The sequence below is a fragment of the Myxocyprinus asiaticus genome, chromosome 10 (genome assembly GCF_019703515.2).
Source record: "Myxocyprinus asiaticus isolate MX2 ecotype Aquarium Trade chromosome 10, UBuf_Myxa_2, whole genome shotgun sequence".
In the NCBI taxonomy this organism is placed as follows: domain Eukaryota; kingdom Metazoa; phylum Chordata; class Actinopteri; order Cypriniformes; family Catostomidae; genus Myxocyprinus; species Myxocyprinus asiaticus.
Genome location: NC_059353.1, coordinates 7,764,277 through 8,022,500, shown reverse-complemented (window position 1 = coordinate 8,022,500; position 258,224 = coordinate 7,764,277). Strand labels below are relative to the sequence as shown.

General features: G+C 40.2%; 4 protein-coding genes across 8 annotated transcripts; 1 reads left to right on the top strand and 3 right to left on the bottom strand.

Annotated features, from left to right (window-relative positions):
• Positions 1-45,102: 45,102 nt before the first annotated feature.
• On the bottom strand, positions 45,103-70,780 carry LOC127447274 (interferon-inducible double-stranded RNA-dependent protein kinase activator A homolog). Of its 3 annotated transcripts, XR_007898367.1 has the most exons (9): positions 70,716-70,779; positions 70,128-70,315; positions 68,234-68,315; positions 68,063-68,132; positions 60,665-60,782; positions 60,481-60,575; positions 57,506-57,668; positions 54,319-54,423; positions 46,777-46,915 (listed from the first exon to the last, which is right to left on the bottom strand). XR_007898367.1 is itself a non-coding variant. In XM_051709049.1 (8 exons), the coding sequence occupies exons 1-8, from the start codon at positions 70,730-70,732 to the stop codon at positions 46,758-46,760; spliced, it is 879 nt and encodes a 292-aa protein (XP_051565009.1). In that variant the 5' UTR covers positions 70,733-70,780; the 3' UTR covers positions 45,103-46,757. The 3 variants fall into 3 exon arrangements, 2 of the variants coding, with proteins under 2 accessions (XP_051565009.1, XP_051565008.1); XM_051709049.1 differs by lacking the exon at positions 54,319-54,423 and having other exon boundaries at positions 45,103-46,915; positions 70,128-70,303; positions 70,716-70,780; XM_051709048.1 differs by lacking the exon at positions 54,319-54,423 and having other exon boundaries at positions 45,103-46,915; positions 70,716-70,777.
• A 19,591-nt stretch (positions 70,781-90,371) lies between these two features.
• Positions 90,372-107,496, bottom strand: LOC127447343 (protein FAM237A-like). Its single transcript, XM_051709166.1, has 3 exons — positions 107,490-107,496; positions 96,648-97,073; positions 90,372-90,848 (listed from the first exon to the last, which is right to left on the bottom strand). The coding sequence occupies exons 1-3, from the start codon at positions 107,494-107,496 to the stop codon at positions 90,685-90,687; spliced, it is 597 nt and encodes a 198-aa protein (XP_051565126.1). The 3' UTR covers positions 90,372-90,684.
• Positions 107,497-114,805: 7,309 nt separating this feature from the next.
• On the bottom strand, positions 114,806-206,417 carry LOC127447264 (disintegrin and metalloproteinase domain-containing protein 23). Of its 3 annotated transcripts, XM_051709033.1 has the most exons (26): positions 206,196-206,417; positions 204,986-205,197; positions 197,044-197,120; positions 192,980-193,043; positions 172,909-172,991; positions 172,471-172,534; positions 162,489-162,561; positions 161,694-161,758; positions 147,976-148,041; positions 146,962-147,030; positions 145,304-145,470; positions 145,117-145,201; positions 136,856-136,943; positions 136,573-136,624; positions 135,901-136,000; positions 134,754-134,825; positions 134,453-134,539; positions 132,805-132,885; positions 132,603-132,653; positions 132,271-132,334; positions 131,919-132,024; positions 131,499-131,618; positions 129,443-129,611; positions 128,324-128,435; positions 125,058-125,148; positions 114,806-119,685 (listed from the first exon to the last, which is right to left on the bottom strand). In XM_051709033.1, exons 1-26 carry the CDS (start codon positions 206,269-206,271, stop codon positions 119,640-119,642), a joined length of 2,340 nt encoding a protein of 779 aa, XP_051564993.1. In that variant the 5' UTR covers positions 206,272-206,417; the 3' UTR covers positions 114,806-119,639. The 3 variants fall into 3 exon arrangements, with proteins under 3 accessions (XP_051564993.1, XP_051564994.1, XP_051564995.1); XM_051709034.1 differs by lacking the exons at positions 204,986-205,197; positions 206,196-206,417 and adding an exon at positions 200,680-200,772; XM_051709035.1 differs by lacking the exons at positions 197,044-197,120; positions 204,986-205,197.
• Positions 206,418-229,832: 23,415 nt separating this feature from the next.
• LOC127447271 (chemerin-like receptor 2) lies at positions 229,833-240,070 on the top strand. The gene is made up of 2 exons (XM_051709042.1): positions 229,833-230,038; positions 236,946-240,070. The coding sequence occupies exon 2, from the start codon at positions 236,947-236,949 to the stop codon at positions 238,015-238,017; it is 1,071 nt and encodes a 356-aa protein (XP_051565002.1). The 5' UTR covers positions 229,833-230,038; position 236,946; the 3' UTR covers positions 238,018-240,070.
• The last annotated feature ends 18,154 nt before the right edge of the window (positions 240,071-258,224 follow it).

Below are 258,224 nucleotides of genomic sequence, written 5' to 3'. Positions count from 1 at the left end.
ATATATATATATATATATATATATGTGTGTGTATGTATTGTCTATTGTGTATTCTATATATACTTTTTTCTTTTCAATATTTATCTATTTTTTATTCAATTTAAATTATTTTTTAAAAGTGTTGTTGCTGTTTTTGTATTGTTGTGTACTGGAAGCTCCTGTCACCAAGACAAATTCCTTGTATGTGTAAGCATACTTGGCAATAAAGCTCATTCTGATTCTGATTCTGAGCATAGAAATTACGCAAAGTTGCATTAACCTGTAAGGGCTCAGTTAGAATGTGACCATCACCTGACTTAATTGTGGTGATGTCTGAGAAATGTTCACTGGCCCTCAGTCTTAGAGCGAGTAAGTAGCTGGGACTGGCTTCACTGAAATAGTATAATTGTTTTATGTATTAAAAATTCAGCATGACGTTTCAGAATAGCATTAATATCTTTCTTCACAAGGTCATACTGAAGCATGACATCATCATAAAAATTTTGCTTTAACAGATTGTCCAATACTGAAAGTTTGCGCTCTAATTCATGCAGTCTAGCTGAATGAGCCTTCTTTATACTGGAAGTGTAGCGTATAGCATTATTTCTAATGAACCCTTTTAAGGCATCCCAAAGTGTGCTTGGGTCATCGACTGAACCTTTGTTTATATTTTCAAAGTCCCTAAGCTGACACATGAACTGAGTTTTGAATAATTTGACCAAGTGGGTCTCTTGCAACATGGCTATATGGACTCTTTGTTTACGAAGGAGGTCCAATATAGCAGCATGCTTCACTGGATTATTCAAGCCCCTTACATTAAGGCTAAGGAATTTCAACTGGGCACCATCAGCCATTCATAATATATAAAAGGAGATAGAGCAACGGTGGCCAGAGCAAACACAGGGTACTAAGAGTTATAAGGGTAGAAAGGGTTGACCTCTGGTTCTGCAATAAGTAAACCAACTCAGAAATATATAAATACAAACACAAAACAAGGAGAAGATAGGTTACACTCATGTCTATAACTCCTGTGGAGCAAAAAAAGAAGCTAGATTCTACTAACAACACAAAGGCACAAGGAGAAGAAACACACCTGCTTCCTAACCTAGTTAAAAAAGAAAAAGAGACTTCATGGATAAAAAAGATCACTCTACACATGAACCAACTCTCCCAAGTCTCACAACTAAAACAGAGAAATGTATTTCAAAGTGACAAATCAAGCCTATATATATATATATATATATATATATATATATATACACACACACACATACACATACATCCATACACAAACTACATAGTATAAAATATAAGGAGCTTAAATGCTATACAGATAAGAGTATACAGACTACTGTTGGAAAAGAAAAAGAAAAATGAATTAATCAGTCAAAATAAGTTCAGAAGGGGTTGACCAGGCAAGTTAATCAGTAGTACTTACTCACCAACCACCCAGCACTAAGGTGAGCCTGAGTGAGATTATACAGGTGCATCTCAATAAATTAGAATGTCTTGGAAAAGTTCATTTATTTCAGTAATTCAACTCAAATTGTGAAACTCGTGTATTAAATAAATTCAGTGCACACGGACTGAAGTAGTTTAAGTCTTTGGTTCTTTTAATTGTGATGATTTTGGCTCACATTGAACAAAAACCCACCAATTCACTATCTCAAAAAATTAGAATATGGTGACATGCCAATCAGCTAATCAACTCAAAACACCTTCAAAGGTTTCCTGAGCCTTCAAAATTGTCTCTCAGTTTGGTTCACTAGGCTACACAATCATGGGGAAGACTGCTGATCTGACAGTTGTCCAGAAGACAATCATTGACACCCTTCACAAGGAGGGTAAGCCACAAACATTCATTGCCAAAGAAGCTGGCTGTTCACAGAGTGCTGTATCCAAGCATGTTAACAGAAAGTTGAGTGGAAGGAAAAAGTGTGGAAGAAAAAGATGCACAACCAACCGAGAGAACCGCAGCCTTATGATTGTCAAGCAAAATTGATTCAAGAATTTGGGTGAACTTCACAAGGAATGGGCTGAGGCTGGGGTCAAGGCATCAAGACACAGACATGTCAAGGAATTTGGCTACAGTTGTCGTATTCCTCTTGTTAAGCCACTTCAGAACCACAGACAACGTCAGAGGCGTCTTACCTGGGCTAAGGAGAAGAAGAACTGGACTGTTGCCCAGTGGTCCAAAGTCCTCTTTTCAGATGAGAGCAAGTTTTGTATTTCATTTGGAAACCAAGGTCCTAGAGTCTGGAGGAAGGGTGGAGAAGCTCATAGCCCAAGTTGCTTGAAGTCCAGTGTTAAGTTTCCACAGTCTGTGATGATTTGGGGTGCAATGTCATCTGCTGGTGTTGGTCCATTGTGTTTTTTGAAAACCAAAGTCACTGCACCCGTTTACCAAGAAATTTTGGAGCACTTCATGCTTCCTTCTGCTGACCAGCTTTTTAAAGATGCTGATTTCATTTTCCAGCAGGATTTGGCACCTGCCCACACTGCCAAAAGCACCAAAGTTGGTTAAATGACCATGGTGTTGGTGTGCTTGACTGGCCAGCAAACTCACCAGACCTGAACCCCATAGAGAATCTATGGGGTATTGTCAAGAGGAAAATGAGAAACAAGAGACCAAAAAATGCAGATGAGCTGAAGGCCACTTTCAAAGAAACCTGGGCTTCCATACCACCTCAGCAGTGCCACAAACTGATCACCTCCATGCCACGCCGAATTGAGGCAGTAATTAAAGCAAAAGGAGCCCCTACCAAGTATTGAGTACATATACAGTAAATGAACATACTTTCCAGAAGGCCAACAATTCACTAAAAATGTTTTTTTTATTGGTCTTATGATGTATTCTAATTTTTTGAGATAGTGAATTGGTGGGTTTTTGTTCAATGTGAGCCAAAATCATCACAATTAAAAGAACCAAAGACTTAAACTACTTCAGTCTGTGTGCACTGAATTTATTTAATACACAAGTTTCACAATTTGAGTTGAATTACTGAAATAAATGATCTTTTCCACGACATTCTAATTTATTGAGATGCACCTGTATATTGCCCTCCAAAAAAAACCTTGGCATCCTTCGGGTCCCTTCGGGTGACTTCTGGATGCCGTTCACCTTGAAAAGTAACATGGCAGGGAAGTTCATTTGGAAACGAATGCCCTTCTTCAGCGCATATCGGGTTAAAAGCTCTCCTCGTGGTGTGGACAACTGGAGAGATGTCAGGAGCGATGGGAGAGACTGACCCTCATACTGGAGATGCCCATTGCATCTAGCTGCAGACAGTATCTTGACAGGATCTTGATGATAGCAGGGTGAAGACGACCATCTGTAGGCACACAGAGTCCACGTGTGCATGATCAATTGTGATGCACGTGACTGGCAGCCCAGCAATTTGGGAATAAATTATAAAAAAAAAAAATATTGGATCACTTCCTTCAACTGACTGTAAGAACACATGTATTGTCCCACCTGGAGAGTCCCTCCAGATCTGTAAACTTTTCCATCAGCGCCGCATTTAGTTTCTCCTCTGCGGCAAGTTTTCCCCTCAGCGGAGCAAAGTTATCTTCCAAGGCGGAGATATAAGCCCCTGATTCGGTCTGACGAGCAGCAAGGGAGTCGGTGGCCGCAACAACATCATCGATGCGTTTGATCATACTATCAACTTTCTCATCCAGTCTGGACTGGAGCAGAATCTTCCGTCATTTCACGAGATTGGTCCGTTTTGTTCTGTTTTGGAGTTTTAGGCATTTCGAACTGTTAGTAAAATACCTATATGAAAACTTTGTGAGGGCTGGGGGAAGGTGAATGATAAACAGCAATGCAGCAAGCGGGGAGGGAACACGGCTACTCACTCCAACGCCATTACTGGAAGTCTATGCCTTTTTGATGAGAGAGGTCAACAGAGAATGGCCAGACTGGTTTGAGTTGACAAAAAGGCTACGGTAACTCAGATAACCACTCTGTACAATTGTAGTGAACAGAATAGCATATCAGAGCGCACAATATGTCCCAACTTGAGATGAATGGGTTATAACAGCAGAAGACCACATCGGGCACTTTATTAGGACCATAGTGTTCCTAATAAAGTGCTCAGTGAGTGTATATAAGCGGACCAGATAGAACTAGTTGTTTCAAATATTGGGTGAATATGCTACAGCAGTGATGCCTGTTGGTAAAATTAACCCTAATGACAATACTATTAAAGTGGAACTTACAATAGTAAAAACAATACTATTAAAGTGGAACTTACAAGGATTAAAGTACCTTAGTAGTAAATTAGCAGTTTTTGTACGAACATAATTTCCATTTTATAAATGGGGAAAGAAAAAAAAACAGCAGCAGATTTACAGTGCTGGATATTTTCAACAGGTTTATACTGCCACGGTGTCAAATATGCTGCTTGTGCAAGAGCCCTGCACATCATTATGTGGGCACCAAAAGCACCCTCACATTTCACAGTGGTTAAAGTTAAATCAGCTACATTCATTAGTTTGGAGTGTACACATTCTGCTCTGCTGAAGTGACCTGTTTCAATCTGGGTGTATTCCAAGTCTTCCAGTTGCTTTGTGTGAAGAACAGTCCCAAATTTCAGTCTTTATTCAATACTTACGGTTCCCCGGTGTTCATTGCGCCAAATTCCACACTCATTTAAACATTCAAAAATTGCCACCACGAGAATTGTTACAACACAAGTTTGAAATCAGTGATGTCAAATACCATTGGCTCTCGTGTGTTTTGTGTCCACATGCTAAAGTTCGGATGTATCATATTGAATGAGATGTGAGTGCTTTCATGGAGTGGGAAGATTTTCAGATTTAAACCTTAAATTGAATTCTGTTCCTCACACAAAGCTAGCATGGTTTGGAATACGTTTATAGTGCTTTTTTGTCATTGAAAAATAAATTAAATCATTTTTTTAAATAAATGATTGCCACTTATTACTTTTATCTGCTTGTTCCATATTTTACATTGATAAGAAGTGGTTAGATAGCCACCAATACATTTGTCTGCCTAGTATGTGAGTTTTAATCAAAACTATGTGTTTTATGGTATGATTGAAAAATGCATGTGTAAATAAAGAATATTTAAGGAAGAACACTTGTAATGGGACATGAATGTGTATTTTATACATTCTTTTTCACATACAGTATATAATTATATGAAACATAGTATTGGGTATCAAGCTTCTGTTACTGTGTGACCTTATTTGTTGTTTTTTTATTCAGTGCCACAAAAACACAGCAAAGTTTTTTGGGAGGGATCAATTCAGTGTCATTTCAACAGTGTTGTGTGTGACATCAGATTCCTTTTTCCTTTAATGCAAGAAATTATGCTCTATTCCTTCAAACTTTCCAAGACTGTAACCACATATTTAGAAATGGGCTATTTTAAAAATTGGCTATTGAGGGACTATATATTTTTTTGAACATGCATTAATATGAATATGGAGGGGAGGAGGTGTTATGCCACAGGGGGTATTATGTTAAAACACACCTTAAGAATGTATGTCTCCCAGTCAGTGTTACAAGATATATCCACAATTTCCTACTTTGTTTTAAAGTAATAAGTCTGTATGTGGTATTCAATTGAACTGTGAGTCAATGTCAATTTTGACTTTCGATCAAAAAAGTATTTTTGCTGCTTGGTAATATTCTTTATTAAAATTAAAATTAAAACTAAAACAACACAATTCTAGAACATTTTGTCACAACTTCTGCATTCTGTCCATTTAAATTTGTAAAATGGAAGTTTACTTAATCCATTTGAGTTGGAACTACATTAATAAATTTTGTGGTGTCAATGTAGCATAAATGAAACTGGGTAGGGAATTTCCATTTTCCAGCATGCTTTGCATAGGACTCAATAGGGACAGTAAATGTTGACAGTAAGTGTTTTTGTTCAAGATGAATATAAAGGGGGATGTTTTGTTATGTTGAGATTTAGAAGAGTTTATTGTTATGTTGGAATTTTGAGGGTTATCATTATGTTGAAGTGTGGAGCTTGAGCTAACGATGAGGACAGGTAGATGTCACACACGAAAATGATTGCTCTCTTCTCTGTGCAAATTCTGTGCTAACCATAGTGCAGTTACACAGAACCTATCAGCTTGTACCACATATAGTTGCATGGCTAATCTTTCATCATTTGATTACTGACTGTGTACCATTTGTAAGTGATGATAATATAAGAAACTTTTCAGAAGAACCTATACAGATTTACAGAGTGCTTGTGGGTAAAATAAAATACCAGTATTTTCATTAAATCAGTTTCATATTTTAAATTGATGAATGATGCTGATACTGATTTCACTGTGCTCTTTGTCAAGTTGTCTTTCATAGCTGAACATGTTTATTTACTGAATACATTTCTCACACAAAATATAAAAAGTACATTTGGTGTAAAATTACTAAAAGCTCTTTAATGTGTTTTTATTAATATGTGGTGATCTAGAGGCACACACTTATAGGGGAAGTTTCTGTTGAGTGACGGAGAACTGGGTACATAAACGATCACTTGTGGACTCTGTAAAACTAGGAGAAGAGGAGAGACCACTACCTGCAAACAGAGAGAGAGAGAGAGAGAGAGAGAGAGAGAGAGAGAGAGAGAGAGAGAGAGAGAGATCTGATCTAACATTTTAGACATAATCTGACATACAGTACAAAAATTAGAAGAGTTTTGAGTATCCACAGGAATTATCTGAACATCTGTATACGTTCTTGTTACAACCCAAATTCCAAGTCAAAAGTTGTAGAATCAGAGAATCAGTTTTAGGAAGGCTTGATCATTTGAAACTTCATTAAGATCCACCCCCTTAGTAACAGTTGCTCACTCAAGCTTTACAGAATGATTGACAGATGTAATGAACAGGAAATTTCCATAAACAGTTTCCATAAACAACATAACTTTCAGTCAAATAATAATAATAATAATAATAATAAGTGGTTAAAAAATGCAAGGATATTATACTTTTGTGGGCTGGAATAAAGTGTGACACTGCAAAGAGAAGTCTCATTTGATAGTGATTACAATTGTTAACATTAGTGTTAGTAAACAGAACTGCTAATGTTTTTACAACATACATACTATGGTACTGTAAATTATTTAGTTACTGTCGCCTCTACAGTAGTACCACAATCTGAATCAATACATAAATTAATAACCATTAAGTTATTAACATTATTTTGCAATAAGTTGCGAATGTAGATGTCCCTACTAATGTTACATGTGTTCTTACACATTTAGTTTAAATTTAAGTTTAATCCACAGCATGAACTTTTTGAGATGTATTTAAAGGTTAGGAAAAGTAAATAATACCTTGTGTATCCTCTTTGGGTATGGTGTCATTATTTTGCCCTATTGTTGCACTATTTCTCTAAAATTCTGTAAAACTGCAGTATCAAAACACACAATATTTCCATAAATTTACTTTAGAAAGTAGAAAAAGCCCAAATATACTGTATAATATGGCAGAAAGCAACAGTTGCTAAAATAGGATTGGTCAATATGATTTTTAAGGCAGGGTTTAAGCAACGATCAATCGGTAGTCTTATTGCTTTAGCTGTATGTTCACCCTCAGTTACTCTCACTTACCTCTCATGAGGTTGTACATGTTCAAATAGTTTGTTCCTGAGTCTAAAATGGCATACCAGCTACGAGAGACAGACAGACCCTGAGGAGGGATTCAAAGACACATAGAAGCCATAGGATCAAAATTAAGTGTGTCCACATTTGGAAGAAAGTGTAAAATGTAAGTTTCTCAAACGCACCTTAACATCACAGGTGTCTGGGTCTGGACTGGTGAGGTTAAAGGTGATGTCATCCACAAACCTCATCACAGGTGTAGTGTGTGTAGCAGTGATGTCCTCTGCATTTACTGATACCAGCTATTGATATGAAACAATTACAGCCCAGGCATACGTTTACCCTACATTTACAGTATATTCTCAGCACACTCTTTCTTACAAAAGTGACTTACAAGAACATACACATATTGCATATGTCATATGACAACTGGTTGTTACAAGTACATAAACCTGAAAGCCTATGCCTAAAAACATCACAGGAGAACACCAAGAAAACTACACAAGAAACCCTCAGAAATTGAGAAATTCAAGATTAGTTTGCTTTTTCTACAAATTAGTACATGCAGTGAATTTGATTGTTATGTATGTGAGAGTTTTGTAAGCATTAAAGACTTCGGCTGCTCAGAATTGTAATTTGTACATTTTAAATAATTCAAAGTGAGCTGGAATTACATTATATGATGGAGACAAGTACTTGAATTTGAACCATCACAGGTTCTTTGTTATACTTTTTCATCTTTATATCCACACACACTCACAGAATAAAGGCATCTCTGACTCTTTCCGGGACATGTTTCTGTTGACCACTCTTTTATCTGGTTGACCAAAAGGGAGGAGACGTCAAAGCAGGGGATGCCGATTTTCCTTTAAAAACAAAACCATGAAAAAAAAAAAAAAACAAGCATGTAGCCTAAATAACTCAATAGGTCTAATTCGGGGAAGATAAATGTAGATGCCACCTTTTAGTTACTACTGGGGAAAGATGACCCTATACCTGGGTAAACCTGTCCCAGCTGATATCTGACTTTAAAAGAGTGTATAAAATACATCCGAATCCCAATCAGAAATGTTAATCTCAAACTTAATCTTATTTGTATGAATTAAAAATAGTCTAAAGAGATGTCATAATAGCAATGCTAATTCAGACTGAATTGTTCCACTTTTTTAGCCTATAGGTTATAAATAATTGTGAAGATATTTGAAATGTGTCTAACTCATGGAATTATTAAATAATAAATAATATCCCCATGAAATATTATAAGTATTAAATTAAACATTAATAACACCAGCAACAATGTTCCACTGGGGGCCTTCTGCCCCAAATCTGAGGGGGGCATCTTTCCTCAAGGGTCTAACTTTACCTTTTCACTTGAGCAGAATGTACACAGATGAGCCAAAACATTATGACAGGTGAAGCAAATAACGTTGATCATCTCCTAACAAGGCCACATGTCAAGGTCTGGGTAGATTAGATGGTAAGCAATCAGTTCTCGTAGTTAACATGTTGAATTCAGGAGAAATGGGCAGGAGTAAAGACCTGAGCGACATTGACAAGGAGTACCTACCAACAGTGGTCCGAGGAGGGACAAACCACAAACCGGCAACAGTGTGTTGGGTGCCCAAGGCTCCTTGATGCATGAGGGCAACGATGGCTATCCCATCTGGTCCGAACCAACAGAAGGTCTACTGTGGCACAAGTTACAGAAAATTTTAATGATAGTTAAGGGAGGAATTTGTCACAACACACAGTGCATCGCAACTTGCTACGTATGAGGCTGTGTAGCCACAGACCGGTCAGAGTGCCCATGATGACCCCTGTCCACCATCGCAAACACTTACAACGGGCACGCGAGCGTCAGAACTGGACCTTGGAGCAGTGGAAGAAGGTCGCCTGGTCTGATGAGTCCCGTTTTCTTTTACATCACATGGACGGCCGTGTACGTGTGCGCAGTTTACTTGGGGAAGTGATGGCACCAGGATGCACTGTGGGAAGACGACAAGCCGGTGGAGGGTGTGTGATACTCTGGGCAAAGTTCTGCTGGGAAACCCTGGGTCCGGCCATTCATGTGGATGTCAATTTGACAAGTGCCACCTACCTAAACATCGTTGCAGACCAGGTACACCCCTTCATGTCAATGGTATTTCCTGAAAGCAGTGGCATCTTTCAGCAGGATAATGCGCCCTGCCACACTGCACACATTGTTCGGAAATGGTTTGAGGAACATGATGAAGAGTTCAAGGTGTTGCTCTGGCCTCCAAATTCCCCAGATCTCAATCCGATTGAGCATCTGTGGGATGTGCTGGACCAACAGGTCCAATCCACGTGGCTTCACCTTACAGGACTTGAAGGATCTGGTGTTTATGTCTTGGTGCCAGATACCACAGGACACTTTCAGGGGTCTTATAGAGTCCATGCCTTGGTGGGTCGCCACTGTTTTGGCGGCACGTGGAAGACCAACATCATATTAGGCAGGTGGTCATAATGTTTTGGCTCATCAGTGTATAAAAAACATCTGATACCATTCTGAATAATGTAATTTTTTAAAGTTATCATTTTGACAATTTAGTTGAATAATTGAAAAATTACATAAATAACCCCATGATTTATAATAATTATTAAATTAAATATTGATAACACATGACACAACGGTGAGGGTAGCATCTTTCCCCAAGGGTCTATCTTTATCTTTTTTAATTTCAAAATAAGCATAATATTTTTTTACTCCACAAATCTGAACACATTACTTTATCCACAAAATCCTCTGTTAACTAACAGACATACTATATATATATATATATGTATCTGTGATATATATATGTTTGATATAGCTTTTTATATATACATATATATGATCTATGAATATATATATGATAGGCTATATAATTATAATTAAAAAACCTATCAAACATAAATTCACAGATCACTATTATCCATTGAGACAAATAAGATCAATTGACCTCAAAACTGTTCTGATGTAATAAATCTCACAAATGTTGATGTTAAGATAAAATGTCAAGACTAAGAGCCTAGCCATCAATAAATGTGCAGAGATAAGATTTGTTCCATGGTTTCCATCTTCCTCTAGGCTATATTTATGTTTAATAATACATACATTTACAATGTTTACTGACGTGAAACATTTATAATAGGCCTATATAATGTATATGCCGTTTTATGCGGGTATATGGCTAGCTGTGGTTATTGCGGTTCACATACCACTCAACCGCGCACTGTGCGTGGAGCGGTCCGGCCGCCAAAGCGCACAGTATCCCGAAACCGACAATCAGCGGCACCAGCACGGACACACACATAACCATTGTGCGGTTAGATCTGCTTGACGATCCGTTAGGGGGCGAAACCACTTCGCCGCGTAGCAAATTTGTAGATTCGCCGCTCATGTCCTAATCTCTGCCGTCCAGATATAAATAAGTGTCGGATCCGGATCAGCTGATTCCGCTATGGATCCGCTATGATCAGCGCATAGTTGTGTTTATGCAATATGAGCAATAAAACGGTGAAGGTGCAACACTTGACAAACCAGGCCTACAGTATAGCACAGTGCGTGTATTTTCGCGTCATGGATTATGCACCTAATCCCTGGGGATATTTCCTAGCGTCAGGATGCGTTCTAGCGTACAAAAGCAGCATGACGGTGCGCACCGGAATAATTTCTTGAGCTGCGGTATTATGTAGAGAAAGCACCGCGAGGTCGCAGTTACAGTATGCAGGAGCGGACTGGCCATGGGGAGAACCGGGACTTTTCCCGGTGGGCCGGCCGCGAAACGGGACCGAACGGTGCCGAACGGGCGGCGATAAACTAAAATCGTGTAATTGTCCTTGTGTGGTACTATCCTTGTGGACACAAACTATTAGGCTCAGTGCACTGTACTGAGTCCAGTTTTTGACTGTGCAGAAAGAAAATACAAATGAAATCACATCAAAATCTCATTTCTTTCTTTTAGACAACAATGAGATTAATAGCAGAGCAACTGAGATGTTAACTTAAAGTTTCCTTGTTCGCTGAGTTTTTCCTGAGAAAAAGACCCTTGCAATTCTACAAGCGTCTTCTGTAGAGTTTCAGAAGAAATCTCAACGATGTTTTAAATGGCACCAAAATCTGAATTCAGTATGAACTCCCACTTGACTAATTTATTTGGACTGTGCTATACATGTTAAACTTAAAGCTCTACATTCTTACTGTATGTCAGCAGTTGTCTCATTTTTTCTCTTTGTATTCCTCCTAAAGAAATTTCAGGAAAAAACATATGAGACTTAAATGAAATACAGCTAAGAATGGCATCAGATTTAATGAGCAATGAAAGAGCAACCTCTAAGAAATAAAACTTTCCTCTGTGGAGACCCGATAATTGAGTCACATGGTTTATCATGGACAACACATTCATAAAAAATTCATTAAAATACTTTAAAACAAATATGCAGACACTTTACACAATTACACATTGTATTGTAGTAAAAATGTTTTCATGCTGTAAAAAAGTTTTAACAACTTGCCAGTTCCATTTCTTTATTGGTTCATTCCTACAATTTGCCACCTTTTAAGTCCCCAGTACAAGTTATGGTATTTATAATTTCAACTGATTACAACTTAATAGGTTTGTTAAAAAGACTAAAGACTATTTGTAATGTTACACACTACGATGGGCCTAAAAAGTATTATTATTATTATTATTATTTTATATAAGTGAAATCATGTTAATTTATTGCACTAGTGTAATTTCCTAATTTTCCCAAAGCTGCATCTTAAACATATTTGATGAAAATAAGTACTAAATAATACAATTTTTTTTTCTCCATACAATTAAGAGTTTAATAAAAGTTACATTCTCTCAGTAGCATGTATATTTTGTGGTAAATGTGTAATTTTAACACTGATAGTGGATTTTTTTTGTGTGTGTGTGTGTGTGTGAGTGCATCCCTTGATTTGATTGTCCATCCCATGATGTCATGATAATGTGACCTTTATTTGAAGATATATGTTAAGAAATGATGTCACATCAGCCAGGTGGAGGTGAAAATCGGACATCAACCACTCAGCAAAATAATGTTGATTTCTAAGGTCTTTCAAATGTCCCTATAATGATGAAACATAAATAAACCTATAGGAATATACATATACATATAAATGGTGTTATATGAAGTTTTAAATATTCACATTTACATTGATAACAATTGTTTCTACAAAAAAACTGAGCAATAGAATAATTAATGAGAAACAGGTCTTTGCCACACATACAGGTGGAATACTATTTTGCAAGGCTTTATTAATACACGTTTCTGGTCTTACTGTGAGCGATCCATCAGTGCAAGTTACTCAAAAGAAAAAAAAGTTTGCCTTTATAAACTTTGAAATCTGCAACAACTTTCCTGATGTCAAGTTTCAATGAAGGGATGCCAGTGGTGTTTTAGGAGGGGAAAAGTCCTCCCCTTATAAAACACAATAAAATCAATGGACCCCTTTCACATTTCAGGGTTTGGAATGCGGAAGTAAATGACAGAATTAGGGTAAACTTCGTCACTGGCAGATAGAGGTAAATATGAGACAATAGTGAATATTATTTTTGCAATGCCATTTCTTTCAACAACAAAAGAAAAAAAAAATCCATTATTACGTTCCTACGACTTTCCAAATGAGTAAAAAAATAGAGAACATTTGGATAGAAAGAGCTGGAAAAAGAGAGAAAGGCCTAAAGGAAGATCTTCAGTGGGGATGTAAATAATGCTTGTCTAAATTTGCCTTTCAAACACAGCATTTGTGTTTGACAGAGAGAGAGAGAGAGAGAGAGAGAGAGAGAAGAGCATAAAGAAGCAATGTGTGAAATCACTCAAATGATTCCAAATAAATAAATACAAATGAATGGAATTGTAGAAAATAATGGAATCGTTCAACAGAAAAATGGAAATCTCATAAGGCCAGACAGACCCGACATTCTAAACAGTGCTGATGAGAAAAATACGTGAAAACATAATATGTGCCATTATGTACCATCAACTTATGGTATGATTTAAAAGAAATGCTATAGATTCATATTAAAACTATAAAAGGGGAAGGAGAAACATTCTTAGTTTTTATTACAACAAATCAGATTTAATTGTGTGTTAAGGCTACTGTTTTTTCATAACAAAATGTTATAGTTTATTTATAGTTACACTGACCTACTCAATAGCGAGCCATTCATGGTCAAAACTTTGGTATTCTAACAAATGCAAAAACTAAAATCAAGGACTTTAAAGCCTGGAACTCTTTGAATTATGGGAGAAGCTATCAGTTTTTCACCTGTATAAAATCTGTTCTATTCTTATGCTCTTGTAAGGGGGGAAATCTGATTTTGTTTGCTTTCAGATATTGCAGGAGATGACTTAAATCAACATTTAAAACATAAAATCCAGTATTTCCATTTGAAACACAGTCGCAACTCACTAAAGTGACTTGATCAAACATTCTAAAATGTAAATGCTCATTTATTGCATAGCTATTCCCTTTCATTTCTTTAAGTTATTTTAATGAACTTTTCCAACTCAAATTTGATTTCTAATTGAATGTGCAATCGTAATTATGTTCACTTCTATTAATAATGATCATTTTTTAATGAAAACATTTTTGTTTTTGTATGGGTTGGGATGAGATGTTGGGGCACAGAGTGTAACATTTTCAGGCAGCCCAAAAATACAAACCATGCCCCTAGCAGAGACTCTGAAAGCGAGGGAACAAATACAAAACAAATACTGCTGTACTAGCAGGTCAGCAAAGACACAATCAGCACTCCTCAACACTCATCAAAACATACACACATACACAAAGAAATTAAATAAAATGTATAATTCAACAAAATTACAATGACACAAATACAAAAACACAAATTACTTTTTTAAAAAACAAACACATGTCTGAATATCATTTGTTAATAAGTTATGCTATATGGTAATATCTGCATATGTTGTGTATTTTTATATTTATATATAAATAAGACATTAACTCTATCCTGCAGCAGAGGAAAGGCTTCAAAGGCAACAGTTTCAGGCAGGTGCAGTCCTGGAGAAAATCAGGTGAACCAGCACAAATTATTGCTAAGAACAAATTAAGTTAAGGTTCTCACGGTCTCTGTGACTGGCAGACCTTTTTTTTTTGTTTTTTTGTCCAGGGCTCCACAGCAGAGGTTTGTGGCAGGACCATGGTGCTATCCCACCTGAGACCAAGCCATTTAGTTAAAATAATCTCCACTGACCTAGAACCACTCTCCTGCTAGGGAGTGAAGACCATTCAAACGTATTCTGAGCTGTTTGAGCTGTCTTAAATTCCTGGCTTGTGTAAGCGTTAACAGTGTACATCAAGTATTGAGGATATTGCAGCACTTTGGTATTATCAGAACCAGAAGCGTTTTCTATTAAACCAAATAGAGACCAAATTTTTATTACAACTTTGGAAGCTGAAGTTAAAGTTTCTAAAATTTTTTAGCAGTGTTGTAGTACTCAAGATCGGTCTTGGTCTCATGACCGGTCTCGAGACTACATTTTGAAGGTCTCGATCTCATCTCGGTCTCAACCACATTTTTACTCAGTCTTGTCTCGGTCTCAGACAAAGAGGACTCTGGAATTTATTTCAAGACCGGTCAAGACCACAACTGCGGAGATATCACTAAATTGCCTGTGCATTTTCTGATTTATTTGTTTACATCATTATTGTGATCAAACTTCCTGCTTCAAATGCAAGCAATAACTTGACTCATTTATAATTTGAAATTTTTGTTACTGTTAACGGTTGTCACCCCTCCCCGCCCCCCTTCCAGACTGATCTCACAGTGAGATCGGAAAGAGTATGTCGACTTTTCTTTTTCTAAAATCGGCATATACTTACCGAAATTCGGAACACTGCCCCATGTAGCCAAAGTGGCAAGTGTTCTTAGGCGTAATGGTCACGTGTGTGTGCCATTTTCTGGGTGTAATGTCCACGAAGTGAGTTGTTTTCTGCTGTACAGGCACATATGATGAATGACTGTTTTATCAAGTCTACAACCCAACCCAAACCTATACCTAACCTTAACCATTAGTGTATGAAAAATGTAATGTTAGATGTGAAAATGCAACATCCGCAGCGCAGACGTCACTGATTATGCGATCGCGATTCCTCGCTGATCACAACGGGATTTGTTCCACGGTGTTCCACGCTAACGTGACGCACATTCAGATGTGCTGCGCTTCTGGGTTCATCACAGGGGAAAGCAATTGAAATGGAGCCATTGCAGACATGTCTGTGAGGACATGACGGCAGTCCATGAGTCGGTATAATGTTGCCGATCCTAGTGTATCGGAACTATCGGAAACAACATGCCAACCTCCCGTGTGATCATGTTGCCCCTTCACACGCACTCCAAGAAAGTGAATGCGGGAGACAGGAGAAGAAACTGTGGCTGTCTGAGAGATGTCAGCCAAATCTTCTGTAATACAATTTGGCTACCTAAACCAGTGTTTCCCAACCACTGTACCCACTAGTGTGCCATGAAAGATAGTCAGGTGTGCCATGGAAAATTATAAAATTCCTTAAAATAAATAAATACCATTTTTCTGGTATTTTAGTGAAGGCATAGAGATGGTAGAAGAGTTTTAAAGTTGCCAATTCAGTATATTTTTCATTACAAAGTATTTTATGCAACCAGTTTAAATATTTTGTCCATCATAACATTATTGTTCTAACAAACTCTAGTCCACTCTCAAACCTCACATGCCCACAAAATTATGCTTCATCATCACACTTGTAGTAAAAACATTCAGTCATTGAACTGAATGAATAAATAGAATACAACAGGTGTATTGTTTTACTCAAACACTAAAAGCTGTTTATTTGTGCACAGCATAGAGTTACAGATGTTATGAACAGATGTGGCTTACTTGTCACGTTTCTCTCATGAAAAATATGAAAAACTGTAACATACGATTACTAAAAGCAAATTCTCCTGTTTTAAACAAGTCTAAAAATACCGTGATCCAACCTCTGTCAGTGCGACTTATGTGGTTTTTTCTCTCTATCAACAATGCGATTTTGACCCGGTGTGACTTATAGTCAGGTGCAACTTTATTTCTGGAAAATACAGTAAATAAGTAAATAAAAAATGTATTTGCTGTGCCATTGCAAGAATTAATTTGCAAGAACAAATCTACAAATTGAAAAAGACACAAATTTGTTGTTTTTTCACTACCTATCTGTGACCTCATTATACAGTGTACCTATGTTACATGCGTTTTTGCATAGCCGAATTTCAAGCATTACGAGTTCACACTACTAAGACAGACAGAAAACATGGACAAGTTCTTGAAAAGGAAAACTATTGATGATGGTTATGTGGGATAGTGGTGTGCCATGGGATTTTTTATTCGTAAAAAGTGTGCCGTGGCAGAAGAAATGTTGGGAAACACTGATCTAAACCACAAAGAGTTCATCTGCAAAAAAGAGTCCAAAAGAATTGTATTTACCATTTTTTTAGGGCGCTAGTTTCAATTGCTTGCCAGCTATTTGCCACCTAGCTAGGTACGCAAGCTACCTCATTTAGTTAACATATATTGAGGGATGTAGCTAATGCAGTGTTAACTTTGTTAGAGATGGAGGGGATAGGGCATGTAGTGACAAATTGTCATTCCCAAGTTACGTTTTTGCTTATGATAAACAATGACGAGACAGACCACATAGCTATCAATGTTAGCTAATGCCAGCTCCGACATAAAAGCTACACGCCGCGGTAACGCTCCCTCACTTGGGAGAGAGAGCTAGAGATGTGACAGCAGAGAACCGAGTAATGTGCCTCCACTTATATGAAAAATTTACATTTTAAATAGGCTGCTTTGCTTATGTTTTCCATTCTTTGTTCAATTTTCTAGATTTAGCTATATGGTTAGCAAATTGCACACATGTATACAAGGCTTATTGCTGGTTCAAAAACAACAAAAAACTTACTATATTGTTTAAGTGAAGACTTGAATTGAATAATTGTCTGATATATTCTGTACTTAATGATGGTTTCTAGGGAAAGAGTCATCCAGAAAACCTGATGCAATGCTTGCACAAAAATGTTATTGTACACACACACACATACACACACACACACAACACACACACACACACACACACACACACACACACACACACACACCTACATATATATGGCAATAAAAGAGGTGAATGAAGAGGAATCTTCATTTGTTTTCTGTGGGTGTTTTTATGGGAATGTGGATCTTTCAGTTCAATTTAAGGAGTGCCTATGGTTTGCATGTTCCACATTTTATCATAACTGGGTCATGCAGTGTGGGACTGGTCTGGTCTTGGTCTTGACTTGGTCTCGCCCTGCCTTGGTCTTGACTTGGTCTCAACCCCTCAAAGTCTTGGTCTTTTCTCGGTCTCGATACACTCTGGTCCTGATCTCGACTTGGTCTCGGTTTAGGTGGTCTTAACTACAACACTGGTTTGTAGAAAAAAAGCCAGAACCACAGTAATGAGGAGCCATCCATTGTCTTACCTGTGCTTACATGGCATTGCACTGCAAATAGAAGTGCAAATACATAAAAGGCTCCAAAACAAAGTTTCCTTCCATTGTAATAATCACAGATGAGCCAAAACCTAATATGCTGTTGGTCCTCTGCATGCCGCCAAAACAGCACCAACCCACCGAGGCATGGACTCTACAAGACCCCTGAAGGTATCCTGTGGTATCTGGCACCAAGACATTAGCAGCAGATCCTTCAAGTTCTGCAAGTTGTGATGTGGAGCCGCCGTGGATCGGACTTGTTGGTCCAGCACATCCCACAGATGCTCAATCGGATTCAGATCTGGGGAATTTCGAGGTCATGGCAACACATTGAACTCTTCATCATATTCTTCAAACCATTCCCGAACAATGTTTTATTAGTTTGCAAGTTATGTAATCCTGCCATGAGGATAGTGTAAACGTGTTTGGCTCACTATCCCTGGAGGAGGGCTCAAGGCTCGAGACTTGACCCGAGCTAGAATACGCAGCAGAGTGCGATGCACTGTGTGTTGTAACACATTCCTCCCGTAACCATCATAAACATTTTCTGTGACTTGTGCCACAGTAGACCTTCTGTCGGCTTCGGACCAGACGGGATAGCCTTCGTTACCCTTGCGCATCAATGAGCCTTGGGCGCCCAACACCCTGTCGCCTGTTTGTGGTTTGTCTCTCCTCGGACCACTGTCGGTAGGTACTCACCACTGCTGACTGGGACCACCCTACAAACCTTGTCGTTCCAGAGATCCTTTGACCCAGTCGTCTGGCTCAGGTCTTTACTCCTGCCCATTTCTCCTGCATTCAACACGTTGACTACGAGAAGCGATTGTTCGCTTACCATCTAATCTACCCAGACCTTGACATGTGGCCTTGTTAAGAGATGATCAATATTATGTTTTGGCTTATCAGTGTATGTTCTATTTGAATAAAAATAAACTGAATTATAAATCTAATTTATTATAAATAAGGCTCATTTAGATAATTAGGCTCATCAACTTCCTGTATTTTTTTATTTTTATTTTTTGATACAGGATAAGAAATGATAGCAAAGTTTCCCTCCAGTGCAATATACTGTATGTCCTATTTGAATAAAAATAAATTGAATAATAAATATCATTTATAATAAATAAGGCTCATTTCGATAATTAGGCTCATCAACTTCCTGTATTTAATGCCGATTGATACAAGACTTTATACTTGAAAACCATGAACAAAACTATGCAAGATAAAAGAAAATGAGACCCAGGCTACATTAAATACAGGTCAAGTCTTTTTTTATTGTGTTGGGCTGCCACTTGATGTCCAATGTAAAATCTGGGTCCTGAAGCAAAACCAGTTGAGAACCACTGTTCTAGATGATACCTGAGTTGCCGAGTTGTGACGTTGGAAGGGGTGTGTCAACATGAAAGATTTTACGTTGTTGAAGTAAAGAATCAATATATTTTACGTTTATTGCTAAATTTTCAGTTATATACAAATATATTAGTAGTTTCAGAAGGACTCGATTGCATTATTTGCAGGGTGTAAGGAGGCTGCTGCTTGTTTCCCACTATTGGTTGCATGTTATTACCATACAGTTCTTAATTGTGATAAACTTTAGAAAGTTGTAATACCCCAGCTTTGATATTTATTCATCATTGTTGTAATAGTGTTCAGATGGATAGAATTAGGCTAGATGGGGAACAATTCAATTTCCTCACAATTTAGAGTAACCAAATGCAAATGCTGTCCAATTTAGCTGACAGCTGAAACTCATAAACCATCAGTTCTCAAACACATTTATACTGCAAGGGTAAGACTGAACTTCACAGCTGTGGAATATAGTGCAGGCAGGAGACAGACAGGGACAGGAGCCTGCTCGTGCAAGAGGAAGGGGCATTAGAGTGCGGGGTGGTTTGATGAGAGGAAGAGGGATGGGGGGCACAGAGGAAGAGGAAGAGCCAGAGAAAGGCAAAGGCACATAGAAATCTTAAATGAGATGCGGGCAACAATTATAGACCATGTCATCAACCATGGCCTAAGTATGACAGAGGCTGGTCGGAGAGTGCAGCCTAATCTGGGCCGGTCCACGGTGTCATCAATAGTCCAGACATTCAGGAGAGAAAACCGGTGTGTAATCAAATATTATACTGCAATATTCCTTTACACTGGTATTCCGGTAAACTTAGCCAATGCATGTCTCAGAATTTATGCAGAATACATTGACTTTACTGTGCTGTATTTTCTGTCTAGGACTGAGCGTCTGCCCCATGGTGGTGGCAGAAGATCAGTTTTCACTGCTCAACAAGAACTTGAAATTTGTTATATGGTCATAGCAAACAATGCTATTAGACTAAAAATCCAAAGTGCAGTCATACAAGATGACGGCATCTTTCAAAATGTCAACACCATCAGCTTCTCCACAATTGATAGAGTGCTGAAGAGAAATCAGATTGCAGTGAAGCAACTCTACAAGGTAACATTTGAGAGGACTGGTGAGAGTGAAGGAGCTGAGGTACCAGTATATACAGGTAAGAATTCATCATCGTACACTACACAGTGCTGTAATCTCCTTGTCTTTCAGTATTGACAAGTACAACCTGTATATGCAGAATATGTTACACAATGTGGGACATGTGTAACTGTATGATTTACAATATATTTTTATAGTGTATATACTTTTATAGAGAGTGATGGAGCTGGAGGCTGTTGAATCCCCACACATTTTTGTGCATGTTGATGAGTCAGGATTCAACTTGACCAAAGTTAGGAGACGTGGCCTTAATATTATTGGTCACCGAGCCACTATTGATGCGCCAGGCCAGTGTGGAGGGAACATTACAATGTGTGCTGCCATATGTGGGAATGGTGTATTCTGCCATTCCCTTCATTGGGCCCTATAACACACAACGTCTCCACAATTTCCTGGAAACTTTCTACAGGGATCTCATTCCTAAGAGTGAGAGGGGGTTGGTTAGGAATGATTTGCCAACGTATATTATAGTTTGGGACAACTTAAGTTTCCATCGTTCAAATACAGTCAGGGAATGGATTGTTGCCCACCCACGGTTTTTGATGGAGTTTCTTCCACCATACTCCCCATTCCTAAATCCCATTGAGGAGTTCTTTTCTGAATGGAGATGGAAGGCCTATGATCACTGTCCTCACGACCAGTTGTCCTTAATGGGTGCAATGGATGCTGGTTGTGAGGATATCACCGCAGATTGTTGTAGGGGGTGGCTGCGTCATGCCAAAATATTTTTTCCCTCGTTGCATTGCAGAAGAGATTGGAAGACCCATGAGGCTGATGAACTTGCAGTATATTTTCTTTTTTCTTGCACATATTGTAGTTCTTGATAATTTTGCGTGTGTGTGCGTGTGTTTTTTTTCTGTACAAGCTTTCTTTACGTATTTTCGGTTAGCTGTAACGTGTGTACATACAATGATGAGAAATGTTTGAATGAATGTTTTGTTGAAAGTATAGTGTGTGCCATGACTTTTTGACATCAATACTTTTCAACTGCCTACATATACAATGTTAGCAATTGGACAATATTACATAGGGGGTAACTATCACACTTTCAGAGTACACTTGTCATTTGACAAGATGTCTTTGCATTTTGACCGTCTTGGCCTAAACAATGATAAAGTAACCTTTTGTTTTGATGACAATGATTTATTCATTGATGGATTTATTTACATTTGAAACATGAGTTAATTCTTTTGAGTATCACCTTTTGCAGGTCACATAGTGGTGTGCTGAATGTACCATGTGATGTGAGGATTGTACTTAGAGTTTTGACATTGTAAGTTTGTTTCAGTAAATGTGCCAAACCGATTGAGAAACTGTTAGATGCACATACCTATTCAATGGTGTATACTCCCTTTGGTCACTTGTCTCGAGCAGGCTTCAGTCAATTTAGAGAAATACATTTAGAGAAATATTGATGGATTCTCATGTTAACTACATAAAGAATTATTAATGATGTCCATTTTCCACTAAACTACGCAAAAGCGCTCTAATACTCCTATATGATGTGAGGTCCATTCACCCAGGAATCCAGAAGTGCCAAATGGCATATCTTGTTCTTAATATTGTCATAAGTTATTACATCATGCTTAGTTGAGTTCCCACATGACATATCATTTTAGAATATTAGCCTTATAAACTCTGTTTAACACATACAAATAACATTTTTGACTGAGACATGTCGTAAATAAAAAAGACAATTCCTAAAATATATGGTTTGTCTATATTTACCAAGCGGTCTTTGGTATTTTTATGTTGATTGCAAGCATATAATAAAAGAAGCTGACACTGCAGAGCTGCACAGCTGTCATCAGCTGCACACTTTGAGTTTTCAAGTTATCATCCTCAAATTTAAAATAAAAACATTATCAGACTTTGGTTTTCCGATAACATTGCAACTCAAGCTTTTATGATCATCTTATCTAATGTTGCTTGTTATTTTATGATGGAGTTATGCCTGTTTTCCAAACCAGCACTTGTTATGAAGTAGAACTTAAAGGAATAGTTCACCCAAAAATGAAAATTCTCTCATCATTTACTCACCCTCATGCCATCCCAGATGTGCATAACTTCTTCCTTCTGCAGAACACAAATTAATATTTTTAGAAGAATATCTCAGCTCTGTAGGTCCATATACAAGTGAATGGGTGCCAAAATTTTGACACTCCAAAAAACACAAAGGCAGCATAAGAGTAATCATGTGGTGAAATCCATATCTTCAGAAGCGATATGATAGGTGTGGGTGAGAAACGGGTCAATTTTTGCTAGAAATTCTTCTTCCTGCCCAGTAGGGGGCGTATGCATGAAGAATGTGAATCACAAAAAAACACAAGAAGAAGTATGTGAAAGTTAAAGTGAAGATTGACTGAGAAGGGAGGGGAATTTATAGTACAAATGGACTAAAATATTGATTTGTTTTTCACCCACACCTCTCAAATCGCTTCTGAAGGTATAGATTTAACCACTGGAGTCTTATGGATTACTTTTATGCTGACCTATGTGATTTTTGGAGCTTCAAAATTTTGGCACCCCTTCACTTGCATTGTATGAACCAAAAGAGCTGAGATGTTCTTCTAAAAATTTTCATTTGTGTTCTGCTGAAGAAAGAAAGTCATACACTTCTGGGACTGCATGAGGGTGAGTAAATGAGAGAAATTTCATTTTTGGGTAAATTTATTCCTTTAAGTCTTCGTAACGGGAGCTGTCAGGTCCAAAGGTGTGAAAATGTACAGGAGTTTGTCTTCTCAACATGAAAATAATGTGGAAATACTGACAATCATGGAAATTGTGTGTAACCCTGTCGAGACGCCGAAGATTATTAACTATTACTGAATATAAAGGTGCACTCAGTAATTTTTTTCATCATTAAAAAAAGTTTAACTCCTATAGAAATTAATTGTAATTTTGCAATATATGTAGGAAATCATGACCACTCACATTAAAATGAAAGACACCAGTTATATCAGTAACCTTATAAAAGATGTTTTATTCTACTTTAAAGTGATACTATATACACATAAGCAAGTGATCCACCACTGACAATCAGTAAAAAATGATTATAAAAATACATTTTAAATCCGTGATTGACATCGCCTTGTCTGCCATGTTTTTTCCTCCAGCTTGGAAACTCCAGTCCGCTGTGATTGGTTGAGAGGATCAGCAGCGGGCACTGTTGGGTAATAGTAGGGTGACCATACGTCCTCTTTTTCCCGGACATGTCCTCTTTTTTTGGACCTTAAAGCGTCCGGCCGGGATTTCTAAATTTGCGAAAATGTCCGGGATTCAGCTTTAGTTGCATTATGTTGTGCATCTGGTCTAATTCTTCATTGTGTGCGCGCATATTTGCATTGCTTTAACCCCTCTCCCGCCTTCTCGCACACCAATTGGTTGATCATAAGAGGCTTGCATCAACTATTGGCCAAATTCCTGCCTGTCAATTTCTCCGTGAAGGCGCGAAGCGCTCTTGTGTTCAGCATCAAACAGTTGCTTGACAGCAGCAGCAAATGACAGCTGAGTGGAAACAATGTCCAAACGAAAGTGCATATTTACAGAAGATTTGCACAAATTCCCATGCTTTCGTCCAGGTCGAGATCTGTGGGAAGCAGAATGTATGACATGTAAAGCTGGCACTTATGTGTCAGTTGCTAATAAAGACGCAAGTAATTTATAAGCACACATTAGCTCTGCGAAGCATAAAGGGTCAGCGAAACGTGAAAGTTCATCAGGTAAATTAACGGACTACTTTTTGCGACCTGGTAAAATTATCACATTGCTTCATTTTCCATGGCCATTCAAAATAATAGTAATAGTAAATGAAGGTACACTCATGGCATCAAATATTTTATTATAGTACATGGACATTCAAAAGAATGTTGGAAATTTTTATTTATTTATATATATTTATGTACAGTGCAAATGTGTTTTTTTTTTTTTTTTTTTTTTTTTTTTTTTGAGGAATGAAATGGCAGAAGAGGTTGGATGTGTTTGATAAATATAAGAGACTAAACTGTGTAGTGCACATAGTTATTGCTCAATGGGGCAGTTTAACTGTTCATGAGATGGATAGCCTGAGGGAAAAAACTGTTCCTGTGTCTGATGGTTCTGGTGCTCAGAGCTCTGAAGCATTGGCCAGAAGGCAACAGTTCAAAAAGGTAGTGGGCAGGGTGAGTGGGGTCCAGAGTGATTTTTTCCAGCCTTTTTCCTCACTCTGGAAGTGTATAGTTCTTGAAGGGGTGGCAGCGGGCAACCAATAATCCTCTCAGCAGTCCGAACTGTCCTTTGTAGTCTTCTGATGTCTGATTTCGTAGCTGAACCAAACCAGACAGTTACTGAAGTGCAGAGGACAGACTCAATGACTGCTGAGTAGAACTGTATCAGCAGCACCTGTGGCAGGTTGAACTTCCTCAACTGGCGAAGGAAGTACAACCTCTGCTGGGCCTTTTTCACAGTGGAGTCAATGTTGGTCTCCCACTTCAGGTCCTGTGAGATGGTAGTGCCCAGGAACCTGAATGACTCTACTGCTGCCACAGTGCTGTTTAGAATGGTGAGGGGGGTCAGTGTTGGGGTGTTTCTCCTAAAGTCCAAAATCATCTCCACTGTTTTGAACGTGTTCAGCTCAAGGTTGTTTTGACTGCACCAGACAGCCAGCTGTTTAACCTTCCTTCTGTATGCAGACTCATCATCATCTCGGATGAGGCCAATGACAGTGGTGTCATCTGCAAACTTCAGGAGCTTGACAGAGGGGTCCTTGGCGACGCAGTCGTTGGTGTAGAGGGAGAAGAGTAGTGGGGAGAGCACACATCCCTGGGGGGCACCAGTGCTGATTGTACAGGTGCTGGAAGTGAGTTTCCCCTGTCTCACAAGCTGCTGCCTGTCCGTCAGAAAGCTGGTAATCCACTGACAGATAGACATGGGAACAGAGTTGGTGTAATTTATTCTGGAGTATAGCTGGGATGATGGTGTTGAAAGCTGAACTGAAATCCACAAAAAGGATCCTTGCATATGTCCCTGGTCTGTCCAGATGTTGCAGGATATGATGCAATCCCATGTTGACTGCATCATCCACAGACCTGTTTGCTCTAAGCAAATTGAAGGGGATCTAGAAAGGGTCCAGTGATGTTCTTCAGGTGGGCCAACACCAGTCTCTCAAATGATTTCAAGACCACAGACGTCAGGGCGACAGGTCTGTAGTCATTAAGTCCTGTGATTTTTGGTTTCTTTGGGATGGGGATGATAGTGGAACATTTGAAGCAGCATGGGACTTCACACTGCTCCAGTGATCTATTGAAGATCTGTGTGAAGATGGGGGTCAGCTGGTTAGCACAGGATCTAAGACATGCAGGTGAAACGCCATCTGGGCCCTATGCTTTCCTTATCCTTTGTTGTCAAAAGACGTGGCTCACATCATCTTCACAGATCTTAAGTGCAGGTTGAGTAGCAGGAGGGGGTTTGCAGGAGGTGTTGGTATTTGTGTGAAGTGAAGGTCAGAGTGGGTGTGGGGTGTGAGATTGGGCCTCTCAAATCTACAGTAGAACACATTCAGGTCGTCAGCCAGTTGTTGGTCCACCACAGGGATGGGGGCAGGAGTCCTGTAATTCATAAGTTGTTTCATGCCAGTCCACACTGACGCAGGGTCGTTAGCTGAAAACTTGTTTTTCAGCTTCTCAGAGTATCTTCTTTTAGCCACTCTGATTCCCTTATTCAGTGTGTTCCTGGCCTGACTGTACAAGACTTTATCCCCAATTCTGTAAGCATCCTCTTTGGCCTGACGAAGCTGCCTGAGTAACGCTGTAAACCATGGTTTGTCGTTGTTAAATGTTAAATAAGTCCTAGTAGTAATACAGGTGTAGAGTTATAGAAAGGTATAGATTTTGTTTAAGTGATGAGGGGTGATGCTACCCCCAATCTACTCTAATATTTGCATTGTAGACAGCTTTCATAATTTAAACAGGAACATTCTGATTTACAAATTCATTCAATGCATACATGCATGGATGATGTAGAAAATGTCAGTCCTACAGTGAGTAATGGAGGGTCAAATCTGAAGTCTAACAAAAGGAACACAACCCCTTTTAACAAATTACACAATAGTTATACAAGCATAATTTACTGTATGCAGTTATAGTAAATTATCTTTTAACTGGCACTTTAAACTGCAACATCATATTTATGCATGCATAAATGAAAATAATATGCCATCTAGGTTAAGCAAATAATTTGGGGAAAAAATATTTTTATGTACTCCAACTCCATCTTCCCCATTCCTAAGTATTACTGTAATGTGGGCTTTCAGAAAGCACAGGTGGCTTGCCATCTACTGACAGCTAAGAACAAAAATTAAGCTTCTCACAGTTTCTGGGTGTCCAGACCCACTTATTCTTGTCCAGAGCTCCACAACGGAGGTTTCTAGCAGAACATTGGGGCTGATTCACCTGAGCTGTGGCAGCTTGATGTTCTCCTAACCACGTCCAGATTCCCAATGCTAAGAGGAGCCCAACCCAGGCATCAGAAGTTTGAGCAGCTGCATCTTCTAAAAACTGCTGTTCCTCACTTGCTTTGGTGAAGGTGGACAGGTCATAAAAGTTAGTTTGGTAGAACTGTCGCACATGATTCCACGGCATCGCCCATCTACCGAGCCAATTTTAGCATGTGTTTAATCTGTGTCGAACAAAATGCACCCAGTGTGTTCTGATAACATGTTGTGGCGCCCCCCACGGAACATATAGACCGTGTACTAAATGCCTTACTACCATACTACTCTGACTGTTTCTTATATCAGTGTATGGCAAAAACAGTGAGAGTAGTATGGATAGTATGCCACTGTGAACGTGCCCTAGACTCACTAGCGTGGGGCTCGTGAATCGGAGCGATGCGTTATACGTGAATTAATTGCTCTTTTATGTTTGTTCTTCTCAATGATTTTGTCTACTGTGCAAGCTGAATCGTTTGAAGTGCAATGAAACAAAAAACTATTTCACCCCTGTACAGTAGGTGTCACTAATGCTGTTCTACAAACATATTTATATTAGTTATATTAAAATGTGGATAGTATTCCGATGATGTCATGTCATTACAAGTCATTACAAGTGCCCTTGCCATCTTGTCTGGAGACACAGATCAAAGCACTTCATCTGCCAGTGCAGTGGGAGAAAGAATATTACTAAATACTAGAGTTGGGGTACACGAGTCCCAGTCACGAGTCCAATGTTAATGGACTTATGCATTTTTACTCTGACTTAACTCGGACTCTAGCCTTTCAGACTCAGGATTTTTTTCAGCGTCCAGCTGAGTCCATGGCATTTGTGATGCAATGAAAAAATTATGTAAACAAATAAATAAATAAATAACGAAACAGAAATAAATGACAAATCTCTGTCTGCATGCAGCTGTAGCACCCCTGATGTCATAGATGCAGCCAGAGTTTGTTTCACCATGTTAACAAACACACACACACACACACACATGCATACGCATACAAGCTCACCCATCAATACACTTGAATGTTACTACAGAGATAAAGTGACCAGTGCCGGTTTTAAGAGGTGCATCCCAGTGTCCTGACAATTCTCAAAAAAATGTAATTATGTCCCGGTTTCAGCTGGTAGGGTCACTGATTTTTTTCTTCTTAAACAAAATGTCCTCATTGTCCTTCTCGCTATTGTCTCTGGTATCGTTTGCAGAGAAGAGAAGCAATTTCGTTGCTTCGCACGTTGTTTTGACATGATACAATATACTTAAATTTTAGTCTTTCAGCAAATCAGCTGAAATGTGTCTGGTTATCATGGCAATGATGTCATGAGATTGGCGCTCGCACTCTGTCTTTCTGTCAGTCAGCGCAAATTAGAAAGTTGCAAGTTGGACCAGCTAAAGACCAGCTCATGACAAGCTTGGACCAGCTAGAAACCAGCTACCATGTTCCAAAACACAGCTAACAGCTTAAGCTGGATTTTCCATTAGGGAAGCAGGGGATTGTATTTGAGATGTGGGGATTGTATTTTGAATTTTAGGTTCCACTGTTGTGAATTTGTGTTAAAATGTGTACCTGACAAGTAATTTCATAATTACACATGCAATATGACATCGTATAGATAGAATAGGCTACATGGAATTTGTACATTTAAAAAAAGCTAAAATGTGGTTAAATCTTGAAAAACAAATGATAAAATAAAATATACATTTTCACAAACTATATATACAGTCAAGTGCAGAATTTTGCATGTCCCTTTTGTTTTATAAGTGTTCACACCCCTTTCAGAATTTATACTAATATAAGAAATAAAAGATCATATTTTTTTTTATATAGTACTGTCCTTCAGAACACAATAACACAAAATGTACTCTAATTTACACAAATCATCCTGTTCAAAAGTTTGCATCCCCTTTGTTCTTGGTTCTTGTGTTGCCTTCTTGAGCATCAATGAATGTTTACATCTTTTGTAATAGTTGTGTATGAGTCCCTCAACTGTCCTAAGTGTCAAACGCCGGATGTCAATATCATATAGCCACTGTTGGGAAGAACTGAAATCTGCGGAAGATGTGGGGAAACCAAAGAATGGACAGTTGTAAAAGAGCTCTGTGAAATTTACTTTGGTTGGTATTTAAAGATTTCATAATAATTGCAGATCAATGTGGCTGCCGCTTTTTCAAATATTTTTTTATCTTCGACGGCAGCTATTGTGAGACGCACATGGACGCATCAAGGTTTTAGGTGCACGAGCAGCGCGCAGAACTGGCCAACGTTGTGCTGTGGGGGAATGGAGCATTTTATGCTCAAATTAACTAGACAATAATGTCATGTCCGTGTTAAGTGGCCCTAATATTATCAGTGGGCTTTTCCTGTGTTTTTGGATGTAGAATTTGCAGTAAAATCATGAGACATAACTTCTCGGTGAGTGCTAATTACTACTGTTACTAATGTTGACACATTTGTATGTATTTTCCCAAACCAGTTGGCAGATAGAGACTCAGAAAGAAATCTCAGTATAGACTATTATTTCTTTATATAGGAATCATTTTAGATAAAAGTAAACTTGAAAGGACAAACTGAAAATGAAGAAGAGATAAAAACGAAATTAACATTCGAAACAACAATAACTCTTGTAATGACTAACGCAGCTTTCTCTTTCTTTAGTCTATGTTTGAGTGGAGGGGAAAAAGCAAAAATAATTGAAATGTCAACAGAAAGCAACAAGAACTGTGTTGAAGGACATTTTTGTCTTCATACACCTAAAGCATATGCTTTCATTCTGAAACCACTTTGAAGTTTGTTCAACAGGATACCAATCATAAAATATATATATGAAATGCAACAGAGGTGTTTTTGTTACATTTATATTGAAAAAAATTATGGTTCGTTGTGAAGGTTAAAATAAGCTTAAAATATTGATGTTGAGTTTACGGTTACAGTTTTAATTCAGATTCATGAACAGATTAATTTGGACTCGACTCAGACTCAGCCTGCTATGGACTCAGTCTTGAGTCTGACTCGGCCCCTTTTGGACTCAGACTCAATTGTTTAAAGACTTGGACTTGACTTGGACTCGAACCCTACACTGCTAAATACAACGTAAAGGTTAGTGTAGTATTTAAAGTTTGGTATAAACTATCAAGTTTATATGCTTTATTAAATGGTTGTTTGTATTTTAAAATGGTAACCAGTTGTATAGTGCTATAATCTGGCCAACAGGTGAAGAAACACAATGGAGTGGACATCAGAGCACCTAGTAAGAAAAGAAAGGACACGTAGCCAGGATGAATAGAAGAAAAAAAAAACTTTCAGCTGGGCGTATTGAGATCACATCTTTTAAGATAAATCTAGGAACTGAGGATATACTACCCCGTTGTTACTGGAATAATACAGACGAATGATGGCCAGCTAAAGGCTATGGTAAAGTCAAATGGCACGATAATGTTTATCTGGATGTTTCTCCCATTGTACGTGTTCTTCTGTTGCAGTCTTGGCCCTTTAGTAAAATATTTGTATCTCTTGTACATCTGTGTAAATGCTCAATGACAATAAATTGATTCTTGAATTTACAACACTAGCATTATGTACTGTGTCCACATAAAGCAGTTTGGACTCGGAATGTATCAGCACGTAAGCTTGTGTTTAGGCTCTTATTTATTGAGTACTCCATCATTTATTACATTTATTTTCAAGTAGACAATATTACATTCAAGGTAATACCAAACTTCATACAGAAGCACAAATCAGCAAAGACAAAGCTATGAAACTATGAATAAAGAGACCCTTCTTGATTTATAAATATGATATGCTATGAATGCATAAAATTACAACATATATAAGTAATAATTACACAAGAAGCCTATTTAAGCCCATTTTTCTCACAAGTTGGAAGGATCCAATCCACCAGTTAAGATTATCTTCATATTATTTTTCATTTATTGTTTCTATATAAACTGAAATGTTTTTTACAGTCACAATGTTTCAAATTTCTTCTTTATCTCCTTGGTACCAGAGGAACACAGTGCTTTGTTTACCGGTGTTTCCATCCATCATGGCGGCGGGGGCGTTTCTAATACTATCTATGGGCGAATTCCAATCGAAAGTGATCGTCCCTATGTCCTACTCACTACAAAGGACAAAGCTCTTGATGTGGGCTCTCTAAAGAGAGCATTGCTTTACAGTTTGAATGTACCCTTCACTAATAGTCTTGTAAAAGGACCCTTTGTGAAAAAATACTTTCTTTCTTTTGTTTGGAACGACTCTCCGGGTGATGTCCCCTTCCCGAAATGCCCTTCAAGGGTGCAAAAATGTCATTTGAAAAATGCCCTATAGCAGGGCTACTCAACTTCGGAAAGGACAGGGGTCACAAGGCTGGATCCCTGTACCCTTGAGGGCCGCACTCTTAATTTTTATGATTATTTATATATATATATATATTAGTGCAGAGATATTGCATTCCTAGGTATGAACAAATAGAGCAAACTACATTTACTTTGTAGTCCCCACATGCTTTAAAACATCCACCATTGTGCCTGTTCCAAATAATGGACCACTCTTCCATTCTGCTTCTGCCCGCTTACAGGCAGAAACTGAAACAGGAAGCACCCACTCTCAGAACGATCCAGTGCTGGTCAGACCAATCAGACTCTACACTACAGGACTGTTTTGATAACAAGGACTGGGAGATGTTCCGGTCCGCCTCTGATGACGAGATCGAGCTTTACGCTGATAGCGTAATGTGTTTCATCAAAAAGTGCGTGGAGGACGTCGTTCCGACCAGAACAACACGGATCTATCCGAACCAGAAGCCATGGATAAATAGCGATGTTTGCGCAGCACTTGATGTGCGGACCTCCGCTTTTAATTCCGGGAACGCGGAGGAGCATAAACAAGCCAGTTATGCACTCCGCAAAACTATCAGAACAGCAAAACGCCGGTACAGGAACAAGATTGAAGGACAGTTCAACACCACCAACTCTAGAAGCATGTGGCAGGGAATTAACATCATCACGGACTTTAAAGGGAATAAAAACTCCGCCATGAACACCGCTGCCTCTCTCCCGGATAAGCTAAATACTTTTTATGCTCATTTTGAGGGAAATAACACCGCCCTCACGGAGAGAGCTCTCGCGGCCGAAGCTACAGAGGTTAGTTCACTCTCCGTCTCTGTAGTGGATGTAACACGATCCTTCTGACGGGTGAATATCCGCAAAGCCGCGGGCCCAGACGGCATTCCGGGCCATGTCATCAGAGCGTGCACGAACCAGCTGGCTGGTGTTTTTACGGACATTTTCAACCTTTCCCTCTCTTTGTCTGTAGTCCCCACATGCTTTAAAACATCCACCATTGTGCCTGTTCCAAAGCAATCAAAAATAACTTGCTTAAATGACTGGCGTCCTGTTGCTCTGACCCCCATCATCAGCAAATGCTTTGAGAGACTAATCAGAGATTACATCTGCTCTGTGCTGCCTCTCTCTCTTGACCAACTGCAGTTTGCTTACCGCAACAACTCCATTGATGATGCCATTGCATCTACAATACACACTGCTCTCTCCCACCTGGAAAAAAAGAACACTTACGTGAGAATGTTGTTTGTAGACTACAGTTCAGCATTCAACACCATAGTGCCCTCCAAGCTAGATGAGAAACTCCGGGCTCTGGGCTTAAACAGCTCGCTGTGCAGCTGGATCCTGGACTTCCTGTCAAGCAGATGCCAGGTGGTTAGAACAGGTAGCAACATCTCCTCATCACTGACCCTCAATACTGGAGCCCCACAGGGCTGTGTTCTCAGCCCACTCTTGTATTCCTTGTACACACATGACTGTGTGGCAACACATAGCTCCAAAGCCATCAATAAGTTTGCTGATGACACGACGGTGGTAGGTCTGATCACTGACAATGATGAAACAGCCTACAGAGAGGAGGTGCACACTCTGACACACTGGTGTCAGGAGCACAACCTCTCCCTCAACGTCAGTAAGACAAAGGAGCTTGTGGTGGACTTCAGAAGAAAAGACAGAGAACACAGTCCCATCACCATCAATGGGAGCACCAGTGGAGAGAGTCAGCAGCTTCAAGTTCCTGGGTGTCCACATCACTGAGGAACTCACATGGTCCATTAACACTGAAGTCGTTGTGAAGAAGGCTCATCAGTGCCTCTTCTTCCTGAGACGGCTGAGGAAGTTTGGAATGAACCGCCACATCCTCATATGGTTCTACACCTGCACTGTAGAGAGCATCCTGACTGGCTGCATCTCCGCCTGGTACGGCAATAGCACAGCCCACAACCACAAAGCACTGCAAAGGGTGGTACGAACTGCCAGACACATCATCGGAGGTGAGCTTCCCTCCCTCCAGGAAATATATACAAGGCGGTGTGTGAAAAAAGCTTGGAGGATCATCAGAGACTCCAGCCACCCGAGCCATGGGCTGTTCTCACTGCTACCATCAGGCAGGCGGTATCGCAGCATCAGGACCCGCACCAGCCGACTCCATGATAGCTTCTTCCCCCAAGCAAGCAGACTTTTGAACTCTTGATCTCCCACGATCAAAATACATCAGCACTGCACTTTATTATTCTTATATCTCACACCGGACTGTCATAAATTATATTACTATGATAAATATTCTCTCTTAACGACTGACTATCAACCGACAGCCTGAATGTCAATACAGTACAATACAACCTACTGTACATTCTATATATACTACTATATATATATATATATATTTTTTTATTGAATAATGTGTATCTATATGGTGCGTATTGTATAATGTACAGTGTATGTTATTATTTGTATATTGTTGAGTGTAATTGTGTATATTAGACTTTAAATTGTACTGTGTTAATCTGATGTTATTGTAAATTGGTACTGTCTCATCACTGTCACGACTGCTATGTTGATCGGAACTGCACCCAAGAATTTCACACACCATTGCACTTGTGTATATGGCTGTGTGACAATAAAAGTGATTTGATTTGATTTGATTTTTGATTTAAGTTGGACCAGAAAATCAAAAATGTACTGTTAAAGATGAACAGTGGTTGGGGCACTATTAAATAAAATAGTCTTGTGTATATATACTAGAGCCCGACCGATATGGGATTTTTGAGACCGATACCGATTTTAGAGAGGGAAAATTCACTGATTACCGATATAGCTAATTTTTGAGCTGGAATGAAAACAGACCTTTTTTATGTGGATTGTGCACCGATTTTGCACCGATATGACTATGCAAATGTACTCAGAAGGTTGCTTTATTAAACAAATATTTTTATCAAAGAACATTTTACATTATTATTATTCATTGTCAAAAAACACTGAGAAAATAAAGAATAAATAAAAATACAATAAATAGCTTAATAAACATCAGTACTGTTTAGTATCAGTCAATTGCTGACCATTTAAATAAAGAATAAATAAAAATACAATAAATAGCTTAATAAACATCAGTACTGTTTAGTATCAGTCAATTGCTGACCATTTAAATAAAGAATAAATAAAAATACAATAAATAGCTTAATTAACATCAGTACTGTATGTTTAGTATAAGTCAATTGCTGACAATTTAAATAAAGAATAAATTCAAATAAAATAAATAGCTAAATAAACATCAGTACTGTATGTTTAGTATCAGTCAATGGCTGACCATTTAAATAAAGAATAAATAAAAATAAATAGCTAAATAAACATAAGGGGCCGGTTGCACCAGCTATACGTACATTACAACTTATCCTAGTTGTGGTGTAAATGGGCACTAAGTCACAATTTACGCTCTACTAAATATTTGACCGTTGCACCATTAAATTTATGTAGGACGTAACCCTACGTATAAACTAAATATATACGGCAGCCTCCGACCAGGAGTAACTGATGGAATAAAAAAGCAGACATAAATGAGCTCATGTTTTGGTTGACAGGCATCAGTCCTTTCGACATATATGATGATGTTGGCATTTACGCACATTTACATTTACGAGAGAGAAAAACAAAACGTACTTTTAAGCGGCTCTTCAGCATGAAACCGATCTAATGGTGCCGTTTTTAGGGTGTGTCGCCTGGTGTCAAGTTTCAACACATTCCAATTAATTTTTTTAAATAAATAAATAAATATATATATATATATATATATATATATATATATAGGATATTAAAATGAATAAATGTCTATTTTTCCAGCCTGTTATATTAGTATTTATCACCCCTCATTTATTTTAGATACAGTTCCTATATATTATTATTTACACAGGGCAAATATACTATTTATTAAATCTACTTTTATTATGTATCCTATTTTAATGTCTGGAAAGCCAGACTTTAAAATATTACATTTTATAAATGCAACAACTGGAATTGTTCAGTTGAAGGGGGTACTAAACTGTGAATCCTGATCAAAACAGTTTGGTGAATACATGCTGTTTGCATGTTTACACGCTGACAAGGTATGAAAGTAGATATACCTCATATATCTCCAGTAACAGCGTCTTCACAAAGTCTGTTGATCTTGGCTGCTCAACTGATTCCGGCAAACCCACTATACGAAAAATGTCCCTGCGATTGTTACTGAGGTAGTCAAGTTGCTTTCGCATGTCCTATCTTTGGTCGTCTTGTTTTTGAGCTCAGCCATGTGGTCACCCGTAGTAGCAAGGGAATTCTCTACGCCCCAAAAACTGGTTTCATGCTCAGTAACAGATTGTTGTAGAGTTGCCAGAGTATCGCTGGAGATGAGGAAGGAGGAGAGGAACCTTCCCGAGGAGTCTTAAAGAAGGAAACACAGGTGCATCCTATGAGGAAAACTTCTTTGTCAAAGCACATGACGCATGCATAAATGCCTCCCACTTCACATCTGGCACAACAGTTTTAATTAATTGTACGCCTTTGTGGTTTAAATAAACCATAATTGTCACTTATTTCAATACTTTATCTTGAATTATTAGGATTTATTATGAATATATTAATCAAGTTTCAATAACATTATACCAAGTTCTCCAATGTAATTCAGCTGTGTAAATATGGCGTTCTAAATTGACGCATGAGTGAGCAGGATATTCCATTTTACAAATACATCTTGCTTCGTTTCTAAGAGGGTGGAGCTAAGACGCAAGGAAAGGAAACAAGGATGCACAATTTCAGAAATGAGAAGCCCCCACAGTGTCATATCTGTTTTCCAGGCCATTTCACATCAGTGAGAGTTAAGTGTGCATCACAGATCATCTTTATCTGAATTCTGTATTTTCCCTCAGGATGTGATTTCTGTAGAACAATTCCAACCGGATAGCCTTTGGGAATCAAAAATATCAGGAGCCAAGAAATCCTCATTAAAGCACGTTCCCTCTGTATGATGCCACTATAAAGTCTTCCAAAAACAGCGCATCCATTACCAATACTCAGTGCTGGGTAGATTTATTTGTAATTGTAATCCGGAACAGATTGCAAATTACATTACTAAAATTGTAATCAGTTACGTAATCTCTTCAATTACCATTGTAAAGTAATCTAATCTGATTACTTTCAGATTACTTTTGGATTACCTCTGATTTAACCTTTTATTTTTTTAATTTTATCCCCTTTTCTCCCAATTTGGAATGCCCAATTCCCACTACTTAGTAGGTCCTCGTGGTCGCGCGGTTACTCATCAATCCGGGTGGCGGAGGACAAATCTCAGTTACCTCCGCTTCTGAGACAGTCAGTCTGTGCATTTTATCACGTGGCTTGCTGTGCATGACACCGCGGAGACTTACAACATGTGGAGGCTTATGCTACCCTCCGCGATCCACGCACAACTTACCACGCGCCCCATTGAGAGCGAGAACCCCTAATCATGACCACGAGGAGGTTACCCCATGTGACTCTACCCTCCCTAGCAACCGGGCCAATCTAGTTGCTTAGGAGACCTGGCTGGAGTCACTCAGCACGCCCTGGATTTGAACACGCGACTCCAGAGGTGGTAGTCAGCGTCAATACTCGCTGAGCTACCCAGACCCCTAAATTTAACCTTTGTTTATTTTATGTCATATGCATTTGAGTAGGATACTCTTGTATCATTTTGACATTGTTTCTTAGAGGCATTTATGAAAACCTAATGAATCAAAATATAAGAATTGATATGATTTTTGTTAAACTCACTATTTGTCTGTTCATGAGTGAAATAACAAAAAGGCACGTAAAGGGTCATAAAACAAAAAAACAAATTTTAACTGATAAGAATAATTCACACATATTCACACCTAGAGGAAGATTAACAAGCATTACAAATACATCTATGTGAGGTAACAAAATTTATCACAAAAGCACATTCTTGTACATTTTTGAAGCCAAGTACAAAAGCAATTAGCAAAACTCAACCGTGGTAATGCAATCAGTTCTACGTTTACGTGTAGATTAGACTGTGAATCCAAAATATCGTATATTTGGGAATTTTAATGTGTTTGATGGACAAATTCTTTCAAAAGACATAGGGTCACATGGTTAGGCTATATGACACCCAGAGTAATAATTCAAATAATAATAATATAATAAAGTGTGTTCATCGGAAGTTGGGTAGATAAGCAATGTATATGTAAATTTGTGAAACATGCAAGCACACCTCCAAATGCATCTTTAGATTTGTCACAGAGTTCTTTGCCTTCTAAAACTTAATATCCTATCCACTGCAGAGTTTACATTGCACAGTATTTTTTTTGCCCTGTGTCTGAAATTATTTTTGTAAATCCAATGGTCAAATGCTGAGACCACTTCATCTTCAGTGTAATTTTATTTATTTGTTTCTCCCCAATTTGGAATGCCCAATTCACAATGTGCTCTAAGTCCTCGTGGTGGTGTAGTGACTCGCTTCAATCCGGGTGGTGGAGGATGAATTTCAGTTGCCTCTGTGTCTGAGACCGTCAACCCGCGCATCTTATTATGTGGCTTGTTGAGCGAGTTACTTTGGAGACGTAGCGCGTGTGGAGACTTCACACCATTCTCCGCCACATCCACGCACAACTCACCACGCACCCCACCGAGCGCGAGAACAACATTACAGAGACCACGAGGAGATTACCCCATGTAACTCTACCCTCCCTAGCAACCGGGTCAATTTGGTTGCTTAGGAGACCTGGCTGCAACTTCAGTGTAATTATTGCCACCTGGCTAGTGACTGTTATCAGGTCTGCATGTGCAATTCCACAATCCTCCCGCACTCTTCTAAAAACACCGAACATATTTCAGCGGTAAGCTGATTTAGAATAAAAAAAAAAATTAAAAAAAAGAGTATAAAGGAATGAATAAATAATAAACAATTTACTGCCGTTACCTGATTAGTGTAATAATGTCCTCCACACAAAAGTAACTGCAATCTTATTTCGAGTATTTTCAAATGTAATGTTAACCGAATACAAATACTTGATTTTGTAATTTGATTACATAATCCAGATTACATGTAATCCGTTACAACACAGCACTGCTTCAGCGAATGCTAAACTACTGAATGTTACAGTACTTTTTTTATTCTACATGTATTAAATGAAAAGAGAGTTTAGAATCAGTCTGTTCAGTTCATTACTTGTCCAGTTGGAGTCACCAATTCATACACACCACTAAAAGAGAGCGTTCCCACAGTCAAGGGTGTGTCCACTGTGCACAGATATTTACGGTAAGTTTATTTGTTACAAATCCTGAAGTGTGTGTAGGAAATTGCATACGTATATTTCAATGCACATTTTGTGATTACACGTCGTTTATACATCAGGCCCCAGGTGATTTGTAAAAAATAAATGTATAATTTTGTAAACTAAACTTTTATGATAATGGTTGATTAAACATATGTTTAATTTTCTAAATTTATACAAAATCATCTTTGGGGGTGGGGCTGCTTAATAGATAAATATAGCCCTGTTTATGATGTATTATTTCTATGTTTCGGTAGTGACAAATTTTGGGAGAGGAAAAACATTAGAAAAAGTCTGAAAATGTAATATGAAAACTGACTGTTCTTTTACTAATATATAAATTATCTTAGATGCACATATGGACAATGTTTTGGGAAAAAAACACATTTTAAAATGCTCCGAGTTTGAACCGATTCGGTAGACTGGTCCATATAACAATAATGTACATATTAAAGTAATATTATACAAGTAAGCAAAGGACTTGCTGAGATTTATTTATTTATTTATTTATTATTGCTATTAACAATTTTAATGATTCCATATAACAAATAAAAAAACAAAAACATAGAATATTTTGAATCAAATTATATAAATGTACAACCCTTACCCCTGAACATTAACCCCCCCACTGAGCATTTAACCTCCCTCATAATCCACTTTGTCCAGCAGAAAGGGTACTTATTAACTACTTTGGGTTCAGCCATATGCTCGAAGCAACATTTAAATAAATGTCAGAATTAAACACTCTGGACACTTTTGTCCACACGAGTGCAAATGCGAGATAACGTTGTGTTACTTAAGTTCTCCGGTTAGTTTGATAGAAAGGATTTGCAATGGTGAAATAGGGGCAAGAACTTCCTGTTCAATACAAAATCAGGGAGGGGCTCTCTCAGGTGGAAGCGACCAATGAGCCAAATGTCTGAGATCGAATGCATAATAATAAAACAAAATCTTGGGTGGGCCTAGCCCACCTTTGTCAATCAGCCTATGCAATTTACTGAAATGAAATCTGGGATGTTTATCATTCCAAATGAAGGACTTCGCTATGCTGTCAAACTGCTTGAAGTAAGAGAGGGAGACATCTACACGGAGAGATTGTAGCAGGTAGTTGAATTTTGGAATACAATTAATTTTAATAACATTAACCTTCCCAATCATAGATAAAATGTAATGAAGCCCACCTGCCCACATCACTCGAAAACCATTTTATTAAAGTGTCAAAATCACACAAATTTGCTGGAAATAAAATGCCCAAATACAATGCTCTGTTTAGGCCACTGGAAGGCACCCGGCTGAAAAGCCATTACTGGGCAGTATACTGTCAGAGCCAAAGCTTCGGATTTAGACCAATTGATTCTATATTCCGAGAATTTAGAAAAGGAATTAATAATTCTGTGGAGGCAAGACATAGATCTAGTAGGGTCGGATATGAATAATAAATTATCATCTGTGTAAAGCAAAAGCTTACAGGTATGTGCCATACCTCCCGCCACCACCCCTGAAAAATCATCCTCCTTTCTTATTGCAGCTGCTAATGGTTCCAGGGCAAGACAGAACAATAATGGCGAAACAGGGCAACCCTGCCGGGTGCCCCTATCCAGAGTAAAATAATCTGAAATTAATCCATTTGTTTGTACCGCCGCTACCGGGTGTCTATAAAGTAACTTAATTCATCCAATAAAAGTAATCACAAACCCGTATATTTCCAAAATCTTAAAAAATGTTGGTGAATGAGGCATACTGTATGATCCGGCCCCTAAGGACCACCCAAAGTGCCTCCCAAGCCATGCCCACAGAGGACACTGAGGACCAGTTGGCCTCCATATAAACATTAATTTCAGCCTTCAATATTTGTTGGAATTCAGGATTTTGCAAAAGGGATACATTAAAGCGCCAACTATACGATTTCCTTTTCTCCATATGTGGCAACACCTCTAAACTCTACAGGGCATGATCTGAGACTAAAATGTTTCCAATTGAGCAATCAACAACAGATGAAATGAGGGACTTAGATATAAAAATAAAATAATTTATTCTAGAATAAATCTTATGGACTGATGAAAAAATTTTTATAGTCCCTACCAGATGGGTTCAAAAGTCTACAAATATCTGTAAGACCAAGATTTTTACACATCATGTGAAGCATCAGTGTTGCTCTAGGGGGCTTGCACACTTTTGCTTAACTATGATCAAGGACTGAGTCAATCAAAAGATTCAAGTCTCCTCCCAATATTATATAATGAGTGGTGCCAGCGGCATGCAACATCCCTTCAAGATCTATAAAAAAGCCCTGATCATCAATGTTAGGTGTGTAAATATCAGCCAAAATAACACTTTGCCCCTGAATTTCTGCTAAAACAGTAATGACTCTTCCTAATTTTTCTTTAATTTGTTTGAGTCATTTGAATTGTAGATGCTTACTTATCAGTGTAATGACTCCCCTGCTCTTATTTGAGCCAGCACTAAAGAAAACATGTCCACCCATATCTTCCTAAATTTTTCAGTTTCCTGCGGAGAAAGATGCATTTCTTGAAGAAATACTATATCATATTTCTTACGCTTAAGAAGAGAAATAACCTTCCTTCTTTTTATGGGGTGCCCCAACCATTCACATTCCACGTGGAGAGAGACAGTCCACTCATATTAACATTTGACATTTTGACATATTAGAAAAAAGTGTGTTTCAAAAACAAAATTATAAAGACTAGTGCAACAATCAAACCCCAAACTTCCCCCCGAACCAAACAAACAGAAAAAAGAAAAACGTGTGCAACAACCCTGCACGACAGTGCCAACTGCCGTCCATCCCTCTAAACTCAAACAGTCCATGTATGCCTACGAGGACCCCCGCGACAACCTTGCCGTCGGATTGCTCAAGTCTGGTGTTTCTATACAAATTTTGTGAGACAGAATTACACAACAAAAGATAATCTATAAAACAAACTCCAACCAATAGGCGGAATAAACACAAAGAACGTGTAGATTCATTCACATAACCGTCCCGAAGGTGTGTTCCTCCACAAAACAAACTCCAGCCAACAGGAGGCATAAGCACAAAGAATGTGCAGATTCATCCACGAAGCTGTCCCGAAGGAGCGTTACTCCACAAAACAAACTTCAGCCGCTAGGCGTAACCAACACAAAAAGAAAAAAAAGGCGCTCAGTTTCCTTGGACAGTCAAGTGAATGCTCAGTGAGTCGGTCCATTTGGCTGCAATGTGAGGACCACAAAATAACTTACTCCATTGACTTTATGAAGGACATCACTTGCTGGGGACATGTGAATGTTTTATGGCCATCCTTAGCACCTATTCTAAATTTGGCCGGGAACATCAGTGCAAAAGCGACCTTCCGTTGATGTAAGAGTTTCTTGCATTCCTTGAATCGATCCAGAATTGATCGGGGCCTGTCTCCCTCAGCGGATCGCCGAGCCGGAACCTTGTGAGCTCCCTCGATTTCCAGCTTATGGCCTGTTATGTCGAGCAGACTTGGAAATAGCCCGTCCAGGTATTTCACCATATCCTGACCCTCTCTGGCCTCAGAAACTCCAACAAATATATATATATATATCTACACACCGATCAGCCACAACATTAAAACCACCTGCCTAATATCGTGTAGGCCCCACTCGTGCCACCAAAACAGCTCTGACCCGTCAAGGCATGAACGCCATAAGACCTCTGAAAGTGCCTTTCCCCCACCTTGGCTGGTCTGATCATATTACTTAATTCCTGACCCCGGCATACAAACCTCTCATTGCCAATTCAAAGCCCACTGTGCCACTGACTTTCAGAGTCTGGCCAGAGGGAGCCATGACTAAACAACAGTTCTGCTTCGACAACACAAACTGAGATACGTTCAAACGGGAAGCTACTCAGGACAACCACATGGACCTAAACACTTATGCCTCATGCATTTTAGCCTACATTCACTTCTGTATGGATACTGTTACCAATGTTAAGAGTATTTGTACATTCCCCAACCGGAAATCTTGGATGAACAGAGATGTTCAAAACCTGTTGAAGGTATTTGACAATGCTTTCCGGGAGGGAGATCCAGAGGCTTATAAAACAACTAGGTCCAATCTGAGGAAAGGCATTAGGAAGGCGAAGTGCTGCTACAAAATGCGAATAGAGGAGCACTTTAACAGCTCAGATTCCCAGCATAGGTGGCAGGGCATTAAGTCCATCACAGACTATAAACACAGCAAACTCTTCTCTCCCTGATGATCAGAATCTCTTCTTCGCACGGTTCGACAGGGACAGCAACCAATCAATCACCAAGCTGACACTGCAAGAGGCTCCATGTGCACTGGTTCTGAAATCCTACGAGGTGAGACAGGCCCTAAGCCACATCCATCATGTGCACTGGTGCTGAAATCCTACGAGGTGAGACAGGCCCTAAGCCACATCAACCCCAACAAAGCTGCTGGACCTGATGGAGTTCCTGAATGGGTTACAGAGCCCTATATGCCCACACCACCAGGCTGAAGAAAAGCTTTTACCCCATTGCTGTCACACTGCTGAACACACAGTGCTAACATTCCACCTTATAACAGAACAACTACTGTAACCGTACTGGATCTCAGTTACTGTAACTGTTCCTCTCATTTATGTCCCCCCACCCCGTACATTTGTTGCCTAATATATCCCACTTGACAGGTGCCATTGTAACGAGATAATAAAATGTTATTCACTTCACCTGTCAGTGGTTTTAATATTGTGGCTGATCCATGTGTATGTGTAATATATATATATATATATATATAACATTACACTATATTGCCAAAAGTATTCGCTCATCTGCCTTTAGACGCATATGAACTTAAGTAACATCCCATTCTTAATCCATAGGGTTTAATATGACATCAGCCCAGCCTTTGCAGCTATAACAGCTTCAACTCTTCTGGGAAGGTTTAGGAGTGTGTTTATGGGAATTTTTGACCATTCTTCCAGAAGCACATTTGTGAGGTCAGACACTGATGTTGGACGAGAAGGCCTGGCTCGCAGTCTTCACTCTAATTCATCCCAAAGGTGCTCTATCGGGTTGAGGTCAGGACTCTGTGCAGGCCAGTCAAGTTCTTCCACACCAAACTCGCTCATCCATGTCTTTATGGACCTTGCTTTGTGCACTGGTGCGCAGTCATGTTGGAAGAGGAAGGGGCCATCCCCAAACTGTTCCCACAAAGTTGGGAGCATGGAATTGTCCAAAATTTCTTGGTATGCTGAAGCATTCAGAGTTCCTTTCACTGGAACTAAGGGGCCAAGCCCAGCTCCTGAAAAACAACCCCACACCATAATCCCCCCTCCACCAAACTTCACAGTTGGCACAATGCAGTCAGACAAGTACCGTTGTCCTGGCAACCACCAAACCCAGACTCGTCCATCAGATTGCCAGATGGAGAAGTGTGATTCGTCACTCCAGAGAACGCGTCTCCACTGCTCTAGAGTCCAGTGACGGCGTGTTTTACACCACTGCATCCGAAGCTTTGCATTGCACTTGGTGATGTATGGCTTGGATGCAGCTGCTCGGCCATGGAAACCCATTCCATGAAGCTCTCTATGCACTGTTCTTGAGCTAATCTGAAGGCCACATGAACTTTGGAGGTCTGTAGCGATTGACTCTGCAGAAATTTGGCGACCTCTGCGCACTATGCGCCTCAGCATCCGCTGACCCCGCTCTGTCATTTTACGTGGCCTACCACTTCGTGGCTGAGTTGCTGTCATTCCCAATCGCTTCCACTTTGTTATAATACCACTGACAGTTGACTGTGGAATATTTAGTAACGAGGAAATTTCACGACTGGACTTGTTGCACAGGTGGCATCCTATCACAGTACCACGCTGGAATTCACTGAGCTCCTGAGAGTGGCCCGTTCTTTCACAAATGTTTGTAGAAGCAGTCTGCATGCCTAGGTGCTTCATTTTAAACACCTGTGGCCATGGAAGTGATTGAAACACCTGAATTCAATTATTTGGATGGGTGAGTGAATACTTTTGGCAATATAGTGTATAATATATATATATATATATATATATATATATATATACACACACACTGTATATTTGTAATTTTCAAATGCACCCAGTCTCCCCAATTGATCTTGTCACCATTCACTTTCATTGTATGGAGAAAAAAAAAAAAAAAAAAAAAGATGCAATGGAAGTGAAAAGAGACTGAGGCTGTCAGTCCCTAAAATTCTACCTAGCATCTCCTTTTGTGTTCTATGAAAGTAAGAAAATCAGGTTTTGAACTACATAAGGGTGAGTAAATTATGACAGAAATTTCCTTCTTGGGTGAACTATCACTTTAAATACCAAAAAGAGAATGTGTGTGTACTCAGGAATCTGTTGAGATTAAATGAAAACAACGAAGATCATTCTGAGCAACCAGTGAAATATTTAATGGTTGTTTCATGGGACAGATTGCTGCCTAACAACAAAGGAAACAATCCATTGTTAATCTGTAAATGTAAAGTACACAAAGTTTTAAAAATAAATAAATAAAAACAATTCACAACCAGAGAGACAAAACCTTATAAGAAATCGAAAATGAATAAAAAAAATAAAAAAAAAGCTGGTTAACACATACGTTATGAGGCCACATCCACATCAATACATTTTCGGTTGAAAACGTAGTTTTCAAAGTATTGTTTTACAAAGTATGCAGTACTAGAGAGCGTTTTCAAAAGTCTCCATTTACAGAGGAGGAAAATGCTGCTCCAGTGCAGAATCTATGGATCAGAGGCGTAAACGTAGTTAAAACAATGCATTTTCAAATGAAAACATTAGTGTGGGCATGGCACTCTTTATAAAAAAAATAAAATAAAAAAAACTGATGACAATCACAATTTAGGATGATTGAGGGCTTGCAAAAAACAAAACAAAAGAAGATTTGCTTTAGGCTGCATAGACCTGACAGAACATCACTTTTATTTGTGAAATATGTAAGTCCTATGCTTTGATTCTAGGGCCTGTTTTACACAGCTTGCGTAAGCAGCACATTTTCATTTCAGCAGCCATACTAACAGGTTTCAGCATTCACACTGTGCACATGAGCAGCAGAAGTGTGGCTGCAAGTAGAGTTTCAGTGCGGAGCCTATTTTTGTTGAGCGTAAAATGCTACACAGTGGTAAACATACTGGAATTGCATTATAAACCTATTCAGCAACCAGTGTCGGTATTAACGGAGTTGCAAATTGTTGTTTGTTTTCTTGAGGATAAATTGGTACTTAATACACCTAAAATTATATTAATCAAATATGCAATAAGAAATCCAAAAGTAATCGGATTAGATTATCTACTTTCATCTAAAAGATTATGTTTTTGAATACAATTTCAGTTGTGCACTCTGTAATCCGTACCAGATTAAATTTAGGAAGTAATCTACCTAACTTGGAGTGTTTACATGCACGTTCTTAAATCGATTATGCTTAAACCAAATCGACACGGGTAGATTTTTGCACATTAACCTGATTTCACGTTACTTTTAACACCTTTACCGACATTCTTACCGGCTAATCCAATGTAAGCACGTTGTGCACATGCCTCTTCACGGATTAACATCAAAAGCAAAGAATAAATTGATCATTTAAAATCTCATGTAAATGAGGTTTTCTTGCTTTGTCAGAGTTATCAGTGTTTTGGTGTGCATGTAAACAGGATCACTGTTAGCAATACAATCTGTTGCATTATAGGCTTTTATGAAGCAACATAATGCGAACAACTCAACGACTGTTTGTACAAAAAAAAAAAAAAATCTAAATTTAAGCAGTTAAACCCAATGGATTAGTAATAGTTCTTAGTCACTTACAATAACCATTTATAACAATACATTATTTATAGTTGTTATAGGATAAAAAGTGTGGTCTCCCAGAAATCACTTTATTCTCACTTTGACCTGCACACTGTTTACGCAGCAGAAACGCTGTCAGTGTGAAAGCTCCATGCGTCTGCTATTGCTTAGGCAAGCTGTGTGAAACAGGCCTTGGTGAATCACTCTGCCGCATCTTTATGAATGGTCCCAGAACTGTTGTTAGTGTTGATTAGCGACCATCTTGATGTACTGCAGGGCATTATGTGCAGAAGTGTTGTGGGCATTACTGCTGGTCATTCCAGAACCATGGCACACCGTCACCGGCCTGGTAGACAGCTCCACCAAACACTGGTACTGCCCGTTCACGGTCAGCTCATCTGAAACACAGATAAACCTGTCACAGTATAGTCTTTTGAATCTTAACATGGATATCACATCACATAACAGGTGAAGTTATGCCAAATAAAAAAAAATAGGTAAGTGCACAGTACAAGACTGATGCTCATAGCCCTATGATGTTTTAAGTTCACGATACATGAACTAATAATGAACAACATTTTTACAGCATTTATTAATCTTGGTTAAATGTTAAATGTTCAACAAAATCAAAAGTTGTACATGTTAACATTAGTTAATGCTCTATGAACTAACATGAACAATTGTATTTTTAACAACAAGCATTAACAAAGATTCATCGTTAGGTTATGATACCCAATGCATTAACTAATATTAACAGATGGAACCTTATTGTACAGTGTTAGCAGTTCAGATCAGGTGCGTTTTCTCAGGGACCCAGCACAGAACATAACAGCGCTGCGAGAACCAGTGAGAAGTACGGCGCAAGTCATGGAACCCATTTGAACTCGGCACAGAATTCTCTGGTGCAAACCTCTATGAAATCCCTCAGTGATTAAACTACTTTAAAACCATGTTAAACAGCCCAACATTCTAAACTGCACTGACATGAACAGGAGAAAACGTGGTGACATGCACAGACAAAAAAGGGGAATAGTTTTCACACATCACCACCATTGAATTTACTACAGTATCATGAACTGTTAACTATAGTGCTTTAGGCAGAAATATATTCATAATACTATAGTTTTAGTACATTTAGGCTACATTAGGAGTAAGGAAATATTATTTTTACAACTTTGTCAGTTTCTATTGTCTATTTATAGTTTTAAAATGTGTTTTTGTGTTGCCGTTTTGGGTTTCCTTTATTCTTATTACAAAAATACCATCGTTTATTTTACAGACATCATGTTAGGCTAATATCTAACAATGGTTGTGAAGATCAATGCTTTGTTTTACCTGTGGTAGCCACGGTCTTGTTCAGGCATGTGCCGTTATACGGGTGAAGTGTAATGTCGCTGAAATGTTATAGATGTAAATTGTTGCCTTAGAACCCACAAGTCTATGGAAAAGGTGGCGAACTTCACAACCAAATTGTTTTAAATTCAGGACAGTAATATTGCTCATATCACACAAATAAAAGATTGTCATATTTTGAGCCGAGCATGTTCATGTCCATTATATCATACAATGAACCATAGTGCCAGAACAGCTTGTTTTGACATACAACAAAAAGAAAAAGATTGCCAGTTACAAGTTTCATCATAGGCCTCACACGTCACTCTTCCCACAGTTCAGAAACACTGGAATGGACAGCAGCAATTAACTAATCTGACCACCAAAGACAACAATTTTAACCTGAATGCACAAGGCTAATGTAACGTAGACACAGCAGTCTACAGACACTGTGCCCTAATGTTAGAACTATAAAACAGACATAACACAAGGACATGATTGCCTGATCACCACATCATAGCCTCAGACTAATCAGAAACAATGACCAACCTAATATCAATCACACAGATTTCTAATAAATATATGAACTTACCTTTACTTGAACACAAAATCCAATTGTCTCTCCTTGAGAATGAACATCTGTCACTTTGTTGTAAAAGTCGCTCGCTTGTTCAAGTTTAGATGGTCTCTCTTCTTGATTTTTTTATTTAAATTAACTTCAATTAAATCCACGTAGGTCACTGCAGATATTTAGCGCTTAATAACGCATTAGTTACGTGAACTTGAACGCGTTGACACTAAAATCTAGCCTCAGATAGCGTGACTGAAGGAAGGAGCTTCTGATTGGCTAACTCATTTTGGTAAGCATGCTTACCTTGGCCATTTGTAGTTGCAGGTGTGACTTTGAATGAACGTACACTGTTGAATGACAGGACGGTAAACAATGGTTTGAATCAGAGAAAGCATAACAAAGTGCTTATACCTGAGGGTAACGCCAAAACGAATAACTGTCTGTGCTGCTCAACTGAGATGAGAGATGACAAATTTGAACAAAAACAGTAGTTTATATTAACAATTATATTTAAATATTTCATAGTGTCATTTTTCTTTACCCTTCTGTTAGGTAAGCACTGCTTACCTAGCTTATATGGAAAGCACATCCCTGGTCTTCTTACAAAAACACTAGTTACGTATGTAACTGTGGTTCTGTGAATTCCAGATGACCGCCAGAGGCAGTGTTGAGCACTAATGGATAATCGCAGCGCCAGCTAGATAGGTCGAGAAAATATAAAGTCACATCGTGATGTACACAGAGCAAGAATTTAATCCACAGTACCTCGGTACTCAGTCTCGGAATGCTTTCTCGCACATTCCGAATGACAAAAGGACACTGGCGGTCATCTGGAATTCACAGAACCACAGTTACATACATAACTAGCGTTCTGTTTCATTCCTACTGAACACCAGAGGCAGTGTTAAGCACTAATGGATGACAAATACCAACACATTCATGAGGAATGCCACCCACCTGAAGTCATCAAGGTTGCTCCAGAAGAACTGCAGAACTCACACCATGAGAAGCAGCCACATTAACCTTGTAGAACCGTGCAAAAGTACATGGAGAAGCCCAGGTAGCAGCAGCACAGATATCTGCCAAGGAAACACCTCGAAAGTCAGCCCAAGATGAAGAGACCGCCCTAGTAGAATGGCAAGTAGTGAGTGGTAGGATTGGTGGTGGCGTAGTGGACTAAAGCACTGAACTGGTAAGCAGAAGGTTGTTGGTTCGATCCCCACAGCCACCACCACGGTGTCCTTGAACAAGGCACTTAACTCCAGGTTGCTCCAGGGGGATTGTCCCTGTAATAAGGGCACTGTAAATCGCTTTGGATAAAAGCGTCTGCCAAATGCATAAATGTAAATGCAAGTAACACCTTCTGGTAAGGGTATTTGAGAATTATCATATGCCAATTTTATCACTTCTACAATCCAGCGCGACAATCTCTGCTTAGACAAAGGCGCACCCTCACGCACACCGCCATGACAGACAAATAACTGATGTCTGTCTGAACGTAGTTAACATAAGACTTTAAAGCACGTACGGGGCACAGGAGATGATCTCTCATAACCATATTGGATGGAGATGAGGGCAGACAAAAAGCAGCCAGATTAATAGACTGATTCACAAATTGTGGTAACAGTACTTCTGGAAGAAAGGTTGGATTAGGACGAAGAATGACCCCTGAATCCTCTGGCAACCAGTGCAAACACAACTCACAGAGAGTGCATGGATCTCACTTACTCGTTTAGCAGAAGCAACAGCTAACAGGAATGCTGTCTTTAAAGACACCCACTTAATATCTGCCTCACTCACTGGTTCGAATGGCGATGTACTAAGAAAGTCTAAGACAAGTGGCAAGTTCCACACAGGAAAGAGTCCCACAAACCGGCTTTAAGCGCCTTGCCCCCTTCAAAAAAATTGCAAACACGATTATGAGCGATATGGCAGCGACAAAGTCTTTTTAAAGAGTCTTTACACCTGTAAAGTAGAAGCTGCTTTAATGCTGTCCAATAAGTGTTGCAAAAAACTCAAGACCTTTAGCACAGTACAGTGAAACGGATCAATTCCCTGAGCACCACACCATGAAGAGAATATTCTCCAACGAGCAGCATAAAGCGGTCGCGTTGAAGCAGCTCTGGCAGTATCCACAGTAAAGACTACCACCAGATCACAATCTGCTAGAAGTGTGTTGGCCCCGGCGGCCAAATCCAAATCCTGAATGCGAACCAGATCCAGATGCCAAACGCACCCGTCCATCTGGGAGAGGAGATCTCTCCTGGTGGGAAGCTGCCACAGCTCGCCCTCTAACAGACTCAGGAGAGGGAACCATGGTCTGGCCAGCCATCGAGGTGCCACTAGAAGCACCCTGCACTTGCACAGGGATATTCTTTGTAGCGTCTCCCACAACAGTGGAAAAGGAGGGAATGCATATAATAGGCATTTCGGCCACTCGTGGGCCAGAGCATCCTGTCCCAATGGACTTGACTTTTCAGTCCTCGCAAACTACCAACGGCAATGAGTCATCATTTCCGATGCAAACAAATCTACCTCTGCCTCACCGAATTGCTGCCAGATCAACTGTACAACATCCGGGTGAAGCCTCCATTCTCCCGGCTGTAGTAGATCCCTGGATAGAGCGTCTGCCACCTGATTGTTTGATCCTGGCAGATGAACTGCTCTCAATGACGCCAGTCGGTACTGAGACCATAAGAGGATCTGTTAAGTCAGTTGTAAAGACTTGTGACCTGGTGCTGCCCTGATGATTCAGATGAAAAACCGTCGATGTGTTGTCTGAACGGACAAGGGCTGGTAAGAAATGCTGCAGCGCTAAAAACACTGCCTTCAATTCTAGAATGTTGATATGCTCCAAGGCCTCTATTTGCAACCAACGGCCTCCAGTACCCCTCTGGTTCCATGTTGCCCCCCATCCTGTCAGCGAAGCATCGGTTGTGACCACTTCCCGGCGAGAAGGAACAACTCCCATGAGCACCCCAGCTATCAAAAACACTAACCGGTTCCAATGTTTCAGCGCACGGACACAAGAATGGGAGACAATGATCATACGATGACGATGTCTTGCCGGGTTCAGCCGTAAACCGTTGTTCCATCTCTGTAGGGGCCTGAGGTGGAGCAAACCTAAAGGAACCACGGAAGTGGCAGCCGCCAACATCCCCATTAGTTGTAGGAGAATGCCATAAGGAAGTTTTGCCCCAAGGCAAAAACAAGTCAGTAGACGACGAATACTTTCCATCCGAGCAAGCGATAATGTGGCTGATATCTATGTGGCAAGAGAGTCCAGTGTCATTCCGATAAAGGTTATGGACTGCACTGGAATCAAACAACTCTTCGTCTCTTCGACTCTTGAATGTGCTCAAACAATATCTTGCTGTTGCATAGAGCATGCAGCAAATCGTCCAAATAGGGCAGAATCCTCAGGCCTTTGGACCAAAAAGGAGACATGGCTGCTCTCATGCATCATGTAAAAACACGGGGAACCAGAGACAGACCAAACGGTAGGACTTTGAACTGGTAAACTTGATCCTGAAAGCTGAATCTCAGGAACTTCCTGTGGTGTGGTGCAATAGGAACATGAAAGTAAGCGTCTTTTAAATCTACACCAGTCTCCTTTCATTACGGACCGGAGAACGTCGGCAGTGCGCAACATGCGGAAAGGAAGAGACTTTAGGAACACGTTTAGACATCGTAAATCCAGAACAGGATGAGACCTGCCATCTTTCTTTGGAACGAGGAAGTATGTTGAGTAAAAACCTTCCCTCTGATTGAGGGGAAGAACCTTCTCTATTGCTCCTTTCTCTAACAATGAACGAATTTCCAGAGCAAGAGCCACAGAACGGGCTACGCCTTCGACAACTGTCGGAAGAATTCTTGAAAACTTGGGGGGCTGGCATCGGAACTGCAGAGAATATCCCCTGCTCAAAGTTGCCAGAACCCATGGGTCGGACACTGAGGATCTCCAATAGTTTAAAAATTACTGACTGCCATCCCAAGCACTTCAGGGCTTGTGGCTTCTACTTTAGCTCCTGTGGGGGGGGTACTGACTTGGTTCCCCTTGTGGCTGACGTTGAAAAGGGCGATGGTCCTGGGCCTCTTCAACGCCCCAAGGACGCTGTGAGGTCTAAGGTTGGGAAGCAGTGTGGTGACGAAATCGCTGCTCTGGTATTGGATAGTGATGGTGCATTGGAGCTGGCGGCATCCTAAAATTAGCTGCACGCTGAACCCGAGTCAGCTGGCGGGAAGCTTCAGACTTCACCCTCTTCTCCAATACCTCAGAGACATTGGGGCCAAACAGATGCCCTGGTACAATTGGCAGGTCCCTCAGAGTCTTCTTACAATCTTCAGGCAGCTTTGCCTGAGCAAGCCACACCTGGCGCTGGGCTGTTAGCTGGGTTGTGAAAGTGTACCCAGTTCACGAATCACGTGACCCATGGCCAACAAAGCTGTTTGTAGGAACTGAGGTACCATCTACAGGCAAGAAGCAGCTGGCAGATAGTGTTCTCTGCTCGAGTTATATAGGCCACTGATTCGTAAACCTTCTTTAATAGTGTCAGTACGTCCACACTGTGCGCTTGGACACCGTACATTGCCTCTTAAAGCCTCATCCGGTGAAACTACGAAAGCTGCCACAGGTTGTTCGATTTCAGGAGCCCACCCCACACCTATGGAGTCAGCCTCAGCCATTGAAGCTAGGGTACGGGCCGTCTCTGATCTCCTTTTAGGCACATTGGAACCCGTCAAAGCGCTTGAAAACTCTGAAACAAAGTCTTTACATAGTGGCATGGCAAATGCGTTTGTATCTGATTTTTGCTTGAAAAACACATTAGCCTGAATGGGTTGGACAGTTGACTTGTCCAGTCCCAAATGTTCCACCGCCATCTGAAGCACCGTCAAAATGTCATCCGCTGAGGACGGGCCCGTCCCGGGTCAATGAGCCGAACCCCGCTCGAGCCACCTGTAACAGACAGGCTGGAAAAAACTTCCTGAGGAGGAGGATTTATAACAGCATCAACCAACTCCTCATCATGAAAATGTGAATTGGAAGCACTCATGGAAAGAACATCCAAATCAATATTATGTGGAGGCTGGAAGTCACCCTCTTCCACTGGCACTTTCCCAGAGGACAGAGGTAACGCTGGAGGTTGGCGAGCTTGAATACATTTCATTTCTGCCATTTCTGATGAGAGATTAGCAACAGTCTTCAACAGCAAATGCTCAGAATTGTCGGTTTGCGGAACAGATTTCTTTTTTGCCTGGAGCACCAGCTGCAGCCAACGCAAGGCACTTCTGAGCTCGCCGTGGGGCTGAATCATGCTGTGCGAGGCTAACAGGCGAGCGAGGATCTAACTCGGCGAGGCGAAGCTGTCTCTCTGACATAGGCAGCATACTACAATGCAAACACGGATCCGTCAAAGCTTCTCTTAAATGCTGGATTCCTAAACACGGTAGCGATAGTGTCTGTCATCAGGGAGAAGCGTGTTCGGACACAGCTTACAACTAGGCGGGAAGCCGGTGACAATGGAGCTGTGAGCCATGAGTCAGCCGATTACTGCACGCCCTCGGTTAGGACCGTAGGGAATCAGACAGCCAAGATATAATCAATAAAAACTTGGACTACCAATTATATCTTCAGATAGAATCCAAAATAGTAAGTTGTGAACGACAAGCAAGCCAGAGAAACACGAGAACGAATTAACCGTCCGTCGGATAGCACCGTATGGCCCGCAATAAGTTATCACTGGAAATAACCATGTAATGGCAGATGAATCGATAATTAATATAGGTTATGGGGCAACCGTTACCTTAGCGCGGTCAGATACCAGTCACCGGATAGTACCGTGAAGCGCAGTGTATCTCCAGCACTAACAATCAGAAAATGAAATAATATACACTCACGAAAGATGAAGTTCTGTCCAGATGTGGACAGATAGTGAAGAGCACGCCGTCACAGCTTGATAGGGCGAGTCCTCGCTACTCAGGTAAGCTGCACTGAACAGCGACCTATCATAGAGTGAGAAAGCGAAAGAGACTGAGTACCGAGCTACTGTGGATTATATTCTTGCTCGGTCTATGTCACGATGTGACTTTGTTGTTTTATTTTCTCGAATTATCTAGCTGGCACTGCGATTATCCATTAGTGCTTAACACTGCCTCTGGCGGTCAGTAGAAATGAAACAGAACCAAAATCTGCCTTTTCACTGTCTCTAACATTCACATACGATATTTCTCCCCCTAGTGGCAGTCGTGATGAACTGTCAATTTGTTCACAATGGATTTTCTTCATTGTGGGAGAAGCTACCAAATGTTTACCTCAGAATGACATTACTGTGTGTGATTTTGTTGAGGAGATTGATGAATTCAATTAAATTCATGATTAATATTCATTCAGTAGTTATTATTAATAGTATTTATTATTAATACTTTTTATAGTTATGATAATTAACAACAACAACAACAACAACAACCGTAATTCAGCATAAGTAGAAATTCATGGACATAATTTTAAATATGTAGGTTGTGCATGTGCAAAAATAAACGACACATGAACACATGTAAATCACACATTTACTGTTATTACAAAAGCTTTTTGTGATATATGTTATCCGAAAATATTGGATCCGGAGATGGTCGCAAGCCCACGCAGCCCCCATGCGACTCTCCATTGGAAATGAGTGACTTCCGTCTGTTGTTGTCGGATGCAGTGAAAAGGCGGCTTTAAAACTATTAATAAACTAAGGTCAATTTTCATAAGGGCAAATGTAAAGAAGAATCGAGGGCTTTAAAGCCTTCACCTTTGTCAATTGTGGACATCCTTTCCTTCGGTGTAACATCTGTTCTCTTCTAATGCTTTCTGATTGGAGGAAAATATAACTGGTTCTGATTAACTACAGAAATTCCAAGAGATGACTTTAACTAATTCCTTTCATCAGGCTCTTATTTTTACTGTTGTTAGTACCAGTAAATTTACATCTGTATTCCAACTGAAAATCAATGCCTCAAAATCAATACTGTCGAATGAGCATTTCAGGACATAGCACTTATTTTTCTATAATAATAATATCACTTTTATTATTAGTTTGTCTTTACATTATTTGATTTTATAGGCCCCAGACACAGTGCTACAAAATTAGGTGCTCGTGTATAAACGTTGCATACGCCAGAAGTGCATATACTGCCTCTCATGCTCAAGATGAGATCTCAAAAAAGGTCATCTGAAAATGTGTGCTCTGACAAGCAAACTCTTCCCCTTGTGTATGCACTCTTTTATTGATATTCAAATTGGCGACTGCAAACCAATTCCAATTCCATTTTGTATTTATAATACAAAAACATCTGGATTTAAAATCACACTCAAATCAGACGTAATCCAGGCCATGTATTATTATATACATTTTTGTAACTAATTGAAAGGGCATTAAAATATAAGCTGAAAAAAGGAAATATTGGTAATACAACATGCAGCGACAGATGACAAGCACACACATCTGAAGCTCAGGTTAATCCATTGTACTAAATCAACTGATAATTGGGCTTGTGATTAGATTAACTTTCAGCTGCATCTGGGAGAAACAGTGTGCCTTAGGCTATAACGGTATTACCGGTTATACTCAGTACACAGGACGAAACCAGTGCAAAATTTTATACCGGTAAAATGGGTAAACATTATGAAAGAAACTTACTTAATGACAACAGTTCCTATAGCAGTAGCGAAACGAATAGAACTGCCTACATGAAGTCGCCTAACGAGTTTGCGACTCATAAATGAACCTAAATGAACACATTGAAAGCCAGTTGTTCTTTATCGACATATCAAAATTACTGTGAACGCGCACTTACAGAAGACGCTACTTTTAATTGACAGCAACAACTGTGTGAGGCGGGACATGGTTTGTCCCGGATTTTAGCGGCTCGCACCCAAACTGCACAAGAATGTGTAGCAAATAATAAAAATTAAAAAAATAAACAGACACCTTCAGCGCAAGTTGGAGACGTATCCAGCTGCAGACCTGCATCAGGTTCAACTATTGGCGAGTTGTGAGATAACACGGACGATACATGGCTGAAGCGGCTGCGGGGGAAAGATCAAGTAAGATCAATGCCACTCTGTGCATGTCTTCTGTCATGTTTCCATCAAAAGCAGGAGGATTATAAAATTTTTAGTCAAAAATATAGCTTTCGAGTGCATTATAATTGTTTTCAATCATTCCAAAACACCAGTAAAAACATATTCATGACAGAAGATGGAGAGAGACTCAAATGACTGAGGAAAAACCACAGCACTTTAAAAAAAACTGTAATATAAGAAACGCTACTTTCATGTAAAGAGTTTTACTCTTAAAAAATAGTGATACTATTTTTTATTTATTATTAAACTATAATAAAAAATAAAAAAAAAATTTAGTGATACTATTTTAGTACGTTAGTCAAACAGAAGGATGAGTCCAATTTTAAACCGAGTACTTTTTGTTGAGCTTTAAAAAAAGTAAATGGCATATTAATTAAAGGGAAGAAAACCCTTAACTGTAAAAATACTGGCTCCATTGATTCATTGTTCTGGGAAAGTCATTGTTTATTAGAAGGAAACGCAGATAGAATTTTTCTCATTCTCCCTGGTCATAGCCTTTTCCATAATACCCTAAGTGGCTGTTCACAACGAACGCGTATTTGCATCTGTCAGTGCTTTTTTTAAATAGTTTCCCAATGTAATATGCTGTAGTTGGACCTCTATGACAGCTGACAGCTTGTAAGTTAAAAAATAACTTCAAAACGCACCTCGATACACTTGCATTCTGCTTGTTGCATTGTTTTGGCTCAAGTATGATTCTATCATTCTGAGTGATTTTAGAATGCTTTAAGCTGGGAGAGGAAACTGCAGTCGCTCGACTCTCTCTGCTCCATTCACATACTCTGTATTATTTATCTGAAACACCCTTAAGTTATGTTCAGAATGGAGACAGACAATAATATGACTGAAAATGTAGTTTGCACTTCTTCTCTATTATGCTCTGTGCAACAGTGACACATAAAACACAAAGGAACAGAATGACTGCACTGTAGGAGGGTGTGAAGAAAAGGACCTCACCGATGTCCATGTATGTGACCTGAAAGCCCTGCTCCAGAGAGAGCTCCAGCAGCAACTGAATGTAGTCTGTGTTTGGGATGCTCAGTGGCGTCCTCTTCAGGACAGAAATCTTCTCTCCTGTAGAGTGCCGAAGACTTTCTATATACACTCGAGATGGTGGGCTCTGGGGACCACAAAGATCAGCAGGTCAAAAGTGGATTTGACAACATCTGATTATCCTTAAAAAAAAACTCACCTAATAGAGGAAGAGTTAAGCCATATTTAAAAACTCTTGTTTTACTACCCTTCATGTCATTCTTAATCCAAAACCTAAAGGAAGCCTAATCTTCAAGCAGCTCTTTTCAAGATTACAATAGTACATAGTGACCATGCCAAGCTCCCCAAAAAAAAAAGAAAATACCAAAAGGAACCAAAAGCACCATAAAAGTGCTTGTGCACAACATTCAAAGTCTTCTGAAGCCATACAATAGCTTTGTGTGAGGAACAGGACATTTAAGTCATTATTTACTGAAAATCATACCCACTGACAAAGCTCAGAATTCTAGTTTACGTCCATGTCAGCTTCAGATGTGCCGCACCAGATTCGCCGCCACTGACACCAAATGTCATTGGTTCTCATATCACGTGACTAATTGCAAATATGGCAAATGACTTCGAGGAAGACTTTCAGTGAATAATGACTTTGTCTTCTCTAGGACTGCAACTAAAGATTACTTTGATAATCGATTAATCGGATAAATGAAATTTTTATTTCCTGTATTTTTTTTAAATGTGATTTAAAAAAACCAAATGAAATTATAAAGTATTTGGTTCAATTTACAGAACTGAATTCTACTACACAATTCTATACACACAAATCTTTGAACAAAACCCAATCATGAAAGTTTAGTTTGAATTTTATTACTTTCAGGACATATGCAAAACAGTTTCTTTCCTTTACTTGCAAGCTTAACAAAAAGTACTACTCATTAAAGAGTAAAATGATCCATCGGGGATGGAGTGGGACAAAAAATAAAAACAGCCTAGCAGAGGGCAATGACACCAGAATAAAAATATTAATAATATTAATAATTCTGCCCAGCTGAAAAAGACATAATTATGGTTACTGATTACATACAAAAGTAGTCACTCATTACATGTTTCTAAACTATTCTTTTCCACAAAAAAAAAACAAAACAAAAAAAAAAAACCTTAAATTATCAGGACTATCAAATATCAGTACCCTTTGCATTATTATACATCGTATTCAGCATACAGATTATATAGTACAATCATCAAATTCACTCTCGCACTGAGAAGTCTCATCTCAGACTTTTTTGTGTAGACATCCTAAGCTCATTGTATTACATGCACTTACATGATGAGAAGATACCTAAAACACTTCAAAAGACAGCACACTTGGACATTGTGACATCCATGAAAGCTGCATACAGTATGATGTTGCACGCGTGTAATCAAAATTATTGCACTGCCTTTCTCCATAGCAATCGGATTGATTGACGTGGATGTGCGCGCTCATGTGCTTGGTAAAGTTTAATGGAGACTCGCTTGTGGTAAAGACAAATGGTTTTGCGAAATGGAAATACACACCTGATTTTGAATGCATAACATGTATACATTAAACATAGAAAATAGCAGTAAAATGCAAGTTATGCGCTGGAGAGAAACAAGTCTTTAGCGCAAGAAACAGCACATCCCTCTTTTAACGCACCCGATGCAGCAACCGCTCCACTATAAACTGTATGCTTATTATGATCTTCTTGAAGACATGCAACACTTTTTTCAATGGGCTGTATAGTGACGTCACTGACGGAGCATCTCCGTGCTCACTGCAAATATCCAACTAATCGTTAATTAAATTAGTTGTCGATGATTTTCATTATCAATTAGTTGTTGCAGTTGCAGTCTTTTACCCTCACACAGAGCTATCGTATGGCTTCAGAAAACAGAAGATATGGTCCATAGAGTCATATGGTCCAATTTTATGGCATTTTCTGTCCTTTTTGGAGCTTGACAGACATGGTCACTATGAACTAGAGGTCTGCTACCCATCAAGGGTTTGGGTCGGGTCTGTAATTAATGAAAAACAACGTGCACGAACAGACGAATTAGGGACTGTTCACACTGTTGCACATGTCTGGGCACTTTAAAAAAAAAAAAAAAAATTATATGTAAACGCACTGGATGGACGTCTTTGACCGTTGAGCCATGTCTTGCCGTTTTTTTTTTTTTCAGCAACTCGGAGGGCCGCAGCATTTTTTAGACATTGTCCAGTTAAAAAGTACTTAAACTTTTTCAAACGCATCTCGAGATGGTTTTCATTCAGTGCGCTGCTTCTAGCTTTATTTAGCACAGGTGTCACAAACATTCAACGTTCTGAGGAAGTTCAGGTTGAGAAAAATAAAATAAAATAACATTTGTGACTTACACTGCAACACATGATTCCAGATTGTTCTTTACCTAGAGTAGTTTCAGCACTTGACAAACGCTAAGCCAATGTTTCACCCCTTTTCCTAAATTACTTTTATGAATGTTGCCTATGATGCTTACATAAAATACAGCCCATTGCAACAAATTTACTAGCTTGGAGAAGAAATTATAAAGAGAGGGAGCGATTTCCAGTTTAGGCCCAAAATTAGTTGGTACTGGTCGGGTCATATGGTCTCGGGAACGGGTCAATTTTCCACAATAATCTGCCACTGTATATAAAAGATAAGCATAAAGATTCTTCAAAAATTCTCCTTTTGTATTACACAGTTAAAAGCACAAGGGTACTGAATAACATGATGGGGAGTAAGTGAGGAACATTTTTTGGTGAACTCTTCCTTTAAAATTAAAGATCCTCAGTGGGAGTATTTATGCATTTTAAATGTAGTTACTTCATCAAAAGGAATGTGTTATCTCAGTCATAGGTTTGACTGGAAACCATGCACTCTGAATAAGTATGTGTGCGAGTTTGTGAATGTCACACTAACCCATGTGATTTCAGGAGATCCTGACAAACTCTGCAATTTTCCCAGCATCCGCTCAGCTGCTGCTCGTCTGGCCAGCTTTTTTGAGCTGCCTGTCCCTGAAGAGCAAGAACAAATTAAACATCATCAGCACCTTTACGGTCAGTGTGCTTTGTGATGTCACGCTATGAAAAGCAGCAAATGGTACCGGTCTCCTCCAGTCCTTCTAGACGGCAGGTAACAGTGAACTCTTTCATGTGATCAGGCCCTGATTCCATACACACCACATACTCTGGAAGGCACCACACCCTCTGCATGGCCAGTTCCTGTCAGAGTTCAGCATGTACACAACAGTATTAATTTAAAAAAATACTCTTCTTAAATAGAGGTTGACACGTTTATCATTTTAATTGCTACTAGCGCAGATAACAGTTTTAATTGTTAAATGTTAAGCTAATGAGTTTCTATTCAGCTGGTCACATTTATACATTTGGTAGCCAGCTATGACGAGTAACACTTTGACATGGGTCAATAGAAATGCATTTATATGACTAAGTTCTAGGTTAAATAACACCACTGTATTCTTATGGGAATATACACAAAGCGTATAAAAATCTCATTTTTATTGCACTGTAGTTACAATGCACTTTTTGTTTTCCACAAATTCAAGTGAACGCAAAATTCATATCTTTATCCTTATAATGCATATTTTGTTATCTTGATTAGATAATCAAGTGTTTTTAAATCAAGAGGATATTTTTAGTACCATCTGTTATCATTATAAAGTTCAGATTAGCATCTTTTTAAATAGGGCTGGGTATTGATACAGATTTCCAGATTCAACTGAATTATGATTCACTTGGGTATGCTTCAGTTATAATGTAAATTTTTCTCAGATATTAAAAAGAAATGCTCGCTCAGTTAATAAAATTGATTGTACAGAGAACCTTCCTATTTGGGACATTATGAAATTGACATTTTATTTTATCATTAACCTTTTGGTAACATTTTAGCTTTTTAGAATTTTTTTTTTTTTTTACAAATACCATGTATTCCATCAATAAACATGTCTTGAAATTGCATTTATTATATTACATAAATATAGTTGCATGTTTACGGTTTACATTAGGAGGTAGACCAATATATCGGTTTTACCAATTAATCAGTACCAATAGTTGCTTTTTGGTTTGGTTATCAGCAAAAATCTATGCAGATACCTGTAGTTTTTTATTTTATTCCTCATCAATAAACCTCATCTGATGAAACAAACTCTTCATCAGGCGAATACACAGGCTATAAAAATCTTTATTTGGTAAATACTTGCATATAGAGCATTCTAAGCTATGCCAAATCAGAGTCCCTGGTGTATTTCAGACTTGTTTATAGTTAAAAGTCCTGCGTTATGCACCAAATCTTCACTTTTCTTGGTATTATTGAGATTTTGGTTGCACAATAAACTGCTTTTGCACAATAGACTACTCTTGTAGCCTCTGTGTTTGTGCCCTTTATAGTGAGGAAAGACTTAGAAATGTATCATTCTAGAAATCTAATTTAAAAACACTAATCGGCCATTTAATTGGTTATCTGCATTTTCCGCCACCTAAGTTATCCGTAAAATCCACTATCGGTCGACCTCTAGTTTACATGCATATGTTCGATTAAGTATTTATATTACATGTGGAATAAGTGCTAAAACCATGGTTCTCATTACGTTGATCGCAATCGAAATTGGTATCGAGAATATGGGGTTGACCGATATGTTGTTTTTTTTCAGGGCCGATACCGATTATTAGTAATCAAGGAAACCGATAACAGATATTTGGGGCCGTTATACATTTGCAGTAGAAATTTAAATTTTAGTGTCAAAATTTACCCCAACACAAAATGTCATACGGTCTCAACATTTCCATCCCACCAAAGGTCCGGACAATAACAACGTATTTTTTCATAGCCATTCTGACTACTGACAATGTGTAAGAAATGCCTTTTTTTTTTTTTTAATAGTTACAATTTCCAAAATGGCAGCAATAGTACTTTGTAAAATGAGGAAAAAATTATAAATCATAAATCAACAGTCAAAAAGTCTCTCGAGAACTGGGCAAGAATGAGGACATTGTGGCCCAAAGACAACCAAATTAGTGGACTATGGGGGATCTTCTACCATTTACAGTTGCAATCAAAATTATTCAACCCCCCTGACCAGCAATACATTCTGGTGATGTGAATTAAAACACATCAACTGAAACCTCAGTAAACAAAGTAAGTTTTTAATACACATTTTAGTGATTTTGAGAACATTGAGTTCAGTTTACCCAAATTTTAAATAAAAAATAACTAATTCTCTCCACAAATGTCATGTCAAAAATATTTAACCCCCAAAGTAAATCATTTGTGGAGCATCCTTTATCCTTAATAACAGAAAATAAATGTTTCAGGTAAGTGTTCTCAGGCTTCGGACACCTCTCTATTCGAATTTTTACACATTTCTCATGAGCAAAAGCTTCCAGCTCATTGACATTCTTTGGTTTCTGTGCTGCCACTGCTTCCTTGAAATCCCAACAAAGGTTTGCAATGGGATTTTAATGATGGACTGAAAGGGCCATTTAAGGACATTCCACGACCTATCCCTGAACCAGATTTTGGACAACTTGGATGTATCCTTGGTGTTATTGTCTTGCTGGAAAGTCTAGTGATCACCAAGCTTCAATTTACACACTGAAGGCATCACATATTTGCCAAAATGGCCTGATACCTGAAAGAATCCATGGTGTCCGTCACATAGTCAGGATAGCCATTTCCTGCAGCCACAAAACACCCCCTTAACAGGACTGACCCACCTCCATGCTTGACTGTGGGGATGGTGTCGTTCTTGTCATCAACTTGTCATCTTACTCCAGACGTACTGCTCACCCATGGGTCTAAAACTAATTTTCAGTTTAGTGTCATACGTCTATAAAACCTTCTTCCAGGACTCCACAGGTCTTTCATACTTCTTTCCTATTACTTCTTGAATATTCAAGTCAACATTTCCCTTGGTGAAGTTTTGCTTTCTTCCACACCCCAAGAAGGTTGCTGTTGTACCATATTTAAAAAATGTATGAATGTTGCTGCCAAATTTGTCTATTGGAAATTGAAGTGCCTTGGAAATGTACTTTTAGCCTTGACCTTTCTTGCGTAATGAAATAATCTCCTCTATTAGCTTTTGAGACAGCTTATTTTTAATTGCATTTTTTGCATAGAAATACATTTTTGCTTACAACGCTAAACTTACATTTTAAAACTTAAGTGCCATTGCAAATTGATGACTTAATTTTGTTTTAAAACAATTACTTGTGTAGCCTTCCATATTTAAGAAACAGCTAGATGCAAAAGGGGTTGAATAATTATGACATGGCTGTATTTTTTAAAAAAATCCTGCTATTTAGAAATATTAGGTTATATATTCACACTATGACTTTGAATGTGTCACTCAACTGATATAGATGTAAAGTTAAATTCTAAAAGCTTACCTTTGTAAATCCTTACTGTTGATTGCAACTGTATATATAGCCTATATACAGTATAGTATACAGTATAGGAAAGATACTCTATGGAGGTTCAGGGGTAACCCCTGAGAGAAAAAGTCTTAATGAACCATTTTTACATTTTCCTTAGAATGCAAATCTACCAAAAACAAAACAAATGTACATCTAAGTAATGCAGTTTAAAAGTACTTTTTGCTATAGTTAAGTATACATGGGCTGACAATCATCATAAAAATGTCATCATAAGCAGAGAACTCATAATTTCATAGTTTTGGTTGTCTTTCTTGCCATCCATGCCAGAGACGAGATATCTGATTAATTTTCACAAAATGTAAACGAAAATGTGTTTATCAACAACAGGCTCGAAACATGTTGATTAATTAAGCTAATTTTAGACTTGAAAAAAAAATAGTTTCTAGTCTAAAGGCGCTCTGGAACACGATAAATTGTCCAGTCACAAACCTTGCTTAGCTGAACCGGAGTCATATCAGACACAGATTTTCATTTTCTGCAGTGTATTTTAGCGAAAGATGCCAGTATCCATCTATATTGCTGCTCCCTGTATTTCTCTGCTACGGTCTACTGTCGATAAGATAACCGCATCTGCAGCTCTACTATGCAGCGCCTCATGTCGCAGGCCGGTGGAGAGAGATAATGGGTGCGGCGCTCGAAAGGGCATTAATAAAAGCATGTTCAAGGATATAGCGCTGAAAGATCAGTGCTATCTACGCCCAGGAGCGCTTGCTGTGCACACCGCTCTGTTGTTTTGTCACACTGCTAACCTAAAGTGTAGAAATGGTGAGATGGTGTAACCTTTGTCATGATGTCCCGCAGTCAAGACAGAACAAATCCGGGGATGGAACCGGACCACGGTCCGCTACTTGGTGACTTCTGGCATAGAGTATTGTGACGTTTAATGCAACTTCAGTATCTGCATTCTCACCTTTGAAAACAGCTCTTCCTCTCAGTAGCCTAGTTTCCATCCACTTTTCACAATTGCCGTCTTCTGCCTGTTTCCATTCAAATGGCTTTTTATAGATCAAAATAGTGCGCGTGATGACGTCGTGCCTAAAAATACACTTTGTCGCATAACTTTTGGTTTATCGCACAAGAAATGTGCCCTTAAGCTGTTTCCATACAGAAATGTGTGTTTATCGCTAATTCGCCTCCCAAATGTCCCTAAATTTTTTCCCCTGAAGTTTTGGTAAAATGGGGAGAGTACTGAGACAATTCATTTAAATTAGCCAGCTAACTGTCATGTTAATTTCACAAATAAATGCAATCAGAAGAGGAGGAATTGCAATCAAAAGGGAACAGTTGCCCTTCTGATAGGACTGTAATATTGGTCCTGATGTTGCGCCAGTTGCGGGTTGCCACCAGTTCCGACCCGAAAGGGAATCGTCATGGCCCTGTTCAAGCTGGCAACCTGCACCAAGTAATGGGGGAAACTTTCGGTCTTAGTATAAGGACCATCCATCGATGTCTACATGCTGTGTGCACAACTATTAAAGAAAATTTGATGCAGTGTAATTTCAGGGTTTACATATGATACATTCCTGATATTCAATAGGTTATTTTGAACAATCATCTAAAGCACTGCCATCACAACTGCATTATGTCCCGCATATTTGTCCAGCAACTTTTAACGACCAACTGAACTTGATTGTCATCTAAAATAAATTTTAGTGTCAAAATCCAATCTTGTGATCCAAGGTAAAGAAGGTTAGATTTAAAATATTTAAAAGTTTTAAAATGTTCAAAAGCTAGTTTTCTGAACGTGATCTCAGCATTGGACAAATAGTTCTGATAGTTTATAGTCTTGAAGTGTAGAACATTCTGAGAATGTCATTCAGCCAACTTTTTTTGTCTACAGAACAGGGTACGGCTAATTTAAATTTGTGTAAAAGAAAAGGCATATATAGGTCTAAAAATATATATTTTTTTTTCATTTGGTAATTTATTTAATTTAATACAGGGAATTTTGCCGACATTTTGTCAAAAGTAAGCTAAACAATAATTGTATAGAATTGGACTATATATTAGTGCTCTAAAAAAAGCACACTGATGCTTTTCTCCTAGTATTGTGTATTTATTTTTAATTTAAAACATCTTTGTGCATAGAAATATGTTTTTTGTATTGTGGGCTAATTCCGTTACTGCCGTATATTATTTTGAATGGTGTGTAAAAGCAACTTAAATAAATAAATGGATGGCTACCATTATTAATCACAAAGAGTGGTGATTCATTTGTCCTCCATGCACTTGTCGACGTGCATGATAAGAGATATTTGTGTTGGCACTCCTGGTAGTGTCATGTTTGCAGATCGGATCTATATGCCATTAAGATCGATCCATAATCACGTACAATGAACTGGCTTTCAAAGATGTATACCTTGTCGTCATGGTTAACACAGGCTAACGATTGGGGTAAACTCTATCATGTGACGCTACATTTTTGCGTTAATGCCAATTCTCTCAACAAAAAGTGTTTCCAAACCAGTTTTTCATGACATTTGAAGTATCGACAGATTTTATGCACTAGAGTTAAATGGAAAAATATTATGTCGACACTTGTGAAATTTTAGCTATAATTTGCGTTTCCATCAGCTTTATTTTGATGCGCTAAAACTTTTTGGCAAAAACTCCTTGGATGGAAACGTAATTAGTGATGCATCTTTCTCTCGCTGCTTTTCTCTTTCCCACCTCTCCCCCACGAATACAGAGTACAGTTTGATTGGCCATTTACTCGTGACATAACCAATCCGAGCGGCGGGACATTAAGGCAGACTACAAGCAGTAACCTTTCAGAGAGAGGCAGTGGCATCAGAGCCAACTGAGCACATTTTAAAGTTTATCAGCAATCAGATCAGACAAAATAACTCAAACAATAAATCATAAAAATGATGAATATCGGATCTGATTATTGGCCAGGCCGATAATCGTTTGACCCCATTAAGAATAGTCACATTTAACTGGTATTGGTACAGACTATTGGAATTTTGGTATTGTGAAAGCACTGCTTACAATGTATAGCCTATTAAAACTGCATGGAAGATCTCACTATAATAACATTGTGAAAATAGAAGTGGTCACTTCCATAGGAGTGTGAGCAGCCCTGGCTAAAACGGCACGGTCTCTTTAAGAATAGCAGCAATTCAGAGAGCATCTCACCGAAGTGTTTTAGTTCAGGTGCTTATTACCAAGAGTGGAATCCCATGGATTCTTTAACGCATCAGTGCTATGTGTGATTAGAATTAAATGTTTATTTTTTGCTATTTTTGATCAACAACTGACAGTAAACAACAAAAAGGGTATTTAAAAAATAAAAAAATAAAAATAAAAAAGAGATAATTCAATGACGAATGAATTGCGTGGATCTCGTCTTTCGACACATTACACGCAATGAGTCAACTGGTGGATGAGGTTGAAAGAGACAAGGTAGCATGAATCAATTGAATAAAAGGTCAGTCCACCTTTTCTTTTCTTGAAAACTATTCCTTTTTCTCGTCTTGGCTTGTTGAACCCTCTGTGTGAATAACTTATATTACTTGCTCTCAATACTTTAAATCTGTTTATATAAGAAGATTTGACTATTTCTAATATTGTTGTATTAAATTGTCTTAACTTGTTAAATCTCAAATTGTTAAAAAAAACATTTACTTTGTTCAAACTTTTAACATGCAGTGAAAGAATCTTGGTGTGGAAATCTAAAAATACCAGTTGAAATTTACAAGCCAGTGGCAAATCACAGACATTTTGGTCTCATATGCGAGTGTAATCCTATTGTAGAAGGTTGCACATAGAGTAAAATGTTGATCTTGTGATTTTAAGAATCGATATCGGGATCGTTCAAATGAAGATCGTGGTTACTCAGGTAATGTATATTTTTACCCAGCCCTAAATTCTACAGAGTGGTATATTTCATCCCATACATAAATTTTTACAAACCACTGTCCGACTGATCATTTTTTACCCATCCCAGTATCAGGAAAATCCTTTATCTGTCTTCTACTGACAAACACACAAAAGCTGCTCCCCAATTATAATGCCTTCAATATAATGCAAAGTGTTTTATTGGTTACCTGCAGTATTCCCACAGGGTTGGACACATCACCTGCTTCAGAAGAAATGCCATTATTCTCCCTCTGATCACTACAAAAGTTTCAGGAAACATCAGTAAATGTTAGCTCAATGTAAAAGTGATTAATCTATAAATTTATTTATAACAAAATCTGCTACAATGTGTTGTGTACTTAGACTGGGTGTCCAGTTTCAATAATTTTATAGAGGCTTCTGCAGCTTCATGCTTCGCAGCCTTTTTAGTCAATCCTTCACCTTTAAGAACAAAACAATAGCAATCAATAAAATAATAGTGTAGCTATGGTCCTGCACCACAGACTGTAATATATTAACTCAAATACACTGCTAGTTACCGGATACATACATAAATGGCATGAAATATTGATTTGAGATTACATTTTATCATGGAAGAAAGAGAGACTGCATAAAGATAAGAGGGACATGAAATAAAAACAACAGCTATTTGGGAAATAGGACATCTAGGACAATGGTCAAATATACAGTTTACAGTCATTATAAAAAAATATGACAACAAAATGCCACGATTGACCATTCAGACAAACAGACAGACAGATAGATAGATAGAATGAATTCATAAAGTATTCAGATCCCTTAATTTTTTTTAATTTTATGTCGCAGCTTTATGCTAAAATGCTTTAAATTGATGTGAAAATAATCTACACTCCATACCCCATAATGACAAAGCAAAAACCAGATTTTTGATAACTTTGCAAATGTATAAAAAATTTAAAACTGAAATATCACATTGACATAAGTATTCAGAGCCTTTGCTATGACACTTGAAATTTAGCTCAGGTGCATCCCATTTCTCTGGATCATCTTTGAGATGTTTCTGTACTTTGACTGGAGTCCACCTGTGGCAAATTAAATAGATTGGACATGATTTGGAAAAGCACACACCCGTTTATATAAGATCTCACAGCTGAAAATGCATATCAGAGCAAAAACCAAGCCATGAGGTCAAAGAAACTGCCTGCAGAGCTTAGAGACCAGGACTGTGTCAAGGCACAGATCTGGTGAAGGCTACAAAACAAATAATTGGCTGCATTGTAGGTTCCCAAGAGCACATTGGCCTCAATAATTCTTAAAATGGAAGAAGTTTGGAACAACCAGGAATCTTCCTAGAGCTGGCCACCCAGCCAAACTGAGCAATTGAGGGAGAAGAAGGGCCTTGGTAAGAGAGGTGGCCAAGAACCCGATGGTCACTCTGGTTGAGCTCCAGAGATCATGTGTGGAGATGGGAGAAACATGCAGAAGGACAACCATCACTGCAACACTCCACCAATCTGGACTTTATGGCAGAGTGGCCAGATGGAAGCCTCTCCTCAGTGCAAGACACATGAAAGCCCTAAATGGACTCTCAGACTGTGAGAAACAAGATTATCTGGTCTGATGAAATGAAGATTGAACTGTTTGGCCTCAATTCCAAGAGTCATGTCTGGAGGAAACCAGGCACCGCTCATCACCTGTGCAATACCCCCCAATAATAAAAACAAGCAAGTAAGCCAAGATAATGCAAAAGTGGCTTAAGGACACCTCTGTGAATGTCCTTGAGTGGCCCAGTCAGAGCCCAGGCTTAAACCCAATCGAACATCTCTGGAGAGACTGAAAATGACTTTCTACTGACGATCCCCATCCAACCTGACTGAGCTTGAGAGGATCTGCAGAGAAGAATGGCAGAAAATCCCCAAATCCAGGTGTGCAAAGCTTGTCACATCATACCCAAATAGACTTGAGGCTGTAATCGCTGCCAAAGATGCTTCAACTAAGTTCTGGGTTAAGGGTCTGAATATTTATGTCAATGTAATATTTCATGGTTTGTTTTTTTTCTTTCATAAATGTGCAAAGTTATCAAAAATCAGTTTTTTCTTTGTCATTATGGGGTATGGAGTGAAGATTGATGTGGGGAAAAAAATAAATAATTTAAAGCATTATCACAAGGCTACAATATAACAAAAACGAAGGGGTCTCAATACTTTCTGAATGCACGATAGATCGATACTACTACTACATAAAAAGTAGAAAACTCAAAGAGATCTGTCTGACCTGTGCAGGTAATTTCTCCTATGGTGACACTGAACATGAAACAGGGCTGGTGCGCGTCCCCTCCAGCGCGTAGTAGCTCGTACGTAGGCGCGCTGCCGATTTTGATGCCATATTCGTGTAGAATCTGGATCGGTGTTTTATCCGGACATCTGACCCGGTGATTTGCCAAACTGACGCTGGAAGGAGAACTCCATCACATGAACAATAGACCAATATTCAAACAAAAGACAAAGAGAGACGCGATTTCAGAACAGAGCAAACGAGCACAAGATAATGCATGCAGTGACCAGTGCGTGAAAGAAACTGTATTCTAGCATGCAAAACAACATCCTGTCTTTTTTTATGTGTGCATGCGTCAAACAGCATGGCACGTCAAGCTTGGGTTCAGTCTAAACACACCGGAAGCGCTGCGAACATTGCATAAAGCGGAGAGTCAAGCCAAGATAAGCTACATCATGTGTTATATATATATATATATATATATATATATATATATATATATATATATATATATATATATATATATATATATATAAACATGCAGATTAAAGAATACAAGCTTGTGTGTTAGATTTAAGAGTCGCTCACTGTGAATCGGCCATCATTGCTGTCCGTATGCGGCTATTGGAATGATTGACAAAAGCGCTGTCCAATAATACTACTCAATACTAAATATAAGTCCCGCCTTCTAATCGATACTACCAATCGCAGTTCGATTTACTTTAGCTCCGCCTCTCATTTGTTGTACGTTAGTGTTGGCTGTAACCAATCAAAACCCGCTTCTAATGTATGAATATTAATTAGATCACCATTAATTTTTTTGTGTGTGAACTTGGTTTATTTGCGGTCATATACTGTGTGTATTTGTTTTTGTTTTTAAATATATGTATTCATATATGTATATTTTAATGTAAAATTTACATGTAGAATTCCAGAAATGTCAATTTATACGCTATGTAAAACCTGGTATAATTGTTTGTTTCTCTGTCTAAAATGTTACATTTTAATCTAAAAAGGATGTTGACATTGAGTGTCTTTGCAGTGTGTATGATACATCTGAGATTTTTGTCTCTGACTTTTTCTTTTTTTGCTGTTTCCTTGGACTGTAAGAAGCAGCATGCAAACAACCAATAATATGACCACAGCAAATCTGCATTTGAAATACAAGTGGACACATATATTCTTTAAAAATGTATACAAACAAATGTAAATGCCAAAAACACATAAATAAATACAATTTAAAAGATTGCATTATGGCTTGTGCAACTTCTCTTAGTAAAGACAAGATACAACAAAAGCTGTAACTTTGGAAATCTGTTCATGGTGAGGACATAAACAACAGTCAAAACAAGGACCTCCACTGGCAATGTATGTCTAAAGATTAATTCATTACTGCAAATGAATTCCCTGCAGCTATTTATGCGCTCAGAGCCAGGGTAACAAAATAAGAGGTACTTTGATTTTAGGCGAACACAAGCACAGAGCAGAGACAGATTCCATTTTTCATCTGAGTGTAGAGTGTTGTTTTTGTTCAAAATTCCTTTATATACAGTGTGACATCTGTAGCCTGAGAGTTCAAATTGTATGAGATTAATTTGTAGCGAGGCAGTAGGTGCAGGAAACTAGTAGAAACTACATACAGTACTTTGTCTTATTTTTCCCTGATTTCAAAAACATTCACTGGCGGCCAAAAGTTTGAAATAAGGTACAGACTTTGCTCTAATAGAAAGAAATTGGTACTTTTATTCACCAAAGTGGCATTCAACTGATCACAATGTACAGTCAGGACATTAATAACGTGAAAAATTACTATTACAAAAAAATTCAGAACTTCTTAAACTACTTCAAAGAGTTCTCATAATTAAAAAAAATAATAAAAATCCTCCACGTGCAGCAATGACAGCTTTGTAGATCCTTTAGCATTCTAGCTGTCAGTTTGTCCAGATACTCAGGTGACATTTCACCCCACACTTCTTGTAGCACTTGCCATAGATGTGGCTGTCTTGTCGGGCACTTCTCACGCACCTTACAGTCTAGCTGATCCCACAAAAGCTCAATGGGGTTAAGATCATAACACTCTTTTCCAATTATCTGTTGTCCAATGTCTGTGTTTCTTTGCCCACTCTAACCTTTTCTTTTTGATTTTCTGTTTCAAAAGTGGCTTTTCCTTTGCAATTCTTCCCATAAGGCCTGAACCCCTGAATCTTCTTTTTACTGTTGTACATGAAACTGGTGTTGAGCAGGTAGAATTCAATGAAGCTGTCAGCTGAGGACATGTGAGGCGTCTATTTCTCAAACTAGAGACTCTGATGTACTTATCCTCTTGTTTAGTTGTACATCTGGCCTTCCACATCTCTTTCTGTCCTTGTTAGAGCCAGTTGTTCTTTGTTTTTGAACACTGTAGTGTACGCCTTTGTATGAAATCTTCAGTTTTTTGGCAATTTCAAGCATTGTATAGCCTTCATTCCTCAAAACAATGATTGACTGACGAGTTTATAGAGAAAGCTGTTTCTTTTTTTGCCATTTTTGTCCTAATATTGACATTAAGACATGCCAGTCTATTTCATACTGTGTCAACTCAAAAACAAACACAAAGACAATGTTAAGCTTCATTTAACGAACCAAATAGCCTTCAACTGTGTTTGATATAATGGCAAGTGATTTTCTAGTACCAAATTAGCAATTTAGCATGATTACTCAAGGATAAGGTGTTGGAGTGATGGGTGCTGGAAATGGGGCCTGTCTAGATTTGATCAAAAAATGACTTTTTTCAAATAGTGATGGTGCTATTTTTTACATCAGTAATGTCCTGACTATACTTTGTGATCAGTTGAATTCCACTTTGGTGAATTAAATACCAATTTCCTTCCGAAACAACAAAATCTGTACATTATTCCAAACTTTTGGCTGCCAGTGTAAATTAGACAATAACAATCATCATTATAGCATGTAAACATTTTTAGCACAGACAGCAAGTAAACATGCTGGTGTGTGTGGGAGTACACACACACACACACACACACACACACACACACACTAGGATGCTGTGTATGAGTCTATAATGGAGAGCAGCATGGCATTATTGAAGGGGTGACTGGTTTTCGGCATAGGGAATACAACTCTCTTAGTCAGGGTAAACTCTGGTTGTGGCATCTGCTTTTTCTTGCTACAGTTGTCCTACTGCTCACTTCAAAATTCACCTGTGTCAAAATGGACAGCAAATTAAAACCCCTACATGCACACAAAAACAAAATCAGACACAAAAACTATTTATACATTCAATTTTACAGTTATCAGGGCACAAACCTCAAGTAAACAAAATAGTTATTGGTTCATTTCAAAGCTTCATTATCAGATATGACTGAAAACAATGAATTGCAGTTCAGTGAGTTAGATGTTTCATAACCGTTTTGAGTTCATTCTTCAAAGGATTTGTCAGACTAATTCAAACTGATAACTTGTGAGTTTTTGAGACTTTTTGGTCAGTTCATTAAAAAAAGAAAAAACATTTGTGAATCGGACTAGTCACACTGTATGTCTGACTCTGTTTGGAATGGAATACTAGCTTACATTTACTACTTACTGATTCCTTTGCAGTATACACTGTATGCTGCCAGTGCCAACTATTTTTTGAGAAACAAGTGTGAAACAAATAACAAAGATGTGAGCAGGTTTTGAATGTGTGTATTTTTGTAGAATTTTTTTTTTTTTTTTTAAAGTTTCTTCCAATTACAGTGTTAACCATACACCTTATTTTACTCTTAAATAAAAATTTATATATATTAATATATACTGTATATAGTATATTCATACAGTAAATATATACAGTACATTCAGAAAGTTTTCAGACCCCTTAATTTTTTACACATTTTGTTACATTGCAGCCTTATGCTAAGATGCTTTAAATTATTTTATTTTTTTCACATCAATCTACACTTTATACCCTATAATGACAAAGCAAAAACCAGATTTTTGATCGCTTTGTAAATGTATTAAAAATAAAACACTGAAATATCACATTGACAAGTATTCAGACCTTTAACTCAGAACTTAATTGAAGCACCTTTGGCAGCGATTACAGCCTCAAATCTATTTGGGTATAATGTGACAAGCTTTGCACACCTGGATTTGAGGATTTTCTGCCATTCTTTTCTTCAGATCTTCTCAAGCTCTGTCAGGTTGGATGGGGACCGTCGATGGACAGCCTTTTTCAGGACTCTCCAGAGATGTTCAATTGGGTTTAAGTCTGGGCTCTGGCTGGGCCACTCAAGGACATTCACAGAGTTGTCCCTAAGCCACTCATGCATTGTCTTTGCTGTGTACTTAGTGTCATTTTCCTGTTAGAAGGTGAACCTTCGGCCCAGAGCGCTCCCGACCATGAAGGATATCTCTGTATTTTGCTGCATTCAGCTTTCCTTCAACCCTGACCAGTCCCCCAGTAACTGCCGCTGAAAAACACCCCCACAGCATGATGCTATCACCACCATGCTTCACCGCTGGGATGGCATTGCAGAGGTGATGAGCTATTCCTGGTTTCCTCCAGACATGACTCTTGAAATTGAGGCCAGACAGTTCAATCTTAATTTCATCAGACCAGAGAATCTTGTTTCTCACAGTCTGAGGGTCCGTTATGTGCTTTTTTATGTGTCTTGCACTGAGGAGAGGCTTCCATTTGGCCACTCTGCCATAAAGCATAGATCGGTGGAGTGTTGCAGTGATGGTTGTCCTTCTGCATGTTTCTCCCATCTCCACACATGATCTCTGGAGCTCAACCAGAGTGACCATCGGGTTCTTGGTCACCTCTCTTACCAAGGCCCTTCTCCCTCAATTGCTCAGTTTGGCTGGGTGGCCAGCTCTAGGAAGATTCCTGGTTGTTCCAAACTTCTTCCATTTAAGAATTATTGAGGCCAATTGAGGTGAGGTGAAAAAAAAAGTGAAAAATTGAGGTGAAAAAAAAAAATCATTTAAAGAATTTTAGCAAAAGGGTGCAACAAAACCAAATGTAAAAAAAAAAATGAAGGGGTCTAAATACTTTCTGAATGCACTGTAGGTCCTATTTAGCGCCAAAACTCAAAATTCCATAGATTTACGCAAAATTGTGACATCTGTCATTGATAGAAATGTTTATTAAATAGTTTGGCTAATTTCATGATGCTTTAAGCTACCAATAGGAGTGTAGTATTCTCCAGTGTTGGGGAAAAAGTAGCGACGCAACTAACTTAACTACATTTTTCAGTAGTGTGACAGTAGCTCAGCTATTTTCACAATAGTGTAGCTTTTCCAGTAACAAGCTACATTTTCCTAGAAGTAGCACTGTAGCATCACAAAAAGCAACATTTGTCACATTCTATTGTGAACACAGAGCCGAAGGAGTAATCATACCTGCCACTGTATACTGTTTTCAAATATCCAGACACCGGCCACGGCCGCTGTGGGAAGCGTTTAGAGGAGCATTTTAAAGGAGTCGTCGCATAAGATTACATGTAACACCTGAATTAATGTGACATTAATATGTATTATAAATGATTACATACCTCATTCTATGAGCAGTAAAAGATGCTGTTTTAACTACTCAAAGATAAGTAATATATATGCAGTAGATAACATGTAATTTGTTATGTTTACATTCTGCATTCATGGTGCTAATGCACTAACAAGCTATATGTAAACTCAAAATGCACTTGTTACCAGTGTTGGGGAATAACGGAATACATGTAATGGGATTACGTATTTAAAATACAAAATATAAGTAACTGTATTCCACTACAGTTACAATTTAAATCATTGGTAATCAGAATACAGTTACATTCAAAAAGTATTTTGATTACTGAAGAGTTTACTTTGCATTTCATTGTCATTTGTTTCATTTAATATTTAGTCCTTTCAGATGGAAAACATTTATACATATAAATGATGCGATCCAAAGTGCATTTGAACAGCAGTGGAACACTTTCTTAGCAGACAGAGAAGAAAGTTTGAAGTAAATTTGGAGCAGAAGAAATAGAAATAAACCATGTAAATTATCAGCTTTACGCTAAGCTAAAATGCTATTTCTAGCCATTTTACATGTAAGTTACTAGGCACGATCATATTTTTTATCAAGAATATTCACGTTGGATCATAATTTCTTTTTTCTAGTAAGACCTTTGATATTAGGGCAAAAATCATATTCTTGATAATAATTTTTGTATTGTTTTCCTGTAAAAAATATCTAAAAATCCTTAAAACAACACTACATAAGATATTTAGGTTTTTCAGAGAATGTATTTTTAACATGTGTATTTTGTCTTACTGTACTGGCAGAGTTTTTATAGTCAAAACAAGTGAACAAATCTACCAGTGCTGAAGAAGTAATCCAAAGTATTTAGAATACATTACTGACCTTGAGTAATCTAACGGAATACATTACAAATGACATTTTACAGCACGTATTTTGTAATCTGTAGTGGAATACAAAAGTAACCCTCCCAACCCTACCTGTTACACTCTGTCATTGTAATTTATGATGACACTGACGCTTATGCAAAGATGGGTGTATAAAAGTGTTAATGGGCAGAATACAGACAAAAGAATGATGATAGGCATACCTTACTTTGTGCAGATGTGTGAATGGCTTTCATCTGCGGACGGCACATAAGTGAAGCAGCTTATCAAACAACAGAGTGAATGGGCACGTAAATCCCAAGACATTTTTATTAGCTTTAAGTTTATCTATATGCAAGCATACTTCTAAACATTGAAAAAAATTTGTTTTCACTAATCATTTAAAATCTGCTGTCTCTCTCTTCCTGCTAAAAAGACTCCGAAATGCCCATGACGTCACATAGAGGTTCAGAAACCTTGTCCAGTCAAACACTTTTAAAAAAATTTAGAATAAGAACGCATCCTCAGCCTATAACTGTTCAGTGCATCTGGCTGTGTTCTAACTTCCACTGATCATGCTTATGCAGGACACTTCGAAGGAAGCACAATCCACACTGTATGGTCGTTCCAAACAGATTTTCCAATAAGAATCACTTAAAAAGCCTATTGGCTTGGGGGCCTGGATAGCTCAGTGAGTAAAGACGCTGACTACACCCCTGGAGTCACAAGTTCAAATCTAGGGCATGCTGAGTGGCTCCAGCCAGGTCTCCTAAGCAACCAAATTGGCCCGGTTGCTAGGGAGGGTAGAGTCACATGGGGTAACCTCCTCGTGGTCGTTATAATATGGTTCGCTCTCGGTGGGGCACATGGTGAGTTGTGCGTGGATGCTGCAGAGAAGAGCGTGAAGCCTCCACACATGCTATGTCTCCGTGGTAACGTGCTCAACAAGCCACGTGAAAAAATGCACAGACTGACGATCTCAGACACGGAGGCAACTGAGATTCGTCCTCCGCCACCCGGATTGAGGCGAGTCACTACACCACCACAAGGACTTAGAGCGTATTGGGAATTGGGCATTGCAAATTGGGGAGAAAAAAAAAAAGCCTATTGGCTATTTTTTAAAATGGCCGTTTGACATGTCCTGCCTCCACTTCCTGTTTCAGTAGGAAATACGTATAAACACCAAATTGAACTGTGCTTGTCAAGGCACTTCACGGGGACTTTAAGAGTATTTAAGTAGATTTGATTCCTTTTGTAGAGTAATTAAACAAAAAAAATACATGATATGTTCTTGGAAAATGTCTCTACGCGAACGATCATCTGGATTGTTAGTAAGTTTGCACCAGTTTGCTTATAACTCTGTGACTGATCTTAACTATGTAACTGAAACATCTGTTGGTCTCAAGGTAGGTGGAGCTCCAGGTCACATCTACCAATGACGTGGAGCAATGGCAGTAAGGTATTTAGCAGCTGGTATGAAGTTTTCCTGAAAGTTCGCTCTGGCGAGCTGTTATGATCCACAAAACAAAAAAACACTTTCGTTTTAGCCAGATTTTGTTCGAAATGTCACATTCTAAAAATATTTTCTTCTTTAAATAGCTTTAATGTTTACCAAAATTGTTAACCTAAAAATGTGCTTCATATGATAACATCTAATTTAACAGATTTTTTTCCAAGTCAAAATTATTATTGAGCACGTCTGAATCAACATGACAAAATAAGTTACACCAACAAAACAAATTCAGAATAAGAATGAGCTTTATTGCCAAGTATGCTTACACATACAAGGAATATGTCTTGATGACAGAAGCTTCCAGTGCACAAACAATACAGCAACAAGACAGAGATAATAAAAAGCGATTAGAAAATATAAGTATATATAGAAATGCACAATAGACAAAAAAAAATATACAGGTGCATCTCAATAAATTAGAATATCGTGGAAAAGTTCATTTATTTCAGTAATTCAACTCAAATTGTGAAACTCGTGTATTAAATAAATTCAATGCACACAGACTGAAGTAGTTTAAGTCTTTGGTTCTTTTAATTGTGATGATTTTGGCTCACATTTAACAAAAACCCACCAATTCACTATCTCAAAAAATTAGAATACATCATAAGACCAATAAAAAAAAAAAACATTTTTAGTGAATTGTTGGCCTTCTGGAAAGTATGTTCATTTACTGTATATGTACTCAATACTTGGTAGGGGCTCCTTTTGCTTTAATTACTGCCTCAATTTGGCGTGGCATGGAGGTGATCAGTTTGTGGCACTGCCGAGGTGGTATGGAAGCCCAGGTTTCTTTGACAGTGGCCTTCAGCTCATCTGCATTTTTTGGTCTCTTGTTTCTCATTTTCCTCTTGACAATACCCCATAGATTCTCTATGGGGTTCAGGTCTGGTGAGTTTGCTGGCCAGTCAAGCACACCAACACCATGGTCATTTAACCAACTTTTGGTGCTTTTGGCAGTGTGGGCAGGTGCCAAATCCTGCTGGAAAATGAAATCAGCATCTTTAAAAAGCTGGTCAGCAGAAGGAAGCATGAAGTGCTCCAAAATTTCTTGGTAAACAGGTGCAGTGACTTTGTGTTTTTTGAAAACCAATGGACCAACACCAGCAGATGACATTGCACCCCAAATCATCACAGACTGTGGAAACTTAACACTGGACTTCAAGCAACTTGGGCTATGAGCTTCTCCACCCTTCCTCCAGACTCTAGGACCTTGGTTTCCAAATGAAATACAAAACTTGTTCTCATCTGAAAAGAGGACTTTGGACCACTGGGCAACAGTCCAGCTCATCTTCTCCTTAGCCCAGGTAAGACGCCTCTGACATTGGCTGTGGTTCAGGAGTGGCTTAACAAGAGGAATACGACAACTGTAGCTAAATTCCTTGACACGTCTGTGTGTGGTGGCTCTTGATGCCTTGACCCCAGCCTCAGTCCATTTCTTGTGAAGTTCACCCAAATTCTTGAATCGATTTTGCTTGACAATCCTCATAAGGCTGCGGTTCTCTCAGTTAGTTGTGCATCTTTTTCTTCCACACTTTTTCCTTCCACTCAACTTTCTGTTAACATGCTTGGATACAGCACTCTGTGAACAGCCAGCTTCTTTGGCAATGAATGTTTGTGGCTTACCCTCCTTGTGAAGGGTGTCAATGATTGTCTTCTGGACAACTGTCAGATCAGCAGTCTTCCTCATGATTGTGTAGCCTAGTGAACCAAACTGAGAGACCATTTTGAAGGCTCAGGAAACCTTTGCAGGTGTTTTGAGTTGATTAGCTGATTGGCATGTCACCATATTCTAATTTTTTGAGATAGTAAATTGGTGAGTTTTTGTTAAATGTGAGCCAAAATCATCACAATTAAAAGAACCAAAGACTTAAACTACTTCAGTCTGTGTGCATTGAATTTATTTAATATACGAGTTTCACAATTTGAGTTGAATTACTGAAATAAATGAACTTTTCCACAACATTCTAATTTATTGAGATGCACCTGTATATACTTATACGTACTGTATGTAGCAACAGCTGCTGTATGTTCAGCAGTTCATCCCTGGTAAAACTGATTGGAAAAAAATTAATAAACGCAGGACAAACAAACAAAAACAACAAAAGAATTGGAGAGCTCCACACCAAGGCAGCCATCCGCGTTGCCATTTTATATAATTTGAAGGCTTAGATCAAATAGAAATAGCTCCTTCAGGTAACAATTGCAGGTTACCATTTTTTTAGGGTGTAGTTAGATACTTTTTGTTAGTAGCTTGTTGTGTAGAAAGAGTAGCTTGATGATAGTTGAACTATTTTAAAGGGTTTGTTCGCCCGAAAATGTTCTTACCATTTACTCACCCTCATGCCATCTAAGATGTGTATGACTTTCTTCTGCTGAACACAAAGATCTCAGCTCTGTAGTTTCATACAATGCAAATGAATGGTGATCAGGCCTTTGAAGCACCATAAAGAAGATAAAGTCAGCATAAACATAATCCATCAGACTCCAGTGGTTTAATTAATGTCTTCTGAAGTGATCTAGTTGTTTTGGGGTGAAAACAGGCAAAAATGTTACTCTTTTTTCATTGTACATCTTGACAGCAGTCTCCTTGGCGATCATGATTTCAAGCTTGATTACATTTCCTGTAGTGCCATCTAGCACTCTGCACATGCGTCAAGCACTAGGAAGTGTAATAGAGCTTGGTCATGCCTGGAGACTGCAATGCCAAGATGTACAGTGAAAAAGGAGTTACATTTTGGTCTGTTCTCATCCAAAACCACTGGATCGCTTCAGAAGACATTGATTAAACAACTGGAGTCTTATGGATTACTTTTATGCTGTCTTGATCTCCTTTTAGACTTTTAAAGGCCTGATCACCATTCACTTGCATTGTATGGATCTACAGAACTGAGATATTCTTCTAAAAATTTAATTATCGATTTATTTTTTACACAAACGTATCGATTTGGTACAGAAGACATTCATTGATCGACTTGAGTTGTGTGGATTACTTTATTGCTGCCTAAATATGACTTTTGGACCATCAAAGTGCTGGCACCCCTGTACTTCTATTATAAAGACCTGACAGAGATCTATCTTCTTCTAAAAATCTTCATTTGTGTTCTGCTGAAGAAAGACAGTCATACACATCTGGGATGGCATCAGGGAGAGTAAATGATGTGTGCTCACAGAAATATCCACATTGCTTCGGTGCGTAGGCTCAAAAAATCAAACGCAAGGAAAGAAAAAGCCTGCACATAATGTTCATACAAACAATCTTCCAGGATATTTATTAAAAGGCCAAAAAAAGTGAAAAAAGAGCTCGGTCCAAAAGCAACATTTTTCGATTGACATGGATTTGAACTTTTTTGGGCTTTAAATAAATATCCTTGATGATTGTTTCTATAGAAACTGTGTGAGCCTTTTCTTTCCTTGTATAGGCAACTTTTCTGAATATATTAAAATTTAAGCACTGCTTGACTTTGGCAAACTGAAGCCAAATCACTTGAAAGATATAACTTTATTAAAAGAAAAAATAAATTAAGGCTCTATTAAATAAACAGCAGTCACTTTATCAAGCTTTATAAATGGAAACAAAAACTTTGCAGAGTTTTGTCACATCCCACAGCACAGCATATTGAACGTATATGGGCTTTTGGTCACAAACATGGAGGCGCGGTCATCCAGTAACGTCACATGAAACAGATCTATATTAAAAATATACAAAAATTCACAGAATAATTCGATATATCGAATAAAATTAGTAATTTTACTATTATAGTAAATTTTAGAGTAAGATGATAGGTTAAGATGATAATTTGTTTTTTGTTTTTATTTTTTTTATTTTTTAATTTAAAGTGGTCACCATGGATGAGATAAGTGAAACCTGTAAGTAGGAATTGGGCCCTTTTCCACTATAAATTATTGAGGATGACTGATTACTTAAATAATCAATACAAGGGGTGGGTAAAAGTAAAGATTTTGCTATGCATGCAATCTTCGTTTGAACGATATCGATTCTTATATCCCAAGATCGATCTTTCACTAAATTCACATGCAGTATGCAACCAAATCTCACGCTATACGACTAAACTATCAATGATTAGCCACTGGCTGGTACATTTTCAAATTTCACTAACCAGTGATTGAGTAGTATAGTGGAGAACAAGTTAATAGCACCGAGATCTTTTCACTGCATATGGAGAGTGAAAGTTTGGTTTAACTCATTGTGTGTGTCCAAAACAAGATCCACGGATCCATATGTCATTGAATTATGTCTCTTTTAATACCCTTTCTGTTCTTTATAGTCAGTTGTTGATTTAAATTTTTTTTTTTTTTAATTCTAATCACACATGGATGCACTAAAGAAATCATGCACATCTTATCTCGTTATATGCGTTTTCTGGCTGATGCCGCTAGTCTTAAAGAGACAGTACCAATTAAGCACGTGTTCTACATAATGTTAATACTTGTAAATAGTACAAATTATGCAAGAAAACAATAAAAATGTAACATAATATATGCAGTTTCAAGACACTGAATACGAACATTATCAAGAGCTTAAATGTGACCAATTTGATGAAAAACTAATGATAAAATATATTTTGTAAAATTTATATTTTTGAATACCTATAAGGGTTACCTAGAAGGTTCTTTTAAATTTAAGAGAGAGTAAATTTCTTTCATATGTAAGCAATATGGACATTGTAACAGAAATGTAATATAAGGATGAGGTAGGCTGAGAGGACTCCATTTGCAGGTCTTTATACTCCAAGTCATAAACATCAATCGTATTTGGGTCACAGGCTTTAGTCAAAACACATATAAATCGGTCCACGGGCAAACAAATCCAAAACAGTAATCCAAAAACGTAAGTCCAGAAAATGTAAGCAAAGATCACAACAGGAGGCCTACACATAGGCATGAAGAAAAACACTTGGTAAGACAGTGGAACTGGCAATACTTAGCAACGTGATACTGTGAGCACATGGCTTATATACATGGTGAATGGCCAAACAGGAACTGATGTGGCAGGAACAGGAAGTGACAGAGTTCAATATTCAGGTGAGGGCTCCCTCTGGTGGATGGGAGCCTGTTCAAATGTTACATGTACACATTTGAATGGATATTGAATCAAATCAAATTGGAAAATCTGTATCAGTACCTAGTCCTAATCATTACTGATTACTGTTAATTTGATCACTTTAGTTATTTCATTCATTTTGTAAACATTTTTGAGGAGACTCAGCCTCCTTTGCCTCCTCTGAGGGACTGCCACTGAAAGTTTTTCAACATTGTTGTTTCTAATGTAATATTAATGACAGTCAACTTACACAGGCTTTGAGTGATTCATTACAAGGTTCATAAGAGTAATTTGTTAATGAATCGAACTACACTAGTCATGCTGTTTGGAATTCAATACTACTTACTGAACACAACACAGTGCACTGTATGCTGCCTACTGTTATTTGGCATTATGGCATTTTTTCTATAAATAGCCACAATAAATGTTTCTGAATCTTACGTGATGGAATCTTACCTCTGGATTCTCAGTAACAGACAAATTTGGGCACTTGTTTTCAATCATTGTGTTGAATTCCAAATGTTGGCTCTGATCTAAGACATAACTATTAACTTTAATAACATTAACTATTTTATAGTTTTACAGATATTTGTAATTAAAGGAATACTTTAGTTCACCCAATAATGAAAATTCTGTCATCATTTACTCACCCCATGTTGTTTCCTTCTACCTATCTCCACAGAAGAAAGTCACATTTGTTTGAAACAACATGAGGGCATGAGTGAATGATAACAGAATTGTCATTTTTGAGTGAAAGGAATATTCCTTTAATATTTAAGTTTTTGAAAAGAAGCAAAAAAAAAAAAAAAAAAAAAAAAAAAAGAATTCAGACATGAACTTAGCCTAATAAACAGATGATTATTAAGGAAATTGAAATACCACTATTACTATACAGAATGTATAAATAAGCACTTCTGGTTGGTATACAAAGCATGGGTCAATGCAATTTACTGTAGGCAATATGGTCAAGTAACTTGCCTACACAGAAAAGACATAAAGATCAGAAAGACAAAATCAGGTGATACCTCAGCTGGTGTGTACGACACAGAAGACATTTTCTCAGTATCCTACGCAATAAACATTTAACCGACTGTCAAAAGACAGAAAAAATGTAAACAACTGTAGAATAAAGCACATGATTTTTGTATTATATGGCTTCCAAATCCTTCAGTACAATATCTAATGCATTTAATTAATCATTTAATCTCCTTTCAGTCTTCATATACACTACCAATCAAATTAATCATCTGAACTCAATGACCCATTACACACTTTCATAAACATCAAATAAACAACTGAACTCACTCTCTGTTTTATATAGAATAATTCTTTTTTCTAAAGTGGGATTGACATTTCCTATAATTCTCTGCAGGATGTCCAAATTATTTTCATCCAAAAGGTCTTCCTTTTCCAGCTCCACAAACAATTGCAACAGCGTCTAAAATAAATGCTTTGGTAGACAATCACAGTTCCAACCCATGCAGAAATATGTTGTCAGAGGCTGTGTTGGTGCTTTCTCTCTCACCATGTCCCAGTTTAGTTTTTTCTTTGGTAGTGTTTTGCTCAGCAGGAATTTGATGTTTTTCAGGTCCTCATCAGTGATGGACTCTGACAGCTCAAACAACAACTGTCTGAAATGTACATAGAAAAATAAATACTGCTCACAATTACAAAGAAACTTAAAGGAATATGCCGGGTTCAATACCAGATAAACTTAATCAACAGCATTTGTAGCATAATGTTGATTACCACAAAAATTATTTCGATATGTCCCTTGTTTATAAAAAACAAAACAAAACAAAACAGTAAGGCCTACAGTAAGGCCCTTACAATGGAAGTGAATGGGACCAGTCCAAACACAGACATGTCTCTATTTACTAACAGCTGCATCCTCACCTGAAGGGGGAGATCTGACCCCCAGTTCTGCCACTGCTTTGCGTATGTGCATTAGTGATGGGAAGATTGGATCATTTTACTGACTTGAACCTTTGAGTCTCGTTCAGCAAAATGAACGAATCTTTATTCAAGTCATTTAGTTAGTTTCGTTCATTTGAGCAGAATTAAATTAAAATGTTACATTTTCAATAGCCAAATCCCCCACCAGAAGACTCGAGAGGTGAACTAATCATTTCTGTTTCCTGTGTGAGCAATGCATAGCGTATACGGCTGTCATGTGACAAAATAACGAATGACTCGGACCAGAAGACTCGAGAAGTGAACTAATCATTTCTGTTTCCTGTACAGTGCCTATGCGGTTTTCACGTAACAAACGAACGGAGGTTGCGCAATGCACATGCGCGACCAACACAAAATGAACGAATCACTCTCTGAGACAACTTGTTCTTCTGAGTCACATAAAAGATTCGTTCAAAATGAACAAATCGTTCATGAATCACTAATGTGCATTTAAGCATGGGTTCCGGATCAGGCTGTGCTGTTTTGTGATCTTGAGCAGCTCTAGAAGCAGAGATAAATTCTCTGGTGACAGCAGGTCTCTGGTCTCAAGCAGAAGAAACAGCTCTCTGGCTGTGGACACAGTACTGAGGTCTTTTAGACTGAGCAGATCAAAGCACAGAAACACCAGGTCCTTCACCTCATCTTGACTGAAAGACTCCTGCACTCATCTGCAACAGCATCTGCTAAAACTCCATCTCCTGCTTGCAGAGAAATGAGCCTCCACTCTAGAACACATTGCTGTTACACTGTCAATCACCACCGCAAAGATCAGATGCAATGGCCGCAATAATTATTTGGACACACTTTTTTTTTTTTTAATGAAATATAAATATTTTACGTTTATACAGCACAAACACACTTTATGAAAGATATACTGTTCAAAATGTAGACAAATAGTATTTTAACACTTTCTGGTGGTCAAACGTTAGTCAGACATGTCTATAGTTACTGTGCTGAACTCCACCTGTGGTTACTCTGCTACTCTGGTTAACTGACTTCATACATCCACTAAAAATCAACTTGAGATCAGTTGGTTTCAAAGTAATTGGAAATGTTAGTTCTATGAAAAGGTCTAGCATCATTTGTATTAGATGCCACTTTGTTTGAAAATCACATGTTCTTCCAAAAAGTCTCTACACAAACGATCGTACAGATGGAGGTAAGTTTGCACCAGCTCGCTAATAACTGCACGCCGGGGACTGAACAACATAATTGTAGATAATTTGTGTGAATGATCTTATATATATATATATATATATATATATATATATATATATATATATATATATATATATATATATATATTATCTATTGCATTTGGACATTTTAAAATACCATACCTGTTGCGAGCTCACGCAATATACGTGCTTAAGCTCATGTAGCAGTATGGGTAGTTGCTTCACGTAACGTGTATGCCATTTGTTGCCCTTCGCCTGTTTAATAAATGAACAGTTCTTGCTGCAAGAGTGGTTGTCAACATCTTCTACAATACTGTCTATTTCAAAGTAGGTGGAGCTTCAGGTTACACCTACTGATGATGTGGACCAATGGCGGTAAGAAGGTGTTTAGCAGCCAGTACGAAGTTTCCAGCACTGGAGAGCTGTTACGAACCACACACACACACAAAACTAAAAACCTTAGTTTTAGCCAGATTTACACTCGTTCGTTCTTCGAATTTTATATGAAGTGTGCCGGGGTCTTAAAGGAATAGTTCACCCAAAAATTAAAAATTCTCTCATCATTTACTCACCCTCATGCCACACCAGATTTGTATGACTTTCTTTCTTCTGCTGAACACAAACAAAGATTTTTAGAAGAATATTTCAGCTCTGTATGTCCATACAATGTAAGTGAATGGTGGCCAGACCTTTGTGGCTCCAAAAATCACATAATCGAAACATAAAAGTAATCCATATGACTCCAGTGATTAAATCCATATCTTCAGAAGCAATATGATATGTGGGGGTGAGAAAAAGAACAGTATTTAAGTCAGTTTTTACTCTAAATCTTCTGTCACACAAAAGCAAAAGTTTTTGGTTACCAATGCCATTTTAGGAACATTTTATTTTCAAATATAACTTATCAACCTTAAAAGACAGACCTACCGAGCTCTGAGATTGTTCATCGATGGTTTATGCTTCCGTTCATCTGCAATATTTCAACTTCATTGTTCAAAATCATGTTTGATAGCGGAATTCATGGTAAAATATTACATTACTCATGGTACATCAAAGAAATGTCACCAATCAGAGAACCGAGGCCAACCAAGCCCGCGAAACGTGCCTCAGAGCGATGGCTCACTCCCATGACACACTGTGAATGACGTAATAGAGTCAGTGTCTCTTCACCCATAAACTACTTATCTATTTGTACATATCAGAATATTCTGCAATAAAACTTAAAATATATTGTTTCTATACATTTAATCAACGACATAAAATCAATATTTTTATATATTTCCATTGTTTTATATTCAATTCTCAATGCTTCATGGGATTGTAGTCTGTGCCCTCATATAAGATGCTAAGTACACAGTCTTGTACCATTGTCTTTTTGTCCAATTTTAAATTATTTCTTATTTTTTCCTCAAAACAAAGTTTGTGATGTTTTGATTTACCTCAGAGCTGGCTGGTTTGGTTCATGGCTTAAGCCAGGTTATCATAAAAATAAAGGAAGGTCTGCACTTTGAAAATGTCTTCAAAAGAGTTATTTATTCTTTTACACCTTTCACCTTTTTTGTAATTTTCTGTTGTTAAAAATACTGAAGTTATGGAAATTTTGTTTTTCTAGGTGACATTATTGATTAATGAATGGTATTTCATGCCCGTTTCATACTGCTCCTATTGTTGGTATGTCAATGATTGTATAATTGGGTTGATTTGGACATTGTTGATTGGCTGATTAGTCAATTATGGACACCTGATAACACCTACAGGCCATCTATAAGAAGATCAAACGAGAACTGAGTTGACAGACTGAGTAAGGCTTTTGGACAAAATGGTTGTTTTAATTCCCCTGATGTAAAATAATAAATCACTCTTAAGAAATTTTCACAGTGCAGACCTTCCTTTATTTTTGAGATTTAAATTTTGGGCCTTGGCACTTGAAATTTCTGGGAAAGCGCGGTGACAACATTTAGTTTGATTACAATCAGGTTATGAAATTAGCACACGCCACCTGCCAAATACGGGTATGTCATGCGCAGTGGTGGGTAATTTTGCTCATCTACCTGCCACTGTGGTGGACGAACTGTAAGATGGTTCAGAGTGACAAGAAATGCCGTCAGACACAAAAACGTGTGTTTGAAGAAACACACTTGATTATATATTGAAGAACAGACTAAAGAAAGCCAGCGAAGCGTGAGTCTGATGAACTGTTTATGATCTCAGGCCATTCCAGTATACATATGCAAATGACATGCAACAACACTGGGACTTCAGGTGAATTGTCAAATGTGTCATCATAATTCAGTACAACCTCAGAAATGGTTCTTGAACAAGAAGTTTCTTTTCTGTGCTTGTCTACTTTTTAGCCTCCATTTGAATGTTGCAAAATTATTATGATAATAATCCTTATTGGTGCCAGTTGGGCTGGTTTGAGTATTTCTGTAAATGCTGAACTCCTCTCTCTAGAATTTACTCCGAATGGTGCCAAAAACAAAAAACATCTAGCGGCAGTTCTGTGGACGGAAATGCCTTGATGAGAGAGGTCAACAGAGAATGGCCAGACTGGTTAGAACTGACAAAGTCTACGGTAACCACTCTGTACAACTGTGGTGAGAAGAATATAATCTCAGAATGCTACTCTGAGATGTGGGTTGGCGCAGTTTTGGCGGCATGAGGGGGACCTTCACTATATTAGGCAGGCGGTTTTAATGTTGTGGCTGATTGTGGCACAATGTGTGTGTGTGTGTATATATATATATATAATATAGCCTATATATGAAAAATCTAAGTGGTTGGTATAAAATCAAAGTGACTGCTAAAATTGGGCATTCACCCACAACTGTGGCTGGTAGGCAAAACATTTTTATTTCATACCTTGCTTACAACTCTTATGAAGGAATTTAAGAAAAGTCTATGGAAAAAATGTAATGTGGGAAATACTTAATAATCCAGACGCCTGAATAAGTGGGTAGCCGCTGTTGCACTCTATTGTATGATTGGTGGATCTTCCTATTCTGGATTGGGGATATTGTAGTTCTTCACTATTAAATATGATGAAATGAAGTTGAAATATCCCAGACTGATGGCTTCAACAAAAGCATATACCATTGTTTAACAACCTCTGAGCTCACGATAGGTCTGTCTTTAGTAAAGGTTTATGATTTATAATTAAAGACTATTCGGTTGGTCATGTGATCTCAACATGGTGGCACTCATAAGGGGAGGCCACCCTTACATTACAATAAAAAAAAATGTATCACCTCTTCTTTCAATTTGGAATGCCCAATTCCTACTACTTAGTAGGTCCTCGTGGTGGCAAAGCTACTCACCTCAATCCGGGTGGCAGAGGACAAGTCTCAGTTGCCTCCGCTTCTGAGACCGCCAGTCTGCGCATCTTATCACGTGGCTCGTTGTGCGTAACACCGCGGAAACTCCCAGCATGTGGAGGCTCATGCTACTCTCCGCGATCCACACACAACTTCCCATGTGCCCCATTGGGAGCAAGAACCACTAATCGCGACCACGAGGAGGTTACCCCATGTGACTCTACCCTCACTAGCAACCAGGCCAATTTGGTTGCTTAAGAGACCTGGCTGGAGTCACTCAGCACACCTTGGATTCGAGCTTGCAACTCCAGGGGTGGTAGTCAGCATCAATACGCGCTGAGCTACCCAGGCCCACCCTTACATTACATTAAGTAACCAGCTTTTTCTAGACCACTAATATGACTGGATGAACAATTTTAAAGGGGGTTTGTTCCTCCTTTTTTCCATGATTTGTTTGACATTTCTATGGAATTGCCCATATCTCATGTGAGTGTAAATAGTTTTAATAATTAGGACTATGTCATGATTGTTTATCTGGTTTAACTTCTAAACAATAAATCGAAAGTAACGTGTGGACACGCCTCTTTTTCACCATTTCCTCTGTTTCACAAGAGCTCAAAAATGTCCAATAAATAAGAAAACAATTCAACACATTTAAATTTCAACACATTTAACAAGTGGATACAACTATTTTTTTTTAAAGTAATTAAACACTTTTATAACGTTTTTATTTTAACTTTTATTTTATTTTTTACAATTATAATAACCAACAAAAAAACTGCAGATACATGTCAACTTCAGTTTTAAGATAAAACATAACTTTTGCAATTTTTAAGGCTGAATACGATTCTTATGTGACCTCTCTGTTGAGCATAAACAGCAACCAAAACAACAAAAATAGAAATTCATCCCAGTAATATATGTAGGCCTATTTATTGTCTTTTGGTTTAGTTAGTTTCTCTTGCAGTTTTCTCCTTATTCAGCGACTTTACGCGCATGCGCAGGAAATGTATGACAAAAGTACATCAAAGTTCACTGGTGCACAAACAGTGCAATGATGGCAACCATAGTAACACAATCTACCCGCACATACAGTACAGTTGACCACCACAATTGATACAATTGATCACCACAATGCTGCAAATATTTATTTATTGCACACATAAGTAGATTACATGTAGAAAATGTTTAAAGTCTGGTGGTTTTCGTAATTCTCCTGATTTTCTGAGAGGGTGTCCTGGTGCATTTTACGAGCTTCCACTTGTATTCGAAACCAGCCACGACTGAACTCCTTTAGTTTGGAGACATGGCCCTGTGTCTCATGCACGAAGGACTCTAAAGACAACACAAACAAAGAAGACATAATGTATTTATGCTGGAGTATATGGCTTTTTTCGTAAGACATTTCGCCACTGCAGTGGCCTCATCATTTGTTGAATGGCTGAATCAATGCTGAATTACAGTATGTAACCCAATATATATTATAATGTATAATATGAATCCATTATCCAGTATATATATATATATATATATATATATATATATATATATATATACATATATACTGTTTATGTAGGCTATCCATATCCACTGGAGGACTTAAGTGGGAGGTTGGGTTGGCTGCCCTACAGGCCTCTACATGCTCCCACATGCGAGACAATGTGCACTCATGGGATGCCTCTATAGTAGAAAATGCCCTCCTGGTGCCCCTGTTTTTATATAAAAAATATTATATTTATATAAAAATTTATATTAAAAAACTGTTTAGTGGCAGCATGATTCTACCTAAATTTCATTTCTGTTTGGAGCCAATAAACTCATCCAGACAGTTTTTAGAATCACTAGCAGGTAGAAGTTAAAACGTATCTTTAGAAAGAAAGAAAAAATGTCAGAACTGTTTGGATGAGTTTATTGGTTCCAAAGAGAGTGCAAATGAGGTAGAATCATCTCTTGGGTGGAGTACCCCTTTATTTATGGTACAATCCTCACACACACACTCAGCCACTCCCCCTTTAGAATGTTCAGGTGTCAGTGGGTTTAGTGCAGTCTGAGCTGTAACCTTCACATCCCACTACAGTGTGTGAGGTAGATTACATAGCAATATGTTTTACATTTAAACCAACGGAAAGATTGCAGCTCACCAAAGATTCTAATGTTTGTAGACTGCATTTTCTGGTTTGGTTTGTTTTTTAAGCTGTATACCATGTTATACAATATGCTAGAGGATGCCTTGCTAGGTAGCTTGCTTAGGTAGCTTCTTGCTTAGGTAGCTTCTATGCTAACTGGTGGACTTGATCAAACTCAAATCAAGCACAAAGTATTATCTTTAACTTTTATCCTTACCTAAGGGATTAAAGGGAACTTTATGATGGTAAATTGTAGACTTGCCTCGGTATCATAATTGTCACACCGGTGCGGTGTTCAAGTTCAAACCGACTAACACCGGCATTACCGCTGGTTGTACGCTATGTGGTACTATGGGGTAATTTTCGGTAAGCAATAGCCTACACAATAATGCGAGGCAGCTTGATTTCAAACTTTGACCTTTATTTTTTATTTATTTTAACTAAAAATTCAAGTGAAACTTAAAAAAAAAAAGTGTTGAAAGATGGCTTTTCAACAGTTGTGAAGGGCAACATCTCTTTGGCAAAGAAACTTCCTCCGTGCATTCTCTCTATCATGGGTTACTAGTCAGGTATTTCGTTGTCTGGGCAAATACATCACTTATTTTGGGTTGTTGAGGGTTTAATGTTGGTGTTTTGTTACCTTTCATCACAGGACCCAGTTTAGCTGATTCAGAAGGGTAATGGCTTTGAATGTGTGTGAATAAATTCGTTTTGTTCCCTCCTATGGGGCGATATGCACGAAATATGTTCACATTATTTATATATATATATATATATATATATATATATATATATATATATATATATATATATATATACACACACACACATATATATATATATATATATATATATATATATACACACACACATATATATATATATATATGTATGTATATCACAATATCTAATTACATCGTCAACCCCCCGGCTGAGGGATCGGTGAATATTCTTGCTTTAGTGATTTTTTATTGAAAATTAAATTCATTTATTTAAAAAAAGAAAAAATTAAACCAAAGACATTTCTAATAGTTCCCTGTGTGTTTTTATTACAGAGGTGTAGTAGTTATACTTAAAATCTGAGTCACATAATACATTTTTTTTTAATCTTAACCAGGGTTTGGGTCTGTTTCACCATAAATGCATCACCAATTTCTGTGCGCTGGTGCCCCACCACATGCAGCTGGTGTCCTTTTTTTTTTTTGCCCCTGCCCAACAGACAGCCTGAGTCCGCCACTATCCATATCCATTAGCTATAAAGGTCTGTATAATGCGAGTATGTAATGAAAGTGCATGAATACACAAATCTGATTTAGCCTGAATTAACATATATATACAGTATGTATAGAAATGTATAGTTCATATATTTGAACATAGGCCTATGTACATAATCAAATTTTCACTATTATTTGGAAACGTATATGAAAACTGCAATTTTTGTTTAGTATTTTGACATATTTGCTCCATGTATGTACAAGTATGCAACTTTTTATATCAGTGAAAACCATATATGAACTTATATTTCAGATATGAGTTTTAGAAATAGTGCCATATATCGAACAAATCATCAAAACAGCATTTATTTTAAAGATTCTAAATTATTAAAAAATTAATAGGAATAGTCCATATTATTCATAATAAGACAAAAGCAATTTGACACAAAATCACACATGGAAATTATTTCCATGGCATAATATTACTAAATGAATGTATCCACAACAAAATACCAAAATAAGTGGCATTTATTTGAGAGAAATAACACAAAAGCACACTTTTAAGCAAAAACGTTCACAAAAAGAAATTTGTTAGCTTTTAAACAATAAAACAATAGGTGTTCAAAATGTTGATTAAAAAGTAGGTTAGTTAGACACTTTGGCTGTAAAATGTTAGTGGAGCATGTTCATAGTTAATATGATGAACTAGACTACACTCGAAATGGAGGAGACCAGTGTGAACTTGAGGGAAACTGACTTAATATCCACTAAAATAACCTTAAGTTGCTAAAACCCTAATGTCAAAAATGGTAAAGAAGTTAGTTGAAAGAAAAAGTCTACACTCTTAAAAATTGCTGTTAATTTACTTCAAAATATCAACAGTATAATCCTGTTATTTTTAAATGCTGTACATTACTGTTAATTTTTGTTGGTTAAATGACTTAGACGTAATATTACGGTATTTTACAGTATTGATTGCTCAAAGGAAAGAAAACAGTACTTAACAGTATTTTTTGCATTGCATTTTGGGAACACAAGACTACAGTGAGCCCACACGTGTTTAAGGGGTGATTTTTTCACCCATCTTCATCTTCTGAATTAATAGGTGAGTACCCTTTTGCTTTGCTTTTTAGCATAGCCATAAAACATTACATTTATGTTCAACTCATATTGTGCTGTGATAATGATTTTGGTAGCCTACCTGCCATCAGATCCCAATATCAACTAAATAAGCTGTTTGTAACATTATTTTCTGTCTTTAAGCCCAAGATCTTTGTTTCTTTTACTAAATTTTTTTCTTTAAGTGATTTGTTGTCAGATTGAATAATGCACTGGATTTGGGTTAATTTGTTAATTTGCATGTCAGATTTGAGATTGGAGTCTGAGCTGACAAAACAGTGCAGAAACACCTCACTCAAGCGGTCAGTGTGGTCAGATAATGTTAACAACTTTAATGTTCAGATCTGGGCTGCAAATTGCAAAAACATTGTAAGCTTAAATAGGTTGTAAAAACCATTGGTGACAATACTTTCTACAATCTACTTACGACAAAGTATACAACGCTTTTGGGAAACGCAGCTGTACAGCTGATAATGTTAAGTTTTATGCAGGGATGCATGATATTCCTTCTCTTTTAATCTGAAAACATTGGTGATACTGGAATTGTATCTAACTTTCTAAACACTTGTTTCAGTGGGAAACCAACTGTAACTGTGGCACCGAGTGCAGCTGGATTTCTGAAACGGATCTTCCATATTACAGGGTGAGATTCATAAAAACGTAACTTCTTTTTATTCTGCGAAGTGCAGCCTTCAAACAACGTTGCAAATTTTATTTAAATAATGTTCCATTGTTGTCTCTGTAGCACGCTGAAATGACATCTTCGTATGTGTTCTGATGATGATAGAAAATCATACACATCTGGCATGGCATTAAGGTGAGTACATGATGATTTAATTTTTATATTTGGGTGATCTATTCCTTTAAGAAAGCTCTCCTGACACTAATTATGAATACAAACATTTGTTTTTCAGGCGTTTCATTGGGATAAATCCTGAGAGAGGCACCAAGGCTGGACGAGGCAAAGTCCTGTCAAAGCGTACGGGGAAAGTCGCCCAGAAATAGATGACATCAGTCAACCCTCGTGTCTCCAGTCTACTAAAGAAACTAATGGACTTTGAGTGGGACTTTATATAAGTCAGTGAACCCAGTCATTCACACACACACACACACACACACTCATCAACTCACTCAAACTCACACAAACACTCACATACGAACACTATCTCTCACACACACACACACACACTCGACACACACACACACAAACTCACACTAACACTCTCTCACACACACACACACACACACACACACACACACACTCAACACACACAGACTCACACACACACACACAAACACTCTCTCTCACACACACACACTCAACACACACAAACTCACTCAAACACTCTCAAACACACACACAAACAGTCTCACACACACACACACACACACACACACACAAACACTCTCTCTCACACACACACACTCAACACACACTCTCTCTCACACACACACACACACACACTCAATACACATAAACTCACACAAACACTCACACACACACAAGCACACACACATACAAACTCACACAAACACTTTCTCAGACACTCACACACACACACACACACACACACACACTCACACAAATTCACATAAACACTTTCTCAGACACTCACACACACTGTTTTAGTCATTCATTCAGCCACTTTCTCAGTGTGAGTGTTTGTGTCCAGAGTTCAGTGTTTGGAAAGACAGAGATTTGTTATTATTTGTTATAATATGTATTTATTATTTATATGGCTGAAATGTAAGTTTATTTACCCAAATCAGCTTTGGGCTTTGTTTTACCAATTGCCTTATAATTTTGTACAGATGTTTTGCATGAATGGTGTTTTGCAAATAAAGAGAGATGTTTTGAAAAGACACTTTGAAGCTGTATTATTTGTCTTAAAAGTTTAAGTCACTATTTCAAAGGCTACATTTATACACTATTAAAACATGGTATTTTTTATTGCAAGACTAAGGAATAATTTATTAAATCACAAGGTTTAGAAAAAAGTAAACACATTGTAGTCCTTTTGCTAGCAGTCCATTACTCAATAACTTATACAGTAGCATGTAGTGTATTTTTACTGTAGTTTACAGTAAAATCCTGCAAATATACCTCTTGTGAAAAAGTGTAAATAAACAGTAATTAACTGCTAATACTTTTGTCAGTATTTTACTCTAAAGGTAGAAAAATAACAGCTTTATGCTGTATTTGCAAAAACAGTAGCAAACTGTACATTTCAGCTACAGCAAGATACTGTTAATGTTACAGTAACTTGCTGGCAACCCTGCTGCCAGTTCTTTACTGTTTATTTACGGGAAACTTTTTAACAGTGTAGCATTGTGTTTTTTTTTTTTTTTTTTGGTTTTGTTTTGTTTTTTTGTTTTTTTTTTGGAGATGCCACTTGGTTAAATGTTCTTTTTTTATCTATTGCAATGACATTTAGACGTTTTTAAGTGTGGCTTAAGTGTCAAAAACGTGTAACCTATGCTGTCTAGTTATATATATATATATATATATATATATATATATATATATATATATATATATATATATATATATATATATAATTATTATTATTATTATTATTATTATTATTTGTATATTATCAATTACCAAAATACATTGTAAGCTGCTAATTTAATTCCATTCATAAAAAAATATATACTACTCGCTATTTACTCACCGTCTTTGGTGAGGGAGCGCGTGGTTGTGATGCGCTGGTTTGGATGTGCTGTACGGCGCCGACCCAATCCGTGGTTCCGGGACAGAACACACTCCACATAGATGTCCCAGAAAACCTGTGCCAGGTCCCAGAACAGTGCGCCATGTTTCCGGTTGTCCGACGACTTGAGAAAGACCATCAGATCCCAGAAGGCGGGTACGGTGTCGGCAATCCGCGGTGTGCGCATCTCCAGGAGCAGAACAGAGGAAGATTCCCAGCACTGCTGGTCCGCGCGGCTCAGGGTTAAAGGGTCCACGCGCCCGCTGCTCTCACCCAATACCGGCAGCGCGCACACGCTCACGAGCAGCAGCATTCTCTTCACCAAATGCGCGCTCATCCAGACAGATTCCATCTGCAAACGTTTTACTGGCCTGTCAGTTATTGGATCTGAAATAATTTAAGGCATACTTGCAATCCAAATGCTCTAAGAAAACAGAGTAGCCTGTATGTCTTATATAAAGAGGATGTTAATATAAAGTTGTCTCTTTTTGTGATTCCATTGTTTCCAATCTTTTACCATCCACAGTAGTGCTATCCTCAATTTAAAATGATATTTATTAACATACTGTTACCATACTTCTCATAGTATTCTAATGACATGCACACAAAGTTAGCCAGTACATAAAATCATTCAAAATCCATACATCAAGATAATTGTGCGTAAATGTGTGCATACTTTTTCTCACTCTCAAAAATATTTAATTTCCATGCAATTAAAAAACACCATGCATACAGTGGTCTTACCTTGAGGACGGTGCAATTTTCTGTTTTCATGTGAAATTTATTTTGGAAATTTCTACTGAAACGTCAGTCTAATTATATGGGCTGGATTAGAAAATCCCTATGCTCAAAACTGCTGATTTCACTTAGACTTCTAAAAGGGTCATGAATAGCACCCTGATGATGTCATATCCATGTGAAATAGACTGAAATGCATGTGAAATTTACAATGCTTTCTTTTAGGCCAGTATATTTACTTACAATAGTTATTAATGCATACACATATATTTCTGTAAGATATACACATATATTTCTGTACTTCAAAAATCATTTTAACTAATAACCAATGTTAAATTTCGCTTTGTGCAGTGTTGTGTAAGTTACTCAAATAAAGTAATCCATTGCTAATTATGTCTCTAAAATGTAATCAGATTAGTTTACTGATTAAGAAGAATATGACAAATTTTCTGATGAACCAATAATAATAATAATTAAAAAAAAATCTAAATTTCCTCCTCGTTCATTGTCACATGGAAATCATACACTCGTCATAACCTCACACTTTTCTCCCTTACAAGGTCTGTTAGGGGCCACACACACTTCAACAGTCTCAGAAAAGCTAACAGACACACAGTACACTCACTGAGCGCTTTATTAGGAACACCTGTACAACTAATTCATGAGATTATCTAATCAGCCAATCGTGTGACAGTAGTGCAATGCATAAAATCATGCAGTTTCGGGTCAGGAGCTTCAAGTTAATGTTCACATCAACTATCAGAATGGGGAAAAAATTTGACCGTGGCATGATTGTTGGTGCCAGATTGGCTGGTTTGAGTATTTCTGTAACTGCTGATCTCCTGGGATTTTCACACACAACACTCTCAAGTGTTTACTCAGAATGGTGCAAAAAAGAAAAAACCTCCAGTGAGCGGCAGTTCTGTAGACGGAAACGCCTAGTTGATGAGATAGGTCAACAAAAAATGGACAGACTGGTTTGAGATGACAGAAAGGCTACAGTAACTCAGATAACCACTCTGTTCAATTGTAGTGAGCAGAATAGCATCTCAGAATGCAGAACACATCGAACCTCGAGGCGGATGGGTAACAACAGCAGAAGACCACATTGGGCACTTTATTAGGACCATCGTGTTCCTAATAAAGTGCTAAGTGAGTGTATATGAACATATGTTTTAAATCTGTTCTACATAAATATTATTACTTTAGAAATATGGGTAACAAATATATTGTACTTAAAAGTAACTTGAAAGTCAGTACCTTAATCTTATTACAATAATTTAAAATGTAATGTGTTACAATACTTTTTTGACTAAATGTAATTTTATTTAATGTGATTAAATTTGTATTTGTAGAAATATCAACATTAAATCTCTAATTGTAGTTTCATAATCTTGTAAAATTAAATTGTAAAACCATCAACATTATTAACTTACTTCAGGTATAATTACAGTATATCCCAACATAAATAAATAGTGATTACTTTAGCTTGAGATGCAATTTACTAACACTTAAACACATCATTTGTCTGAATGTTTAAAATATTACAAAATAAAAAAATCTCATTGACGTCAATCACCCTGGAAGAGGCACCCCTTAAACTCTTGCACTCTGGAGGTCTTCAGATTCACATAAACGTTAAAATGAAGTATATTTGCTATACTAAAAAGCACACCAATCAATAATGGTGAAAATGAATTACTTTTAAATGAACTCTAGCAACGGGCTTCCGGATGCAGAGCAGAACAGTATTGCGTTCATCTCAAGCTTTTAGTGAAATGCCACATGAGTGAGTGCACGAGGCTAATTACAGACTGAGCGCGAGGCTGCCTGAGCTGCACGCGCCACCAGCCGCTTGCATAGTCCTTTTAAAATGACACATTTTAGAGGAATATTATGGCGAGAGTTCATTTTTGTGTGTCACCGATGATGAATACATTCATTCACAAAGCAATATTAAAGCGCAAATAATAAGGTTACCGCTATTATGGGCAGGAAGTTTACAGTTTACGTTTGTAATGACTTCCAATCACCTAACAGTGTTCAGGGTGCTTATTAGAAAATTAGAAACAGGTGGACCACACTTCCTCAACACGGGTGATGATTTACTGTGACACACACTGCATTTACAGTGTTTCTCAAACCTTCTCTTCAAGGTGCCCACCACTGCACATTTTGGCATTGTCCCATACTTTATTACCTCATTAGTTAATATGAATAATTATTATTAGTCATCATTAGACCTGAATTGGGCATGTCAGTGAGATACTACTATAGTGAGGTGTTAGGCGAATCCTAAGAGCAAAATTAAGAAACACAGTCAGAATAGTTTTTTTGTTGTTGTTGTTGTTTCATTGAAGCAGTCCACTGTCCTACATTATGATAGTGTTTAATTTATGTTGATATTAATGAAACTATATATTACAATAATTTTACTGTAAAATGAGTGCATTAGATTAATATGAATCTACTGAAATGAGTATAACCATTGATAAATATGGAAATAACAAACCAGCTCAAAAGTAAAATGTACAGTTAATGAGGATATTTTTTTTTTGGTGAAATGTGACCTGGACAAATGTTAGGTTCATTTAAGTTATTTTAAAAGTAATCCCCTACAAATTAGTGATTACTTAATAAAAAAAAAATCAATTACTAATTATTTTACTTTTAAGCTACTTTTTTAAAACACTTTGCATAGAAATGTTTTTGTTTTCTGCTCAACAAATTTAAAATAATGTCTATATTTCCTCGTTCATTGTCGCACAACCTTTAGCAGTCACAGAAATGCAAATAGACATACATTTGAACATAATAATCCATATTTTAAATGTGTTATAAATAATATGTGTTACCCAAGTAATGTACTGAATTACTTTAATTGAAAGTCAGTAACTGCAATCTGATTACAAGAATTTAAAATTTAATTGTTAACTACTTTTGACTTAAAAAAGTATGAGAATAAAATTATGTAATTACAAAGAAGTTAGTTACTGTTAGTTATCCGATTACACCCAACACTGACCTGGGCATCATTTCCCACAAGCATCTTATGCCTAAATAGATAAAAAAAAAAAAACGATCGCACAAATCATCTAAGAATTATGGGCTGTTTCCTTATAGCATCATAACTTAAGTAGTACTTGAAAATCGTTGTAGATCTAAGAGTGCTCTGGAGTAATCATAGAGCACTTAAGAACATTGGAAGACTTTTACAGACACTTGCAAAATTACTTCCACCTTCGTCCTCTTCTACAACCTTCTCATCTTCCTCTTAGACACTCAAGGACGCTCTCGTCTGTACCACAATGTGCAACATTGACCATCATCACTTTGGGGAGCAAAGAGCAGACCTCGCTTGATTTGTGAATGTTCCTAGCGCAGCCTCCAGCTCTCTACTTTGCACTAAGCTGACAACACGGTGAACTTCGTTATATTCAATATGTGCTTAATCATTGACAGGATCATTCACAGAGACTCAGTGACTAACCACCATCCATTAACATCTGTCTCTACTGACCCTGGAAGCAATTACACCTCGACCCACGGAATTTATGACATCTGATGTATAAAGCAGTGATTGTCTAAAGGTATTAGATCGTTAATTCTGCAAAAATGATCACAAAACTACATTTATTTGGGTAGTTTATTAGGTTGAGTATTTAGGAAAATAAATGTAAACATTTCCCTGCGAGGTGAATAATAAATATTTATAAATACATTGTAACACTTCTCCGTGGGAGGAGGAGGCGAGAAGCAGATTTCCTGGTTCAGGTAAGGATTTTTACTTCCCTCTCTACAGCAGGTGTACACTCTTAGAGCTTTTTATGTTGTTCAGTAAGCCACTTCACAAAATAAACTCTCAACATTTACAATAATTAAGTCTTCGCTTCACACTCTGGTCTCTGATGCCCAGGCTCTCTCTCTCGTCTACCTGCTGTGTGGCTCTATTTATGCTGCTCTCCCCATGCTCACTGAAATTAGAGACAGGTGTTAGACATAATTTAACTCAGGTGTAAGCGCCCTTACCGCTTTCTCTCTTTCCGGAGAGATGCTTGACCACGCCCCGCTGCCACATATCCCCACCGCCCAACTCAGGCCGGGGCGGCATTCGGCCTGCCTACCACTCCCCCCCCATTCCTGCAAAGGAAATCGGCGACAGCCATCTGCGCTCCAGGTCTGTGGACCACCTTGAATTAAACGGCTGAAGAGCCAGATACCAACGGGTGATCCGTGCATTGGTATCTTTCATGCGGTGGAGCCACTGGAGTGGGGCATGATCGGAACAGAGGGTGAAGGCCCGCCCCAACAGGTAGTATCGGAGAGTGAGGACCGCCCACTTGATGGCGAGACACTCCTTTTCCACAGTGCTGTACTTAGTTTCCCTCAACGAGAGCTTACGGCTAATGTACAGCACCGGGCGCTCCTCCCCCTCCACCACCTGCGAGAGTATGGCCCCCAGCCCTCTGTCTGAAGCATCTGTCTGTAAAACAAAAGGGAGAGAGAAGTCAGGTGAATATAAAAGCGGCCCCCCGCAAAGTGCGGCTTTAACTTGCGTGAATGCCCGCTGACACTGCTCCATCCATTGGACCGGGTCTGGAGCTCCCTTTTTAGTGAGATCAGTCAGCGGGCTGGTGACGTCCGAATAATTAGGTACGAACCTTCTATAATAGCCAGCCAGCCCCAGGAACTGTCTCACCCCCTTTTTGGTCTTGGGTCTCGGGCAGGTCGCAATTGCCGCTGTCTTGTCAATTTGGGGACGCACCTGCCCGTGGCCCAAGTGGAACCCCAGATACTGTACCTCCACCCATCCAATCGCACACTTCTTTGGGTTCGCTGTGAGTCCCGCTCGGCGCAGCGATCTCAGAACCGCCCTCAGATGTTGCATGTGCCGCTGCCAATCATTGCTGTAAATGATGATGTCATCTAAATAGGCAGCGGCATAAGCTGAATGTGGCCTGAGGATTCGGTCCATGAGACGCTGAAACGTAGCCAGGGCCCCAAACAAACCGAACGGAAGTGTCACAAATTGGTGTAATCCAAACGGTGTGGAGAAGGCGGTTTTCTTTCGGGAAATTGGTGTCAAGGGGATCTGCCAATAACCCTTCGTCAAGTCCAATGTCGAATAAAAACGAGCAGTGCCCAACCGATCGAGCAACTCATCAACGCGAGGCATTGGATATGCATCAAATTTAGACACCGCGTTGACTTTTCTATAATCCACACAGAATCGCACAGACCCGTCGCTCTTAGGCACTAGAACAACTGGGCTGGACCAATCGCTGTGGGATTCTTCTATTACCCCCATATCGAGCATTGCATCTAATTCTTCCCGAACGATTTTCTTCTCGTGTTTGGGTAATCGATAGGGGTGGCTACGTACCACGACCCACGGCTCGGTCTCGATGTGGTGATGGATGAGGTTTGTATGTCCCGGTAGAAGGGAGAACACATCCGCAAACTCCTGTTGCAACCTAACAACCTCCGCGAGTTGACTCGGTGAGAGGTGGTCTCCGCAAGTGACTGGGGTGAACTGTTTATGTTTTGAACTCACCTCCGGTCTGAGCTCCGCCTTCTCGGGAACTACCGTAGCCAACGTCACGGGAACCGCCTCCCTCCACAATTTCAGGAGATTGAGGTGGTATATTTGACGTGCGCCCCCTCTATCGGTTCGTTTAACCTCATAATCGAGATCTCCCACTCGTCGTGTGACCTCAAAGGGTCCTTGCCACTTGGCGAGTAATTTAGAGCTCGATGTGGGAAGCAATACAAGCACTTTATCTCCCTGTGCAAATTCCCTTAGCTGAGTTCCCCTGTCATACAGTCGGCGCTGTCGTTCTTGAGCTTGGAGCAAATTCTCCTGTGTTAGCTGCCCCAAAGTGTGGAGTTTTGCTCTAAGATCAAGAACGTACTGAATTTCATTTTTGCTGTTTGAAGGTCCCTCCTCCCAGGCCTCTCGCAATACATCAAGCATGCCACGAGGGCGTCGCCCATACAGCAGCTCGAATGGGGAGAAGCCAGTGGAGGCTTGCGGGACCTCTCATTCTGCAAATAACAGGGGGTCGAGCCATTTATCCCAATTTCTAGCATCATCGTGCACGAACTTACGAATCATGTTTTTGAGGGTTTTATTAAATCGTTCCACCAGGCCATCCGTTTGAGGATGGTATACGCTGGTGCGAATCGATTTAATATTTAACAACTCATACAGCTCGCGTAGTGTCCGTGACATAAACGTTGTGCCCTGATCGTTGAGGATTTCTTTCGGAATCCCCACCCGGGAGATTATTTTGAAGAGCGCCTCCGCAACACTGCGTGCTGAGATGTTGCGAAGAGGCACTGCTTCCGGATATCGCGTTGTATAGTCCACTAGGACCAATACAAAGCGATGTCCGCGTGCTGACCGTTCTAATGGCCCGATGAGGTCCATTCCAATTCTCTCAAAGGGGACCTCGATCAAAGGGAGAGGGCGCAATGGCGCTTTTGGGGTGGCCGGTGGGTTAACCAGTTGGCATTCGCAGCACGCCGCACACCACCTGCGGACATCGCCGCCAATGCCCGGCCAATAGAAACGGGCTATTAGACGGTTCAGTGTTTTCCTTTCTCCTAAGTGACCTGCCATGGGATTATAATGAGCCGCCTGGAATACCATTTCCTGACGGCTCCTTGGAATCAAAAGTTGGGTTGTATCCTCTTTAGTTTGAGTGTCCTGTGTCACTTTATACAACCGCTTATTTATAATCGCAAAATAGGGGTATGAAAGAGCGATGTCCGGCTGGAGTCGTTGACCATCGATGACTCTCACTTGGTCGAATGTGACAACAGTGAGATAAGTCGGGCCGCTCATTGGCCGAGCGGCCAGCCCCAGATCTCAGCGGTCCGCTCAAACAAATCCAGGAAGGACTCGGGGTCGTCTGCCGCCTCCATTTTCTGTAATGTGGGCGGGGGTAACAGCGTGTGAGTGTCCGGGGTCGTGGCTGGGGACGCCACCTGGCTGAGGAGGCTCCGGATCACCTGCCGGTCCTCGGCTTGAGCGCGTGGGAGCTCAACAAACCGGCAATCTTGATCTTGTCGGAGCTCGAGCAGTGTTTGCTGATGGCTCTGATGTAGGCCAGCGAGGGTTTGGAGGATCTCCGTCAACTGGGAGGACTCTACGGGGCGACTTCCATCCATCTTCAACCAAACTTCAATTCCCGGGTTTCAGCACCAGTGTAACACTTCTCCGTGGAAGGAGGAGGCGAGAAGCAGATTTCCTGGTTCAGGTAAGGATTTTTATTTCCCTCTCTACAGCAGGTGTACACTCTTAGAGCTTTTTATGTTGTTCAGTAAGCCACTTCACAAAATAAACTCTCAACATTTACAATAATTAAGTCTTCGCTTCACACTCTGGTCTCTGGTGCCCAGGCTCTCTCTCTCATCTACCTGCTGTGTGGCTCTATTTATGCCGCTCTCCCCGTGCTCACTGAAATTAGAGACAGGTGTTAGACATAATTTAACTCAGGTGTAAGCGCCCTTACCACTTTCTCTCTCTCCGGAGAGATGCTTGACCACGCCCCCGCTGCCACATACATTCATGCACAAATATAATGAAGTTACAGTGATGAGCGACAGAACACTGTCACATTTCATCACTTCAGATATGGACAGCGACTCTCTTAAATAGCACTTAAAGCGCATCCTCTCACATTCGTGTTAAGTGCATTTTTGGGAAACACAGGTAAAAAATAACGAACCATCGTAAAATTGCTAGTAGAAAACATTATTAACAGCTAAGATCAATTGTTATTGGGAAACGGGGCACTGGACATCAGTGTCCGAAATTAACATCCGCCAAGTGCCAAATGCGGGTACATTTTCTATTTGGCTGGTGAATTTTGTGTCATACATTACTCTGGCGGGGGCTTTTTTGTCAGTTTGTGTCAGCTTGTAAAGTAATGTAACATGTTCCAGTTTTGTCATCAAGGGGGTTCTGTAGGTCTTCAGTCAGTAAGGTTGCAGGTGTTTGAATGGAACAGCTCTCATTGGCTAGTCCCGCTGCTCATCGAAAGTCTCAGTTAGCAGTAGGGATACCACGCTCATGTACTTGTACTTGTGAATGTAAAAATGCTCCGATACAGTCTGACATATGAATGTCATTCCGTAAACATTCAGCTCACAAATTAAAATGATTATCTCCTAGTGATTATTAAACCACATGTAGTAGGGAAGTCAGTTATCTTCCCTATTAATTTTATTGGGGTTGTAAGCCAATTAGCTGTCACCCTTATGATATAAAAGGGGAAGGATCTGTCTCTCGGATGTGCGTCATTGTCAACATCACGATTACATCACAAATGCAGTATTGCTGCTCCTTCCGGCGTCAGATGTGGACATTGAGAAAGGTATGAGTGGTTGCTTATTTCTAGATTGTATTTGTATTTTAATTTAGTAACTGAATGCCCGCTGGTCGCTTGCTTTCTGCAATATTACTATTGTATAGTTAAGTAATATTCACTGTAATACTACTACTACTAATAAATCAATAGTAAGTTAATAATATTTAAGCAATATCTCACAACTGTGATGCTCTGTTATGCAGCACTTTATTTAACAAAAATAACTCCAATGTTGTATTTTGGATTATGCTGTGAGGTTCTGAATAAAACCACTTCATTTGATAAAAATAATACAATATTATGTTGAAAATTAATTGTTATATTTTCATTTGATTGAAGTTTTAATTATATTCATTTATTTAAACACAATTTTGATGATAAAATTGAAATAAACCGTTGATATGGATTTCAGAAAAAAAATAAAAAGCAGGAATCAGTATTGGTGAGTACAGAAAAGGAAGTATCGGTACTCTTTTAAAAAAATAAAAATAAATAATAATAATAATAATACAAAAAAATTGTATAAGGACTTCCCTAGTCAGTTGTAAATCTATGAGCTGGCTCTTTTTAGTGAATCAAAAAGACATAGTTGGAGCTAACTTAATTAACTGACTCACTCCAAATAAACCAAGAACTGTTACTGTGTTATGTGTGAGACTCATGAGAGTTACTTACTGGTCGTTCATATGAAAACATGTAGTTTAGAATACAAATTTAGTTTTGTTGTAATAAATGAATTATCTGAAAAATTATTCTAAATGGACTACCTGGCAATTAAATATTTAATAAATAATAAAACAATAAAACATTTTTTAAAAGCAGTTCACTTTTAAACATGCTTATAGTATTGTTTGTCTCTCATGTCTGAAAAACAACTTGAAAAATGCAATAAATTAAAAAAAATTAATACAAAAAATAGCTGGTAAGAAATCTGTCTGGCTGGTAAAAATTCATCTACCAGCCATCTTGGCTGGTCGGCTAAAAAGTTAATTTTGGACTCTGTTGGACATGTTTTAGTTAGCATCACCTTTATAATAGGGATGCACCAATACCATTTTTTTCTCTCCCGATACGATTACTTAAACCTGAACTCTTGGAATCACCGATACCAATCCCGATCCGATACCAGTGTTGGATTATCCTTAATCAGTTTAGAATATCTATACTTTCACAATGTGGAAGTGATTGGGAGTATTTTCTTTTTTTTATGTGTAAAGAAACACAAACCTCTAACTGTCACGGTCCTGTCACCTTGTCAGGTTGAGTTTTTGTCTGACGAGGACTGTGGCATCATCATTCCCTGTTGTTTTGGTCAATGCGTGTTTACATTTTGCCCTCATATGTTTCAGGTACCTCTGGCACACGTTTCCATGGGAACCCTGATTGTTTCCATGGGAACGCTGATCATGACAACTTTCAGCTGCGAGCGACACCTGCTCCTTGTTTGTTTCCTGCTTATTTAAATCCCCTCGTGTGTCATGTCCGACACTGGATCGTTCAGTGTTGTTTAATGTTAAATGTAGTTTAAGGTTGAACGTAGTCTTGCCTATGGTGAATGTGTGTGCTGTCAAGCAAATAACCTTGCTCTCTTTGTCTAGTTGTTGCTAGCTCGTGTATTTGTTGGTTGCCCATCTCTGCCCGCGTGTTGGGAGCGTGGTTACCTTCCAGCTTGCTGTACACCTGTTCTCACCGCCCATGAATCGTCAGACTTGTAGTTGCAGCCGGTGCTGGGATCGCCAGTTTTCGCCAGCACAGTTTTAAGGTGACATTTTCTGTTGTAAATAAATACTTTGAACTGTTCCTCTGCTATTGGGTCTCTGTCTCACACTTCCTGACAAAACGCTCCACTGGGGACAGAATGATCCAGCCAAGTATGGACCCAGCAAAGGAATCTACTCTTCGCTCTGCCCTCTCTCAGCAGGGACCTCTGCTGGGGCGTCAACAGGATCAAATCTCTACATCTAACTGCTATGCCAGCATTAGAGATGATGTATGAAGTATTCATATGCTGTCAGCTCCTCAGTCGCTGACAGCATCCACGGCCACAAGGGCCATTTCCCTGCCACTGACAACACCCACGGCCACGTAGGCCGTTTCCCAGCTGCAGCCAGCACCCACGCCTGCCACGGCGGTGCCTGAAGCCTCGTCCATCCCAGAGCCAGCGCCTGAAGCCTTGGCCACCCCTTTGTCAGCATCCTCGGTCATGATGGCCGCTCCCACAGCAGTGCTCCCGGCCACTTGGAGGAGGAGTAGAAAGTCTCCTGTTCCCCAGTCGCTTCCAGTGCTCCCGTGGTCATGATCATGACAACCTTCAGCTGCGAGCGGCACCTGCCCCTTGTTCCTTGCTTATTTAAATCTCCTCATATGTCATGTCTGACGCTGGTTTGTTCAATGTTGTTTAATGTTAAATGTAGTTTAATGTTGAACGTGGTCTTGTCTATGCTGAATGTGTGTGCTCTCAAGCAACTAACCTTGCTCTCTTTGTCAAGTTTTTGCTGTCTCGTGTATTTATTGGTTGCCTGTCTCTGCAGGCATGTCGGGAGTGTGGATACCTTCCAGCTTGCTGTACGCCTGATCTCGCCACCCACGAATCGCCAGTGGAGGATTCTTCATAGCTGCATCCAGTGCTGGGATCGGCAGTTTTCGCCAGTACAGTTTAAGTTGACATTTTCTGTTGTAAATAAATCCTTTGAACTGTTCCTCTGCTATTGGGTCTCTGTCTCACGCTTCCTGACACTAACTACCCATTCTTTCTTTATAAAATATAAAAACAATTAACAAAATGGGTTAAAAAAATTATTGTTACCAAGTTGTGGAAATTTTCAGTACTGCCCAAAATAGAAGTAAATTCCCTAAACTGCCTAACTAACGCTGGTCTCCTAGTTTCCCAGCCCGATACAACTCAGAATACACTGAGAGGTTGGCAGCGTCCTGCCCGCAGTCAAGACTTACTCAATCTGAGAATCTTGTATTCTGTCACTACATGCTAGCGATTTACCATAATACTTAACCCACACATCTAGACTTACTGTATGTTGCAGAATAATAACTCATCTCGGACTCCAGTTTCTCTTATCTCGTTTATTAATACGACCAGAGAAATTTCTTTTCAGTAGAGACTCCACCGAACAAAATAATTCAGAAGCTTTTATACATTACTGCATACATAAATCCCATAATACTTGTTTACTTCATTTTGATTGGACATAGTTAGGATTAGCTAATCTTCTTGGCAAAAGATCAATATTATGAAATTTATATTTAAAAAAGAGTATGATGAAAATTCCAGTCATCGTTAGTTGCATGTTCCAGTACATAGGGTTCAACAATGTCATGTTCCCATTTTCCAGTTCCCCTTAAAAGATTCCACTTGCACAGACCCTTCTTTGCAACTTCTTAGCTATCTTTTATACTTAACTCAAAATTTTCCATCACAAAGTCTACTGGATAATACAGCAGCAAAATTAAAATTAAGTACAGTAGAAGTATCTAATAGAAAATAATCCAGTTCAACTAGTATCTGGATTCAGATTTATTTTTTGTTCACTTAAGTTGATCACACATTTATTTTTTGGAACCCAGTCAACTTAAATATTATTGTAATTTTTAGTTCAACATTTTATAATAGAATTTATAATAAAATATATTATTATTAAAAACTATTAGAATTTTACTATACAAAAATAATATATTTCATTAATTTCTTTAATAATAATAATAATAATAATAATAGAAAATATTAGAATTTTATTATGAAAAAATAATACAAAAATAAAACATTTCAGTCATAATTTCTTAACTTAAAAACCCTCTTATTTTGGCGGAACAGTCCAGGATGACTTTTGAGTGTTTATTTGTAGGCTAGTTCACAGTAGTTTAATTCACTTTTCATTCAAAAACTGGTCAAATGCTCCACTGGTGCCACTCTCAATGGATATTTAAGCTAAAAGAACTATCAAGCACCTGCATCTGAGATGTTTTTTTGTGTGGAGCACTCACATATTGCGCTGCTCTGAAAGCTAATAATAGCAGCATGTGTGTGTCAACAGAACAGCGCTCATTCAGTGAAGCGGGCTGTATGCAGACTGTGTATTTATTTATTAAACACAGTCCTTTGCGATTCACAAAACTATCATTTGTCTTCAAGAGTTTATGAATAAAATGCATGAGTCATATGGACTACTACAATGCTGCATTTCTGGTTCTTTTATGTAATTTTTTTAGATTGACAGTAACGACCATTAGAGAGAACCGAGATTTGGATCGATCGGTTAAAAATGTCAGTATCAGAGCCGATACCGATCCAGGTATCGGATCGGTGCATCCCTACTTTATAATGTTTACTACACTATTGTCACACCCTTGTCAGGCTCCGCTCCCTTGTTTCCCTGCTCCAACTCTCCTGAATTCTAATCATCCACACCTTACTACCGTTAATGATGTCATCATGAACTCTATGTATACTCACACCAAACACTCTTCATTGTCTAGTCTCATCTTGAGCTACCCAGATTGTGTTCCTGATCCTACTGTGATTTATTTAAAGTGCTAAGCCTTTTTCTTCATTGTTTTAATTACAGTTTTTTCAGTTGGTGTTTACCCGTGTTTTCTTTTGTATTAATAAACCTGCATTTGGTTTCCTCTATACTCTGCTGTCATCTTCTGTTCTGAAAGAAGATTAGACCAACATCATGAACCCAATCGGCGTCTCCCTTAGATCGGCTGGCGGTCCACGAACAGCAGCTCCAGCAACACAGGGAGACGATCTGCGAGATTCTGCATCTCCTGGACCAAATTCTTCAAGCCCAGCCTGGCATTTCTACCCAGTCCAGTCACGACCCAAATGCTACATCTTCAGCCACTCCACCACCCAATCCCGTTCAGTCGCTCCTTCATCCTGCTCCATTGTCATCCAGTTCCCTCACAATCCCAACAAGCTACGCGGGTGTTGCAGAGTGCAGCTGCTTTCTGCTCCAGTGCTCGCTGGCATTTGAGATGCAGCCTCAACAATTCTCCACCAAATGCTCCAAAATCACTTTCATCATCTCTCTTCTCACTGGGAAGGCCCTCCAGTGGGTGGAGTCCCTCTGGAAACAGGGAGGTCCCATCACCCATGATGTCCATGTCAGCTTCAGCAGGGCAGTCTGTCCATCTCCAGTTATGCTCTTCATTTCTGCATTCTTGCTGCTGCTAGCCATTGGAACGAACCTGCGTTATTTACCCGCTTTCGCCAGGGGCTGAATAGTAGGTTCCAATTACACGTCGCCGGTGTCAATGACTCACTGGGATTGGAATATCACATTCAGCACTTCATCCACATTGGTCTATGCCTCCAGCGGTGTTCTGAGGAACTTGTAACCATTCCACAGCCCGTCACCATATCTAAGCACGAGGAACTCATGCAAGTGAATTACACCCATCTGACACCAGCTGAGTGGAGGAGACTTAATAACAACCTTTGCCTGTATTGTAGAGCGCCAGACCACCTGATTCCTTGCTGTTCCGTCCAACCAACTCCGTCCAAGCTTCTGGTAAGCTCCATCACCTGTGAACCTACACACTTCAGTCCATTCCATCTAACCATTATTATCTCCACCTCATCTTCTCATACTATACATGCCCTTATCAACTTTGGCCCTGCAGGACACTTCATCTTGTCTTCCATCATTAACCAATTCAACATCCAGGCCTTCCCAGTCACCAAACCCCTTCCCATTCACTCAGTGATGGGAAAACCAATCAGTGCAGGATTTATAACCCTCCAGACAGAACCCATCACTATCAATGTTGGTGCCCTCCACACTTAATCTTTACCTGTTCTTGTTCTCCCTGACTCCACTGCAGATATTGTTCTTGGTCTCCCATGGCTCCTCCATCACAATCCTGTTATCTCCTGGTCAACCCATGATGTGTCTGCCTGGGGCGAACAATGCTTCTCAAAATGCCTGTCACTTCCCATCCACCAGCACCCTTCTGTGTCCTTCCACTGCCTAAGTGCTTCCTGAGGCCTCCATCCCTCCAACCTACTGGGAATTTTGCTGATGTTTTCAGCCCGCAAAAGGTTCAAAAACTTCCATCTCATCCTTGGGATTGTGCCATTGACCTCCTTCTGGATGCAACTCTTGCCCAGGGAAGAGCCTATCCTCTGTCTCTTCCTGAACAACAGGCCATGGATGAGTATGTAGAGGAAGCCCTGAAGCAAGGTTACATCTGTCCATCCACTTCACCAGCCGCCTCAAGCTTCTTGTGGCCAAGAAGGATGGAGGTCTCTGACCCTGTATCGATTACAGTGTCCTCAATGACATCACCAGGAGGTTCCGTTATCCCTTATCCCTGGTACATGCGGCCCTGGAACTACTGAGAGGGGCAAACATCTTCTCAAGATTTGATCTTTATAGTGCCTACAACTTAATTCGCATCTGTAAGGTGTACGAGTGGAAGACCGCATTCTTCACCTCCAGTGGGCACTATGAATATCGGGTTATGCCGTATGGACTGGTCAGTGCCCCCTCAGTGTTCCAGTCTTGCATGAATGAGATCTTCTGTGACATTCTCCATCGATTCGTCATCATCTACATCGATGATATCCTTATCTTCCCTTGAAGAACACGTCCATCATGTAAGACTGGTCCTACAACACCTTCGCGTCCACTGCCTGTACCTCAAAGCTGAAAAGTGTATATTCAACCAATCCTCCATCCTGTTCCTTGGTTTCATCATCAGTCCCAGTGGCATCCAGATGGACAACTCTAAGGTACAGGCAGTAACCTCCTGGTCCCAACCATCTACAGTGAAGGATTTGCAGAGCTTCCTCGGTTTTGCTAACTTTTACAAACGGTTCATCTATAACTTCAGCAAGGTAGTCGCACCACTCACCAACCTCCTGAAAAATAAGCCTAACCTGGTCAGGAAGTTTTCTCCTGCAGAATGCAACTATGACATCAAGCTGGCTCTTGAGGAATGGTGCCACTGGCTGGAGGGCTCTCATCACCCATTCACCGTCATCACTGACCACCACAACCTAGAGTACCTAAAGTCAACCAAAAGACTCAATCCCCAACAAGCACGCTGGGCACTATTCTTCACAAGATTCAACTTCACCGTCACCTACCGCCTGGGCTCCAAGAATGTTAAGGCGGATGCCCTCTCCCGCCTCCACTCACCTGATCAAACCACATGCACACCAGAACCCATTCTACCTCCTCCACCATCATCAGCCCTATTCAATGGGATCTAAAGCAGTGTATCACCCAGGCCACCACTACTAAACCTACTCCCTCAGCTTGCCCTCCTGGTCTCACCTTCGTCCCTTCCTCAATACACTGCCGGCTCCTCGAGTGGCTCCACCCCCAGGAATCTCCCATACCCTCTCTTGTCTGCAAAAAATATTGGTGGCCTCAGCTTTCTAGAGACATTTCAAATTTCGTCTGCTCCTGCCCTGAGTGTGCTATTGTCAAGGTACCACATCATCTCCCAGCTGGCAAGCTTGAACCTCTCCCCATTCCAGAACGACCATGGTCCCACCTCAGAGTGGATTTCATAACTGAACTCCATCCTTCTCAAGGCCACACATGTGTTCTAGTGGTCGGTCGATCGATTCTCCAAGGCTTCTTGTCTTGTCCCCATTAAGGATCTCCTCACGGCTATGGAGACTGCCGAAACACTCTTCCATCATGTTTTCAGAAAGTTTGGGCTACCTGAAGACATTGTCTCTGACAGAGGGCCCCAATTCATCTCTAGGGTATGGAAGTCCTTTTTTAGCCTCCTTGGTGTCTCTGTCAGTCTCTCCTCAGGTTACCATCCTCAGTCTAATAGCCAGACTGAGAGGAAGATCCAGGAGATTGGTCGCTTCCTTTGCACCTACTGCCACAACCAGCAGGAGTGGAGCTGCTACCTTCCTTGGGCCGAATATGCACAGAATTCCCTCTTTCATCCTTCTACTGGCCTCACGTCCTTTCAGTGTGTGCTTGGTTTCCAACCCCCTCTGTTTCCCTGGTCTGGAGAGTCCTTGGGAGTCCCTTCGGTCGAGCACTGGTTCCAGAACAGGGAGCATACCTGTAATGCTGCCCACACTCACCTACAGTGTGCTGTCCGACATCAGAAGATCCAGGCTGACACCAGACGTTCTGCCACTCCCCAGTTCCATCCTGGGCAGAAGGTTTGGCTCTCCATCAGGGACATCCATCTCCGTCTTCCATGCAAAAAGCTAAGTCCCAGATACATCGGCCTATTTCCCATCATTAGACAGATCAACCCAGTCACATACCGTTTAGCAATACCAGCCCACTACCGCATTTCTCCCTCCTTTCATGTTTCTCTCCTTAAACCTCACCTGCCTTCTCTTTCTCCTTCCTTCCCAGAACCTGATGAGGGTCTGCCTCCACCTCCGCCACTGCTCCTGGAAGATGGTACTGCGTACACCCTCGTCAGGCTCCGCTCCCTCGTTTCCCCCGCTCCAACTCATCATGGACACACCAAACACTTTTCATTGTCTAGTCTCGTCTTGAGCTACCCAGATCATGTTCCTGATCCTACTGTGATTTATTCGAAGTGCTAAGCCATTTTCTTCATTGTTGTGATTACAGTTTTTTCAATTGGTGTTTACCTGTGTTTTCTTTTGTATTAATAAACCTGCATTTGGGTTCCTCCATATTCGGTCTTCTTCTGCTCTGACAACTATAAAGTGTAATCTCATCATTTCTAGTATATTCTATAATTGTTTGGAACCAGCTCTGTGAAATTGAACTTTTCTAATACTTTTTCCATTAATACATCGTCTTTAATTTTTTGGTGCATTGACGGTAAATTTGATGTCAATAAAAACGAGGCACGAGGAACAGAAGTACAGTCTGTTCAAAACACTGTACTGTCTACATGTCCTAGGTCACATATAATTTTCACAATGGCTTGTTTTTCAGACATTTTTGGAAAGCTGTGTTTTTAATGTTTTATCAGCTGAAAGACTGACACCCAGAATACACAAATAAATGAACTCAGACACAGAAGTACGAAATATTGTTTATTTTATTGTTTATTTTGATGGCTTATTTTCTTATGCATGATGTATTTCTATGAGTAACAGCAGCAGGTAAATGCAGGTACATTTAGGCTCAATAACAGTGCAAATGAAAAACTGAGAAAATATAGGAGACAAGTGTCCAAAATCTGTTTAAAAGTAATTGGGATTTTTTTTTTTTCCTGCCAAATGAGCTGATCTTTTTAAGAAAAGGGAATACATTCATTATTTTTTATTAAAGGATAATGAGCAACAAAGTTTTTTTTTTTCTTTTTTTTTTTTCTGATATGTCAAGCACAGCATACTGTAACTCATGGCTAAACAAAAAACAGGGGCAGCTTTCAACCCTTTCTTTGTGCAACAAATTCGTTCGCATAGTAAATAAACATTTTGTAGCTGACATGCACATTTAGTACAGCAAAATCTCGTCGATAAATCTCGAATATATATATATTCCTATGGGTTTGGGCACTCACTTCATACATACAGAGTAATAAAGCCCGTTATAATGAATTCATGCAGAAAAGCAATCACTTCCAGTAGGGTCAGCACTGAGAACTGAAGGAGATCAAGATGGAGAACAAAGACCATAGGTCTGATTATAATGTATTGAAAAGCAGAGAAACAGATTGGGTCAGCAGCTACAATTGGGTGGTAGGATAAGTTTAACAGATAAAACACAGTATATTTAAAGGATCAGAATTATTGCAGGTGTTTTTAATGTTGTTATAATGCTACCTCAACCTTACAGGGGAAACAACATAACAGTAAAGTGCTCTGTATAACATCCAAACATATACATTTTTACTTTAGATCTTTTGCTTAGAGTCAGCTCCTAATTTAAAGTAGATGGTGACATACAGCATCAGTAGATGTATTCACGTACATCCTACCGCACAGCCCCAGTTGACAGCAAAAGGCAGATTACTAACAGATAACTCAGTGCACAGCGTCAAAAATAAACATGAAAACATTCTGAAAAACAGTAAAATTAATAAAAATGATCAAATGATCAGTAAGTATATAAAGTGATGCTATAGTTCAACCTGTTGATGTGCATGCCACCCCACCCAGAACTGATGTCACTTTGCTTAAATTAGTTCACATATACTATATATTCTAGTCAAAAAATAGTTAATAATGTTGACATAATAACGATGTATAATTTGTCAACATTATGAAAAATTTTGAACAGCACACTATATGGTAAATGTGAACTAATTTAAGTAAATTGAACTAATTTAAGTCAGACCCATGGGTGGGGTCAATGAACATCAACAGCATCAACTTCAATTAAGGACCCCATGAAACGGTTTAATGAATGCACGTTCAGGCTTCTGCCCAAAGTATACTTTGCTTTTTCCGTGAATGCTTAGCGCATGCATACTGTCGGACACTAAGCCTCAGGGGCGCAAAAATGGGGAATGCAACAGACGCAACTCATAGGGGCACCACACAAGGTGGGGGTTTGTTTTGGTTAATTGTAATGCCTTACAAATAAATAAAAGCACAATTTTAAACAATAATGAAAGAATGTATTTTATTTAACTTTTATTTGATTAACTTAAAATTTTCTTAGCATTTTAAATGTGTTCAAATATGCATTTTTATTTTATTTTTATTTCATTTTATCAAGAAGTAACTACAAAGCTACCACTCACACTCTGTCTACTGAAGTTGCTCTGACTGTCACATGACAAAAATGTTCAGAGGGGGAATGCATTCTGGCCTGGAGCGCTGAACAGAAAAACAAAGATGGAAAATGAAAAACACTACATTATAATTAAAAAAACAATGCCCAAGTGGATAAAGAGTTATTTGTAGGCTTAACTTATCACTTTATCACTGAAGATCTTGAAGAAAGTCTTGAAGTTAACCGACATTTAATGCCGGATTCACATATCCTCTGTGAACAGGGCATGAGCGTGGCGTGAGCAACACATTGCATTTGGGATTTCACATTGGACGCTTCTCTTTTCAAGGTTCATACAGCAACGGTAGGCAGTCACTTGCACTTGTTTATCAGCGTACTTGGTCATGATTGCTTAATATATCAAAGCCCCTTTCAAGGCAAGTCAGTCCACTTGGCGGTCACATTTGGAATGCTCTCGGGCAAGCTGGGAAGCAATTTTCTTTGTAAACAAGCATCATAAAAGTACAGCTCCTATCTACTTGAATGTGGAAAGACTGAAATTTCCAAAATGGTTGGTCAATATTACGATCAAAGAACATATTTAAAATCAGCAGTAAAATCTGACAACAATAGTATCATAAATTGTGCTGCTTTACCTCAGATTATGCTAAAAAACACTTTTTTTTCAGGCTGGATCAGCTAATGTGCATGCACATTCTTGAGTTGATTGACAGGCAATGTCTTTATCTAAAAGGTGATTGGCTCTTTTACCTGTAAGGGGGCGTTCCAATTTCTCCAATTAATTTTAATACCAGTCTCTTCTAAACTGTCTCTGTAAATAAACAATACGGGCAACAGTCCTGCAGTTTATTTATTTATTCTTTCCTTTGTTTAGTTATTTTGTGTTTGTTTGTATGCAGACCAATAAATTGTAGTGTATAGTTGGTTCAGTTTAAATATTGTTTGTTTGTTTTTGCTTCTTTTCTAAAATCTCCTGATTATTTTAGTTTTCTACTGTACCCAGAGCCACTGAGTTCAGTGTGAGACGCACAACAAAAAATAGGCTCGGCGGCAAAACTATCCGCTCACTGCTGCGTCTGGGACACTTCACCTCGCGACTCACGCTTGCAATGTGAAGGGTGTAATCAGCTAACATAGGCGCCAAAATGAAAACGCGCTGCTCACACCCCGCTCACGGAGGATATGTGAAACCGGCATAATGTTGCCAATTTACGAGTATCTTTACTGTCAGAGTTATGCAAAAAGTCGCCGTATGTTTGGGATGGGCGTTCAATTGCTTTTCATTTAGAGAGAAAAGCTTGTTTAAAAAGTTGTTAACTGACCCTACGCCATGTCCAACCCAAACTTGGGCTCCTCTTTCTAACCATAACTAATGTTGCTGTGCTTTCCTACCTTTGCCTGTTGTTGTCTCGCTGTCAAACATGACGTGAGAAACCATTGGATGTGGCATGAGTAAATTATCTCAGGAATGATTAAACAACACCTAGATCAATTATTGACAAAATCCAAGAAATTGGGCAAAGAAATGTGTGATGGAGAGGCTTGCTTCAGAATCAGTCATGTTGAACAATTAAGCCTCTTCTTTATTTTTCTGTTTGGATGGAAAATAACGATGCAGATAAAATTAAATTTATAATTAGTTTTTTATAACTAAAAGGTTTCATTGCTATGTACATGACTGTTCGTATAAACATTCTAAACTAAATTCTAAATATAAAAGTTTGAATTAAATAATTGGCATCACATTAAGTTGTAACTTTTTTATTGAATTCTTGATTTAATTTTTTTTAAATTTATTTATACATTTTCATTTGTTTTTGTTTTTTTAAATTTTGTTCCGAATTGTAATATTTGTTACATTTTGAAGCAGTTTGAAAAGTGTTAAGTTATTAATGGTTCCGTTCTAGGTGTGTAATATTTTGTCACCTTCATAAAGTTAAAAAGGGCTCCAAAGGTCACGAAAGTTGCCTATGGATTTTTGGCCTTTTATCTGTGTTGTAGTGTGTGTGTATTGGTGGGGGAGGATGCACCAACACTGATGTTGTATACCCCTCAACATATGTGTAGTTGTGCCCCTGCTTAGCCTTTCAATGTTTACTCATTTTAACTGTGCGCATAAACAGGTGGTTGACGCATGCACACTACAGCTGCTATGAGATACTTTACTTTTAAAGATGTCTTTATAGTCCTTCAGACTCGAGTTATACATTTGCAGATTTGACCTGACCTCCTCACACACGTGCTCTTAATGTGGCTATCCACAGCTGTTGTTTCCACCTTCATCTCCTGTTGTATTTGCATCTTCTTCTTGCACTTCTTTTTTAATGCAACGAGCCATATTGTGGGCCCACTAATTAGTGCAAATAATTCCAGGCACGTGTGCATACATGCATATGTTCAGTGCTTGAGCACTCTGCTGATGATGAAATTTACGTCACCCGTCCCGTACGCAGACGTCTGGTGTTTGCGTCTAACTGAGGTATACTTTGGGCATAAGGCATGCAGCTATTAACTAACTCTATCAAATAAAAATGAATGATGGGTGTTTCAGATCTTGTTTGCAACAATTAGCTGTTATGCAATGGGTTTAATCTCTTCATAGATTGTAATGCTCTTTTCAGCTGTTTATTGGCATTTGCTTAGACATGCAAAACCTTCAATTGGGGTGTCACGGTCAAGCTATGTGTTTGTGATGTCATGCTTCTGCAAGGATGATCTGCTTGGCTGGTTGGGGAGAGGAGATGTCAATAAAGATTGCTTTTTGAGAGAAAGTGTTGTTTATAAAATTTGTGGATCTACATAACTAAGGTATTGTTGGTTGAATTATTCACTATTGTGTATACTGCCCTGCAAAGGCAAAACATAGTAACTACACATTTTTTCAAAATTAAGTAATAAGTGAAATCAAGTTGGTTAGGGTTAGGTTTGACTCTATTTGCTCAGTTAAAAAAAACAAAAAAAAAAACAGAGTGAGACTATTTTATTATCTATGGATGAAAAAACAAAACAAAAATTTGAAGCCATTTAATTTAATGCTGGTGTAGTTACTGCGTTTTCACTTTGTAAGGCAGTATACTATTTTCAAGTATAACTAATGCCAGAAAAGAGCAGCAAAAACAGCAGCCCAGCTGAGTACAGAAGCTCTGCAGAGCAGCGTTCCTGTCCGTCCACTAGATGGCAGAAGCACTTGGATCATATCCTCGCCGTTTCACGTTTCTTGTTGTTTGGAAGAAGAGGGAAGAAAACATTTATTGGCAAACAATACATTGCTGTTTATCAAAATGAATTGCACCATAACTGTGACTGTTTCAGCTCCACGAAATCCAATTAAAAAGCATGATATTCTACATTAAATCAACCTTACCATTCACACATGGACCATAACACAGTATGTGAGCAGTGCGTAGTGACAGCTGAGTGGGACAAGTAGGTCCCAGAATCTCCAAGGGGTGTGGGGGGGGGGGGCGGCATTACATCCACTCACGGATAAGGTTAGGGAAAGGGTTAGGTTAGGGGCTCTGTATATCTTTAATGGTGATTTGATGTTCATGCCCCTTTTTGGAGCTATGTCTGCAGCTATATCCCTGCTTGGAGTGATGAGTGTTTTTTTTTTTTTTTTTTAAATCAGAGCATCAGGGTTCTTTCTCGCTTCAGGATCATGTTGATATTGCTTCATTAGTGATGTCCAGTTTGTGAACGAATCATTCTTTTGAACCGGTTCTTTTCAGTGAATGAGTTGAACCAGTTCACCAAATCGGACTGAATCATTTGAAACAGTTTGCGTCTCGAATCAACACTGATCCACTTTACTCTATCTTAAACTGTCTCTTGGACGTGCCTGACACTCTGACTTGAAATGAGCCAAATGGTGTATGTTCCTTATGATGATGATCCGGTCACAACAGTTCTCCAGTCAACAGTACACTGAGTCGATCACAGCAGTTTTTGAGTCATCAGTACACTGAACTGAGCATCGCCTTTTTTGGACATGTTAGAAATACTGAGAACTGATGAGTGAGCTGCTGATGAGCATGCATGAACCGAGGACTTAAATGAGGGGATGAAACATTTCAGTCAAGAGATTGCTGATTAAATATGATGTTGTTATGATCACGGTTTGTAAAAAGGTGAGTTGATTAAGACAAGTTTATTCACTTTATATGCTTTAGACACGTAGAATATCCACGTTTGTTTATCAGTGTCAGTATTGGGTGCTTTAGGTGCAAAAATGTAGGAAACTTATCCAAGATGTAAGATCACTGAATGAAACACTGATGACAATAAACACCCTTATAATTTTAACTTAACTGAATAAAATGCAGGGTTGGGAGGGTTACTTTTGAAATGTATTCCACTACAGATTACAGAATACATGCTGTAAAATGTAATTTGTAGTGTATTCCTTTAGATTACTCAAGGTCAGTAATGTATTCTAAATACTTTGGATTACTTATTCAATACTGGTAGATTTTTTTCACTTGTTTTGACTATAAAAACTCTGCCAGTACAGTAAGACAAAATACATATTCTCTGAAAAACCTAAATATCTTTTGCAGTGTTGTTTCTAAAACAAGATAAATCAAACTGATCTTGTTTTAAGGATTTTTAGATATTTTTACAGGAAAACAATAAAAAAAAATATTATCAAGAATATGATTTTGGCTAGAAATAGCATTTTAGCTTAGCGTAAATCTGACAATTTACACAATATTTATTTCTATTTCTTCTGCTCCAGATTTACTTCAAACTTACTTCTCTGTCTGCTCATATGAATGTAACATCTCTTCAGTAATCTAAATACTTTTTGAATGTAACTGTATTCTAATTACCAATGATTTAAATTGTAACTGTAGTGGAATACAGTATTTTAAATACGAAATCCCGTTACATGTATTCCGTTACTCCCCAACCCTGATAAAATGTAACAATCAGCAATGTGCCCTTACATATGGCTTTATTGAATGTGTTTGAGCATGTTTTCCACAATGCTGGGGTATTAGCATTATGTACAGTGATATCATTACACGATGACGTAAAAGAAACTGTGAAATGTTTTTTTGAAAGGGTTCATTGAAACGAACTGTTCGAAAGAACCGGTTTGTGGAAAAGAATCGGACTTTCCATCACTACGCTTCATCCCAAGCATAAAACATGTTAAAGGCCTATAACAGGCTGAACGTATGAGTGGATGGGGTGACTAACAATTTGTTGTGGAATTATGGAAAATATGTGTCGAGAAAAACATGATGAAATCAAAATAAAATCTGAAGGTGGGTAATATGTCACTCTTTCCTCTCAGATTTGTAGTCTATATTAAATTTTGAACAATAAAATCATACGAATGCATCACTCTTGCAACTGAATGGAAGCAAATATGATTTCACATAATACAATTGCTGTCAATTGATGAAAATTATTAATCAAATGAATTACATGACTTCCGATTAATTAAAAAGAATTAATCGCATACGTGTCAGACAGATGCTTTTGTAGCGCCTCACTGGTTTTCAGTGTCATAACTAGGCACATTTTTAGGACACTGTCTCAAGTTAAAAGTAGTTGCAACTTTGAAAATTGCATCTCGAGATCCCTGCATTCTGTTGTGATTCGTCCAGCTGTCAAGAACACGTCCTGTGTGAGTATCTCTCATTCTGTGGCTCTGCGGCTTGTGAGGTTTGTTTAGGTATGTTGATTGCCCTTGCTGATGTGGCTCATTAAAACACAAAGTTACATGTGCTTAAAGCTTGAATTACTCAGATGGTAGGAAATACATACTTTTGGCATGATTAATTGCATTGTTTTGTTTTTTAAATAATTAAACACATTCAATTAATTAGTTAATTTGGCAGCCCTACTTAATACATATTGTGCCCAGACATGCACAAACATATTACAATGGAAACTAGGTGCAAATATTGCTATGACGTGAACGTGTGGTGTCTCTCACCAGTGTGAGGGGAGCTATTAAAGACCAGTAAATGGGAAGACCCAGAGTGGAGTTTGAGTGGAGCGATTATAGTGTGCAGGAATGCAGGAAGAGGAAACTGCTGTGGCTCCACTCCACTCACATACTCTGTTGTATATACAATCTACATTGTGGAACTGAAGCAGAAAGATCTTCACTACAGAGAAAAGCATTGTGTCGCCATGCCTTTCATTAGCAGACGAACAACGATAGACTAGCAGCCCAGAAATGGACTGAATGCATGAGATTGCTTCAAGATGAACATACCACGCTAAGTGTACATGTGATGTTCAGAAGGGGTAGATCTTAAAGTGCGTTCACATTGACAGCGATATGCAGGGACAAAGGCCAGAAATCATTCATTTTCAATGAGAATTGGTGATTTGAGGCATCTGAGTAACAGTGTCGATGCAACTGCAACTCAGCAACTCAATGCAGCAACAAGATAATAGTGTAGACAGTGGAACACATGATTTACTGCAAGAAACATTTGAAAACTGCAGTTGAGAAGTTGAGAACGCTTACTAGCAACCAACAGTACAGCGACTTGGCAACCTCTTACAATTTTATAACTGTCAGTGTAAACACACCTTTAGGAGGCATTCATACTGACAGCAATTTGCAGCAAAAAAGCATCTGGAAGTCATACTTTTTTATTTTAAGGCGCCATTTCACTGGCACAGTTGAGCTGATTTCATCTTTATGCAAATAAGCAGTGACACTATGTACCGACTTCCAAATGGAATGCAGACAGTGGAATTCATTTGGTATAATTAGATGTTGGAGACGAGTTGGAACGCTAACTAGCAACAAAAAGAACAACAACTTGGCGACTTCCCACAATGTAGTCACTATCAATGTGATCGCTCCTTCAGATGACATCAGTAGATGACCCTTCAACTGCGAAGCTTAAAGGATTTTCCTGAAAACCCCCATGCATGGGACAATTGTATGAGAGAGTGAGATGCCATTTTATCTGGAAGTGGTCATGTAGACCAGGGCTGTACTAGGTGGGTGTGCCAGCCAGCCCCTCCACAAGGAGACAGATCCTAGTGCTCCCAACCACGGGGAGTGAAGAGCACATGTCATGGGCACAAAGGCTGATACCCTGCTCTCCTCTTGAGTTTACACAGGACTGAAAGAGAGTGTAAGGGTTATGATGACATCTCGCCACATTCCTTCATTTCCTAAGCCTGCTTGCTTTATCACTTAAAGAAATACTTCAACCAAAAATAAAAATTCTCTCAGCATTTGTTATTTACTAATCCTCATGTTGTTCCAAACCCGAAACTCAAAAGCCAAAGTTGCTGTAGCTCAACTGGTTTCATGTAGCTCAACTGGTAGAGCATGGTGCTAGCAACATCAAATTCATGGGATCGATTTCCCGGAACACATAAACTGATACAATGTATACCTTGAGCAAGTCGCTTTGGATAAAAGTGTCTGCCAAATGCATAAATCTAAGTTAAAAGAATGTTTATGCTGTTCCTTTTGGTACAATGAAAGGTAATGAGGACATACCCTGTTGAGCTCCAAAAGCACCATAAAATTATAATAAAAGTAGTCCGTATGACTTGTGCACTATTTTTTTAAGTCTTCTAATCCATACAATAGCTTTCTATGAAGAACAGACTGAAGTTTGTCATCATTCACTGAAAATATTTCCCTCTGCCAAATCTCTCAAATCTCATTTGAGTTAGCATATATAGAACAAAACATGCCTGTTTGAATATGTAGAAGTGCGAATGAGATTTGAGAGCTACAAGGAAGATTTTCAGTAAATAACAACTTAAATCTGTCTGTTCAGAAGACTATTTTTTGGCTTAAAAAGACATGGAATATACAGTAATTTACAACTTTTAAAGTGCTTTTATTGTGTTTTTTGAGCTTGGCAGCATCAGTTCCCATTCACTTTTATTGTTTGGAAATGAGCACCCTAAACATTTCCTTTGTGTTCCTCGGAAGAAAAAGAATAATAATATGTGTTTGGAACAACATGAAGGTGAGTACATTATACTGTAAAATAATTTTGATTTTTGGGTGAAATATCCCTTTAAATATGAATATGCTCTTTTATTCATTGTAGAGAGTTAGAAAACCAGTAAAACATTGTATGAGGCAACCAGCATATAACTGGTGTGAAAGATCAGTTAGTTGTTGTTTAAGCCACAAACATTTGATAGAGTCCAAAAAGGTTACAGCAGTAAAATGCTGTAGCTAAATTCAATAATCAGTTACATTGAAATTCACTACATTATGGTCTGAAATCAGATTCTGAAAAATCTACTCCTGACATTAGAAAAAAAAAAGGAGATTTTCCCATGTATATTCAGCTTGCCCAGCTTGTGGTGTAAATGCCAGACTGTGAGGCTTGCTGATGGTGATGTGTAACTTTAACATGCAGGTCAGGATTTCAGCTGGGCCCTTCAAGCTGGTTTGAGGTTCTGCTGCAGAGTTTTGCATTACTTGGCACAGACTCTCAGTTTTTTCACTCTGTTATGTTGGCTTTTGCAGAGGATCTCTCTCCTAGTGCAGCGTCTACAGCAGAAACCCAAATCGTGGCATGTGTAAGCTGCAGGTATGGTGTTACCTATAAGAATAAGACATGCAGACTGTTGCTTACTTAAACCCCCAGCCTGTCCCACCCAGGACTATAGCTGCCACCAGGATGGCCCCTGCAATCGAGCCTATGATGAGATTGGTGGCACTAGGACCTGTTTAGGCAAGTGTGGAAAGACAGGATATAAACTTGTGTTCACTGACACACAAAATATATTTGTTTTCTCCAAGAAATCACATATTTTTGTTTTTAAAAGATGCAGATATGTTTATCGCATCATAAAAGTCTGTTATTTGTGATAATACTAGTGATTATTCTATTGTAATTAATACAGGTAGAACATCACAGGCAGGTTTTGAAAAAAAGGTATAAAAATTCTCACTGACTTTCACTGTCCTGCTGAAAAGACCAGCATTGCTGTTCACCAGCTTATATTGTGTTTTGGGTGCTGGTCCCCCAGCAAGGGATGCTGGCGTGCTGGTGACCCTGCCAGGCTTTAGCTTAACCAGATTCATAAGAAAGACCATGCTGGTCAACCTGCTTCACCAGCTAAGTTTTGCTGGTGAAAAGCAGGGCTATGCTGGTGCACCAGATAGACCAGCAGCAAACCAGCACTAACCAGCTTAGACCAGCATGGGAATTGCATTCTGGGTAAGCTGGTCTTTGTAGCAGGGTGGGCTCTTGTCCTTGTGAGGAAGAACTTATTACTGAAGCTGCTTCAGTATCTGGTGCTATGGGAACTTCTCAGAACTGACGATCTCTGAAACCCTTTAAAATCACGGCAATCTCATTCGCAGGTGGCGCTCCACCCCTATGCATGCGTCATCACAAGCAGATAAACCGGAGCAGAGCTCCATTTCATCAGATTTTTTCTCTTCCGGTTCGTTATGACAAAGCCGAAGCCACTTCCCTCTCCTCCTGCATTACTCCTTTGACGGCTCCCGAGAGACCACACAAGGGAAGTGTGTGAGGACGGAATATAGAGCACAGAGAGTTTGAGGATAATTTGTTGTCCCATTAAGCCTTGCGTCTCTCCTCTCCTCCATCTCAAATGACTTTGCTTGTTCAGTACTGCCGTGACTATCTGTGCCCCACTATTGACACACATGATACGATCATGTTTGGCAGAGATTTTGATGAGGGGTATGTTAAATCGCTAACAATTACCTGTCAGGCATGAGCATACCTCTGACTTTTTCCACCGTGGCTGTTCCTTCCAGAGCTGCACGGGCAGCTTATTATGACTTGACGTTCTCCCTATTCAGTGAAGAGTCCAGGTCTCTGGTGCTGCCACCTTTCCTGTGCTTGTTAAAAGTGCTGCACCATGAATTGGTTCTCCAGCCACAAGGATCTCTGCCCACACAATTGGCAGGTGTATGGGCAGCCCATTGTCTGTGGAGTGACACCCCTGACTAAATTTGTCAGGAATTTGCTTCTCGCTTTCCCCGCCGTTGTGAGCCGGGAACAAGAGCATGACATCTCCCATGTAACACAGGACAGCTCGCCCTGTTTTTACTATTGTTGCTGGCATCTAAAAGACTGCCATGCTACAACACAGAGATTTAAGGCACATTCATGTCACCTAGCAGCCCTCACCCTTTCCCTGCTGTCACGAGCAGGGAACGAGTTTGCGGCTTGACGCTTGTCACTTCTAATTTTGGTAAGGACCCTGTCACTTTGTCAGTCATGTTTATTGTGGTGACAGGATCCTGACACCCATGTCTTGTGTGTTGTGTGAGTGCATATGGCTGTGATTCTACAAATTTGATTCTGTGTTTTGTCTGTTGTATGTTTGCACATGGCTTTGTTTTACTGTTGTTGCCGACATGTCAAAACTCTGCTATGTCGCAAGAGGGGAATTTAAGGCATACGCAAAGCTTTCTTCCAGCATCAAGAAGGCCTGATAAATGCCTTTGTGATTCAGTGGGCGGCCCTCTCACTGCGATACGCCATGGGATGTGGCTTTTACTACTGTTGGTGACGCACTAGAAGGCTGTCATGTCAAAACACTTCTTTTGTGTTCCAAGGACAGAATTCTTGCTTTTCTCAATGTTGTATGCTGGGAACGAGAATACGGTTCCAGTCTTGCAACTGTTGTATTGCCATTGACGGTGTGCCAGAAGACTGCCATGCCCCATCGCAAATGCCAGACCTAGTTGCGGCTGCACTTGGCCCATTAGATCTAATTGACTAAGTCACACAGGTATACAGCACTGGCAGTCACAGAAGAGTCCCTGTGCCCAATGGCAGGGGTTTCCATCTGGGTACTGAGCACAGTCATGAGCGGCTATGTGTTTCAGTTCGCAGAGGCGTTTTGTTCTCCACCTTGATTTTACGCTCAGAGATACAGTGTCTCCTCACCAAAGATGCGATTTAGTGAGTACTGGTGTGCAAAGCACAGAAAGGCTTCTACAGTCGTTATTTTCTGATCGCCAAGACAGACTCACAAGTCTTCGTTCAAAAGTCTCCAGGCCAGGGCCCCCTCAATAAGGCAGCTGTATGTCTTAAAGTGGTGAATTTTCCCTGACTGGTGTTCCTCCCAAGGGCGGCACGGTGCTCCGGTTTCTCCCCACAGCACAAAGACATGCAGGTCAAGTTAATTGTAGACTCTAAACTGCCCGTAGGTGAGAGTGTGAATGCGTTTGTCTGCGTGTGTTAGCCCTGTGATGGACTGGCCATCTGTCCAGGGTGTTTCCCTGCCTTCGGGTCGAGACAGCTGGAATAGGCTCAAGCACTACCCATGACCCTGCATAGGATAAGAACAGAGAATGGATGGATGGATGGTGTTCCTCCCAGGGCGAGGACCCAGCGAGTTGTCCTGTACAGACGGTGCTCCACTTTTTACAAGAGCACTGAGATGCAGGACTTACCCCATCCATGCTTAAAGTGTATGACGCGATTGGCCACGACTCCCTGGGTGGTTTGTCTGTGGGCAAACACACTCTGGTCAGTAATTGTCTGCATGGTTCTGGATGGCTGAGGCACTCTCACTCCGCTACCCTCCCAGGCTGGTACTGAACACACTACAGGTTCCCCATTTGAACATCTAGAGGCAGTAAGCTTATACATAATCTTCTTAAAGACCGTGCTGCTACTCGCTATTAAACAGGGAGCATATAAGCACTGTGTATACAGAAGCTAATTCAAATCACTCGAATCTACCTCTGATCACACACAGTCAGAATTATCCAGTACTTCTGCAACCATTCAGCGCTGTTACCACAATAGACATTGAGGGGGACACGCCCAACCCCGTCACTATTTGACTTTGATTATATGTATCATCTGTACAGTATTTATAATATGTGTTTAAGAGTAAAGAGACAAACCCTTGGGTCCCTCGTCTTCACTGGGCTTGTGTACTTTTGGAGGATCAGGCATACTGCAGTCTGTTCCCGCCCATGTTGTGTCACATGTACATGATGCCTCGTTATTGCACACCTGTTTACATTTGGAATGGCCAAAACAATGCATAAAGTAATAAACACTATATATTATTCGCATACACTATTTTGAAAGGACAATTTATACTTTATACTGTATTGAACCAACATTGGAGTAGCCTTCACTGTAGCCCAAAGTACACCTCTCCAAAAATTTAACTATGCTTTGTGTCTATGAAGGAAACAACAGCTTTGATTTGTCTGCTTTGTAACAACAGACCCTCCCTCTGGATATTAAAAAAGATTTCTCAGGTAGCGTCGCATTTCCTCTAAGATTATACCAAGATTTGCACTTGGTATCACATTGTATTTGGGCTCGTTTCAGTCGGGAGCATCTCCTGTTTTTATATTCTGTTTATGTTTCATGAATTTTACAAATGAAAATTGTGACAAAAAACCACAACTGTTTACTTATAACTTGTACAGTATTTTACATCTGAGCTCAGTTTGAGACATTGTTGAGGTCTCTTCTGAAACTCTACAAGAGACACATTTTCTCAGGAAAAAAGTGAGAAATACTGTCTGAAGTCGGAAATACTGGAGACTTAAGCGTAGGTCTCCATTTGATCTCCAGTTAATCTTATTGTTGTCTAGGAGAAACAACTGAGATATTAAAGAGATTTTCTAATCTGTTCTAAATGTTGCATCTGTGTTGTTTATACACTGTAATATTGCAGTATATTCCGCATTGTGTTCTAATATTGTATATTGTTTATGTTCAAACAGAACTGTATAACGTGTACTTTGTATATTATATGTATCACACGATGTATTTTCATCTAGAATCAAATTCCTTGTACAATGCTGACTTACTTCTCCAATAAACTCCATTCAGAGTCTGACAAACCGGTTGCTAATGCATAAGTCATCCTTCATGACCATAATTACTGAGTGAACTTTAGCATTGTATATTAATTATAGCTGACACATCAATGTCTGTGTATTAATGTGGTGTAATGGTTGTATTCAGTGTGTGTAGCCAGCATTGTGTTGCACTGTTCTCACCCCGTGACTGGAGCATACAAGTCCATTGGATCCGCTGGGGCAGGAGCTCAGATTTAGAGATTGAATGGGGAGACACTTCCTGTCCACGCACATCATGGATGGACCACATGGAGTTCCATCCTCCACATAACCAAGATCAGTCTGATCATCCAGCAACACATGACCACCGCTGGGAAAACAGGGTATGAATAAATGTAAACAGAGTGTGGAGGGGTAAAAATAATATGACAAATAATTTTCAAAATGATTAAGGGCATTTTAGTATTGGCAGGGTAATACTGCGTCATGTCATGTGGGAGTGCTCATATTTACGAGTTAATTATGCCACCACAACGTCGTACAATAATTACTAGTGGGAAACTCTAGATTTTGAGCCCTGTCAGTGCAGGTGTCAATTAAAGAATCATAGTAGAAGCAAATTTATATTAATTATAATTATGTTATTATTGTGAATGATGTGCAATTTAGTCTGCACACATTTTGGCAGAAGGTAAAAAAGATTTCATATATACACTGATGAGCCACAACATTACACAGGTGAAGCGAATAACATTGATCATCTCCTAACAAGGCCACATGTCAAGATGGTAAGCAAACAATCAGTTCTCATAGTCAACATGTTGAATGCAGGAGAAACGGGCAGGAGTAAAGACCTGAGTGACTTTGACAAGGGCCAAATTGTTATGGCCAAACGACTGCGTCAGAGCATCTCTGAAACGGCAAGGCTTGTGGGGTACTCCCGGTCAGCAGTGGTGAGTACCTACCGACAGTGGTCCGAGGGGGTACAAACTACAAACCAGCGATAGCATGTTGGGTGCCCAAGGCTCATCGATGTGCAAGGGCAATGAAGGCTATCCTGTTTGGTCTGAACTGGCAGAAGGTCTACTGTGGCCCAGAAAATTTTAATGATGGTTACAGAAGGAATGTGTCACAAAACACAGTGCATCGCACCCTGCTGCATATGGGGCTGCGTAGCCGCAGACCTGTCAGAGTGCCAATGATGACCCGTGTACACTGTCGAAAGCACTTACAATGGGCACGCGAGCATCGGAACTGGACCTTGAAGCAGTGGAAGAAGATCGCCTGGTCCGATGAGTCATATTTTCTTTTACATCACATGGATGGCCGTGTACCTGTGTACCGTTTACCTGGGGAAGTGATTGCACCAGGATTCACTGTGGGAAGACGACAAGCTGGTGGAGGGAGTGTGATGCTCTGGGCAATGTTCTGCTGGGAAACCCTGGGTCTGGCCATTCATGTGAACGTCAATTTGACACATGCCACCTACCTAAACATCGTTGCAGATGAGGTACACCCCTTCAGGGCAGTGGCCTCATTCAGCAGGATAATGCGCCCTGCCACACTGCACACACTGTTCGGGAATGGGTTGAGGAACATTATGAAGAGTTCAAGGTGTTGCCCTGGCCTCCAAATTCCCCAGATCTCAATCCGATTGAGGATCTGTGGTATGTGCTGGACCAACAAGTCCGATCCATGGCGGCTCCACCTTGTACAATATCTTGGTGCCAGATACCACAGGACACCTTCAGGGGTTTTGTAGAGTACATGTCTCGATGGTCGGTGCTGTTTTGGCAGCACGTGGTGGACCAACAGCATATTAGGCAGGTGGTCATAATGTTTTGGCTCATCAGTGTATATAGTATACTGTATATATATATATATATATATATATATATATATATATATATATATATATATATATATATATATATATATATATATACGTATATATATATATATATATATATATATATATATATATATATATATATATATATATATATATATATATATATCTATATTTGCCTATAATGCCTATTTTATATTCCAAAAATCACTTTGTAATTATAATTTCTGAACAAGAAGGAGAAAGACTTCCCAAGAGGACTTAAAAACAGCATAATATCTGTATTTATGATTGAGGAATTTTAGAACTGATAAATTGGTATTGATACTAATATAGTTGCTGATTATGGTGCCTAGTCAAACTTATTGATCATACATTTGTGAAGTGTAAGGTGTAAGTGCTTCTCACCTGCAGTCGATCAGTCGGCCCTGATGGTTGAAATTTGTTGGTGTGAGCTCGCCTTTCATAATGCCAATCCGTGGGATTCGACCAGTGTTAGTGCACAACAGATACCCACAAAACACATCACTGTAAATAAAGAAACAGCACTGTAACAGTCCAGTAAGAGCACTTAATAACCACAGTAACTGCACCATAAAAATATAGTACTCATATTCAAAAACAAGAAACAAAATATATTTATCACTGTATAGAGCTTTATATTCAAGACTGACAATTTTCACAATACAGCACAGCCTTGAGTGCCTTATTGATTTTTTCAAATAGCTGTACTATATTGTGCTTTTAAGCACAACTGAAACACTGTTTTCAGCATCAAATCAGCATCAAAGATTGGAATTATCAGTCAGTATTTAGTTCAGAACTCACTGCTTACTGCACTGGATCCATTTGTCTCCATCTGGACCACAGTTGCCTTTCTCTGAGCCCTCTGTGTTCAACTTCTCATAACAGAACTTCTCAGAACTCGAAGCCTCTGTATGAAAACAAAAGAGAGAAACAGAGACGGAAGAAAATCACTTCTTAACCTGCTATCAATTTGTGATAGTAGATAGAAAATTAGTAGAAAATTTTTAGAGCTACAGTCAGTGTTATATAAAAAGAACTGGATTGCAGATGATGTCATAACATTGAAACAGTGGCTACAGCATTTCAGAGGAACAGACTGCTGGGTCCCAATGTTCTGATTGGCTGTTAATGATGACAGGAAATGGACACTCACTTGGACCCCACACATATTTACACTGACTGTCTCTGGTCTTACACTCTCCAGAGTAGCAGCGACCCTGCAAACACAACACCATCTCACTTCATCTCACCAGATATTATATATCTCAACATTATTTTGGTCACCACCCACCTTGCTTTCTTGATACTGACATTGGCAATTTAAAAAACCCTTATTGGTCGACCAATAATAACTAACATCATCATCATGTTTAAGTAAAGTAACAGCTTTATAATAAAACAATTTCTGAACAATTAATTCATGTGTTAAATATGCCATTTTGACAAGTGTAATGGCACTGTAGAAAATGATTTTGTTGCGTTTACCTGGTTGAGAGAGCAGAAGTAACCATCTTGCTTGTGTAGGTTCTGTGGGCACTGCAGACACACATATATAGGCAGGCAAAAGTTTCTTATAAGCTCAATGTAGAGTGTTTAAAACACTGTGACAAGAGGAGAGTATGAGGAGTTTTAAATGTGTTTTTAGGTGGATCTTGAAGCAGTCGAGCACAGCTGAGACATCACTCACCTGCCCGGAGTCCCCTGAGCATGTCTCTGAAATATCACAGTCATTCACTGCATAGCGACACGTGTAACCTCGCGGGTAGAACTGAGAAAAAGAGAGAGGGAGAGTGAAAGAAAAGAGACAGCACCCACAAATGTATTCAACAAACACCTTTCAAGTCAACATCAAAACAGTATTGTGCCCATTTACTTTCTTAATACATGTTCCTGGTCTTGATCATTCCACATTATTCCAAAGAACATTTGATTTTGTCATCAAAATGTAATAAAATGCTTTGCTTTTTGTCTGATGTCACCAGGCCCCAACATATTTCAACCTCTCTCCTCAAACCACCAAACAGAGAGAAATGGCTGCGCTGCTTCATTCTTGTATGGAACGCCCACTTTTCTAGATCCAGCTGGATTTAGATGGATTAAATGCTCAATATTTTCATTTATTTTTGAATATCCTGATCAAATTATAGAATTAAAATGGGTTGCTAATGCTGTTTCATTACGTTTTTAACTTTGTACTGACACGTATCGGTTTAAATGCAGCGTCACAGTTACTGATGCCATTGCAAAAATACCTTTTCAGGCATATTTATCACCAATGATTAATTTATTCTGAAACCGAAAGTTTCCAATAACAGGGGCAACTAAGATAAATAGGGATGTCTGGATACCATTTTTTTGGAGAATGAGTACAAGTAAGATATCGATACCTGTTTGTTTGTTTAATTGTTTCTGAATTAAATATTAAACAGTTTATTTAACTTTTATCATCAAAATGGGGTCTAAATAAATGAATTAATTAAAACTGTAATGAAATGACAATAGAACACTTCATTTTCAACATATTATTGCATGCTGAAAACCTCACAGTACAATACAAAATACAATATTAGAGCTTATTATTGTCAAATAAAGTGCTACACAACAGAGCATCACAGATGTGAGATACTGCCTAAATCTAAGATAATTATAATTAATGTATTATTATTAGTAGTAGTAGTAGTAGTAGTAGTAGTAGTAGTAGTATTACAGTGAATGTTACATAACTATACAGAAGCGATATATTGCTGTCATTCTTTTTTCCATTTAAAAAGAGCTTTTATTTTGGCGGAAGCTTTTATTTTGAAGTGAAGCCCTTTCTGTTTCTTTGTGTTTTTGATGGTAGCTTCTCGTGTCCAGAAAAGCAGATCACTACATAGTGTGCTTATTAAACCACTGAATGTTTACACAATGACATTCGTACGTCAGATGATATAGTTTTTTGGTATTGGAGCATTTTTATGAGCACAAGTACATGAGTCCGATTTCGATACCAGTACCGGTATCAGGACATCCTTAAAGTTAAAGTGAATATATGGCTGGTCATGTGATCTCAACAAGAGATGAACAGGGACCACCCTTATGTAGAATAAAACAGTTTTTTCTAGACCACTTATGTTACTGGATTCTTCATCTTATGTGAGTGTACATCATTATAAACATACTTGTCAAAAGTGCTATTCATTTCTCAAGGGTTAAACCTTTTATAAATTTGAATTTACTGTGCCTTTATCATGTTTTTAACCACACAGGTAGACTGATAAATTAAATCTTTCTAGGGTCAGGATGAGATGGTCAGAGTTGAACATGCAATGAGTGTTTGTAAGACTGTCGCTCACCAGACATGTATTATTGCAGCAGGGTCCATCACTGCAGTGTGCACCATTAGACAGAGAACACTTTTTACAGCACTCTCTAATGCATTCCTATGACACACACACACACACACACAGAAGATACACACATGTACACAGTCTTGAAAATATACAGTACAGCAGCTGACTACTGTGCTCAGACTGATAGAATGTGAGTATAATTAGCTTTTGTGAGGTAGTGTGGTATTCATAACATTGAAATCGTTATTCTTTTGCAATGAGATTATGTTATTCAAGTGTGTTCTTGTGTATTATGTATGCTCACATCTCTTGGTCCACAGTCACACTCTTCTCCCACCTCCACATATCCATTCCCACACTGTGTCGTTTCGAACAGCTGAAGGACAGATGTGCAAAAACAGTCACAATGCACTCAATCTGGGTGAAGAGGGCTATCACAGCCAATCTACAGTGATCTACTGTACTTTACATTAACTAGAACTGCCCAAGTTCACACATTAAAGATGAAGTGTGTATCTCTGCACCACCAAACAGAATTGTAAAAATACACAAACTGCTTTTTCGACCACCACAAATTCGGCTGATTGAACAAACTGATAGTCCCACCTCAAACTCACACCATTGGTTAAGTCAATGTGTTATGTTGGGCTGGACGGGTCGCTAAAACACAAAGAGCAATTTTTACAGTGCCACAGAGGCACAGTGTTTACACTTTGCGAGGAAATCAACCTACAAGTGGCTTACTTATAGTTGACGCTGAATTTTAAACTGGAATATGAGAAAGTATTTAAACATCAAAAAAGTTACACACTTTAGTTTTAAATTATGATTAATTAAATTCTGTATGTTTATTGCCACTAGTTAATGCATTTACATAATTTTATATTAAAACTGCTTTGTTCTGTTCTGTATGATTTCAACAGATCAGAATAAGAATAACAACATGGGGGTTTGTTTCCAACAAAGACAACCACACAAAACAATCTCTTTGCTGATCTGTCATTTATCAATAAATGGGGGCAGCTAATTTCCTTATTAAACATTCTAACGATTGTAGAATTTTCAGACTATGAATTGTAGAATTTGTATGAATAAATTTGGTAGAACAAATATGAATTGTCACCAACAAGCATAAGACACAATATCTTTGGCAGTAAAATAATGAAAGACTGTCAAGAAAACATCTTGGTGCATAATTTCATATTATTTTAAACTATCCTTCCAGCAGCTGAATGCGTTAAAACTGAATGCATGTCTGTCTGTGACAATTTATCCAGAAAAAATCATCTTGCACCAGTTGTCTGGCTTTGATTATAATAGACTGGCTGGTCTGCTTCCAAAGTCCTTTTTAAAGCAAGTCATACTGCTTACACTGCCTCTGGCTCCTTGTATAGTACGTCATTGTTTTTTAATACATTCTGATGAAGACCATGAAGATGATAATGCCTAACCTTGCTTGGTTTGTTAAAGAGGCAGTATCCTCCTCCCTTCAATAGGAAATCTTTAAAATCAGAGATACTGCACTTAGAGAACGTCCGTGGGTGCTGGACCCTGCATGGAGGGAGAGAGAGAGAGAGAGAGAGAGAGAGAGAGAGAGAGAGAGAGAGAGAGAGAGAGAAACGGAATGAGAAAGAGTGCATAGAGAAATGAAGTGAGAAAGAGTGCATAGGTTTTTTGTACCTTTCATCTGAAAAACCAAAAGACAACAAAGAGACAATGTGTGCATACACATTCCAATATTATACTCCTCTGAAAGCTCAATTGAGATGCATATCATTTGAAAACATTTATTAAATGAATTGGAAATAATTCCGATTCAGTGTAGTGTAGTGCATGTATAATAGTAATTGTATAAATGTATAATGGATTGTTTGTTGTTACTGGTTAGTTGTGTGCATATTTAAGGTAGCAGGTGACCTAATTTTAATGTTTGTGTTGTTTCATTGGTTTATATATTAATGGTGTTGTTTTGTGTGTGGTATGTGACAGTGTTTTTAATTTTTGTCACATAATGTAGTGATGTCAAAACTAATGCTTAACAGGGTCACAGCTGTCTAAGTGATCACAACCTATCATCACACACACAGATCACACCAATCACACTGATGTGGAGAGCATCTCACCCAGTGTCTTCCATGATGCAGCCCAGCCATGAGTTCATGCACCCGCACTCCTCTAAAAGACACACACATGGTAAATACACACTCTATATACTAATATGCCGTGTCAAAATGAAAGGTTGATGTTGTGTTAGCACAAATGTGTGTGTGTGTGTGTGTGTGTGTGTGTGTGTGTGTTGTATAAGAGAGAGATAGAGAAAGCGAGAGAGAGAGAGAGAGAGAGAGAGAGAGAGAGAGAGAGAGAGAGAGAGAGAGAGAGAGAGAGAGAGAGAGAGAGAGAGTTTACTTCTCTTTGACACTGCGTCCCACTGAATGCCGAGATTCTGAGCCAGACTCTGGGACAGCAAAAGTGCCATCGTCCATGTAGACCCATACTGCAGATACATCAAACACATACACAAACTGTAGTAAAGCAGTGTTAACCGTAATCTGTAGGCATACACTACACTTGACTTTAACCCTTTAATGCATGGGTGTTTCAACAAACATTACATACAGTACCTTGCATCTTTAGCAGCATGGCACATATTACAAATGGATCTATAACATGCCCAGATATTGTAACATTTTCAAAGCATTTTCAAGACAGTTTGAAAATAACAGAATATAATATATTCAGTTATATTGTGATGTATTATTTTTAATGTATCAAAGAGCAACAAATGATAGAACGGGATTCATTACTTACATGCTAGGGTTGCATGGTATAACAGTGCTATGGTAGTATCGCAGTCCTATAGCTTTAAAATATCGGTGGTGCCTTAATATTTTTAAATGGTAGTACTGTCAATACGGTAGTACCATAAGTAATGTTGCAAGTGATGTGTAATAGTTTTTCTTTTTTTTTCTGCTAAAATGTTCATTTGATTCAGAGGAGGCAAATGTCAGGATCCTGCCATCTTGGTTTGTTTGTTTGTTTGTTTGTTTGTTTGTTTTTGTAGTAGTATCCTGTCATCTCTGTATTTTATATTTTTGGTTTTCCTGTATTTATCCTGCTCTGTCCTTTTTATTCTCTGTGTTATGTGCTGTCTTGTCTTTGTTGAGCACATGGCTTTGTTTGTGTTACGCCATATACGGTCCTTGCTCTTCCCACTCGTTTTCTCCCTGGCCACAGCCTCTTGTTAGCCCTTATTTGTTAACTGTGCCCACCTGTTCCCAATTATGTGCATATATTCCTGCCTTGTTTCTCTGTTTATTGCTGGTTTGTCTTGTGATGTAAAATGACTGTATGTATTCGGTCTTGTTTCCTGTTCGGTCAGTTTGTCAGTTTTCTTGTCAGTTTCTTTTCCGTGTTATTTTTGTACTTTGTTTTTCACTGTTGATTGGTTATTTAAGTTCCCTGTCTGTCACTCACTCGATGTTGATGTAGTGACACTAGGGGTTCGATCTTGAGAGCCCCAATCACCTTTGCTTAAAATAGAAAATGGCCAATGAAAACTGGCGATGGAATTTGCATGCCACTCTCCGCCCCAGACATACAGGTATAAAAGGAGATGGCGTGCATCACTCATTCAGATTTTTTCTTCAGAGCCAAATGCATGTGTTCGTCCTCTCACTCTTTGCTACGCTGCTGGATTCTTACGGCACATATCAGTGGTCACCCTCACACGGTTGAGGGTTGTGTTTCCACAGGGTGCTTCGGCAGCCTGAGTCTGCAGATGCTAAAAGAGTATATTAGAAAGAGTATATTTTCTAAAAGAGCTCGTGCAAACGGTTGAAGTCTTTTTAAAGATGTCCTTCTGCGTTTGCGTTACTGGATGTGGCCGTTATCTCTCCCTTCCAGCTTTCGTGGAAGGGTTGTGTTCTCATTGCGAGAACATGCCCATGAGAATGTTGACGCTCAGCCGGCCTGGTCGGCAAGCACCGCGGGCGATCTGGATGTGGACATGGGAGCATTTCCGCCGGCTCAGCCCCCGCGGACCTCCCATCCCCCAGCACGCTCGTTCTGTCCGGACGAGCTGCCGAGCGATGCAGGCAGTCTGCCTCAGGGTGGGTTTAATGTGTCGTTCATGGCTCGTGACGAGGATGAGCTATCGGTCACGGCATTGGAAGGTGGGCTTCTGCTATCGGAGGCGGACGGATCTTCTGAGCTCCCGCCCACGGGTGGTAGAGCACAGGATGAGTCGGACGCTGAGATGGTTCTGACATGGCCCGCCCAGTGATGAGGCGACCGCTCCTGACCGGTCTGGCCCGGAACATCTCTCCAGCCCCACCATCACCATGGGCCAGCGTGTGGTGAGTATGACATCGCTGAGTGCCCTCTGGGCCTCAGCACCCTCATGGTCAATAAAAGAGCAGTCTTTCCGATCAATCAGGTGAAAGCGAGTACATCCCGTTCCCTCGTTCTCCATCGAGAGACAGCCGGCGAACAGGTAAGTGTGCTGGTCTCTGGGGCTGCTCGCCCACCCCAGTCACCGGCCAACATTACGGGCTTGCGGGGCGCCTTCCAGGTGGGGCACCTGCTCTGCCTTGCCGCAAACCACCCTGCCCAGGCATGGTAAGTCCAGTCGTCCCCCTGGTGCCACTGTCACGGAGGCTGGAGGCCTGGTTACAGCTCTCCAGCCCCTCACGGTGGCTCATCAGGACGATTCGCCTCGGCTACGTGATCTAGTTCGCCAGTCGCCCGCCCCGGTTCAGTGGCGTCCTCTCCACTAAGGTGCAGGGCGAGGGTGCCTCCATCCTTCGGGCGGAAGTTGCTACCCTTCTGGCGAAGGGAGCAGTAGAGCCCGTCCCCATAGCTGAGTTGCGCAAGGGCTTCTACAGCCCTTATTTTATCGTGCCCAAGAGAGGGGGAGGTTTGTGCCCAAGAGAGGGGGAGGGTCGCGCCCACTCTTGGACCTGCATGCCCTGAACAAAGCCTTACACAGGCTTCCGTTCAGGATGTTAATGCAGAAGCGCATCCTGGCATCAGTACGACATCAGGATTGGTTCACGGCTATCGATCTGATGGATGCGTACTTTCACGTATTGATCCTACCTTGACACAGACCCTTTCTTCGGTTTGCTTTCGAGGGTTGAGCATACCAGTACAAGGTCCTCCCCTTCGGTCTGTCCCTGTCCCCTCGTGTCTTTACCAAGGTCGCAGAGGCTGCCCTGGCCCCGCTAAGGGAGAAGGGCATACGCATTCTCAATTATCTCGACGACTGGCTAATCCTAGTTCACTCGCAAGATCTATTGTGTGCACACAGGGATCTTGTGCCCCAGCACCTCAACCAACTCGGGCTTCAGGTCAACTGGGAGAAGAACAAGCTCTTCCCTGTGCAGAGCATCTCTTTTCTTGGAATGGAGTTGGACTCGGTCACTCTCAGGGCACGTCTTACGACCGAACGTGCTCAGTCAGTGCTGACCTGCCTGAAGACCTTCAGGCAGAAGATAGCGGTGCCAGTGAAGCAATTTCAAAGGCTCCTGGGGCATATGGCATCCTCGGCGGCAGTTCTCCCCCTCGGGTTGATGCATATGAGACCGCTTCAGCACTGGCTACAGATTCAAGTCCCGAGGTGGGCATGGTGCCATGGCACCTGGTGTGTGACCATCATGCCACAGCGCCGTCAGACTTTCAGCCCTTGGTCGGACCTGGCGTTTCTACGGGCAGGTGTTCCCCTAGAGCAGGTCTTCGCCAGTGGTGGTAGACACGATCACTCAGGCCAGGGCCCCCTCTATGAGGTGGCTGTATGCCTTGAAGTGGCATCTTTTCGCTAACTGGTGTTCTTCCCGTGGGAAGACCCACAGAGATGCGCTGTCGGGTCTGTGCTGTCTTTTCTTCAGGAAGGGCTGGAGAGACGGCTGTCTCCACCTACCCTGAAAGGTGTACGTGGCTGCCACAGCAGCTCACCACGATACACGGGATGGCAGTCCTTCACGACAGCGCGACCTGATCAACAGGTGGGATCCGCGAGGTGATTGAATCCTCCTAGACTGCACCTGATCCCCTCTTAGGATCTCTCTGTGGTCCTACCTGCCCTACAGAGAGCTCCATTTAAGCCCCTGGAGCAGACCAAGCTCAGCATTCTGTCTCTGAAGATGGCCCTCCTGGTGGCACTCACTTCCATCAAGAGGGTGGGGGACCTGCAGGTGCTCTCTGTTACCAGCGAATGCTTGGAGTTCGGGCCGGCACACTCTCACGTGATCCGGTTACGTGCCCAAAGTTCCCACCACTCCTTTTTGGGACCAGGTGGTGAAACTGCAAGTGCTCCTTTCAGAGGAGGAAGACCCAGCCTTGTTGTTGCTGTGTCCAGTTCGCACCCTGCGCATCTATCTGGACTGCACGCAGGGCTTTAGACACTCGGAGCAGATCTTTGTCTGTTTTGGAGGACAGCTGAAAGCTGTCTCCAAGCAGAGGTTGGCCCATTGGATTGTGGATGCCATTTCTCTCACATATTAGTCTCAGGACTTGCCGTGCCCCTGAAAATCTGAAAGAATGATGCACGCCATCTCCTTTTATACCCATATGTCCAGGGTGGAGAGTGGCATGCAAATTCCACTCGCCAATTTTCATTGGCCTTTTCTATTTTAAGCAAAGGTGATTGGGGCTCTCAAGATCGAATCCCGACACAACGTCTCGTTCCCTCTATCATGGAACAGAGGTTACATCAGTAACCAAGACGTTTTCTTTCCATCCCATGCCCTGCGAGTCCTTTTTTTTTTTTTTGCAAGATCCCTGACATTACAAGCCAGCCCGTTTTGGACTCTGTCATAGGATTTATTTATTTTAAACTTTTTTTAGAAAAGCTGCCATTCAGAGGACTGCTCTCCACCGCTCGGCTTTTTTCATGGGCAGACTCCTTGTCCTTTGATAGAGTGAGAGCTCGGTAATGGAGCTCATGAAAATAGCCTCAGACACAGATTATAACAATGCCAGCCTGAAGGAAATATTTAAAGGGCCGGTCTCAATAAGCCTATGAGATCATGCTTGGCCAATGGGTGGAGTGAAATGAGTTTTAAAAAGAGTTAAATGAGTTATCCATCTGCTTGAGATTTTTTTATAGGTTCTCCTGAGGAACCCCTCACTCTGCCCTCCCTCAATTACTACTGCACCTCCTCGCCCATGGCCCCCCTGGACGTGCCCGCCCCCTAACGCTGAAGCCCCCGAAGGCGCCCACCCTGTCTACTGTAGTCACCCTAAAGATGCCGAGGAACAGGAGAGGATGGAGCCATAAGGTCCTGCTGAGGAAGCCCCCCGTTCCCTGCTCCAGTGGTCCCTGCTGCAGAGACCCTATAGCTCCCTGCTCTGGTGTTCCTGGAGGTCCCTGCTATGGAGGTCCACCCACTCCCTGCTCCAGTTGTCCCTGCTGTGGAGACCCCATCGCTCCCTGCTCTGGTGTTCCTGGAGGTCCCTGCTTTGGAGGCCCACCCACTCCCTGTTCCGGTGGTCTGGGAAGTCCCTGCTGCATAGGCCTCTCTGCACCCTACTCTGGTGTTCTCTCTGCAGAAGCCTCTCCACTCCCTGCTCTGGTGGTCCCTGCTGTGGAGACCCACCCTCTCCCTGTTCCAGTGGTCCCGGAAGTCCCTGCTGCGGAGGCCCCTCTGCTCCCTGCTTCGGTGTTCCCTGCAACAAAAGCCCCTAAGCTCCCTGCTCTGGAGGTCCCGGAGGTCCTTGCTGTGGAGGCTCCTCTGCTCCCTGCTCTGTTGGTCCCAGTGGTCCCTGCTGCGGAGGCCTCTCCACTCCCTGCTCTGGTAGATCCTGCTGCAGAAGCCCCTAAGCTCTCTTCTCTGGTGGTCCTGGAGGTCCCTGCTGTGGAGGCCCCTCCACCCCCCAGATCCGGTGGTCCCATAAGTCCCTGATGTGGAAGCCCCTTTGTTTCCTGTGTTCCCTATTCTGGCCACAGTGGCTGCTCAAGCCCTTTCTTCAGTGGCCGTTTGAACCCTCTCCCCAGTGGCCACCGCCAACCTTTCCTTCTCCCATACGTATGTCGCCAGTCCAGTCCTCTTCCCAGCGACACACCTTTCCTTGGTCGGTCACACCGCACCTAGTCTGTTCCTGCTCTACCTGCTCAGCCAGCCCACCTCTGGTCTGCCCCTTCTGGAACCCCCCTGATCTTCTCCTTGCCCTCCAGCTCCGCTAGTGCCCCCGTGGTCTCCAGCTCCCCCTGGTTTGACCCGCCAGCTCCCCCTTTGTCTGCCCTGCCAGCTCTGTCTTTGTCTGCACCCTGCCCACCCACCCTTGCCCTGATAGAAATCCCCCTGGACCATTCAACCAGATCCACCTTCCTCCTTCCACATCAATAACCATTAATTATCTGATGTAACCAGAAAATTCTGTCTCAGACCGTCACTAGTGTATTTCTCTATATCTGTTTCTTAAATAATTTCATTTTCTAGAAGTATAAAAAGGTGTAAATAGTATTTTGAATAGTTGGTGTTTTTAGGTTCATGCAGGTCGTTTTGTCCTTCAGACAGTGACAACAGAACACAAAGTGAATGTGTGCTCCGCCAGAAATTTCAAATGCCCTTCCTATGTAATTTATCCTGGAGCCAACACTGGCGATCAGGAACTTTGTTAAATTTAATTTGCTATTTCCCGACGTCCATCTAGTGCATGGTTACTTAGTTAATGCTATAAATAATAGCACAGATTGGTCAAGGACGTGTTTATACTCAAAACAGCAAGATGCAGAATGGGAATCTCCTTTTAACAGTTATAACATGACACCGCATTTTTAAAAGCAGCGCGAGATGTATGATAAGGGACAAAGCGGTTAAGACTGTTGCATTTTTTCCCTCTAACATTAAATTTTTACTCCACTGATGGTTAGGTTTAGGTTTGGGGTTTCAGTTAGGGGGTACAGTTTATAAAATAAGCCTTCCACTGCACTGTATTACAGCCTGTAAAGCTGAAAACAACTTGCTTCTCAACAAACTTTTGGTGCGCCACTACATAAGACATTTTACACAGAAAATGGAGATCCAACATGCCCATAAGCCCAACAACACTTACTGCTTTGGCTACTTGGGGCTATGTTTCGAATTTTGGATAAGCACAGACCAATTTCAGCTAAAGAAAATTCAACCTACTATTTCACTGTGAGATCAGTCTGCAGTTAAAATGTGTTTTTGTGTTTCATGGCTCTGTAAGTGCCTTTTTATTTCACTCAATAACAAACAAATAGCAATTAAAACACAATAAATCATATAAATTCTCATATTTTGATTGATTAAGTAAGGGTAATACTTTATTTTGATGGTCCCAAATAGATATTTAACTGACTATAAATGATTTATCGACTGACTTGCTATAGCTAGTAAACAGTGTTTCAACAAACATTCAGTAGACTTTCTATAGCATGTATAACAGCAGAAAAATAACAGCTTATCGACTGACTTGCTATAGGTAGTAAACAGTGTTTCGACAAACATTCAGTAGACATTCAGTAGCCTGTATACAGATCTTTTAATGAACTGATGTTCTCAACAATAATGTAAGTAGGTCATTAATAGAGATCTATATACAGGATACTGAAAGTCTACTAAATGTTTGTTGAAACACTGTTTACTAGCTATAGCAAGTCAGTTGATAAATGTAAGTAGGTCATTAATAGAGATCTATATACAGGATACTGAAAGTCTACTGAATGTTTGTTGAAACACTGTTTACTAGCTATAGTAAGCCAGTTGATAAGTCACTTATAGTCAGTTAAATATCTAATTGGGACCATCAAAATAAAGTGTTACCTAAGTAAGTTTTCTTAAATGCATTTAAGCAACATTATATAAAAACGGTATAGATCATCCTACTCAAATGCATATGATATAAACAAGAGTTAGGTCAGAGGTAATCCATAAGTAACTGATTAGATTACCCAAAAGTATAATCAAAGATATTACATTACTGATTGCAATTCTAGTAATGTAATTTGTAATCAGTACCAGTTTACAATTTAGCAGTAATCTACCCAGCACTGTATATAAAAAAAATTGCAGATCACTTTAGAATAAATTTAAGCTTTAACTATTTTTCTTCATTTTCTTCAAAATCGACGATATAGTAGTCATTTGTATGATTATTGTTTTGTAATAAACAAAGAAATAGATATCCTGTGATAGAAAACATAAGTATGAAAATAATCCCAAAAATATTGCAAATATAATTGCGACATTATTACATATCTCGAGATCATTAACTACCCTGGAATATTTTGGTATATTTAGGTAATTAAACAACTGGAAAAACATACTTTTTTATTGTTACATAATTCATAAGAAAAAGGTCGAGAAAAACTAAAGAGATGGGGGCACCAACTCCAAAAAATGGATGAGGTAGATGGGGTCACTAAAGACCTGAACTATGAATTTAAAAGTCAAACTTTGGGTACACATTGAATATGTTATTGCTCTCACTCAGAAAAACGTTCAATAACAACCCTAGTTCTGATAAATGATATATAATCGATAATATGTGTTTAGACAGACAGACAGACAGATAGATACTGTAGATAGACAGCCAGACAGACAGACAGACAGGCAGACAGATAGATAGATTTTTCTGACAACTGATACACTTTTTGAAAGCATTTTGATTAGTTTTGCTCAATCTACAATTTATTTTCTTACCTCATTCACTCCAACACCATGACTCACAGAACACATTCCTCCAAAATACCCTGTGCTGCTCCGAGGATAGTGAAATGTCACATTACTGCACACACACACACACAGGGAGGATTATGTATACATACTTAATTTATTTACTATGTGGGTGTTATTATGAAAGCAGTTATAAACAAACAGCTGAACTCACGAGAACAGATGTACTGCATCTGCACGTTGTCTAATGTGTTGCTGTCGATATTTGGAAAAGTTCCGCAGCATATTGAATGGAATCACACTAATGGGAATGTAATCCCTGTCTGTCCAGATCTCTACAGCAACCAGGACAACACGGGTGTTCAGATGCTCTTTAAAAATCTGACATTGCACACAAAGAGAGACAGGGAAAGGGAAAAGACACAGGATGAAGAACAACAGTGTAGAGAGGGAAAGAGAGAGAGAGAGAGAGAGAGATCCAAGAAGGTTAAAAACTTGTAAACATACACTGTCAGGTACCTTTCTCTACAAATATATTGAAATTGGGTTCATTACTCGCAGCTTCTGTACACTGTTCAAATGTACTACCATTCGATTGTATGAACTGAAATATTAAAGGAGCAATATGTAACACTGACATCAATCGTTTAAAATGGGTACTGCAGTCCAAATTCAAAATATTGGAGAGTTGTCTCCCCTGCCCCCTCCTCCCCAGACTCCAAGTTCACGCAGGTTTCCAGGTTGAGGACACGCAACAGGAACGAGCAAACTGACAATGGCAAGCGGCGAGCCTTACACTGTAAGTTGACCAGCTAATGTATACGTTTGCAATGTTTTTATTGTTTGCAAATTATAAACTAGCTCATGTGGATTTTTTTTTAACTCCGTCAATGTTAGCTAGATATATTGCTGGCTTCCATGGCTGCAGCGCGCTGTGTTTGCCTGCTAACTTGTTTCAAATCTGGCAACACGGGGTGTCGGAATACTATTAGGAAATGGGCAGTGGGCGGAATCACACACTTCACACTTTTCAGTTCTCCTGTTGTGCCCAGGTGTACTTCCCTGAAGATCAGATTTTTATTAAAAACTCTAATTTGGCTGGCATTTTGTGCTTGTCACTAGGGATGCACAGCTCAGATATTGACATTTTTAAACGGATTGGTATTGGTCCGACGAGCCCAAAGCAAATCCGATACTGTATGTGACGAGGAGGAGGGCGTGGTCGGGCCGTGAGGACACACGCCCCACACTGAATTGTCTTAATCAGCCAGGAGGGGAATAAAGACGAGCCAGAGGTGCCAGTTCGAGAGAGAGAGACACAAGCGGCCGCTGTATGTGTCCATGTGTTTATGTTTCTTTAAGTTCATTTATGTCATTAAAGTTATGTTGACTGTTCTGCCGGTTCCCGCCTCCTCTTTGCCCAACGTGAGAACCCTGTTACAAAGTAATAACCAAGGGCTTCATATATGAGTTTCTAAGTTACTGTGTTATGTTAAAGAAAGAAAGAAAGAAAAAAAAACATTGTATGAGAATAAATTAATAATTCATTATTTACGCGTAGATAATAAATATGTATGTGAGCTGGACTGGGCAGTAACATTTTATTAACAGGGAAGTATAATAACTTTTTTGCTTCAATATTGTGCTGGGATTTGTGTTTCTTTTGAACCAGATACTGACACAGATCACATGTTTTTTTCCAAACTGACAAGCTCCAATACAGACTTCAGAATGAAATGTGTTTTTTTTTACACAAGCTTCGAAGCTTCGTTGTCAAATGTCCCATTATTACCTTTCTCCAGCAGGTGACTATGATGTTAAATAATAAAAAAAGGTAACTTTAACAACATAATAATAGTAATTTCAACTCACAGCATCAACCAGGTTGACCACAGACTTGGCATAATTCTGTGAGTGCTGCATAGTCTTCTGCCTCTTAAACTGTGGGATAATATTGATATAGTTATATATTTATATACACATTAAATCAAAAGATCAAACAAACACTCTAACATGGCGCACTTAAATGCAACCCATGTCATTCAGCATTTTTCTAACACTAATAATACTGCAATCAGAGAAATATAATTAGTCAGGAGAAAAACACTCTTCACTCTGTAATAGAAAAAGATTGCTCTCCAGTGGCTATTACTGTCACAGCAGCCTCCTGATGAGATAAAGGGCACAGATTTACAGCAGAATGACATGTTTCTGAAATGCCATTTCTATCAACCAAGCTTATCCCAAACTCTGACTCAAGCACTATAATTTAATAGCAACGATTAATAGACAGGAATGTTGTTGACAGACTTTTGACAATGGCATGCAGTCTTGGCCTCATTGTAGCCTTTTCTTGACAAGAACTGCCCACTTAGACATTAAGAGAGCATTTGACTGACATGTAAAGCAACCAACCATGGTTTGTTTTCATTTGGTGTGAGCTTATTCGAAAAAGATTATACTACAATAGTAGAAAGGTATGAGAAAAACATGAATTCAAATAATCACACAGTAGTCATCAAATGGTTGTACAGATAACACCCAAAAAAATGTGCAAAAACTGTGTATAGATTTGTCAGCAGAATTTCTGTCTGTCCAAAAATAAAAAGTAGCCAACTTATTCTTTTACTCCGACAACCAAGTGGAATATTTAATTCTGATATTGCAGAACACGTTCTTTTGAAAAGTTGTAATAATACTACGAAATGACGAAATCGTAAGAAATCGAGTTAGTACAAAAACCTGTTAAAAATCTGTTTGTTGACTGGTTGGTCTCTATAGAAATAAAAGTCATAACTTTCTAAATGGTGGATCTGAAATAGACACCTGGAATGAACTGACACTGACATGTATTCTGTTATGCTGAAACAGCATTAATACACGTACCATGTTGTGGTCAATGACGATCATCAGTTCAATATACTTAATCTCCTCAAACACATTCCTCGGCATCTGGAAGAGAAACAAAAAGACAGCAGAATCAGGCCTACACTGCCAGTCTTGCTGCATGTAGTATAGTCCTTGTGAATGCAAAGTGTCCCAGTTTTATATACAATTTTATATATTAAAAACTTCACATTGGGCTGCTCATTTGTAAAATGAATGAATATACCTTTGCCTGAGTCAAACATTTTGGCTGCATCTCAGTTCACATACTTCAATTACACACTATGGCCCTGATTTACTAAAATCTGAAATAACTGGTACTTATTAGCTTGTGCAATCATTCAAATTGCATGTGCGGGTGATTTACTAAGAAAAATCGTGCAAATAACTACATGTGCAAATGTTTTGGCACACCCTCATAAAGGAGTCTTATATTATATAATATGACATTGATTAATACATCTATTTATTTATAGGATTATACAATATCATAAAATCCTTGCTATTAAGCAAGTGTTAGTTCAAGAGAATACCCATATATGACACTCTTCTCTTTAACTCATAATTCACAAAGAAGAAAATAAAATATTATGTTTATTGGCATACTATATAGTAGGGAAGTATGGATATTCGGACACAGTGTGCAAGTGCGACTGCAGGGTTTTGGATGGGGTGTGTGGCTAATCAATGGTTAGTCTGGTGGAAATTCCAGAATGGCTAAAATTGCTTACAGCACCTTTAACTTGAACCCGGAATATTCCTTTAAAAGCTCACCTCACCTCACACACACACACACACACACACACACACACACACACACACACACACACACACACACACAGAGTGGACTAATTGCAAAACATTGGTCTCATTTTACAGAAAACCTACCAAATAAAGAAAAAAGATTCCAAAAATTCATAAATAATTTTGTATATTTTTACAATCTTATGAGGAATGTTTATTTTTCATTCAGGCTCTGTTTGCTCTATGTCCCTGAAAAGCATGTTAGTTAATTCCACTAGATGGCAGAATATTAAGAAAATTATTTTTTTCTTTCACCTTCCATCACAATATCCAGATCTTAAATGGAGGTGGCGCTTTAAAGCAGCTGAGCACTCACATATGTGCTTGTCTATAGAGTGTCAGAGGGTGAGGGGAGACAAGAGACCCAAATGCAGAGGTGGCAGTTCAAAAGGATTTAATAAACACAAAAGTTCTCAAAGAATGAGGTCAGGCACACCTTGCGCTGGCTGCAGAGAGCAGAGTCAAAGCGAGCTGCTCAATGGGCTAAGGGAAGAGTGTATCCATTGGATGGGTGCGTGTGTTGTGGAAGTCAGGAGCAATCGAAGAAAGTCTGTTAAAGCTGGTGTGGTGCAAAGCAAAGCCCAGAAGATATTCTCCCCCGAGACGCGGGCAGAGACCGAGGAATCCTCCTCCACAGGAATTGGGCAACACGACTGGCGAAAGCGGCAGCAAACGGGAAGGTAACCACACCTCTACAGACAGGCAAACAACAGAGACACGAGCAAGCGCCAACTACACAAGAGAGCACAGTTAACATTGGACAGCAAATAATAAACTGGCGAAGAAAGAGGGGAAACACAAGGAATAAGAAGGGAGTGCAGAGTGAAGCAGGTGGAATGGGTGAGTAAATCATTGCAGTGATCAGCATCTCCCTGAGAACGTTCAGCGTTCCCATGGAAATGCTGATCACGTGTGCTGGCTCCACCTGTGAGATATGAGGGAGAGAGAAAAACAAACAACAGTAAGAGTCAGCACAAATGCCTGAACTGAAACCCAGAGGACAAACTCACTATAGCCCACAGCTGTTGACAGAACTCTGCCCAAAAACGTGACACAAACTGGGGGCCTCTGTCAGAAACCACATCGACCGGGAGATCATGAATTCGGAAGACATGATTAATGACCACTACTGCTGTCTCCCTCGCTGAGGGTAATTTGTGGACGGGAATAAAATGAGGAGGTCTTATTAGTCACGCAAATAGTGCAAGCAGCAATGAACTGATGAACGTCCCCTGCAAACGATGGCCACCAGAAACGCTGTCTAATGAGCATTTGGGTACAAGTAGCCTCCGGGTGGCAGGCGACGTTAGATGAGTGATCCCACTGAAGGACGGGCGTTCAAACTGATCACGGAACAAACAGTTTTCCCGCTGGGCAGGTGGCGGGGACGCTGTATTTCGTAGTGCTGTGCGGGAGCCTCCACCTCCCAGGATACCATGTCCACCACTCGATGAGCGGGGAGGATGGTATCGGCTGGGGCAGTGAAGGTCTTGATTTCGAAACATCAAGATAAGGAATCGGCTTGACGTTCTTGGAGCCTGGGCGATACGAGAGGGTGAAATTAAAACGAGTGAAAAACAACGACCAGCGAGCCTGCCTAGAGTTAAGCGGTTTGGCGCTATGGATGTACTCTAGGTTCTTGTGATCAGTCCAAACCACGAAAGGTAACCCTCTAACCAATGACGTCACTTGCCCAAGGCCAACCGGACAGCCAGTAATTCTCAGTTACCGACATCATAATTCTGTTCTGCTGGAGTCAGTTGGTGCGAAAGGAACACACATGTATGCATATTTCCATCCGAGGGAGAGCGCTGTGAGAGGACCACTCCAACACCTACCTCAGATGCATCCACCTCCACCATGAACTGACTAGCAGGGTGGGGGTTAATTAAAATGCAGTAAAACCACTCCTTGAGTTTAGCAAACACAGCTTCAGCCCACGCAGACCAACAAAAGTCAGTGCGTGTGGAGGTGAGATCCGTCAGGGTTGCAGCGATTTGGCTATAATTTCTAATAAACCTCCGGTAAAAATTGGTGAACCCCAGAAACCTCTGCAATGCCTTGCGGGAATCTGGGGTTGGCAACTCGGAGACGGCTTTCACCTTGGCCGAGTCCATACGTACTCCCTTGGACAAAACGATGAACCCCAAAAATGGAACTGACTGTGCATGAAAAGCGCACTTCTCCACCTTGACAAACAGCTGTTCCCTGTCTGTCACTCACTCGACATTGTGTCGATGTAGTGACACTAGGGGTTCGCTCTTGAGAGCCCCAATCACATTTGCTTTATTCAGAAAAGGCCATGAAAATTAGCGAGTGGAATTTGCCGCCCTGGACATACGGGTATAAAAGGAGATGGCATGCACCACTCATTCAGACTTGTTCTTCGGAGCCAAGCGCATGTGTGTGTGTGTGTTCGTCCCGTCACCTTATTCCTTGCTGCTGGAATTTATGGCGCATATCAGCGGTCGCCCTCGCACGGTCGAGTGTTGTGCTTCCCCTGGGCCCTTTGGCGGCTGAGTCCACAGGTGTTAAAAGAGTATATTCCAAAAGAGTATATTTTCTCTAAAAGAGCTCCGCACAAATGATTGCCATCTTTTTAAAGATGTCCTTTCTCCTTTGTGCTACTGGGCGTGGCCGTTATCTCTCCCCACTGGATGGCCACGAGATCTGTCTCGAGTGCTTGGGTTGCCAGCACGCCGAGGAAGCTTTCGTGGAAGGGTCATGTTCTCACTGCGAGAACATGTCCATGAGAATGTTGTGGTTGCGGCTCTCTTCCTTCTTTATGAAGCAGAGAGCCACCGCGGCTGCTTCCCGACCCAGTCTGTCCTGCGTTGTAACTCAGGCGGCTGCATTGGTGAGTGCCTCCCAGCCCCCAGCACGCTCGTTCTGCCCGGTAGAGTTTACGAGTGAGGTAGGCGGTCCGCCTTAGGGCGGATTTATTATCTCGTTCGGGGCTCACAACGAGGATGAGTTATCGGTTGCAGCATCGGAGGGTGGGCTTCTGCTTTCAGAAGTGGACAAATATTCTGAGCTCCCGCTCTCGTGCAGTAGAGCTCAGGATGAGGCAGACGCTAAGTTGGCAGCCGTGCTTGCCCGGGCGGCCGCGTACATCAGGCTGGAGTGGAACCATCCACCCTGCCCTGAGCATTCGTGGCTGGATGACTGGATTCTGGGCTCAGACCCGACTCACGGCCGCACCCCGCCCCAGTGCCCTTCGTGCCTTAAGTGCACAAGGAGCTTGTGAAGTCATGGAAGACAGCTTTCTCTGCCCGTACACGCTTCGCTGGCTCGTCCACCCTAACTACCCTCGACGGCGGGGTGGCTAAGGGATATGTCGAGCTTCCCCAGGTAAAGCATGCCATCGCAGTGCATTTATGCCCGTGGGTGCAGCCACCTGGAGGAACCGACCAAGGCTCCCTTCCAAGGCGTGTAAGTTTTCTTTGTCACTCGTGGCGCAGGCTTACAATGTCGCGGGTCAGGCCGCTTCTGCCCTGCATGCCATGGCCATCCTGTAGGTCCACCAGGCAAAGACACTCGAAGATCTACACAAGGGTAGGACCGACCCAGGGCATATGCAGGAACTGCGTACCGCGACCGTCCCTTCTCTATGGATGACGAAAGTCACGGCGCGCGCCCTGGGCTGGACGATGTCCACCTTGGTGGTCCAAGAGCGGCACCTGTGGCTCAACCTTGCGGAGATGGGTGACGCCAAGAAAGCCCACTTTTTCAATGCGCCCATCTCCCAAGGGGGGCTCTTTGGCGACACTGTCGAGGATTTCACCCACCAGTTCTCGACAGTGAAGAAGCAGACGGAGGCCATCAAACACATCCTGCCGCGGCACGGCGCAGCCGCCTATAGACCTCCGAATTCCCACACCCCACCTGTCTCTCGCTAGGGCCGTCCTCCTGTGGTGCCGGCCCTGGATCCCGCACCATTGGAGCCCGTACACTGGTCTTTGAGAAGAAGATGATTCGGCTCGGTGATCCAGTTCGCCAGACAACTCCCCAGGTTCAGTGGCATCCTCTCCACCACTGTGCGAGGTGAGGATGCCTCGGTCCTTCGGGCAGAGGTCACCACCCTTCTAGCGAAGGGAGCGAAAGAACCCGTCCCCTTAGTCAAGTCGCACAAGGGCTTTTACAGCCTTTATTTTATCGTGCCTAAGAGAGGTGGGGGGGTTGCACCCAATCCTGGATCTGCGTGCCTTGAACAGAGCGTTACACAGGCTTCCATTCAAGATGTTGACGCAGAAGAGCCTGTACGACATCAGGATTGGCTATCGACCTGAAGGATGCGTACTTTCACGTATCGATCCTTCCTTGACACAGACCCTTTCTTCGGTTTGCCTTCAAGGGACGAGCATACCAGTACAAGGTCCTCCCTATCGGTCTGTCCCTGTCTCCTCGCGTCTTTACCAAAGTCGCAGAGGATTCCCTGGCCCCACTGAGGGAGAAGGGCATTCGCATTCACAATTATCTCGACGACTGGCTGATCCTAGTTCACTCACGAGATCTATTGTGTGCGCACAGGGACCTTGTGCTTCGGCACCTCAACCAACCGGGGCTTCAGGTCAACTGGGAAAAGAGCAAGCTCTCCCAGGTAGAGCATCAGCATCTCTCGGTATGGAGTTGGACTTGGTCACCCTGATGGCATGCCTTACGAATGAGCGTGCACAGTCGGTGCTGGTGTGCCTCAAAACCTTCACACAGAAGGTAGCAGTCCCGGTGAAACAATTTCAGAGGCTCCTGTGGCATATGGCATCCTCGGTGGCGGTACTCCTCCTCGGGTTGATTTATGGAGACCGCTCCAGCACTGGCTATAGACTCGAGTCCCGAGGTGGGCATGGCGCCACAGCACCCAGCGTGTGACTATCACGCCTCGGTGCCGTCAAACTTTCAGTCCTTGGTCAGACCTGGTGTTTCTACGGGCAGGGGTTCCCTTAGAGCAGGTCTCGAGGTGCATCCAGGTCATGACAGATGCCTCGAATTCGGGCTGGGGCGCTGTGTGCAATGGGCAGACATTATCGGGGCTCTGGAAAGGGCCCCGCCTGTAACGGCACATCAACTGCCTAGAGTTGCTGCCAGTATTGCTGGCCCTGTGGAGACTTCAGCCGTTGATTCAGGGCAAGCACGTGTTGATCCTGACGGACAACACAGCGACTGTGGTGTACATAAACTGGCAGGGCGGGGTACGCTCACGCTGCATGTCGCAACTTGCCCACTGCCTCCTCCTTTGGAGTCAGCAGATGTTGAAGTCTCTGCGAGCCACTCACCTCCCGGGCGTCTTCAACCGTGCAGTGGACGTGCTCTCATGGCAGGTAACACTCCGCGGAGAGTGGCGACTCCACCACCGCACGGTCCAGCTGATTTGGGAGCGATTTGGAGAGGTGCAGGTGGACCTGTTCGCCTCCCAAGAGTCCTCTCACTGCCCCTTTGGTACTCCCTGTCTGAGGCTACCCTTGGTGCAGATGCCTTGGCACACAGCTGGCCTCGGAGGCTACACAAGTACGTGTTTCCCCCAGTGAGCCTCATTGCACAGATGTTGTGCAAAGTTAAGGAGGACAGGCAACAAGTCCTGATGGCTGTGCCATACTGGCCAAACCGGACTTGGTTTACAGACCTGATGCTCCTGGCAGTAGCCCCTCCCTGGTGCATTCCCCTGAGGCAGGACCTTCTCACTCAGGGGCAGGGCATGCTCCGGCACCTGCGGCCAGACCTCTGGAATCTCCACATCTGGCTCCTGGATGGGACGTTGAGGACCTATCAAGACTTCTGCCAGCGGTGGTAGACACGATCACTCAGGCCAGAGCCCACTGGATGGGAGACCATCTCGACAGCATGACCTGATCACCAGGTTCCTCAAAGGCACATGGAGATTGAATCTCCCTAGACCGTGCCTGATTCTCTCTAGGGATCTCTCCTGCCTTACAGAGAGGCCCCTTTGAGCCCCTGGAGCAGGCCGAGCTCAGCACTTTGTCCCTGAAGATTGCATCCTGGTTGCGCTCACTTCTATCAAGAGGGTGGGGGACCTGTAGGTGCTCTCTGTCACCAGAAAATGTCTGGAGTTCAGACCGGCACACTCTCACGTGATCTTGAGACCCCGGCCCGGTTACGTGCCCAAAGTTCCCACCACTGCCTTCCAGGATCAGGTGGTGAAACTGCAAATGCTCCCTTCAGAGGAGGAAGACCCAGCCTTGTCGTTGCTGTGTCCAGTTCGCACCCTGCGCATCTATCTGGACCCGTTACGGGGTAACAACAGGTAGGCCGGGTGGCCGGTCGGGTGTATCGCTTGCATTGCGCCTTTCCCCTTTTGAGGTGATAATGTGTGCTATCTTGTCCACAACAGTTCCCCGTAACTGGTGAACACTGTACACCTCTTTAATTCCTTAAGCACTATTCAGTGGTGAACTCTGCGGAGGAGTGACACCGCCAGGCCCAGTACTCGTGGTATGCCCCTTTTTAAGTGAGCCCATGTACTTGGGCTCAGTGCTCCATATGGTAATTCCCCCCTTCGGTAATCCCGTATGATGCGTTTCCACTGTTCGGTTTCCCCTCATCAGAGCTCTGCTCTGCCTCAGCCACTGTTGCTGTGTACCCTCTTCGTAGATAGGGTCCTCCCCAGTGGCATCATTCCATATGTGAACTTCCCCATCAGTAAGTCCATGTGAGGTATTCTCCACATGTTAACCTCCCTCTGGTAGGATGTGGTCTCTGTAGTGCTCTCCCTCCTGGAGAGGGAAGAGCTTCCCCAGCACTATTCTAGCAGGTGCTCGGTGGGAAATTACTTAATACAAAAATCAGGAAAGGCCACCACCTGTAGGTTCCTCGGGTAAGTGCCTCCTCCCACCTTTATTGAGACCCAGGAGAAAACTTATGAGACCACCATGTGGTTGAGCGCTCGCTACGAGGCACGCAGCAGCCTGCCCATGTCTGCTCATCTGTACCTCGCAACACGGTTCATCGCCTGCTGTATTTTGTATAGGAACCCCTAGTGTCACTACATCGACACAACGTCAAGTGAGTGACAGACAGGGAACGTCTTGGTTACTGGTGTAACCTCTGTATCCTGATGGAGGGAACGAGACGTTATGTCCCTCCTGCCGCGACGCTGAACTGACCACTGACATGGCCGGGACTCTCTCTTGGCTCCTCAGCACAACTCTGAATGAGTGGTGCATGCCATCTCCTTTTATACCCATATGTCCGGGGCGGAGAGTGGCATGCAAATTCCACTCACCAATTTTCAATGGCCTTTTCTGAATAAAGCAAAGGTGATTGGGGCTCTCAAGAGCGAACCTCTAGTATCACTACATCGACATAATGTCTCTTTCCCTCAATCAGGGAACAGAGGTTACACCAGTAACCAAGACGATTCTGCAACAGCTGTTGAAGCACCTGTTTGACGTGCTGCACATGGTCCTACATATTCTGGAAAAAGATCAGAATATCATCAAGATAAACAAACACAAAATGATCGACCATGTCTCTAAGCACATCATTCACGAACCCCTAGAAGACGGTGGGGGCACTGACCAATCCGAAAGGCATGAACAAATACTCAAAGTGCCCCCTATGGGTGTTAAATGCCGCCTTCCACTCATCCCTCTTCCTGATACAGACCAGGTGATAAGCATTATGCAGGTACAACTTCGTAAAGATGGAATTCCCCCTGCAAGAGTTCAAAGGCTGAGGACATCAAAGGCAAAGGATAATAATTCTTCACCGTGATGTCATTCAGCCCCCGATAATCTATGCAGGGTCTAAGCGAGCCATCCTTCTTCTCCACAAAGAGGAAACTTGCCCCTGTGGGTGATGAGGAAGGGCGGATGAGACCGGCTGCTAAAGAATCATTTATATACCTGTTCATGGCCTCCCTCTCAAGAGCCGAGAGTGAATACAGCCATCCTTGAGGAGGAGAGGAGCCAGGAAGCAATTCAATAGCATAGTCATATGGGCGATAAGGAGGGAGGGTTGTGGCGTGGGACCTGCTGAACACTGGCTTCAAGTCGTGGTACGCCAATGGTACTCCGGACAAATACGCTGGCTCATCCTGCAATGAAATACAAGACAGGACAGGGGAGACAGCAGAGTTAAGACAATGTGAGGATCAAAAAGAGCTCCAGACAAGGACTGTGTTGGTTGCCCAATCTGTGTGGGTTGTGCGTTACCAACCATGGATGTCCCAGCACAACTGGAGTCGAAGGGGACTGGATGAGATAGAAGGACAACTGTTCAAAGTGGTTACCGAAAACAAAAGTGACAGGTTTATAGGAATGGGTGATGACTGACAGGGGTGTGCCACTAAGTGTGTGGGCGGTGATGGGCTCATCTAAATGCCATTTGGAAGCCAATTCTGTGTCAATGAAGTTTCCTTTGGCACCGGAATCAGCCAAGGCCAAAATAACATGACTGTCCATTCCATTCTGCAGCAGGGCTGGGAGGAGTGTGCGATGTCCAGGGGCTGTTTCCAAGGGTGTCATGCTTTCCAGTAACCCCCTAACTACTGACGAGCGTTGTCTTTTAACGGGTATAAAGGGACAAAGTGGTCCGATCAGCCACAGGCGAAGCACAAGCCCTTTTGAAGGCGTCGCTGCCTTTCCTTAAGTGACACCGGCAGTCTATCCACCTGCATGTTTCAAAGTCGGGGTGAAAGTCAGGCAATCTGGTAGGAGGCGCGGGTTGTGAGTGAAAATTAACTGCCCGAGAGGGCGAAGAACGGCGTCGCCGATGATCACGGCACTGAGTCAGGCGCTGATCGAGCGTGACGAGACACACAATCTTCATCGTGTCTGAAGAAAACATGGAGGGCTGCAAGGAGAAGAACAGTGAGCATCGCAAGAGAAAAGCTCGAACAGATTCCCTCACCTGAGATTGGAGCTGGAGGAAGGATGCGCAACTCTGGTCGCATGGGGCGTGAGAAGCTGCCGGAGGAGATGGGGGTGTGTCCTGTGCGGGACTAGGATCGAGAGGAGGGTGGAGCTGCTGGACCATAGCGATGAGTTCCACGAGCTGCAAAGCCATAATTTCCAAAGCGTGGTTAGAAGCAGAGATTTGATCTTGGTGTCGTCCAAGCAGAGCTCCTTGTTGTGAAAGGGTGGAGTGAAGTGTTGTCTCCTCCGCTGGGTCCATGGTGGCCAGTTTATTCTGTCAGAGGGTGAGGGGAGACAAGCGACCCAAACGCATAGGTGACAGTTCAAAAGGATTTATTAAACACAAAAGTTCTCAAAGAATGAGGTCAGGCACACCCGGCGCTGACTGCAGAGAGCAAAGTCAAAGCAAGCCACTCAATGTGCTAAGGGAAGAGTGTGTTCGTAGGATGGGTGCATGCATTGTGGAAGTCAGGAGCAATCTGAAGAGAGTCCGTTGAAGCTGGGATATTGTGCGAAGCAAAGCCCAGAAGATATTCTACCCTGAGACACGGGCAGAGACCGAGGAATCCTCCTCCACAGGACTGGTGAAGGTGGCGGCAAATGGGAAGGTAACCACACCTCTACAGACAGGCAAATAACAGAGACACGAGCAAGCTCCAACTACACAGGAGAGCACAGTTAACATTCGACTGCAAATAATAAACTGGCAAAGAAAGAGGAATATGTAGGTAGTGCAATCAGAGTGAAGCAGGTGGAACGGGTGAGTAAATCAATGTCGTGATCAGTGTCTCCCCAAGAACGATCAGCGTTCCCATGTAAACGCTGATCATGTGTGCCGGCTCCACCTGTGAGACACGAGGGAGAGAGAAAAACAAACAACAGTAAGAGCCGGCACAAATGCCGGAACCGTGACAATTGAGTATATTTTGTCATCCCACGCACCTTCCCCAATATCTTGTTGAATATACCAGCCTCTGAGTGGACTAGAAGCTTAACATAGGTGTCGTTAGAAAGCTGAGATTATAGTATATAATATTTCAACATAGGTAGTCGGGAACACATTTTGCCGATGATTTGTTTAGCATACTTTTTGTGCTGCATATTAAATATCCTGCACCATGTGTCAAAATAAGATTTAAAACCCTTATCATGGTCGCACTTGTTTTTGGACCCTCCACAAAGACCACCCTCCCTCCCTGCAGGTAAAGCCTTCAAATGAGGGTAGATGGATCATAATATTGCTTAAGCAAGATAATTCAACCTTTATTGTTTGTAATATTTATCGCTGTAATTACCACTCTGCTAACAAAGCGCTTTTTTTTTCCTCAGATAACTTCTAAATTTAAAGAAGTACTTCAGATATCCCCCAATTCTTCTGTAATTTTAGGTCAGTGATTTCCCCCTCAGGAGCAATGAAAGTATGCATATGAATAATAATCATATTATTTTGTTATGACCACTCCTTCAGAGATTCGTGCCATTTTGTTCACCCTGACACACAGTTCACTTGGTCTTACAGTAATATGTCTTTAAAATCTAAAATTTACATTTTAAGGAAGTTAAAATTAGAAATTAATCAAGCTTATTTAGATCTTACATGAGGCACCTTTATTAAGTCCAGGGCCAAACGGCTTGAGGAAGGACAAATTCTAGTTATTTTTTTTGCTCTGGAGAAAAAGGAACTATAAAATAAATTCCTTGAATGCTCTTAACATTAATGGCATCAATTGCACAGATCCTAAATTTATATCCAATTTTTGTACTTATACTTTTGAATTTAATATGGATAAAAGAGAGCAACAGTCTGGTTCTGGAAGTAAAAATCCCATTTATTTTTTCTATAGACTAATTGATTTTTAAGGATAACTTATAAATCTTTAAAGACAGACCTACCGTGAGCTCAGAGGTTCTTCACCGATGGCATATGCTTCTGTTGAAGCCATTAGTCTGCGTTACTTCATTTTTTAAAAATTGTGTTTGATAGTGGAATTTCTGGTAAACTACATTACCCATGGTACAGCAGAGAAAGCTTTACTAATCATAGAAACGTGCCCAAGAGTGATCGCCCACTCCAATGATGCACTGTGAATGACACAGCTGAGTCGGTCTCTCTTCACCCTTAAACTACATAAACAGTATATTTGTACATATCAGAATATTTAGCAATAAACTTAAAATATATATATTGTTTCTATATTTACAATTAACAACAAAAATCAATAGGTTTATTTATTCCCATTGTTTTTTTATTTAATTACATAACACGCAATGCTTCATGGGATTGTATCTTTGCCTTTTTGTCTGATTTTCAAATACTATTTGGCCTCAAAACAAAGTTTGTAATGTTGTGATTCACTTTGGAGCTGGTTGCTTTGGTTCATGGTTTACAACTCATTTATGAAGGAGGTTATGGAAAGCCTTTGCAAAAAATTAATGGAAAAATATTTCTGGAACCCAGACTGTTGAAAAGGTGTGTGGGCACTGTTGCGATCTATTGCAAGACCGCCATTAAAAAGATTCAAAGTCATAATCCTATTATCGATAATGACTTTAAGCTTTCTGTGATTCTAGTTTGAAAATTGATTAAATTCAAACAGCTCTTCACTCTGTAAAAAGAGAGAAAGTCCCCTGGCATTATCTGTTGAATTTTATGTCCATTTCTGGGACTTCTTTCAAAATCCTTTACTTTGGATGTTTGTGTATGAATGAATAAATGTGTGTATACGGTAATTAATGTAACAATCAGAAGAAAATGGCAATGTCTATGAAACATGGTATTATTTCCCTTATTCCTGACCTGGATAAGAATACTGTATTAATAAATAATTGGAGACCAATTACGCTCTTGAACATGGATTACAATATCTTGGCCTTGGTGTAGGGGTGTTGGACAGGGTGTAATGATGGACCTGAGTAACAAGGGCCCTCACTGGAGGGGGGGCCAACAGAAAGGCTATATTGATATTCCATGACATTAGCATGAAAATGTTATATACAGTAATAGCATGCTATTGGTAGAAATAAAACATCACAAGACTGTAAAAATAGGGATTTACTCTAATCTGCCTTGTCTCTTTCCCTGTTATCGACCCCTTTACTCACCCCCAAAGAAAGTGGTCTGGTCATTAAGCCAGCACCGCATGCAAATGAGTACCTGTCAAGTACATTACTGTCCATAAATGTATGTACAGAAATAAAGCAGAAATAAGACTTTCTCAAGAGAAAGGAGCAGAGAAAGAGTGAGAGGTAACAGACAGTTTACTATTTTCTTACAAAAGAAAGGTTAGCCATATGTGTCAATGTAGCTGTCATGAATGGGACTTCCCCTAGCAAGCAACCAGAATTTCACAAAATAATATCCACTGTTGTCTTGTATAATGGACATAAAACCAGTTTAAGATGCGAAAATTATATAATTTCTTAAAATAAATGTATAATTATGCCAAACATTTTGCACAACAGCGCCACATCTAGTGGGGAACAACCCCACCTGCCCCTAATTTAGAAACACCTCTAAATATGTGAATATTGATAGCACCTGCTCATTTTGTGTACTTGAGGATGAAAAGTTAATCCATTTATTTTATTTTTCAGTGTGAAACAGCTCAAGTTCTGATCTAATTTATATTCTCATATAAATAAAACCCCTGAAATTGCTCAACCCTTCAATTTGTAAGATAAATTAATGGAATATATATTTGTTTATTTTGTATGAAAAAATGTAATCCATAAAGAAAAGTTTTCAAACTCTTACCCTCTTACTAGTTAACGTGAAATTTTGTGTAAGTACTAATTTTTGGTCTTCTGAAGGTGCTTTCAAATGGTACCACATTTATGTATGCCTATTTCTATTTTGTCATCATTTTAAACACTAATCCTAATGTCACATACTATACTGTATAATAAGGACTGTAAGTGAATTGGGATGCAGACTTTGTGTACTAAATGTTACAGCACTAATACTGCTGCTTTCACACAGGCCTGTATCCAGCAACTTTGTGGCCTGTATCCAGCATCAGCTGCATTCCATTCAAACTCTCTTACAGCTCGCTTTTTCCTCCGTCGAAGCCAAGACAAATCATCGAGAGGTGACAGCACTTCCTCCATGCCTGAATAAACCCAAGTACACACACAGACACACACACATTTGGTTTTAGATTTTCCTACTTTTGAGTTCTTCAGGGATTAAGCACTAAGGATCCTCCCAAAACTCTATTTCAATCTTACTACTACAGCAAAAGTGTAACACATTGTGCTCAGTGAAATACTGTTCTCAAAACAACATGCAGCACATATAATAATAAACATCTTAATGATAAAAATGGACATTCTATGCTTCTGCAGTACTGATTGTCTGTAGAAGTGACAGTTTATTTTTCCAAACTCAAAGTGACACTTGTGGCTCATTGGCTGTTTTTTTTTTTTTTTTTTTTTTTTTTTTAGTTCATTGTCATGGCAGTAGATATTTTAAAACACCCTTCTTTTAGTTGAATACTACAGTAAACTAGCATTCAGTAGAACTGATATGTTGTCTGAATGTTTGGATGATTACTTAAAAGAATAGTTCAATCAAAACAAATATATTATAGTAAAAATTATGCTAAAAGTATTTTGAAGTGAATAATTTCTGGACCTCAGAGTACTTGGTATGTTGTATGAGTCATATGGCCTACTTTATACTTTTATGGTTCTTTTTGGAGATGGATAGCCACTGGTCACTATATGTTTTCAATTCATGAAACACGTGAGGGTGAAAATATAATTAAAATTTTTGGATGAACTATTCCTTTAACTGAAACAGATGTCCTGAGGGTTTACTGAGACAGCTGTGGCGTGTACCTTCCTCTCCTGCTGGTGGGGTCTGCTGCTGGATCGTCATCCTGCGTAAAATATGCGGTCTCGCTGCTCCCTCCTAATGACAAAAACACTCATGTAATAAACCTAAAGGTAAAATGTGTAATTTATGACTGCTGTCAAACAGGTTTGTTTGATGCTCAAATGAACAGGGGAATGTTTTCTATAGAGAGCGACAGTGTTTACACTTTTGGGGGAATCAACATACAAATGGCTTACTTACAGTTATTTTACCATAAAAAATACACACATTACCTTTAATTAATCTGAGCATGTTAACGTATGTGTTCATTATGTGGTGTTTAAAAAAACTACAGTTCCCTATCTGTCACTCACTTGACGTTGGTGTCGATGTAGTGACACTAGGGGTCACTCTTGGGAGCCCGAGACACCTCTGGTCTTTGATAAAAGGCCAATGAAAATTGGCGAGTGGTATTTGCATGCCACTCCCCCGAACATACGGGTATAAAAGGAGCTGGTATGCAACCACTCATTCAGATTTTCTCTTCGGAGCCGAACGGTCATGCTTGCTGAGCTGAATACTACTGTTCATTCACCTGCTGGATCTGACGGCGCATTTCAGCGGCTTCTCCCTCCTCTGCACTGGTGCACTGCAGAGAACGCCCCTGGGCACTTCGGCAGAAAAACTAGAGAGTATATTTTCTGAAAGAGCATTTTTCCCTCTAAAAGAGTATATATTTCTCTAAAAGAGCGCACACACGGAACGTCTTTATAAAGACGCGTCTTTTTAAAGATGCTTTTCCGATTGTGTGTTATTCCTGGTTGTGCTCGTTATCTCTCGCCTTCTAACGGTCACGATCACTGTCTTTCGTGTCTGGGCACTGCTCACGCGGAGACAGCGTTCGTGGATGGTCACGTTCTCATTGCGAGAATATGTCCATGGCAACGTTGCGGTCGCGGCTCGCCTTCGTAAGAAAGCGAGCCACCCCAGAGGCTCCCGCCTCGGTCCTTTTACCCACGGGTTTGAGGACAGCGCGGATAGCACTGAGGGCGATTTGGGGACCCCAATGGGACCGCCTCCGCCGGGTATCCCCCCGCGGACCTCCCATTCCCCAGCACACTCGTCTGCCCCGATCGGGCTTCCGGGTGAGTCCGCCGGCTCGTCTCACGGCAAGTTCGACCTCTTATTCAGAGCCCGCAAAAGTGATGAGCTCTCGAGCGCAGCATCGGAGAGCGGGCTCGTCCAGTCGGAAGCCTCAGCTGGGCTCCTTCCTTCGGGGTCGATCGCCAAGTCACAAGCTGACGCGGAGATGACGACATGCTTTCCCGGACAGCCGCGAACGTCGGTTAGAGTGGATTTCATCGCTCTTCCCTGAACCCTCGCGGCTCGGTGATTGGTTCCTGGGCTCGCGGCACTGCTCAAAGCCACACCCCGCCCCGTTCCTTTCTTCCCGGAAGTGCATGAAGAGCTGACAAGGTCGTGGGAGGCACTTTTTACTGCCCGGTCCCGATCTTTTCAGCTTCCCCGCTCTCACTACCCTCGATGGTGGGGCGGCCAAGGGTTATTCGGCAATCCCCCGGTGGATAAAGGCGCTCGTGGTGCACCTATGCCCGCAGAGCGCCACCACCTGGCGCGGGTGCCCAAAGCCCCCGTCCAAGGCCTGTAGGTTTACGTCGTCTCTGATGGCCAAGGCCTACGGTGCCGCTGGACAAGCCGCCTCCGCCCTGCACGCCATGGCTCTCCTGCAAGTCCGCCAAGGCGCTAAAGGAACTGCACGAGGGTAGTTCCGCCCCGGGATTGATGCAGGAACTGCGCTCGCGACCGACCTCGCTCTCCGAGCGACGGAGGTCACAGCGCGATCTCTTGGGAAGACGATGGCCACACTAGTGGTCCAGGAGTGCCACCTTTGGCTCAACCTGGTCGAGATGGGTGAGGCCGACAGGACACGATTCCTTGCTGCCCCCATTTACCAGGCGGGCCTATTCGGCGACACCGTCGAGGACTTTGCCCAGCAGTTCTCGATGGTAGAGCAGTAGATGGACGCTAGCCGGCTTATCCTGCCCTGGCGCGGCTCAAGATCCCGCACCCCATCTACTCATTGCCGAGGGCGTCCCCCTGCGTTGACTGCACCGGCTCCGCCGCAGCCCGCCCCTTCGGCCTGGCCCTGGCGTGGAGCCCACCGCAGGAAGCAGATGCCACCCATCTCGCGGCCGCCCAGAACCCGTGAAAGGCTTCAAAGCGCCCTTGAGACGGGTGACCCAGGGACAACGAAACCTGCTGCTCTGGAGCTGGTAAGCAGATCTTCATCTTTTTGTTACCTTTTACATTTAATTGCGCTGCATGCCCAAGTGGCTGCAGTACTCAAGAGCTCAGCAAGAGTGGTTTCCTTGTTCCCTGGGTCACATATCCGGTGTGTACGGCTGGCATCACGACCACCGTCCACCACTCCATTTGGCAGGTTGGCGCTCCAGCGGCGGTCTCCCGCCCTGAGTGCCCAGCTGTGGCACAAATCCGCCCCCGATGTGACAGTCTCCACGGGTCACGAGGACAGGCCTCTTCCTCCCCCATCCCAGGCTGTTCTGGGGGTGGTCACAAGGAGCCAGGCAAGTGCTTCGATGTCCTCGGACTCAGCACGGCCACGATGTGGTGTGGCACCTCGAGCTCCACCCCGCCGCGAGGCCCCACCTGCCGGTACATCCGATGATGTTGTCCCTTTGGTCCCCCTTGCACGGAACTTGGACGCATGGCTTGCGCTTTCCAGTCCGTCATGAGGGCTGGTCCGGACCGTCCGACTCGGCTGCGCGATTCACTTCGCCGGGCATCCGCCCAGGTCCAGCGATGTCCACTTCACCTTGGCGAAAGACGGAAACGCTGCTACCTTGCGCGGAGCTCGCTACCCTCCTACGGAAGGACGCGATAGAACCTGTCCCTCCAGCCGAGATGAAGAAGGGGTTTTACAGCCCCTACTTCATTGTACCGAAAAAAGGCGGTGGGTTGCGGCCAATCTTGGACCTGCGAGTACTGAACCGGGCTTTACACAGACTCCCGTTCAAGATGTTGACGCAAAGGCGCATTCTAGCGAGCGTCCGGCATCAAGATTGGTTCGCGGCGGTAGACCCGAAGGATGCGTACTTTCACGTCTCGATCCTTCCTCGACACAGACCCTTCCTGCGGTTCGCGTTCGAGGGTCAGGCGTATCAGTACAAAGTCCTCCCTTTCAGCCTGTCCCTGTCTCCTCACGTCTTTACGAAGATCTTCCCCGTTAAGGGAGGTGGGCATTCGCATTCTCAGCTATCTCGACGACTGGCTAATCTTAGCTCACTCTCGAGACGTGTTATGCGCACACAGGGACCTGGTGCTCTCACACCTCAGCCGACTAGGGCTTTGGGTCAGCTGGGAAAAGAGCAAGCTCCTCCCGGTTCAGAGCATCTCTTTTCTCGGTTTGGAGTTGGACTCAGTCTTCTTGACGGCACACCTTACGAACGAGCGCGCCCAGTCGGTGCTGGCCTGTTGAAGGCGTTCAAACAGAAAACAGCGGTTCCACTGAAACTTTTTCAGAGGCTCCTGGGGCATATGGCATCCTCGGCGGTGGCCACCCCGCTCGGGTTGATGCATATGAGGCCGCTTCAGCACTGGCTCCAGACTCGAGTCCCGAGACGGGCATGGCGCCACGGGACACACCGCGTGGCCATTACATCGGTCTGTCACCGTCTTTTCAGCCCTTGGACCGACCTCTCGTTTCTACGAGCAGGTGTTCCCCTAGAACTGGCCTCCAGGCACGTCGTGGTCATGACAGACGCCTCCAAAACGGGCTGGGGCGCTGTTGTCAATGGGCACGCAGCTGCCGGCCTCTAGACGGGTCCGCGGCTGCGTTGGCACATCAACTGCCTCGAGTTACTGGCAATTCTGCTCGCCCTGCGGAGGTTCCGGCCGTTGATCCAGGGCAAGCACGTGCTAGTTCAGACAGACAGCACGGCAGCGGTAGCATATGTCAACCGCCAAGGCCATCTGCGCTCCCGCTGTAGGTCACAACTCGCCCGCCGTCTCCTCCAACGGAGTTAGCAGCACCAAGTCACTGCAAGCCACTCACATCCCGGGCAAACTCAACACTACGGCGGACGCACCATAACAACAGGTTACCCTCAAGGGAGAGTGGAGACTCCACCTTCAGGTGGTCCAGCTGATTTGGAGTCGATTCGGTCAGGCACAGGTGCACCTGTTCGCCTCCCAAGAATACTCCCACTGCCCGCTCTGGTACGCCCTAACCGAGGCCTTCCTTGGCATAGACGCGCTGGCACACAGCTGGTCCCCTGGCATTCGCAAATATGCATTTTCCCCCAGTGAGCCTGCTCGCACAGACCCTGTGCAAGGTCAGGGAGGATGAGGAGAAGGTCATCCTGGTAAGCACCCTACTGGCCCACCCAGACGTGGTGCTCGGACCTCACGCTCCTCGTGACAGCTCCCCCCGGGCAAATTCCCCTGAGGAAGGACCTTCTTTCTCAGGGAAGGGGCACCATCCGGCACCCGCGACCAGACCTCTGGAATCTCCATGCCTGGCCCCTGGACGGGACATGGAAGACCTAAGCTGTCTCCCACCTGCGGTGGTAGACATGTTCACTCAGGCTAGGGCTCCCTCTACGAGGCGCCTGTATGCCTTTAAGTGGCGTCTGTTCGCTAAGTGGTGTTCTTCCCATCAGGAAGACCCCCAGAGGTGCGCAGTCAGATCAGTGCTTTCCTTCCTGCAAGAGAGGTTGGAAGGGAGGCTGTCCCCTTCCACCTTGAAGGTGTACGTTGCTGCCATAGCAGCACACCACGACACAGTCGACGGTAAGTCCTTAGGGAAGCACGATCTGATCATCAGGTTCCTAAGAGGTGCCAGGAGGCTGAATCCCTCCAGGCTGCGCCTTGTTCCCTCATCGGACCTCTGTAGTTTTTCAGGGTCTATAGAGAGCCCCCTTTGAGCTTGCAGTCAGCCGGGCTTAAGGCACTCTCCTTGAAGACTGCCCTCCTGACTGTGCTCACTTCCATCAAGAGGGTAGGTGACCTGCAAGCGTTCTCTGTCAGTGAAACGTGCCTGGAGTTCGGTCCGGGCTATTCTCACGTGATCCTGAGACCCCCGACTGGGCTATGTGCCCAAGGTTCCCACCACTCCTTTTAGGGACCAGGTGGTGAACCTGCAAGCGCTGCCCCAGGAGGAGGCAGATCCAGCCCTGTCGTTGTTGTGTCCGGTGCGTGCTTTACGCATCTATTTGGATCGCACGCAGAGCTTTTTCCACCTCCTTTTGAGCTGAAGACGTAAGCTGTTAATTCCCAGTAGTGTTCACAAAAGTTGTTCCCTGGTTGACTTCCTCCGAGCCCTGTGGCAGTCGAGTTTTCGGAGAGACTCGCTGCCGGCCCAGTACACGCGCTAACTAAGAGCCCGGTTCTGGGGTAGGTGCTCCGCATGTGGCGGTTCCCTGTAAGGCTAACCCCATGCGATCTATATCTTCCGCTAGTTCGTTTCCCTACTGGCAAACTGCGTCTTCCTTGGGCAGAGCCCCTCAGTCTCCATGTTGTAGTAACTCCACCCCCATTTGGCAGGATCTACCTTGAAGGCTCTCCACATGGTTGGAAAGACCATGTGATGTATTCTTCCACTTAAATATCCCCCCCTCTCTTGGGGCGAGGTGTGGTCTCCGCAGTGTCCTCCCCTTGGGAGGGACACCCCCCGACTAGACCTGGCGGCCCAGTCAGATAATCCCCCTTCTTTTTTAGGGAGTGGAAAAAGAGAAGGGGAAAGAGGCCACGACTGCGTTAAGCCTGTCTCTATCTCTGGGTAGTCGACTTGTCCCCAAAAAGGGCCGTTCGACACTCATAACTGTGTTGGGGGAGGTTACGTGTCGACCTGGTGCGCTGGCTATGAGGCACGCAGCAAGTCTGCCCACCACACACCGCCAGTTCACGTAACACAGTTCAGCCTTGTGGCGTTTTGTATAGGGACACCTAGTGTCACTACATCGACACCAACGTCGAGTGAGTGACAGATAGGGAACGTCATGGTTACTGGTGTAACCTCCATTCCCTGATGGAGGGAACGAGACGTTGGTCCCTCCTGCCACAACGCTGAACTACCCGCTGAAATGGCCGGACCTTATATCGGCTCCTCAGCGTAAAACCTGAATGAGTGGTTGCATACCAGCTCCTTTTATACCCGTATGTTCGGGGGAGTGGCATGCAAATACCACTCGCCAATTTTCATTGGCCTTTTATCAAAGACCAGAGGTGTCTCGGGCTCCCAAGAGTGACCCCTAGTGTCACTACATCGACACCAACGTCTCGTTCCCTCCATCAGGGAACGGAGGTTACACCAGTAACCATGACGATTACAAAATATATGCTGTAAAATGTAATTTGTAATGTATTCTGTTAAATTACTCAAGGTCAGTAATGTATTCTAAATACTTTGGATTACTTCTTCAGCACTGGTAGATAAAAACTCTGCCAGTACAGTAAGACAAAATACACATGTTAAAAATACATTCTCTGAAAAACCTAAATATCTTATGCAGTGTTGTTTCTAAAACAAGATAAATCAAATAGATCTTGTTTTAAGGATTTTTAGATATTTTTACAGGAAAACAATACAAAAATTATTAGCAAGAATACAATTTTTGCCCTAATATCAAAGGTCTTACTAGAAAAAAGAAATTATAATCCAATGTGAATTTTCTTGATAAAAAATATGATCGTGCCTGGTAACATGTACATGTAAAATGGCTAGAAATAGCATTTTAGCTTAGCGTAAAGCTGACAATTTACACAAGTTTTATTTCTATTTCTTCTGCTCCAAACTTACTTCAAACGTACTTCTCTGTCTGCTCGTATGAATGTAACACATCATAAGAAAGTGTTTCACCGCTGTTCAAATGCACTTTGGATCGCATCATTTATATGTATAAATGTTTTCCATCTGAAAGGACTAAATATTAAATGAAACAAATGACAATAAAATGCAAAATAATCTCTTCAGTAATCAAAATACTTTTTGAATGTAACTATATTCTAATTACCAATGATTTAAATTGTAACTGTAGTGGAATACAGTTACTTATATTTTGTATTTTAAAAACGTATTCCCGTTATTTGTATTTCATTACTCCCCAACTCTGGCAATAGCTGACATAAAATAACAATGAGCAATACTTTTACAGCATTTATTAATCTTGGTTAAAGGGATAGTTCACCAAAAAAATTAAATTCTCTCATAGTTTACTCACCCTCATGCCATCCCAGATGTTTATGACTTTCTTTCTTCTGCAGAACACAAAGATTTTGTTTAAGAATTTTCCAGCTCTGTAGGTTCATACAATTCAAGTACTATATGGTGACCAAAACTTGAAAGCTCTATAAAGCCAGAATAAAAGTAATCCATAAAACTCCAATGGTTTAATCCATGCCTTCCAAAGTGATCCAATCGATTTTGGGAGAGAACAGACCAAAATGTAAATAATTTTTCACTATAAACCTTGACATCAGCAGTCTCCTTGGCGACCGTGATTTCAAGCTCGATTACGCTTCCTATCGCACAGTCTAGAGCTCTTCGTATGTGTCAAGCACTAGGAAGTGTAATCGAGCTTGAAGTCATGATCGTGCCTAGAGAGTACACATTTTGGTCTGTTCTCACCTAAAATCTATTGGATCGCTTCAGACGACATTGATTTAACCACTATGGTTCAATTTATGCTGCCTTTATGTGCTTTTCGGAGATTCATATTTTTGGCTACTATTCACTTGCATTATTTGGACCTACAGAGCTGAGATATTCTTCTAAAAATCTTCGTTTGTGTTTCATTTTTGGGTGAACTATTCCTTTATTGTTCATTTTTATGTATACTAATAAATGTTTTACATTTCAAGATGTATGCATTAACATTAGGCAATAAATTATGAACGAACAGTAATTAACAATGAACAATAGTTTATTTAAATGAAACATTAACCTAGATTAATGCTGTAAAAATTGTTTTCATTGTTAGTTCATTATACTGAATGCATTAACTCATGTTTACGAATAGAACCTTATTGTAAAGTGTTAGCCTACCATAAAGTGACTAAAGTTTGCATGTGATCAGAAGGCGTTGATAGATATTGCAACTTTAGTTGTTGTCCAGCAGAGGATTTCTATTACATTATTTACCCTGCAGTTGCTTAGATGAGTTGTTTCTGATGTTTATTTCTATGGTTATCCTTTGTCTTACCTTGATAGTCATCGATGTAACTGCATACATACTTTAATGTGTTGAAATTTTGTTTATTGTTATATTCTAACTGTTAAGAATAATTTAATGTGTTATGTATTTCACTGGGTTGTAATGTCTTGCATTGAGAGCTGTTCCTGAATGTTTCGTGTATGTGCAAGGCGGGTGTGCAAGGCGAAGACTGTGTGCAGAAGGGGTTCACTGCTGTTTCAAGTGTGCTTATCTAAACCGTTACAGAGTGTAAGTTGTGGCTGTGGCTGACAACAGCCTTATATAAAAATTGTTTATGAGATAGGCCTCTTGTGTCTTTGTTGCAATGCTACAATACATTTTAAATCCCTTTTCTGTAAACACCTCATAAATAATGCCATTTTCAGAGGTCTCTGGACCAGCGCCTGGCGAAACCGGCAGTAGCTATGACTGCATTCGCTAAACCAGAATTCAATCATGGCAGTCACATGCAACTAGCCAATTCGTTTTTTTTTTTTTTGTGTGTGTTTTTTTGTGTTTTTTTTTAAACTGCTAAACACAGCTGTAATGAGGTTTGTGTTTGTTTGTTTTCTCTTGTGGAAAGTTGTGGAAACGTAATAGTGGATTTTTTCTTTTGCTGTTTGAGAAAATGGCTCAGCAAATATAATATTTTCTGTGGTCTCGCATTCACAGTTATAGAAATGGTCCCTGGAAATGTGAAAAAGGTCTATTTGAACTTTGATTGGGATTCAGTTTGGAAGATAAAGTATGTGTTTACAGTGCATGTTCACAATGAGTATTGGGCATGCACAGTTAGCGTGTGTATGGATAATATGGAGTATTTTAATGTGTTTATAGTTTTAGTTTAAATGCAGATGAAGTAACAGCACAGAGTTAAGGGCAAGAGCAAAGCTGTAGTAACATTTTCACAATGCTTCTACTTGTTTTTATAGACAGCAGTGAACAGAACAGAATTAAATTGAACTTTTATCATTACTGATGTGTACACATGTTTATATCTGTACAATTCACACAAAAATAGAAGAATTACAGCATGTACAGCTATCAAGAATGTAAAATAATGTAAAATAATGTTTAGAAGTTTTAAAGACTGTTCATAGAAACAGTGTTCATAGTGAAAGTGTGTAAAATATAACTACAGCATTTATAAAGTATGACCCTCTATGACCCATAGAGAGACAATATAGCTATTATCTGCCCCATCCTTCAATAACAGTCTCTTTGCAAAGCACAATTACATTGTGACTGATTCACAAAACAATCCATGCTCAAATGTACTGCACAAACTGTTAAGATCAGACTGAAATGATCAGCAACATCGTAAAAAAAAAATAAAATAAATAAATAAATAAAAAATTCAGACACTCATGTCTAACGTTGGGATTCTTCAGAAGGATCTGTGGAGCTGCAGGTGCTACACATAGGCAGGAACAGCACAAGGTTTAGTCGATTTTTATTTTTATCATTAGTTCTCCTGCTGCATAGAACTAATGGTATCTATCCTACTTCATATTTATTACCTCACCGTGACTAGTGAAGCCATGATTCATTTGTCTGAAATATGAAAATTGCAGAATTACGGAATGAGCCGTTTTTGCAGCTTAGTTTTAATAAATAGTCTTTTTTTCACTGGACAGGAAGTTTTATGTTCTGAATGTTGCAGTATGTTATATAATACCATGAATTCTTCCATCTCAAAAGACCAAGGAAAATTTTATTCCTCACGATATGGCCCCTTTAAGTATGTATACATTTAGAGTTAAAAAAGAAGACTTACCATAGAGTGAGTCTGTTTAAGAGGCTCAATTGTATACATATGGACTCCATCATCGAACATGCCACTAAATACAAGAAAGAAGGAGAAACAAACATTACATTATGTAAAAGAAGCTGACACTTTTATACTAAGCAACTTACAGATGAAAAAAAAACAAACATTCAAACACAAGTGACGCGAGAAAAGATTAAACACAGGCAAATTCAATCAGACATAACAAGGCATTAAATCCACTGAAATCGCACAGTGCCATGATTATTTATTATGTTGTCATTCTTTTCTTAGTGAATCAGGTGTGTAAACAACACAGACAGTGTGTGTAAATAAACAATGTTATCAGCGTGCCCAATTCATTCTTAGTGAATTCTCCCCACAGTGTAAGTCAGTGAATAGATAAAACAGGAAGTGTCCACTCAAAGGAATTGGTTCAGTACTCACTGTAAACCGTTACAGGTGGACAGAGCCACATGAGAGTTCTCCATTCCTCTGATCTGGCCATTGTAGTAACAGTGCTCTCCACCCTGAGAACACACACAAACACATTCACACACGTATGAATACACCTGCATACCCACATATATACTGCAACTGATAATGAGTTCAGTCCCACATGTTAATTTGTATGGAGCAATACCTGTGCCAACATGTTTGGATCAACAGAGCAGAAAGACACTAGTAACTGAACCGCCAGCACATAAGATCGGACAGATATCTCTCTTTCAGTTACTTTGCAGATAATTTATGACATTTTATGAAAGCGATGTCTGGTTGGGTGGTTAGTCAATATAACACTTTCAGTGAAATGGCATTTTACAGTGCATTGTTACAGTCAATATTTCATGAATTACACCTTCCAGTTCACACGTTCGTTGTGTTAACAGCCCCCGTTCTATAAAGCCAAGTGCAAACTACACAACTTGCATTTGTCGTGCCCTGCAACTCACAGTCTTGTTTTCAGTCGTGCTGGTGCGCACACTACAGGACTGATCGCAGACTTGGTGTATTAACTGCCAACCGTTCATCCCCGACTGAGGCCCTGTGTTCACCTTGTATTAAGATTCGTTTTGGGTGATCCGATCACAAGTGTACAGGCGAGACACATCACCGTTATACCTGGTCATCTATTTTCACTAATTGTATTTGGATTTCGAAGGGAGAGTCTATGATTTCATGAGGACATCAATCGTTACGTCTGTGTATTAATGAATGATAATAAAGCGGAAAAAAAGAAAATGTAATTATATATTTAAAGGGTCATGAAACACTACACTTTTTTTTTTTAGATGTTAACAGGTATATATATCTTGCACACAAGGGCAGAAAATGTCAACATTCGTTATTTATAATTTCAAGAGGAAAAGGGTTAATTTAGGGACTTTTCTGGTTATTTTCGTCCTCCGGGTTTGAAATGAAAATCAAGTCAATGTCACAGGTCGTGACATACATGGTTTAGGCTTTCCATTGAATTTCAGCAAATGTACATCATGGGTGTTCTCGATACTATTCATGAGAAGGTGTGGCCTTTACCCTTTGACTTTTGTTGCCATGCACGTGGACATATATATATATATATATGTAGAGAGAGTACTGTGCAAAAGTCTTAGGCACATAAGATGTTTCACAAAAGCATTTGTCTTAAGATGGTTATTACACTTTTGCTTCACTATGATCAAGGACAGAGCCCATCAAAAGATTAAAGTCTCCTCCCAGTATTATATCATGAGGGGTGCCAGCGGCTTGCAACATCCCTTCAAGATCTAAAAAAAGCCCTGATCATCAGCGTTAGGTGCGTAAATATTAGCCAAAATCAACCTTTGCCCCTGAATTTCAGCTAAAACAATAATGACTCTTCCTACTTAATCTGTTTGAGACATTTGAATTGTAGATGTTTACTTTTCAATGTAACGCAGTAGTGTTATTCCACAAAACAAACTCCAGCCATTAGGCGGAACCAACACAAAAAGGAACAAAGAAGGCGCCCAGTTTCCTCGGACGATCAAGTGAATGTTTAGTGAGTTAGGTCCACTCAGCTGTATTAAGAGCATCACACAATAACTTACTCATTCCATTGACTTTATAAAGGACATCGCTTGCTGTGGGCATGTAAATATTTTGCAGCCATCCTTAGCATCTATTCTCAATTTGGCCAGGAACATCAGTGCAAAAGCGAACTTCTGTTTATGTAAGAGTTTCTTACATTCCTTGAATCAATCACGTTTCTCTCTTGTCGAATTCGCAAAGTCTAGGAACAAGAAAATGGTGTGGTTCTTCCAAGAAAGCCTTCCTTTACTCCCGATCTTTATCGGATGATCTCAGAAATTTGGCCAGAATTGATCAGGGCCTGTCTCCTTCTGTGGATCTCCAAGCCGGAACCCTGTGAGCTTGCTCGATTTCCAGCTTATGGCCTGTTATGTCGAGCAGACTCGAGAAGAGCTCGTCTAGGAATTTTACCATATCTCTGCCTTTTTCGTTCTCAGGAATTCCAACAATTCGGATGTTGTTTCGCCAATTACGACTCTCCACATCTTCCAACTTTTCCCAAACGTGTTCAAAGTCTGTTTTGGTCACTAGCAGATTAGAAGCTAAATCCCTGTCTGATGACTCTAGATAATCGGTCCGTTTCTAAACATCCGACACTCATGTAACCAACTCAGAAAACTTTGTCTCCATAGCAGCGATCGATCAACGTATTACTGCAAGATCCTCCAAGTCAGCAACGACCTTCGCCAGCATTGCTGACATGCTCGATAGTTGAGGCTGAATCTCTCCCGCCACACCATCCAAAATGAGTCCCTGGTCTCTGGTGAGCACGTATGTGTCTTTTAATGTGGATTTGAGGATTTCGAATTCTTTGACATATTGTCTTCATAGAACATTTATGGATCAGGGTGTATCGAATCTCATCGGTTTATGACACAAAAAGTATTAAAAACTAGCAAAGTGCTCAGAGCTCGCCGTTCACATGTCTGAACCTCTCATGGCACCACGTGACTCTGATGTGCGTGCTTCTCATATCTTTGTCTCTGCATGTTGATATCAGATACACTGAAGAAGTTCTTGTGCATGTACATGCATTCGGTTTTTAAAGATTTCCCTTTAAATCTGCATGTAACCGGCAGAGTTTAAACTGTGGACATAAGTAGACAAATCTCATAACAGTTTGGACCCCATTACAGCCTTTAGCATCATCCAGTTTCAAACAGATCACCCATTTCAAACTGATCTCCCAAAACGCTTCTTAAAATTACAATTATGAAATTCATTCAAAAACTTGCACAATTTTGTATTCGTGATAACATCAACAAGCTTGAAAGAACGGTTTGCACCCATATTTTGCACTTATTTGCAAAGGACAAAAAATAAGAAAAACCACTGAAAATAATAAAGAGAGCGGGTAAGGAGATGTGGTTGATGTTTATTTTATTTTTGAATTATTTTATGTTTCCTGCTTCCCATTACCTTGCTCTCCTCTTGCGCTCTGTCTGTATTTAATGGGCTTTGGCTAATTTTTGGTCTTTTGCTCATCGGGACTGTGCACACACCTGATGAAGGATGTCTAAATATCAAGTTGGTCTGAAATCTGTTGTAGCGTCTGTGACTAGACTAGTGTGCACACTACACAACCAGTCGCCAAATCAAAATGATCAAAGGAGACGAACTTGAGTCGTGTAGTAAGATTTTTTGCATTGTGACATTATATTCTGGAAATTCAAGCACATTTTACTCCCCAATTCTCATTACAATAATGCAGCCTGACATTTTACTTTTACTATTCCCATTGTTTTCAATTATGATTTTCATTACTGTAACGTGCAAAAAACTGTAAAATATATGCTGTTGTACAATTTAAAAAAAAAAATTAAAATCAGCTAAAATTAACGCCAGTACCAAGAGAGTCCTACCTTTATATATAAATACTTTACAATTTAAATTACATTTTTTTTTTTTTTTTTTTCATGTTGCAGTAATAAGAATATTAAAATGATCTTTTTGTGTGTGTGTGTGTGTTGTGGTAATGAGAATTGGGGGGGCAGGGGGGTTCAAATGTAAGAAATCTCAGAATAGAAGAAATATCTCTATGTCAAGAAATCTTAATTGCCCTAAAACAGGCTTAATTTTCTATATGCAAAATACAATTTCTTATCTGTTTCTTTTGGTTTTGGAGTAAAATAGGACCAGAACATTTTCTTGACAGGTTTTGTGAGAATCATCCCAATGCTATTACTGTAATGGTGAAAAATGTCATCCCATCACATTTTTTAATCAGCATAAATTTAATTCGGTATCACAAATACTACCAGTACTTGATGTACTTTACAAAAATACAGTACTTATGAATGTCACAATACTGAAAATATGCTTATTGTTTCTTTTAATTTTGGGGTGAAATATATGACCCTGGTATTTATTGACAGTTTTCATAAGATTCATCCTAATACACTATAGAACCTCTGCCTGTTGATCCTTCCTGACTTACCATTCAAAAAACTGCATGTGTACAATAAATTTGAGAATTAAAGTACAAATAGATTACAGGATTAAGACTGGTAATCACAGGCTCCAAGACCATACATTTCCAGATGTTCTAATCTGGTCAATGCACTGTCTGCACAGCATGAGGTCTTTTCACTGTCTTTCATTTGTTGATTTGTTTTTGGAGCTTTTTCAAACTCTGTGTACATCCAGTGATCACATGTGGAGGTTTAGTCATATGATGGCAAGTTAACAGCTAAAGTAAAGTAAATGTTAATATAATACAATATAATACTGTGCAAAAGTCTTAGGCACATAAGATGTTTCACAAATGCATTTGTCTTAAGATGGTTATTTATATCTTCAGCTTTAGTGTGTCAATAGGAAATATAAATGTTAGATTCCCAAACATTACTTTTGCAAATAGAAAAGATTAGAATAGAAGAACAGGGAGCCCTGCAAAAGATGTCATGGCCCCACTGAACATCGTGTCAGTCTGAGATTACATAAAGACACAGAAGCATTTGAGCCTAAATAGATAGAAGAACTTGAATTCTCCAAGAAACTTGCAACATCCTATCTGCCAACAACCAAGAAAAATGTCTAGGTTACTAGTGTAACCTCTGTTCCCTGATGGAGGGAACGAGACATTGTGTCGATGTAGTGACACTAGGGGTTCGATCTTGAGAGCCCCAATCACCTTTGCTTAAAATAGAAAAGGCCAATGAGAATTGGCGAGTGGAATTTGCATGCCACTCTCCGCCCACTCTCCGTATAAAAGCGTGCACCACTCATTCAGATTTATGCTGAGGTTCAGCGCCACAGCAGGAGGGACACAACGTCTCGTTCCCTCCATCAGGGAACAGAGGTTACACTAGTAATCTAAACATTCCCTGTCTGTCACTCACTCGATGTTGTGTCGATGTAGTGACACTAGGGGTTCCTATAGGAAAAGCCGCAGGCACTGAAGTGTGTCACGAGGTATGGAAGAGTGGATACAGGCAAGCTGCTGAGTGCCTCACAGCGAGCGCTCGATCACGTGGTGACCTTCCAGCGAGTTAGATAAGGCGTCTCCCTAGTCCCGTTAAGGGGGGAGGAGGCATTTACCCAAGGAGACTACAGGCAGTGGCCTTTCCTGATATTTGCTGTTAAGCAGTTTCCCGCCATTTCCCACCGTTAGTCACCGAATAGTGCTTAAGACTTAAAGAGGCATCCAGAGTTCACCAGTTACAGGGAACTGTTGTAGACAAAATGGCACACATTATCACTGTAGGGCCTTGGCCCACTCAAAAGGGCAGCAGAGACCGCATGGCCCTTTGTTCTATGATCAAAGGAGAGACATTGAACTCAGTTTCCCAGGATCCTTCACAAATTCACAACTGGATGCGAAGTCCCGCCCCCGGACCCAGTCTCAAACGCCATTGGTCGAAAGTGGCCTACGACCGATGACGTCATCTTGTCAATAAAACCAGCAGACAGATGAAGTTCACCTCTCTGTGCTAAGCTCTGCCTGGCTCTTAAGGGACATCTGTACTGTGCACGTACTGAAGGAGGTTTCCCTCTGTTTTGGACTGAGAACAAAGAGACCACGTTTTTCTAACCTCACCATTTGGCCACGGTAGAGTAAGATTAACTTAGCTTTGTTCAAGTCTTATAGTATACTTATATCAACCGGTTCAGTTTCACTGTAAAGCAACAGTGAATTTATTTTGAAAAACGGAAAGGCGACCAGTTTCCCTTCTCCCTCTTTTTCATTCAACGTTGACTACTTTCAGCATTCTTCTCCATCGCTGGATCCGAAGAATAAAGCAGAGGCGCGTCTTTTCGCTGATGAGAGTAAGACAAGGGACCATCCAGACCAATTCTCCTGACTGCTCAATGCAACAGGAATTCCAACAGACAACCCTACTGAAATCACACAGGATTTTCCAAGTAAGGCTTGATACCTGGGCAGATTTAGTTTAGAAACTGTGATTTTTTCTTGTGAAACTAAATCGTATTTTTGATTCTAAATGCTGATGTTTTGAGTATATTTGTATGTTAAACTCTGCTCGCTGTTTCGAGTTGGGAGATTTGTTTTAGTTTCTTTTGGGGTTACGTTTGTTTTGTTGAGTGATCTGAACTAGTAATTCAGTCCCGCTGTTAAGAGCGGTTACCCTTAATTAAACTGCATGCACTTTTCCTCTCTCTCTCGCTCTCATTCTCTCTCTCTCACTGATATTCACTGAGTGAGCGACGCCGCGGTTTGTGTTCGACTCAGGCTGGTGAACCAAATTCTCCTGCCTGTTTCGTCAGTTCCTTTGTGTGTCCGCTCACAATTAGGATCTAACCCTCCATTTTGAACCTGATCCTCCATTTTGATTCCTTTGTTACCGCATCTGGACACACACACACACACACACACACGCTAGCAAATAGCGCCCCTGTTAGTTTAGGATTTCCTTTATTTATTTTTGGATTATATTTGGATAGTATTGGCTGTGTTCACTGGCTGGTGAACCAAATTCTCCCGCCTGTTTCGTCAGTTCCTTTGTGTGTCCGCTCATTTCCACCCTCATGTGGTATCAGCTCCATTTTGGATTTAACCCTCCATTTTGAACCTGATCCTCCATTTTGATTCCTTTATTACCACATCTGGACACACGGACACACACACACACTAGCATATAGCTCCACTGTTAGTTTAGGATTTCCTTGATTTTATTTTTGGATTATATTTGGATAGTATTGGCTGTGTTCACTACTGCTTGATTATAATAAATCTTGTTATATTATAATAAGTACTCCTGTGTGTTTTTGTTTGAATATTGTGTTGAAGCCAACCTCTGCCACGTGAAGAACTCCCAAGTTACCTCAGAGTACTATTATTTTATTGGTGTTAGAAACTAACTGTAACTAGATTACTATTAGATTTGTATACCAATAATTTAACTAGTTTACCACTTTTTGATTATTTTGATTAACAATTAAGATACTCAACCTACAGGGTAGATTTTGTTTTATGAGACTCAATCGGTAACTTGCTATCATTTTTCTCTTTTCAAAGAGTGGTGCCCCGAGAATAGAATTTAATGAGTTAAATTCTATTTAATTACTATTTAATTATTTAATTGTTATTTGATTATTCCATAATTAATAACAATTAATTGTTGATTTTTTCTGATGGTAAGACTGATTTAAACATCCTGTAGCACCTACATCACCTTGAAAAAGGGGAAAGGCGTAAATGCAAGCAGTACACCCAACCGGCTGCCCGGGCCTACCTGCTGTTACCCCGTTACACTCGGGACAAAACAGGTTCTATTCATAGGTTGTAAAACCTCGCAAAGGTACTGGTTGTAGCCCAACACACAGCACTGCATATGTCTGCTAGAGAGGCCCCCCTTGCCAGTGCCCAGGAGGACGCAACACCTCTAGTGGAGTGCGCCCGGACTCCCAAGGGGCACGCCAGTTCTTGTGACTGGTAAGCCAAGGAAATGGCATCCACAATCCAATTTGCCAACCTCTGTTTGGAGACAGCTTTCCCCTTCTGCTGCCCTCCAATGCAGACAAAGAGCTGCTCCGAGCATCTGAATCTCTGCGTGCGTCCAGATAGATGCGCAGGGCACGAACTGGACATAGCAACGACAAGGCCGGGTCTTCCTCCTCTGAAGGGAGTGCTTGCAGGTTCACCACCTGGTCCCGAAAGGGAATGGTGGGAACTTTGGGCATGTAACCGGGCCGGGGTCTCAATATCACATGAGAGTGTGCCAGTCCGAACTCCAGGCATTCGCTGGTGACAGAGAGCACCTGTTGGTCCCCCACCCTCTTGATGGAAGTGAGCGCCACCAGGAGGGCCATCTTTAGTGACAAATTGCTGAGCTCGGCCTGCTCCAGGGGCTCAAAAGGGGCTCTCTGTAGGGCAGGTAGGACCACAGAGAGATCCCAAGAGGGAATCAGGTGCGGTCTAGGGGGATTCAACCTCCTTGCACCTTTGAGGAAACTGGTGATCAGATCATGCTGTCGTGAGGGTCTCACATCCAGTGTATCATGATACACTGCTATAGCAGCCACATACACCTTCAGGGTAGAGGGAGACAGCCATCTCTCCAGCTCTACCTGTAGGAAAGACAGCACAGACTCGACCGCGCACCTCTGTGGGTCTTCCCCACGGGAAGAATACCAGTTCGCGAAGAGACGCCACTTCATGGCAAACAGCCGCGTCGTAGAGGGCGTAGTGATCGTATTTACCACCGCTGGCGGAAGGTCCACTAGGTCTTCCTAGTCTGAGCCAGACGTGGATGTTCCAGAGGTCTGGCCGCAGGTGCCGGAGCGTGCCCTGCCCCTGAGTGAGAAGGTCCTGCCTCAGGGGAATGCGCCAGGGAGGGGCTACTGCCAGGAGCATCAGATCTGAGAATCAAGTCCAGTTGGACCAGTACGGTGCAGCGAACAGGACTTGCTGGCCATCCTCCCTGACTTTGCATAGAGTCGGCCGTGAGTCGTGCTCCGATCCCAGAAACCAATCATCCAGCCGCGAACACTCAGGGCAAGGTGGAAGGTTCCACTTTAGCCCGATGTTCGCAGCCACCTGGGCAAGCATGGCTGCTATCTCAGCGTCCGCCTCATCCTGAGCTCTACCACCCGTGAGCGGGAGCTCAGAAGATTAGTCCACTTCCGACAGCAGAAGCCCACACTCCGATGCTGCGACCGATAACTCATCCTATATATAAATATATATATATATATATATATATATATATATATATATATATATATATATATATATATATATATATATATACAGGTGCATCTCAATAAATTAGAATGTCGTGGAAAAGTTCATTTATTTCAGTAATTCAACTCAAATTGTGAAACTCGTGTATTAAATAAATTCAATGCACACAGACTGAAGTAGTTTAAGTCTTTGGTTCTTTTAATTGTGATGATTTTGGCTCACATTTAACAAAAACCCACCAATTCACTATCTCAAAAAATTAGAATATGGTGACATGCCAATCAGCTAATCAACTCAAAACACCTGCAAAGGTTTCCTGAGCCTTCAAAATGGTCTCTCAGTTTGGTTCACTAGGCTACACAATCATGGGGAAGACTGCTGATCTGACAGTTGTCCAGAAGACAATCATTGACACCCTTCACAAGGAGGGTAAGCCACAAACATTCATTGCCAAAGAAGCTGGCTGTTCACAGAGTGCTGTATCCAAGCATGTTAACAGAAAGTTGAGTGGAAGGAAAAAGTGTGGAAGAAAAAGATGCACAACCAACCGAGAGAACCGCAGCCTTATGAGGACTGTCAAGCAAAATCGATTCAAGAATTTGGGTGAACTTCACAAGGAATGGACTGAGGCTGGGGTCAAGGCATCAAGAGCCACCACACACAGACGTGTCAAGGAATTTGGCTACAGTTGTCGTATTCTTCTTGTTAAGCCACTCCTGAACCACAGACAACGTCAGAGGCGTCTTACCTGGGCTAAGGAGTAGAAGAACTGGACTGTTGCCCAGTGGTCAAAAGTCCTCTTTTCAGATGAGAGCAAGTTTTGTATTTCATTTGGAAACCAAGGTCCTAGAGTCTGGAGGAAGGGTGGAGAAGCTCATAGCCCAAGTTGCTTGAAGTCCAGTGTTAAGTTTCCACAGTCTGTGACAATTTGGGGTGCAATGTCATCTGCTGGTGTTGGTCCATTGTGTTTTTTGAAAACCAAAGTCACTGCACTCGTTTACCAAGAAATTTTGGAGCACTTCATGCTTCCTTCTGCTGAAAGATGCTGATTTCATTTTCCAGCAGGATTTGGCACCTGCCCACACTGCCAAAAGCACCAAAAGTTGGTTAAATGACCATGGTGTTGGTGTGCTTGACTGGCCAGCAAACTCACCAGACCTGAACCCCATAGAGAATCTATGGGGTATTGTCAAGAGGAAAATGAGAAACAAGAGACCAAAAAATGCAGATGAGCTGAAGGCCACTGTCAAAGAAACCTGGGCTTCCATACCACCTCAGCAGTGCCACAAACTGATCACCTCCATGCCACGCCGAATTGAGGCAGTAATTAAAGCAAAAGGAGCCCCTACCAAGTATTGAGTACATATACAGTAAATGAACATACTTTCCAGAAGGCCAACAATTCACTAAAAATGTTTTTTTTATTGGTCTTATGATGTATTCTAATTTTTTGAGATAGTGAATTGGTGGGTTTTTGTTAAATGTGAGCCAAAATCATCACAATTAAAAGAACCAAAGACTTAAACTACTTCAGTCTGTGTGCACTGAATTTATTTAATACATGAGTTTCACAATTTGAGTTGAATTACTGAAATAAATGAACTTTTCCACGACATTCTAATTTATTGAGATGCACCTGTATATATATATATATATATATATATATATATATATATATATATATATATATATATATACTGTATATACTGTATATATATATATAGAGTTATTATTATTATTCATTTATTTTTTATTTGTATTGTTTATTATTTTTCCTTATTGTGATTTAGCAAAGTAAGACATATTACTGGATCAACATTCCTATTGCTCCTACCTGCCAATCAGATGTTAGGGTTAGGCTTAAGGTTATATACACATTCATAAACCTCATGTCCCTCTATTTAAGGAGTAGGTTAGTGTGAGGCTTGTTTGATATGAATGTTTTTCCAGGTGTGTGTGTGTGTGAGAGAGAGAGAGAGAGAGAGTGAGGGCAGGTTTAAGTGGTTTACAAGGACTTTTTTAGGTTACAAACTGGTAATTACAAGGGTATTATGCTATAAATGTGGTTTATGAGGACATTTCTAGTGTCCCCATAATTCAAATTGCTTAAAAAAACATACTAAACGATGTTTTACTGAAAATGTAAAAATGCAGAAAGTTTTTTATGAGGGTTAGGTTTAGGGGTAGGGTTAGGGGATAGAATCTATAAAAAATCTGTGTTTGTGGGTCTAAATGCCTGAATGCCAGTGTTAAATTAATTAAGTTTTGTACTGTATGTATGTATACTGTATTGTACTGAGTCTTAGAGCGAAGGATCTTCTGTCTCTCTCTGTCATGCTACTCTGCTGTAGAGTAGCGTCTGCTGGCCATGTACGTGATTTGCAGGTATAGAGCTGTGCTGATTCAGCATTGAAGTCACCAGAGCTCTTCCTAATTTAACACCTATCAGCATCCTCTCTCTCCCTCTTTCTCTATCACCCACTCCATTCAAACTCTTTTGTCTTTTACTCTGGCTCAGTCTCTCATAATCCTTGTGTCACAACCGTCATCTTCCAGAAATATCTGTCATTAAAACGCTGCAGGCAGTTCAGCTATTAGGACAGTTAAAAGCAGTAATCTGACCTCAACTGTGGAAAAAAATAACAAAGTTCTGAACTTTAGAATGACACCTCATCTAAAGCCACTGTAAACACTGTTTTATACTGTTATTGGCTCAGGAAACATTGCCATCTGTGTTAATTTTTTTATGTTACAAACATTCAAACAATCAACTAAATAAAAGTTTAAAGCTGGTACCATTGAGCGCACTATTTTGACACAGCGATAAGGCCATGTTTTCTGACATCAAACAAAGAATATTCTAGTCAGCCCACTCGAGCCTTCTCCCATTCTGTCCATAACTCATTCTAACCATTTCTGGTGCTGGGATAGTGGAAGGGCTAGGTATTTAGAATCTTCTATGCTTCTATGATGAACTCAGAATCTCATGCTGCATTGCATGTAAACAATATGGCATCGCGCATAGCCAGTGTTGTGCTGAAATTTGACTCCCTGCCAGATTCTGACTCCCTGCTACCTGATTGGCGCTTATCCCTAAAGCCCACCCCTACACCCACTCCTGACCATAACCATCATTGGTCGCTACTGCTAAAGCCCATCCCTACACCTACCCATAAACATAAGGATATAATAAGTAAAAATTCGGCACGACACCCCGGCAAGCACATTCGTGATCGCCTCTTATCTATCATAATCAATCATTATAAACATCTATAAACCACATTATATGTTTGATAATATATAATCTGACCTGCAGTACACCTGCTGTGATATAATCTGTCCTCCAGTGCATCTCCTGTGAAGTGTAAGATAATATACTATATATATATATATATTGTTTTTTATTATTACAGGGCGCATTAAAGAATTCACGCTGGGGGGTCTGTCAGTACAGGAGAAATTTATGGAAAGGTTTTTGATGCATTATTTGAATGCAATTACATTCAACCCTGAAACAAATTAAATGTAACAGGGTTGGCACAAAACATGTTTTGAAAGAGAAACGTACTGGGTTAATATTATTTTAACATTTGTATGCTTACAATATAATTTTAACATTTGTAAATTATAATTGGGCACACAGAAACTGAGTGATATTACCACAATTTTCTCAGATATCCAATCAATTTACAGACCTTAGTATGACTTCCAAATTTACTGTGACCTGGTTCAAATAATGTAGTCCTTTAGGTTTAAGGTGATTAATGATAAATAACTATTGTTACTTTCCAATGTAACCACATATTTAGAATTGGTGGCAATAGTGGAACATGTCCCTTTATTGTGGTCCTCTAATATCTAATGTTCCCTTTAGAAGCTAACACTATGGGAGCACCCTCAGGGGGCGTTGACTTTGAAACCCTATACCATCACACCAATTTGATTGGCTGATGAAGCTTGTTGCTCTGCCTATGCTGACGTCATCGTGAGCATATATCATGAGCCCAGCCTCACACCATCAGAATATTCCTTTTTCAGGGCAGCATAGGCATCTCTTGTGCTCTGGAACCCTAAATCAAAGCTTCGCTGTTGAGCTGCACCCGGTCAGTGGGAATGAGTCCTACACTCCTCCCTACTGTGTTCCAGCAAAAAGAAGCACCGCTTCAAAAGCACTTCCATGTTTGCAGTGTTTCTATATTGCACTCACAAAATAGCACATTTGAAGTAAACTAAAAGAGAATGTCTGCTGAAACACTTCTTTTTAAAGACTGCCAATGTTTCGCAGGTGTTTTCCACTGTGTGAGCGATACGTCCCCATGTCTGACAGGCATGAAAGGCTGCCTTCATGCCTGGGTCGAGCTCACGCTGCAGCAGCGCTCGTGTGGTCTGATTGTGTTCATTGTGTAGAGTATGGAGATTTTGAGAAGGATTTGTCACCGGCACTAGCCTTGCGCACCTCCAATACTCCGTATATAGCATCATCTCCCATACGTTTCGATAAAATTTGGTGGTGCAGATGAAGAGGGTGGTGCTATATTGCTGGAGGCCTCTGATGCTGAGACCTGGTCATGCACAGTTGAGGAGCAGGGTGTCTGTATTTCCCCTCAAGCAGTGGTAAACAGTGCTATATCTGCTTCTGAGTTGAACGAAGTTCTTTGCCTAGCAGTCAAGAGGCTTCAGCTTGAATGACATATCCCTTATGTGCCAGGAAGAACGGTACTTACCAAGCCGGCGTAATCGTGTATTGCACTGCCAAGGACCATTCTTTCCCAAGCTGCATGACCAGATGGTCAAGACATGGTGCTTGCCGTATTCGGTAAGAATTTATGTCTCAGGTGCAACGGCCTTCACATCCTAAGACCGTGTTGGGTTTAGAGGACCCCCCCCCCCACCATCTACACTGCCATGGAATTTAAGCCGTTGCATCCATCCAAGCCAACACCACAACACCGCTGAACACCACATCTGGCTAAATTTGTCAGATCTAAGTGACAGGAAAAAATTAATCCTGCTTGTCACCAATGTCAATTGGTGACATTATTGAAGCTTTCACTGAGAGGTTTTGATCGGCCATGAAGCAATCACTGGCTTTTAGACACATCCTGCCAAGGTGGTGTGATTCAATAACCCAGACGGTTTGACAACACTCTACTTCAGGACAGTGTCCAGCCAAACACAGCGTTACCATCTCTAACCCTTTTCCTTCCCGTTGAATGGTGTGCAAACAAGCCCAGTGGCCTGCACATAAGCAGAAACCTCACCATAGTGATAAGTTCCTTGTGGCGTTCCTGATGGTTTGGATCCAACGAAGCAGAAACATTCGCACACAGATCAGTCTGCTCCAGCTCCAAAGAAGGCCCAGCTGGCAGGCAGCATCAGATCCCACTGGTCACACACCAACCTCTGAATCCTCTGACTCGCTATCTGGATGCATGGTGGAGTCTTCTGGGAATTTCCAGCTGGGTACTGAGCACCGTCCAGACTGGATATGTGCTTCGGTTTAAAAAAATACTGCCATACTTTAAAGGCTATCTTTCAACCGTAAAAGAGTGTGCTCGTGCCCAGACTGAAAGTTTCCTTCCTAGGAATGAAACTCGACTCGGTAGCCATGTCGGCTCACATGCATTCGGCTCAGTCCATTATCCTACACTTCAAGAGTTTCAAGCTGAAGAGAACTCTGCCATTGCGTCATTTTCAGCAAGCACCGGTTTTAATGGCAGCTGCAGCCACTGTCTTCCTGCTTGGCTTGCTACGGATGAGACCCCTCCATTGCTGGCTTAGGCTGACACCATGAAGTGGCGAAACACATGAATATTAATTAGGTGCAGATAAAGTAAAATAATATTATACTGATTATAGAGTAATGACTCTGTCATTACTAGGATTTTGTTAGTCATGGGATCAGCTAAATCTTTAACTAGAATGACTGAATTGTCTTAGGGTAAAGTCTTTGCCTCCAGTACAACGAGTGCCGGGTTCTAATCTATCCTAATATATATTTTTAATTTACTGTAATAAAGATTGTGGTCAGTGGATGTATATCATGAGTGGGGACACATATGCTTGCAATTTGCTTTGCGATTTAACTCAAATGGAGCGTGAGATGCGGCGTGAATAGAATGCATGTCTGGATACACTTATAACACACACAAACGAACTGGAAACTCCTGCTCAAGAACTGGAGATGATTCTTTTGCATTATATACTTACCTGAAGAAAGCTATTTCAAAAAGTGTTGGGAAGAAAACTGGCAAAGGCAAAAAGTGGTAGTGAAATGACTTAATGATGCCAATGGTTATGTACCGAAAGTACTGGCAACCCCCATTAGGGCTCAGGTTGTTACCCTGCAGGCGTTCTCTCCTCTTCACTTTGAGTTGGACGAGGCTAAGAGACTGCATAAGGTCTAACCTGTGAGGGCATTGAGCATTAATACAGACCGGACGAGTCACTTCAGGGTATCTGAACAACTATTTGTTTGTTTTAGAGGACACTCAAAGGGTTTTGCCATCTCATGCTATTGTGCTTGTGTCTGACCCGCAAGGCATACAAATTCATTCTGCATGGAGTATGGCCACCTTTTGGGCATAGGCAAAATACGTGTCTCTCAAAAACATAAGTCTGGCTTTTTTTTTACGGTTTTAACTTTTTTTATGTAACTGTACTTTGATTACCAATTATTTAAATTGTAACTGCAGTGGAATATAGTTATTAATATTTTGTATTTTTAATACAAAATCCCATTACATTTATCCTGTTACTCCCCAACTCTTCAAGTCATGCACTTTAGTAAAAGTGTTTTGATTAGGTATGTGCACAGATAGTCATTATTTGGTTAACTGTTCAACACCCCTGTATTCGAATACTACAAAACATTATTCAGTTATTTTACATGTGCAATAGAGGTCTTCATCATGACCCAAGCCCAACATGATGCAACAAACGGTTGTGTTTCGGGTCAGTTTTTTTAAAGGGAGGTGAGATAGGGGCTGTTCACATGTGTTTTTGCATGCGTATGCATTTTACATGAGTTGTAAAAGTGTGCATTTGGGACAGACTTAAAGACTTCATGATTTTCAGTTGCGTTATTTATTTAAACTGCACATTGAAGACTTTAAGACAGAACACCATAATTTTCTGTAAAGCTGCTTTGAAACGATTTGTGTGTTGTGAAATGCACTATACAAATAAAAATGATGACATGACTTCAATCAGATGATGCAAACTCACTCTTGAGTATTTGTATTTACTAAATAGCCTAATTCCAGGCAATACACTGACAATAAAGCATTAGACAATTTAATCAAGGACCTCTAAAAATCAAAGCGCACATATAACAACAAAAACAACAACAACAAAACCCTGTCTTTTTAAATACTTGGAGAACAAATTCATATTACTTAAACACCTGGATGATTGCAGGCAGGTGCTTAGAACACAGTTAAATGTATAGAAATGAGAACAAACATCTCACATAGATCGCAAAAATAAATTCAGTAGTTCGAAATTTAATGAAATCCTGTAGCAAGAATAGTGTAAACGTGTTTGGCTCACTGTCACTGGAGGAGGGCTCGAGACTTGAGACTTGACCCAAGCTCGAATAACCCCTGGGACTTGTAGAGTTATTGATGAGAGGATGGAGGAGTTGAGGTGGATGGAGGGATGCCGGAAGAATAGTTGCCATCATGGAGGTAAGCAGCTGTTTATATATGCTTACTCTGGTGATGAGATTGGTCAGATTAAATTAACAAACTTAAAAGCCAAAGAAGGAGAGGATGAACATGGCATCTAGTGCTTTTTTGTTTTTTGTTTTTTTGTTTTTTAGGTGTTTGGAGAAATGTAACCCTGGCAGAGAGTATTTTAGGCATTGGGTTAGCAGATTGGTGGTGAGGGGTAGCCTAGTATCATTTGAGAGGGTGATTTATAGGAATTTCATTTCTCAAACAGGGAGGAACTGGGGCTGGTGTCGGGTTCACTTCTGGGGCCAAGGCTCTGAATCTCTGCTCGAATTTGAGAGCGGAGGTGATTGGAGACTGGCGGAGATTTTGTGACTGCTGCGTTTGAGGGAATAGCAAGAGGTATAGCTGTTTGAAGTGTGAATGTGGGAAGGCAAGCTGGAGGTTCGGGATTAGCTGAAAAAGGATTCGGGACTGGGTTCGCTTGCTGAGGCAGCCTCGTGCAAGGAACGGTTCCGGGGTAGGGGAGATTAGGACGATAGAAAGGAGAGGGGTAAAGTGAAGAGGGGAATGGGTCTGGAGCAGGGTTCTCCAGCAGAGGCAGCCTCACATGGGAATCCGCTCTAGTGACCTATAGATAGGAAGTGGTAGAGGGATGGATGTTGGCAGAAAGAATAGGTTGCGTGGAAAAACAGAGGCACCTGGAACATGTGAAAGGCAATGTCAGGATACATGCTTGCATGTGCATTTGCGATATGAACGGGCTAAATCCTCGGGACCACACAGCATTCAATGGGAGAGCATACGATTCATGTGAGAATGTTTTATACTGTATTTTTATGAGCTCGCTCAGAGCTGCTGAATTTGCAGGCGTGGGCCCGCATGGCATGCGACAGTAGGACACTTGATTCTTGTGGAAGTGATATATGATGCATTTAAAGAAACTCCCTATTTGAAATGGATGGGCTGAATCCTTGAGCATGGGATCACACAGGAAGAGCTGCATGTTGCATGATTGCCCTTTTATTCTAATTGAATAAATCACGCTCCGAAGGCGTTTTGAAGGGAGAACAATCATGATAGTTATGTTGGAGGAAACGGAATTGCTGAATAGAGCATGCCCTTAACAAGCTGCACGGCGAGGTAATGAGGCTGACAGGAATCAGCTGTGTAGGAGAACCAGATTGAAATGCTGGGGAGTGTTGGAACGATGATTGAATTAAATAGTTAATCTTTGTTTCTCTCGCATTTGAATAAAGCTGTAATAGAGCTCAAGTGGCTTGAAGCAGCGCCCATTCGCAGAGGCAGCTCACGCAATGGACCTCTCCGGGTGGAAAGTTTAGATAAGAGAACATATGAACAGTCATAGGGAGCTGTTTCACATGTATAAGTCGCCACAGTAGCCAGTTGCGGAAGCAGTTTGTGCAATGATCTGCTTCAGCGAATATATTTTAGGAAGAAAGACAGAGTAAAAGTAGCACTTAAAATGGTAGCAATCAATGCTGTAAAAACAAATGAGCTGCTGCGGCAGCTTCTGTTGAAAATACGAGATGATATAGATGGAAGAGTTGTTCTGATGAGGGTGAATGCTTTGTAGCGAAGTTGCAACCGACAATCCGAGTCTCTTGCACGGGTCTGTTTGTGGGCAATGGGTAGGGCAGAATGCCGGAAGAATCATCGCCACCATGGAGGTGAGCATCCATTTATATATGCTTACTCTGACGATGAGATTGGTTGGATTAAATTAACAAGGTTCTCCCGAACTTTGTTATGAAACGCCATTATAAAATACTTGCACTTATAATATTATTATAAGATAATGCGCCCTGCCACACTGCACACATTGTTCGGGAATGGTTTGAGGAACATGAGGAAGAGTTCAAGGTTTTGCACTGGCCTCCAAATTCCCCAGATCTCAATCCGATTGAGCATCTGCAGGATTTGCTGGGCCAGCAAGTCAGATTCATAGCGGCTCCACCTTGCAACTTACAGGACTTGCAGGATCTGCTGCTAATGTCTTGGTGCCATATACCACAGGACACCTGCAGGGGTCTTGAAGAGTCCATGCCTTGGTGGGTCGGTGCTGTTTTGGCGGCACGCAGAGGACCAACAGCACATTAGGCAGGTGGTCATAATGCTTTGGCTCATCTGTGTATTCTAACTGCACTTATTTCCATTGTTGGTATAGGTAGCAGAAGGTGGTATTAGACAAGAAATGCAGTTTTATTTAATCTTGCTGTTTTCTGCACATTTCTTCAGTCATGTCAGCATTCCTACAGCTTGAACCACTGTAGTCAAAAAACCAACCTTTCACTTCAAACATTTTTTATTCTAAAGTCCCGACTCCCGACAAATAACTAAATAACCACTTGTGAACCCTCACTGTTATCCAATTATTTCAAACGTGACCGTGCACATCTCTAGTTTAAATGTAATAAGATGACACTGTGTGAGAAACAGGGCCAAAAGTATGTGTTTATGAATTTATAATCTGCCGTTTTACTAGTGATTTGTGTGAAAGTGAATAAAAGTTGTTGTTGTAGTGCCTCTATTGTTCATTTCACAACAAATCTAACGTTTGCAAAAATGTAGGTATAGTAAAGTGATTCTATGAGATCAGCTTGCACACACAACCACTTCCTCAGACAAAAATGCATACATTACCTCATCAAAGAGTCTGATAATGCAATATATATATATATATATATATATATATATATATATATATATATATATATATATATATAGACTGTTATATTGTTATATAAACATTGGACAATAGTCAAAGCACTTTTTGAACCAAAATATCATGACAGCTTGCTATTCTCTAAAATCAAATTCTCACATATCCCTGCACACAAACTTTTCCACTATCGGGCCAGTGCGAGCCAGGGCTGTCAACTGGCCAGACAGGGCTAATAGCCTCGGACCTCAAGCCGCGAGACCAAAATCGATCTGCATTCCCACCACTGAGCCAATAGCCCCACAGCATTGCCCTAAAACCCGCCCTTAACACGGCGCCCTGGTGCCAACGTCACACACCACGTCCATTTCACAAGCAAGAGGGAAGCTTAGGCTGAGGTATCATGTTATTTAGTTATCTAGAATATCAGTTGTAAACATTAGTTAGCTAGAAAGATAAGTAAGCATTGACAACTTACCGACTGTAACTGCCATATTGTCCAGAGTGGGCTCTCCACTAACAGCAGGATGATGTCCCAGCACACCATCCATGATCTCAAACCATAGAAAGTTCTTTCTTTGAGTACCGCTTTGTCGATTGTGTGTTTTAATGGATCTCTACCCGCAATTTTTTTATTTTTCCCAAACTTGTACTGTTTTGAGCTGGATAAACAACCTGGCAAGTTCAGCGAAACTCCACCTGTGATATTGACCCCGCCTCAATCCCCAGTTTGTCTTGTTTGGCCCAAGAGTAATCGGCGGGCCAAAGGCCATTGAACGTTGGCCCCGAGGAAACCCTGAGGAGGCACGATGAAGCCTCAGAAGAGACAATGGGAATGCAACTGGCCCTGGCACAAACTAGCACACCTTCATTTGGCCCAATAGTGGAAACGCAGCTATTGTAGGCCAGAAACCAGAAACACAGTCAAGAGTGAAGCCACAAAATTAATTATAAATGCTTTAATACCTTACGTTGGATGAGCTTCCCTTCCTTATAGTGTATCTCCACATAGTCTGAAGACAGCAGGTCACTGGAACACACAAACACATACAGAATATGAAATAAACACACACAACTCCCAGTATACACACTCACACACGCAGAGTTTAAACTTGCATTATTCATGCTAATCTGTTGATTCTTGACATCAGAATACTCTGGTATTCTGGCTCAAGTTAAAAAAGCGGGACTGCTTTCATGCCATATCTTTGGCTGAAAAACATTTGCTTTGAAATGAATGTTTCTGAAGCCAATTTTATTGGACAGGACTCTATAACTCAGGCCAAATGTCACAGCTCACAGTTCCACATATGTGCAACACATGTTTTCCTGCATATTTTCAGCATCTCTGTTACATGAAAAGAGTGGTGATATATTCCAAACACCAGAAATAGGGCAAGGCATGTATCTCAATGTTGCAAACATGTAGGAACTTCAGGCTTTTACATACTGTACACATATACATTGTTTATTTATTAATAAACAATGTATACACAAACTACCAATATATGTAGATTACATACAGTATATTAAAACACTGTATATTACATATACTTCACACAATGGTGTAGATTTGGCTTTAACATTGGGGAGGTAGGGGTTGCAGCGTGAAGTATTTACATGTTTCATTGATCATGGTATAAATATTGGGGGGGTTGTATTTGCTTGTTTTCATTACTGGGGGGTTCCAGTCAGGGCTTTTCCACACTGTTAGAATACAGTAGTATAAGTAGAGCCATAAGTACCATAAGTATGGGCCCTAGTGCAAAAACACTTGATGCATGTTTGTGTTGGGGGTTTTATACTGATTCACCATCAGCAATTACGTCCTTTAATCATCACAAGCTTCAACTTAAGAAAGCGAGGCAGAACACACACACACACACACACACACACACACACACACACATACATATGCACTCTAGCTGACAAAAAGCTTGCTGTCTCATTCTTAGCTGATTGCTCACTTCAAGTGAGGCCACATTCTGCCAGAATGGCTTTTTTCTGTAACCTTGTGGAAATCACTGAAACACACAGTGCAGGTTTCTGTCAGAGCAAACAGGGTTGCAGCACTCTAAAGACTCTGAATATTAGACTATTTTTAGCAGTAATGGAGGTGTGGGGGTGGAGTGAAACTGTGTGTGTGTGTGTGTGTGTGTGTGTGTGTGTGTGTGTGTGTGTGTGTGTGTGTGTGTGTGTGTGTGTGTGTGGGCGGGTTTGGGTGGTTTACGAGAACATTTTTTTAAGTTACAAACTGGTTATTACAAGAGTATTATACTATAAATGTGGTTTATAGGACATTTCTAGTGTCTCCATAATTCAAATCGCTTAAAAAAAATGAAACAAAATGTAAAAATGCAACACATTTTTTTTTTTTTTTTTTTGTGAGGGTTAGGTTTAGGGGTAGGGGTATGGTTAGAGGATAGAATCTATAATTCGTACAGTATAAAAATCATTATGTCTATGGAGAGTCCTCATAAGGATAGCCGCACCAACGTCTGTGTGTGTGTGTGTGTGTGTGTGTGTGTGTGTGTGTAAGAGAGAGAGAGAGAGAGAATAACAGGGCAAACTGTATCATGTGATAAAAAATAATTGTGTGTACTTCATCCTTCTTTGTCTGTGTACACGTGTGTTTGACCTTGATATGCCAATTCTATCAAATTGACCCAGTGTGAACCAGTTTTTTAATAATAATCCATCATAAACTGATAAAGTAACCCCAATGCTACAGTATTCTCAAAGTATTTTTGCAATAATAACTGGAAAAAGAAGTCCAATTCTAGTTAGAGTCCAGTTCCATTTTCTTATAGTTTTCTTAACTCATTCAACATTCGTCTAGCATTTTGTTTTTGCAATGTGATGTATTTCTGAGGGAAACAGGATATTCAACTAGACAAAAGTGTAGGTCGGGACTTGACTTTAGAAATTGATTGGATTGTGAAAAGTGGGCATTCCAGACCAGAATAGTGTCCAATTTGAATTTTGAATTTGACATCCAGACTGACCTCAATGTGAATTCCGTGACAGTAGGTCTAAAGTTCTTCTGCTGAAATCGCTCCACGTGTGAGCTTCAGTTTTCAAGTCAATTGCCCACATGGTGGCACCAAAAGCGATATTGATATAATACAGTCAACCGGAATGCGTATTTTATTAACTCTACCCCTTAACCCAAACCCTAAATCTAGCCGTCAGTGGAGTAAAAATTTAATTTTAGAGCAAAAATGCAATCTTCGAATGATGCTCACCATTGTTAATGTGAATGCAATTACTTCATGTCCCCATGGTACCAGAAGGTTGCTCACAGCATGCATCACGCTATTAGTAGCGCTAGAGGAAATGTGATCACCCTTGAATTGACCCAGAAATGTCTGATGGGGGATGGCGCTTGTCAGTAATTCGGCAGTTTCAGGGCACATAAACTTTCGGGAAACAACATGTCGCATGTGTCGCACATTTCCCATGCGATCGTGTTGGGACTACTCCCCTCCTGAAACTTATGACAGGAGCCTTAAGCAATGCCTAAATAGCTATTTGGCTATTGGTTAACCTGATTTCTCCCGCCTGCACAGCCTATGTGATGTCAGCCGAAAAAAAAGTTGTTTCAGAGGTATTTCAGTTTGAAGAGATTGAAATAATGTGCACTGATGTGCCCAATAAGACCAGGGACACTTATTAAGAAAGTAAATAAGATCGATTTTGATTTCATGATGACTTTAAATTCCCACAGTACTCCACAAAACCAAGACACACCCACTCCAAACAAAACCAAACTAAACCCAGTCTTAAGTAGCCTGGAATGGATCTACCATGGTAAAAGACAGTAAAGCACGATTTCAAAGTGATGAAGTTTTGTCTGATACGGGAAGTGGGCTGCAGAAGGTGAGGAGAAGAAGAAGGGTGAAGCTGAGATGAGCTGAGCTGAATGATGTTTTACAGGTGCAATGAGAGGAGGAGACGCAGAACTGCATGCTGTGGGACGGCTATATTTAGATCAAGACTGTCGCACAACCACAACACCGGCCAGAGTACAGCCACAAACTCCACACAGAAACACACATTCAGAGGCATTATGAGGAGAGAGAGAGACAGAGCGTCTGGGACGTTTACCGCATATCAATCAGAGCAGTGTGACAGGTAGACGCCACTCCCCTTTTACAATTACAGTATTCTCAGTCTCTAAGGACTGTGGCCGAAGTCTTCACAGCAATGAAAGACTGAAATGCAAGGTGTTGAGCCAAAAGCCAAGGCCATGTCATTTGGCAAATTATTATATCAATATAAACTAGATTTTTACACTTTCTGAAGAAAATGTGTATGGTGCATACAGATGCTCATTTTGCTGACATGATGCTTGGAGTGGTTTAGCACGTTGCTATTTAGTTACTAGGGCATTGATGAGTGGTTACGATTACATTGCTATGCAGTTGCAAGGGTGTTCTGGATGGTTGCTTTTCCAAAGAGCCCACCCTCTTGGGACTCTATGATATTTGTAACATTTTTTATTGTTGTGGGAAAAACCCCAAACCCTTAGTACGAGTTTGTTGAAATCAGAGAAATCATCATCAGAACAACACCTATATTTGTAGGAGGCTGTGACTGGTGTGGAGATTCAGAAAAATTTATTTATGCACTGTTTTTGGTAACAATAACCTGCAATAACCATTCAGACACCCAACATAATTTATTATTGAACAAACGACAATGGTTAAGCACATCACTACTTATGTCCAGTGTAAAGCCGCAGAGCTGAACAGAAACATATCCCAGCTCGCAAACTTACAGTAGCTTTAGGTAACACAAAAGAGTGTACCTCTATTCCCATAAGTGCATGAGTTAGATTCACAAAGACACAACAAATTAATAGTCTGGCAAATCAACAGCCATGAGAGACATATCCTCATGCCACGAGTATGCAAGCTGTGTGATATAATGTGTCTCCATAGGTGAGGCCTATAAGAATCATAACATTACTTTGAGGCACAGTAGCATTACGGTAAAAATCATCATACACTATAAATAACAACACCCACTTGTTTAATGTGAGGTCCAAAATTAATGGCGTTCCAAAGACCTGAAGTTGAAATGAAGTCTGAGCGAGATGGACCTCCTGTCAAGAGAAGAAAAATAGTCAAAGGTTTAGTTCAGATGATAATCAACCCTAATGGTATCAGATGGTAATACAATGGTACTTTGATACTGTATATATTATAGATCACATATCACAGTTTTTACATTACATTTTTTACATTTAGTCATTTAGCAGATGCTTTTATCCAAAGCAACTTAAAAATGAGAACATAGCAAGCAATTTGTCATATAAAGTTGAACAACATCTGCAGTATAGGACTGCCAAGTTCTCACAGTGGCTGGAGTAGTAAAGATGCTAGCACAGAAGAAAGAGACAGACAAGGAATTTTATTTATTTATTTATTGTTTTTGTACATTAAGTGCATGTTGAGTGCAGTGGTGAGTACAATTAGTGTGGGTTGGTTAAGTTTTACATAGCACTCTAAAGTACATTTTCTAAAAACCATGATATTAGTATTGTGCCATCTCCAAACATGATAATACCATGTTGATTTTTGTAAGTGGCTATGCATGTAATGAAGAGAGGAGTATTCTGAGACTGTATAAGGTTTTCTAGGTTAACTGGTAATGCATGGCACTAGCAATGCCAAGCTCATGGGCTCATCATGCTGTAAACATGTTAAGCTAAGGTGTTCACATGAGAGATGCTTGTTGATTCTGGCCTGTGTTGTGTCCTGATACCATTTCACCTGTCTCATCCCTAATTTTCTGCTTTCTCTCCAGTGCCTCTATAACAAGTGGCTAAAATCCCTTACACCCTGTCTACACCGGATGCGAGTCGAAAGCAATAGAACACCATTATATTCAATGATGCTATCTACACTGGAAGCATCCATTGTGGCACGACAGTAAATGGGTACCCCGTTTTATTTTGTGCTGCACGCGTTGCCAACAACACAAATAAATGGTTTAGAATGTTTGTGTCAACTCGTCCAGTGTAGACAGCCTCAAGCCGTTGAGCCGCGTCGTGTCACATCAACGGATGCACCCGTTGAAGATAGAGTTTAACAGCACCTTTAACTCTTGCGGTCCTCCACCCTACCGTGTTGTAATGTTACATAGACTGTTGAGTAGTAGCTTTGGAGTCCACATCAGTGCAGGCTCGGCATAAGAGCAAATAGCAGCCGCAAAGGGGGTGCTCATGAGCTACCCTAAGAGTCGCAGAATGATAAATGGAACACCCTGTGGTCACATAGGAAATCAGCACGTAAGTTCAGACACAATGTGCCAAATTTCAGACAAGTGCCATCATGTGGTGAATGTTCATGCTCTGAAAATTGACCATGCTGTGCCTTTGATGTCATATGGCTAAACAAATACTACATTTTCAAAGAAGTGAAAGAATGCTGTTTTGATCTCGAGTTTCAAAAATGCTTGTTGAGATCCCTGCATTCTGTTTCATTTGTTGCGCTGCGTCTGTCTTGTTTTTAGCGCAGGTATCACAAAGTTTCAACTTTCAGGCTGCAAAGAGGACTTCATGTGACTGTTACACTGTTACACATGATTCATGATTGTTGTGCACCAACAAAGTTTTGGCACTTGATAAACGGTAAGCCAATGTTTTTCACTTCTGCTCTTGTGTGCTAAGGGGCCGCCATGCCTTGTTTAAACTGCATATGTTTAATGTTACTATACTGTTACGAGTGTTGCCTATGATGCTTCTATAAAATACAGCCTATTGCAACAATACTTGCTTTGAGAAGAAAGTATAAAGAGAGCGAGCGATTTCGGGTTTGGGCTTAAAATCTGATGGTACAGTTCGGGTTAAATAGGGTCGGGTCAAACGGTCTCGGGTACAGATCGGGTTTGGGTTTCCTTTTAAGGCCCGTGCAGACCTCAAATAAAAGTGTAAAAGCACCCTCTGTCTGCTTGATTACTTTTATTTTTTTGGTGCTTTCATATCTTTTACTCATTTGATTTTAATTGTCAGTTTTATATTTTTTTGTGCATTAATTCGTATGAAATGTTAAATAAATGTATTTACACAGCAATTACAATCGCAGGAAACAATGTATCATGTGCTCAAATATAGTAATTTTGTAAAAATTTGGCTGTATTGATTCTGGTGCTCAACTGACAGCGTGCTGATTAAGACAACAACATTCCGTTGTGGTTGCGAGATATTAAGTTTAACTTTCAGTGTATCTACTATTAAACCTTTTGGTGACCGCAGCCCATTTTTAAAGTATCCCAAAAATAACAACCTATGCTATAATTTTAATTCACAATTATGTTTTCAAATTAGCATAGTTTGGCATGAAAATCTGGCAACACTGCTCATGTGCCACAGCTGTTCTGGGGAAGAAAAAGCGAGAGGACAAGTGTGCAGCGCGCATTTGCGCTGTTCAGAAAAACTGTTCGGAAAAACTTGTACGTTTCTCACTTGATTGACAAGAATTTTTTACTTTCTGCCTTATTTTGTAGTCATTATGAGAGAATTATTCTAAAAGTATTCTAACAAAATGTATATAAAGTAACAGTATTCTGAGTATAGGTGCTTGAAAACATAACCGTGGGCTGAATACAGTTACTTCATTTTTGTATTCTGTATTCTGTTACATGTATTCCATATTTGTATTCTGTTATATCCCAACCCTGATTATTTATATGCATAAAGGTTTTCCAACTGAATAGACTAAATATTATATGAAACAGATGACAATAAAATGCAAATTAATCTATTAAGTAGTCAAAAACCTTTTTAAATGTAACTGTATTCTGATTCAACGATTTAAATATATTTTGTATTTTAAATACGTAATCCCGTTATATATATTCTGTAACTTCCCAACCCTGGATCTGGGAGTCCATAAATAGCCTTGTCTCCACCACCAATGGCAGCTTTTGGTTGATAGTGTCATGGTTTTATGTGTTTTTGTTCAGGTTTTGTGTTAATGTCTTTTATTTTGGAAGTTTAGTTCCTGTTTTATAGTCATGTGTTCCATGTCATGTTATTTCCTGTTTCCCTGCCAGGTCATGTGATTCCCTGTTTCATGTCATGTGGTCCCCTGGTCATGTGATTTCATGTTTCCCTCCACGTTCATGTGTCTTGCTTTCATTGGTTTATTGTCTTTTTACCTTGTTATCAGTTCTGTCTTGTCATTGGTTATCATTGTCATGTTTCTCCCTTGTCCATGTATTTAAGCCTCATGTTTGCCATTGTCCATTGTCAGGTATTGTAAGTGTAACATTGTTGGATTGTTCAAGTCAAGTCAAGTCATGTTTACGTTTATGTTTTGTTTCACGTTTGGATTTACGGTTGTTGGATTTCACTTATGTAAATAAACTGCACCTGGGTTCTAACTTCATCATCGTCTTCATCAGCCTGTCTTTGCCAGCAACGTTACAGAATACCTGAACGCAAAATGAACCCAGCAGTTCAGCTTCTACATTTACGTTAGGGGAATCGTCCCCTGGAGGAATATGTAGAGGACTTTAGTGCTCTGGCCAGCAGGATCGATTTTAATGAGATTGCCCTCAAAGACTGTTTCGATTTGGGCTGAATGAGCCAATCTCCTCCTTGATGCCAGGTGGCCAGAGTACCTACAGCTTGACTTAATTTATCGACCTTGCCCTACTGATATGTGGTTCATCGTTCACTGTGGGGGAGGTGGATGCCAAGCCAGAGTCCCACGTCATGGCCGCCGAGCCAGAGTTCCACATCATGGCCGCCGAGCCAGAGTTCCACGTCATGGTCGCCGAGCCAGCGTTCCAGGCCATAGTCGATGAGCCAGCGTTCCACGTCATGGTCGACGAGTCAGGGTCCCACGTCATGGTCGACGAGCCAGGGTCCCATGTCATGGTCGCAGAGCTTGCACCACCTTCTGCCCCTGATCATGAGTCAGCTCCATGCCATGTCACAGCCACACCTTAGTCTGCTCCATGCCATGTCATGCCTCGGTCTGCTCCATGCCATGTCACAGCCATGCCAGAGTCTGCTCCATGCCATGTCACAGCCATGCCTGAGTCTGCTCCATGCCATGTCACAGCCACCCCTGAGTCTGTTCCATGCCATTTCACAGCCACGCCTGAGTTTGCTCCATGCCATGTCATGCCTCGGCCTGCTCCATGCCATGTCACAGCCACGTCTGCGTCTTCTCCATGCCATGTCACAGCCATGCCAGAGTCAGCTCCATGCCATGTCACAGCCACGCCTGAGTCTGCTCCATGCCATGTCACAGCCACACCTGAGTCTGCTCCATGCCATGTCATGCCTCGGTCTGCTCCATGCCATGTCACAGCCACACCTGAGTCTGTTCCATGCCATTTTACAGCCACCCCTGAGTCTGTTCCATGCCATTTTACAGCCATGCCTGAGTTTGCTCCATGCCATGTCATGCCTCGGCCTGCTCCATGCCATGTCACAGCCACGTCTGAGTCTTCTCCATGCCATGTCACAGCCACGCCTGAGTCTGCTCCATGCCATGTCACAGCCACACCTGAGTCTGCTCCATGCCATGTCATGCCTCGGTCTGCTCCATGCCATGTCACAGCCATGCCTAAGTCTGCTCCATGCCATGTCACAGCCACGTCAGAGTCAGCTCCATGCCATGTCACAGCCATGCCTAAGCCTGCTCCATGCCATGTCACAGCCACGCCTAAGTCTGCTCCATGCCATGTCACAGCCACGTCAGAGTCAGCTCCATGCCATGTCACAGCCACGCCTGAGTCTGCTCCATGCCATGTCACAGCCACACATGAGTCTGCTCCATGCCATGTCACAGCCACATCTGAGTCTGCTCCATGCCATGTCATGCCTCAGTCTGCTCCATGCCATGTCACAGCCATGCCTAAGTCTGCTCCATGCCATGTCACAGCCATGCCTCAGCTTGCTCCATGCCATGTCACAGCCACACCTTAGCCTGCTCCATGCCATGTCATGCCTCAGCCTGCTCCATGCCATGTCACAGCCATGTCTGAGTGTTCTCCATGCCATGTCACAGCCACGTCTGAGTCTTCTCCATGCCATGTCACAGCCACATCTGAGTCTGCTCCATGCCATGTCACAGCCATGCCTAAGTCTGCTCCATGCCATGTCACAGCCATGCCTCAGCTTGCTCCATGCCATGTCACAGCCACACCTCAGCCTGCTCCATGCCATGTCATGCCTCAGCCTGCTCCATGCCATGTCACAGCCATGTCTGAGTGTTCTCCATGCCATGTCACAGCCATGCCTGAGTCTGCTCCATGCCATGTCACAGCCACACCTCAGCCTGCTCCATGCCATGTCACAGCCACGCCTCAACCTACTCCATGCCATGTCATGCCTCAGCCTGCTCCATGCCATGTCACAGCAATGTCTGAGTGTTCTCCATGCCATGTCACAGCCATGCCTGAGTCTGCTCCATGCCATGTCACAGCCACGCCTCAGCCTGCTCCATGCCATGTCACAGCCATGCCTCAATCTGCTCCATGCCATGTCACAGCAACACCTGAGCCCGTCACAATAACGCCTCAGTCTGCTTCACGCCATGTCACAGCTGAACCTCAGTCTGCTCCATGCCATGTCACAGCCAAGCTTCAATCTGCTCCATGCTATGTCTCAGCCAAGCCCCAGACTGCTCCATGCCATGTCACAAGCAAGCCTTTTCTCCACAGTCCAGGCCCACCTCTGCTCCACGGTCCTGGCCCGCCTCTGCTCCATGGTCCTGGCCCGCCTCTGCTCCACGGTCCAGGCCCGCCACTGCTCCACGGTCCAGGCCCGCCTCTGCTCCACGGTCCAGGCCCGCCTCTGCTCCACTGTCCTGGCCTGCCTCTGCTCCACTGTCCTGGCCCGCCTCTGCTCCACGGTCCAGGCCCGCCACTGCTCTACGGTCCAGGCCCGCCTCTGCTCCATGGTCCAGGCCCGCCTCTGCTCCACTGTCCTGGCCCGCCTCTGCTCCATGGTCCAGGCCCGCCTCTGCTCCACTGTCCAGGCCCGCCTCTGCTCCACGGTCCAGGCCCGCCTCTGCTCCACTGTCCTGGCCCGCCACTGCTCCACGATCCAGGCCCGCCACTGCTCCACGGTCCAGGCCAGCTTCTGCTCCAAGGTCCAGGCCCGCCTCTGCTCCATGGTCCAGTGCTCACACCTGCCACGGCCAACGAGTCAGCATCCACACCTACCACGGCCAAGTCAGGATCCTGCCGTACCATGTTACCATGTCATGCCATGTAACCACGTCAAGTCGCCATGCCCCCCCCCCCCCAGCTCCCTCTTGAACTCTGTGTTTTTGTTTTGGGGCATTGGGAGCCGCCCCTAGTGGGGGGGATATGTCATGGTTTTATGTGTTTTTGTTCATGTTTTGTGTTAATTTCTTTTATTTTGGAAGTTTAGTTCCTGTTTTATAGTCATATGTTCCATGTCATGTGATTCCCTGTTTCATGTCATGTGGTCCCCTGGTCATGTGATTTCATGTTTCCCTCCATGTTCATGTGTCTTACTTTCATTGGTTTATTGTCTTGTTTCCTTGTTATCAGTTCTGTCTTGTCATTGGTTATCATTGACATGTTTCTCCCTTGTCCATGTATTTAAGCCTCATGTTTGCCATTGTCCATTGTCAGGTATTGTAAGTATAACATTGTTGGATTGTTTAAGTCAAGTCAAGTCAAGTTTATGTTTATGTTTTGTTTCACGTTTGGATTTACAGTTGTTGGATTTCACTTATGTAAATAAACTGCACCTGGTTTCTAACTTTATCATCGTCTTCGTCAGCCTGTCTTTGCCAGCAATTTTACAGATAGCTCGCTGATATCTCTACATTGGAAAGATCATTGTTCTGACTGTTTCTCATGTATTCTTTGTCTATTTTGGTTTGATCTGCAATTGCTGTACTTTTCGATTTTTGGATGCTTTTTTTGTGTTTATTTACCTAGAACTCATTGTAAATATCTTATAAATACTTGTAAACAGAAGCTAAGTTGGGTATTGGGATAGTAGCGAGTCTAATGCCATTTTGTTTATTGTAAATATTTTTGCCTCAGTTTAGGGAGTTAGGAATTTTGTATTTATTTATTGTTTGTTTAGATTAGAAAGAGGATGGGTAACTTGGGGTTTTGTTTGTTATTTTGGCCTGGTCAGCTCTTAAAGTTCATTCCCACAGCTTCTTCAATAAACTTTAGCATTATTTCACCACATTGGTCTCGCATAGCTTTTCACAACCTGACCCTAGACGGGTCGTAACTGCCAGGATCCTGCCATCTCTATTTGGTCTTTTCTACTCTTTAGTGGCAGGATTTTTGTTGTTATTTTCACTTTCTGTTTGTATTTTGTCCCTCCCATGTTTTTCTCTGCCCTGCCTGTTCTCTGTCTCATTTCCTGGCCTCACACCCTTGTTTTTCCCTCCTCATTTGCCTCCTGATTTTTATTTTATTTTTTTCATGTTGGTCTGGTTTGTTCTTGTTTTCTTAGTTTAGTAACCAAGTTAAGTTTCTTTGTTCTATTGTTGCCCTCTCATGGGCAGTTTTGGTCAATCTGGTCTTCTAAACATTATGTGACCGTGGAAACATTTTGCAAAACGAAATTACATGCCTTAGTACACATTTCGCTGCAGTTTCCCAGTAAAATGTCCAGCGAGGGGTGCAAAAAGTGAGTGAAATGGACTTGTATTCAGATGAGGTTTTTAAGCTGAGCATTAGATGTAGGTTTTAATGAGTGAAACGTACCTCCCTAACCTAAAACTTTAACCTAAACCTAGTATTCGCTCAGTTTGTATTTGTGATTCTAGGATTCGTGAAGAAGTTTTTTGAGTTTACTCTGTCTGCGGTTGGGTTCTTTATACAAACCCTGACAATAACACCATATTCTGCCTCTGCTGTGAATTTTTTTTTTAGATCTATTTTAATTTTTCTAGTTGTAAGCTAATATGCCATACTGTATAACAGATGTTCCAATAAAGCTGATCTCACCTGTCCATTTGGGTCAGGAATCTTAGCGCGGGTGTTCAGGTCATGGTAGGTGCTCTCAGAGGCCTCGTTCAGGTAGTATATGAGGCGAGAGGGGTATGTGAGTGTGTGCTCTGACTCCTGCAGCCTGCTGGTGTTGCGCATCTGTGCGGCTACAGTATCATCCTGCTGTACCTGCAATGACACTGCCTCCCTAGGGAGCTCAGTCTCCAACACTGACAACACATATGCACACACATTATTGTACAGTCAGTGACTTAGCATTTGATGAACACTCACAGACAGTAACACCATCGAAACAAAGCCAATCTGACACTGAACCTCAAATAAACAAGTGAACAATTTAAAGGAAGTGAATCAGTTATAGCTTGATCTATTTAGGCTATCTCTAATAACAAAAAAACAAATTAAATACCATTAAGTCCAGGGCCCAATGTGCAGGCTATAGAGGAATTTAGTGGGCCCCCCTCGTCACAGTAAGAAATATAAATGAGAAATATTTGCATTCAAATTGAAATCTCTGACTTTTGATCACAGACTTAGGTATCTTGGCAAATCCAAACACAGTGTGTGACATTGAGGATATCTCCTCTGAAATCTTACACGATTAAAATCAACCTGATTACATTAGGTTGCACCAAAAAAAAAAAAAAAAAAAACTCATTTTAAGGATTCGTTCAGGTAGAAATAGCTCTTTACTGTAAATATTGCAGGTTACCACGTTTTACAGTGTAGAAGACTTAAGCTAAAGTCTCCAGTTGTTCTCCATTTAATGTCATTGCCATCCAGGAGAAATAACTGGTTAATTAATTATATTTCATTTTTATTTTTTTTTCACTCTTGATGGAATTTTTACAACAAAAAGAGGCATTTCAACATCTGCAACGTTCAGTGTGAGCTCAGACAATATCAAATTACAGAGACACATTAAAGCTGTATTTGCATGCAAATGTGAACAAAAGATGCCGGCAGAGTGCAGCCTCTCTCTCTCTCTCTCTCTCTCTCTGTCAGGACACTTTGGCTCCCTGCGCTGCTGTCCTGCGCATCCACACTCAGTATGCCCTTGCAGAAACACAACTACAAGAACACATCCCAAACCAGAAAGGGACAAAGGCACATGACGTTCTTTTATAACATCGAGCACAGCGATCTTATTGAGCAGTGGCGAAGTGTTCAAGTTCAGTACAAATTTAGTTAAAGGTGCAGTACGTACCGGCTGACGCCACGGACTGATGGAGACAGGAAGCGAAGATGCACGCGAGCAGATTTGAGAGTACTTTCACATACATGATTCATAGTTGGTCTATGGCATCGCGCGAAATTAACGCATGGACGCGGTGACTCGCTCGGGGCTCATTGTTGTCTTTGATGGTCCTGATGCTGCAGCGCATGAAGGCGGTGGCCAGCCTGAAACCTCCTCGAGCACGCTCCAGAAAATGATGCGACCGCGCGCAAGTGCCGTGCATGCGGCGCTCACTGTCCTCTGCCCACACTGCCGCCCTGCCTGCTGCCAGCTGCTGTGCTCACATGTCTACTACACTACTTATTTGCATAAAATAGCCTATATGATACCTAGCATTATACATGTCTTAAAATATTAAAAATCTATGTAAGATAATATTTCTATTTAGGCAGCATATAAGGACAATGTATAAAACGCAACTTCTGAATTAGATGCATAGCCTTAAAGGAATATTCCAGGTTCAGTGCAAGTTAAGCTCAATTGACAGCATTTATGGCATAATATTGATTACCACAAAAAGTTATTTCTATTTGTCCCTCCTTTTCTTAAAATAAGCAAAAATCAAGGTTATACTGAGGCACTTACAATGGAAGTCAATGGGAGCCAATCTGTAAACACTGAAATACTTGTTCAAAAGTATATCAACAAGACTTGATTTTAGTGATAAAATCGCTTACTAACCTTTTCTCTGTTAAGTTATATCTGATTTTACAACTGCGTTGCCATGACGATGTAATGTCAACAAACCGTAAAACCCTAAAACGACTGTAAAAAATTACGATTTAAACGACTTTACAGTTCAAATAATACATGAATTTAACAGAATTAATAAGTGCTTCTATAAAATTATAAGCTTCATATTTCTGCCTTTAATCCCACCAAAAACTGGCCCCATTCGCTTCCATTGTAAGTTCCTCACTGTAACCTAAATTTGTGCTTTTTTTTAAGAAATGGAGGGGCAAGTCAGAATTGTCTTTTGTTGTAATCAACATTATGCCACAAATGCTGTCGACTGAGCTTGAACCCGGAATATTCCTTTAAGTATTCCGTGTATACGGTACATAAGATGTCTTTACACATTTCTACTTTTCTCACATCTCATTTTATTTATATATACACACACACACACACATTTCTAAAAAGGTCAATCTTATAAATCGATAGAAGGCCTTTCTGAATATTTAGAAACCCTAAATATTTATAATAATCATACAACACAAAAGAAAAAGTGAGTTTATGAAAAATAGACATATGGTCTGATGCATAAGAAAACAAGAACAAATGTTTTATTGTTTTTTGTTTCTTCTGTTTATGTTTACAAAGCTGCTTTAGCAAAGATCAACAAAACCCTAGTCACTATTATAGTTGATATTAAGTTCAATTAAAAGTTGAGATACACAATGTCCTGGTGGGATTAAAACGAGGTCTGTGTTATTGAGTTTTGTGTCACTTGCCAATCACTTTCAGCTTGCGCACAGGGGTTCTAAATACAATTATTTAATTTTTAATACACAATTTACAATCATATTTAAACTACACAATGAGGATTTAATATAAGACTTAATAGATATGGTTTCATTTTCTGTAAAGTTGCTTTGAAACAATGTGTTGTGAAAAGCAAAATACAAATAAATAAAATGACAACTTATTAGAGACAGCACCCAGATAATCAGTCTGACATTTCTCTGTTGAACTACAACCTTCAACCAGACCTTCCTTCCCATTTGAGATGCCTGGGCTGACCCCATTCATCACACACTTATACTTAGCTGGAAAGTATTAATTGCACAGATAACCTAGATACAATGTAATTAAAAAAAAAAAAAAAAAAAAAAAAACGTTACAGCAAATAATTGTCACAAATTTTGAGGAAGGACCCAAATGCAGAGAGGCAAGTTTAAGGGAATTTATTGAAATAAAACAAAATACAAACAAAAACTCACAAGGGAGAGAAAAAAAAAAACTAATCAGAACAAAGATCAACAAAAGATAAACAAGGACAGGACCAGGGTTTGGAGGGTTACTTTTTGAAATGTATTCCACTACAGTTTACAGAATGAATGCTGTAAAATGTAATTTGTAATGTATTCCGTTAGATTACTCAAGGTCAGTAATGTATTCTAAATACTTTGGATTACTTCTTCAGCACTGGTAGATAAAAACTCTGCCAGTACAGTAAGACAAAATACACATGTTAAAAATACATTCTCTGAAAAACCTAAATATCTTATGCAGTGTTGTTTCTAAAACAAGATTAATCAAATTTATCTTGTTTTAAGGATTTTTAGATATTTTTATAGGAAAACAAAACAAATTTTCCATCAAGAATATGATTTTTGCCCTAATATCAAAGGTCTTACCAGAAAAAAAAAAAAAAAAAAAAAAAAAAGTGATCCAATGGGAATTTTCTTGATAAAAATATATGATCATGCCTGGTAACGTGCATGTAAAATGGCTAGACGTAACATTTTAGCTTAGCATAAAGCTGACAATTTACACAATGTTTATTTCTATTTCTTCTGCTCCAAACTTACTTCTCTGTCTGCTCGTATGAATTTAACACCTCATAGTGTTTCACCACTGTTCAAATGCATTTTAGATCGCATCATTTATATGTATAAATGTTTTCCATCTGAAAAGGACTAAATATTAAATGAAACATAACAATAAAATGCAAAGTAATCTCTTCAGTAATCAAAATACTTTTTGAATGTAACTGTATTCTAATTACCAGTGATTTAAATTGTAACTGTAGTGGAATACAGTATTTTAAATACAAAATCCTGTTACATGTATTCCATTACTCCCCAACACTGGACAGGACCAACCGAAGTTCAGAAACCAAGTGGAGCATAGACTTGACATCACAAAACAACCTGGCAGGGAGATGAGGAAAGAAAGCACAATATATAGAAGGAACGCACATGAGGAACAGGTGAAACTAATTAACATAACAAGGACTAAGAGAGAGAGAGAGAGAGAGAGAGTGATGAGGGAACAAGGAGGCGGTGTCAGGGACGCACATGGCAAGACAAATTCAAAGCCATGTGCAAACATACAAGACCAAACAGACAGGAGTGCACATGATGATGAATCAAAACACAGCCATGTGCACTCACAACACACAAGACATGCGCAAACATAACCAATGGGTGGAGCAGGAGACTGTCATGATCCCACCACAACAAGAATAAACTAAGACTAAAGTAGCAGGATCATGACAATAATGTTATGTTACGCATCTTTTGTGGATCTTTGTTCCGATTAATCTTTTCTCTCCCTTGTGAGAATTGTGGTTTTTATTTTGTTTTATTTTCAATAAATACCCTTAAACTTGCTTCTCTGCATTTGGGTCCTTCCTCAAAATTCATGAAAATTATTTGCTGTAACTTTTTTTTAATGACATATAATCTCTAGATTAACTGTGCAGTTAATAATACTTTACAGTTAACTATTAATGTGCAATGAATGGGGTCAGCCCAGGCATCTTAAAAGGGGCTGGTTTAGGGTCGTAGTTCAACGGAGAAATGTCAGACTGATCATCCGGGTGTTTTCTCCAGTAACACTGTGTATCTCATAACTTTTAGTTAATTACTATTAATTAAACTTAATATCAACTATAATAGTGACTAAGAACTTGTTGATCTTTGCTAAAACAATTTTGTAAACACAAACAGAAGAAACAAAAAACATTTGTTCTTGTTTTCTTATGTATCTGACCTCACATCTGTTTTTCATAAACGAACTTTATGATCATAAATGTTTAATGGATGGATGCTACACATATGGCCTACTATATACTACAGAAATCATAATATGTACTGTGTGTGTGTGAGATACTATATGTACTTTATGCATAAGGTAACAGACCTACTATACAGTTGTAACGATGCTGGCACTGGCAATGATGAAGACGATGACGAAGTGTTAAGAACCCAAGTGCAGTTTATTATATTAGTGAAATCCAAAAACCCTAACCATATACATGATCTAACAAAAACATGGACTTGACGATGACTTGACTGCAAAGTTACATCTACATTCAATACTTGACAAAGACACAATTGACAACATGAGGCTTAAATACAAGACATGGGAGAACATAAACCAATGAACAAACAGAACTGATAACAAGCTAACAAGACAATTAACCAATAAACCAATGAAAACATGACACATGAACATGGAGGGAAAACATGGAGGGAAAACATGAATCACATGACAAGGGAAACAGGAACTAAACATTTCAAAATAAAAGACACTAATCAACAAAATACACATGACAACAGTGGGCCTTCTATTAATTTATAAGACTGATCTTTTTATAAATACATATTTAATATAAAATAAGATATGAAAAAATAAGAAATGTGTATAAGACATGGTTAATCTTATGTACAGTATACATGCAATACTTAAAGGAATATTATGGTTTCAATACAAGTTAAGCCCAATCGACATCATCTGTGGCATAATGTTGATTACCACAAAAGTGCATTTTGACTTGCCCCTCCTTTTTGTTTTTTTTTTTTTTTTTTTTTATTAACAATTTTTATTGATTCCATTCATAAATTAAATAAACATAACAGAAAATACGGAATCAAATTATATAAATTAAACCCCTCTCCCTGAAAATTAAGTGTCCAATACATCACACATAAAACTCTGAACCCTCAACCAAAATTCTTGGATCTTAACACACCACCAAAAAACATGAGTTGTGTCCCCATCTTCAGATTGGCATCGCCAGCAGGTGGGTGTGTCTTTAAGACCAAGCCTATACAATCTAGAGGGGGTCCAATAGAATCCATGTAAAACCAAAACTGCATAAGGCACACACTTGCATCTCTAGATGTAGACTTGATGTTTTTTAGAATCCTATCCCACACTCCCTGCTCCAATAACAAATTTAAATCTTTCTCCCATAATCTACTGAGAGAAGTTGAAGCTCCGTCCCCCAGACTCTGAATTAGCAGGGAGTAATACACTGATGCCTCATGACCTTTTCCAAAAGCAGTAATCACCACTCCCAGAATATCTGCCACTTTAGGGGGGTGTATGCTACTCCCAAAAATAGTACAGAGCAGGTGGCGCAGCTGTAAATAACTGAGATCTGGGAATCCCAAAATGTTGAACCATATTTTCAAAGGATCTCAACACTCCATTCTCATATAGGTCACCGAATGTATTAACCTCCCCCACAGTCCACTCTGACCAGCAGAAAGAAGACTTATTAATACATAATTTTGGGTTCAGCCATATGCTCGAATTAAACACTCTGGACATCACACTCGCTTGGATCTTTGTCCTTTTTAAGAATCAGACTGATCCGGGCTTGCATCATGGTTGGAGGAAGCTTTCCATTCTTTAATGATTCCGTATAAACTTCTAGAAAAATTGGAGTCAGTTCTGTAGCATAAGATCTAAAAAACTCAGCGGGAAAGCCACCTGGCCTCGGAGCCTTGCCTGAAGGCAAGGCCTTGATTATCTTGCCAAGCTCCTCCAAGTTTATCTCAGAATCAAGAGAATTGTTTTGCTCAGTCATCAGTTTAGGAAGTTATAATGGTTCCACAAAGTTTCTAATATACTCTGCAGTAGACGAAGACATGGAACTATAGAGATCAAGATAGAATTCTTTAAAAGCATTATTAATATCAATGGCTGAAGTAAATACATCACCACCAGCAGATTTCACTGAGGGAATGGTAGAAAAAGACTCTCTCTGTTTTATATATCTAGCCGCTTAGTCCCCCGACTCAAAGTATGACTGTATTGCCCTGAATAGCCAAAACTTCACCTTCCGGGACAAAATTGAATTATATGTGTATTTCAATCGGGTCAATTCCCTGAGGTCATTAGACAACATTCGGTGCTTCAGCTCTGCCTCGGAACTTTTAATATTCCCTTCCAATTCCACGAGTTCTTGTGCTTTGGATTTTTTGGTGAATGATGCATACTGTATAATCTGACCCCTAAGAACCACCTTAAGTGCCTCCCAAGCCACACCCACAGAGGATATTGAGTAAACTTTGATTTCAGTCTTTAGCATCTGTTGGAATTCAGGATTTTGCAAAAGGGATACATTAAAACGGCAACTATACGATTTCTTTTTCTCCATATTTGGCAACACCTCTAAACACATCAGGGCATGATCTGAGACAAAAATGTTTCCAACTGAGCAATCAACAACAGATGAAATTAGGGACTTAGATATAAAAAAAATCTATTCTAGAGTAAATCTTATGGACTGATGAAAAAAATTATAGTCCCTACCAGATGGGTTCAAAAGTCTCCAAATATCTGTAAGACCAAGATTTTTACACACCTGTGAAGCATCATTGTTGCTCTAGGGGGCTTGCACACTTTTGCTTCACTATGATCGAGGACTGAGACGTGAGGGGTGCCAGCGGCTTGCAACATTCCTTCAAGATCTATAAAAAAGCCCTGATCATCCACATTAGGTGCATAAATATTAGCTAAAATAAGACTTTGCCCCTGAATTTCAGCTAAAACAATAATGACTTTTCCTAATTTATCTTTACTCTGTTTGAGATATTTGAATTATAGATATTTACTTAGTGTTATGACTCCCCTGCTCTTACTCGAGCCAGCACTATTAAAAAAATATCTTCCCAAATTTTTCCGCTTCCTGCGGAGAAAGGTGTGTTTCTTGAAGAAACACTATATCATATTTCTTATGCTTAAGAAGAGAAATAACCTTCCTTCTATTTATGGGGTGCCCCAACCCATTCACATTCCTTGTGGAGAGAGAAAATCCACTCATATTAACATCTGACATTTTGACATATAAGAAAAAATAGATCATGTGTCAAAAACAAGACTGTAAAGACCACATTCCAACATTGGTGCGACCATTAAAACCTAAACTACCCCAGAACAAAACAAACAGAAAAAAGAAAAATGTGTGTATTAACCCCGTGCACGACAGCGCCAACTGGCGTCCATCCCTCCAAACTCAAACAGTCCATGTACGCCGACAACTTTGCCGTCGGATTGCTCAAGTCCAGTGTTTCTATACAAATTTTATGAGACAGAATTTCACAGCAAAAGATAATCTATAAAACAAACTCCAGCCAATAGGCGGAACAAACTCAAAGAGCATGTAGATTCATCCACAAAACTGTCCCAAAGATGTGCCACTCTGCAAAATAAACTCCAGCCGCTAGGCGGAACCAGCACAAAAAAATAAAATAAAAAATGCTCACTTTCCTCAAACAGTCAAGTGAATGTTCAGTGAGCTGGTCCACTTGGCTGCAATTTGAGTACCACAAAATTACTTACTCCATTGACTTTATGAAGGACATCGCTTGCTGTGGGCATGTGAATGTTTTACGGCACTCCTTAGCATCTATTCTCAATTTGGCCGGGAATATCAGTGCAAAAGCGACCTTCTGTTGATGTAAAAGTTGCTTGCATTCCTTGAATCAATCAAGTTTCTCTCTTGTCGAATTTGCAAAGTCTGGGAACAAAAAATGCTGTGGTTCTTCCAATAAAGCCTTCCTTTACTCCTCGTCTCGTGTAACACAAGATCTTTATTGGATGATCTCAGAAATTTGGCCAGAATTGATCGGGCCTGTCTCCCTCCGTGGATCTCAGCACCGGAACCCTGTGGGCTTGCTCGATTTCCAGCTAATGGCCTGTTATGTTGAGCAGATTCGGAAGGAGCCATCTCACCATATCCTGACCCTCTTCGGCCTCAGGAATTCCAACAATACAGACATTATTCCACCAGCTACGGTTCTTCATGTCCTCCAACTTCTCTCAGACACGCTCTAAATCCACAGTTGTTTGCTAGCGGATTTGCAGATAATTCCCTCTCCGATGACTCCAGATTATCGATCAGTTTCTCGACATCCTCCACTCTTGAAACCCTCTCAGAGAAATCTGCCTCCATGGCAGTGATCGATCGATGTATCACGGCAAGAGCCTCCAAGTCAGCAATGACCTTCGTCAGCATTGCCGACATGCCCAACATCTCTCGGTGCATTTCCCGTATCTCTCCAACCAAATCGACTCCCTGGCTCGTGGCCCGCTCGGGGGTATCAGCTTGAGCACATAAGTGTCTTTTAGAATCAGAATCAGAATCAGAATCAGCTTTATTGCCAGGTATGTTTACACATACAAGGAATTTGTCTTGGTGACAGGAGCTTCCAGTGTACAACACTGTCTCCAGAGACAGTGTCTCCATTTAATGTCTCCAGAGCCCAAGGATTTTGAATTCTTTGACATATTGTCCTCCTGGAACAGTTATGGAACAGAGTGTATTGAATCTCACCAGTTTATATCATTAAAAGTGTTAAAACTTGCAAAGTGCACAGAGCTCGCCGTTCACACGTCTGATTCTCACGTGGCATCACATGACTGTCCTGCCCCTCCTTTTCTTTTAAAAAATAAATAAATAAATGTTTCAAGGTTACAGTGAGGCACTAACAATGGAAGTGAATGGGGCCCATTTTTGGAGGGCTTAAAGGCAGAAATGTGAAGCTTATCATTTTATAAAAACACTTATTAATTCTTCCGTTAAATTCATGTATTATTTGAGCTGTAAAGTTGTTTAAATCAAAATTTTTACAGTCATGTTAGGGTTTTACGGTTTGTTGAAATTACATTGTCATGGCAATGCAGTTGTAAAATTGGATATAACCATACAGAGAAAAGGTTAGCAAACAATTTTATCACACTAAAATTACATTGACACACATATTGTTTATGTCTTGTTGCTATACTTTTGAAAAAGTATTTCAACATTTACGGATTGGCCCCATTGACTTCCACTATGCCTCACTATAACCCTGATTTTTACTAATTTTAAGAAAAGGAGGGACAAAAAGAAATAGCTTTTTGTGGTAATTAAGCCCTGACATTAAATACCCCTCCTTGGGAATTCATGTGACTGTCACCAAATTTAGGCAACATTATGCCAATACATTGAAAACACTAAATTGCAAACTGATTTTTGATATATTGAACATTGTTGCCATGGAGAGGCAACAAATTAATGTCAAAAAAGAGAAACAGGAAGTGTCTCATATCTTCTGTGTGCATTGTGTGATTTAGATAAAAATGTAGCTGTATGTTTGGTAATGGGGGCTGATCAAATGGTTTGGCTATTGTGGGTCACGGTAATAGCGCCACAAACTGGCAGCAGAAAGTGTGGCACTTACATCAGACTTTGAAATAGTCCTGTTATTTTTATCCGAAACCCTTCAAATGTTTTTACAATAATGTCCAGACACTGCTGGTACACAATAATCAAAGTGTATCTGATACTTAAATAGTGTTGCCCTGTTAGCGTTACATGGCATTGTACTCAATCTGGGTTTGTGGCATGTGATTTCAAAGTCTGTTAAAAGTGCCATGCCAAAATGCTGCCAGTTGGTGGCACTATGACCGTGACCCATAATAGCTGCATCCATGTGATCAGCCCCCATTACCAAACATAAATGCACACAGAAGATATAATACACTACCTGTTTCCCATTTTTCAGCATAAATTTATTGCTTTGCCATGGTGACACCATTCAAAATATCAAAAATCTGTTCACAATTTGGCATCTACAATGTCTTGGCATGATGTTGCACAAATTTGGAGCCAGTCACATGAATCCCCTAGGAGGAGTATTTAAAAGTTCGGAGTCTGCGATTTTTAGATCCAAATGGCAGACTTCATGTTGGGTAAGCTAATGACTGTAAGTATGAAAGTTGTTCGGCTTATATATATGTACCAATTTTGGTGACTGTAGGTGAAAATGGGGGTGCTAAAGAGCCCCCCTTACATGCCCATTTTCAATGGCATGCAGAAGCATTGTACACATTGCACACAGAAGATATGAAACACATCTTATTACCCATTTTTCACCATTAATTTAATGCCTCGCCATGGCAACACCATTCAATATTTCAAAATCTGTTCACAATTTAGTATCTTCAATGTCTTGGCATAATGTTGTCTAAATATGGTGACAGTCTCATGAATCCCCAGGAGGAGTATTTAAAAGTTTAGAGACTGCAAAATAAAATGCTATGTTTTATATCAAAAACTTCAATGTTCACAAACATGGTATCAAATTAAAGCTCAACTTTCATCTTCTACAGTCTATTTTGCAATTAGAATATTACTGTGAAAACATATTTTAAAATGTTAAAAGAGTGAATTTTTAAAACATGCGACGTGAGCGTCAGTACTTATATTTCTTGTTCTCTGCTTATGATTCAATCCAATAATTGAAGAAAAAACAGCATGCATTTCATTGTGAGGGTCCACTGATGAAAATGCAACAAACACATCAGATTGGTTAAGTAACATTATTACCTTCTAGTTGAAGATCTGTTAATATTTTCGCATCTGTGATTATTTGGCAGCATTAATCACCTGAAATGTCCACTAGCATTATGCCTAATGTTTTTAATGGAAGTGTATTTAAAAGAATAAGCTTTTATGTACATTTTATGTAGATTTATACATAATATAATGTAAATGTGAATCTATCTATTTATCTATCTATCTATTTATCTATATTGTGGTGAGCAGGGCATGGCCGAGCGGCATCGGAGCACAGCGAGGCTGGAGAGATAAATGGTAAACGATGGTAAAAAAGAAGCTTGGAAAATCCTATCTGCCAACAACCAAGAAAACCTGTGTCCAGGTGGCCTAGGAGAATTGGTGCTGTTTTGAAGGCAAAGGTGGTCACACCAAATATTGATGTAGCTTTTTTATGTTTACTGGACTTTGTATGACGTTAATTGATAAATGAAAACATTTTATGGCGTTATTTTTGAAGACATCCTCACTATGCAACATTTTTCACAAGTGCTTAAAACTTTTGCACAGTACTCTCTCTCTCTCTCTCTCTCTCTCTCTATATATATATATATATATATTCATTTTTAATTACTTATTTTATTGCTAATTGATTAATTTGACATTTTTGCTAATTTAATATAATTATTTATTGAAAAAATATGTAGATCTGAAGATTATATTGTAATGAAGTCATTTATCATTTTTATATATCCTTAATATTGTTTTAAATTAAATTAACAAATGTAATCCAATGCATTAGGTGTTAAGTTGGTCTAAGTAGAGTTTAATGTGAGCACAGAAGTTATTTAGCCTTGTAATTTCATTGCAGTTATGTGGTAATATGTCTCAATTTCTTTTATTTTTGCATTTTTTTCTCTGTTCTTTTTCAAAATAAATGAAGTACATTAACTTTAAGTCTGCATTCGTCATTCAAACCCACAACTGTTTAAATAGTCTTTAAATTATGTTGGGGAAATAAGGACATAAATTAGGTTAGACTACTGCATGTCCACCCATAGAATAATCATTAAAAGCAAAAATTACCAACTGGTAACCAACAAACAACTATTGTTCCTCGACGTTGTCAAAACGTCGTCATGACCGACTGGCACAGTCCCAAAGTTACGTTGTGGCAACAAATCCAGGAATTTCACTTTTCTGGTTGTCACAGCGTAATCAGTTACATTGCCACGATGAAAGTTTGGTCATCAAATTTCGGTGCAGTTACATTATGGCCATGTAATTTGGCTAGCTGGGATTACAAAATGACTGAATTTGCTGCGGCATTTCTCGAATTTTGCGATGCAATTTGTTGCATTTTTTTTGGGGTTGTTTTGCAGTGAAAACTCACAAATTCAAAAAAATCATAATTATATACCTCTATAATTGTGTTAATTACATTTAAAATGCAATTACATGTAAATATTTTAGTGCATAATAACCGAATATGCAGTTAGCAACCAAAATAATAATAATAATAATGCACACAAAACACTATACATTTAGGTGAAACCTGTGGGTATTGGAAGACCCTTAATTATTTTTGTATTAAAATGTTCTGCCTCAGAGAATGCAAGAAAACTTATCTAAGTTTAAAATAGATGTACAATAAATCTGTAAACTAAAAACACAAATTAGATTTCGATAATTAGGCCTGTTGCCATTATTACATTGTACGAACAAATACAATTAGAGTTCATATATTTGAGCATTTATGTACTCATTTAAATTCCACAAATGTTTAAAAAGACATGTTACATATATGAAAATTGTAATTTTTGTCATATTCTGTATATTGCATATGTCTATATAATTGACATTTTTATCTCAGTGAAAACATTTATGAAGATTTACTTTTAGAATACAAGTGATCAGCATATATTGCCATTTTCATATTCGTAGCCTACTGTATTAATAGCACTTCAAATTCTAATCACATTTTATTACACAACTAATGGGGCTTTTAAGTGAATGTTAGGGATTCTTTATATAAACGTGGGATTTTGTGTCTCATTTGTAGCATGCAGGGTGAAGATTAAATGCTAGCTGTGATGTATGTGTGCTGTCTGCGGTCCCGCAAAAGTTTAGAAGGATATTAATAGTGAACGCACAATGTGGAGGAGATGCTTACACTGTTACTATTGAGATGATACAAACAGCAGCAGTGTATTTGGGTATGTTGCGACTACATCAGGGTTTTCAAGCATTTGTTTGGCTGCTGCCAAACATGAATAAAAAACTTTGATGAAAAAATTTATTCTTGATGATTTCAAGTTCTAAAATAAATATTTAACATAATAAATTTGATAACTTAATCTCTGAGTGCGCTATTTTCGGTCATAAGAGATTGTAAGTCAATCAATCAGAAGTACATCAGGAGAAGTACATCAATCAGCTCTGGTAAAAGGATTCTAACTGGGTGGTCTAGTGGTAATTAATTCACCCCATGCATAAGAGGTTAAAAGTTCTAATCCGCCTATATGCAACTTTATATTTTAATTAACAATGATTGTATCTGCACCTCAGAGGATGTACTGTATATCTTTTTTTTTTTGTGATCATCTCGCCTTTTTCTCCACAATTTGGAATGCCCAATTCCCAATGCACTCTAAGTCCCTGTGGTGGTGTAGTGACTCAATCCAGGTGGCGGAGGATGAATCTCAGTTGCCTCCGCGTCTGAGACCATCAACCCGCACATTTTATCACATGGCTTGTTTAGCGCGTTACCGCGGAGACATAGCACGTGTGGAGGCTTCACGCTATTCTCCGCGGAATCCATGCACTACTCACCATGCGCCCCACCAAGAGCAAACCACATTATAGCGACCACGAGGAGGTTACCCCATGTGACTCTACCCTCCCTAGCAACCGGGAAAATTCGGTTACTTAGGAGACCTGGCTGGAGACATTCAGCATGCCCTGGATCCGAACTTGCGACTCCAGGGGTGGTAGTCAGTGTCTTTTACTTGCTGAGCTACCCAGGCCCCCAGTGGATGTATATTTTGAGTGGGGACACATTTGTTTGCATTTTCTATGGTATTTCATGGGAAAAGAGCAGAAACTGCGGAACTCGCAGCAACGAGGAGCGCTCGCCGCCCATTCTCGATTCCTCAGGTACATCACTGCGGCACATATGTTGCTATCTTCTTAATACTGTATAATTAACGCTGATGTTGTTTAAAATTAAAAGCAGTTCATGAGCATGCCCTTGTTATTTTGCAAGCCATCTTAAACAGATCTTTAACTTTATATGTTGTTCTTTTGATAAGCATAGTTTGTTAGATACAAACTGAAGAATGTACTTACACAAGCTTAGACTATACATAACCTAAGAAAGAGGGATCCTGGAGGTCACGTGACGCCATGCGAGCAGCAGATGTGTGAGCGACGAGCTCTGTGCACTTTGCTAGTTTTCTTTATTATTTTCATGTTATAATCTGGTGAAATTCGATACACCCAGTTACACATTTGCTCTTTGAGGTAAACATGGCAAAGAAGTCAAAATCCTCAGGCTCTGGAGACATTAAAAGATTTGGATTGCGCGGCCAGGGAAATTCAGCATCAACTGTCCAACATGTTTGTGATGCTGACGAAGGTTGTTGCTGACTTGGAGGATCTCGCTGTAATACATCGATCGATCACAGTGATGGAAACAAAATTCTCTGAGTTGGTTACAAGAGTGGCAGATGTTGAGAAATGGATCGATTATCTGGAGTCATTGGAAAGGAATTATCCGCTAATCCGCTCGCCACCAAAATAGACTTGGAAGGCATTTTGGAAAAACTGGAAGATTTCGAAAATAGGAGCCGAAGGAACAACGTATGGATTGTTGGAATTCTTTAGCATGAAGAAGGCAGAGATATGGTGAAATTCCTGGACGAGCTCTTCCCAAGTCTGCTCGATATAACAGGCCATAAGATGGAAATTGAGCAAGCTCACAGAGTCCTGGCTCACAGATCTGCTGAGGGAGACAGGCCCCGATCAATTCTGGCCAAATTTCTGAGATGATCCAATAAAGATCTCGTGTTGCACCAGGTGAGGAGCAAGGAAAGCTTTCTTGGAAGAATCACAATATTTTCTTGTTCCCAGACTCCCGACAAGAGAGAAACGCGATCGGTTCAAGGAACGCAAGAAACTCTTGCATCAACGGAAGATCGCTTTTGCACTGATTTTTCCAACCAAACTGAGAATAGACACCAAGGACGGCCGCAAAGTTATTTTATGCCCCAAAGAAGCACTGTTCTTCATAGAAACAATGGGTGAATAAACCACTGGGTGTTTCTCATGTGAGTGGATTGACTCTTTGTACATTGACTCGACTGTCTGAGGAAGCTAGGCACCATTTTTGTTTCTTTTTGCGTTGGCTCCGCCTAGCGGCTGGAGTTTGTTTTGTGGAACAACACTTTTCCTCAAAGAAACTTTTGCATTGACAGAAGATCGCATTTACACTAAAGTTCCTGGCCAGATTGAGAATGGACACTATGGAAGACTGCAAAATATCTACATGCCCACACAAAGGATGTCTTTTATAAAGTTGACAGACTGAGTAAGTCATGGTGTATTTTTATTATTATTATTATTATTATGCGGCCTCCGAGTGAATTTGACTCTTGACCATCTGAGGAACTGGGATGCCTGTTTTGTTTCTTTTTGTGTTGGTTCAGCCTAGTGGCTGGAGTTGTTTTGTTGAATAACACTGCTTCGGGACAGTTGTGGATGAATCTGTTCGTTCCTTGTGCTTATGCCTCCTGTTGGATGGAGTTGGTTTTGTGGAGTATATTTGCAGGACATTGGAATGATTACGTCATTTGCTGCACTCATAAACAGCTGGCTCACTGAACACTTGTCTGTCTGTCCTAGGAAACTGAATGGCTTTGTATTGGTTGGAATTTGTTTTGTGGAGGAACACACCTTCGAGACAGTTCTGTGAATGAATCTACATGTTCTTTGTGTTTATTCTGTCTATTGGTTGGGATATGTTTTACAAAGTATTTTCTGTTTTGTAATTTTGCCTTACAAATTTGTGAGACAAAATTGAGAAATCCGATAGCAAAGTTGACGCGGGGGCTCTCGTAGTCGTGCATGGACCTTTTGAGTTTAGAGGGATTAATGTGCGGGGTTAATGCGCACGTTTTTCTTTTTTTCTGTTTGTTTGGTTCGGGGGGAAGTTCGGGGTTTGATTGTTGAACTAATGGGGAATGTGGTCTGTATAATCTTGTTTTTTGCACAGTTTTATTTTTTCTATTATATCAAAATGTCAAATGTTAATATGAGTGGGTTATCTTTCTCCACATGGAATGTGAATGGTTGGGGCACCCCATAAAAAGAAGGAAGTTTATTTATTTTCTTAAGTGTAAGAAATGCGATATAGTGTTTCTTCAAGAAACTCATCTTTCCCTGCAGGAAGCTGAAAAGTTTGGGAAGATATTTGGTGGACATGTTTTCTTTAGTGCTGGCTCAATTAAGAGCAGGGGAGTCATTATATTGATAAATAAACATCTACAGTTCAAATATCTCAAACAGATTAAAGATAAATTGGGAAGAGTCATTATTGTTTTAGCAGAAATTCAGGGGCATAGGTTGATTTTAGCTAATATATATGCACCTATTGCTGATGACCAGGGCTTTTTTATTGATCTTGAAGGGATATTGCAAGTCGCTGGCACCCCTCATGATATAATATTGGGAGGAGACTTTAATCTTTTGATGGACTCAGTCCTTGATCATAGTGAAGCAAAAGTGTGTAAGCCCCTTAGAGCAACAGTGACGCTTCACAGGATGTGTAAAAATCTTGGTCTTGCAGATATTTGGCGACTTTTGAACCCATCTGGTAGGGATTATACATTTTTTTCATCAGTCCATAAAATCTATTCTAGAATAGACTTTTTTTTTATATCTAAGTCCCTCATTTCATCTGTCGTTGATTACTCAATTGGAAACATCTTAGTCTCAGATCATGCCCTGGTGTGTTTAGAGATGTTGTCACATACAGAGAAAAATAAATCATATAGTTGGCGCTTTAATGTTTCCCTTTTGCAAAATCCTGAATTTCAACAAATGTTAAAGACTGAAATCAGTGTTTATATGGAGACCAACTCGTCCTCAGTATCCTCTGTGGGCGTGGCTTGGGAGGCAAAATCCAAAGCACGAGAACTCGTGGAGTTCGAAGGGAATATTAAAAGTGCAGAGGCAGAGATGAAGTGCCGAATGTTGTCTGACATAATGTTATATCTGACAGATATAATACTATTTTATCGTGGAAGGTGGAGTTTTGGTTATTCAGGGCAAGACAGTCATACTTTGAGTCAGGGGACAAAGCAGGGAAGCTTTTGGCTAGATATATAAAACAGAAAGAGTCTTTTTCTACCACTCCCTCAGTGAAATCTGCTGGTGGTGAAATATTTACCTCGGCCATTGATATTAATAATGCTTTTAAAGAATTCTATCTTGAGCTTTATAGTTCCACATCTTCATCTACTGATGAAGATATTAGAAAATTTGTGGAACCATTAGATCTTCCTAAATTAACAACTGAGCAAAAAAATTCTCTTGATTCTGAGATAACCTTGGAGGAGTTGAAGAGGTAATTAAGGCCTTACCAACAGGCAAGGCTCCGGGGTCAGATGGCTTTGCCGCTGAATTTTTTAGATCTTATGCTACAGAATTGGCTCCACTTTTGTTAGAAGTTTATACGGAAGCATTAAAGAATGGAAAGCTTCCCCCAACCATGACATAAGCCTGGATCAGTCTGATTCTTAAAAAGGACAAAGATCCAAGCGAGTGTAAAAGCTACCATCCAATTTCCCTGATCCAGCAAGATGTAAAAATTTGGTAAAACATCTTGGCTAACCAATTAAGTAAAGTTATGACATCTCTTATACATATAGATCAGGTGGGATTTATTCGAGGCCTTAGCTCTTCTGATAACATTAGGCGTTTCATCAAAATCATGTGGTCAGTAGCAAATGATCTGTCTCCGGTCGCTGCCATATCACTTGATGCCGAAAAGGCATTTGATAAGGTAGAATGGGATTATCTTTTTAAGATTTTGGAAATGTATGGGTTCGGGAGTACATTTATTGGTTGGATTAAGTTACTTTATAGACACCCAGTAGCAGCAGTACAAACAAATGGACTAATTTCAGATTATTTTACTCTGAATAGGGGCACTCGGCAGGGTTGCCCACTTTCCCCATTGTTGTTCTGTCTTGCCCTGGAACCATTAGCAGCCGCGATAAGAAAGGAGGATGATTTTCCAGGGGTGATTGCGGGAGGTGTGGCGCATAAGCTTCTGCTTTACGCAGATTATATTTTATTATTTGTCTCTGACCCTACTAGATCTATGCCTTGCCTCCACAGAATTATTAATTCCTTTTCTAAGTTCTCAGGATACAAAATCAGTTGGGCTAAATCCAAAGCTTTGGCTCTGACAGCGTCCTGTGCAGGAGCGGCCTTCCAGCCATGCAGCTTCCAGTGGCCCAAACAGGGCATTAAGTATTAGGGTATTTTAGTTAATTTTGATAATTTAATAAAAAGGTTTTCGAGCGATGTGGGAAGGTGGGCTTCATTTCATTTATCGATGATTGGGAAGGTTAATGTTATTAAAATGAATTGTATTCCAAAATTCAACTACCTGCTACAGTCACTCCCTATAGATGTCCCCCTCTCTTATTTCAAGCAATTTGATAACATAGCGAAGTCCTTCATTTGGAATGGTAAATGTCCCAGACTACATTTCAACAAATTACATAGGCCAATGGACAAAGATGGGCTAGGCCTACCCAAGATTTTGTTTTATTATTATACATTCGGTCTCAGGCATTTGGCTTATTGGTCACTTCCACCTGAAAGAGCCCCTCCCTGGTTTCGTATTGAACAAGAAGTCCTTGCCCCTATTTCACAATTGCAAAGCCTCTCTATCAAACTAACTGGAGAAGCTAAGTTACACCCCGTTTAATTCAGACATTTATTTGAATGCTGCCTCAAGCATATGGCTAAACCCAAAATTAGGTATTGATAAGTCCCCCTTCTGTTGGTCAGAGTGGATTGTGAGGGGGGTTACTACACTCAGTGACCTATATGAGAGTGGAGTGTTGAGATCCTTTGTTAATTTGGCTCAACATTTTGGGATTCCCAGATCTCAGTTTTTTAGGTATTTACAGTTGCGCCACCTGCTCTGTACTATTTTTGGGAGTAGCATGCACCCCCCTAAAGCGGCAGATACTTTGGGAGAGGTGATTACTGCTTTTGGAAAAGGTCATAAGGTATCAGTGTATTACTCCCTGCTAGTTCAGAGTCTGGGGAACGGAGCTTTAACCTCTATATAGAGATTATGGGAGAAAGATTTTAATTTGGTATTGGAGGATGGAGTGTGCGCTGGGATTCTAAAAAACGTCAAGTCTGAATCTAGAGATGCAAGGGTGCAACTTATACAATTCAAGATTCTACATTGATTCTATTGGACCCCCTCTAGACTGTATAGGCTTGGTCTTGAAGACACACCCACCTGCTGGTGTTGTCAATCGGAGGATGGAGACATGGCCCGTATTTTTTGGTGGTGTGCTGAGATTCAGGAATTTTGGTTGAAGGTACAGAGTATTGTATGTGACGTGTTGGGCAATCAGATTTCGTTTTGCCCCAGACTCTGTGTCTTGGGTGATGGGGCGATCATCAACGTAGGTGAAAAATACATAAAAGATTGGGTCCTCACCAGTGCGATGATAGGCAGGCAGATGTTTTAAGGGGTTGGAAGTTGGTGGGAGCACCCTCAATTCAGGAGTGGTGCGAGGAGATGGGAAGGGTGGCAGCCTTTGAAGAGGTAATGTGTAGAAGGCTGGGGATATGGGATTCTTTTAATGGGAAATGGGGTAAATATTTGATGTTTTTGGGGGGCTCTCAGAGTGGGTCTGTGGAGAGAGAGGTATAGTTTAGAGTTGTATGTTTATTATAGGTGTATGTATATGTTTGTATGTGTATATGTATGTATGTGTGTGTGTGTGTATATATATATATATATATATATATATATATATATATATATATATATATATATTATATATATATATATTTTTTTTTTTTTTTTTTTTTTTAAATTCTCTGTATATGTGTGTACTTCCACTGGGATGTTTGTTTGGGGTTGGGTGGGATTCTTGATTGGGGAGGGGTAGTAGTGGAAGTTAATGTTGATTCATTGTATATATGTTTTGTTTTTCTATGCTTTGAAAAATCAATAAAAATGTTAATCACAAAAAGAAAGAGGGATCCCTTCTAGACACGACCCGTAAAATCCTGGAGGGACTGAGATGTGGTATTTTGGGAATCATACAACAATGGAGCTTGGCTGCACTCTACTTGACATTTATGATACTGCGTCTGAACAAGTTTATTGCCACTTAGAACTAGGTTAGACATATGGCTTTTATTTTCTAGTATTTTTAATATGTAAGTTAATATTTTTATTATATTTTATTTATATAAAAAATAAAAAGTTTGTGCAGTACATTTTCATTACAATAAACTTAAACTTCTATAGCTTTATTATTTCACTTTAAAAACTGCTTTCACTTGCACAATAAATTGCCATGGCAACAATATTTAAGATAGCAAATATCCCTTTACAATTTTACATCAGCAGTGTCTTGACATTATTCTAAAGAATTTTGAAGCAATTCATGTAAACACAAGAGGGCTATTTCAAAGTCTGGTAAAATTGCCTTACTTCCTGGTGCCAGTTGGTGGTGCTATGGCCGTGACCCATAATAGCTGCATAAATGTGATCAGCCCCCATTACCAAACATACAGCTGAATTTTCATCAAAATCATACAATACACACAGAAGATCTAAGGAACTTCCTGTTTCACATTTTGCTCTTAATTTATTGCGTTGCCATGGCAACACCATTCAATATATCAAAAATCTGTTCACAATTTATCATCTTCAATGTCTTGGCATAACATTGCCTAAGTTTGGTACCAGTCACATGAATCCCCTAGGATGAGTATTCAAAAGTTCAGGGTATGCAATTTTCAAAAATGCACATTCAATCCAAAATGGCTGATTTCCTGTTCGGCAGAGCTAATGATTGTAATTTTGAAAGTTGTCCAGCCTGATGAGAACAATATGTTTAGCAAGTTTGGTGACCGTAGAAGAAACTGACCCCACCACTTTTGTCAAAAGGTGGCGCTACAGAGCTCCCCAGCCACGCCCATGTGTTAAATTGGCCGACAACTTTGATGTGTGTGCAAAATATCATGAAATTCAAGCATGCCAGGTACCTCAAAAACATGTGAATATTCATAAAAAGGAATAATGACATTAATGTGTTGTCATGGCAACACTATTTAAAATATAAAGAATCCCTTATGAATTTTCTTGGCATTATTCTAAATAAAAATTTAAAGCAATTCAGGTAAACATAAGAGGGATATTTCAAAGTCTGTTAAAAGTGCCACATTTCCTTCCAGCAATTGGTGGCCCTACAACCGCGACCCACAATAGCCACATCAATATGATTAGCCCGCAAGGCCAAACATACAGCTCAATTTTGATGTAAATCACATAATGCACACAGAAGATATGAGACACTTACTTTTTCCCATTTTTTTATGTTAATTTATCGTGGCGCTATGGCAACACCATTCGATAAATAAAAAATCTGTTCACAATTTAGCATCTCAGTGTTTTGGAATAATGTTGTCTAAATGTGGTAACAGTCTCATGAATCCCCTAGGAGTAGTATTTAAAGGTTCAGAGACTGCAATATTCAAAAAAATCCAAAATGGCTGACTTCCTGTTGGGTGGAGCTAATAACTATAATTGTGAAAGTTGTCTAGCTTGATGAGAACTATAATGTATATGTACCAATTTTGGTGACTGTAGGTGAAAATGGGAGTGCTACAGAGCCCCCCTACATGCCCATGCGTGAACTTTTGCCCAGCCCTAATGGCCAATGACTCTGAGGTGTGTGCAAAATTTCATGAAATTTTAAGCATGCCAAGTGCCTCAAAAACACCCAAATATAGGAATAAAGGAATAATAACAATTAATGTGTTGCCATGGCAACACTATTTAAGATTTCAAATATCCCTTGACAATTTTACATCAGCTGTGTCTGGACATTATTCCAAAGAATTTTGAAGCAATTCATGTAAACATAAGAGGGAAATGTCAAAGTCTGCTAAAAGTGCAATACTTCCTGCTGCCAGTTGGTGGTGCTATGACCGTGACCCATAATAACCACATCCATGTGATCAGCCTTTATTACCAAACATACATCAAAATCACACAATGCACTCTGAAGATATAAGGCACTTCCTCTTTCCCATTTTTCTACATTAATGTATTGCTTTGCCATGGAGACACTGTTTAAAATTTAAAAAAATCTATTCGCAATTTAGCATCTACAATTTTTTGGCATGATGTTGCACAAAATTGGTGCCAGTCACATGAAGGAGAAGGAGTATTTAAAAGTTCAGAGCTGCTGATTTTCAGACGTCCTGTTGGGCGAGCTGATGACTGTAAGTATTTAAGTTGTTCGGCTTGATGAGAACAATATATGTACCAAGTTTGATGACTCTAGGTGAAAATTGGGGTGCTACAGAGACCCCGTTACATGCCCATTTTAAAGGGGGCACTACAGATCCCCCCCTACATGCCCATGTGTGAACTTTTGCCCAGTCCTAATGGCTGACAACACTGATGTGTATGCAAAATGTCTGGAAATTTTAAGCATGCCAAGTGCCTCAAAAATACCCAAATATAGGAGGAAAGGAATAATAACAATTAATGCGTTGCCATTAAAAGTTGTTCGGCTTGATGAGATCTATATATGTACCAATTTTGGTGACTGTAGGTGAAAATGGGGGTGCTACTGAGCCCCCCTTGCAACTTTGCCCAGCCCCAATGGCCGATGACTCTGATGTGTGTGAAAAATTTCAAGAGTTTTCACGCATGTTAAGTACCCCAAAAGTACCGAAAAACTTGAAATGAATAATAATAATAATAATCCTTAGAAGAACAATAGGGTCTCTGTAGGTATGCCTCGTATTCTGTTGCAGTTATGGTTACAATCACTTTTTCTTTGCTTTAGGCCCATACAATTAACCTTGTGAACCGTTATTTGTAAGTCAACGGTCACTATAAAGACACTATAAAGTGCATTATTTATTACGCTCATAAGATTCTTCAGTGGACCTTTTTTTGTAAGTTTTCTAGTGAACAATAAACAATTCTTTGTGGAAGTTTAAAAGGTTTTCCTTTGACATTTGGGCTGTATTTTTTTTTTAATTGAAACTTATTTTTAAGAATGGAAAACATGCCCTTATTGTTCATTTTTGGATTCTGTGATGAAGTGACATAATTACAGACAGTATAATTTAAAATGTTGCTCAACACACTATAACTTTAACATGTGATGACAGCTTAGTATTGAACAACTGTTAGAAGAACAATAGGGCCTCTGCACTTTCCGTGATTGGGCCCTAATAATAATAATCCTTAGAAGAACAATAGGGTCTCCACACTTTCAGTGTTTGGACCCTAATTATAATCCTTAGAACAATAATATGGCCTCTGCACTTTCAGTGCTAGGGCCTTAATAATCCTTAGAAAAACAATAGGGTCTTCGCACTTTAAGTGCTTGGACCCTAATAATCCTTAGAAGAACAATAGGGTCTCCATACTTTCAGAGCTTGGGCACTAATTATACTCCTTAGAAAAACAACAGGGCATCTGCACTTTCAGTGCTTAGGCCCTAATAATAATAATAATCCTTTGAAGAACAATAGGGCCTCCGCACTTTCAGTGGTTGGGCCTGAATAATAATCCTTAGAAGAACAAAAGGGTCTCCGCACTTTCAGTGGTTGGGCCCTAATAATAATCCTTAGAAGAACAATAGGGCCACTGGACTTTCAGTGCTTGGGCCCTAATTAAATCAACTTAGTCAGAAACTGTAATCTAATTACAGGAATTTAAAATGTTTTGTTTTTGTTTTTTTACCAAAAAAGTAAGTAGATTACAGTAACTAATTACTTTGTAATCAGATTACACCTAACACTGGTTGTACGGAAGCCAGAGGTCAAGAAAAGTATAAGATGATGGTCATTGTAACATGTGGTGACAACGATTAAACAATCATCGTTATATCAGGAGTGAGTGTTGTTTTTATTTTTTTAAACTCTGTTCAGTGCAGAGTTGTGTGTGTGTGTGAGAGAGTGAGAGAGAGAGAGAGAGAGAGAGAGAGAGAGAGAGGTGGGAGGGAGGGAGGATGGTGTGGACGTGTAAGCCTCTCCTTACCATCGACTTCATTCACTTTTACTAGCTCTTGGGAAGGCGTGAATTCTTCACCAGCGATAGTCCGTGTTATAAGACGAGACTCAAAGAGTTATAACAACTTTCGCCCGGCTGGGTCAGAAACATTTGCATAACATTTGGGGGTTGCGACTCTGACTGCACATACGGACTACAACAACATCCTCCCTAACAAACAAGGTATGCCTCGTATTCTGTTGCAGTTATGGATACAATAACTTTTTTTCTTTGCTTTAGGCCCATCATTGTGCAAACTGTTAACCTTGTGAACCGTTATTTGTAAGTCAACGGTCACTATAAAGACACACTATAAAGTGCATTATTTTTTACACTCATAAGATTCTTCAGTGGACCTTATTTTGTATGTTTTCTAGTGAACTATAAAAATTTCTTTGTGGAAGCTTAAAAGGTTTTCCTTTGACATTTGGGCTGTATTTTTTTTTAAATGAAACTTATTATTAAGAATGGAAAACATGTCCTTATTGTTCATTTTTGGATTCTGTGATGAAGTGACATAATTACAGACAGTATAATTTAAAATGTTGCTCAATACACTATAATTTAAACATGCGATGGATGACAGCTCAATATTGAACAACTGTTGTATTTCCAGAAATGGAATAATCGTACTCCCCAATATCCTCACTCATTAGGATCATAAATTAATTTGGAAGCACACATGGAAAGATCATGCAGTGATGCATTCTTGTTGAGTGAGAGGGTTGTGAGTTTGTGACAGAGCTGAATTATAAAATACCTCTTTGCACATGCTGGCAAAACGAACTGACCACAGAAACCAGACCTGAGGTCTCCTGAGGGTACAGAAAACAAAACACAGGATCTTTGAAGGAACAGAAGTGTGTGTTTTTGCGTGTGGAAGGGCCAGGCCCAGTTCGTATCCTTTCTTATCATTCCTGCCTCTCTTTCTTCACCTCTCTCACCCCTTCTCTCTCACCCCTTCTCTCTCTCTCTCTCTCTCTCTCTCTCTCTCTCATTCCAGTTCTACTCCTTGAACAATAACAAGAAAACACCCAGGAGGGATATCACAAATCTTTTAGTTTTAAAATCAACCCAGGAATATTTTGCAGAACAGTATTTGCAATCTGCACCACACTGTCAGGTAATCCATTCTGTAACTTTGAAATGTCTTTCACATTTTGCTTGACAGTAGTTGCTCAGATTCAATCTTGGCCAACTTAGAGAAAATATCATAATAATATCAAGTTCAATATTTTCCTTTACTAGACATAAAGTAGATACTTTGTAATGAGTCTTACACAACAGTTGAGTTGCAACTCTGTGCATATTTTATATCTCAGTAATGTTTCAAGTATTTCTTAGTGGGGAAAAATGAAGTGAGTGAGACAATTATTAGTACACTAAAAGTATAGAGCCATGTAATTTATGTGGATGGCATAGCCATTTGCTCTGGGAAGAATTTGATGAGAAATGTTTGAGTAAGTATTAAAATATCAGATTTTTATGTGAGATTACTGGGGTCAATGTCAGAGAATAAAATCTAAGAGACAGGATAATTAAAAGTGATGTTTTCTCTACAACAACAAAACACTTGAATGTAACTGAAATACTCACAGGATAATTCAGATGCACTTATGGCAGCATCACTCCATGATCGGAATCACACACTCAGTCACTCACTCTCTCTCTCTTTCTCTCTCTCTCATACATACACACAAACACACACATGCCCTTGTTTCTTCAATAACTTGTTAGAAACAGCCCAAGCTGTCATTACTATTTCTAAAGTGTGATTTTTGAATTAGTAAAAGAGGCTTTGACTTTCTTTCGAACTAGCAACGGCAGATCCTGTGGCGTAAGAAAGTAATTCCACACACAAGAGCATTTTTTTGGGACAGTCCTTAGTTTTCTCCTACTTATTTATTTACTTGTTTGTTGAACTGTTATGAATATCATAACTGAAACAATACTGAATATCATACTTTTGCGATCATGCTGTATTGACCATTTATCATCACGGCTGTGATTACCTGCGGCCTCATGCCTACAGTTGAATCACAGCTGTGCTGATAGCTGGACATACAGCACTCTTGCTTGTGTGATATTGCTTTAATAATGCGCACCCCGAGGTGGTAATGCAGCCATGATGCGAAGTGGATTTTTCAATAAATCAACCAGCGGGAGTCAATTATTATGCTTATACCACGGTTACCACACATCAAGACATTTTTCAGGATTATTATCAAGATACATTTTCAGATTTACATCCCTAAATCACTCTAATGAGTAGAACTACTCTCTTATGCTATGGATTCGGTGACTAGCTTTGATATAGCCAGAGCCTTTGTTGCTAGTTTGAAAGCGTCACTTTGAATGCAGTTTGGGCTGCTTTCAAGCCCTTACAAGAGTAACAAGGTAGTATGTGTGTGTGCGTGTGTGTGTTTGTGCACATTTGTGTTTGTGTGTGTGTGTGTGTGTGTGTGTGTGTGTGTGTGTGTGTGTGTGAGTGTGTGTGCATGAGAGAGAGAGAGAGAGAGAGAGAGAGAGCACGAGTGCTCAGGCATGTGTGAGATTACCAGTGTCTGCTGTGTTCATCAGTAACATTGCTTAAAATCATCAAGCTGTTCATTTAACAGCTAATATACTTCTTAGTAGCAGGGTCGTAGCAATGCTATTCTTGTATGTAGCTCTCAGTTGCTAAATTGTTTTAAGTCAAATTATTAGGTCATGTATTATGGGGTAAGGGGTTTGTTGACATCAAGGCTCTGTGTGTTGCTCGTGAGTGTCTATGTGTGTGCATATGTATGTCTGTGAGTGTGTGTGGGCGGGTTTGGGTGGTGTATGAGGACATTTTTTACGTTACAAACTGGTAATTACAAGGGTATTATGCTATAAATGGTTTATGAGGACATTTCAAGTGTCCTCATAATTCAAATCGCTTAAAAAAACATACTAAACTCTGTTTGTTTGTTTTCTTTATGTAAAAATGCAGAAAGTTTTTTGTGAGGGTTAGGTTTTGGGGTAGGGTTAGGGGATAGAATCTATAGTTCTGTTGGGCCTCATGTATTCAGATAGAAGACAAAGGCAGGCCTAATAAAGTTGTAAAAACCTAACTCAAGCCCCCACCTTCAAAGTCGTAAATCTTACTGATAAAAATCGCGCCAAAATCAAACAAAGGGAGTCCAAAACAGACTACAAATCCATGAAGACTTGCTCACTAAAGGATCGAACTCTCAACTCCTATTGGATGAGGCACACAACAGAACGTCCCTCAAACATGACATCATCAGGAGTTGAAATACTTCTGAAATGCTTCCAGAATTCACTTCCAGCAACTTTGTTCACCAAATATAGATGTAGCTCTTTTTGCTGCTCTCAGGTGCAACCTCGTGGCACAAGGAAGTAATGTCCAACTTGAAACTGTAGCCATACAATCTCCATCTCGCTGGACGAGTTGAGATTACTCTGTGTTCATCCGAACACTCTACCGGATCCGAAGGAGACCGCCGAGCAATTCGCATCTTCATCCGTTTGCCTACAGAAGTGAAGAGATTAAAGATTTCTCTTCCATCTTCAATCAAGTCGACATTTCTGAGTTCTCCGCCAGCCCGCCAAGAATCAACAGCCGTGCCGCCCGCCGACAGAGCGAGGAAACAGCCTCCCGTCATCACCCGAGACTCAAGGAACCGGGTCAGAGTTAAAGGACGGAGGAAAGCACATTGTACCTGTGTCCTCATGCGATTCAAGTAAGAGGTTTACGTCTGGGCAGAGATAGAATATTATAGCGTGTTATTCTTGTGTTTCAAGGTTTTTGCTTGTACAGTTTACGGACCGCCATGTCCACTCATTATTAATACTCAGGGTATTAATTATCACAAATTTGTTTTGCTGTATTGTGGTCCAACCAAATTGGATTGTGCAATTTCGCCATCGCGGGTGAGACAGAAACTGAGTTCATCCATTAAAGAGTCAAATAACACGGGACTGTTTACGAGCCGTCCACCGCATCTCTGAGCGATGAACTAAACAGCTGCTTTCTCTCCCACGATCGCGAAATCAGCTTTAGGGCTGTCACTTCTCTCTCTCTCTCGTACTAATTACACACACACACACACACACACACACACACACGCACGCAGGCACGCAACCCCTCACAAACATTCTGGCACACATTTTGGCTCGTAGATAGCTTAAATGCTAAAGCCCAGCTTTGTCCCTAAGCTATCGTACAAGCGGATATACGCAGTAATTGGTAGATGCCATCTCCGCCCCCATTCGCGGTCATATTCCCTGGCCGGAAGTCTCGCGTGACATACTCTCCACAAGAGTCACGTCCGCTATTTTGTGCGCGTCCCTCCTTACACACACAGTCACACACACACTGTCACACACACACACCCCCTATGTGTTATAGAATTATTTTTATTTCCATATCTAACCATATCACTGTTTAGTTTGTAGTTGTAATTCGGAAGTTTATTGACTGCATTGTATTAATTATTAATTGACATTACTGCATAAATAAACTTTGTTTATATTACAAAGAGAAGTGTTTTGGTTTGTTTTGCATACACCTGTGTCATGCTGACGGTATGTCAGTGCTCGGATTCAAACCTTCATTCATTGTTTTTTTCCTGAAAATCGATATTCTTCGGATGTCGATTTTCCTAAGAAAACAATCTAATACTGAGACTGTTTTACTATTTGGTTATTACTCCCTGATTTCAGGCTGGTGCCCCGTCAATGTTAATCCTTATTAATATTCTATTGATTTTTGATAATTGATAATTATCTTTGATGATTGAATTTGAATGATCAATAAGCTAGTGTTAATTTTAATTAATGTTTCATCGATGTTAACAATTAACGATTATCTTTGATAATTGTTGATTTAAATGATTTAAAAAAGCTAACATTGATTCTCATCAATGTTCTATTGATTTTAATAATTAATAATTATCAAAGAAAATGCTAATAAACAAACTTGCTCCTAAACGTAGCACACTACATTTACTGGAGTCCCATTTGAGGTTTTAATGAGTTAGATTCAATTAATTAATTTAAATATTAATTAATAACTACAGAAATAATTATTAATTATTTCTGATAGTAACACTGATCTAAACAACCAGTAAAGCACGACAGTTCATACAGTATAAAAATCATTATGTCTATGGAGAGTTTTCATAAGGATAGCTACACCAACGCGTGTGTGTGTGTGTGTGTGTGTGTGTGTGTGTGTGAGAGAGAGAGAGAGAGAGAGAGAGAGAGAGAGAGAGAGAGAGAGAGAGAGAGAGAGAGAGAGAGAGAGAGAGAGAATGAAAAAGAGAAGGATAGCGAGGGTGCTTTCAACAGATATTAAAATACATTTCAGATATTGTGTACATTGTTTGTCATTCTTAGCCAAAGTTTTGTTGTTGTTATTTTGTTGTGGTAGACTGTACATCTCTTTGAAATAACTGAAATTATTTGGCGAAGTGATATAGAACCGTTATGCGGTCAAAACCTGGAACTACTTCATAGCTGTGTGTTTACTGAAAAATAATTGCACACCTTAAAACGCCTTTCAACCGATCAGAATTAAGCATTCAAAAGGCCCTGTGGTAAATGGGGCAATATTTACCCCCTGCATTTGATGTGTAATATAATGTGTATCATACTTTTAGGTTAAATACTAATGTTATTAACATTAACAAGAGGTAAAATGCATAACTAGGCCTAGAATAGAATATTTAGAACTAGATATGCACCAGAACTGATTTTTGAAGACCGATACAAGTACCTAATTTTTCAGGTATCCGCCGATACCAAGTATAGATACAAGTAGTTTTGTATTTGTAAACGAATGCCATTCTATTTTCAGTAATTAATAATGACAGTTCAGAACCATTTTACCAGGGTGTAGCTTACCTTTATTGTTATTCATGCTTTAACTTTTATTTTATGCATATTGTTCTGGGCATTCACAGAGTGGGCAATGTGACCTTAGACAATTTCAGATGGTTTTCTTTCTTTCTTACCTTGCTGTTTTCAAATATGTCAAAATTATGGAAAACATATGGAATTATCCATTGAAAAAATCATGGATGGCTGACAAGCACTTGCACTTTCCTTAGGTGCTTGGACCCTAAAAAATAATTTAAGAGAAATAATATTTTAAAACAAAATGTTCCTTCCCGTTGTCTTAATGGGTCCATTTTGACCTGTATGGGAAGAACCAGTTGCGGCCTTTCACCTTCGGATAAGTTTATGTTGACTGTTCAGCCGGTTCCCACCTCCTCCTTGCCCAACCTTTAACTGTTACATTCACCCAGAAATGAAAATTCAGTCATTGTTTACTCACCCCTGTGTTGTTATAACCCTATATGACTTTCTTTCTTTTTGTTAACACAAAGGGAGAAATTGTGAAAAAATTATGTGCTCAGTGAAGTCATACAATTGCAGTTTATAGTGACTAACAAAAGTATTATTCAGAAGTCTGAGTGACTCCAGTCAGGTCTCCTAAGCAACCAAATTGGCCCGGTTGCTAGGGAGGGTAGAGTCACATGGGGTAACCTCCTCATGGTAGCTATAATGTGGTTCGCTCTCGGTGGGGCGCGTGGATGCCGCGGAGAATAGTGTGAAGCCTCCACACGCGCTATGTCTCTGCGGTACCGCGCTCAACAAGCCACGTGATAAGATGCGCGGATTGACGGTCTCAGATGCGGAGGCGACTGAGATTCATTCTCCACCACTCGGATTGAGGCGAGTCACTATGCCACCACGAGGACTTAGAGCGCATTGGGAATTGGGCATTCCAAATTGAGTAGAAAAAGGGGAGGAAAAAAATGAAAGAAAGTCATATAAGGTTATAACAACACAGGGGTGAGTAAACAATGACTGAATATTCATTTTTGGGTGAACCAATCCTTCAAGACAACAGGAAGGTTAAACATAAGTCTTTGTTTTGTTTTCTACTGATTTTCTTTCTTTTTTTTTTTTTTTTTTTGCTGTCTAGAAGAAACCATCAAAATTAAGGAAATTAAATCAAGATCAAGATGAAAGAGATTAAAGAATCTCATTTGTGATTTTTTATTTCATTTTTTTTTTTTTTTTCATTTGCCTGTAGGATGATGACCCAAGAGGACATGGACTTTGAAAATGACACTTATGAATACATGGAATATGGGTATTTGGAGGAGTCAAAAACTGAAGGTTATACTCAGAGAGAAGCTCTTCACATTATATCAGTGATCATCTACAGTCTGGCGTTTACTCTGGGTGTGATTGGGAATGGAATGGTTATCTGGTTGACTGCATTCAAAAGCAAAAGAACTGTGAACAGCATTTGGCTACAGAATCTGGCCATTGCCGACTTTGTGTTTGTGCTTTTCTTGCCGTTCTCCATCGACTATGTGCTGCGAGATTTTCATTGGCTCTTCGGAAAGCCATTGTGCAAGTTAAACTCCTTTGTCTGCACCATGAACATGTATGCCAGCGTGCTCTTTCTGACTGTCTTGAGTCTGGATCGCTACGTCTCACTGGTCCACCTGAACTGGTCGGAAAAGTACCGCACCATATGGCGGGCCTGGTGGCTGTGTGCACTGATTTGGATCACTTCCTGCTGTTTAAGCTGTCCGACCCTGATATTCCGAGATACAATTCAACATAATGGGAAGATTGTGTGTTTTAATAACTTCCACGATAAGAGCGGCCACATTGTGGCAATAAGACACATTGCCATGGTATCACTGCGCACCGCCGTGGGCTTCCTCCTTCCATTCTGCACCATCACTGTAAGTGGCATATTATTAGCTTTCAAGATGCAGCAGTCAAACTCTGTACGTTTGTCCAGCTTCTCCAGAACGGTTTCTGCAGTAATCCTCGCCTTCTTCTTGTGCTGGGTGCCATTTCACACCTTTAGCCTGATGGAATTGACTATGCATCATACCACTTACCTGCACTCAGTGCTCATTGTGGGCTTTCCGCTTGCCACCAGCCTCGCCTTCTTCAATAGCTGTGTGAACCCAATCCTATATGTACTGCTAACCAAGAAGGTACGGAAACTTGTGAAGAGGTCGTGTTTGAACTTCACCAAGAGCTCGCTAAGAGAGCTGAGTCAGTCCATATCTGCTACTGAATTAGACTCAGCACTGCCCAGCTGCTCTCCAGAAGATCCCACTGCTAACTCATCTGTCTGATAAGATCAGTAGTTTGCAAAACTACACTGCATGGTTAGAAATATGTAGATACCCCCATCTAATTTCAGGCCCCTTAATTTCAATAAATACAAATCTTAATGCTAGCCATACAATGATATTCTAGAGCAGTGTTTCCCATTTGTGGTCCTGGTATATCCCCAACAATAAACTTCATGACCCTGCTCACACCTGGTATTAAAATGCATTTACCGATTACATATGGTCAGGTGAGACACATCGCTGTTTATACCTGGACCACTTGTGTTCGGATTTCAAGAGGAGGGTCTCTGATTTCAAGATGACGTGAAACTATGTCATTGTGTTGCTGCATTATAATAAACTGCGAAAAAGTCATAAAAGATAAGGAAAGCACAAACAAAACTGGCTCACTGTTTCTCCCAGATGCAGATGAAATGTAATCTAAGTACAATGCATTATATTGAGCAGAATTTACCATTGTTTCAGTGGAATACTTGTGTTATTTGAGCTTCAGCTGAGCATTCGCTGTATTAAAGACACTATCGTGCATTTTTATTTTAGATAGTAAATCATACAGTTTAATTTTGAAAGTTAATTTACATAAATAAATAAATATACAAAGGAGTGTATTACTCGAGTAAACAAAATGCAGTTTTCTTCACACTGAGAAAACTGCAATGGAACGCCACTTCATGTTGGACTTACAACTCGTGCGGAAATCTTCAGCTCTGATTTCGCTGAAATGCAGGTGTGTCACGCAAGCATGTCGGCACAGGGGGAGATTTACAGTCAATGATAAACCTTCACGTTTATTAAATAATATGCATTAATGAGTCAAAATTTCTACATTATATGACAATAAAACTTGTTTAGCAAACGTGTGCAGAGACATTTACATTTATGCATTTGGCTGACGCTTTTATCCAAAGTGACTTACAGTGCCCTGATTACAGGGACAATCCCCCTGGAGCAACCTGGAGTTAAGTGCCTTGCTCAAGGACACAATGGTGGTGGCTGTGGGGATTGAACCAATAACCTTCTGCTTATCAGTTCAGTGCTTTAGTCCACTACACCACCACCACTCCCACAGACAAATGTTCAAAAGTGGATTAAACTTTCTTATGATTATCGTAAACCTGTAGAACAAACATTAGCACTGCAGCATCGTTTATCAGTTTGGTTGCTATGAGACGTCCCTGTTGACAATCAAGGTACCACTGAAAATTACAACATAATCAATCTCAAAATTAAAAATAAGGCCCCTCTTTGATACGTAGTGTATAGTTGTCAGGTAGTTGTAACTGAATTTCGAAAGTCACTTCAAGCATTTTCTTTTTCGATCATCGTTTTCATTATCGATCATTGCTGTCACTTCCGAGTACTTGACTCGTGCCCATCCCTAGTATATTGGATAAGCCGGTAAGAACATTGGTAAAGATGTTTAGATGCAACACGAAATTAGTTTAATGGGCAAAAATCTAGCTGTTTCGATCAGTTTATTTATGACTTTACCCCGATAAAGGAAAGCCTTTTAAGGCGTTTAAATGACCACAGAGGTTGTCAGCTTATTAAAGCATAATCAGTGTTAGAACATGCATGTAACCATGCTTATTGATGCTCTTGTGTCTGAATGAAAGAAAATTCCCATAGCCATGTTTCAACAGTGGAAAACCTTCCCAGAAGAGTGGAGGTTGTTAAAGAAGCAAAGGGAGTACCAACTCCATTTTAATGCAGATGGTATTGAAATAAAATTTTCAATAATCATGTATAGGTGTGGTGTTCCATATTACTCAAGAAACTTTAGTATGTATTTAATGTGTCACCTATTTTATATATAGGACAACTTAATTAAAAAGGGTTTATAGTTTCTCCTGTAACCGTTTAAAAGTACTTTTCTATATATAAAAAAAGTATTTCTGAAAATCTCTATAAACTATAGCTGACAAAGTAATAAAGTAGTAAAAATAATATACAATATTTTTAGCTGTGTTTGAAAGAATGTTGTTTGGAAAAGTTCATTTTACATATTTTGTCATTTGGATATAACTGAATTAATAAACTTAGTAACAAACTTCTCATGTCTCAGACACTGTTTCATCACAACTAAAAACACATTATTGCTTTATCACACTAAGCAATTCTGGTACCCACTTTTTGCATAAATCAGCGGTTATATAAGCAACCTTTAGTGTCCTAGGATAGCTCCCATTGTTATCACATCTTTGGTATGATGATTAATCACGAAGAAAAAGTCAAAAACAACTACATCAAAGGAAGAGAAGATCCACAACACTGTGGTTCCAACATGTTCTTTGGAGTGGTAGAATGGTAAGAGTGGTATTCTCATTTTCCGTCCTACTGAGAGTTCAGTGACCCCACATCATAATAAATAGATAAAACAAATTATATTTAAACAAAACATCAATGCATTATGACTACATAATAATATTTAGCAGGGTAAAATTTAATTTAAATTAAATATTTATTAAATATTGGCTTATGGTTCTTAAGAGGTTTTTTAAAAAGTCCACATTCTGTGCTAATACATCACTGGTGTCCAAGTGTTCAATGCAACTGCCTTGCATATTCTGTCTTAAACACTTATTAAAAAAAAATTACACATTCTTAAGATTGTAAATTATATGCATAACTTACACTTTAATTGGATTAATTTATGAATGAATACTTGGACATCTTGGACGTTTTAGTGCTGTGGGTGGAATTTTCAGACGGTCCCTTACAAGCACTTACCTTCAGTGATAAAAGCTCTTATACACTAAGCTCACCACATCAACGCACTTCAACCTAATAATATACTGTATACAGATTAATATTGGTACTGTTGGCTACAGGTTCAAGCATAAAAAGCAAACGTGCAACTCACCGGGAGAGAGATAACAAAGCTACAGAGTTGATCCTGCTGCTTCTCTTGCAAGAGAAGCACTAAATAGTTTACAGGGTAGATAATAAACACAACGTCCTCTTTATGAACACCATTTATCAAATCAAATACTTAACGCGCAGTGCACCAATCACAAGGGAGAGGCACACGTGCCCAATATAGAAAATTGAGCTTAAAATCAACAACTGCATTCTCTAATAAGAGGTGCACAACAAACTTGCTCAATAAATAATACGCAGACACTGACAGACATAATGATAAAAATAAAAAAAAACACATTAAAGCCATCTTATTGGTCACTTATAATTACAATGAATGCAATTTTTTTAAATTCATAGTAATTGAGATAGATACATGCATTTAAAAATTCACTTGTTACACTGGACAATGAACTAGTGAATTAAAAAATGTGCTTAAAAATTCTAAAAAGAATCTTAAAGGAAATGGTGACCATTTACAAGACCTGTACTGATTATAGCTTACTGATTAAATTCTAACCTAAAATATTGATGTAGCCAATCATTCATTTTACCCAAGAATTTTACTGCATTAGTCATTCTAAAGAATAGCATGGCAACATGGCTAAAAGTCTGGGGGTAAAACCAGAATGTTAGGGTGTATTGACTAATTCAGTGCTTCTCAGACTTTTTAGGCCAAGTACCACCTTCGATCAAATCAGAACATTCAAGTACCACCTAGTCACCACCAATATTCACTCAAATATATTTTCAGCAGATATAAATTTTTTGCATAGTCTTAAGGATTGTGAGCAACATAGCCTACACGATGCCATATTTGATTAATATCAATATTCCTGTAGTTTATACAATCAGCAAGAGTATGTTTCTAAAATCAAACATACAATATTAACATTTAGAAGTTTTGCAATCCAGTTCAAACAAACTATATATTTAGAAATGTGGAGCTTAGGCATTGCTAGACCCTGTTTTTCATCTCAGCCCCCCTAGCTAGCATCACCCTTAAAAATATGTGATTATGTGCATGTGATCTATGAAAACAGCGGCTGCAGTAAGTTATCTAAGGTTCATTTTACTCTGAATCATGCCCTGACCAGTTGTTAATTTAAAAAATTGTCAAACTAAGCATTTTCCTTCCCTCTAGTCACAGGCGGACTCGGCCATAGGTGACATAGCGGCAATATTCGTCACATAGCGCTGCCTTGCGCACAGCTGTAAGACGCGCACTCCATTTTTCTGTCCCTCATCCGAGCAATCTTCCAGTGAAATCAAAAACAAAATACTGCCAAATACAACCCAGTGTCTTTGAGTCAAAAGCACTATTTAAGTTCATAGACTTTAAGGAAGTATGAGAATGGGTAAAATAATTTTGCCTCAATCGCATCCATTTTTGCTGTTCTGTTTTCTGCATGGGAATAATATTGTGGTGTGTGCACAGAGACATCAGCGCAGCCACACGCAACGAGACCTATTCACATCCTGCACTGCCGATGTAAAAAAAGAAAAAAGAAAAAGGTGGGCTATCATAAAGATATATTACAATTGTAATCATTCGATTGGATGGGCGCAGTCTCTATGTTTACGGTCTCCATTAATTGTGCGCGTCTGGAGCTTATCAAGTGTAACAATAATTAAGACACGACACAAAATACACAAAAGTCTATGGTAATGTACCACACCATTCACACGTAATGATTCTCATGTATTTATTTATAGCCTAAACCTGACCGCGATGTTAAATTCCTGACCTGAAGAGTTGATTTCATGTCGGAGCTCGTTTATCTGTATTTTAAAGTTGACCACCTTTATATCCACATCAGCGAAGGTAATTTTTTGGAAAAGGCTTTATTCCGAAAAAATGTAAAATGCTCCATAAAGGTTTAAATGCTCCATAAAGTATTCATCTATTCTGAATATTCCTGCTCATGTAAAACAAATAAACTGATTTTCTTCTACTTCTTTAAACTGTGCAAATTTGAGAATGTTAAGTGTTCTTGAGCTCTGGAAAGGCACTATATAAATATAACATCATTATTATTATTATTATTATTTAACTAAATAATGGTGTCCTATATAAAAATTCCTGATGGACTTATGGGACTTTCACCTGTTTGTAAGCTATATACATTTATTTTAATTGCTTTTAATGTTTGAATTTGAATATTCACTGCAAAATATGTGCTTGACATTTCACATTTTTCTTGACAACTCCCGCCTCCAGAGTAATATTATACATTATACGAAAATACTGTTTCAGCAGACCCTAATATCAGAAATATCAGGAGAAACCACAGTTAACATATTCCACAGTTAATGTAGCCTACAAATTCAGCTTCATCTGGTAAGTAAAAAATAATAAAATAATTTAACTAAACAATATTTGTAGCCTACAATAATAATAATAATAATTATTATTATTATTATTACTTATTATTATTATTATTCGGCTATTATTATTATTAATATTAAAGTAGGAAGGAAGTGGAGGAGCAATAATCATACAGCTCGATGCTAATACAGAGACACTAGTGGTCCAATGTCTTAATACATCTGACTGCATCAGATGAGCCCCATTCAGAGACCAGACATGCAGTCTCCACAGCTCTGGCTGAGGATGCCAGATCATGCCTCGAGCTAGTGAGAGCAGATCTGTCCTCAAAGTAATTTCCCATGGGGGAGCATCCTACACACTTTACAGGGGCAAATGCGTATTTGCATTTCTCTGACAATCTGTGAGCTAAGACATCCAAGCCCATTGGACCTTGGGTCATGGACTACCAGAGGCAATGTGTGGTCTCCGGGGAGGCAAAAAGGTCTTTGGGCTTCCCTGAATACCTCCCAAATCCTCTGAACTTACTATGGGTGGAGTCTCTATTCCCCCATCCTGGGACGTTGACATGAGAGTAAATCTGCTCTGCTATTCAGGTGGCCGGGGACGTGCGTTGAACATACAGATAGGAGACACGGCTCGCTCCAGAGGAGGATTTGGCTCAGGTTCAGCATTAGACAGAACCGTAATCCTCCTTGGCAATTTATATACACCACAACTGCAGTGCTGTCTTAATGAATCAGAACATGAAAACTTTGGAGGGGAGTGTAGAGGGTTCTCAAAAGGAAAATAAGGGAAGGAAAGGACTGTTATAGAAGGAAGATGGAACAAAGATTGGGTGATCAGACGTGGGCAAATTAAATTAATTTAATTTAAATTCTTCATCAGATTTGACATCTGACTCACATTAAACAACAAAGTCACCCCCTCTCAATACTGAGAAAGTTCTATCTCTATGCTCCGGTCCAGCTTTTATCATTCACTGAGTCCACCCCTGATCTTCCCCCCTCACCTATCATCTCCCAGGTCTCTGACCACCCTCTCAAACCCTTACCCCCCTCAACTTTCCCTATCAACTGCTTGTTATGTTAAAAAGAATTAAGACAAGGAAAGCTGTAGGTCCTGATGGCTTCAGCTCTGGAGTTTTCAAGGACTGTGCGGATCAACTATGTGGAGTGGTTCAGTATATCTTTAACCTGAGTTTACGTCTGGAAAAAGTACCGGTCCTGTGGAAGACTTCCTGTGTGGTGCCTGTACCTAAGACTGCAAACCCTAGGGAGTTCAACCACTATATGCCGGTTGCCTTAATGTCATATCTGATGAGGACTCTAGAGAGACTTGTACTTGACCATCTTCAAACCCTGGTGCACTCAGCTATGGACCCACTGCAGTTTGCCTATCAACCAGGCATTGGGGTGGATGATGCAGTCAGATTCCTTCTGCAGAGATCCTTCTCCCACCTAGAGGAATCTGGAAGCACTGTGAGAATCATGTTTTTTTATTTCTCCTGTGCATTCAACACCATCCAGCCTTAACTGCTCAGAACTAAGATGGAGCAAGCAGGAGTGAATTTAGCTTGGCTACCTGGATAGTTGACTACCTCACCAACAGACCCCAGTATGTGAGGCTGCAGGGCTGTGTGTGTGTTTGATGTGGTGAAGTGTTGTACAGGAGTCCCACAAAGAACAGTTCTAGCCCCTTTCCTGTTTACCCTCTATACATCTGATTTTCAGTACAACACCGGTAGCTGTCATCTTCAGATATTTTCTGATGACACAGCAATTGTTGGGTGTATCACTGAAGATAATGAGGGTGAATATAGGGGGCTGATCAAGAACTTTGTGGACTTGTGCCAGCTGAACTGTCTCCAGCTTAATGCAATTAAGGCTAAAGAAATCGTAGTTGATTTCCAAAGGAAGACACACCAAACAGTGCCAGTAAACATCCAGGGGGTGGACACTGAGAATGGGAAATCATACAAATACCGGTATGTCTACCTAAATAATAATCTGGACTGGTCTGATAACACAGACTATTTGTACAAGAAGGGTCAAAGTCATATCCACCTCCTGAGTCGAGTGTCAGGTATTGCTAGAGACTTTTTATGTTACTGTGGTAACATCTGTCATTTTGTATGCAGTGGTATGTTGGGGTGGAGATATTTTGGAGAGAGACAAAAAAGACTTAATAAATTGATCAGGAAGTCTAGTTCTGTCCTGGGGTGTCCTCTGCCCTTCATGGACAGAAATAGGACAGAAAAGGATGGTCAAGAAGTTGTCTTCTATCATAAACAATAACGCTCACCCCCACCATGAGACAGTGGGGGCTCTGGGCACCACATTCAGTGAAAGGGTTATTCATCCACGCTGCTCAAATGAGCATTATAAAAAGTATTTTTTTCCATCAGCCATAAGACTGTATAATCAATATCACACATGATTGGCTTGACTATTGTGCAGTGCTTTTATGGTATAATGCTTAGATTGATGCAATGTTGTCTGTTGGTTTTGTTCTTTTTATATTTTTATCACTTAGGATGGGCTGCTGTAACGTGTGAATTTCCCCTTAGGGGGATCAATAAAGTTGATCAAATCAAATAAGATCGACATGATCCACAGAGGTGAAGGCCGCTGCATCGGAGACATGATATCTCATCGAGCATGCTAAGCACCATGTCCACATGGCCACAGGTGTATAAAATGAAGCACCTAGGCATGTAGACTGCTTCTACAAACATTTGTGAAAGAATGGGCCGCTCTCAGGAGCTCAGTGAATTCCAGCGTGATAGGATGCCACCTGTGCAACAAGTCCAGTCGTGAAATTTCCTCGCTACTAAATATTCCACAGTCAACTGTCAGTGGTATTACAACAAAGTGGAAGCGATTGGGAATGACAGCAACTCAGCCACGAAGTGGTAGGCCACGTAAAATGACAGAGTGGGGTCAGCGGATGCTGAGGCTCATAGTGCGCATTAGTCGCCAACTTTCTGCAGAGTCAATCGCTACAGACCTCCAAAGTTCATGTGACCTTCAGATTAGCTCAAGAACAGTGCATAGAGAGCTTCATGGAATGGGTTTCCATGGCCGAGCAGCTGCATCCAAGCCATACATCACCAAGTGCAATGCAAAGCGTCAGATGCAGTGGTGTAAAGCACGCCGCCACTGGACTCTAGAGCAGTGGAGACGCGTTCTCTGGAGTGACGAATCACGCTTCTCCATCTGGCAATCTGATGGACGAGTCTGGGTTTGGCGGTTGCCAGGAGAACGGTACTTGTCTGACTATATTGTGCTAACTGTGAAGTTTGGTGGAGCGGGGATTATGGTGTGGGGTTGTTTTTCAGGAGCTGGGCTTGGCCCCTTAGTTCCAGTGAAAGGAACTCTGAATGCTTCAGCATACCAAGAGATTTTGGACAACTCCATGCTCCCAACTTTGTGGGAACAGTTTGGGGATGGCCCCTTCCTGTTCCAACATGACTGCGAACCAGTGCACAAAGCAAGGTCCATAAAGACATGGATGAGCGAGTTTGGTGTGGAAGAACTTGACTGGCCAGCACAGAGACCTGACCCCAACCCGATAGAGCACCTTTGGGATGAATTAGAGCGAAGACTGCGAGCCAGGCCTTCTCGTCCAACATCAGTGTCTGACCTCACAAATCCGCTTCTGGAAGAATGGTCAAAAATTCCCATAAACACACTCCTAAACCTTGTGGAAAGCCTTCCCAGAAGAGTTGAAGCTGTTATAGCTGCAAAGGGTGGGCCGACGTCATATTAAACCCTATGGATTAAGAATGGGATGTCACTTAAGTTCATATGCGTCTAAAGGCAGATGAGCGAATACTTTTGGCAATATAGTGTAGTTTGATTTTCAACATAATCAGTACAACTTTGTGTTTTTGGACATCTGACCTGGTTGTTGTCCGCTCTTTCAAGAATGCGATTCAGTGACAATTATAAAAGTGCTTCAAGTTGGAGTATGATGACGGAATGCATCCCCATCCTGGATGCTAGATCCCGTGTCCACCTATAATCATCTGAACAAGCGTCTGCTAAAGGAGGGGGAACCAAGTAGTCCAGGCTATACTAAAATACTGTATGTTCAGACACTTACAGTATGTTAACTTTTACCCACTTTACAGCTTGACGTATACCTACCTGTTGTTGCACATATACAGAGGGATATATCAGACAGAGGGACAGAGGGATATATTGCTTACACCTGCAAAACTTTTTGTCTTTAAAAAGACGGTGTTTCAGCAAATGGCTAATTTAGTTTCTTTAATACACTCTTATCATGAAACACAATATAAAAAAATGCAAACATGGAAGTGTTTTAAGGATATGCTTTTTACTTGAGCATGCATGAAGAAGGAGTTCTACTCACTAGCAAGGTACACATTAGAAAAACAAATAATTGGTTTTAGGGTTCACTGGGCTCCTGTTTATATGCACGCGATGATGCACACATAGGACTGAGCACCAAGCACCTCCAGCCAATCAAACTGGCGTGATTGTATATGGTTTCAAGATCACCACCTCAGTAGGAGTTCCCATAGTGTCAGCTACTGATGCAGCATCGAACGGACTTGAAAAGGAGCAAGTATTTTGAGTCCAAAGTCAATGTGACATATGAACGTGTAAGATTTCATCAGCCTACTGTATACAAAAACACGGAGAAAGTGTAGAGGACTTCATCCATAGTTTGCGAACTGAAACAACTGCATTTGGAGATGCTAAAAATGAAAATTTAAAATACAATTTGGTTACTGGTGCCTGTGATAAAGAGCTGTCCCAGACACTGCGAATGATGTTGGATATATCATTAGAAAGGCTATGCAAGCACGCAACGGCAGTTGGAAGAGACCAAAGGGCATGTCTCCGAGCAGAGTGGCACTACAACGTTATGCAAAGTTGTACACAAAAGGCACAGCAGTTAATTTTGACCTGCAGGTGCATTCAAACCAGAGAAGAGGGATGAATGTGGAATGCGTGACACATCTAACTGAAAGACCATGCGATGTGGCAAACAACATCCAAGGAATGTAATTTGTGTGGCAAGAAGAGCAGAATGTCGCAAATGCAGAAAGAAATACCATTAAGCTATCCTGTTTCGCAGCTTGCATGTTTGTGATGTAAACACAGAGCATAAAGAGCATAGTGTGACCACAGTGCAATCACAGTGAAAGATTCAAATGATTCATGGCCTGTAACTCAAGGATTTAAGAAACTGACATGGAGTTTAAGATGTGCTGAAACCAGTGTTATTTCTGATCACACTCAAATTCTGAATACCTAAATTGACACATGCAAATGCTGCATCAGACTGTCCTTAAGGAGGACTGAAAAGCATAGGGAAACTGAAACATCCACATGTTACTAAGGGAGTGAGTACCGTTTCAATGTGTTTGTCATAGAAGGGTCATAGAAGAGCCATAGTGTAACGTATGCAGGAACTGGCAATGATGAAGACGATGATGAGAAAGAACCCAAGTGCAGTTTATTTACAGATGTGGAATCCCAAAACCTTGACTACAAACGTGAACTAAACATAGACCTGACCTGACCTGACCTGACCTGACCTGACCTGACCTGACCATAAACATACCCATTCACATTCAATACTAGACAACTACACAATGGAAAACATGAGGCTTAAATACATGGACATGGGGGAACATAAACCAATGAACAAACAGAACTGAAAATAAGATAATTAAACAATAAACCAATGAAAACATGACACATGAACATGGAGGGAAAACAGGAATCACATGACAAGGGAAACAGGAAAACATGACATGAAACTGGAACTAAAATTTCAAAATAAAAGACATGAATCAACAGAATACACATGACACATAGTTAATAATTTACTAAGTCATGAAGTTTCAGCAGCTTAAGGCCTAGTTCAGATAACTATCGGACACTTAAAAACCACTCCTGTGAAAATTAAGCTAAAAGCAGATGCAACACCACACTCAAGTTACAACTATTCAGAGTGTCAGTTCTCCTACTTTTAAAAGTGAATGGTGAGAATGGTGAAGTTCAGCGTAATTGAAGAGATCACCGAACCAACTGAGTGATCCGCACTAAGGTTGCGCAGTATACTGGTACAAAAGAAATGAAGTGTAAGCGTAGTTCTATTGGGAGACTCATAGTCATCATCATTACACAATCATTAATTTAACCTCTTAGCCAATCACATATCAGCTCTCCCTTTAAAGGTCCTCTATCACCCCATCCTCTCTGTTGTTATACATATATATATATATATATATAGAGCTCTGGAAAAAATTAAGAGAGCACTCCAAATTTTTCTTAAATCAGCATCTCTACATGAATAGCAGCCATTACATTCCAATGTCTGTTGAATTAGGTGATCTCCTGAACCAGATCTTATTTAATTAGGAAAAGTATAAAAACTGGTCATAACTATCCTCTTGCAATAGAACCAGCTGGATGACAAAAACAGTGCTAGTTGTAGGAGTGTGCAGCGAAGCCATTATTAGGGCACTCAAAAATGAATCTCATTTTTGAGGGCCTAAACATACTCGAAAACTCATGAAACTTTGCACTTGCAGAAGTGGTTAAAATGTACATCTGATATGGATTTCAGAATTAGGTGTGGCAAAATGGCTCGATAGCGCCACCTACAAACTTTCAACGATGTGCGCTTTACACTACATTTCACCTACACATACGAAAATCGGTACACATGTGTAACATGCCAGTACCTACAAAAAAGTCTCCTAGAACCATATGTTAAACTCAACAGGAAGTCAGCCATTGTGATTTTTCTCTTAAATTTTTGCTCAGTTTTTGCCATTTCCAGGCCTCGTACTTTAACGAACTCCTCCTAGATATTAAATCAGATCAACATCATATTTGGTTAGTCTAATCTAAAGGCCTTGGTGATGCTAAATTGTGAAGCTTTTGAGTTTTCTTTCAACGGCGTGTCCGTGGCGGCCTGATAAATTTCGATGTTTCTCCATGAAACAGGAAGTTGTTATAACTCAAACATAAAATGTCCAATCTGCTCCAAACTTTACATGTTTTATAAGAGTCCCGGCCTGAACACTTCTATATGCCAATATTCAGTTACAGTCATAGCGCCACCTACTGGCAACAGGAAATTACATTTTTTACACTGTGATGCACAATTAACAACATTTAAGTGCTAAAAAATGCTAAAGAAATTTGAGTGACATTCCCCTGGCACAGCAGCCCCAACATGCACCAGGGTGCAAGGGCCTATTCATTGCTGCTTGCAGTTTTAATTATTATTATTATTATTATTATTATTATTATTATTATTATTCCGTATTCTTTTCCAAAGTGAATCGCATTTTTGAGGGCCTAAACATAATCGAAAACTCACGAAACTTTGGACACATGTCAAAAGTGGCGAAAATTTACATCTGATATGGGTTTCAGAATGAGGTGTGGCAAAATGGCTTCATAGCGCCACCTATAAAATTTCAACGAAGTAGCCCTTGCACCACGTTTCAACTACACGTAAGAAAATTGGTAGGCATATGTAACATGTCAACACGAACAAAAAAGTATCTTAAAGCCATATCCTAAACCCAACAGGAAGTCAGCTATTTTTATTTTTCTCTTCAATTTTGGCTCAGTTTTTGCCATTTCCAGGCCTTGTACTTTAACAAACTCCTCCTAGAGATTAAATCAGATCAACATCATATTCGGTCAATCTAATCTAAAGGCCTTTGCAATGCTAAATTGCGAAGCTTTTGAGTTTTCTTTGAACTGCTTGTCTGTGGCGGCCTGGCATATTTTGATGTTTCGCCATGAAACAGGAAGTTGTTGTAACTCAAACGTACAATGCCCAATCTGCCCCAAACTTCACATGTTTGATAACAGTCCCAGCCTGAATACACCTACATGCCAATATTAAATTATAGTCATAGCGCCACCTACTGGCAACAGGAAGTGTCATGTTTTGATGTATAGTTATAAAAGTCATATTTGTTGTGAAGTAATAAGTGTCTTACCACAGGAAAAATGAACTTTCCAGTCAGACGCAGCTGAAGTAGGCCTACTAAACTGCCTGAGAAAAATGCGTTGTCTTGTTTAAATATCTGCTGTGGTATAAGATTCTGTCAGGCTATATGTCAGTATCATTATTCTGATGTTATTTCCATATCTTTGATAAAATTTGTTGTGAAATAAAAAGCCTTTACCTCCTTAACTCTCCTGTCCTCTCAAAATTACATACAAATACATGACCTGAAGAATGAAATACATTATAACATAAAAAGTGCTAAAAAGTGCTACAAAAATTGAATGCCGTTCCCCTGGCACAGCAGCCCCAACGTGCAACAGGTTGCGAGGGCCCGTTTATCACTGCTTGCAGCTTTAATTATTATAATTATTTTAAATTCTTATTTTCAAGGTTTTCAGTACTTTTGGGGTACATAACATGCGTGAAAACTCTTGAAAGGGCCATTAGGGCGTGGCAAAGTTACGGGGGGGGGGGCTCTGCAGCGCCACCTAGAACATGGGCATATTCGGGAGGCTACATCCCTTTTGAGCTACAGTCACCAAACTTTGTACACACACAGATCTCATGAAGCCAGACAACTTTCGTGCTGACAGTCATAAACTCTGCCCAAAAGGAAGTTGGCCATTTTGGATTGTTTGAAAAATGCATGGTCAGGAATTTGATATACTTCTCCCAGGGATTTTATGTTACAGGTACCAAATATCGGCAACATCATGCCAAGACATTGACGATGCTAAATTGCGAAGGGATTTTTGATATATCGAACGGTGTTGCCATGGCGAAGCGATAAAATAACGTCAAAAAAATGGAATAAGGAAATGTCTCATATCTTCTGCGTGCAGAAAATTAAAAAAATCAAAATTGAGCCAAATGTTTGTCCTTGTAGGCTGATCATATTGATGTGACTATTGTAGGTCACGGTTGTAGCGCCACCAACTGGCGGAAGGAAGTGTGTCACTTTTAACAGACTTTGAAATATCCCTTTTATGTTAACCTGAATTGCTTCAAAAAAATTTAGAATAATGTCAAGACATTGCAGATTTAAAATTCTGATAGGATTATTGAAAGCTTAAATACTGTTGCCATGGCAATGCATTAAATCTCATCATTCCTTTTTGTGTATATTCAAATGTTTTGAGGTATTTTGCATGCTTGAATTTTAAAGTTTATTGTTAATAAACATGTTTGTTAATTTCTATATAAATAAAATATAATAAAAATATCAAATGAAATGTAAAAATACTAGAAATACTGTCATTTGTCTCTGCTCAGTTCTGAGTGGCAATTACAAGAAAAGTCCAATAGAGGTCAGCCAAGCTCCATTGTTGAATGATTCCCAAACATTCAGTGACTCACTCTCGTTTCAGGCTTGGTTCTACAGGGGTGCTTGAGGGTGCTAAATAAAGCTTTACTTACTCACAGCACCCTCAATTGCAGACCAGGGCAAACTACTGCCCGTGGGTACAATTATCATGAACTTTTTTTATTAGATCTTTCATTTATCTGGCTTTGGGACCTATGCGCATCCACAAGCTTGTAATATGCTCAGGGTTGCCTGATAATAGATGTAACACCCCAAGCAGAAATTTATACTTGCACAAATAGGAAATATTAAATTTATGCAATCTGGCAACCTTCCATTCTCCTCTTCGAAAAATAAATAAATAAAATACTTAGCGCTCAATAGTGCAATATTATGCTCAAAGAAAAGTGTGATGCAGCCACTCGGTGTCCGTTCGTGAGGCTACATGTGCTGTTTAGTGCCAGGTCTGTGAGCAAACCTTTTCAGTGACAAACATTAGTAGAATCCCAATAGATCTTCATATTATTCGCACACGAAGGGGACATACCTGCAAAACCAAGTGAGAGGAATACTTTGTTCTTTGTGTTATTTGTGAAATTATTTGTGAAATTTATAATAGTCCTTTACAATTGTTGCTTGTCAGACTGTACGATATGAACGCATTGATATCGCCATGGCATACTGTGCGACAGAATGTCAGACTGCACAATACACATCGTAGCCGACTGTGGTCCCAATCGTCCCGATCAGTGAACATGACTCACGTAACAGGATTGTTGCGGAATAGAAACGAAACAGCGAAATTTGCCCACCACAGAGGAGCATTTTTTTTTTCTCTCTGAAAGTCAGGACATCAGCATTTCCGTTGCTCTAATACCACTCCACCACGCGCATAGGCTAACATTAACAATACAGATGGATTTTGTCAAATAGGCATATAATAAGACAGCCTGATCACAAATACAGAAAAGTACAGATGCTGAGAATGAACACGAATGCGGGAGGTAGCCTACAGTAATAATGAGCTACCACAAGCAAATATTCATTGTGGAAATAAATAGAATTGTGGCCCGAAAAATTACAAACTTCACAGTTCACATTGGAGAAAACAAAAAAGGTGGGTTATAGTACATCTTTCTCCCTTTTAGATTAGTAACCTATCGGCAACGCAAAATTTAGAAAATTCATAAAGGCTGATAATATATCACACTTGCAAATTCCCTATGGATAATGCACAAACATAATATATATTTCTATAATTGTATCCAACTGTATTTGCTGATTTGGATTAAAACTTCCCATAAATACCAGTATAAATTGTTCAATCTTTCTATTTTATATTATTTATTTATTTATAAATAAAATTGGTGTGATGTGAATCTTAACTACTGAAGTTTACCGACGTTTAAAGTAAATTTATTAAAAGTAAAACAGTAATTAAAATAACGTTGTAAAGAAAATGCATGATAAATGTAAAGATAAAAAAACGAGAAAATGCAATCATTTATTTATTTTCGTTTTGTAGCCTAAGCTCTGTATTTATTTAATTCAGAGAATAATGCTTTCATATTGCTGATGTGTTACACTTTTCTCCAAGTATTTTCTGCTTATTTATTCATTAAAACTTTTTATATAAAATGAAAAGAAGAAAAAACATTTTTGACATTTAATAATATATTTACTAAATGTTCATCCAGGCTGAGCGGCCCCTTGGTGTAAGACTAGAACTCAAGTCAAGTGAGCTTTATTGTCATTCCACTATATGTAGAAACATACAGGGGAATGAAATGTCATGCCTCACAGGACCACAGTGCTACATATATAGACATATTTCACGTAGACCTATCTAACTTACATACTGTACATATATGTTACATTGCCTATACTTTATTATTTGTTTGTAACGTCTGAACAGGCTCCCATCCACGAGAGGGAGCCCTCACCTGAATATTTAACTCTTGTCACTTCCTGTTCCTGCCACATCAGTTCCTGTTTGGACATTCTCTATGTATATAAGCCATATGCCCACAGTATCTCCTTGTGAAGTATTGCCAGTTATTGCCTTACCAAGTGTTGTTTCTCTGCCATTGTTTTGTCTATTGTTATGACCATTGCTTACGTTTGCTGGATTTACGTCTCTGGATTACTGTTTTTGGATTTGTTGCCTGAGGACCGATTTATCTGTGTTTTGACCCAAGGCTGTGACCTGACAACGTTTAAAGAATACTGTTTGAATTGTTTGAACAACCCCTCTAATAAATATCCGCAAATGGATCCCACTCAGCCTACCTCATCCTTACAGAATACTTGGCCCGGCTCGGATCCAGCGGATGTCTCTCAACTCCTTTCAACCATTGGGTATCAGAATGAGGTATTCAAGGGTTTTCAACACCAACTGCTAACACTTCAAACCGCCAATGACAAGCTAACACAATATATTCGGTCTGTTCCTACACCACACCATGATCCGGTAAGATTTGCTCTTCCCGATAAGTTTGACGGCTCTCCTGACAACTGTACTGGTTTCCTACAACAATGCTCGATTTATTTCTCAAACCAACCTGATGTATTTAACCAGGATAAGTTGAAATTCTCGTTAATCATGACTTTACTAACTGGGAAGGCATTAGAGTGGGCTACGGCTATTTGGAATCATGATACACTTATTCAACAATCTTACAGTCATTTTTCTACGTTGATTCGTGATGTTTTTCAATACCCTGCGGGGGGCATGGATGCAGCAACTCCGCTCACTCAGTGGTGCCAAGGCAATAAATCTGCTTCCAACCATGCCATACAGTTTTGCACTCTTGCAGCACAGAGTGGATTTAATGACATTGCTTTGAAACACATCTTTCGTTCTAGTCTGTCAGCCAAACTTCAGGCAGAATTGGTGTGCAGAGATAACTCCTTCGACTTCTCTCAATACATTACCCTCGCTATCAAACTAGACAATCTCTTACGATCACAACCATGTTTCAATACCTCCTTGCCATGTCATGTACCTACAACCTCAGTTCAGGTACCAAGTCAGTACCAACCTACGGAGTCTATGCAAATAGGACAAACTTGTGTGTCTCAAGATGAACGTAGAAGACGATTACTCCATAACCTCTGTTTCTACTGTGGTGAATCAGGTCATCGCTGTTCCAACTGCCCCGTCAAACCTACTACCACCTCTACACAATGTTATTGAGTGAGTCACATATTTAACCCTCTAACAATCAGTCAAGGCATCATTTTGTCCATAGCTAACCAAGAATATCATTTTTCAGTGTTAATAGACTCTGCCAATGTTATACATCAGGACTTAGTGAAACAATTGAACATCCCCAATACCAAGTGTGAACCACCTATTACAGTAACTGCTGTCGATGATGGTCCCATCGGTAAAAGTCATATCACTTATCAAACTCTTCCTATAAAACTCCAAGTCGGTCTGCTTCATATTGAACAAATCACTCTGTACGTCATTTCTTCACCACGAAACCCAGTGATTCTTGGATATCCCTGGTTATCCGCTCATGAACCCCAGTTTTCATGGAAGAACAAGGATTTAATCCGTTGGTCTCCTCACTGTCATCTCCACTGTCTGGATCTGCCACCCAAGTTTACAGTCTGCACAACTCATCTCACCGAGAACCTCCTTTCATTACCGAACAATATCCCCAATAAGTATGCTGACTTGGCCGAGGTTTTTAGTAAGGAGAAGGCCACACTGTTACCACCACATCGATCCTGTGACTGTGCTATAGACCTTCTTCCTAACACTTCTCCACCCAAAAGCCGTGTTTACCCATTGTCCATCCCAGAGACCATGGCCATGGAGGAGTACATTGACGAGGCCCTGTCTTATGGATTTATTAGACCCTCTACTTCTCCAGCTGCTTCTGGTTTCTTCTTTGTTGGCAAGAAAGATGGGGGCTTAAGACTTTGTATTGACTATCGTGCACTCAACGCAATTACTGTCAAGAACCGCCATCCACTCCCACTTATTTCTTTTTCCCTAGAACAATTATGAGAGGCCAGGTACTTCACTAAATTGGACCTCAGATCTGCTTACAACCTCATCAGAATACGAGAGGGTGATGAATGGAAGACCGCCTTTCTCACCAACAGGGGGCACTACAAATACTTGGTAATGCCGTACGGACTATCCAACTCTCCTTCCGTCTTCAAATCTTTCGTCAATGAGGTCTTCAAAGATCTCCTGAATCAATATGTGATAGTCTACATAGATGACATTCTGATCTATTCCCAATCCATGGAGGAGCATATTGACCAAGTAAAGAATGTCTTGTCACGTCTTCTCCTGAACAATCTTTTTATCAAAGCCGAGAAGTGTGAATTTCATGTCCTTTCCACCACATACTTGGGGTATAATATTAGCCACTCTGGAGTGGAGATGGATCTCACCAAGGTAAAAGCTGTTATTGACTGGCCCACATCCACCACGATAAAGGAATTACAATGATTTGCTAATTTCTACCGCAGATTAATCCATAACTACAGTACCATTGCTGCACCCATCACCTCTCTTCTTAAAGGTAAACCCAAGAAGTTGGCATGGACAGAGGCAGCATCAACCACCCTCAATAGACTCAAGTCCAGTTTTACCTCTGCCCCCATTCTCAAGCATCCCGACCCTCAACTTCCCTTCATTGTAGAAGTTGACACCTCTGATACTGGAATCGGTGCTGTCCTTTCCCAACATCATGGAAACCCAGGCAAACTACACCCCTGTGCATTCTTCTCCTGGAAATTAATATTAGCAGAGCGCAATTACGACATCGGTAACAAAGAGTTACTATCTACCAAGGCCACTCTAGAGGAGTGGAGACACTGGTTAGAAGGCGCACTTCATCAATTTCAAGTCATCACCGATCACAGAAATCTGGAATACATCAAGGAAGCCAAGAGATTAAATCCTCGCCAGGCCAGATGGGCACTCTTCTTCACCTGGTTCGATTTCACGGTCACATATCGTCCAGGAAGTAAGAATAGTAAAGCTGATGCTCTGTCACGTATCTATGAATCTGTTGAGACACATTAGGCCAGAGAGGATTCTACCTTCCTCCATCATCATCACACCCATCCGGTAGGATATCATGGAGGAGATTCAACACGTTCAACAAGAGGAAACCTCTCCTCCCCAATGTCCCACTGGCAAAGTGTATGTTCCTTCCAGACTACGCAACAGAAATATTCAATGGGTTCACGCATCACTCTCCTCTGGACATCCTGGAATTAACCGTACTATTACTATGTTTAAAGAATACTGTTTGAATTGTTTGAGCAACCCCTCTAATAAATATCCGCAAATGGATCCCACTCAGCCTACCTCATCCTAATATTGTTACTGCACATCTTCACCATGCGTACTGAGAATGACACAAAATTATGACACACTTATTTAGATTACATGAATATTAATGCATCTCATAAGCTTCAAAGTAGAAAAAAGAATTAAATGAGCGAATTGTTGCATGACACCGGAACTATTTTTTCTTCCGCTCATCTTGATGCACAGAAATTCTAAAATACACCAGCAGTCAGACAGCGCTCACCCTTTCAGTGATAGTGCTCGTTCAAAGAGGGAGCATTGCTTCCCTGAGGTAATGACAGAAAAACAGCATCTGGAGTTATACACACTAAGTAATGACAAACCTAGACGTGACATGTAATATAATGGCCTTG

Coding starts and splice junctions, on each gene's coding strand:
- LOC127447274 (XM_051709048.1), bottom strand. Junction 68,133..68,233: donor AAACTGGACACCCAGTCTAA/GTACACAACACA, acceptor AAACTTTTGTAG/TGATCAGAGGGAGAATAATG. Junction 46,916..57,505: donor GGTCACATACATGGACATCG/GTGAGGTCCTTT, acceptor TCTGTGTTTCAG/ATGAGCTGACCGTGAACGGG.
- LOC127447343 (XM_051709166.1), bottom strand. Junction 90,849..96,647: donor GCGCTCCCTCACCAAAGACG/GTGAGTAAATAG, acceptor TGTTGTCTTTAG/AGTCCTTCGTGCATGAGACA.
- LOC127447271 (XM_051709042.1), top strand. CDS start 236,947: ATGATGACCCAAGAGGACATGGACTTTGAAAATGACACTTATGAATAC.
- LOC127447264 (XM_051709033.1), bottom strand. CDS start 206,271: ATGTATGTGAAAGTACTCTCAAATCTGCTCGCGTGCATCTTCGCTTCC. Junction 134,540..134,753: donor GTGACTGTGGACCAAGAGAT/GTGAGCATACAT, acceptor TGTGTGTCATAG/GAATGCATTAGAGAGTGCTG. Junction 132,335..132,602: donor ACTTCTGCTCTCTCAACCAG/GTAAACGCAACA, acceptor TTGTGTTTGCAG/GGTCGCTGCTACTCTGGAGA.